This window comes from Stegostoma tigrinum, chromosome 24 (genome assembly GCF_030684315.1).
Source record: "Stegostoma tigrinum isolate sSteTig4 chromosome 24, sSteTig4.hap1, whole genome shotgun sequence".
In the NCBI taxonomy this organism is placed as follows: domain Eukaryota; kingdom Metazoa; phylum Chordata; class Chondrichthyes; order Orectolobiformes; family Stegostomatidae; genus Stegostoma; species Stegostoma tigrinum.
In genome coordinates this window covers 33,631,772-33,864,451 of record NC_081377.1, presented here as the reverse complement: position 1 = coordinate 33,864,451, position 232,680 = coordinate 33,631,772, and the positions used below count along the sequence as shown (strand labels likewise).

The window sequence follows — 232,680 nt, the reverse complement described above, 5'->3', positions numbered from 1 at the left end:
AAGTTTTAGTGGTTTGGGATGGTGAAGTGGCAAGTGCAGGGAGCCGGAAGTTTTCGTGGTTTGGGATGGTGAAGTGGGTGGGAGAGGTTGAGCTGACCTGGAGCATACGACCTTGAGAATTGCAGACATGGCATTTGGTAAGAGGCGTATGCATTGACAGAGCTAGAGTGGGTGGTAATCCTGCCAGTGTGAGATAGCAGAGAGATGGCTCTGCCCTGATTTGCCCTTATGGAGGACAGACCAATTATTCTAACTGACCTTCTTCCTACACTACTGTGCACATTCTTTCACCTGGGGCGCTGTGCAGAGTAGGTTTGGCTTGATATGATGGTGTGGCTTCCTGTGACTGACTCAGGAAAAAGCCCTCCTTTGACCCACCCTGCCCCTCCAAGATGTTTACGTTCATGTCTGTGAAACAGAGAATTAGCTCTCCTCTGGTCCAGCCTCTTGGTGACAATGATTAAGCCACAGTGTAAGGGGCTTCTTGCTGCTTTCAGCATCTGAAACAGTGTCTTTCAAATAAACCTGAAGCTCCTGGCAGTGACCAATGCTTTCGCCTCTCTGACCATGTGATCCCAAGGAAGAAACCCATGGCACAATTGAATAATTCATGAAGTGAAGTGCAGGTTATGTAGGAAAAGTTGCTCTGAGATACAAAGGACTGGACCTTGTGAATCTCACTCAACAACACACTTGAACTGAAAATTGGAAATTTCCATTCAGTGGCTTTTCAACTGTGAAATTACCAGGATTAAGTATTGTAGATTAATAAAGTTTAATTTCCTGCAAACATGAAATTACAGAACAACACTTAAACAACAATTATTTCAACTTGCTGAATATTAACTGTTCCAAGTATTGTACGATGCACTTAGTGAGGGGGATAAGTAACAATTTTTGATGATATTGTCAGAAAATGAGCACTTTGTGAAAGCCCCGTGACCTAACCTAACTCAAAGTGTAAATAGAATCAGGGAAAAGTTTGAAGCTTTCCAGAAGACTTGTTTATGTAGTCACACCAAATGATTGTTAATCCAACAAACCTTTCATCTGCGTTTTCGTTCAATTCAAATTTTTAAGCGTATAAATTGTTCCTGGATTATTTATGTATCAGGATTAAGAATGCTATCTCTGGAAGTGCTTCACTATATAGGACAGGATTTTCGGTGAGGAGCACACAGATGAAGGAGGGGCATAGAAATCTGAGTTTGCTACTCGTTGATACCATGTCACAGTGAATGGTGCTGATTAGGGCCTGGCTGGCAATGGCAGGCATTCATAAGTAACACTAAAGGTTTCCAATGCGTCTCTTGAGACATCAGTGGAGGTTGTTATGGGCTGGAACATGTATGACTAAGTCCTAATGTCAAGATGGTGCAGCATCCCACTGCTCCGGACCTCAGCTATTTGAAAGTGGTGGACACACAAGGGGCCCATCCAAGGTGTTGCGTGGCATCTCCGTCAACTTCCTGGCCCTCTCTGTGCTCCTCTGGCCTATGGGAAGATGCACCAACTGAAGCTCCTCCTCACCACTCGGTCTGACGTCAGTGAATCCTCTTCCTACATCCACTCCCTCAGCTGACACTTGGTCTGACTGGCTGGGCTCCCTTTGCCAATCTCTGATGCCCACAGCCTGATGCCCCTGTCAGGACTCCAGCCTGTCATCGCTGAGAAATACAAACCTATCAGCACCAGCGACAGCAATCTGTGGTGCAGCTATTCAAGCAGCCAAGCTTCCAAATTGAACTGAATCGAGCAGTACATCCACTGACATTCATGGCTGTGAGTACAGCAACTGCCCCTGACCTGTCAGAGACACAGTACACTCCTCAAGCCTCACAACTGAATGTTTGAACCTGTCCCCACAGGCCAATGAACGCTATCAACATATGAGTTAGGAATAGGAGCAGGCCATTTGGCTCTTTCAGCCTGCTGTGCCATTTAATAAGATCATGGATGACCTGGTTATAACCAAATTCTCACCTACCTCAATATTCTTTCAGTCCCATGCTTGCCAAGAACGCATGTAACTCTACCTTTAAAATATTCTGATTTTGCTTCCTTTGCTTTTTGAGGAAGAATTCCAAAGACCTGTGACCCGCTGTGAGAAAAACGCTCACCTCATCTCTGTCTTAAATAGGAGATATCTTATTTTTGAACAGTGGAAGACCCCCTCTCTACATGCACCTTCAGGATGAGCTTAACATGCCATTAATTGGAGGGATGCAGATTCCAGAATCTACCCCCTTCACAGCCTCTTATTGAAAATCACATTGCGCTCCGGAGGGAACGGGATCTAGTGCTGTTGTTCAGGAACCCTGCCAGCACCCTTCCTGTTCCTCCCAACATTTGAAAATGCAACCTCATTATGCACACCCTGTCCTGCAAAGTGAAATTAACCAGCACATTCCAAACAACATCAGGGACCAACCGATGATTGCAAAGATCTGGATATTGCAGTCATTGGGAAAGCAATGGCCCTCACTTCACGTGTAGCCTTAGACTTCCTTTGAGCTACTTTATTATGACATGCAGTTAATAGGGAGCAAAAACAGCACCACTCCCTGCACAGATCTGGAAATGCATGAACAAGGCAAACTATAGGTGTGCCTCCCCAACCTATCAGATTTTGAGCCACAGAGGATAAACAAGGAGGTTTACACATGAATAGTTAATTCAATGTCAAATCATGTACAGAAAGTGAAATAATGAGAGGGAAAACCAGATGGCATTAGGAGAATAGAAAAAGAAATTTTAGAAATTAAGAAAGAAACTTGCATTTGTTTAATTTTTCAAAGCCTCCAATAATGATTAAACTGTGAAGGAATGACAATCCATACATATAAAATTTAATGTTTATGCATTGAGATGTGGATTAGCAGTAAGTTGTAACTATTAGCACCATTAAAAGTGCATTTCCACTTGTACAGAAAAGCCCTAATTTTCCTGGCATGTTGTTATTTATCCCAATAGTATTATAAGTACACGCTCAGCTGTGTACCCCATTAGCTGTAATCACAACGGAACATTCAGTGGTCTTATAGAGCCTTACATAAATGCAATTTCTTTCATTTTAGTGCTGTTGAACATTTGTACACAGGCAACAACAATGGATTTGGCATTCTGTCTTTTGTTAATTTATTGCAGAATTGGAAGAAACCTATTGGACAGACAGCATCCATGGAGAGAAAGCAAGGTAGTGTTTGGAGTTTAGATGATTCTTCATCCCAGCACTAATGAAGAGACATCTAGATTCAAAAGGCTAGCTTGCTCTCTCTCCACGGATTTGTTGCTTCAGTACAGATCCCAGCATCTGCAGCAATTTGCTCCTATGTTGTGTTGAAAGCAACTTGCTTTCATTTCCAGGTGCTTCAAGGAGGCAGAAATTAAATTTATGATCTTCAATGACATAGCAAAATTCTGCATTTGTTTTAAACATTTCTCATCTGCTCTAAAATAGAAGCATTTGTAAAGTTTTTACTCTTTCAGATAATCTCCCATTGGATGGTTAATCTGAAAGCACTTCTGTGCTATAAATTAATTAAAAACTTCTTCAATAATGGCTTTTCAGACATACCAGACCTGGAATATTATAAACATTTTTTTTTACAGAGCATAGTCTGCTAGGAAGTTGATTGAGGATAATTAGCACATACAGTAAACCCAATTTTTAAAGTAGTGAGTACGTGCTTATATTAACATAAATGCCCTGATTGCTACAATAAAGTGATAGGCAATGAGTTATTAATAACTCTGTTGGAGTAACAGTATCTAATTTTGCAGGTAAATTTTTAAGCACAAGAGGCAAGGACTGACTTTATACATCAACTTTCATTATATTCATAACTCTCTGCATTGTTTTGGAACTGTAATAAATAAAATTTATAGTGCATGTAATATGCATGATTTTCTATGAATTCTGTATTCAATGCTCAGAGCGCTAATAAAATGACAGAACAATTTAAAAAGGCTTTTGGCATTTCTTTTCATCTTTTTTCACTCATGATTTCCAAAAAGATTAAAATTTCTTTTTATATATCAAATGCTATTTGTAGAAAAGATAGTCTAATGAGTGACCTGGATGCAGAGAAAGTAATTACAATCAATATGTATTTCATAAAGGACAAACCTGTAAAATTTTTGAAAAGAAGTGAGACATAGTGAATGGGGAGGATGTAGGCTTTCTGAAAACCTTTGATAAAAATTATTCAGAAAACTATTGGAGCAGAACAAGATATGTGAAGTATAGGAAAAAGTAACCAAATTGGTTCGCAACTTTATTAAAATGGAATAATTAATTAGCATTTTTTCAGGGTGTTTCCAAGATTGTAGCAGAGTTCTATCCAGGGATTGTTTCAATTCATCTACACAGTGCCGCTCAGCAACATCAGCTAAAAATGGAATGGCAAATTTGTTTCTATTCTTAACAATGACCCTAACACTATCTCACCATCGTCTCTCAAACCCTCGTGGCCAGGTGGCCATCAGCCTAAACAATTAAGCCCGACATAGAATTGGCCAAACGGTTTCTGCCAGCAAGGCCCGACGGAATGCTAAGAGGCCAAGGTTACCACAGGTCAAAGGCAAACAAGGACCAGCCCAGATCCATCTTGCATATTGTACAGAAGTGCTCAAAACTCATGATGAACCACTCGGTCAAACTAACAGGGAGTGACATTATGTTTGTGTAATCCCCAGTTTCGGCCAAACCCCTTGACACCATGGATTAGTTGTATCTTGGTACACCCAGGATGACTCACTGGGTGCTGCAACCCCTGCCCTTTGACCCCCATTGGTTGAAGTCAGAGAATATTCCAGAAGGGCTAACAAAGGCAGGGAAGAGGGGATAAGAAGAGACACCTGGTGGCCATTCCCACAGCAAACACTTGGCTGGTGAAGATTCTGTGCTAAAACCCACCTTTGTGCCCAGAAGACCCTGGATACCCTGTCGATGAACTCAGTGAATTGGATCCAGCAGTCCAATCAATTCACCAAAGTGGGTAGTACATGTGTTTTTTCTGGCAGTCAGCCTAGTTTGGGAAAAGTTAATTTGTGTAAGCTTTTTTTTAACTTGGCAGCAGTTTAGTAGAACTAATTGTGAACCACAGTCCTTTGTCTTGTTTAGTAACAGCAGATGGCTGAGTAATAAGCTGACCAAAGTTGCTGTATGGAATATTTCACAGGCAACACCCTCACTGCATTAATTTGTCATGCTGCTTCTCTGATATTTTGTATTGGATAAGCAGAAACTTCTTCCAATTAAACATTGGGATGACTGAAGCCATTGTCTTCAGCTCTGTCAAACATGCCGTTCTATATTTATTGCCTTTGTCCCCTCTCTGGACATTGCCTGATGTTGATTGAGAACTTGGTATTTGCCTCCAAGTTCAACTTTGACTTCACATCTTCTGTCACCTATACTACCGATCTTTATCTCTGTTAGTATCACTCCTTGCTATCTTTATTTGACTAGGGAAGCATGGTGGTTAAGTGGTTAGCACTGCTGCCTCACAGTGCCAAGGATCTGGGTTCATAGTCCACCCTCAGGTGACTATCTGTGTGGAGTTTGCACATTCTCCATGTGTCTGTGTATATTTCCTCCAGATGCCCTGGTTTCCTCCCAGAGTCCAAACATGTGCAGGTTCGGTGGACTAGCTATGCTAAGTTGCCCAGACGTGTGTAGTTTAGGTGTGTTTTGGGGGATGGGTCTGGGTGGGATGCTCTGAGGGTCAGTGTGGACTTGTTGGGCCAAAGGGTCTGTTTCCATGCTGTAAGGATTCTATTCCAGTGCTTGCCTACCAAACTGTGCAAATTTGAGCTCATCCAACCTGCTACTGTCCATAGATAGGCCGCGTTCACTGATCTGCTGGGCTCTGGTGCAGGAACATTTGAAATCTAAAACATTCTTGTTGTGTGAATTTTTTTTCCATGGCCTCAGCCAGGACTGCGATTGTCTATGAATTCTAACATGCCCTAAATTTGTTCTGCCCCACCATTGGTGGGTACACTTTCAGTTTTCACTTTTCAGTTAAATCACAGAATGTGGACATTTATGGCCAGATCAGAAATTATTACCTAATTTCAACTTTCCCCGAGAAGGTGATGAAGAACTGTCTCAGTGTGAACCACTAAGTGGTAAAGTCAGGAATTCCTGGATTCCTCAGCCACAATTAAGGAATGACAACTTAATTTCACATCAGGATAGTGCATGGCTGGGAAGTTGATTGGAGATGATGGTCTTCCTTTGTGCCTTCTGCCCTTCCATTTGGGGAGACACAGATTGTGGGTTTGAAAGGTGCTGTCAGAGGAGGTTTGGCAAGGTGCAGCACTATCTTGTAGATAGCCTGCACTGCTGACACCCCATATCAGCAAATGGTTAAGATGATGGGCTGAGTGCCAGTCAGGTGAACAAATAGTGCTGAGGTTCTTAAGCCTCATCCAAGCAAACACAATGCATTCCATCACTATCCTCAAATGTAACTTGGAGATAGTGGGAAGGCTTTGGGAAGTCAGGTTTGTTTCTTGTCACAGAATTTCCATCCTCTGATCTGATCTCGTACAGCCTTGTGTGACTGGTCCAGTTAAACTTTTGGTTAATATTGACCCTCTCCAAGATGAACCAGTTTAAGATGACTGGGCCTGCAACACTGCCCGGAGGAACTGCTGCTGCAATGCTCTGGGTCTGTTAAGTACAATGCTTTATTGTTAATTATAAGTCCAGCTAGCAGAGATTCCCTCCCCCTACCTCATCGCTTATTAGCTTCCTTGATGTCACCCTCAATGCAATGATGCCTTGAAGTCATGGACAATTAATCTCATCTTACTACTAGAATTCTCTTTTGTTCATATTTGGGCCAAAGCCAAAATGAAAGGCCCATTGTCTAAATCCAGGAATCTGGAAGCCCCCCACTTACTCTCTCAAAATGCTCTATAAGTGCTTCAATTTTACACAATGCACCACCTTTTGAGAAGATCTTGAAAACTAGTAAGAATGAGGATGGCACTCCCAAACAGAGACGCAAGCTATTGCCAAACATTTGTGTTGCAATATTTCCACTCACAAAACACAAATGCTCTTCTGCATCCATTTTGCCTTGGGAACCATTCCTACAAAGATGTATTTTTCTTCATTCGATCACATTCTCCAGCTGTAAACCACAATGTTTAAAAATCCAACGATTCCTTAATATACCAGTTTGTTACTGTACTCATAACATGCTGTTATCAGTCCGCAATTACCATGCATTTTTGGGTGAGAGAAACAGGAAAATAAAATACACAGCTCAAATTAAGAATAATCATTGCTGTAAGTGCAAGCAGCTTTAGGCCTGTTCAAAAGGGATAGGTTTCACCTGAGCTGGAAAGGGACCAATGTCCTGGTGAGATTTGCTACTTCTATTTTGAGAGCCCGTAAACTAATAGAGGGGGCTCCTCAGTAGCAATCAAATAGAAAGACATATGAGGATTGTTCTGAATCAGAAAACAGAAAGTCAGAGAACAAGGTAACTCAGAAGAATTAAACTGCTTTTATTTCAATGCAAGGGTCTTATAAGTGAGGTTAATGAACTCAGTGCGCATAACAGAACATGGGACTGGGACCTTGTTGCTATCAGAAACTTGTCTGAGGAAAGGATAGGACTGGCAGCTCAATATTCTGGTTCTAGATGCTATAACAAGGATAGAAAGTGAGATAACAAAGTATGGAGCTGGATGAACACAGCAGGCCCAGCAGCATCTCAGGAGCACAAAAGCTGACCTTTCGGGCCTAGACCCTTCATCAGAGAGGGGGTTGGGGTGAGGGTTCTGGAATAAATAGGGAGAGAGGGGGAGGCGGACCAAAGATGGATAGAGGAGAAGATAGATGGAGAGGAGAGTATAGGTGGGGAGGTAGGGAGGGGATACGTCAGTCCGGGAGGACAGACAGGTCAAGGGGGTGGGATGAGGTTAGTAGGTAGGAAATGGAGGTGAGGCTTGAGGTGGGAGGAGGGGATAGGTGAGAGGAAGAACAGGTTATGGAGGCGGGGACGAGCTGAGTTGGTTTCGTGATGCAGTGGGGGGAGGGGAGATTTTGAAGCTTGTGAAGTCCACATTGATACCATTGGGCTGCAGGGTTCCCAAGTGGAATATCAGTTGCTGTTCCTACAACCTTCAGGCAGCATTGTTATGGCACTGCAGGAGGCCCAGGATGGACATATCGTCTAAGGAATGGGAGGGGAAGTTAAAATGGTTCATGATTGGGAGGTGCAGTTGTTTATTGCAAACCGAGCGGAGGTGTTCTGCAAAGCGGTCCCCAAGCCTCCACTTGGTTTCCCAAATGTAGAGGAAGCCACAACAGGTACAGTGGATGCAGTATACCACATTGGCACATGTGCAAGTGAACATCTGCTGATATGGAAAGTCATCTTGGGGCCTTGAACGGGGGTGAGGGAGGAGGTGTGGGGCAAGTGTAGCACTTCTTGCGGTTGCGGGGGAAAGTGCCAAGTGTGGTGGGGTTGGAGGGGAGTGTGGAGCAGACAAGGGAGTCCCAGAGAGAGTGGTCTTTCCGGAAGGCAGACAAGAGTGGGGATGGAAAAATGTCACGGGTGGTGGGGTCAGATTGTAGATGGTGGAGGTGTCGGAGGATGATGTGTTGTATCCAAAGGTTGGTGGGGTGGTACGTGAGGACTAGGATTCTCTTTGGGCGGTTATTGTGGGGGGGTGGGGTGTGAGGGGTGTGTTACGGGAAATGTGGGAGCCAGAGTCAAGGGTGTTCTCGACCACTGTGGGGGGGGGTGGGGTGGAATTGCAGTCTTTGAAAATGCGGACATCTGGGACGTGCCGGAGTGGAATGCCTCATCCTGGGAGCAGATGCAGTGGAGGTGAAGGAATTGGGAATAGGAGATGGAATTTCTGCAGGAGGGTGGGTGGGAGGCAGTGTATTCTAGGTAGCTGTGGACGTCGGTGGGCTTGAAATGGACATCAGTTTCAAGCTGGTTGCCTGAGTTGGAGACAGAGAGGTCCAGGAAGGTGAGGGATGTGTTGCAGATGGCCCAGGTGAACTTGAGGTTAGGGTGGAAGGTGTTGGTGAAGCAGCTTTTATGCTCCTAAGATGCTGCTTGTCCTGCCGTGTTCATCCAGCCTCACACTTTGTTATCTCGGATTCTCCAGCATCTACAGTTCCCATTATCTCTAGGAAGGGAGACAAAGGAGGGGAGTGGTGTTTTCAATTGACAAAAACTTTACTGCTGTAATTATTGAGAACATTTGAGGGATCCTCCAGTGAAATATACGGATTGAAATTAGAAATAAGGAGTGATCACATTGATGGAATTGTACAATAGGGCCGCAGTAGTCAGAGGGAAATTGAGAAGTAAACATGCAGAGAGATCTGGGATATATGTAAGAATATTAGGGTTGACTGGGACTGCCATAGTGTTAAAGGTTTGGATAGTGCAGAATTTGTTAAATGTGTTTAAGAATTTTTAAAAATCATAATGTAAATGTTCCTACCATAGAAGGAGCAAACTTGACCTCTTGGGAACTAAGGCAGGGCAAGTATAGAGCATAGAGCATAGAACAATAAGCGCAGAACAGGCCCTTCAGCCCTCTATGTTGCGCCAACCTGTGAACTAATCTAAGCCCATCCCCCTACACTATCCCATCATTATCCATATGCTTATCCAAGGACTGTTTAAATGCCCCTAATGTGGCTGAGTGAACTACATTGGCAGGCAGGGTATTCCACGCCCTTACCACTCTCTGAGTAAAGAACCCACCTCTGACATCTGTCTGAAATCTATCACCCCTCAATTTGTAGCTATGCCTCCTTGTACAAGCTGAAGTCATCATCCTCGGAAAAAGACTCTCACTGTCCATCCTATCTAATCCTCTGATCATCTTGTATGTCTCTATTAAATCCCCTCTTAGCCTCCTTCTCGCCACTGAGAACAGACCCAAGTCCCTCAGCCTTTCTTCATAGGACCTGTGTCCCAGACCAGGCAACATCCTGGTAAATCTCCTCTGCATCTTTTCCAATGCTTCCACATCCTTCCTGTAATGGGGCGACCAGAACTGTGTGCAATATTCCAAATGAGGCCGCACTAGAATTTTGTAGAGTTGCAGCATGACAGCACAGCTCCGGAACTCAATCCCTCTCCCAATAAAACCTAACACACCGTAAGCCTTCTTAACAGCACTATCAACCTGGGTGGCAACTTTCAGGGATCTATGTACATGGACACCAAGATCCCTCTGCACATCCACACTACGAAGAATCTTTCCATTGACCCAGTATTCTGCCTTCCTATTATTCTTCCCAAAGTGAATCCCCTCACATTTATCCGCATTGAACTCCATTTGCCACCTTTCAGCCCAATTCTGCAGTTTATCCAAGTCTTCCAGCAACCTGCAACATTCTTCCACACTGTCCTCTGCTCCACCGACTTTAGCGTCATCTGCAAACTTACTAACCCATCCACCAATGCCTGCGTCCAAATCATTTATAAAAATGACAAACAGCAGTGGTTGAGGCACACCAATAATGACCTGACTCCAGGCTGAATATTTTCCATCAACACCACTCATTGCCTTCTTACAGAAAGCCAGTTTCTAATCCAAACTGCTAAATCTCCCTCAATCCCGTGCCTCTGCATTTTCTCCAATAGCCTACCATGTGGAACCTTATCAAAGGCTTTACTGAAGTCCACGTACATGTCAACTGCCCTACCCTCATCCATATGCTTGGTCACCTTCTCAAAAAACTCAACAAGGTTAGTGAGACATGACCTGCACTTGATGAATCCATGCTGACTATCTCCAATCAAATTGTTGCTTGCTAGAATCTGAAGTGTTAGTAGGAGAACACTTTGGGATTAGAGATCATAATTCTATTATTTTTAAAATAGTTATTAGATTAGATTACCTACAGTATGGAAACAGGCCCTTCGGCCCAACAAGTCCACACCGCCCCTTGAAGCATCCCACCCAGACCCATTCCCCTATAACCCACACACCCCTGAACACTACAGGCAATTTAGCAAGGCCAATCCACCTAACCTGCACATCTTTGGACTGTGGGAGGAAACTGGAGCACCCGGGAGAAACCCACGCAAGACATGGGGAGAATGTGCAAACTCTGCACAGTCGCCCGAGGCAGGAATTGAACCCGGGTCCCTGGTGCTGTGAGGCTGCCGTGCTGCCCCACTTATGGAAAAAAAAGCCTTCCATAACATTTAAAGTTCTTAATTGAAGTAAGGCAAATTTTAATGATCTTATAAGAACTTTCAAAAGTTGATTGGAGTAGGCTACTCACAGGTAAAGGGACAACTGACAAGTGGGAAGTTTTCAAAAGTGTCATAATGAGAGTTCAGAGGCATTATGTTCCTGTTTGAGTGAAAGGTAAGGCTGGTAAGATTAGAAAACAATGATGAATAAAGAGAGATATCCTAAACACGATTTTTAAAAAAAATCATATACAAGATAAAGACAACTGGGATAAATAAATCTCTTGAGTAGGAGTATTCCTAAGAGGGAAATCCGAAGGGCAAAGAGGCAATACGAAGCAGCACTGGCAGATAAGGTTAAAGTTAATCCAGATTCTACAAGTACATTAAGAACAAAACAGCAACAACAGAGAGTAGGGCCCCTCTAAGATCAACAAAGGCCACTTGTTTGTTGAAATTCAGGAGACGGGAGAGGAATTATGTTTACGCCTTGTGTCAGTTTTTACTGTGGAGAAAGAAACGGGGGACTAGAGAACTTAGGGAAGTAAAAATTGATGTTTTGAAAACAGTTCACATTACCTAAGAGGAAATGCTAGAGGTCTTTGAAAATATAAAGGTAGATAAATCTGCAGGACCTGATTGAGTGTATCCCAGGACATTGTGGGAAGTTAACGAAATTTCAGAACCTCGAGAAGAAAATTTTGTATCTATAACCACAGGTAAAGTGCCAGAGGACTGGAGGGTGGCTAATGTTGTGCCTTTATTTAAGGCAGGCTGTAAGAAGCCTGGGAACTTCAGACTCACAGGTCTATATCAGTGATCGGTAAGCTGTTGGAGGTGATTCTGAAAGTTGGTGAGGTGAGAAATCATTAGGGATGGTCAGTATGATAAAGGCAAATGGTGTCTCACAAACTGGATTTTTTTGACTAAGTAACCAGAAAGATTGGGGGTAGAGGGGTAGATGTTGCTTACTTGGACTTTAGTAAAACCCTTAATAAGGTTCCACATGATGACTAATTATTAAAGTGAGATCATGTTGGATTCAGGGTGAGCTTGCCAATTGGGTACAAAATTGATTTTATAGTCAGAAAATGGTGGTAGTAAAATGTTGTTTTTGCGAGACTGGAGGCGAGTGACCAGAAATGCTCCACATTTGTTTGTCATTATAGAGAAATATAAGAGGTATGGTTAGTAGGTTTGTGGATGACACCAAAATTGGTGGTGTTCTGGGCAGCAAAGGCGGCTATCTAAGAATACAAAAGAGATCTTGATCAATTAGTCAATGGATTGAGTGGCAGATGGAGTTCAATTTGAGTAAATGCAGGATATTACATTTTGGTAAAACAAACAAAGGACTCATATAATTAATGGTGAAGCCCCAGGTAGAGATGCAAAACAGAGACCTAGGGGTTTAAGGTGAAGGAATGTTATTTAGCCTCTAATTGTAACTAAGGTTAATGATTTTGAATAGGAAAGAATTTTTGGACTATGAAATCTAAAAGCAACATGAAATAGGAGCAATAAAGTATTCAGTAGTTCCCCGAAACAGAAAGCAAAAAGCAAAGAAATCCGCAATATTAACCCACCTTTCCATCTTGGATGATTCTACACATTTTTAACATGATTTTATCTTAAAATGTTGTAAATTTAGAAACAAATGAAACCACATGTTCATTAAGTTTACCAATAAAGTAGAATTTTAAGCAATTTGTGGAAGTTTTCATTTCTTTCCAGCTGTACCTCATATGTCAGTCTCAAAAATTTAGCTGATTGCACAAACCCAATCACACAAATTGAAACTTGGAATTATATTGAATTGCTGTCAAAACATCAAATGCCTAAAGCTCCCCAACAGCAACGTGGGAGTACCTACTTCAACCTACAGCACTTTCACCATTACATTATTCAGTGCAATTAGGAATGACTAATAAATGCAAACCTTGTAAATCATCATCATGCCCAAAAATAATCATGTATGTAAATACTACAGAAAAGCACAGACTTAAATGCACTGTTACAAAGCACAGATTTAAAATATTGTGTACAAATGATAGAAGGATATTGTTAGTGTACAGCTAAAAAAAGGTATGCGACCAATAACAATTCCACTGGGATAATGACAATGTTGTAGATGCTGACAAGCTCCAGATTAAATTGCTGACATTGTTGGATATTTTACTTACTAATATTTTCCCATGTGAATTAAATTCATAGCACATTTCCTTATTTTTAACTGGGAACTACAGAATTTATAGTCCCATTCCCAAGTATGGGTTGATGTTTCTTTATATGCTGCTGCAGGAGAAATGGCCACTGCAGTTCAAAAAATATTTTATCAACTCATCCAGTTTAGCAGTTTGAACAAGTTCAAATTTAGCACTAGCTTTTAATCAAAACTAACTGTTCATGTACTAGGTTCTCCTTGAATAGGAGAAACAGAATCTAATGCAACTTTTCAAAAGGCCCACAAAGTCTACAAAAATTGTTTCATTACAGCTCACAATTCCCATTTTTATTCCCATGTAATAATGCATGAACTGCATGCCACTGATCTTTTATTTCTTCAGAGACATGAATGGCTAAAAATCAAGAGGATTAAGTATAATCTATTACATATCTGTCAGGCTGCTCTATACAAAATTCTATAAACAAGTTTTGATGGAATGACACCCTTTTTAAAATCACAGGTTATACATTCAGAATATGCCATATTGGGCCACTCTTACACTGAAGCCTCTTTGTTTAGCAGGAGCAGGTTTCAATTCTAACAGTCAAGATTTCCATAAACCAGACTGGAAAGTATGCACATTCTATAAGCAACTTCAAGCAATGAAAGTTCCTATTACATGAAAATGCATTATGTTACTAAACTGTGCAGTGAAACTACAGCATTGGTCGATAACTCGTGATACAAGAGATGTGATAACGCTGTCATCCATTTCAAATTGCTCCCTCCATTTGTATTAATCGTATTAAATTAGAGTTCTAATTTTATTCCATTTAGTTGACCACAATGTGCGAATGGAGACTCAATCTAGATCTTCTAACTTATTTTGTTTTCTGTTATCACAACAAATCATAGCATGCGTGATATTGCAAGAGTTAGGAAGTCTTCATAACTGATGCGGACATTTCCGGAACGGTTGGTGTCTCTCTCTTTAAAAGCCTCAGTTGTGCTCTGCAATTGCGTGCAAATCTGGATGAAACTGTCCAGCTGAATGGAGGATTGAGCTGATTTTTGTGCATATCGAGTTGTCAGGAACTGGACAAACTGTGGGCTTAAGTTGTAACCCATCTGAGTGAGAGCTGCAAAACAAAACAAAACAAAACTCGTCAATGCTGCACCAGACAAAAAGGTAATAAAATATTCAAATACAGAATAATTTGAACATTCAACTAAAATTAAATTACGAATTATGTTGTAAATGAAAATTACAGAAACAAACTACTTCATGGAAAACAAATTAGAGATGGTCACATACAACAATAAATAAATTTGTGAATTAACAGTTAATTGTTGAATTGATTTTAAAATGTGTACCAATTTTAATAAACCTCAATTGTTCAATAAGTAGCATCTTTCAGAACATTTCTCTTGTCTAATCATTATTTACACCAATAGGAGAACTAAGACATTATCAAATCCACAAGACATCCTAAAGGGTTTTCCAATCGTTGTTGAAGTATAGAAACTGTGATTATTTGAGAAGTCCATTTCCACAGAAAAAAACCACAAAATGAATGTCCAGATAATCTGTTTTAATGATGCCACTCGAGAGGAAACGTTAGCCAGATGTTCTGGAGATGCCCCAGGTTTTTCTTTCCAAATTTTGTCATGGAATATTTTATTTACAGGTAGTTCTCCTGTAACACTTATTTTGTTAACTTGAATCAGCCGTAAAGTGATTGAGGAATACTGGAGGCTGTTTGGATGACATGAACTTTCTGCTGTACAGGTAAAGCAATTTTCTATGAAGATTTTCTATAGTGCGAGGTCACACTAGAACGCAACTATCACGTTATAGGAGAACTACCTGTATATCTGATCAGACAGACCAGGCTTCAGGTTAGCACCTCATCTGAAAAATTGATATCACAGTTATGCATTGCAGAACCAGTCTGGACGTGCGCTTGTCTTTTTGCGAGACTAGACCAAATCTAGACCAAGATAGAGTGCCATCACTTGAGATGAGCTAACCCGTTAATTATTGATCAACTATTTCTGACAATCCACAACCCACTGTTATGGCATAGTGGTAGTATCTTTCCAATCAGCCAGGAGACCTGGGTTCAAGTCCCACATGCTCCAGAAGTGTGCAATAACATCTGAGCGGGTTATTAGAAAATATGAATTCTACCATGTTTTCACAAAGTATCTCTTCAACCAAGATAGTGCAGAACTGTTGTACTCATAGCCTATCCCTCAACTAAAGAGGTAAACAAAATACACTTCTTGAAGTTTCACGTATTCTCTTCCATTCTCATTTTATGAATTCAGTACAATTCAGGCCAAAGGTCACTCTTTACAACTCACGTCTACGTCACTAGAGTTAACAGCAAACACAGACTCTTGAGACTCACCTTGTTGTAGCTCCTGACAGTTTATGGTCCCTGATCGATCCCGATCAAACTGCTGGAACATGTTGCGCCACTGCTTAAGAAATCCCCAAAGTGCGGAAAACCCATACAGATCAATTTTTCCCATTTTGTTTTTATCAAACATGTCTGGAAGAATGAAGGGTAAAACTGCTTTAAATCACTGGCCACATAAACAAGCTCAACAGCTGAATCAGAGAAAAATAAAACAACTTTCTCATGAACATGACTTTTGAAGAAGGAAATCTGTTGCCCTGACCCAGTTTAGCTAACTGTGATTCCAGGTCCAGAGCAATGTGGCTCCCAGCTGCCCTCCAAAATGGCTTAGCAAAGGGTTCAATTCAAGGGCAATTAGGAATGGCTATCAAATGCTGCCCTTGCCAGCAAAACCCATATCTCACAAAAGAAGAAAAGCAAAGGGTGAAACATTTGTGGTGGCTTTGGGGGAACAGAACTCCCAAATGGACATGCAAACCACCTGCCACTAATGCAGTGCAGTAACAGTCTTGGCCTAGAACAGGTCAGCCACCTGCCCTCAGTGTTCCTAGTTGAAAAGGGATAACCTAATTTTTATTTTTAAATAAAGATGCTTACCCTAAATGATAATTGTGATTTACTAAAATGAATAACATGTTTAATACTGCATACAAATTCTGTTAGCAAGAGCTTGGATATAGCAGAAGACAGACATATTTTGTCACAACTTTTCTCTTGCACTCATCAGAACAATATGCATGAAATACTATAGTAAAAGGAAAACAGCTATCATATTTTACGAGGGGAGAAGGCTGATAGGTTGGAAAATAGACTAATTTATATAGGTATTTCCACTGAGAATGCGTTAATTTATACTGATTCACAGTTAATTGCCAAAATTTGTTTAAATTTTAAACAAGGCAGATTGCCTTGAACAGAGTCATTGCCCTGAAAATGAACCAGACAGTGAGCAGACATGTTCTGAACATCTGCAAAGATCAGGTAGCTATGTACCAACACATGTAACTTCCAGTATATGCTAGTGTGCCGTGTTACAAGTCCAATTGACAATCCTAAATTGGCTGTCAGTGTAATTCTTTGCACACTCAGGATTATTTGAAATTGTTGTCCAATCACAGAATCAATGTTCAATACTACTTGGGAGCTTTGCAAAGGCTGTCAGGTTGAGTACAGTTAATCAGTACTTTGCTTGTTGCAGAAAGAGAATAGAATGCAATATGTGATATGATCTGCCAGTCTCCGCAACACGCCGCCTATCAACCTAGCATCACAGAAAATCATTCTACATAATTCATTTGTATGATAGACAGTATTTTTTTTAGCTTGATGGAAGCTTCCTGTTATTAGTGAATACCACTTGTGTTGCTCCTACATAGTGACAGCACGTGTGTAGGATGCATTTTCCAAATACTGACACATATCAAATAGCATATCCCCTGCTGTTCGCAACAAACAAGGTTTGACAAAATGCAACCAGCCTGAGTTTGCAAAGACACGGTAACAAACATTAGATGTAATTCTGCAGTTGGACAGCATTTGCTGAATAATCTTAGGTAGCACGAAGAATTACAGTCTCACCCAATCTACAATTGCCAGTTGCATGCGAAGTGTTATGTACTTCCATGAAGTGGAAGCTTCATAAGTTAATGCACAGGGCCCTGTCACTTCAAAAGAACATGTACAACATTTCAACTCAATAAAACAGGTGACAGCATCTTCTGGTTCATTGTTGAAGAGCCTTACCTGAGCAATCAAAGTCAATCTGCTAACTTATAATGCAAACAAAGCTTGGTAGTTAACTTTCAGTCATCATTCAATGGCACATTGTTCCTCTTGCCAAACTCTACTACTCAGTCTACTTGTCAGCCAACCGATCAGCACTGTCTTCTCATATTAGTATACATTTCCCTTTACTTTGGTATTCCTTGAAAATTGCCCCAATGAGTGAGAGGCAGAAAGCTATGAAAAAAGTATATTTTTCAGCAATAATCTCTATCTTTAAGTGATCAGCAGCACTCTGCATTATTTTGGAAACTTATCAAAAAGAAAATGTTTGATTAAAAATTAAAATCACTTTCTACTTTCAGTTCAACTTTCGAAGGGGTATAATTTTCTTGCCTTATTTAAAACTTAGTCAACACTAAACTGAAAAATCCAGTCACTAAAAATTTTGAAAATGCAAGATAGCAAATGGGAAATGATTAAGTTGTGCACAAAAATGGCTTGTATGTTTGCCACTTATAGCACTCTCAAAAATAAAGCTTAACCTTTTTAAATAGCCTCAAATTTGGACCAGATGTCACTTCCACCACTGTTTCAGAAACAGGCCTTATTATCCATAATTTAGTAAAAGAGAGAGCAGAATTAAAACCTGGTTTAATTGAACCAATAAATTATCCCAATTAGCAGTAGTAATACACTACATTTTACAAAGATAAAAAGCAATTATAAGTAGTTACCACACAGGGAAAGAGTTATGACTGACCAAACCAACGTGTACACATTCTGGTCAAATGACATATCATCATTAAATAAATGCTGAAAGTATCCTTTCATTATGATTAAGTTAGAACTTACAGTAAAATGGAACACCACCCTTAATCGTCAGAGCACTGAAATTAACAATTTCATTTTATGCCAGCAATATTTGATATTTCTGTTCAAATTGAGGTCATTGATAACCACGGAGACAGCTATCTTTAAACAAATTGGTAAAGTTATCAGAGAATTGTTACGAAGATTAAGCTGCAACAGCAACAGCTAATTTTGCGCAGTTTCAGTAAAAATACTTCATTTAGTTGATTTCTAAAACCATGCCTCCCAGTTTTAATTCCCTCTATTGAGGAAAATTGCTGGTAAAGTTTCAGACCCCAGAAAGTTTTTATTAATGGATTCTTGTTTCGCTGGTTTGGACAGAATTTTATAAACTAATGACATTAGTGTTCTCTGCCCTCAGTGGAAATATTTCCCTTTCTTGATTAAATACCATTTCTATTTTAACACACATAACTAAAGAAAATACTACACCCAGATGCAATTGTACATTGCGTATACATTCCGGTAAATTGAAATTGGTCCCAAGATATACCAATGGTGTACTTTGGTACATCAAAAACACGGACTTGTGACATGATTCTAGATGTTCAGAGCTAGAAATCTCAGGTCTGTTGAAATGGATGCTGCTAAGATGGAAAAGATCTTTTCCATTGGTAATACATAGTAACATTGACAGTTGTTCAGCTTTCCTCACTTTCCTCCACCCTGTCCCCTATCAAATGGCACTACAGTCTGCAGAATGTCACTGCACTTTTCAATAGTTTTAAACAAATATTTTAAAAATTAGATTTCAATCTTACTAAGCAACATGTAGCAGGTGTCATCATTAAATGTCGACCAGTTGCTGTTGACAAGGGCCTGCTTGAGTTCCTTCAGGGAGACATAACCACTTCGATCTGCATCCACCGACTGGAACCAAGAGAAGGCTTCAGGATCTACGCCTGCTGGAACATCACCTGTACAACAGCAAGTCAAGAGTGTTCAGCAAGAAACAAAGTAGTGTACTTTACAAATAATAGGAATGAGCAGAAGATTAGGGTGAAGCACATAAAAGGCTCTCACATTCAACTTAATTGAAAACCATATTATCACAAAGATAATCCAACACTTGCACACAACGGAAGACATCTTAAGAAAAATATCTTAAAACCTTCAAAATAATGCTGTAAAATGAAAACATTGTAAGATAATATTTTCACACAATAAACCCAATGGTAGATTTGCTCCTTTTAATTTTTCTATCCAACTTTACCAGGCCTCACATGTTTATAATAACTTGCCTTATTCTTTGTCAAAATACAGATAGTAAGATAAATTCCAGCAAAATTAACAATCCAACCAAGCAATGCAAAAATCTCAGGACAAAATTGTTTGGCTTTTAACGCACAAAATTAAGTGACATAAGTAAATTTGAACCCTTTTAATTTGGATATAGCTACTTCATTAAAAGCATATTTTTAAAGGAATATTGTTTTATGAAATGTTACCTCTGAATTCTACAAGTTACTCCAATGACATCAGAAATGTCCTATACACTCCAACAGTTTAAGTTGTTCAAGACGGGTAATTTCTGACTGTACTGGCAGCCAATCTGAAGCTGCCTGACTCCAGGGAAAGCTGCTGTTGGCTCGGCCTGCACATTCCTTAAAATGATCCCATTTCACCATATTCACAGCATTCTAGAGCGTCATAATTTCCAAACCCCCAAAAGATTGCTAACTGCCTCACCTCAAAACATACTTCTCAAGGCCAGCTGCTATTTCAGACCAAATTAACTGTAAAAAGATCTTTGAGCCAGGTTTTGTAATATAACTTCAAGTTTGCATTTACTAAGCTCCCATTAGTGCAGAAAGATGCATTTACTGTGCAACAGACATTGCCAATATGCAGACACTAAGGTAAAAAGAGACTTTACGATCAAATTACAACATTGTCACTGATTCTTAATTGGTACATTAGAACCCGAGGTGGTTTCTTCTCAAGTTCCAATGTTCATACACTTGTAGTTACAACACTGCTATTCATGGTTTTGAGTCCCTGACATTTGAGTCCAACACAGAAATTAGGACAAGTTCTGAGTCTCAGCCAGCCTGATCCATGGGATGGAACAGGGAGAAAAATAAACAGCATTTCCCTTTCCCAAAACCAGTCAGTTTAACATATTTCATAATTTGGAAAAAAAATTATATGACAGTTTTATCATTTGACCTCCAGAAAGATTACATTGGCATGCAAATGCCCATGGAGAAAACTGGAATTTCTTTGTCAGGTCATTAACATTAGTGCAGCCACCTCAGATTTTCCTCAAGAAACATCTCAGTTTACTGCATCAGATAGTTACCAGCCAAAGAAGCACCTGATCCATATTGCCTTTGCTGTGGAATTCCATATGGGTGTCCTCCATATGGACAACCTGGTGCTGGCCCTCCATAATATCCTGCTGAACATGCACTTCCATATGGGGCTCCGGGAGCTGAAGGTCCATACTGGCCTCCTTGTGCAGGGGCTCCAAAGTGCCCTCCTGGTGGTGGAGCTCCATATGGTGCACCTGGTGCTTGGTTTCCATATTGCCCACCTGCTGATGTTCCATATGGTGCGCTCGGTTGTGGCCCTCCATAAGGACTACCTGGCGGTGGACCCCCATACTGGCCAGAATGGGGGCCATATTGACCTCCAGCCTGGTGTTGACTTGAGAAGTAGCTGCCCGGTGGAGCTCCTGGTGCAGGCCCTGATGACCCAGGATAGTTCTGCAAGATAAAATGCAAATTTTATAACACCAGTCATGCAAAAACAGCAGCAAAATTTGCTAGCGTATATTCACACCTCTCAATGTAAGACCAGCATACATTATGAAAAGAAAGTAACACCCAATGCATTGGCAGAATACAAGTCAAAAGAAATCATGAAGGTGGCGGGAAATCTAAGGAAATGATTCGGAAAGGGATAAAGAAGTGAAGGAGGGATTGTGTAAAACAAAATATCCTGGTGACTGGCTGGAGGAATTATGACAACAAAGTCAAAATCTCATTTGTTTTTCTCTTAGCAGGCATTTACACCCTGTTGAGAACCATGTAATTGATGCACCATTCCCCAAGTGGTTTAAAATATTTTAATACATTGCATTCTGAACCACAGTACCTTTCAAAAGGGAATATGCTACATTTCAGGGTTACCAGGACCACGAGACGAGAGTGGGTGGTCCTTGTCTTTTTACGAATAACCCCAGCCTCTGATAACAGTCTCTTGCTTAGCATTACAAATCATGGCCATTGGTAGAATCATACAACTTTTGGCAGTGATGGCAGAAGAGCTAGAACCTTGAGGAACAACAAGTTGCTTTCACGTGAAGGAGGGTCCTATGGGAAGAGAGCTTGTTTCCTTCAAGCTCACATGAGACAGGCAATGGGAAATCAGCTCATGTATTCTTGTCCCTAGACATATTGATCACCTAAGTTGAAACTAGGCAGTTCCTATGAACAACTAAAGAGGGAAGCAAGGGAACTTCTTCTGAACAGGTCACTACAGCATGTTCCATTTTTTGATTAGTTTGGTAATACGAAAAATAACTCATATTTTGCCTTTCCAGGTTAATTTTCTAAACTTTGAACATGTTAAACTCGCCATTTAATACTGCAGTGACTGTGAGATATTTTCCACTAACAGCAATCTTCCACCATATCAAAAAGATGATGAACTGAATACCAGACAACTGAATAACAGTATGAATTTCAGTGCCGGTGTTACATAGACCATACATCCTAATCAGCAAAATGTTCCTTTGGCTATTTATAATAGGCACGGTACAGACCATATTCAACCAGCCCACACATACATGCAAAGCATAAATCAAATCATTTGCTGTTCGATCTGATTGGACAGCACTTGCAGAACAATTCTCAGTATGCCAGTAGCTGCATTAGGAACCAAGTTAAGATATTCCGTAGAGGTTATAACTTGTTTCACTTATGCTTGTGATAACAAGATGTAGAGCTGGATGAGCACAGCAAGCCAAGCAGCATCAGTGGTGCAGGAAGACTGATGTTTCGGACCTAGACCTGAATGAACATTTTCTGAAGGGTCTAAGCCCGAAACATCAGCCCTCCTGATCCTCTGATGCTGCTTGGCCTGCTGTGGTCATCCAGCTCTACATCCTGTTATCTCAGATTCTCCAGCATCTGCAGTTCCAACTATCACTTATGCTTGTGCCTGCCCCATAGTCATACAAATTACAACTGTTACAGTAGGGATAAACTTAACCATACTGGGAAAGTCATAACCTTGCAAGATGTTAGCAAATGTCCCATAAACTAAACTGTTTCCAAAAAACGTATCTGTGCTACCATGCATTGCTAGAAAGCATGCCCTGGTCCAAAGAAGCAGTACAGTCACAGCCTTTATGATCAATCGAACTGCCATCTTAAGAAACAGAAGCATGAAAAATCACGAGGGGCATGGATAGGGTGAATAGCCAAGGTCTTTTTCCTACAATGGACCAAGTCCAACTTAGTGGACACAGTTTAAGGTAGGAGGGGAAAGATTTAAAAAGGACCTGAGGGGTAACTTTTTCACACAGAGAGTGGTGCACATATAGAACAAGGTGCTGGGGAAAGTGGAGGTGGTGGGTAAAATTACAACATTTAAAGGTATCTGGTTGGTTGTATGAATAAGAAGGGTTTAGATGGATTTGGGTCAAATGCTAACAAGTGGGACCAGGTCACGAAGGGTCTGTTTTCATGCTGTATGACTCTATGCAGCTCTTTCACCCTACTCCAGCATTCAATACGATAATAGCCAAAGGTTCACACTAACAAGATGCAAACAAAACATTCACTTATGCGTAGCATTCTGATTATTCTTCTGTCAGCACATCTGTGGATTGCAACAGATTAAGCAACCTCAAACTGCCTCCCACACATAAATGCTTTGTTTTTGTTGAAAGGGATAGCCTTTCAACATTTCAAACTGTTTGAATAACACTACAAAAATAACATGTTACTCAAGAGTATACACGGCTGAAATGAAAAAAACAAATAAGTCTCTGACTTCATGTCATCATCATTGTTCCATGTGCCTGTCATCTGATCTTTTTTCTTTAATACCATCATTACTGCAAGGATAGTCTCTGTGTCTTTCCCTTCGTCTCATTCTCAGAAAATCTTCAGGTTAATTTTGCATCTTTTGATTTGATGTTGATCTAGTTGCAAGTGGCACATTACTTCAAGTCAATTTCACAATATTTCACAACCCCAAGCAGAAGTATGCAGCTAGCAGTAGCTAAATTCCCATCCAAATAAGCCTGTCTGGAGGTACAAATACCCATCATGATGGCAAGGAAAGTACCTCTTCTAGTTGTTGGAAAAGATAAACTGCCCTTTGATTGATGTAGAAGAACCAGATTGTCTTAACAATACCTTCTTCATGTTAGCTAAACTGAAAAGTTCCGCTTTGACAAAACTAGAAAGGAAAGGTTGATAGGTTCTGGCAGATTTTTTTGGGAAACAACAATCCTCAACTAACAGGATTAATACTATAAGTGTATACAAGACCATAAAACTTCCCCAAAAATGTTAGTTTCTAAATTAACAAGCTAAACAAGCTCCTAAGTATAGTTTTAATGCTATAATACTCACAGCGAGTAAGCTTTTTTAAAGCAGAAGATTTATCTAATCATTGTTCCGCATTTTACAAAATAAAACTTATTTCCGAGGACAAGAAGCCTTCAGATTCGGGAAGGAAATGAATTTGGAGAAAATCTATCCCAAGTTTGTAGATGAAGTATCAACAACAAAAAAGAATCCCAAGATTGAATTAACCCAGCCTCCTAACCTAGAGAAGGAAGTGGAAGGGGAAATTCCAGCCCCCAGGCATTTTCTGGAAGGGAGAAGACTACCTTCATCACCCACCCGGGCACCAGCACCACCTTCAAACGGGCCAGGGCCAGGGCCAGGGCCAGGGCCAGGGCCAGGGCCAGGGCCCCCTCAGTGGGACAGTTCGATCACCTCACCTCAGCTCAGCTCCGGGCCGAGGCACGCGCCTCTGCTCCCAGCCCTCAACTTTCAGCCCTAATTCCACGGAGAATGGCATCGCCTCTCCGAAACGCCCACAAGCCCGAGGCCCGAGGCCCGAGGCTCAAACTGCCCGAACCCGCAACCCGCTCCCCCACTCACCGAGCCATAAGGGTAGGTAGCCATCTCCAACTCAATAACGACCCGCCCGAGCACGCACACGCCCCGGGCCGTCTCCTTCATCCGATTGGTCCGTTGGCCGCAACGCCCCCACCAAACGCACGAAACGACGTGCCCTCTGATAGGTGGCTAAGCACGTCAGTCACAGGATGCGGAACCAGCCCCGCCCTCCATGACGTCAGGGGGCGTGGGAACATCACGTGGTTGTTCAGTGACATCACGGAAGGTAGGTCCTTCCTGTCACGTGGTCCTCCACCAGCGTTCCCGGAAGTGGGTGTTAGTGTTTGCAGCCAGATTATCTCTATGACATCGATCATCATCAATCTTTCAACCAGCGAGCTTCACCTCCCCATCGTGTCCTTAAAAAATAATCCTCAGCACCCAGTTGCCTGTCACTTTTCAATGCACCGCTGTGTTCTTATGCCAGCATTTGATGAGGAGGTGCCGGCGTGGGACTGTCAAAAATTACATGACACCAGGACATAGTCAAACAGGTTTAAAGTCAAAAGCTTTGGATGCGCCGCTTCTTCGTTCAGGTGCAGTGAGAGTGGGTAAACAGACGGAGTTTATACGCAGAGAGGTCGAAGGAGAATACAATTGGTGTGAGTGGAGTGAACAAACATAAACAGGGTAGTAAGGAAGATCTTGCAGATACAGGTGGGGTCACCTGTAGCTCGACATGAAGCCGAGATCACAGTGAGGCCATCTTCATGGGTACAGAACTTAGTTATCAGTCACTGCTCGGTGATTCTGCATTGTTGTGTACCCAGAGTTTGAATGCCCTTGACCGTTGGAAGTGTTCCCCAACTGGGAGGGAACACTCCTGGACGGCGATTGTTGCGCTTTGTTCATTCATCCATTTTTTTTAGTATCTGCATGGTCTTGCCGATATACCATGCTTTGGGGCATTCATGCCTGTAGTGTATGAGATAGACGACATTAGCCAAGTCACATACATTCATGAGGTAACAAGGTGTAGAGCTGGATGAACACAGCAGGCCAAGCAGTATCGGAGGAGCAGGAAGGCTGACGTTTCGGGCCAAGACCCTTCTCCAGAAAGGAGGGAGGGGAAGGGGGCTTTGAAATAAATAGTGGGAGGGGGAGGCAAATTGAAGATGGATAGAGGAGAAGATAGGTGGAGAGGATGGAGCCAGTAAAGGTGAGTGTAGGTGGATAGCTAGGGAGGGATATTTATCTCCCTATTTATTTCAGAAACCTCTTCCCCTCCCACATTTCTGAAGAAAGATCTAGGCCCGAAACATCAGCTTTCCTGCTCCTCTGATGCTGCTTGGCCTACTGTGTTCATCCAGCCTTGCACCTTGTTACCTCAGATTCTCCAGCATCTGCAGTTCCTACTATCTCTCACTGCTCTCGCTCGCTGTCTCTCTCACACACACACACAAATCTATGGGGTGAATCATTTCATCCAAGATGTTTATCCATTTGTCAGTTCCAGTCCATCAATGTAGCATTTTATAAATACCTGTTTTTGGAATAAAACCAGCCTGATTTCAGGTTAAAACTTGGAGACAGATTCTGCACGAGGCCTCACACTTACAACTCTGTGTCTGACCTGAGATGTCACCTTCTGAATTTCTGCCTGACTGAAGTTTGGAAAGTTAGGCAGACATTGATAAAACCTTTCATTATCTTTGGGCAGCAACTTGAAACACATTCTGAAATTTGCATCTTAATCAGTTCAAACTTGCATCTCCTTTCTAACAGAGTTCTTCATTAGCCATTTTATGTTTGTTCACTCCACTCACATCAGTTGTATGATGCTTTGATTTCTCTGTCTATAAACTCCGTGTCTGTGTGCCCTATCTCACTGCTGCTGATAAAAGAGTGGCACTCCAAAACCTTGAGATTTCGAATAAACCCATTGGACTATAACCTGGTGTCATGTGATTTTTAACTTATGCCATTACTTGTGTCTCAAGCTGGCTGCAGTGTTCCAGCAAGCTGAAAGCACCTTCCACCTAGGTTCCATACAGCCTTCAGGACTCAATATCAAATTTAAAAATTTTAGATCATGAATACCTCCTTCCGTATCTATTACCTACCCCTACACCTTGAGCCTGGTCATTGTACAGGTTGCTTCCAGCACAGCCAGCCCACTTTCAATTACTCATAGTCTCCATTATCAATTATCTAAACCTCTAATGCTCTGGCTTACTATCAACAGTGTTTTATCTGTGCCACTTGTTCTCTCCAAGCTCCATCTCCACCTATCAATTCAGTCCTTTACCACCCAAGCCCCACCATCATCAATTTAAACACTATCTTTTTCTCACCATTATCAATTCGATAAGTTCAATAAACCAGCAATGCTGTTTTCCCGTCACAGATGCTGCCCAAGCTGCTGAGTTTCTCCAACAATTCTCCAATGTTATAGGAAAGCTGATGTGGTAGCAGAATGCTGAGAGAATGGATTCCCTGTCTGAAGAGATTTGAAGACTGAGAAGGCACGAGAGTGCACTTATGGAAGTCAGTTTGTGTATGCACAATTTTGAATGAAGTTGCTTTTAGGACAGATCTGGAATTTCTTCAGTCAAAAGGGGGGTGACTCTGTGGAACCTATTGCCGCGGAGGGCTCTGGTGGCCATCATTGAATGTATTCAAGGCAGAGATATTCGGTTCTTGGTTGGTAAAGGGATCAAGTACTATGGGAAGAAGGCAGGAGAATGGGGTTAAGAAATGTATCAGTCATGACCAAACGGCAGAGAGCAACCTCAGTGGACTGAATGGCCTAATTCTCTTATACCTTGTGGTCTAAGACATGCCCAACTGCAGCGGGGGAAGACCCAAGTAGGAAATTAGGACTTAAAAACAAAGACCATTTTCCTACCTTGCCTTGATTTCTTTTCTTCTTCTTTTCTCCCCTTTTCCAGTCCTTTCACACTTACGTCTACAATTCTTCAGATGCTTTACATCAGTTTCAGAATTTCCAGTTTGCAGGCTCCAACCACCTCCTCTTTACCATGGATGTGCATTCCCTTCACACATCAGGATGGTCTCAGGGTTCTCCGCTACTTCCTGGAAAAAAGGCCTGAACCAAGGGTACCTGCATGAGTCCCAGTTATATCTGTTTCCTTCTGGGGTAAATGGAACTTTCCTTGTTTCAGTCATATGGTGCAAAGTTGGGTCGAATAATTGTAGATTGGAAGACAGGAAGTTAGAATTTGATGTTTGTAAAATGTTGGTGTCTGTAAAATGCTATGGGGAAAGCAGTACATGGTCCCTTTAAAAGATGGTGTTCTTTTTCTCTCCTTAGGCATCCTTTTTGATACTCCGTGCATTTGCAGGTGCACAGAGCACCTGAATCGAAACATGTATATTAAAAGGCTATGCAGTTAGCAGGTAGAGCAGCAGCATTTTTACCAAGACAACAGGTTTTTAAATTTAGCCAAATATTTTAAACCATGCTCTTAGATATCAAAAACTAATTAAATTTAAATCTCATGGTTTTGGCAACATAGGACCAATCCTTTTGTAAGAATTTGAAAGGTCATCAAGGGTGCAAAAGATGAGGGCATTTGGAAAATCAGGGGGAAGCCAACTGTCATCTGCCAAGAGAACAGCTCTCAGCTCTAAAAGAGAGAATCAGTGGCTCTCACACATTTCTCTAAGCCTTACAGTACGCTCCATCTAAATTAGAAGTACCTACAGTGCAAGTAATTAATGTTCCTGACACAAGAATTCATCAAAGACTCAGAACATTCTGGAAGACATAACTGGTTGTAGTTTTGAGAGACTAAATTCTGATTTTTTAAAATCTTGTTTTATGTAAGTGGAACATGTATTTATTGGAACAACATTCCTTTATAATCCTGTTTTCCAGTTAGTAGTTACAAGAGGTATTCAGTTTGTAAATAGTTTAGTCAGTTTGTTCACTGTTAAGAGTTAGATAAATAACTTGTTACTTGTTGATTATAAACAGTGTGTCAGGGGTTTATTTTTATTTAACCATTCCTTCATAGCACATTGGATCTGTTTTAACAGATTATAGGGCAAGGTGCACCTCTCCCAGTATTTTGGTTTTAGTTACCAAAGACGGTCAACCTCCACTTTAAAACAGATACGTGGGTCCCTCCCCGCGACTCTTTCTCTGGTACATCAATGACATCATTGGTGCCACAACCCTCGTCCAGAATTGGTTCACTTCCAATTTCCACCCCATTCTAGACTTCACCTGGTCTATCTCTAACTCCTCCCTTCTCTTCCTCAACATCTCTGTTTCCATTTCTGGGGATAGGCTGGCCCCCAGTATCCACCACAAACCCACTGACTCCCAGTTACATTAACAATGCATCCTCACACTCTGCTTCCTTTAAAGACTCTATTCCATTGTCCCAGTTCCTCTATCTCCATAGCATCTGTTCTGATGATGCCAACTTCGACAAGGAAGTTTCTTCTTCAACAATGATTCCCCAGCATCATGGTCGAGAGGGCCCTCAGCTGGGTCTGATCCATCTCCCATACTTCAGCCTTCACTTCCTTTCAATAACAGCAATAGGATTCTCTTTGTCCTCGCCTCCCATCCCACCAAAATCCATATCCATAGGATTATTAGCCACCATTTCTGCCACCTCCAGCAGGATGCCACCACCAGACACACATTCCCCTCCACTTCCTTGTCAGCCTTCCACACAGACTGTTCCCTCCAGGACACTATAGTGCACTCCTCTCCCAACATGTTCCCTCACCCCTTTGGCTCCTTCCCCTGCAATCACAAAAGGTGTGACATGCCCATTAACTTCCTACATCCTCACCATTCAAGGGCCCAACAGCTTCCAATGTGAACCAGCAATTTACCTGCTTTTCTCTCAATTGAGTCTGCTGTATATGCTGCTCACAATGAGGCCTCCTCTGCATTGTGGAAACACAGTGCAGACTGGGTGACTGCTTTGCAGAACACCTACAATCTGTCTGCAACATTAATCTTGAGCTTCCAGTTCTCCGCCATTTCAACACACCACCAAATTCCCTGACCATCTTTGTCTCAGGTTTGCTACAGTGCTTTAGCAAATCTGGAAGAACAGCACTCCATTTTACCTTTACAAACTCTTCAGCCTTCTGGACTCAGCATCGAGTTCAACAATTTTAGGGCTTGAGCACTGTCTTTTGCGTCCTTAAGCCAACCCTCACACACCAGGCCCTTGTCTTCATGTAGGCTACTACCACACAAAACTCATTGTTAGCTACAAGTAGTCCCCATTAGCAGCTATTCATTCTCCAGGCTAACCTTTACCCAGTCCTTTGTCTGTCTGTTTTTCTATCTCACGATCCAGCTGTTTTTCTGGCAATATCTGTTTTTGTTCCTATTTCCAGCATCCATGATTCTTTTGGTTTATCATTTATAATTTTCCATCTATTACAACCTCAACATAGATGAGCCCTTTGCCCCCTTCATTCTTCCTCTACTCCACCATTGCTGAAATTTCTATAGCCAATCCCCTGGAGATGAGATGTTTTTAAAAATAAACACTGCCTTATCAATTTTCTTCTGATCATCCAAACTTCCTTTGGTTTCTTTATAGGTGTATTTCATTTTAAAGGTGTGTGTCTTTTACTACCTATTATTTGAAGGTACATTACTGTGATTTGTAACCGCCAGGAAGATAGAGATCCTTTTTGAAATGTTTTTCCCCCCCAGTGTTGAGCAACTGCACAAAGCTGATTTCCCAAAGATGATTAGAGGGAAGTCTTCTTGTGCCTGAAGTTAATTGCATAAAGCCAACCAGATCAGAATGTCTTCATCATATATGCATTGGGATTATAGCTGAAAGTGTCACATTCAAACTCATGATGTTGAGTTTGGAGCAGTTGCACTGTGATGTACACAAGCATAATCTGGTTGCCAGTGTCAGTTGGTGACCAGCCAGCATGCAACTATATATCTTACTAAGACATAAGGTGTTAGGTATTTGCATGATGTGAATGTGAGAAGGCATATTTTGAACATGTGACCTACCAAGGTATGAATCTTAAAAGACCAATGGAATTATGTTCTTCTTTCAGGCATACATTTGGGTGTTGTACAATTTTATGATTGCCGACAGATCCTCTTTTTGTGCCTCTACATTGCAAAATAATCTATTCATCATTCTCCACATGCCAAATTCTCAATTTTGTCCAGTCATCAGTATAAGGTGTCAAGCAGAGGGGAGGTAGTTCCTTTCAATAGGTGAGGTGATCTGGGAAATTGTCAGGCACATCCCAACATTCTGTAGAACAGAATCTTCTGGGAACAAGTTGCAGTCAGCAGGACCATTACTCCCAAGTGTGACAATCTCAGACAACTGGGAACCACTTGCGCAAGACTGTCCAAAGTGTAGAAGCAGCATCGGGAAAGGCATCGAGCAACTCAAGACTTGCCATTGGGAAAAAATGGAAGCCAGGTGAAAACAGCAAAAGGAACACACTGCCTCACCATTGCCCCACCCATCCCATCCTGTGACCACCACATGCTCCAAGTGTAACACAGCCTGCGGTAGCTGTTTCAGTCTATATGGGCACCACAGACTCACCCTGAGAGAGTGAAGAGAGAGTCAACCTCGTCTGTGAGGGACCACTGATGCTGAACATGAAATCCTAATTTTTTTGGTATCAGCTCAGATTTTAATGTTATTCTTTCTTTACGGAAGTAAATAAAAAGTACACTATCCCTTTATTTAGGCCCCCAATAGAAAAAAAAACACTAACTATAATTGTTAGCTTTGATGTTACTCATCTATCTGATGGAACCAATTCTCAGTTATCAAGCACAGTATGTAAACTCAATTAGACCAATCATCCTGTACAAAAAAGTAAAGATTTGAATTGTCACAGTTTATAAATTTACAGACTCTAGCTTCTTTATGTACACCATATTTGACAATAAGAACTGACGGAAAATATGTTTTTCCTGTATATAGTGTTTGCAATTGAAGTGGAATCTATTTTGAATTCCAGGTAAAGACTTTGGTTAGAATCCTTAAGCATATGGAGTTAATTTTAGATGGAAAGGACATTCAGCACTACCAAATGAAAAGATCAAGTTGTTACTATCAACAAAATTTCAAATTACCATTGCTGCATATTTCTAGAATGTAGGTGTTGATATGTTTGCAACTAACCAGTAGATGCCACTACTGTTTCTCTTCTTGATCAAGAGGCTAGCAGTCTAATTGAAAAGATCCATTGTGCAATGACAGCATTACGTTCAGTCTAAACATAAAAGACCATGTGAGTCCATGCCAGTTCTGTAGAGCAATCCACACAGTCCAATTCCCATGATCCTTTCCCATACCCTACAAGTTTATTTCCTTTAAGTGCCCATACAGTGTCCTTTGGAAATCATTGCCACTTTCTACTTCCACTTTCGTAGGCAGCAAGTGCAAGGTTATTACTTCCTGCATAAAAATTTTCTAACCTGTTTCTCTCTCCACAAATGTTGCCAACCAAGTGTGCAAGCATTTTCAATTTTTTTGTAATAAAGTCCAGATCATTATGTTCATATGTTAGGCAGTGAATGCATATAATTTTTTAAAAAGAGAACTGGGCTTTTCACAATAAAGACTCACATCCAGCTTGCACTTGGAATGGGAAGCATGAAGGGAATACCAGTGTTACTATTGTAGCATTCCTTGATAAAGTATTGTATTGCCAGGTATTAAGGCTCTTTCTTTTCTCTAATTTGGCTCAGTCTCTGAACTATACCACTTATTTGTTTTTAATGACATTTATAAGTGCTACGTAAATGCACGTTAAGGCCAGCATCTTATTTAGGCACGGGTGGTGAGCCGCTACTTTGAACTGATGCAGTGAATGTCTTTTCTTTTGTTGCAGTGGTTTAATGTTAGAATGTTGGGTAAACAATTGCAGAGGACAGTCAAGCATAAACCACATTGCGTATAATCCTCATTAAAGGAAATTAGTGAATGAAAGGGGTTTTTGGAACAGATTTATAGTCATTATCGATGTACTATCTTTTTTTTTCTCGACTTAATTGATTAACTTCAACCCCAGTTCATATGTCTTTGAATTATTGTGTCATCCCAGTAACATAATCACTACGCCACTTGTAAGCATAAATGGATAATGAGTGGAAATCAATTGTTCAGTGGAACTTAGGAAATAGGAACAGCGGCATGCCATTCATCCCCTCAAACCTGTGCTGCCATTTAAATAGATCAATGGCTGATCTGTTATGTCAATGCCATTTTCCCAGACTATCTCTATATCCCTTGATGTTAGCAGTCTCCAGAAATCCATCGGTTTTAATCTTGAATGTAGAAAACCATTGAGTCTCCATGACACACTCTGATAGACAATTCTAAAGATTCAGCACCCTCCGAGTGAAGAAATTCCTCCTCATCCCAGTCCTAAATATCCTACCACTTATTCTGGGACTGTTTTACCTAGCCCTAGAGTTTGATTGCAAAAATGAAATTTGATTGTGGAAATTTACTTCCTTATTTCAGTGTGTGCCCAGTTGAGAGAAAATCAGATTAACCGCAAGCCAAGAATGGTCTGGCACTTGTCCAGCTTCTTTGCACAGTGATGCTTTACTCATGTTATTAATGTAAAAAGGTTCTATTTGAAACTCTACTATAATTTTCACAAATTAGTCAGTGCATTAAATTTCATGAACTAATGAAGAATGGACAATAACCTTCAATTAAAAAAATCTGAAAGAGTGACTCTACCTTAATCAGACAGTCTGCAAATAAATGTGCCTACATTTGTAAGATATTATTAATAAAGGTTAGGACTGGCGATTGTGAAGATTTAATATTGCAATTGTGACTTTCTGACATGTCAATTTAAATTGTAACACCTGATGACTGTCTGTGTGAAGTTTGCACATCCTCCCCAAGTTTGGGTTTCCTCTGGGTGCTCTGGTTTCCTCCCACAGTCCAAACATGTGCAGGCTAGGTGGATTGGCCATGCTAAATTGCCTTAGTGTTCAGGGATGTGTAGATTAGGTGGGTTATAGGGCGATGAGTCTGGGTGGGATGCTCTCAGGTTCGGTGTGGACTTATTGGACCGAACGGCCTGTTTCCACACTGTAGGGATTCTATGATCTATGATTCTATTTGGGGGGAGATAGTGGGAACTGTCAATGTTGAATCTGAGATAACACGGTGTGAAGCTGGATGAACACAGCTGGCCAAGCAACATCAGAGGAGCAGGACAGTTGACGTTTCGGGTTGAGACCTTTCTTCAGAAAATGAACTTCTGAATTAATTCTGAAGAAGGGTCTCAACCCGAAACGTCAATTTTCCTGCTCCTCTGATGCTGCTTGGCCTGCTGTGTACATCCAGCTTCACACTGTGTTACCACTTATTTGGGGCAGTTTTCCACTATGCACACCAAGAACAGAATTAAGATCACTAAAACTCATTTTAGACGTATCCTTACAATCAGCAGGCAGCAGCCTTATCTTTGTTAAACTAAATGCAAGTTTAGATTTCATGGGACAGATCGGTGTTTTAACTCAGTGTTTCATATGTTTCTTTTCACCCTCACTTACTTCGTATTTTCTGTTTTTTGCAGTTATACAAAATAAAGTGCAGCCGACCTTTATAGACCAATACCAAGGTCAAAAACATGGTAGAAGCACACCATAATATTTTGTTCTGTAATCAACAGTACCATTTACTATCTGGAACTGCCTTACTGTAATTGTTAACCACTAATAAAATCAAGGATATCAAAATCAAATGAATCAATTTGTGAAGAATGTTTTATTGGCATTGCATATTACTTTCAGTTACCAGCTTCAAACTTTAAAACCAAAATAGGGTAATTCCTTCATTAAAATTTTACATACATATACATATATATGTATATATTAAAACACAGCAGTGCTGGATTAAATACTGCCAATATTTCCACGATGACAAAACTACAGTCAAATCTGACATATCCTAGGTCCCTTCAACTTATTTTAATCCAATTTAAGTCAGTTTTCACCTCAAAAATATTTCATAGTAGAAAATAACAGCACTTTATAGATTGAACTGAATCAATAACTAATAAAACAAATTACATTTTAAAATAAAGGGCACAGAGCATCTAACACTGCATGAGCCAATAAGAAATATACCAAACTACTATAAGCTATAGGAAATGGTTCCGTTAACATTTTGCATTTTTACCAAAACACCACAGATTGAGAGTCAGGTATTCTGTACCAACAGTAATTTCTCCCTTTTACTAACCTAGCTGAAACTGCATTTCTTTCTTGCATTACATTTTCCAATCTAGTCTATCTTCCAACTGGTCAGGTTTTCTGAAGAAAAAAAAACTGGAGTACAAGGCTGACTGATTTGGTAGAGATGGAAATTGGGTCACAAATCTTACAGTTTGACTGGTTTAAGAATGGGCATAGAAATCAATTCAGCAGAGTTAGGAAAGATCACTAAGCTACATACTTAGGATTATAATGTCCCGTTATTACCAGAAAGCAGAGGAGTGGATTTATTTATAATTCTGATGTCATTGAGACTTTCTTTTAACGCACAGCTTTTAAACAAAATTTCCTGTTCTTCCACTCCCATCCCAACCAACCCAACCCAACAAAAAACAAGACAAGTAGCTGCCATGCAACTTCCTGTTAGTAGGAATGAAAAGCAGTACAAAATTGACTATAATGGGATTTCAGCAAGGCATCTGAGCAATAGACGAAACTCATTATGCAATGGGTTCAGAACATCTGACTGCTCTGAGACTTGAATCTTGATCAGCCAGCTCAGAACACAATGTAAATTGCTAGATTGCCAAGCAGCTCCGAAAACCTTGTTTTAATAAATATTGATCCACTTTCAGGACCATGACACTAAAGCTGAATACACAACTTTCGAATAACAATGTGCTTATATCTGGCATACACTCTCTGGTGTGTACCAAAGTATGCACATTCCAAACCTAAAATCTCAAGCAATTGTCTTTAAGAATCAATGGCCATATTTAAAGTGCTCCTCAAACACTTTCTATTCTGTGTTTTGCATTTTAGTAATTTTCCAGTCTCCATTCATTAAAAATAGCTGCGCTTGGCAATCAAATTTCCTTTGCAAACCAAAAAGGACCTACATCAACTTATTCACAAATACGCCGCAAATTTAATCTCTGCTGTTTGTGTAGCAGGTGCCCAACTGCACACTACAAAGTCAGAACAATTAGCAAAAGAAAGCTAAGGAATGGCATTTGTTCCAAGCTGCAGATTTTCATAGGCTAAATTGTGGCATTCACATGTGCATCTATTCAGTATTGGTGATTGAGAAATTCCTTTCTTGGAATTGTCAGTAGAACACTAAAGAATGAAGACATGTAAAAGAGGATTGGACAGCAGCTCCTTCCGTGCATTTAGTTCTCTCCCCCCTCTCCACCATCAGCATCATCTGCCGCATTATCCGAGGTCCATAACTGTAAGAAAAGCAACAATTTTCTAAGCCAATGTTTAAAAAAAATACTTTTGACAATGTAGTATGTAGAGTTGTATACTAGAATTAGTGATTAATACTGTGAATACCAAATATCATTTTTAACTGTCAGGAGACACATTTCTAAAGTAACAGAAGCAATATACACATTGCAATGTCAAACTTTCTATTGGTTCAACATTTGGGGCCTCCACAGACTTAACTATTTGTTATGGATATTTTGCTATGTTCTGACATCCAATAATGTTTACATATTTAAAATTGAATAGCTATAATGGCATATTCTATCTCAATACTTAAACGAAGAATAATTTTTAATGTTACAATTTGCTTTAATAGAGTATCATTGACAGAATAAATGATCAATGGTGATTCACAGAGAAAAATGGAGCAACAGGATTAGAGGTGGTGATTGAATGTATGACCAGTAAGATGGGTATGGAAAAATCTTTTAAACCACAAGGAAGGAGATAAGCATCAGCTTTGGGTCAAACAGAAGGGCAAGTCTGCAACAGTCCAGACCAATGTAAGCAAACTGGCATGATGTAAATGGAGTGAATCTCAACAGTGAAGAGTTTTTGATGAAGGCTATAAACCTATCTTTGGTTTTTCTAACATCTTCATTAAAGGGAATTCTCCATGCTGCACTGTTGCAAATGCCAGTGAGAAATTATCTGTACATTATATGCAAGTTCAGCAAAAAGACAAAACATTTTTCAAATGCTTGTTTATCCCTAAACTGCATTAGATTTCTGAGCAAGAAGTTGCAAGGATTTAATAGTAACATTCGTCGAGAAGCTGGCCAATGTTGCAAATTTCTGTTAAGTTAGATAAGTTTGGATAACATGCATTTTCTCTTCCCGACGGTGATTTGAAAGTATAAACATTTTAATAGTATTCTTAACCATAACACTCTTATTTACATTATCATATTGAAAAATAGAAGCTTCTATTAACTGTCTTTAAAATCAAGCCATTAGATTTCGTATGCCTTAATCTTCTCATTAAGCTCAATAACCATCTATTGAAATATTGCTAGTGTTGTATAATTTTACTGACCGTCAGGTTATCTCTGAGTAGTTGCATAATGAGTGTACTATCTTTGTAGGAATCTTCATTCAGTGAATCCAGCTCTGCAATAGCTTCATCGAATGCCTGAAGACAGCAAAGGACAAAAAATATTTTTATACCATAAATCAGTTGCAAAAATGGAGGTTAAGAAAAGAAATTGCAACTTAACGGAATAAGCAATTTTGGAGTGAAACACCATGATTGAGATGCACACAAAACATAAGTCATGTAAAGCACTGGAATTCTGTTCTGTAATTAATAACCTCAGGGTGAAAGTTACTGGATTTTAAAGAACATAGCAACATGTAGCCAGAACACAAAATAAACTGAGATCCCACAGTGCATCCTTGCTTATGTTATCCACAACTTCTGAATTAATTCTTAAGAACACAAAAAAATTTTCCAATTGATCTAAATTGTTTGTAGGACCTTGCTGGTTACAGTTAACTGTTGCTACAATGACTACAAATTTAAAAGTAATTCGCTGAATGTGAAACAAGCTCTTTCTTAAATTATTACACTCTTGTGGCTATCTTTCCCATTGATCTTAAATGCGATAATCATAGAATCTGGCCAATTTTTATAGCTACCTTTATTAATATTTGATTTCCTGTTCGTCAGATACTTATCCAGTTCAATTTTATTTAAAGACCCAAAACTCAATTAGGAAATAAATACTTACACATTTGCTTTAACTTGTAACTTTGCACTTACCGTCTACAATTCTTTGTCATATGGTCAACTTACCCCATTATTCCACATAGCTAAATAAACCATGTTAGAATCAGGCAAAACCGTGAAGTAAACAGAAACACATTGTATTAACATCTGTTTTGTTTTTATTATGAACAGTGCTGGTTAAATATATAAATTTCAAATATATAATTGGAGGAAATTGTAGGGGTAGGGCACAGCAGGACTACTGGGGAATTTAAGACATCACCAAAGGTTCTAAACCCAAAGCTTTAGGAGTTGGGAGCTAACAGGCAATGAGCAAGCAGGATAGAGGTAGTGCAATTTGGTAGGGTGGAGTTTATGGCAAGTAGAGGACAGTGTATCAGGAAAGAACACATATTTGTCAACAATGGAGACAATGATGATATTCTGAGCATTTCAGTAATGGAGTTAAAGTAAGTGCAGCGCTAGGCAATTTTTCAGGAATGGAAATAAGCAGTTAGAAGTTTGTTTGAGTTTAAAACTAAGCTTAAGAGTCAAACAAATCTGACATTTCGTACTGGTCTTTGAAAAATATCTTAACATCTCAGTTACTTCTCATGCCTTTTTAAAATGGAAGAGAAGAAAACTAAGGATGAGTGACTAAGTCTTCTACAAAATTTGTACAGTTTTCATGTAACAATTTATCCAGGCATAGTACATTCAAAGAATAAGATCACAGAATTGTTACGGTGCAAAGGACCATGCATTGGCTTATTACCTAGTGACAATCTTCTGCCCTTTCCTATATTCACACACACTACTTCTATCCAAATAATCATTCCATTGCACTCTCAATACCTATTGAATGATAACAAGGAAAAATATTTAAGAAAGGTAGTCCTTGATATTTTTGCTTACCGCCTTGGCCAGTGCGCAGGCTTGCTCTGGAGAGTTGAGAATTTCATAGTAGAATACTGAAAAGTTCAGGGCAAGACCTAATCGGATAGGTTGTGTTGGCTGCATGTCTGTCTTACTGATATCAAATGCTTCTTGATATGATGTCTGGGAATTCTCAACAGTTTCTGTGGCGAGAGAGAATATAAGGCTGAAAACAGCATTCATTTGAGCAGCATCCTCACTTATGTAATCACTTTGGGTTTTTTTTTGTTATCCAAAGTATTCTCTTGCCCACAAGTCATTTTAGTCTCTCTATCACTATCTCTTTCCCTCCCTCCCTTGTTCTCCTCTCCACAACCCCCAATTCATATCCCAACTGCTTCCATCCCATTGCAGCGTACATCCTCACAACCCACTCCTCTAAGTCTATCAAAGTTTTCTATCTATTAGACACATAATCACAAGTCAAATTGATTGGATGGTGTAACCTCATACATAACCAGCAGAGGCCAAGACATCAGAAGGTTTTGGCATCATTCTTTAATTTTCCATCATCTTCAAATGATACAAAGGCCAGATTAGTAGTTCAGCATTTAAAGAATTCATATATAAACTTTTTGACCATTCTGCACCACTATATTGGTGAGTTAACATGCAGTATCACAAATACCTTCTGTATATTGTTTGCAGAAAAATATACCAGCAACAAAAAACTTACGTTTTTTGCTTTCAGCTGCAGCTACTTCTGCAAGATATCGATAATAATCTCCTTTCATCTTAAGGTAGAAAACTTTGCTCTCTGAATTGGTCGAAGTTGGTATTAGATATTTATCCAGCAAATACTGCAAGAAACAAAATTATTTGAGTTATGTCAGACTCTAAAGTACCTAAAATCACTTACAGAAACTATAGGTGAATCACTAAAAATCAAAACAAAAAATTATATTTAGACCAATTAGAAATTTTATGAAACTTTGGAAGAATACTTTGCAATTTGTTAATGCAGAATTTGTATATATGAACATAGAACATTACAGCACAGTACAGGCCCTTCGGCCCTCGATGTTGTGCCGACCTGTCGTACCGATCTCAAGCCCATCTAACCTACACTATTCCATGTACGTCCACATGCTTATCCAAAATATGCTTTGTAGCTTATTCTAAGAATGTGAGCACGCTGATTGGACCAACATTTATTGCCCACCAAAACATTCAATTTTATTGCAAAAGTACAATATTCGAGTTACTCTGTAAATTACGATGGATTAATTTTAATATCAAGTATTGCAGTCAAAAGCACACCTGGTGATTAAAAAGTAGGCATAACAAATTTTAACCAAGCTCACACGGGAAAACAAAAGACTTAATAACTGTCAATCAAGCCCTAAAACTAAAGCGCCAGATATATGCCTGGGGAGAAAGAAATCAACATTTAATAGTATACTGAAAAGATAACCTGGAAACTGTATAAAATGTTCCGTCAACATGCTAACATTAATGAATACCAATATGGTTAAGAACAAATAAAGGGGAGAATATCTACAGGTGTTTTGATAAAACAGACTTGAGAATTGCTGGAAAATAAACATTTTGTTCAAACTTTGTGTCTTGTACTCATCAGAATAATTCACAAGGACTACCAAAGTAAAAAGAAAACATAATTTATACTAGAACAGCAGAGTGTTGATTGATTGGCAAGTGGACTGTGACTGGTGTTGCCATGAAGAAATGTACTAGATAATGATGACTGAGTTAACTGCCTAGCTTTTTAAAAATTTAAACAAGGCTCTGATTGGTTCATTTCGCAGAGAAATGCCTTGACTAAACATTACTTTCCCTTTGCTTTGGTATTTCTTGTGAACCATCCTGGTAGGTGCAAGAGGAAAAGCTCCAACAATACGTACCTGTCTTTTTCAGTAAAAATATCTAGCTCAAGGCATTTAAAAGTAACTTACAACATGGGTTGATTTAGCTCAGTTGGCTGCATAGCAGTTCATGATGCAGACTGACACCTTCAGTGCAAGTTCAATTCCCACACCAGCTGAGATTACCATGAAGCATTCTCTTTTCAACCTCTCCTCTCACTGAAAGCATAATGACTTTCAGATTAAACAGTCATTGATCGTCAGTCTCTCTAATGAGAGAGCAGCCCTATGGTCTAGTAAGAACCATGTGTCTTCCCATCATGTGATTGCAAACTCCTCCCCCCCCAACAGTTTCTCTTGCTTAGCTTTCCAGAGCGATCTGCAAGCGACAAATGCAAACCCACCACTAACATTGCACTCTTTTTTATATAATTATTTCCTACAACATGTCTCCCAAACATGCAGCATTTTTTCTTATAAAGAAAACAGATGACCTCACAAGATAAATATTTATAGTTATTTTAATGAGGTATGATGTTAAATTTCTTAATGCAAACTGTCTGCTGTCCTGGTCTTTCTGGATGATAGTCACAGTGTGTTTGGAAGGAGACTTGGTCAACAGTGTGTTGGTGATGGAGGGGAATGCCTATTTGAGGATGTGGTGCCAAATCAGCCAGCTGCTCTGTCTTGGATGGTCTCAAACTTTGAGTGTTATTGGAGCTGCACTCATCCAAGCAAGTATAGAAAAATCCATCAAAGTCCTGACTCATGCCTAGTGGATGGTGGACAGGCTTTGTGGAATTAGGACCTAAGTTAGCCAGTGCAAGACTCCCAGACTCTGATCTGCTCTTGTAATCACATTATTTATATTTATAAATATTCCAGTTTCTGGTCAACGATAACCACCCAGATTGAACACAATCATCTACAAATAATCTCACCGATACATTGTATAGTTACAGCAAGGTTTAATTACTTTTAACACCCCATCCACCTTGCAATAAAGACCAATACTTGGCAATATAGTATCATACAGCATGGAAACCGACCCTTCAGTCCAACTAGTCCATGCTGACCAAAATCCCAAAGTAAACTAGTCCCACCTACCCACTCCTTGGCCCACATCCCTACAAACCTTATAAAAACCGAAAGAACTGCAGATACTGTAAATCAGGAACAAAAACAGAAGTTGCTGGGAAAGCTCAGCAGGTCTGGTCGCATCTGTCAAGAAAAAATCAGAATTAACGTTTCGGACCCGGTGACCCTTCCTCAGGACTGAGGACTCTTCCTTACAAACTTTGCCTGTTCATGTACTTACCTAAATATCTACTAAATATTGTAACTGCATCCATCACTTCCTCTGGAAGTTCATTCCACATACAAACCACTCTGTGTAAAAAATGTTGCCCCTCATATCATTTTTAAACCTTTTCCTCTAATCTTAAAAAATCCCCTAGTACTGAAATCCCCCACCCTAGGGAAAGACACCTACCATTCACCCTATCTATGACCCTCTATCAGATCACCCTTCAACCTCCTATGCTCCAGTGAAAAATGTCCCAGCCTATCCAGTCTTTCCTTATAATTCAAACCCTCCATTCCTGGTAACATCCTGGTAAACCTTTCCTGAACCCTCTCCAGCCAACAATATCTTTCCTATAACAGACTGACCAGAATTGTACACAGTACACCAGAAGAGCCCTCACGAACATCCTATACAACCTCATCATGATATCCCAGCTCCTATGCTCAAAGGTCTGGGCAATAAAGGCAAGTATGCTAAGCACCTTTTTAGTCACTCTGACTACTTGTGACGTAAATTTCAAAGAACCCCTAGGTCCTAATCTAAATAGCCATGATGGAAGAGATGCATTATTTGAAATATCATAATGTGTTTGGTATTGGTATCAAAACAGAAAATGGGAATTTCTCTGATTGTGGATATTTTGTGAATCTCTCTGATTTTGGTGATATAGGAATCGTTGTGATATTGGTCATAAAGTCATAGAGCTGTACAGCATGCCTAAATAAATTGATACCCATTTGTAAGCATTTGGCCCATATCCCTCGAAACCCTTCCTATTCATATATCCGTCCAGATGCCTTTTATATGTTGTAATTGTATCAACCTCCAACACATTCTCTGGCAGCTCATTTCATACATGCACCACACAAAATGTTGCCCCTTAAGTCCCTTTTAAATGTTTCCCCTCTCACCTTAAACCTATGGCCTCCAGTTGTGGACTCCCCCACCCTGGGGAAGAGACCTGGGCTATTCAGCCTATCCATGCCCCATATGATTTTATAAACCTCTATAAGGTCACCCATCAGCTCACGATGCTCCTGGGAAAATAGCTCCAGCCTATTCAGCCTCTCCCTGTAGCTCAAACCCTCCAACCCTGGCAACATCTTTGTGAATCTTTTCTGAACCCTTTCAACTTTCATAACATCTTTCCAATAGCAGGGAGACCAGAATTGAGAAGAAAGTCTTCCAAAAGTGTCGTAAACCCAAAATGTCGACTTTCCTGCTCGTCTGATGTTGCCTGACCTGCTGTCTTCCTCCAGCTCCACACTGTATTAACCAATGTACTGTACAGCTGCAACATGATCTCCCAATCCTATACACAATGCACTGACCAAATTAGGCAAGCATACCAAATGCATTCTTCACTATCCTATCTACCTGTGACTCCACTTTCAAGAAACTATGAACCTGCACTCCAAGGTCTCATTGTTCAGCAACAGCACAGGACCTTACCATTAAGTGTATAAGTCCTGCCCTGATGTGCCTTCCCGAAGTGCAGCACCTCACATTTATCTAAATTAAACTCCATTTGCCATTCCTATGTCCATAGAAATCTGAGGAAACTTTCTTCGCTGTCCACCACACCACCAATTTTGGTGTCATCTGCTAACCATACCTCCTACATTCACATCCAAATCATCTATACAAATAACACAAAGCAATGGATTCATTTGTCAATTTATTTGCTCTACAAAGTTCTACTGACATTGTGAGTCATGTACATTCATCCAGATCATTCTCTGTTGCAGCATTCTACAGTCTCTCTCCATTTACTAAATATTTTGTTTTCCTATTCTTCCTCTAAGTGACAATCTCACATTTTCCCACAATATACTCAGTCTGACAACGTCCTTTGCCCACATCCTTTGCAGATTTTGTGTGTTCACCTGAAATTCCTTTCCTACCTATCTCGGTATTGTCAGCAAATTTAACCACAATCAGCCCCGTCATTAATACAGATCATAAATAGTTGATGCCAAAGCACTAATCAATGTGACACTTACTAACAGCTCACTTACAATTTCCCAGCCCGAAAATGATCTACATCCTATTAATTGACTAATCATCTGTGCGCCAACATACCACCCACAAAACTGAACGCCTATCTTTTATGTAGCACATCACTGAATTACTTTTGGAAATTCAAACTCATTGTATCTACTGCTACCCCTTTACCCACCCCTGCCTGTGACATCCTCAAAGAACTCGAATAAATTTGTCAAACAATTTCCCTTTCCAAAAACAATTCTGGTTCTGCTTGATCATGCAATTGTTTTTAAATATCTCACTCTTTCTAATAGATTCCAGCAGATTTCCAAGGTGTTAGGCTAACTGGACCTTGCTTTCTGCCTCCTTCCTTTCAGGAATACTGATACTTCTCAGCCTTTTGGAAAGAACAGACCTTTCCAGAATCTTGGGAACTTTGGAAGAGCACAACTAACGCGTCCAATTATCTTTGCAAGATAATAAAATGTGAGGCTGGACGAACACAGCAGGCCCAGCAGCATCTCAGGAGCACAAAAGCTGACGTTTCAGGCCTAGACCCTTCATCAGAGGGGGGGGATTGGGTGAGGATTCTGGAATAAATAGGGAGAGAGGGGGAGGCGGACCGAAGATGGAGCGAAAAGAAGATAGGTGGAGAGAGAGTATAGGTGGGGAGGTAGGGAGGGGATAGGTCAGTCCAGGGAAGATGGACAGGTCAAGGTGGTGGGATGAGTTTAGCAGGTAGGAAATGGAGGTGCGGCTTGGGGTGGGAGGAAGGGATGGGTGAGAGGAAGAACAGGTTAGGGAGGCAGAGACAGGTTGGACTGGTTTTGGGATGCAGTGGGTGGAGGGGAAGAGCTGGGCTGGTTGTGTGGTGCAGTAGGGGAGGGGACGAACTGGGCTGGTTTTGGGATGCATGGAACAGTTTTTCTGCCGCCTTCACCTCCACGCCTACTTCTTCAACCGGGAACTTAACCCTCCCTCCAGTGACCCCTTCGCCGCTACCAACACAAGTCCTCCTCCTGGACACCACCCCCAGGCCTCCTACCTTCCCTCGACCTCTTCAGCTCTAACTGCCGTCGAGACATTAACCGCCTCAACATCTCCACCCCTCTCACCCACTCCAACCTCTCCCCTGCAGAACGGGCAGCCCTCCGCTCCAACCCCAACCTCACCATCAAACCCGCAGACAAGGGCAGCGCAGTGGTAGTATGGCGCACTGACCTCTACATCGCCGAGGCCAAACGCCAACTCTCCAACACCACCTCCTACCGCCCCCTCGATCATGACCCCACACCCAAGCACCAAACCATCATCCCCAACACCATTCATGACCTCATCACCTCAGGGGACCTCCCACCCACAGCCTCCAACCTCATTGTTCCCCAACCCCGCACCGCCCGTTTCTATCTCATTCCCAAAATCCACAAACCTGCCTGCCCTGGTCAACCCATTGTCTCAGCCTGTACCTGCCCCACCGAACTGGACTCCATTTTCTCCCCTTTGGTCCAGGAACTCCCCACCTACGTCCGTGACACCACCCACGCCCTCCACCTCCTCCAGGACTTCCAATTCCCTGGCCCCCAACACCTCATCTTCACCATGGACGTCCAGTCCCTATACACCTGTATTCCGCATGCAGGTGGCCTCAAGGCCCTCCGCTTCTTCCTGTCCCGCAGGCCCGACCAGTCCCCCTCCACCGACACCCTCATCCGCCTAGCCGAACTCGTCCTCACCCTCAACAACTTCTCTTTCGATTCCTCCCACTTCCTACGGACTAAGGGGGTGGCCATGGGCACTCGCATGGGCCCCAGCTATGCCTGCCTCTTTGTAGGTTACGTGGAACAGTCCCTGTTCCGCACCTACACAGGCCCCAAACCCCACCTCTTCCTACGTTACATTGATGACTGTATCGGCGCCGCCTCTTGCTCCCCAGAGGAGCTCAAACACTTCATCCGCTTCACCAACACCTTCCACCCCAACCTTCAGTTCACCTGGGCCATCTCCAGCACATCCCTCACCTTCCTGGACCTCTCAGTCTCCATCTCAGGCAAACAGCTTGTAACTGATGTCCATTTCAAGCCCACCGACTCCCACAGCTACCTAGAATACACCTCCTCCCACCCACCCTCCTGCAAAAATTCCATCCCCTATTCCCAATTCCTCCGCCTCCGCCACATCTGCTCCCACGATGAGGCATTTCACTCCCGCACATCCCAGATGTCCAAGTTCTTCAAGGACCGCAACTTTCTCCCCACAGTGGTCGAGAACACCCTTGACCGCGTCTCCCGCATTTCCCGCAACACATCCCTCACACCCCGCCCCCACCACAACCGCCCAAAGAGGATCCCCCTCGTTCTCACACACCACCCTGCCAACCTCTGGATACAACGCATCATCCTCTGACACTTCCGCCATCTACAATCCGACCCCACCACCCAAGACATTTTTCCATCCCCACCCTTGTCTGCTTTCCGGAGAGACCACTCTCTCCGTGACTCCCTTGTTCGCTCCACACTGCCCTCCAGCCCCACCACACCCGGCACCATCCCCTGCAACCGCAGGAAATGCTACACTTGCCCCCACACCTCCTCCCTCACCCCTATCCCAGGCCCCAAGATGACTTTCCATATGAAGCAGAGGTTCACCTGCACATCTGCCAATGTGGTATACTGCATCCACTGTACCCGGTGTGGCTTCCTCTACATTGGGTAAACCAAGCGGAGGCTTGGGCACCGCTTTGCAGAACACCTCCACTCGGTTCGCAATAAACAACTGCACCTCCCAGTCACAAACCATTTCCACTCCCCCTCCCATTCTTTAGATGACATGTCCATCATGGGCCTCCTGCAGTGCCACAATGATGCCACCCGAAGGTTGCAGGAACAGCAACTAATATTCCGCTTGGGAACCCTGCAGCCCAATGGTATCAATGTGGCCTTCGCCAGCTTCAAAATCTCCCCTTTCCCCACCGCATCTCAAAACCAGCCCAGTTCGTCCCCTCCCCCCACTGCACCACACAACCAATACAGATCTTCCCCTCCACCCACTGCATCCCAAAACCAGTCCAACCTGTCTCTGCCTCCCTAACTTGTTCTTCCTCTCACTCATCCCTTCCTCCCACCCCAAGCCGCACCTCCATTTCCTACCTACTAACCTCATCCCACCTCCTTGACCTGTCCGTCTTCCCTGGACTGACCTATCCCCTCCCTACCTCCCCACCTATACTCTCTCCACCTATCTTCTTTTCTCTCCATCTTCGGTCCGCCTCCCCCTCTGTCCCTATTTATTCCAGAACCCTCACCCAAACCCCCTCTCTGATGAAGGGTCTAGGCCCAAAACGTCAGCTTTTGTGCTCCTGAGATGCTGCTGGGCCTGCTGTGTTCATCCAGCCTCACATTTTATTATCTTGGATTCTCCAGCATCTGCAGTTCCCATTATCACTTATCTTTGCAACCACTTTGTAAAGATGCTAGAATACAGCTTGTTGGGTCAGTATTAGTTCCATTAGTTTTCCCTAGTACTTTTTCCCCCTCTCGCAATCAGAACTTTAAGTTCCTTCCTCTCTTTTAACCTCTGCTTTTTCACTATTCTTGGGATTATTTTTCCACCTCCAATTGTGAAGAGGACGCAAAATACTTGTTCAAGGTCTTTGTCATTTCTATATTTTCCCATGAGTAATTTCTCAATCTAATCCTCTAACAGACAAATGCTCACAGTCAATATGCTCTTCCTTTTTACACACTTGTAAAAGCTTTTACAATCCTGTTATATTTTGCTAGTTTTCTCTCTCACACACATCAAGTTCTCCTTTTATAGTCATCCTTTGCAGGTGTCTAACATTTTCTCAATCCTCTGGCCTACTACTAGTCTTTGCTGAAATGTTACGACAGTTTTTAAAATTTCAAAATATCCTTAATTTTCTTCGTTAGCTACAGAAGGTGCATCCTTCTTCTGGCATCTTTGGTTCTCAATGGAAAATATCTTTCTTGAGTGTATTGAAATATCTTCCTAAGTGACTGCCACTGCTCCTCTAACAGCTTCTCTTTTAATCTATTTTACAATTCCATTTTAGCCGAAATTGTCTTTACACCCTTATAATGTAGAGTGTGAAATTCTATCATGAAATGATCACTCTTATGAAGCGGATGTTTGACTATGGAGTCATTAATTAACCCTGTAATTACAGACTTCCAGGTCAGGAACAGTTCATTCCCTCTGTGGTTGCAGAACACAGTATTCTAAGAAACTAGTCTAAAGACATTATGAACTCATCCTGCAGGCTATATTTATCAATTTGATTTGTCCAATTAAGATCAAAGAGTCCCACGGCTATTGCAGTACCTTTTATGAGCACTCACTTATTGCTTTATACAGTGTAGCTATAGGACTGTGTAGCATATAAACTACTCCAATCATGACTTCCTCCCTTTGCTAATTTTTATATCCATTTTAAAGGGTAGGGGCAATACTTAAGGTGAAAGGAGAGAGATTTAAAAAAGACACGAGGGGCAAATTTATTTTACACAGAGGATGGTTCCTGAGGAAGTGGTGGATGTGGTAACAAGTACAATGTTTAAAAGACGTTTGGATAAATACATGAATAGGAAATGTTTGGAGGGATATGGGGACTATTGGTATCTGACAATGGTTGTGTATGGCAGCAGCCTACATGATGACAAGTCCTGCTGTGTGGGGTTTGGGTAAGGACACGTGAGAAGATGCTCAAGCCTTAAAATCTTTGACAGAGTCCAAAAGGCTGCTAAGTTCCCATGGAAAATAAGACGATATTCTTCAAGCTTGTGCTGAGCTTCACTGGGGGTCCAGCAAGCCTGAGACAGAGATGTTGGCCAGGGAACACAGTGGTGTGTTGAAGTGGCAGACAACTGGAAGCTCAGGGTCATTTTTGCAAATTGAATGTGAGTTATCCAGCATTGTGAATCTGTTCTTTTCATGGTTGGTTCTCTCACTGGCACAATTTTCTCTCCATTCGACTGGTTGACATGTGTAAATTCAAGGAATCACACCCAAGTTCCTAATACAAGCCAAAGTAAATCCATTATTTGGCCAAAGTTCAATTTTAACCTGAAGTGTGACATGCCAGTCACTTATTTCTGTTCGGTGACAGTGAAATCTTGGTCTTCTGCTGCAGAGCAGAATTGTTTCTCTTCATAAGCCCGGTACACCACCCAAGTTTAGCTTTGAAGCCTACAATGACCAATTTTCTTGCCTGTTTTAGCATGAAGGTTTAGATGGATGTTCCATTTCCATACTTTACAACCTTGTCTTCTGACCATGGCCACATGCTAGAATTTCCTCTCGAATCACAGAATCCCTACAGAGTGGAAACAGGCCCTTTGGCCCAATAAGTCCACACCAAACTTCAGTGCATCCCACCCAGACCCATCCCCCGAACCCACCTAAGCCACACATCCCTGAACACTGTGGGCAATTTAGCATGGCCAATCCACCTGACCTGCACATCTTTGGACTGTGGGAGGAAACCGGAACACCAAGAGGAAACTCACACAGACAGGGGGAGAATGTGCAAACTCCACTCAGACAGAGACCCGAGGCTGGAATCGAACCTGGGTCCCTGGTGCTGTGAGGCAGCATGCTAACCACTGAGCCACCATGCTGCCCCTAAATTTTTCTCTATTTGCACATTTATTCTACCTAAGCAGGGATGATAGCTACATCCAACTTTTTGCTTTCTCCTCAAGTATTTTGAATTGTCCAAGTCTCTCAGTGCAGAGGTAGGGATGCTACAAGCGCAGCACAAGAATCGCTACACAATTATTTGTCGGATCAGCAATCTTATTGGCTAAGCTTAAAAATGGCTGTACAGCTATTGTTCTTGCTTGATACCATGTTGCCACCTTAGAGAGCAGATTCAGCAGGAAAGCGGTGCCCAGTGAGGTGGTAATCTTGAAACTAGGTATTAACGCGCATAGATATAAATGACCAGTAAATAATTTAAACTTGCTCATGATACTGACCTTGTCTATCCTTAATGTTGTCACAATTGTTTTAATATTGCCCCATTTTGGAAACTAGGTCAAGGTGCCAGACAATGGGTTTGGTGGTTGTCAAATTTGCATGGAATTCAATGGTGTTCAATTAGAACAGTACTGGGTTCCATTCACAGAATTATACTTATTGCAATTGAAAACAGTTGTTTTAGAATTCCATCTCGTAATGCTTAAGAGTTTTAAAATATCTTTGCTTTTGATCAAGTGTTTCAGTAAGGCTAGGAAGTAAGGCTGAGTAACTGAACAAGCAAAAGAAGTGGATTATGCATCATTATAATTTTTTAAAGCCAAATGCTATTATTTATTCAAGCGACCCTGCTCCTGAAGCAACTTCGATGGTCGGGTCACGTATCGCGGATGGACAACACCAGAGTACCCAAGACAGTGTTCTTCGGGGAACTCTGCAACGGCAAAAGAAACTGCGGTGCACTGCGCAAGCGCTACAAGGATCAACTAAAGCAACAGCTGTCTCAGGCCGGCATCGCCTCAACGGAATGGCAAAAGCTGGTCTCTGACAGGGACGCATGGCGGAAGAAAACTACGACGGCGACGGAGCAGTTCGAGTGTTCGAGGAGAGCAGCTGCAGAGGACAGATGGAAACGCAGGAAGGAGCCCTCATCTCAAGCCCCACTGTCCGGAGCATTCCCCTGCCCACACTGCCCCAGGATCTGCAGGTCCAGGATAGGACTCTACAGCCACCAACGGTTGTGCCAACGAAATTGCTGATGAATCTCTTCCCAACTGATCTTCGCAAGCGAAGAATCTGCCTGATAGTTCCTGTCTTTCTCTTCCTCTTACTGAAACTGTTTGAGTTGTCTAAGATATTGCCTAATAAAGGCTAAACAACTTACATAATACTTCAGCCAAATAGACTACCTACTATTAGAAGTAGTTAAGAGGCTAAACTAGCCTGAAACCTACAATTATTCAAATCATGGGAATCAAAAATCCTGATCTTTTCTCTACTCGCTAACATTATGATCAGTTGCATTGCTCACACTGTGGCCCTGATTACTAGTAGCTAAGTCAGCAAGAGTTTCAAGATCAAACCTGGGACTGCATGGCTTATCTACTGACTGCCTTAAATCGGCCGAGTCATTGCTTCTATCTGTTAGGTCAGTGCTGCATTGCAAAGTGAAATTGTAGTCTTGACAAAGAGTTGAGGGGAAAAAAAAAGAAGAAAAATTAGCAGCGTCAGTGTGCATCACTGGTTCTAGTGGTGTCTATGAAAATGTTGATCAGCAATTTTAATTTTCAAAACTGCAATAATGCCAATGATTTTTTTATAACAGATATTAAAACTAATAGACATTAAAAACTCAGTAATGTTCAAAGAGTAGTGCTCTCCAGGGATGGAAGCTGCCATTTATCTTTCAATCAACACCAGAACACTTTAACTGGTTATTTATCTCACTGCTGTTTGTTTAGCCTTGCTACATGCACATTGGCTTCTACATTTATTCACATGGACTTGCAGATATTTACAGCGCAGGAGGTGGCTATTCTGCCTGTCATGTTCCCACTAGTCAATAAAAGATCTGACAATACTAATCCCACTTTTCAGCTTTTGGCCCATAGTCCTGGAGGCTACAGCAATGCAAGGAAACATCTAAATACTGATTAGATGATACATGATAATAATGGTTATACTTCAAAAGCAATTAATTGGCTCTAAAGCACATTATGGAAGGATATACATGGTATTATAAAAAACATCCAAGGATTTTTCTTCATTCTTTCTTACTTATTGAACAAATCTATCACCCAGTAAGGTAATGAGCCATGTAGGAAGGTTTCAAGCTTGATTCCTCCCCTCTGCTCAATTAGTTTATTTAAACAGTACAAGTAATACCGATGTGCCATTTTTACAGAGAGGGAGTAGAAGCTTAAAGCACAGAAAGAAAGTATCATCCAAGGTTCCCATTCCCAAGTCAACAACATGGGGAGACAGTGGTGTAGTAGTAATGTCACTGGGCTTGTAAGCTTTAACTCTGTTCGACTGTTCTGGGGATCTGGTAGATGGTGAAATTCGAAGTTTAAGAAAATCTGGAATTAAAGGTTGGCCTAATGATGGCCATGTATTCATTGCATAAATACTCATCTGGTTCACCTAATCTCCTTACGGGAAGGAGATCTGGTGTCCTTACATGGTCTGGTCTACATTTGACTCCAGAACCAAAGCAATGTGAGTGGCTCTTAACTGCTCCAAGAATTAGCCAGCAAACCACTCAGTTACAGGGCAATTGGAGATAAGCAGATCATATAATCAAATAAAAAAAACCTTTGGAAAAAAGTAGCAAGGTAATGACATGCTAAAATTTTGAAATGAAAACTTGATAGCCAGAAGCACATTGGCATCCAGGCATCTGTACAGAAAGGAAAAGCTTTGATCAACTTTTTGGCCTTTTACCCTTGCTCACTTTGTAGCCATGAAATATTAACTTAACCCCACCTTTCTTCACAGCAGCCTGGTCTGCTAAGCGTTTCAGCATTTTCTGTTTCAGATTCCTGCAGTAAAGTGAACTTGAGGGACAAAAACAATTGTTCCACTGGTTAAGGATCTTTTCTATTAATTTATGAAGTGTTCATTCTCACAAATAACCATTTGGGTGAGGTGCCAAAGGGCTAGATATACCGTGAACCTATATCCCAACAACTGTTTCCTGGAAAAAAAGGACAAAAATAAAGCATAAAGATGAGGATAGCAAAGCCCTAAAAAGGAAACATTTTTTAACAAGTAAGAGATCACAACAGAATACTGAAAACAAATTAATTCAATAGTTCACATGGTATTGGTCTGTTTTACAATTTTTGATCTCCATTACACTTTTGGTTCGCAATTACTTGAAACTGGCCACTCTTTTCCACAAATGAACTTCTGACCTCAAATGTAAAGTCACCATTGTCCCAGGGTACCAGAGGCTATTCTCTCATTACAGAATGATGATTCATGATGAGTTTAACCCGAGGGTCATCATAGCCCGGATGACAGGCAAGGTTGAGAAGGTAGGACCTTCACGGTAACCTCAACTAATGTGGAAATTGAATTTCTGCTGGTGGCACTGCAAATCAGGCATCTAAACAATTGAACAAATACTTGCAAGCATCAACACTGATTCAGGCCACATTGTTCCATTTACTCCATAAAAAAATGTGCCCTTTATAAAAATATATTAAAAATTGCTCAATTGTGAATATATTTGCACCAACTGCTTTGGACGATCTTTTAAGATTTTGTCTCGATTCCCCATGTGCAATATATCATGTGTAGGTGAAGGGGATTTGGACAGACAGGATAAAATATCCGTAGGATATTTCTTCAGATAATTACTTCTTCACTGCTGATTTTTCAGTATTCTTATAAAAGCAAAAACAGCAGAGAAATGTGGGTCACAGAATTACCTACTGGAAACTGCATTTGTGACAAGGACATACCACAAGGCACCTTATTAAAGCATCTGAAAACTGAAAAAGTAATAACTTAAACATAAGCTTGGTTGACATCTTTGGAAGATGACATGGGATTGCTAACTCAAGTTAGAAATGCATCTTAAATACACAACCTCTCTTTTCCTACTGTTAGACGAGAGATGGGTTCTTTTATCCACCCTAATAAACCTAACAGCAATTCCAACAAGTTTAACAAATATATTGCAATATCTTTAATTGCATCTTCAATCATATATGATCATCAGCTAATCTTTTGAAAGGGCACACTAATGATTCACAATGACCTTTGGGAACGGAAACCTGCCTTTCTAACTTAGTCTTACGTAATAAAGATGCGCAGTTTGGGTTCCAACAAGTTCACTAAGCTCCAGACCTCATTCCAGCCCTTATCTAAACACGAAGTGTGCTGGGAGGGCAGAATGGCTGTGCTTGACATCAAGGGAATATTTGACATGAGGCCAATGAGCTCTGGCAAGGTTAAAGGGAACTGGGGACAAAGGAAAATGGTTGGAGTTGTTAGATAGCAATCATTTAAGTCAGTGGACATCGCTACAAGAGTTCCTGACGATTCTAGGCCCAACCACCTCATACTGCTTTACAATTACCTCCTGCCATAAAAGGTCAGAAGCAGGGTTTTCACTGATGATGGCAAATTGTTCAGTACTACTCACAACTCTTTGGATAATTAAATGGTTCAGGTTGATGTGCAGCACAAGATCTGGGCAATTTAAGCTTGCAATTTAAGTTAAATGCGAAGGACCTTGACTGGCACTTAAGTTGAATAAAATAATCATCAAGAGAGAATCACTGACAATCCTTGATATTCAATGGTGATATCGGCGCTGAAACTTCCACTACCTACACCTTGGAAGTAACTATGTACAGTACCAAAAACTGAACTAGAGCAGCCACAGAAATACTGTTGCAACTGTAGCAGGGCAAAGGCTAGAAATTGAGGCATGTAACTTACCTTCTGACTTTTCAAAAATTGTCCACCATCAACAAGGCAGACACCAGGAGTATAATGAAACACCTTCCATTGCACTGATGGGTGCAACTCCAACAACACACAAGCAGCTTAACGCCATTTAGGACAAAGTAGCTTGCTTGATTTCAGTCCCATATGCCCAACACAAACAAGCTCGCTGCTGTAGTGGTATAATGCAAAATTGCCATTCTTGTGACACAGGTTCGACTTCCGGGTGGTGGGCAGCGCACTGACTAATTTCAATGCTTAGCAAGGAAAAACGATCCCCAGCTTCCAGCAAGTCACGATTCCCGGTCCGGCACAGCAGAATCCCGCAGTGGCCTCCTGGTATGTCAAGCAAACTCCAAGTGTTGACACGGCACCCTCCTCTGATAGGAGCTTCCCAGGGTGGTGTGGTGACCTTCTGGCCTCCTGCAGCGGCCACCCTGCATGGCATGTCACCAGCAGGGTGTGGAACCAGGGCCCCATGTGGAGTGGAAGCTAAATGCCAGGATGATCTGCAGTACTGATCACTTTTCTGTAATGTTGGACATTCTATTTCTGTGTTCCTTAAAATCTTGTAACAAAAGAAGCTGTACTAGGTACTTCTGTATCTAAGTCAGTGTTGCAATTGGTGGCATATAAGCTTTCCACTATATTCATTGAGTATATATGACAATAAACGCCATTCTATTCTATTCTATTCTGGATGCACTGCTACAGGAACACAAAACACCTTTGACATCACCTTCCAAACCACTTGCACCTTAAAGGACAATTAATGCATGGAAACAACACCACCTGAAAATCCGCTCCAAGACACACATCATCCTGATCTTCACTATAATTACCATTCCTTCACTGTCACCTAAGCAAAATCCTCCAACTCCTTTCCTAACAGCACTGTAGGTGAATCTACACAAGGACTAGAGCAGTTCAAGAAGGCATTCACAAGAGCAATTAGAGATGGGTAACAAATGCTGGTTTAGTCAGGGATACCGACATTTCTGGAAGAAATAAAAAAACAAATAGGCGTAGAAAAATTGAAAGTATAGATTCAAACAGCAAATGTGAATGCTGTGCAGTCAATTACTAATATCTACTTTACTTGGGAATGTCCAGCAGCTGGGAAATGTTACTTTGTTTACAACAAAGACAGAATTCCCCCTTGTCCTCACATATCACCCCACTAACTTCCAGATTCATAGAATCCCTATAGAGTGGAAGCAAGCCCTTTGGCCCAACAAGTCCACACCAGTCCTTGTAACATCCCACCCAGACCCATCCCCCTATAACCCACACACCCCTGAACACTACGGGCAATTTCTCATGGCCAATCCACCTAGCCTGCACATCTTTGGACTGTGGGAGGAAACCAGAGCACCTGGAGGAAACCCATGCAGACACGGGGAGAATGTGTAACCTCTGCACAGAGAGACACCCGAGGCTGGAATCGAAACCGGGTCCCATTGTGAGGCTGTAGTGCTAACCACTGAACTACTGTGCCACGCCTAAATTTCCTCTATTGTCCTCACGTATCATCCCGTAACCTCCGGATTCAATGTATCATTCTCTGCCACTTCCACCGCCTGCAATCTGACCCCACAACCATAGATATATCCCACCCCTATCTGCCTTCCATAGGGCCCGCTCTCTCTGCAACTCCCTTGTCTACTCCACACGCCCACTACCTCCACCACCCCCAGCACCTTTCCCTGCAACCACAGGAAGTGCTACACCTGCCCCCACCTCACCCCTCACTTCCATCCAAGGAATCCAAAAAACCTTTCACATCAGGAAGAGGTTCACCTGCACATCTGCCAATGTGGTCTATTGCATCTGCTGCTCCCAATGTGATCTACTCTACATTGGTGAGACCAAGTGGAGGCTCAGAGACTGCCTTGTAAAGCACTATTGCTCTGTTCACGACAAATGACGACACCTTCCAGGTGCGAACCATTTCCACTCTCACTCCCTGGGCGACATGTCCATCCTGTGCCTCCTCCAGTGTCACAATGACGCTACCCAGAAACTGGAGGAGCAGCATCTCATATTCCACCTTGGGAGCCTATAGCCCAATGGTCTCATTGTGAAACTTTACCAGTTTCAAAATCTCCCCACCGCTGGCCTCATTCCATGACCAACTCTCCCTCTCATCCTCGCCTCCTTGACCTGACACAAACTGTCCATTTTCTCTCCCACTTATCCTCTCCTCCTACCTCACTGACTAATCCCCACTACTGCTGACCTGCACTCACCTATCACCATCCCACCTAAATTCTCCAGCCCCACCCCTCCTCTCTCTCTATTTATTTCAGAGCTCCGTCCCCTCCCCCCCATTTCTGAAGAAGGGTCCCGACCCAAAACATCAACTTTCCTGCTCCTCCAATGGTCTGCTGTGCTCCATTGATGCTCCACAGTGTGTTATCTATAAGTTGATTGTGTGTGTTTGGGTATGGAAAAACCTGCATGTGATCATTTTGTAGTTAATTCTGAAAAATATTAGCCAGGTGTTATCGGTATGGCAGAACTGGATCTCAATTTTCCTGATCTGCACTCAGCTCATTTTAAATTACAGCTTTCTACATAGTTGATTTTAAAAAATGGAAGACAGAATGCACAGCTATGATCCAAACAATTCAGTTACTCTCACAGCGTGTTACAGACTGAACTTTTAACAATATGGAAATTACCAGATTTGAAATAGTTTTCATCTTAATGCTCGCAGCTTTCTTCTCTGGGTTCTGGCAAAATTCATTGTTAAAATATATTACATGACAGGGAAAAAGTGAACCATTAAACGAAACTCTACTCCATTAAATTTGAATATTAGGAGATCAATTCACTTTTAATTGAGCGCCGGATTTTTTTTAATTGTTTGTTTTCTGTTTTATTTGTATTAATTGAATGTTTTAAAATGTTGAACTGTGTACTGCTGCTAATAGTCTTGAGAATATTCACTTTGCTTAAAGATAGAACAGCAGTGATTGTTAAATGGAATATTCTCATTACTTCTTTGCCTTATTTCAAGATCAGCGACAATCAGCAGTAAAAGCTAAAAATCACAGGCATTTGATAATTAAATGCAAAAATAATGCAAGTGTTTTAAAAGTACTGCCCGATGCTGAAGATGCTATTTTAAAATATTTTATATGTTATATGAAAGGAAAACTTAACCTTGGTTAGGAGGTAATACTCTCAAAGTCAAAGTCATAGGATCAAGCACTCCATTCAGTACTTCAGCATATGATCTACACTGACACTGCAGTGCAGTAGAGAGAATGCTGCACTTTCAGAGGAGCCATCTTTCAAATGAAGCGTTCATGTGCAGTCTGTCTTCTCAGGTGAAACTAAACGATCTTTATGAAACAATGAACAGGAGCACAGCTTACCATTAATACCACACAATGTAAAAACAAAAACAGATGAACAGGTCCTTTGTACCTTTGTGCAACCTTGCTGTGTACAAATTGGCCGCAGTGTCTACTTACATGTGACTAAAAACCAAAAAGCAATTCAGTGCTTCTGACTGATTTTGGGATGGCATGAGAATGTGAATGACTAGGACTTCTTTCTGCCCAAAAACGAAATTTGACTTCTTTTAAATTTCTCGCAGGAGGAAAGTTCATTTATTTGGTAATAACTAGTCCAAAAGCTGACAATAAAGAGTGAAGACATTTGACAACAATATTTGCCATTGTAGTCATTCCAAACAGTCGGTTATATGTAGCAGCACAACTGTAATTTATAGGTATATGGTCTATAATGCAGGTGGTTTCCTGCAGAATACACAGACCCCACACCAGCCCCAACAACTGTAGCCGCCAACAGGCACATTATTCCGTAACTTACCAGCTCAATAGTAATAAAAATGAAGACTCAAGCATCTCTTAACAAAAATGATTAAGGCCTTATTAAGTATTCTGAAATGTTCAAAACTAACACAATGGAGTACAAGATCAAAGAAGCATTGTTAACTATTTAACATTGATCTATAATTCCTGAAAGCTAGAAAGAAGCAAACAATTCAAATATGGAGTCTTATACTGTGGCAGGGACATGCAAATATTAGTTCTTCCAATTTAACAATTTTGAGATAAAGATTAAAAACCAATTGATTTTAGATCTCTCCTGAAGATACGAGTAAATACAAAGAAGCACTGAAGAAAACAGAGTGGGTTATTTACCTAACCCTTGACCAAGAATAAAATACACTTCAAAGAGAAAGAATTCAACAAGGGAACTAAACAACTTTTTGAAGTTTATATTATTTGTAGATATCTTCCATGTCAAATTCATCCATATGAGAATGCCAGTTTCATCCTTTCTTCTTTAAGCATTATATTCAGACTTAAATCAATAAATCAACATCCAGTGATAAGCAATAAGTCTACAATCTGCTAGAAAATTGACAAGTACCAGATTTAATGCTTAGTTTCCATACAGCCAACCAAATCCTTCCTAGACAGCAGCAGGTAGCCACAATTGACCTCAATTGTTCAGGCTGAGAAAGAAGGGGCGGCCAAAACGTTCACTTCTATTCATCATCAACCATTTCCTCTCAGAAAATTTGACAGAATATGTGTTGGGTGAGAAGATCTCAGATGACTACAATGCCGCACAATCATCAAACTTGTCAACAGACACTGTCTAGGATCACACAAGGTACACCTGAGAGAAGTAATGGAGATTTATAAAACTGCAACCCGGCAGAAATGTGAAGTTTCACATTCAAGGGTCATCTCTCCAGGCTAGCAAAATAATCAGACCTGCTGAGTATCCAAGTACAGTATTTGGGCAGATTCCAAGTGAGTAAATTTCTTCTTGATCATCATACCCAATATTTCAAAGCTACACTGAACGATTAAATGATGTAACAAGTTTTTACGTGAAGGACGTAAATGTTGAGTTGGTTTTAAATGAAAGTACAATCAATAATTTGATGCTAGGGATTACCAACTTCCTAAGGCCTGAGGTCACTTTTCTTTATTCATTCATGGGATGAAGGTGTCACAGGCTAGGCTAGCATTCATTGCCCATCTCTACTTGCACTTGTAAATGTGCTGGTAGGTTGCCTTATGCAACTTCTGCAGTTCATTTGATTTAACTAAACCCACAACTCTCTTTAGGAGGTGATCCAGGAATTTGACCCAGCAACACCAAAGGAAGAGTGATATATTTCCAAGTCAGGATAGTGAGAGACTTGGAGGAAACTGCACATTTTGGTACTCCCATTCCATTGTCCTTCTAGATATTGGGCTTGGAAGATGCTGTCTAAGAAACATTTTGCAAATTTCTGCAGTGCATCTTGTAGGTGGTACACATTGTCACTGGGTGCTTTGTCCGAGATGGTCTTGAGCTTCTTGAGCAACGTTCCCTTGAAATTGCAAAGCCTGCTCAGAGGTTCCATACACACCAATTAGTGTGCCTACAAATTCATTTCCAGTGCCATAAACCAGAACTTTGGAGGCCTGCACAGTGGCAGCAAAAATTACAGGGAACATAGTCCTTGAGTGTTATTGCGGCTGCACTTATCCTGGCAAGTGAGGGATAGATTTAGAAAATCATGAGGGGCATGGATAGAGTGATGAGCCAAAGTGTTTTTCCCAGGGTAGGGGAGTCCAAAACTAGAGGGTATAGGTTTAAGGTGAGAGGGAAAAGATTTAAAGGGACCTAAGGGGCAACCTTTTCACACAGAGAGTGGCGCGTGTATAGAATGAGCTACCACAGAATGGTGGAGGCTGGTACAACGGCAACATTTAAAAGGCATATTGACGGGTAAGTGATTAGGAAGTTTCAGATATGGGCCAAATGCTAGCAAATGGAGACAGATTAATTTAGGATATCTCGTCAACACGGATGAGTTAAACTGAAGCGTCTGTTTCTGTGCTGTAAAACTCTACCACTCTACATCTCTACTCCATCGCATTCCTGACTCATGCCTTGTGGATGATTGACAGGCTTTGGAGAGTCAGGTGGTGAGTTATTTACTGCAACATGGAATGCTCTTCCCCAGAAGGCAGTGGAGGCCAAGTCTCTGGATAGTTTCAAGAAAGAGATAGATGGAGCTCTTAAAGATAGTGGAATCAAGGGTTATGGGGATAAGGCAGGAACAGGATGATCATAATGAATGGTGGCGCTGGCTCGAAGGGCCAAATGGCATACTCCTACACCTACTGTGTATTGTCTAACATGCTGAGTCTCTGACTTGTTCTTGTAGCCACAGTACTTATAAGGCTAGTCCAGTTCAACTTCTGGTTAATGGCAACATCAGGATGTTGATAGTGCAGATTCTGTCATGGTAACCGTTGAATTTCAAGGGGCAAAGATTACATTTGCTCTGCTGGAGACAGTCAATATGTGGCTCAAATGTTACTTGCTACTTGTTAGCTAAAACCTGTAACCTCTCCAGGTTTTTCTACATTTGGGTGGAGTGCTCTGGCATCTACAATGGAGAGAAAGTCACTGAAGAAGCAGCTGAAGATGTTTGAGCCTAGAAGACTATGCTAGGGAACTCAAACAGCTCTTGTGGTGCGGTGGTAATATACATAGCTGAGTTAGAAGACCCAGGTTCAAGTTCCATCTGCTCCAAATTTGTGTAATAACATTTCTGGACAGGTTGATTTGAACATATTTACCCTGAGAAACTCAACCTTCCTTTCTGTCAGGTATGATTCCAGTCAGTGGACAGCTGCTCCAAAATTCCCATAAACTCCAGTTTTCCTAGTGGTCCTTGATGCCACACATTGTCAAATAGAGTCGTACAGGATGGAAACAGACCCTTTGGTCAAGGCCAGTCCCTGCAATCAATATCCCCAAACTTAATTAGTCCCACCTGCCTGCACTTGGCCCATATACCTCCAAAGACTTGTTATTCAGGCACCCATCCAGATGTCTTTTAAACACTGTAACTGTACCTGTATCCATATCCACCACTCTCTCTGGCAGTTCATTCCACACACTAACACTGTGCAAAAAAAAGTTGCCTCTCTTATTCTTTTCAAATCTTTCTCCTCTCATCTTGAAAATATACCCCCTTGTTTTCAATTCCCAACCCTGGGGAAAAGATCCTTGTTATACACCATATCTATGGCCCTCATGACTTTATACACCTCAATAAAGGCTTCCCTCAATCTCCTATGCTCCTGTGGCAAAAGATCCCAGCCTTGCCACTCTATTTTTATATCTAAAACCATCCATTCCCAGCAACATCGTGGAAACATTTTTTTGAACCCTCTCCGGTTTGATTTCCTTCCTATTATAGAGAACTAGAACTGTATGCAGAACTCCAGAGGAGGCCTCAACAACATCCTGCGGCATGGTCACTTAACGGTTAGCACTGCAGCCTCACAGCACCAGGGACCCAGGTTCGATCCCAGCCTCGGGCAACCGTCTGTGCGGAGATTGCACATTCTCCCCGTGTCCGCGTGGGTTTCCTCTGGGTGCTCCGGTTTCCTCCCACAGTCCAAAGATGTGCAGGCTAGTGGATCGGCCATGTTAAATTGTCCGTAGTGTTCGGGGTGTGTGGGATGCTTCAAGGGATGGTGTAGACTTGTTGGGCCAAAGGGCCTGTTTCCACACTGTAGGGAATCTAATCTTATCTCAACATGACTTGCCTACTCCTGTACTCAACAGTCTGAGCAATGAAGGCAAGTGTGCTAAACACCTTCTTAACCACCGTGTCTACCTGTGACACAAATTTCAAAGAATTTATGTGGCCCTGACGTCAACCATTGTCACTCATACCTCACCTCTGGAATTCACCTCTATCAAGTTTTAACTAAGGTTGTAATAAGGTCAGGAGCCAATTATGGAATCCAAACCTAGCATCAGTGAGCAAGCTATTACAAAGAAAGTGCTACTTGATAGTGCTGTTGGTGACAACTTCCATAATCTGACTGATGATCAAGAGTAAACTGATGGGGTAGTAACTGGTCAGTTTCAATTTGTCACACTTTGTGCATGCAGGAAATATTTGGGCAATTTGTCACACTGTCTGGTAGATGTCAGCTTTGTGAAAATACCAGGACAACTTGGTTGAAAGCAAAGCAAGTTCTGAAGCACAAGTTTTCCGTAATATGGCTAGAATGTTGTCAGGGCCCAAAGTCTTTCCAGTATCCAGTGACTCCAGCCATTTCTTGATATAACATGGAGTAAAATAGCTTTTCTCAAAACTGGCATGAATGAAGCTGGGGGCCTCTGGAGAAAGACAAAATGGATCTTCCATTCAGCCCTTCTGGCTGCAGATTGTTGCAAATTTTTCAGTTGTTTTTTATTCAGTGATGTGTTGGGCTCCACTATTATTGAGGATGGGGATATTTTGCAGAGCTTGTCTACCAGTGAGTGGTTTATTTATCTACCACCATACACAGTTCAATATGGCAAGACTGCAGAGCTTAGAACAAACAGTTGGTTGTTGACTCGCTTAGTTCTATTACTAGCTGCTCATGCTGTTTGGCATTCAAGTAGTACTGTTCTATGGTTGACACCTAAATTTTTTTAGGTACGTCTGTGCTACACTATGCTACAATGGACATTTAAGTTCCCCACCCAGAGTACATTATTTGCCCTTACCATCCTCAGTAATTCCTCCATTTGCCATGAGACCTCATGAGGTTCAGAGTCAATGTTTGGAACACCTCGGGCAAATTCCCTCTTGACTGTACACCATTTTGTTGCCTCCTCTGCCAATGGGATAAGACATTCCAGGGATGGTAAAGATGTTGTTTGGGACATTGTACGATACAATTCCGTAAGTTTGACTAAACTGCGACACGGTGGCTTAGTGGTTAGCAAAGCTGTCACACAACATCTTGGATGACTGTCAGTGTCAAGTTTACACATTCTCCGTGTGCCTGCATGAGTTTGTTCCGGTATCCTCATCCAGTCCAAAGATGTGCAAGTTAGGTGGACTGCCCATGCTAAATTGCCTATAGTATCCAGGGTTGTGTAGATTAGGTGATTTAGCCACAGGAAATGCAGGGTTACAGGGATAGAGTAGGGGAGCGGGTCTGGGTGGGATGCTCTTTGGAGGGTTGGTGTGGACTTGTTGGACCGAATGACATGTTTCTATACTGTACCAATTCTATGGAATTCTGGAATTTGCCCTCAAATGCTACTTCAAGGTAAACAGGGATGCCTTTGCTGTGGTAATTTCCAGTAGCTTTAAACAATGCCTGTTGGTCCATCTGGTATCCTTTTTCTTTTAAAAAGGCATTTTAGTAGTTGATATAATTGAATGGCTTGCCGAGCAATTTCGGGGGTAGTTGAAAGGCAACCATTTTACTACAGATCTGGAGTCACAAGTAAGCCAGTTAATTTCCTTCCCGAAAAAGGACATTGTCATTAAAATTTGTCTTGTTCAATCTAAACGATTGCCAAAATCAACATAAACATCTGAATTTAAAAAAAGTTTTAATTTATTCATTTCAAACTCCATCATCTGCCATTTAAACCCACACTGCCAGAATTTTATCTGGGTCTCTAGATTACAAACATAGCAACAATAAAACTAGGTCTTGGCCTCCTCGAGCACCTTACTCGTTGCTAAAGCAATTTATCTGCAGCATACATTTTAGTGTATACAGAAGGAACGACCGCCATTTCACTCGAGCAATTCTTTTCTGCACATTTTTTCACGCAATATTGTTCCATATAGTTTATCCACTCGGTCCACTTTACCAACAGCAGACTCTTCTTCTTTAAAATCCCTAATCTCTGGAGTTTACCTCTCATCACTTCTGTCCTGTTGCATCTTTACACATCTTCAATATTCCTAGATTAACAAAGACTTCCAACAGCGTCATTGGCCAGATTCCCTACTGCCCTGCCCTTCCAAATTGGATCTAAGCCAAAACATAACGTCAGCACAAGTTTTTGTCCCTGCTGCAATTAACTGGTGTTAATTATTGAAATTTACTTTAAAATGTTTTGAACAGATAGCCCTTTAATGTCCAAAATCTTGCATATGGCATCTTTCCCAAGAAATATTGAAATACAAAAGTCTTGCATGCTACAAATATAGTAAATGAGAAATTCAAGTATTTGATCTTTAGACCAGATAGCTTAATAGAAGTTTCTCATGTTTAATGCAGAGTAAACCTTAACATGGTGCAAACGCACATACATAAGGCAGTCAGTTGCTTGAAGTCTCAGAATACAGAATCAAATAAAACTTAACTCATGGCTGAAATTTTCTCATAAATTATCTTGGCTATTTAAACAATACATTAATGAGCCAAAGAGGTACATGCCAGCTTAGTAGGAAAATCAATGTACAATTATTTTGTGTATACAGCTACCTCAAATAAATGTGTCACTGGAAATCCCTTATCTTGGGCCATTTGGAGGGTGCTTCAGCTATTACTATTCAGTTCCCCACAGAAATGATTTATTTTTAAAATTCATTAGCCTACTTCAATGCTGCAGGTAGCTAGTGACCCCTGAACAGGTCACCTATACGCGTCGACAGTCGTTGGACTGGTGGTAGGAAAGAAGAAGTGTTTACAGGAAAAATTTCACATAACTTATTATTCCAGTAGCATCAGACACAGTTAACAGCATCATTTGCAAGCTAAGGCGGGCAGGGGATCCCACCCCTCTAATATGAGGAGATGGCAAAAACTGCTAATTTAATGCAATCTCCTCTAAAGATCAGTCCTCATAAAATTCCCACGCTTATGAATCTGCTATCACACGCGATAAAGATTGCAGCTTCATGGGGTGGGGGGAAGAGGGGAGAAGAGACGACAGCCCAGTTTACATGCAAAATAAGGGCCATTCATCTGTGAATATTAGTGTTTCATTCTGAATGAATGAAAAAAATGGCCACACCTGGATAATTACAGTAACAGGCCAATTAATCTTAAATTTTATGGCCTCCCGGTGGGAGCACAAGGATTGCAGAGCGAATCGTTGCTTGCTCGGATGTACGTCGGCATTTATCAACTGCCTACCCCACCCGATAGCCGCAGCTCAATGCAGAGGAAAGGTTGCCCTCTCCTCCATTTTCTACCGGTTACTCTTGTCTGATAGAGATGGTGATAGAGGAGGAGGAGACGCTTTGGAGCAAGAGGGTGCTCATTAACCAGCTTTACAATGTCCTCGGGCGGGGGGGGGGGGGAAATAAATATGTCAGTGGCTGAAGGAGGAGTAAGACTCCGAAGGCTTGTGTTTTCAAATAAACCTGTTGGATTTCTGACAGTGACTGGGAAACTCACCGTATTTCGCACCTGTGCATTTTTTTGTGTGTGTTTCCAATTTCCAGATAATTAAATTGAATGATCGCGAACGTGAGGGGGGAAAAAAAATCCCCGAGCACCATCCCTCCCTCTTTTTTTTTTAAACGTTTTGTTTTCCTCACCAGGACATCATTGCAGATCTCCCTGAGCTCAGCCTCCACCTTCTCCCGGTACTCCTTCACCATATGCAGCTTCTTCTCGCTGCCGCCGCCCTCGCCGGTTTTCTGCTCGATGCTGGAGATGACCCTCCAGGCCGAGCGGCGGGCTCCCACCACGTTCTTGTAGGCGACCGACAGCAGGTTCCGCTCCTCGTTTGACAGCTCTTCGCCCCACTCGGTGACCGCCTTCATCGCGGCCGCCATGTCCTCGTAGCGTTCCGCTTGCTCCGAAAGCTTAGCTTTCTGCACCAGCTCGTTCTTATCCATGGCCACAACTGCTTTATGTATGTACCGTCGTGTGATAGACTCCCACCCCCCCTCCCCCCTCAGGTGTGTAATTTTCTCCCGGGGCGGACGGTTGGAGCTGCTCCCTCTCTCTCTCTCCCCCTCACACTCAGCTCCTCACAAACCAAATGGCGGTTGAAAGCTCTCTCCCACCGAGACCAGCTCTGCACATGCGCGGCCTACACCCCACTCCACCGGCCATGACGTCAGTCAGCTTCTCTCCCCCCCCCCGCCCCCCTCAAAGATGCTGCAGGAAAGACCGGAGACAGACCAACCAACGTTCCCTCTCTCCCCCCCCCCCCCCCCAACGCCGTAACACTGGCTGATTGAGCAGCCCAACCCCCGTAAGAGCCACGACCGACCGCACCCGTGAAACCGACCGATTGACCGACCCCACCCGTCCCCCACTGCAGCCGCAGTCACACCCACCGCATTCAGTCGGAGCGAGTGCCGCCGCCGCACCCCCCCCCCCCCCCGACACACTGACTGACCGAAGCCTGAGTCAGACTAATGAGCCTGCCGGTGGATGGGGGGGGTTAATAATTCGCACCCCCCCCCCCGTCAGACTAAGCGACTAACCCCACCCAACCACCACTCCCTTACCCAGAGTGAGGCGCAGTAACTTTACCCACATTCTTTCTCTCTCTCTTCCCACCCCACCCAAATCAGCTAAACCGATCTTTCAATCTTTCCCCACGCAGAGGGGAGGCTGAGTGACCCACCCCACTAGACCTCCCTCCTCACCTAAGACTGACTCCCCCTTGATTCAGAGTGAGTGACTCAGGACGCAATCAACCCGAGTCTCACCTGAATAAGAGTGACATGTTTGTGTCAGTGTCAAAAGAAAGAGAACAGTGAGTGCATTGTAAAATACTGCAAAATCTCTCCTTTCGCCGAGCTGGTACATCTACAAGTATAGAGGGAACTGAGACAAAATTTTACGTTTGGTCCAATGCTTACAGGTAACATTAGAGAAGATTTTCAAGAATTGATCGGGGGGGGGGGGGGAAGAAAGAGAACTAGATAAGATCATAAACCCAATGATTATTTGGCAAACCAGTGTAAGGTGATGGTGGTTGACAATAAAATTAAGCTCAATTTCATGTGCCACAACCAGCCTGCCGGTGAAACTTGGAATTGCATAAAATCAACCAAGTAAAGTGACAGACTGTACATCATAAATCACCACTTAAGTATTCAGGTGTGCCTCTCTAGCTCCACTGACATTTAGTGAATCACCAAATTCTTATTTATACAAGCCGGAATACAATTACTAGCTTGAGTGCACAGAAAACCTACACACTTATGAATAAAGGAATGATAATGCTGATGGAAGTGAACATAGTCAAATAATTTAATCTTGCAAGTATTTAAAACAATGCTTTCTCTTAAACCCAAATAAAAACTGAAAGAATTGCAGATGCTGTAAATCAGGAACAAAAAAAGACACTACTGGAAAAGCTCAGCAGGTCTGACAGCATTTGAAGAAAAAAAAGTTAATATTTCAGGTCCAGCGACCCTCAGGACTTAGTTCTGGTGTCATAGGCAAACTTACTCACCATTCCTCCTATATTCATCTATATTATTTTGTATAAAATGAAAAAAAGCAGTGGACCCACCACCCAGACTTATGGCACCGCTGGTCAAAAGTCTTTAGTCTGAACAAGTACCTTCTATCACCACCCTGTCTCCTACCTTCAAAATCAATTTTGTACCTAACTGGCTACTTCTCCCTGGATTCCATGTGATCTAACCTTGTAAACCAAATCTACCACTTGGAACCTCATTGAATGCTTTGCCAAAGTCCATATAGACAACATCCACTGTTCTGCCTTCAATCTTGTCACTTTTTGAAAAGAAAATCTAGTGAGCACAGTTTCCCCCACACACAAAGCAGTGTTGACTATCCCTGATCAGTCCTTGCCTTTCCAAATGCATGTAAATCCTGTCCCTCTGAATCCCCTCCAACAACTTGCCCACTACTAATGTCATACTTACCAGCCTATTGTTTCCAGGCTTTTCTTTACCACTTTTCTTACATTATGGCACCATGTTAGCCACCCACCAGTTTTCCAGCATCTCAACCGTGGTTATCAGTAATACAAATCTGAGCAACAGGCCCAATCACTTTCCTAGCTTCCCACAAAATTCAGCTCCTCTATACTCCAAAGTGCTCCCCCAATGACACCTCAGTCATTTGGCCTGCCCCCCCCCCGCCCCGATCAAGTTTTGCTCCTTCAAGAAGCACATTCACATGTTGAGTAAGAAAATTTTCTTTACACACAAATTCCTCTACATCCAAGCCCTTAACACAATGGCAGTCCTAGTCTGGTGTGTGGAAAGTTAAATCCCCTACCATCATACTTACACACGAGGTCTCCTTACAAGTTTGCTCCTCAATTTCCCACAATTGGGTGGGGGGGGGGGTGCCTATGCATGATTCCAGTAGTGATCGTCCCTTTATTTTGCAGTTACACCCAAAACTTCACTGGAAGTACTCCCAGGAATATCCTAAGTACTGCTGTAATGTTATCCTTAACCAAAAGCACCACTCCCCCTTCCTATTCTTCCTGTGGCATCTTTACCCTGGAAGATTAAGCTGCCAGTCCTGCTCTTCCACAAGCTACGTTTTTGTAAAGGCTATAATATCCCAGTTCCATGTCCGTGACCACGCCGAGTTCATCTGCCTTACCTGCCAGGCCTCTTGCATTAAAATAAACACAGTCTTACCTCGTTCTGCTTTGTTCTTGCCTGCCTTGACTATTTAAGTAGTTCCACTCAGTTGTACTATCTTCAGACTTATCTTTCTCACTCTTTGGGTCTGTTCTTCCCACCCCCATGCTTGCTAGTTTAAAGCTTCTTAAGTAGCACTAGCAAATCTCCTGGCCAGGATATCAGTCCCTTTCCAATTCAGGTACAACCCATCTTTCTTAGACATGCAGAATAGGAGTACTTTAAAATAGTATCAAAGACGACAAATGGAGTTATTCAGACATGTTATGTATGTAGAAGGATTAACAGAAAAGCAAGAGGCTGATAGTAAAGGAAACAGCTGGGTTTTAAAGCATGGTTTAAACAGAACCTCAACAATGAGATCAACCATTGTTACATATGGAAAACCATGGATGTCGACTTCACTCGAAATGGCACTTAGACAATGCCAATATAGGCGAGAGAGATCTGGAAGGAGGAAACTTATTTGAAATGTATCCCAGAGCTGTGCCCCAAGCCCACATCCTACCCATTCCCTCCTTTTCGACAGGGTGAGGCTTCACATGGCCAATGATAATGCCTAGCTCCAACACTCCACTTCTCTTAATGTCTCCATACCCGTGCTATATTTACATTTTATTCACTTGCAATCATGAATCAGCTGCAATTTCTTCCAGTTAACAGTCATACCCCTGCCTGGGGACATTTCATAGCACAGTATCAGATGAGGCCAGACTACTTGCAATTCAATCGTTCTATTTGGCTACATCACATCCAATCCCAAATTTCCATACTCTCAAATTGCCTATTTTCACCTTTGGATCATCTTTCACTATCTTTGCCACCACCCGTCTGCTGAGAAAATCCTAGTCTATTCTTCATTATCTCCTAAATGGCAATTGCATTGATCTCTGGACAGCCTAAGTTCTCCATAAAATTTCACTCATCTCACTTACTCCGTGTCATATCAATAATGGAAGTACCAGATTTTGGAAAGATTGATGCACCTGACCATATTTTGGCAGAAGTAATAAAGATAATGTGCTCCGATCCAGCTTGTTATTACCAAACAGATCAGATCCCAAATTGAAATCGAACAGTTTTTTTAAAAAGTGTAATGGGATTGTCTTTAACTGAAGCACAACAAAGTGTTGCAGATTTGGTTTTAACAAATCAGAAGTTACTGCCTCAAAAGAGATGATAAAATAGAGTAGTTCAAGCTATTAACAGAACAAGTTGAACAGTTTCAAAACACAGTAAAGATACAATCCCATCTGTCCCAACAGCAGCATTTATAGTACTCAGAGTTCCCTTCTCTATCATATCTGTAGATCTGATTGATGTGTTTCTTTCAATTCCCAGTCTTGAGAGATTGATAACCTTTTCCTTGAATATTCACACACGAATTTAGACTCAACTACAAATAATGCTTTCATGATTCTACCCTAACACTTGGTCAGGAGCTTCCAAACTAAAACCCTGACACCAAAGTAAAGTATTTCCTAATTGTTCTAAATAAACTCCTTTCTCTAGGAAAAAAACTGGTTCTTACATCAGACTTCAACCAGGAATTGTATGATCCGAAGCCAACTGCTTTATTCCATGCATGTTCCCCTTAGGTAACATCTTAAAAATTCCTGATTCTTCTACACCAAAAAATCAAGAAACTGCTCTTTTATTGTTTACTCCGTGTAAAATTCTCAATGCAAACGAATTAATGTTTTCACCCCAGGTACTCAAAAAAATTGCTCCACAAAAACTGACAAGCTAATCGTCTGATTCTCTAATACACAGCCTAAAACCCACATACTTGTTGAAATTCTAAACTCTAAAAATATCAACATCGAGTAAAAACAGATCACAAACCTTGCATCACAGTATGGTCTAGAACTTGGTGCATCCCTAACCAATCTGTTTGATTACAACTACAACCACAATACAGGCATCTCTACTAGCTGATGTAGGCAAGTGTCTAGGTTTGTCCTGTCCACAAATAAAACTAGTCATTCACCCAGCTCATTCACTCTACTCTCCATTATCAGCAAAGCGATAGAAAGGGTTATCACAGTGGTATCATTGCTCAATTTGGGTTGTGCCAGGCCACGCATCTGTTGACATCATTAGAACCCAAGTTCAAATAGGGAGGAAAGATTTGTATGCTATGCACTTGACCAAGTGTGGGATCAAGGAGCCAAAGCAAAATAGGAACCGGGGAAAAAAACCACTCTTCTGGTTGGAATCATACATGTCAAAAAGGAAGATGGAACAAAAACAGAACTTGCTGGAAAAGCTCAGCAGATCTGACAGCATTTGTGAAGGAAAATCAGAGTTAACGCTTCAAGCCCAGTGACCCTTCTACAGAACTGCTTTTGGTTTTTAAAAGAAAGATGGGTGTGGTCAACGGAAGTCAGTAATCCCAGCTCCAGGATATCATAACATGCTGCCCACTGGGTAATGTTCTAGGACCAACTATCTTCAGGAGCTTCATTAATGCTCTTCCCTCTACAAAGATGATCAGAAGTGGGGATGTTTGATGGGCAGATCCTCAGATACTGAGTTGTATCCATACCAAATGCAGAAAGACCAGACAATACTCAGGCTGGGACAGACAAGTAACACTCATGCTAGTGCCAGGCAATGATAATCTCCAGAAAGAATCTAACTATGCCCTCAACATTCAATAGCATCACTACTGCACCCAAAAGTCAACATCCTGTGCTTTATCATTGACCAAAAGCAAAGTTGAATGTTCATAAATACTGCAACAACAGGTTACAGGGTAGGAATCTTGCACCTGATGCTCCAAATGTTGTTCCCCAAATACAGTTCACACAAATCAGGAGTGAGATGGAATGCTCCACACACCTACATGAGAGCACAGCTCCAACAACATGCTAGCTGATTCTCAATGTCAAATCAGCCTGCTTAATTGGTGCCACATCCATAAACTTTCACTCTCCATTACTGATACTCAGTAGCAGTGAGTACCATCTTCTCAAACGCATTGTAGAAATTCTAAGGTCCTGCAGACAGCATCTTCCCAACCCACAACAACTACCAACAAGGACAAAGGCATGAGAACACTTGCAAGTTAACACTCCAAGCCATTCCCCTTTCTGACTTGGAACTATATTGCTATTCCTTCAGTTTTGCCAGTAGACTACTCAGCCCATCAAGCTGCTCTACTATTCAATCAGATTATGGCTATGAAATAATCCAACTCCACATTCTTGATTAAATATATACAAGCCTGAGACAGTCTTAATGACCCAGTCTCAACAGCTCTCTGCATTTGAAAGAAATTCCAGATTCACAGAATAAATTTCCATCTCTCAAATGTGCATCTCTCTCCCTTCTCCCCCATGCCCCATCCTAAAAATATACTCTCTGGGGCTAGTTTCTTCTACTGCATTTGGGCAGGACAAACAAGGCACAGGAACACATGTTGAATGTTACGAGTCAAGGAAGCACCAGATGGGTCTTTTTCTGCATGTCCATCAGCTCCTTAAAGGTGGTGTGACAAGCAAAGTGGTTAAACACATGAGATATGTGCCTTTTAACAAAGGTAAAGATTTTAACAGTATGGGGGTATTGCTGGAACTGTATAAAATGTTGGTTGGGCCATAGGAGTGAAGTGTGCGCAGCTCTGAAACCCACACTATTGGAGGGACAGTACAAAGGGAGATTTACCAGGATGTTGCCTGGCCTGGAGACTTTGATTAATGAAATGTGATTGGATAGATGGGGCTGTTTTCCTTGGAGCAGAGGAGACTGACAGAGGGCACGATCAAGATCATAAAGTTCAGAGTGTCATAAATAGGACAGACAGCAAGGAATTTATCCCCTTGATGGAGGGATCAATAACCGGGGGCATAGATTTAAGGCAAGAGGTTTAGGTGAAAAAGCATTTCCTCACAACCAAGTGTGATGGGAACCTGGAACTCAATGCCTGAAAGCATGCTAGGCAAGTTCATAATTAAATTGTATTTAGACATGGACTTGCAATGCCAAAGCATACAACCAACTGCTGGAAAAACAGGATTAAAATAGATGGATGCTAGTTTTTGATCAACACAGACTCAACAGGCTGAAGAGCCCTCTTCTGTGCCATATACCTGTGATTATGAGGGGAAACAACCTTTCTGCATCTAACTTAAGTCCCTAAGAATCTTATATGCTTCAATAGGGTTTCCTCATTCTTCAGGGCCTGCACTTGTTGGAATACAATCTACACATCCTCCCTCCGGAGCAGACAAAGGCGCTGCCTATCAGCCCAGTTAACCTTATCTGCGCTACGTCCAATGCCACAACATCTTTCCTTAGATAAAGGAGCCCAAAACAGCTTTCATTATTCCAGATGTAGTCTGCCTGGCGCCTTATGCAGTTTTAGCAAAAACTGCTATTTTTCTTCCCTATTATATGCTTAACTTAGATGCTTGGAATTCATAGATGAGGACTTCAATTTTGTCCCCCATTTAGAAAGTGTTCAGTTTCTCTATTCTTCCTTGCAAAGAGCATAGTTTCATTTCTCCAAATTATATTCCATTGGACAAGTTTTTGCCCATTGGCTTAACTTATCCTCTCCACAGTCTTTGTGCCATCCTTGCCTCCCCACCTATTTGTCATCCACAAGTTTGGATCTAGCACACGCACTTTTCCCATCTAAGTCAGTAATATACACATTTTAAATACAGGCTCAAGAACTGATCTGTGACATACCTAATTACAGGCTGCCATCCTAAAAATTCCCCTTTATCTCAACTGTCTAATTTTGCCAACCCTGTTAATATACTACCTCTGATACCATGGCCTCTTAAGCAGTCTAAGGTGTGACACCTTTACAGAAGTCTGAAATTCCAAATATATTACTTTCCCCCCAAGCTATTTGTTACTGTACCTCAATCTAATAAATTTGCAGGCACAATTTTGCCTTTGTGAAATCATGCCAGCAGAATTTGATAATATGGATCTCTAAATCAATTATTAAAACCTTTTAATATAAATTAAGATTTCCCCAATAATAGAAATAGCTTGCCTACAGTTACCCATTTTATTTAAACAGGGAACAAGAGAAACAGTGACATTGGAAAACTGCCAATCATCTGGGACCCTCCATACTCCAAGGATTTCTGGAATATTCATACTAAGCCACCCATCATTGCTGCAGCTACTTCCTTTATTATCCTAGGATGCATTCTATCAGGGCCGGGCATTGTCTTGGTCTTTTAATTTCTCTATTTCATTTTGTCTAGTGAAAATTATTGTATTTAATTCCTCTCCTCTTTTTGCCCTTTGAATATTTAGTACTTCTGGAATGTGAAGTGGAATGCACATTTCCTAGTTCCATTATTTCCCTAACCTCCTCATTCTCTACAGGGCCTATATTCATCTTGGCTTCTTTCCATTTTTATACATTTAAAGACTTTCTTGCTGTCCATCTTTATATTACTTGTTACTACAGCCTCAAAGGTTATTTTCCACCCCCCCCCCCCCCCCCCCCCCCAACCCCATTTCATTTAGTCATTTTTGTTGGCTGTTAAAACATTTCCAGCTCTCTGGCTTATCACTGATCTTTGTCACATTGAACAAAAATCCATACAAGCTATCCTAACTTCCTGGTCCATAATAGTTGGCTTATTCTTTCCCAGAATTCTCCTTTCTCACTGGAGGAGACTGCTGTGATCTATTTTCACTGAAGTCTGCATCATTCCTCATCCACTTTTGCTCAATTCCTTTCCCAGGCCACTCCAGGCAGATCAGCCTTCATTCCTTCATACATACTCTTATTTAAGCTTAGTCAATCCAAGTTCCTCCCTCTTGAACTGAACATTTAGTGACCATAATATGGTAGAACCTGTTTCCAAGGGGATCTTTGAGTCAAAGATCATTTATTAAACCTGGCTCATTACACATCATGAGATCCAAAACAGCCTGATCAGATCAACCATGTTGTTTGAGAAAACTGTCCCAAATACAACCTTATGAATTCTACCTCATGGCTTCCTCTGCCAAGCTGACTACCCTTATCTACAAGAAAATTAAAGTCACCCATAATTACATACTGGCTTTGTTACATGCCCTCATTGTCTTAGTGTACAGCTACGGTTTAGGAGACCGAGAGAGTACAACCAGTGTCAACTGTATATCTTACCTCCTCCTGTATAGATTCTACACTGTTTGATTAAAGATATTTTCTAGCATTTGTACTTATTCCATCCTGTACTAATGATGCTACCTCACAATCCTTTCCTTCCTGCCTATCCTTTCTAAGAGTCACATACTCCTGGATTTGATCTTATAGCCATTACAGAGAAGGTTACAAGACCATACTCAATCTGTATTTTTGTAGCTAACTCATTGGTTTTGTTCCAAACATTACATTGTAAAGAGCCATTAATTTTGCCTTAACTGTTTTTGAAAATTTTTTACTGTATTTGTTTGTAAGCATTGGCCCACTCTGGATTATCATTACCCAAATAGCAACCCTGAAATATTAAGTCCTCTTGCTTCATAAGCTTATATTCCCCCTTCTCCCAATCTTCTCCAGGCATACCCCTTTGGGGGTTTTGGTTTTTAAATTAAGTCCAAGTTGATCTTTCAGCAAGTCCTCCTTTCTGGTGCTACAAGTGTTATTACCGTCAACATAGATTAATGGATTCCTATCCTTCCAAGTTCTTCTTCACTGCTCTTCCTCCCCGCCACCCGCACCACCCCCACCACCCCTACAATGTCTTTAATCTTGGCATTGGGCAACCAGACTTTATGACTCCCATTTCAGCTGCACAGAATAGTATTCATCTCTGTAACCAGTGTGCGCCCTACTGCAACTACATTCCTACTACTGCCCCCTACTAGACCGGATCACTGTAGCAAAATGCCATGGTCAGTTTGCTCATCCTCCCTGCAGTCCAAACAAATTTGTTGGGAAAGTAAAACCCTAAGAACCACAGATGCTCAAAATCTTAAAAATAAAAACACAAATTGCTGTGAAAGTTCAGCAAGTCTGGCAGCACCTGTGGAGAGAAATCTGTTAACCCAAAACATTCTGAAGGAGTGTCACTGGACCTAAAACATTAACTGATTTCAGGCAAATTTGTTAGCAAGTTTGCTTTGAGATTCTAGTCAGTCAGATCAGGAAGTTAATAGCTAGTGTTTTTTAATTAACTTTCCAAAAGCAAAGTCCTATTTTAGAGTTTATTATACAAAATTAGATTTTATGGTTGGATATTAGATTGAAGATTGGTTAAGACAAAAGACGAAGATTAGTCTAATTATTCACATTGGCAGGAATCAGTGCTTAGGCTTCAGCTAGTTTTAATCTGTCAATAACTTGGTTGAGGGACTTGCATATAACTACCCCAGTTTGCTGATGACATTTTATTCTCACGCAAGTAGGGCACAAAGACTATAAAGATTAGATAGGTTATGAGTAGGCTCGACACATTAATTGGAACATTACTTTGGCAAATGTGAAATTTTCCACTTCAGTATATATAAAAGACAATATTTCACATGTTGAGACTAAAGAAACATTGGTATCTAGAGGGGTCTAGGTGTCCTTATACCTGAAACATAGAAAATTTTTTAAAAGTATAAATAATTTTAAAAGCATGTGTTAACCTATATTGCAAAGAGATTGGAGTGTAAGAGTAAGGATGCCTTACTAGTTATAATCAAGCCTTGAGATCACAACTGAAGTAGTGTCATTTTGGACTTTTACCCAAGTGAGGATATACCTATAATTGCCTCAGGAGTATTTACTACAGTTCACTATATTGATTCCTTGACCCAGGGTGGACTGGAGTGGGGTGGTTGTGGTGGAAATTGCTCTCAAGAGGGAAGATCAAGTTGAATAGCTCCACACACACACACGCACAGCCAAAAAGAGTTGAAGCTGATTAAGTTAAACAGACTGGTATCAGCCTAAGAGGTGAAAATGTTGAGGTAAGTTGTGAATATCTGTCTCAAACCTTTCAATGAAACCAAAAATTTAAATATGTATTGGACAGCCACAAATGCTCAATTATTTTATATGTTCAGAGATAGTTTTTTGGGTACTGAAGGTCATTAAAGTTTTGGGAACAGTGCAGGAAGATAATCTTCAATTCCTGCAATCCTACTGAATGGTAGAGCAAACTCCATTGAATACCTCCACCTTTAAATCTTCCACACGCTTACAAATTGCTAAGAATACCATATCCCTTTAACTGTGTCTCTAGACATACACAAAATCATTGTCCCACCACCGGCTGATGTTGCCTAAACCCAAGTTCTATTCTATTCGTATATCCCTCCAGCGTTAAGACTAAGGCAGGTTTTTAAGTAATTAAAGACCTACCTACTCAGCCATTTTTCATGCATGTATGGGAATCGTTTAAGTGCACTGCTTTTGACGTTAAAATATTTACCATATGACTGCATCAACTCCATTACCACAGATACAATGACACTACTGAAGTCAACATACTAGATAGATGTAGAGAACGCAAGCTCCAATTTCACATGACAAATCACAAGTGTATAAGTCATCTTTGTATGATTAATTCATACAAAGATCTGTTTTGAATTTTATTCCAATTAAAATCCTCACCAGGAATAATATAAAAACCTTCAATGAGGATAAAGAAATATTATATACTACTTTTAGCCAAGGTAAAAGTTCACTTTTTTCCTCCATTGAACAGCCAATGCCTACAACAGGCAAAATCAAAATCTAAAAATATACAAAGATTATACAGGACAAAGAAGAGAGGTCAGGAAGCAATACAAAACTACAATTAGGTTTATGAAGTTACATTACAGAAGCTAGTCACCAAATCCTGAACAATTGTGTTATGGATATAGGGGAATTTAAGGTTAATAACTGAAGAGTGAGTTTCCATCCTAATTTCATAATGAGGGGTTTACTTGGCAAAAAAGTGTTTTCATCGGCATAACACTGGCCAAAACTACAGACAAAAACCCAATCCCTTTGAAAGCACTCAAATTTTCTATTTTAGCTAATATTTTCACAATTTAGGAAATGTACATGGGAGAAGTTGAAGTGATTTTTTTGGTAATCAAAAGGTGGTTTAACAGCTCAACTGAAAAATCACCAAATTTCATCCTTCCTCAATTTCAAATTTATAGTCGTCATCTGGCTATAGATGCCAAACATTCAGCTTTGCTCCCTGGTTCTATTTTTGCTGAGTAATGAAACATTTTGGAACTAACCTCATGAAAACAGCAAATGTAAGTGATTTAACACTGCAACCCCAATAAATCAATGCTAAAACATATTGCATAGCAATTTAGCAGTCTGATGTCTGTCAAGAAGGAGCCTCAAGCAGTTAATCACTGGTTATAGAAACATTTCACTTAAATTCTGGAATTGTATGGAATGTACAAAAGGACAAGTGTTATACAAGTTCTTTATTACTTAAAAGTAATCAGTTAAAATCCCTTACCATATAGCTTGACTTGCAATAATTTTATACTGCAGAATTCCTTAATACAAGTGTACTCCTTGTGAAACGATAGAGACCAAAAGACTTAAAATATTGTTTACAAAATGCAACATTCTGTATGGAGGGGAACAAAACATCAACATCTGATAGACCAATAAAACTCCCAAATGCAAAACCTCCTATTGGAAACAACATTTATAATGCAAATCATTTATTGGCACATTGCAACTGTGCCAGATATGAAATTTGACTTTAAAGACTGAGGCTTTAAATACTCCAAAGCTTGTGCCAGGAAACTAGTGAAATTCAATTAAGAGTGCAAAGTATAATACAAGTACAATGTTCTGAAAAGTAGGTTCAATTTTAAATTACCACCCAAAAGTTTGGCTACATGGATAGATTACATGCGTCAGTGCAGCATTAGTTGCTTATATTAGGAACAGGACATTCCTAATTTCATCCGCTGAAGCTTTAGGGCACTTTGAGAATATAAAGCCTGTTGTTTGTCGAGTTAATGTTTTGTAACACCTATTTAATAAAAAGAAAAGCTAGAGGAGGTAGAGGTTAAAACAGGTGAAACATGTCTGTAAACAATTGGCAATGAGAATTTTTTTCCCCCAAAACTAAAACAATTGAAAATGAAGGGAAATACAATCCTGAGGGGGCAGGGCAGGGGCACGAGAAAAACCTGTCATGGAGCTCCAGCCAAAAAACACTTGGCACAAAGTCACTAGAACCCATGTCCACAAATTAGTGAAATTCCAGCTAGTGTTCAACTCTAAATTTCAAGAATAGCATACTGTGCGTCAACCTACAATATAAAGACAAGTTGTCAATCCCATTTCAGTTGGGTTCTACAGTTCCGATTTTAGATAGATAGGAGGAAATAGACACATACATGTGACTGATATACACATAATCAAGTATCCTCCTGAATCAGCGTAAAAATTTAAATCTATTTCCAATCAAAAGTTGGAACTTTTCTCCCCCATTCCCTTCTTGGGGAACTAACTTGTACATTTGGATCCAGAATTTGAAACTGTTTAGCACAAATTGTAGGGCAAATCAGAATGGCACTGTGCATTTTACTATTGTTACAGGCACATTGGAATGAAGCAAAACATGAATTGGTTCAATGTTAAATGGACTGCTATTTTCAATGATAATGGGAACTGCAGATGCTGGAGAATCCAAGATAATGAAATGTGAGGCTGGATGAACACAGCAGGCCTGGCAGCATCTCAGGAGCACAAAAGCTGACGTTTGGGCCTAGACCCTTCAGAGAGAAGATCTGATGAAGGGTCTAGGCCCAAACGTCAGCTTTTGTGCTCCTGAGATGCTGCCGGGCCTGCTGTGTTCATCCAGCCTCACATTTCATTATCTGTGCTATTTTCAAGCCAGTTTAAGGTTTATACCAAATCTGTTAATGTTTGAATTCATATGCCTCAGTCAAATCAGTCTTTAAAGTAGAAGCTAAAAGAAAATGAATTTTTATTTCTTCCTATGTAATCTGATTCAATAATAAGGGACTACATTATCTATCCACAGCTGATCTACAATTCTTTAAATGCATACCTTAAGATACAAATAACTTACTTTCTTGCACACCATTTGAACAGAAATATTTTCACTTGCTCACTGTATTTATATAGGTGATCCCACTTCCATTCAAACAAAAACATTTACAAGAAACCTTGTGTCAGACTACACCAAGAGGTTTACAGTACAAGTTCACTTTAATCTAGAAAAGTTACTGAAGATTAAAATCAAGTGCCACATTGTTGTAAGCAATACATCACATTGGCAGGAATACTAGACTCAGTTCAGCACTAAGAAGAATAATGAATTGAGCCATTCTGTTTACAAGAAAATGTGCTTCTGATATTTATTAAAGAAATTACAATGAGCTCCAATAAATCACAAAATACTGCATGTGTATGACTATGCAAGATTGCTACAGAAAAACAGGGCTAACGGATTAGGAGCAGAACTAGGTGAATATACAAGCTATTGCAGTCGTAGTTATTGTGATTTTAAATAGGAAAAAGTCAATTTAAAGATCAGCCTCACTATTTCTGAGAAACCCCTTCAAACTAAAGTTTCAGACAAAAACCACAACTAGTTAAGACATGTCACATATCAACATGCCAGCTTTGCAATAAGATGTTAATGCTACAATTTCAAGCTGCAAAGCAAGTTAGAAAACAAAGCTCCAACACATTCATTTAATAGCATTTATGCAGCGAGACAGTGGTTCTTCAACTGTCTGCTCCACATTAATGTATTTTGAACTCATAGGGATGCTACAGTATACTTGCAATAGAAAAGTTATGGAGCTCAGCTGAAAACTTATTTTCCAGACAATCAAGCACTTGAGAGAAGTGGTTACAGGTTTAAATATTCTGCAATCCTTGGAAACATCCACTTGAGAGTCTATCTTTAGACATCTTCATGTTTTGATCAAGTTAGATTGCAACAGGGGAACAAATTTTAATATTGCAACAACCCTTCTACAAAGAAGGTGCTGAATACCAGCCAAAATGGATACAAATCCTACTGTAGATGACTAGCCTGTGCTTAGCAAGGTATTTTATTAGTGACAAGTACACTAACCTAACCAAACTTGTAAAAGCAACAGTATTCACTGAGAGGTTCCCGCAAAACCGATTAATTGTAGACAGATAAGATTACAGTTTTGCATTTGTCTCCAGCAGTACAAGGATCACAATGATGCCAGTGCTTAATAGCAGTGAATGGAAGAGAAGCAAATTAGTACTGGTCTATCAGTAGATTGGTACCACTTTCTCACCCAACTCACTTGAAGAATTGGCAGCTTTGCAATTTCTGAACAAAAAAAATCTTCATTCCAATGCTCCCTTGCCCCCAAAACATGAAAGGAATAAACATCAACAGTTCAGTAGTAAATAGAAAGGGAAAAGGTTGAAGAATCAAATATCCTTCATCTTTTCTAGGCCTTGTAGTTGATTCAGTGCATCATGTCAGCAGAATTCCAAGTCTGAAAGTAATCACAAAAATTAGGTTAGAAACATGCAATAAAACTAGAAATCATATCTTGCACCAGCAAATAGCTATAAAATAAGTTCGCCAACTGTTCATTTGATTATTCATTTTATAAAATTTATTGTTGTTAATCCGATTATACGGACAAAAATTCACTCAGTATTGCCACGCACTAGTCAAACAAGCTCAACTGGTCAGATAACATTGACTTGTTTGTCAGTTAACAATTTAAAAAAATGAACAGAATTCTACAAAAAAAAAATAGGGTAAAGCCCACAGAAACAACTCATATGGATCTGGATTTTTGAAAAAACAGGTTCTCTTAAATTCAATTTACCCAAGTATCTTAAAACAACCCACACCATCTATTTATAAAATGATAATCTGTTTTAGAGTCATACAGCATGGTAACAGACTTGTGAAACTAGCCCACACTAATGTTCACAAACTAGCCACTTCTGCCTGCATTTCACCCACATCCTCCAAACCCCTCTTATTCATGCACTAATCTAAAATGTCTTTTAAACACCAATGTACCACCAATGAATGGTAGTTCATTCCACAGACTAACCACTAAAAAACATTGCCACGCATTTTTAAATCTCTCTCATCTTAAAAATATACCTCCTAGTTTTGAACTGCTGCATCTTAGAGAAAAGACCCATCTATGCCCATTTTGTAGAGCTCTACAAGGTCACCCTTCAACCTCAGTGCAGTGAAAAACACTCCAGCCTATTTTCATAACCCAAAAACTCCAATATCCTGGTAAACCTTTTCTCAACATGTTTTCAGTTTAATAGCAACCTTCCTATAACAGGGCAACCAGAACTTCAGAGTACTCCTGAAGAGGCATCACCAACATCCTGTACTACATCAATGTGACATCCCAGATAACAAAGTGTGGGGCTGGTTGAATACAGCAGGCCAAGCAGCATCAGAGGAGCACAAAAGCTGACATTTCAGGCCTAGACCCTTCATCAGAAAAGGGGGATGGGGACAGGATTCTGAAATAAATAGGGAGAGAGGGGGAGGCAGACTGAAGATAGATGGAGGAGAAGATAGGTGGAGAGGACAGTATGGGTGGGGGAGGGAGGGAGAGGGGGGATAGGTCAGTCTGGAGGGGATGGACAGGTCAAGGGGGTGGGATGAGGTTAGTAGGTAGGAGATGGAAGTGCGGCTTGCGGTGGGAGAAGGGATAGGTGAGAGGAAAAACAGGTTAGGCAGGTGGGCACAAGCTGGCCTGGTTTTGGGATGCAGTGGTGGTGGTGGGGTAGGATTTTGAAGCTGGTGAAATCCACATTGCAGCCCAATGGTATCAGTGTTCCCAAGCAGAATGTGAGTTGCAGTTCAGGCTACGCTGGGTGGCATCATTATGGCAATGCGGGAGGCCCAGGATGGACATGTTGTCCAAGGAATGGGAGGGGGAGTTGAAATGGTTCGTGACTGGGAGGTGCAGTTATTTAGTGCAAACTGAGCATGGGGACCGCTGTGCAGAACACCTAAGCTTCCACTTGGTTTCCCCAATGTAGAGGGAGCCACAACGGGCACAGCAGATGCAGTATACCACACTGGCGGATGTGCAGGTGAACATCTGCTGGATGTGGAAAGTCATCTTGGGGCCTGGGATGGGGGTGAGGGAGGTGGTGTGGGGGCAGGTGTAGCACTTCATGCGGTTGCAGGCGAAAGTGGTGGGGTTGGAGTGGAGTGTGGAGCAACAAGGGAGTCACAGAGTGGTGTCTCCAGAAAGCAGACAAGGGTGGGGTGGGAAAAGTGTCTTGGGTGGTGGGGTCGGATTGTAGATGGCGAAAGTGTCGGAGGATGATGCGTTGTATCTGGAGGCTGGTGGGGTGGTATGTGAAGACAAGGGGATTCTCTTTGGGCAGTTATTGCGAGGGCAGGGTATGAGGTGCAGGAAACACAGTTGAGGGTGTTCTCGACCACTGCGGCGCGGGGAAGGGGGGGGGCAGCAGAAAGAATTGGGAAGGGGGTGTATTCTAGGTAGCTGTGGGAGTCAGTGGGCTTGAAATGGACATTGGTTTGTAGGTGGTTGCCTAAAGATCCTGAATGTGACATCCCAACTCCTTTGCTCAAAAGGAACAAGCAAAGGCAAGCGTGCTAAATGCCTTAACCAGTCTGTGATGCAAGTTTCAATTAATCAGATACTTGCACCCTGGATCCTACCATTAATTGTTTAAGTCCTGCCCTTGTTTGTTTTTTTAAAATGCAATACCTCACATTTATACAAATTAAACTCCATCTGCCACTCCCTAGCCCATTAACCCAATTAATCAAGATCTGTTAGCTTAGATGTTTTTCCATTGTCCATTATACTACCAATTTGTGTCATCCATGAATTTACTAATCATGCCTCATTCTCATCCAAACTATTTATGCAAATGACAAGTGAACACTACCGACCCGTGGAACACTGGTCACAGGCCTCCAGTCCGAAAAACAACTTTCTACCACAACCCTGTCTCCTAGCATAAAGCCAATTTTGTATCCAACTGGCAAACTCATCATGAATCCCTTATGGTTTAACTTTACTAATTAGTCTACTATGTGAAGTCTTGTCAGTGTTGTGGAATGTGTCAGGTGGAGTTATGGAAATTGGTCAATGAGAATTTTCAGAGCAGGTTGCTGATGTGCATTGGTCTGAAGCCTCCCCAGAAGATGGAAGCTCATAATAAATTATATTTCAATGTTACAATGACAGCAAGAGGACAGGAAGCATTGTTACATTCTTGGCAGAAATTTGTTGATGCTTCAAGAGAAAACTTCAATAAATTTGGTATACAACATGAAGCTTTTTTGGCATTGTGGAGAAAAAATGGGTTTGGTGAAAAACTACATACTGGTGCCAGGTTAAAATAGACTTTCATGTCGATAATTAAATAAGTCAGAATTATTTGGCCTAGGGAGGGCTCCCGTTGCCCTGTGTGCAGGGTACGCATGGTTTGGTTTCCTTTGATGAACTTCCCTGAAAAGGCTCTTTGGTGCAGTTTAAGTGTCCCAATCACTGAACCAAGGGACCTAGATTCAAGTGCCATCTGCTTTAGGGGTGTGTATTAACATCTCTGAACAGGTTGATTAGGAAATATCTTAAGTACAAGACAGAAGCAAGTCTATCAAAGGCACAGATTTTCCAAAAAAATATTGTCAGAATGTTGAACATCGCAGCAATTCCCATCAAGATACAGGCATTTTTCCATTAACAGTTCAATGCTTGGCCTCCAACTCATCCTGATCTTGTTGGAATTAATGTGCAGACTTTTTTTAAAAGAGATGACACTTCATTCTGTAACAAAGTTCTCTTCTTCTACATAACCTTCCATGTACCAGTGTCAATGCAAAACAAAAAACAAACTGCAGACAAGCCACATAAATGAGGCCATTTTGAAGTTGACATTTCAAAACCTTCACATATTTTCTCCATTACTGTTTTTAGTGTGCAAGTGCAACCAACTGCACTCAAACCTACATCCCAGCTCAAATAAGACTACAATTATAACATGCAATGCATTTTCCACAAAGTGGCAAAGCCAAATTCCAATCATTTCATTTATCCTCACCATCAAAACTCAAAATTGCAACTTAGTCATTTTTCAATTCCACCTCTTAATTTCTATTACTGTTCTCCACTGAAGTAGCAGCCTAGAATAATCTACATTGAAGCTATTAGGACTGTAATACCCAACTACAAAAGAATAACTAATAAAGAAAAAGAAACATGCAAACAGGATTACTACAGTCAAGTTTGGTTCAAAACTGCATGATTAATTATGCCAAATTACAACCAAGTCAATCTCAACAGCAGAATATACTGGCAAATATCAATGGAAGATACAGGGTGTTTCAACAGTCTAAATTTTAAAGTAAACACTAATTTGAGCAGCTCTTGACAAAAAGGTTGCACTGCCACATTTGAGCTTGTGTTAGCTAATTTTGCAGAAGTTGATCCTGGTCTTGCACTTAGGAATATGAATATGGGACATAGTTTAATATGTGTCTTCTGGCTGTAATGCACACTCAGAAGTACTCATTTTTCTGGGCTATTTAAATTTGGTTAGCTACTACTCAACAGCTGCTGGCCAAACTAGTCAGGTAAGAACAGCTAGTTTTTGGTGGCTAGATGTTATGTGGGATTTTTGTTTTCTAAAACTTAGCATTTTAATCACTTACTTGCTACAATACTTATTAAAAAGTATTTGTATTCAGTACTTTTAAAGCCTGCTACAGAAGTCCAAGTTTTCTGTTTCTAACATCAACGTGCTATAAAATTTGACTACTGTAGAATCCTTGGGATGTTGTTTATGCATAAAAAATTGATAATGAAGGTAAATGATACATTGATAGAAATATGGCTGCAAGGAACTAAGTCAGTACATGAAGTAGAAAACAGGCATTTGCTTTTGAGAAAAATGTCAAAGATATGCCGCCTCACTTTCATTTACATGATTCAGAGTTACCAGCCGGGTGGAGTTGGTAAAATGTGACTTTAATAAAGCAAAAGGTAGATTGAAAAGTTACAATACATTTTAGCTATTAGATTTTGGCCATTTATATTTAGCTAATTTCTAACTTAAAATGAAAACAAACATCAAATTAAGCAGCCAAAATCTCAAGTACTTGCAATAAAAATCAATAGAGAATTCTCTGCACAAGTTATTAAAAAATTATGGGAAAATAAAGAATCAAAAATACCAGCTCAACTGTTCCCAGAATTTAAAGGCTGCATACAGATTGTTTACCCCCTTTCTGGTTAATTAGCAATAAACTTAGTTTCTCACCCAAATCCAAAAGTCTTGTTTTCTTTATGCCTGTACATCAACTAATTCAGGAGGCAATGGAGATTTAGGGTGTTTGCTCTCAAAATGTTGTTTGAAAGTTTTAGGATCTGGCATCTGTGTCTGAAAGGGAGAAAATATTGTAGAGGTAAGTATGTGATAAATAGGTGAATAACCATTACTAAAATTCACAGTACTCAGTAGCTTCAAATCAAAGGAAGTCAATGTAGTAAGAATTACACAATGGCTCTCAGCATTACTCAAATACAAATCAAAATGTTGGTTAGTCCGGATTGAATCTCTAACCATAGTTAGCTGAGCTGAGTCAGGATTGAAGTATGGTTGAAACCAGAGTAGGTGTTGAAATTAAACTAAGGACGCAGCACTGGAAGTCGAGGCTTTGAAGTGTAGCTTCTCATTTTATCCCAAACCTTTCCAAGTCATGTACTCAGATAAAAGGAACAATTTCACAGTTGTGGTCAGTCAAGTCTCACCCAGTCTTTCTCCTCACAAGTAAAAGATGAGCAGTATATATCTATATGCAAGAAACCAATGTCTGGCCGGTTACATAACTTCAAGCAGCACAAATTTGAATCAGCCCTTCATTGAATTCACACTATCAGCTTCCAGAAACAGAACTTTTGGTTGTTTTCCTTCTGAAGAAGTCATGGCATAAACAGTTTGCAAAGTCTGGCTGAATCTGAGTTAAGCAATCACTTAATAAACAGAGGTATAAGCCAGAGATATCCCTGGACTGTATGGGTCAAATTTTAAATCAGCTGTTCCACTGAAGACCTACTGTTTAAATTAATTTAAAAAGTCAGCAAATTGACATGAAAAAATTAGCTTGCTGTAAACTGTAATTAAAACTATCTGCACAATTAATCTGGAATTTTTGCAAGTGTTTAAAACCAGGATTTACAACATCTCATAGCAGTTAATCTAAACACATACATCCTAACCCCACGTTACAATAGTATTGCTCTGAAGACTATTCCTTTACCTTGCAGACAGGACATGTGTGCACAAGTGCTGCTTTTGCTGCTGCTTTTTGATCAGATCCTCCCTTTTTCTTTTCAGCTTGTCTCTTGGCATTCTTTTGCTGAGCTTGTATCTTCTGCTGCCCACGAGCCATGATAAGAGTCAGGAAAGCTAGTTTAAAAAAGCAAAGTTTTAGTTACTGTCCTTGATAGTGATAGTCATAAGTAACAAAACCAAGCTGTCACACTAAAGCAAACAATCCCAATTTAGACACGTTCTTAAAAAGCTCATGATATTAACAAAACCATCTGTAAGAATCCTATGAAAATTTACAACAGTGTAGTCCCAGCTATTCAGAGCCAACAGGGAAAGAAATAGGGTGCAAATCAATGCAAGGAAACAGTGCACAGTACAGCTATTCTGCAAGTTAGTTTAAACTTGAAAATAAATGTAGTATGTACTGGATAACTATAATCAGGATGAATACAAATAACTAGTAAGTTAAATATGGCATTGCCAGAAAGTGTGCGCACAGACACTGACTTTTACTCAATTAGAGAATTCCTACAGCATGGAAAGCATGCCATTCAGCTCACTGAGTCCCACACTAACACAGAAGCACCCTATCCAGAACCACTTTACAACATCTCTTAACTCTGCATTTCCCATGGCAAATCCACTAAACCTGCACATTGAGCAATTTAGCATGGGCAATCCATCTAACATGCACATTTGAACTGTGGGAGGAAACCAGAGCACCTGGAGGATACCACAGACAAGGGACTATATACAAACTCTAGACAGTCACCCAAAGCTTGCTATTATGTCAGTGTGCATGTAAAAACAAAAAACTGTCTTCAGATATCACGAGGGAACATGTAAATCAGAAACACGCAGGTCCAAAAGATAGATTACGGAATGCCTGAGATAACTTCAGGTTGTGGGGGTGGTGGTGATTAAGTAATTATTGGTATTTCTCAGTCACCTGAGATACAAATATGAATGGGAACATTTTCTGTCACCCAATTATGCAATAGAAGTGAGACACTGATGGATGATGTGTTGGGAAAACACTTCAGAAATTCAGAATTAGGAAAATTAGGCTATTCAAGCCTGCTCTGCCATTCAACATAATCAAGGCTGATCATCCAACTCAGAAACCTGTTCCTGCTTTCTCCTCATACCCTTTGATCCTAGGAACTATAACTCTTTCTTGAATGAATTCAATGTTCCAGCTTCAACCACTTCATGGCACAGACTTGACACTGAAAGTGAAGAAACTTCTCATTTTAGTCCTAAGTGATTGTCTCAACCTTAAACTGATTTCTGGTCTGGATTCTTTAGTCATGTTATTTAAGGTCAATGAGGATCTACAAGCAGGGAGCTGTTTGGACATACTGGATTGAAAATTTTTCAAAGAAATATAGTTTATGCTAGCTGTGCTCACCAGTAATTACTGAAGTCAAAAGTTTAATGCAACACTGTTAGCCACCTGCTATTTTGATTGAGTAGAGTAACCTTGAAAAGCAGAAAAATAAAGCCAAAAGTTGCTAAATTTGTCTTTAAAAAATTCCACATCATCTCTGTAGGGCTGTATTATCTTGCACGTTGAGACTGCATTAGCGATGAAAGGGAATAAACTAGAGTAGTCAACTTAGATAAGTTCATTAGAAGACTTACAATTTACTGAATTAAACCAGATGAACCAGAAATAAAAATTATTTTGGATACCAGTAATAAGGCAAAACAAGCTTTACATTTTGGTGATCATATGAAATATTTAAATTTGGGTACATCCCAAAGTAGTAGGGCTTGATGAGCATATTGCTGAGGGGAATAACAGATCAACCTTGTTAAAAGCTGCGAATCAGTCAAAAACAAGGGATAATTTGACTTCAATCATACAGGATGTCATTGGTAACTTTAAGATGTTTTGGTGCACTGCAAGTAAAAGAGAATTTCAAATTGGAAAGATCAACTGTTACTGCAGAAATATTTGGACTAGGATTGAGAGATAGTATCAATTTGTTAAAATTGGGGTAATGTTAAATTGCAAGAACAATTAAACTTGAGGAAAACAGAATCAGGAATATTCAGACTCCAGTCAGTCAATGTCACTATTCAATGGAATAGCCTTAAGTGATTAGCCTAGGTCTATATTCCTTTCCATTCCAAGGTATTCCTAAATATAGTGGGGATGTTAATGAAGTTAGTAGTGACCCTGGTGTGATGATAAACAAACTATTTTAAAAGCTAAAATTAAAAATAGATAAGGTGAAATAAAAACATTAACCTTGGTTTGGTGCACCTAAGACCACAGCTGGTCTATGTCCACACATTTGTACACTTTTTGCATATAATTGAAAAAAAGGGACAGTTAGGAAGTGACCAGGCTCAAGTTGTATAGACAAAGGATACAAGTGTGTCATGTCAGCAATTTGATAAATCATTCATTACAATGAATAACCATGATTGATTACTTGCAGTAAATAGGAGAACTTTAAACAAAAAAAAAAATCACAAAGCCCTAGGAAGGTCAGAGAAAATAAGTGTACCAAAGCCACTGGAAAGTGAATTTCCCCAACAATCCAGTGGCTTCAAAAATCAAGCTACTGATTTTCTCAGTCACACCCTCAGGTCCACCTTTGTCTTCCACAAAACTATTACTCTCCATCATGGTTGTTCCCCTGATCAGATGTGCATCAAATTCATAACAGATTTAAATGGAAGTGAAAGACAACTGGACTGGCCATTTATTGTGAGAACTCATTTGACACACCTCATGGACATAGGAAGTACGGTTATTGCAGGTGTAGTGGACAAGGTGTACCTCAGTACAATGAAATCTTGATCAGATAGGCAGAGTAGTGGCAGATGGAGTTTAGATAAATGTGAAGTGCTGCATTTTGGAAAGATGAATCAAGGCAGAACTTACACTTAATAGTAAGATCCAGGGAAGTGCTGCTGAACAGACGAGTGCAGGTTCACTGTTCCTTGAAAGTGGAGCTGCAGGGAGGTAGGACAGTGAAGTAAGCATTTGGTATGTTTGCCTTTATGGACAATGCATTGAGTGTAGGAATTGAGAGGTCATGTTATAGCTGTACAGAACATTGGGTAGGCCACTATTGGTATGGTGCATGCAGTTCTATTCACCTACTACAGGAAGGATGCTATTAAACTTGAAAAGGTTCAGAGAAGAACTAAGGATGTTTCCAGGGTTAGATGGTTTGAGCTGTAGTGAGAGGCTGAATAGGCTAGGGCTATTTTCCCTGGAGCATTGTTGGCTGAGGGGGTGACCTTATGGAGGTTCATAAAATCATGAGGGGCATGGATAGGGTAAATAGACATTGCCTTTTCACCAGGGTGGGGTTAGTCCAAAACTAAAAGATATTGGTTTTGAGGCGAGAGGAGAAAGATTTAAAAGGAACCTGAGGGAGAACATTTTCATGCAGAGAGTGGTAAGCGTATGGAATGAGCTGCTAGAGAAGTGCAGGAGGCTGTTGTAATTGTAACATTTAAAAGGCATCTGGATAAGTATATGAATAGGAAAGGTTTAGAGAAATATGGCAAATGGGATGAGATTTATTTAGGATATCAGATGGAATTTAAACCCGCAAAGAGAGAAGTAATGCACTTTAGTAGTAAAATGACAAGGGACTATTCAAATGAGGACATTAAGCAGCACAGAAAAAGACCTGGGGTACTTAACCTGTCCTGCTGCCTTCAGAAATATGGACGACAGGACAGTTAAAAAGACGTACGTAACACTTGCTTTTATCAGTCATGGTATAGATAATAAGAGCTGGGAACTAATGTTGGAACTGGGCACAGCTTCAGTTATGCACAAGTAGAGTACTGTGTGGAATTCTGGTCACATTAAAAGAGGGTGCAGAGGATATTCACCAGGACATTGCCTGGAAAGGGAGTTAAGCAATGAAGAGAAGCCGGATAAGCATGATGTGTTTTCTTTAGAACAGAGAAGGCTGAGAGGAGGAGATCTGGTCAAGGTGCATTCCCAGGATGGATAGAAAGCAGCTGCTCCCTGAGTTGAAGAATTGATAACAAGGGAAGTAGAAAGGCAAGAGTTTGAGGGGATTGGAGGAAAATTCTTTCCCACTCAAGGCAGTGGGAATCTGAAATGCAGGTAGTCGAGTTGGGAATCTCCAAAAAGTACTTGAAGAGCACTTAATATCATAAGATTTGAGGCTAGGTGCTGTAAACTGAGTATTGTAGATTTAGAATAGTTTTGACCCATTGTTCCATGCATGCTCAAAGGGCTGCCACTGTATGATTTTACTCGTCATGAAAATACTAACCACCATAGTCATTCACTCCCTCAAAAAAAAAACCAAACCCTGACCCCTCCATTCTTGCACTACTGTTGCATCATGAATCTCCTTTCCCTCCAGTTGAAGACTGCACCTTTTAATCCCACCTTACCAGTTTTGTTGACTGTATCATCCACCAATAACCAGCACCTAGCAAAATGGGACTACACTCACCAGGTCCCATTAATCTGTATGCAGAGAATCACCTTTGAGGGGTCTCTACCCTACTTACCTCAAGGATCTACTTTTGGTCACCTCCACACTACCCCTCACCCACATCATCCACAAGTTATTTACATTTAAAAAGGACATCTAACGCTGCTTCAATAATCATCTCTGCTTGTCTAACAGGACGATGCTAAAAGTTTCCAAATATTGAGATTTCACACATTCACAATGCTGGAATATCACTTCCCTTCACCAGTTCAATTCCTCTCCTTGGCAACAATGCAAAACTGAGCTCAATTCACTGAGATGAGCTTCCAACTACATATCCACACCATAAAAGTTAACTTCTGTTGGATGGATGGCCAGTTTGTGATCCAGAGCAATGTCAACAGCCATGGGTTCAATTCTGGCAGTGGCTCTGTATTCATGAAGCACTCCTCCTCAACCATTGAGGCACGGCATCCCTCATACTGACTGGTGCTGGTTTTTCTGGGCCCAGCTCTGTGGTCTGGGAGGCATCTATTTTTATTCATACCATCAAGACTGCCCATTTCCATTTAGGCTGCCATAGTTTAAGTCTTGCCTGGAGTCATTTGCTGTTCAAATCCAAGTCAATAGCCAAGACTATTCCATGATACACCCGCTCGGCCTTCCATACTCTACCCACTAAACGTAACATCCCAAACACTGTCACCCATCCTAACACTCATTCCTGTCTTGTTGACATGTTAAAAGACACCTCCAGTTAAAATTCTCATTTCCAAATCCTTTCACAACCCTGCCCAATATCCTTAAGACACACCACCAGACAATTGTCCTCCAATTCAAGTCTCTTAAACATCCCAGATTTTAATTGCAAGTACCAGCTGCACTTCAAGCTGCCTCATTCCCAAGTTCCAGAACATCATTCAACCTTTGTCTCCTTTCGCTGAAGGTGAAACTTAAGATCAGCTATTTAACAAAGCTTCTATTTCCTTGCAGACTTGGTTAAACTCAAACCAGTCCAACAAAGTACTTTGGAAATGTTATATCATATTACAGGCATTATGCAATTTAATCAAATTTAGTGACTAAATAATAAGATTAGAAATATGTACAGTTTAAGCAAAGAAAACAATTGCCATGTGCTCATTTAGAGAAAAACAGCAGACAAGATTGACCTGTTTGCAACATTGAACATGCTTGACTTTAAACATGAATGTTTTGATATTTTTATGACCACTCATTAGAAGGAGAAATATCACTTGCAAATGTAGAGGAGATTTCTATTTTGTAATTTCTGGCTGGCTGTAGTACATGGCAAGTGTACACAAGCTTCCTAGCGCAATTCTTTATCTTTCAACATCCTACATAAAATTGTAGGGGCAGAAAGGTCAGATAAATGAAGAGGAATAGCATATAAAGCACAAATGTAGGCGAGGAAATTCTGACAAGGCATTAAAATGCAGCTCAGTGGGAGTACATTCACTTTAAAGTCCAACGGCTCATATCTCACTCCAAAGATGAGAACATAACCAAAAATGTCACTACTGATGGAATTCTGTGCAGCTTCTTTTAGACAACACCATAGGTGGACATTTATGAACCCACAGCAGCACATGAAGCATCAAACCCTTGAAGTCCATGAGCCAACCATTTATCGACATCTAGGTTAGTGACCTATTCATTCATTCATTTCACTGCTGTCAATGTAAGCTTTCTGACCTGAATACTTGTTACATTACAAGTATTTTTCAAAGCTCCTTTAGGACTCAAGGTCATGACATGCAGTCACTCTCAATCATGTCCTTCAACACTGATCAGGCAATTTAATTTGCATCAGGAATACAAACCCTTAATACTAATAAGTTTACAGCAGTAAAGAGTTTGGCCGAGATACCTGGAAGACAATATTCAATTCAAACTACTATACCTCAAAAGGTTACGTTCTCTCATAGGTGGTGCAAAGCGGTTACAAGCCAGTAATAAAAGGGATTAAATTACAAGCACAAACTGCATAAACCAGGCTTACATTCCCTTGAACATAGGGAAGAGGTGATTCCCCCTTAAATATTTACAGCAATTAAATAAGTTGGTAAGGAATAGCTTTTGGTGGGAGAACACAGAACGCAGTCAATGGCTGGACCACTTGGTGAAGCCAGTAAGCCCCTAACCGGAGAAGTGGTATTAGAAGTACAGACCTTTCAGCCTCGAAGTGATGAAGGCCGACCAAAAATTTCAAAACTGAGATGAATTAGACGGAGGTAAAGGTTACAGATACAACATACAAAAAGGAAGCTGAACTGCAGATTGACCGTGACCTCAGTGGTACAACAAACTTGACAGGCTGAATAGTCTTCAATCGTGTGTACAGCCAGTTCAAACTACTAAAAACTTCACCTCGCACTAGGTGCGGAGACTGAGCGGAGGCAGATAGCACATAGCGCTACAGGAAATGCGACTCAGGCCGCTATAAAGAGGCGGCGAATACCGTAAGAAACCGGCTGACACTTAGGCTGAACAGTGCGGGTTGCTTGTTTGCTTCCCTCCATCCCACCCCGTCCACCAAATTTCAAGCTGATTACCTATCAACCAGCCACCGAACAAAAGATAAACTCTTCTGCAACGCCACACACCACGGTTATCGACACCGAAGGTCCCACCACGAGAGGAATAACCTCTACTCCCTACAGGTGGAGGGCCTCAATTTGAAGCGAGGGCCCTCCCGGTGCCTGCTGCCGCCGTTGGCGGGGAAGTTCCCCGGGTAAAAGGGGGTGGGGGGGGGGGGGGTCGTGCGGCCTACAGGCAGCGCCTCGGCGGTCAGAAGCTGCGCAACAGCGGAGAATGGAACGGGGGGCGGCAGCCGAGCGGGGAAGGGGAAGACGGCGGGCGGCAAAGCCCTTCCACAACCAAAGCACCGGTGGAAGAATTCGGAATCAGCTCTAGGTACTCACCTGGCGCGCCTAGACCACAGTTAGACCGAGGGAGTAGAATAACGAGCACAATCAAGGATGGCGGCGACCTCCTCCTCCTCAGCGGCGGCGGCGGCTATGTTACGTCCGCGGACGTGACGCATACAAAAGGGGCGTGGTCCAGCGCGCGAGGTGTGTCACGTGACCCCTGACCTCTTATAGTAACAAATACGTTGCAACTTGGTTTTGCAGTGTCGTGTTTCAGTGCGTTCCAGTGTTATTGCAGCCTCTTTAATAATGCGTCCACTTCCTCAGACGTTTCGAGTTTATCAAGAAAATGCTAGTCTCACGAAGCTACTTTCGTTTTTAAATTCTACCGAGTTTCTCTTTGAAACTCAGATACTTGCCACACCATGAGATTCAGTCAAATCTGTGAAAAAAGAACTGCGGATTCTGGAAATCTGCCACAAAAACGCAAGTTGCTGGAGAAACCCAGCGGGTCTGGCAGCGTCTGAGCAGGAGGAAAGCTACTTTCTGAAGAAGAGTCCAGACCTGAAATGTCAGCTTTCCTGCTCTTCTGCTGCTTGGCCTACTGTGTTCATCCAGCGGACCTTGTTATCCCTACTCTTGAGGATATGGTTTTTTTTTGGATCAGAACTTAGTATATCCCCATGCTTTGCAGAACACCTACGCTCAGTTCGCACCAAACAACTGCACCTCCCAGTCGCGAACCATTTCAACTCCCCCTCCCATTCCACAGATGACATGTCCATCCTGGGCCTCCTGCAGTGCCACAACAATGCCACCTGAAGGTTGCACGAACAGTAACTCATACTCTGCTTGGGAACCCTGCAGCCTAATGGTATCAATGTGGACTTCACAAGCTTCAAAATCTCTCTTCCCCCCAGCTCATTCCAAAACCTGCCCAGCTCGTCCTCGCCTCCCTCACCTGTCCTTCCTCCCACCTATCCCCACTTCCCACCTCAAGCCCCATCCCCAACCTACTAACCTCATCCCGTCCCCTTGACCTGTCCGTCCTTCCTGGACTGACCTATCCCCTCCCGAGCTCCCCACCTACACTCACTTTAACTGGCTACATCCCCACCTCTTTGACCGGTCTGTCTCCTCTCCACCTATCTTCTCCTCTATCCATCTTCTATCTGCCTCCCCCTCTCTCCCCATTTATTTCAGATCTCCGTTCCCCTCCCCCATTTCTGAAGAAGGGTCTAGGCCCAAAATATCAGCCTTCCTGCTCCTCTGATGCTGCTTGGCTTGTTTTGTTCATCCAGCTCTACACCTTGCTATCTCAGATTCTCCAGTATCTGCAGTTCCTACTATCTCTATCCTCAAGAGTACCCAGCTTTTTGCCTGTTCTTACAGCTTTAAATTAGCTAATGAAATTAAACTTCTAATGACAACTGGTTTCCAAATTGTTTACAGCAAAATACTTGACAGTGGTGGTTGGAGAGATGTTTATATCTTTTTCCTTGTTGAAATGGCCATTATTTAATGTTTCACACATATGCCAACTCAAACTCAGGTGCAGTCTAGGTGGTGCTTTGACCTGGCATTTTTGTTTTAATATTAGGTTAATTGCATATTATCCACCATGATGAAAGTCATTAATGAAGCAGCTGAGAGTACCCCTTCACTCCTGATCCTCAACATGTGCAAGAACATCATGGCCCTCTTTGTCATTAAGGCTGAGACCATTTGTCCAGCTTCCTCTGTTGCCTACCATCTTTATTTTGCCCAATGAAAAATTGCCCAGTCTCTCCCATGCCTCACCTCATGTCGGCTTCCTCTTTCCAATCTGTTGTCATGCCTTCTCTGAGCTCATCCAGAGATTCATTTTGCTTCTCCAAAGTCATCATCTTTCAAATTGTCTCCTTTCTTGAGACTGGACCTCAATTTTCTAAATATTCTTTCATGGGATGTGGCCATCACAGCCAAAGCAAGAATTTGTTGCCCTTTCCTAACTTCCCTCGAATTGTGAGGATTCGTAGGCCATTTCAGAGGTAGTTGAGATCAACCACATTATTGTGGACATGGAGTCACATGTAGGCCAGGCCAGCTAAGCATGCCAGATTTCCATTTCTAAATTACATTAGTGCACCTGATAGAATTTTATGCAATCAATTATAGTTTTGTGGTCACCACTATTTCAAATGGTTCCAATTCCAGATTTTATTATTTAAATTCAGATGCCAGACTTTATTAAAACTGAAAGAACTGTGGATGCCGTAAATCAGGAACAAAGGCAAAGTTGCTGGAAAAGCTCAGCAGGTCTGGCAGCATCTGTGAAGGAAAGAAACAGAGTTAATGTTTTGGGTCCGATGACACTTCTTCAGATTTTATTACTTGAATTTGAATCACACCAGCTGCTGTGATCTTACTACACTACCAAATCTCCTATAACCAGGATATCACAAGAAATTGTTTCTCTTCCTGCTTTCATACTGTTATACCCAAGGGTGCGCTACGAATTCATCATTATCTCTCTTCATCCTCTTTGCTGCACTGTCCATCTGCAAACATGGGGTCAGCTGTATCTTTGCACCAGCTCACAGTGTCTGCTAACTCAACTGTTTCACTACTTGTTCAGTATCCACACCAGAATATACCACAATTTCCAACTAAAAATAAGAAGGCTGAAATTATTGTCTCTCCATCAAAGTCCCTGCAACTAATTCTATGTCTTTCCCAGAGTTCACTGTTTTAAGCTGAGATAGTCTTATTGCAATTTCAGTATTCTATACAAGCCCATACTCATGTTTCAAATGCAGAAACGGATATTACTGCTACCATAGTTCACAAATAAACAAATGGAAGTGATTTTACATAACATAGAAGGTAGCAGATCAAAATGAATATTTTTGTAAAACATTTCAAATTCATACATTATTTAGTTGTAACTTTTTTCAATTTTTAGGCCCTTATTTTGTGAATAAAATATGCTGTTGATGACGTTCACATTTTAAATTCAGAACTTTTTTACCACATACCGTGTCTTTGCTCGTGCATGAATTGCCCCCATCTCTCCCACCCCAAACTCATATCCTCTTCTTCTTTCTGATTTCTTGCCATTGTCGTCTATGAGCTCATTCTTATCACAGAAATTCATTTGTTGCTTTATGTATTTGCATGTGTATCACTGTATGTATGGATTTCTGTGTATGTTTTGTGTGCGACTTCTGGCTGTTCTCTGTGTAAGACCCATTCTGGCTGTTCATAAGGAAATCAATAATTTTTTTATTAATTTTAATATAATAAACATTACAAATTCTGGACAATCAATCTTTGGACTTGAACATTGACACCAAATATATTTTGGTTTGCGCTTTTCTTGTATAGCAGCAAGTTTGGAATTTCAGTAAATGTTAATGGTTCATAGGCCAGTTGAATTTTATTAATACTCCATTGGACTCAGTACATAAATGATTTCAGTCTTCAGCAATTTTAAAATATTAAATTTTCAAATGTTTCAGTTGCAAAATACTCCAATCCTATAATTGTCTCATGTTCTGGCTTGCTTTTCTCCTCATTTTGTCATTGATCCAGAATATTTTATTTGCATGGGCTACATTTTGTTATGAAGAACAATTAAGGAGGCTGGGATTAGTTTCTTCAGAAGAGATTCAATGTTACAGTGAGTTGGTTGATGATTTCAGTAATTTTAATGGATCAATGAGACAGTAAACAGAATTTATTCTGAGTTCTGAGGAAGGGTCACTGGACCTGAAATATTAACTCTGATTTTTCTTCACAGATGCTGCCAGACCTACTGAGCTTTTCCAGCATCTTCTGTTTTTGTTCATGATTTAAGGCATCTGCAATTCTTTCAATTTTTATTTAGAATTATTCCACATTAGCTAGTTTTGAGAATGTAACATTTCCAGTTAAATTGTTGATTTTAATGAACACAATTTTTGTTGACATCAGAAGGCAGAAATAAATGGTCAAGCAGGAATTTTAGTTTAGGCTGTGTGAATATTTATTTAAATAAGAATGAACTTTATATGTACATGTACTTAAGACTGGTCAAACAGAACTGTGCAAACATGAATTCAGAGACTCAATTCTATTTATGTACCACAGTATACAAAAGGTTTTCAGAGTATATTGCATTCATATCTGGATCATATCTGCTTTTTTAAAATTGTGAGATAGGAATCACAGCACCGAATGAGTCTTGCAAGCTACCTCATTTTTAATTTTAAAAGTTTTTCAGTACAACCAATCTATCAATGAAGACACAATAAGAGCCACTCAGTGACATTTTGAGATGACTCCCCAATAGAGCTAACTTGCATCAAATGCAAAGAGCTTAACAAAATCCAATTGTTTTTTTAAAATCAACCCACTGAGACATGTTATGATACACCTTGCAGGCAGGCAGGACTTGAACTCAGGACATGTAATGTAGAGATAGAGACACAACTAGTACAAGTCTGTAGGAGATACAAGTCTCTCAGCAACAATAGACTTTTTTGTAAAACCACCACCAAATTACCCACGTCATCAATTTAAATGAACAACGCACATGTACTGCCCACTAGGGGCAGTACAACACAACAAATTGTTGATCTTGTATCCGAGATAATGTGAACTGCAGATGCTGGAGATTCCAAGATTACAAAGTGTGAAGCTGGATGAACACAGCAGGCCAAGCAGCATCTCAGGAGCACAAAAGCTGACGTTTCGGGCCTAGACCCTTCATCAGAGAGGGGGATGGGGAGAGGGAACTGGAATAAGTAGGGAGAGAGGGGGAGGCGGACCGAAGATGGAGAGAAAAGAAGATAGGTGGAGAGTATAGGTGGGGAGGTAGGGAAGGGATAGGTCAGTCCAGGGAAGATGGACAGGTCAAGGAGGTGGGATGAGGTTAGTAGGTAGGAGACGGAGGTGTGGCTTGGGGTGGGAGGAAGGGATGGGTGAGAGGAAGAACCGGTTAGGGAGGCAGAGACAGGCTGGACTGGTTTTGGGATGCAGTGGGTGGAGGGGAAGTGCTGGGCTGGTTTAATTGTTGATCTTCCTAGTTAAACTGTTGATAGATATTGCTACAAATGTCTAGAACAGGCAAGAGCTGATCTTGAGCCTTCTGGCTCAAAGGTAGAGACACTACCACTGCACCATTAGAGATCTTTTAGTTGCCAACCACCGTAAATCTGTGCCCACTGTTTCTTAGCACTTGCCCCAACAGGAAAAGTTTCTAGATACTTTCTAATCAAACTGCACTTAAATATTATTACACACATCTGGAGCAAATGGGTCTTAAACGCAGGCCTCTTGGCTCCAAGCAATGGATATCACCTTGCATCACAACAGCCCTAACAAGTGACCTTTGATATTTGATATTTTATAAACAACCTGTTCACCTGTATTATTATGTACCTCTGGGGCAGGTCGGACTTGAATCAGGGCTTCCTAGCCCAGAGGTAGGGACATCAGTACTGCACTGCAAGGGCACAACTAGACAGGCTTGTTATCTGTATCAACTTTAGCTGGAACATTATAATTGAATCATTAAAAGATGCTCTGTCTGTTGGTTTGCTGAAATTTCAGTCCTCCACTGCTTTCAGCATTGCAGAATTTTGCAGAGTAATACAAACCAGCATTTTGGAGTGCATCAACACTTTTCACTACCATACAGACACCTAACTCATGGATTGGCTAAGTGTGCATCTCAAGGCTCCTCACTTGCTCTATTGCTATATGTCACCATGCTACAACAATCTCACATGTGCACCATGTATCAACAGCATTCATGGCTATCACATTGCATGTGCATCAACCAAATGGCCATCTCTCAACAGCTAAGGGAATAGTCCTTGGTCAAATCCAGAGACTCACCCTTCAGTCAGGGGGCCCCAAGTAGCTTAAGGTCACTCTCCAAGATAAATCCATGAGTTTGGAAACTTTCAGTTGGCTGCTTGGTGTGTTGGGGTCAGGAACCTTAAAGAGGATAAGGTGCTGAATGTCAGGCACCCCACAACCTGTCCTGGCTGTTCTTTTGCCCTCTTGATTCCCAAGGAGATGAAAGATTATCAGGGGTATGCAGGAATGTAGTGTTGAGGTTAAAGATCAGATCAGCCATGATTTATTGCAATGAAGAGCAGACTCAAAGGGGTGAGTCACCTACTCTCACTCTGTTTGTTTGTTCATACAGTGGGCCTTTTTCTCCTGGAATGAGACAAAGTGAGGGAATTGAGTGAGATGAAAGACACCGGCAAAGCCGTTAGTCCAGGTGCAAGTAGGACAAAGGTGAGTTGTTGGGTGAGTGAATAGATAGCGCAGAGGTCATGCAGTATTTGCAGCGCAGGGGGAATTGATTGCGTGAGAGCAAGTGTAGGATCAGGTTGTGTGTGATAGAGCGGTAGACTATGAGTCTTGGTGGGAGGTGGGGGCAATACTCAGATAGTAGAGAGTGTGGGTAAGCAGAGGCAAAATGGTGGCACTACTGCTAAAAGCACAGAGGGTCACTAATCTTCTTCCTGCCTTCCCTGGTGTTCTTCAGGACTGTTCCTCTGGCAGAATTAGCATGCTGCCAAAGTGGCTCAATGTGGGAAATTGTCTCTCACTAACTTGATTGGGTTTTTTGAACAAGCGACAAAGAAAATTGATGAAGGCAGAGCGGTTGATGTTGTCTATATGGACTTCAGTAAGGCGTTCGACAAGATTCCACATGGTAGACTGGTTAGCAAGCTTAAGTTACATGGAATACAGGGAGAGCTAGCCATTTGGACACAAAATTTGCTAGAAGGTAGGAGACAGAGGGTGGTGGTGAAGCATTAGTTTTCAGACTGGAGGGCTGTGACTAGCAGCGTGCTGCAAGGATCAGTGCTGGGTCCACTGCTATTTGTCACTGATATAAATTATTTGGATGTAAATATAGGAGGCATGGTTAGTAAGTTTGCAGATGACACCAAAATTGGTGATATAGTGGGCAGCAAAAAAGGTTACCTCAGAGTACAATGGGATCTTGATCAGGTGAGCAAATGGACCAGGGAATGGCAGATGGAGTTTAGTTTAGATAAATGTGAGGTTTTAGCATTTTGGAAAGGCAAATCAAGGCAAGGCTTATACACTTAATGGTAAGGTCCTGGGAGTGTTGCCAAAATATGATACCTTGGGGTGCAGGTTCATAGTTCCTTGTGAGTGGAGTTGAAGGTAGTCAGAGTGATGAAAAAGGCATTTGATATGTTTGTGTTTACTGGTCAGTGCAAAGTGGGAGGTCATGATATGGCGATGCATGACATTGGTTAGGCCACTTTCGGAATACTGCGTTCAATTCTGGTCTCATGCCTGAGGAAAGATGTGTGAAATTTGAAAGGGTTTAGAAAAGATTTACATGGACTGGATTGGAGGCTTCGAGCTATTGGGAGAAGCTGAATAGGCTGGGGTTACTTTCACTGGAGCATTGGAATCTGAGGGGTGACCTTACAGAAGTTTATAAAAACGTCTGAGGCATGGATAGGGTGAATAACAAAGGTCTTTTCCCTAAGATAGGGGAGTCAAAAATTAAAGGGTGTAGATTTAAGGTGAGAGGGGAAAGATTTAAAAGGAGCTAAGGGGCAACTTTTTCACGCAGAGGGTGGCACATGTAGAGAATGAGCTGCCAGAGGAGGTGATGGAGGCTGGTACGACTACAACATTTAAAAGGCATCTGGATGGGTATACGAAAAGGAAGGGTTTGGAGGGATGCTGGCCAAATGCTAGCAAATGATACTAGGTTAATTTAGGATTTCTGATCAAAATGGACAAGTTGGACCGAAGGGTCTGTTTCCATGCTCGACATCTCTATGACTCTATTTAAATTTAGCATATCAATTTTAAATTTCCATGCTGCCTTTCTTACTATTGCTGCAGGAAAATTATCTCTATGTTAGAATGCAACTGTAAAACATTGAGTCCTACCTTTCAGGAAAGGTCAGATTTGGAAAAAATGCATAAAATAATTACTTTTCTCACTTTTTTTTATCTTAAGATAATTTTTGTTTGTTGTTGGTTATCCTGTTGAACCATATATATTGATATTTTTTGTGAAAGGTATGAGGGACAAGCAGTAACATGTCAGCAGTGCAGAAGTGCAATTCTTCAATTATTCACAATGAGACACAGTCTAAATATGGAAGTCACCAATTATAAATTAGATTTAAATTATATAACACAAAGGAAAACATAGATTGGAAAAGAACGATCAAATAACGATGGGAAGACAAAAAGGCACTGAAAAACTAAAACAAATGTTTTGTGTTTTAAAGCTTCAACTGTAATTACATTCTGAAGGAACAGTTTCATACTTGTTTAAAGCATTTTTCAGGGCCAGAGAAGCTGCTTACTTGTAGTTATGACTGATCAGGGCACTAAAAATTCACTAGACCTAACATTTCCTAAGTGGTGTGTAAGCACAGTAACTTCACACCCAATGATTTCAATGCGGAGTCCGTCAACGAGGTACCATTACAGCAAAGTCTTTGGAGACTGCAGCTCCTAGATTGTCATACTTACTTTGCATGCAGTCTGGAAGTTTGCGTTTAATACAATGATATAATGATGAGTGTTGTTCATCTATTGTGGTCAGTACAAAATCCGAGCCAATATATTTGACAACCCATGTGTAAAAATAAACAGGGAACTGAGGCCATGTGTAGCCTTCAAATGGAACGAGGGTAGAAGGTAGAAAACCCAATAGTGCAGGGTGTGTAGATGTAGTTGAGGCACATTTTGACAGGCTTCTCATATATGCACATATATAATGAAAATAATCAATGTAAACAAGTCACAATCACGCCCAGCAGCCAGGGGCCAGGGGCAGGGCTGCAGTGCCTCCAAATGGGGGGGCTGGGGTGCAACTACAGCACAGCCAGCTGGCATTAGCAGTTTCCCTTCTGACGTTGAGCCACGGAAATGCATAATTGGCAGAAAATGCGTAGGATTTCTGATATATTAATAGCTGTGCAAAATAGGTCAGGTTTAATCCAAAGTGAGAGAGAGAGAGCACCTCACTCTGTGGGTGAGACTTGGCACTTAAATAAGCGGCTGTCAACACTCCCAACTGTGAGGATTTTTTGCACACACACACGAAACAAAAAAAAATCCCCAAGCACCAATATTTCCAAGCACTTTCTTTGTGGCTGTCTCTGTGATCCTGAGCACTGGGAGCAATGACACTGAGACAGTTCCCAGGGGCTGCAGGGTGCCCTGCCTCCAGTTCCGGTGGGGGTGGGGGAGGAGGAGGAGGAGGGGGGGGGGGGGTTGCAGGGTGAGAGGTGGGAGGTCAGGGGTGAGAGCTCCTCACAGTCTGTCATGGCGAAGGATGGAGCCGGGACTTTGGCTTCAGTGTAACTCGGAGCTCTGAGCTCTAACCGACCGGGATCGCCGAGCTGCAGCCCGGACGCCGGTGAGTTTGTGATTCCCTCCCCCGAGCTGCGGGATCCCGGCGGCCGGGGTATTTCGGCCTGTCCCGGGGATCCGCCGGAGATGGGAGGTTATTATTGATGAGACCCACATTGTTTGCAGTGTTTTGGTCGCTAGTTCTCAAGACAACAGTACTCCTTATTTAAGCCAAAGGGAAAGGGAGGAGGATGTTTCCTCGGCGCGGAGTTTACCCACAGTTTAAATTTAAACCGACCTTTTGTTTTAATGTTCGCATTCCCCCCCCCCCCCCATTCTCGGTTTCCACTCCCCCTCTCTATCTATACACAATTGTTTGTGAACTGAACTGTAATAAAAACAGTACGGATCAACAGCACCCGGTAGCCTGGAGATTTTAAGTGTGCATTGTTTACATTTTTAAAATCCTGTTTTGTTTTATTTAAAGATCTGTCCCTTGAGGATTGTGGGGTTTTTTTTGAGAAACAGTGTTCGCCCTCAAGGACGAGTCAGTGCAAAGTTAAATGTCTTGGATTCCCTGCTTTCCTGTGAGGCTTGGGGATTATTTTTTTCTGGAATTTATTCTACGGTCACTAATTTTCCGCGATGTGCGATAGCTAAGATAAAACTGCACAGGTCACATTAATTTAGGCACATCAAGTTCTGTTGTATGTTCTGCTTTATTTTTAATTGCATTTGTCCCTGACTCAAGAGGTAACAGGTTTATAGGGGGCTAAGAAATGAGACTTGACTCTGATGCGAAATGTTTAAATGGTTGATAAAATGATCTCTTCAGCCCAAACAAAAGCTATTGAAATAGTTGTCTGAAAAACGAAATCCTTGTTCAATATTTAAGTTCTTAGTTTGGGTTAGATTTTTATTGTCACTAAATTGTATATTACATAAACAATGTGCTGCATCAGGCCACTTTCTAAAATTTATCACAAATATTAATTAAACTTGGCTCCGAAGTACAATCAAAATGTCTTTAAACAATTTGAAATGATGCAGTTTAATACAATGCATTTACACAGGATTCATGAATGTTACTTTGTCATTGGGATAGTAATTCAGTGACCTGCCCTAATGATCCTGAGTTAGGAGCTCAGGTTCCATTTGGCAGCTAGGAAATATGTCTAATTAATTAAAATCTGAAATGATTTAAGGCTGTACCAGTTGCAGTGGCCATAAGACTACTGGTTTTCCACGTAAAACCCATCCAGTTCACTGCTGACTTTTAAGAAAGAAAACTCTCATCTTCACCTGATTTGACCTATATTTGACTACAGACCCACAATCAATAAAGTTGACTCTTAAAAGGCCTCTGAAGTGGAATAGCTACCCACTCAGTAGTAGTCAAAACAGTGGCTCCACCATTACCTGTTCAAAGGCAGTTTGGGATGGACAACAAATGCAGTTATTAACGATGCAAAATTCCCATGAATGCATTATAAAAAAAAAATGAAGTTTACTACTTCCATTAAAAGAGTGAACAATGGAAATTTGTTATATATTAGATGCTGATTCAATTTTACAGTGTCATTTAAGAGCTTTAATAAACTTTATGAAAAAACTAGATTATTTAGTATTTATTCTATTCAGATTTGTACAGATTGTAAAACTCTTGCAATCTTAAACAGGGTGAGATTTGAGCAGAGATTTGATAAAAATTTGTTGGAGTTCCTGTGAGATGACCAAACTGTTCTAAAAATTAGAGCCTCCTTGAGTTACCAAAATGAAGGTACAATTGCAAAAGTGAAGCATACAAAAACCCTTCTTCAGACTGGTTATATTTTACTAGGAATTCAATTTTAGCGAGAAGTCCAAAAATAATTGGAAAAGCTGATGATGGAACATGCATTGGTTGACTCCGAGGTGACAGTGTGGTTTCTAGTTGGACGGAGGAGGCTTGTGTTGAGATGGTAGAACTTTGTGCTGCATACCAAAATGACAGACAACAAACTTGGAATGGTGGCTGTATGCATTACCTTCCATGATAAGCATCTTTATGATCATGAACCAACTGACAAAGAGGAAAAAAACTGGTTTGAAAGCCACTGGTGTTCTGCACCTTCTTGTATACATAAATGGAAGATTGATGTTGGAACTTTTCCGGTGTCATATTACAGAGTCACACAGAAGACTGAGTCAAATCCTTTCCTCAGGAAAATTATTTGTGTCATGGAGAGGGAGATGTTGAGTGAAGAATGAAGATAAAATGATTATTGATTAACAATTTAAAAGTTGTGGCTTAAGTTATTGCGACTTCAGTTTAAAACATTTTAACTTTTGATTTTGAATGCAGTGCTATGGTTGGAACAGAATCCTGGAAACAACAACCTGTGCTGGTGTCATTTTCCAGAGTAATGTTTATAGTTATATCAGGAAAAAAAATTGAAAAGAACTGATCTAAGTTCTGTGAAAACACAACAAAAATCAAATGAAGTATATATTTTGGGACAGCTCATTACTCTCAGTTGTTAAGAAAGCTGGAAAAGCTCTGAAATGAATTCCCTAAACTTTTCCTCTTCTCTGCCCTTCTCTCTTCCTTTATCTCTTCGACCAAGCTTTCGTTACCTGTCGTAGCAGCTCCCTGTACTGCTCAGTATTTAATTTTTCTCCGTCATCACTCTCATGAAGTTCCTTGGAATATTTTATATACAAACATATGAATGTACGGATTAGGAGCAGGAGTAGGTCACTTGGCTGCTGAAGCCTGTTCTGCCATTCAATAAGATTGTGGCTGATCTGTTTAATCCATATTCCCACCCACACTTGATTCTTTTACCCTCTTACTTTTCAAGAATCTACCTATCTCAACCTTAAAAATATTCAAAGATTTTGCCTACATCACCTATTGAGGAAGACAGTTCCAAAGACTCTTGACCCTCTTTGAGGGAAAATGTTCTTTTTGTTTCATTGGGTGACTCCTTGTTCTTCAACAACATAATTTAAAAGAAAACATCATTTCCACATCAACTCTGCAAAGACACCTCAGAATCTTATATGTATTAATCAAATCACCTTTACTCTTCAAAGCTCTAGTTAATACAAGCCAAGCTTGACCAGTCTTCCTTAATATCATAACACATCCATCACAACTATCGTCTTGTCGTCCGTCTTGAACTGTTTCCAACACACTTGCACCTTTCCTTAATTAGGGATGTCAGTAACGTATGCAGCATTCCAAATGTGATCTCACCAATGCCCTGTATGACTAAAGGATAGCATCCCCACTTTTAATCAATTTCCTTCACAATAAATAGTCATTTTCTAAAGGATTTTTAATTACTTACTGTACCTTTATACTTTTACAATTTATGCTGTAGGATACCCTCATCCCTATCTTTCTAAGGGCTGTTCAATCTCTCACCATGGAGATAATATGCTTATTTATTCTTCCTGTCAAAATGGACAATATCACATTTTCCACTTTATTATTTCCATTTGCCAGATCTTTCCCCACATACACTTAACCTACTGTATCCCTTGTGGTCTCCATAACCTCTTCATAACTTACATTGCTGCTTAATTTTATGTCATTGGCAAATTTGGCAAAGATACCTTCAGTCCCTTCACCCAGGTCATTTATAAATAAATTCTGAAAAGTTAATACCCCAGCACTGAACCCTGTGGCATCCTACTCATTTTGTCTTTCCGTCCAGAAAGTGACCAGTTTATTCCTACTGTTTCTTGTTGGCTATTTAATCTTCTGTCCATGTCAGTATGCTACTCCATACACCATGAAGCTTTAGTCTTCCCCCCAATAACCTTTGACGTTTACCAAATGTCTTCTGGAGTAAGGCACCTTATAAATTGTTGTTGTTGAGGAGAAATAGTGTATTTGATAGGCCAAAGGTGGTTCAACTTGGGACTAAAAAGATAAGAAGTTCTTTGTGTATGTGATTTTGAGTGTGGAAAAACAAGGTGATTGTATGATCTAATGCTGTGCACCCTCAATTATATGTTTAACATTTATTTGCAGCCCAAGGTTGAGAAGTGAAAGTGCTACAAATTAAGCCACAGTTGACTTAGGGCCAGAATTTCTACCAGCAGGAAATTCTTGGTCCATGCCTTCTTTTCAGAGATAGTATAGAACAGATATTATGGAAAAGGGGAGGGAGATCCAGAGTGATATTATTATATCAGGAAGAAAAAGCTTGGAAGGAACTGATCTAAATTCTACTGGAAACACAACAAAAATCAAATGAAGTACATGTTTTGGGATAAATTATTACTATCACTTGGTTAAAAAAAGCTGGAAAAGCTCTGGAATTAATTCCCAAATTTTTCCTCTTCTCTACCTTTCCTCCTTCTTTTACCTCTTTGACTATGCTTTCATAACCTGTCCTAACCCCTCTCTGTTTTGCTTAGTGTTTAATTTTGCTTGGTCATCATTCCAATCAAGTTGCTGGGCATGTTTTACGTACAAACCTATGAACGTATGGATTAGGAGCTGGAGTAGGCCACTTGACTGCTTGAATTTTTTCTACCATTCAATAAGATCGTGGCTGAACTGTTCACTCCTATTGCCAACCCACTCTTGATACCATTTACCCTCTTACTTTTGAAGAATCTACCTATCTCTACCTTAAAAATATTCAAAGACTTTGCTGACACCACCAACTGAGGAGGAGAGTTCCAAAGTTCCTATCAAGAGAGACCCTGCTGTTGTGAATAATATTGGCAATGAAGCATCAGGAGTTCTGTACATTTGCAGGCGTTGGAGAGAAGTCTGTGATTTTATTTTATTTCGGCTATTGCTCATTTCATACAATTTCACCTTGGTATCACAGAATTCCAAGTTCAAAATAAAGATTGCCTCTCCTGTGCAGTATTGAGAGACTGCTATATTGCCAGAGGTATGTCTGTTAGATGATTAAACCATGATTTTGTCTGTGCTTGCAGGGAGTGTTAAAACATTCAGTTTGAAGAAGAGCATGGAAATTATTCTCAGTGTTCTGGTCAATATTATCCCTCAAATAATGTTACAAAAAAAATTACTGGGTCATTATTACATTGCAGTTTTTGGGAGTTTGCCATGCACAATTTGGTTGACCTGGTTTGTACATTTCGGCAGCACATTATTAATTCTATTAACCACTGTGAGGTATTAGGTTTTCATGAAAAGTGCTGTATAAGTGCAAGTGTTTTTTAATTGCAGTTGAGAGAACATAGGTTTCTGGTCCAGTAATATTTGGAATGATGGACTACTAAATAGCTGCATTTAGCTTCACCTTTGGAAAGGTAAAAGAGGCATTTCAATTGTTAGCAGCCTTTATCAAATCTGAATGGGGGAGGGGCAAGGAAGAAACAGAAAAGAAGCAATTACAAACAGTCAGTTCGGAGGTTATAGGCAAACAATGCAGCAATTCAGTATCGGTTTCACTTTCTGGTGGCCAGTGAAGTGGTACTGAATGTGGTTGTTGACAGAAAGTTGGCCTTGTTTTCCATTCTAAAATGCTTATCCTTTATAACAGCACTAAGGTATATGTGGGGAGTTGTATTCAGAGTTATGGTTGCTGCTGAATATTACTGCAATTAGTAATGATGTTTGTTGGCTCCTCTGGTTTCTTCCTGACCTGAAATCTGCAAGGAAGAGCAGAGAGTTCTCCTAGTGGTCTAGCCTTCAAGCAGTATTGCTCAGACGGATTTTCTGATCATTATTTTATTGCTGTTGTGAAACCTTGTGGTGTCCAAACTGGCTGCTCCATTACCCCACAATAATCATGTTGCAAAAGTGCTTAATTGGTTCTAAGACAATTGGAATCGTCTGAAGTCACGGGGAGATGATGACAGAGTGGTAGTGTCACTGGACTAGTAATATAGAGGGCCGCACTCATGTATGGTGGGCATGGATTCAAATCCCACCTCGACAGTTGTTGGAATTTAGATTTAGTTGAAAGAGTCTTGTGGCACACTAACAGTGTCGTTTGTCAGAGTCTGAAGAGAGCTCCCTATGATTGTTATAAGTGGATGTGCCTGGATCTGTTGTTGTGGCTTGTGATATTATGTCTTGCATGAACTATAAGTATTATTGGCTTTTGATCTCCCAAGCACACTTTCATTATCCAGTTGCTTTCATTATCAAGTGAAAGTATGATAAATCATGATTCAGAAGCATTTAGAGAACCCGCAGCATTCTGTTTTAATTGAAGCTTTACATGTTGTATTTGTGACAATAGTTTGACAGCCATACCCTCTCTTTGGATACACTTTCCTTTATCAGTGAACTGTGTATTTTCACCTCTGTGACTGGTGAGGGCAGGATATCATTAATTAAGCCTGACCTGCCTAGTTGCTTTTCTTTAGCCTTTCTCTTCCTACAGAGCTCACAGGTACATTGTGAGTCACAGTATTCATGATTCACAAAGGATCAGCGACCTGTTCCAGGAAAACTAGACATGGAGAAGATGTAAACATTGCTTTGTCTGCTTCATGCGCCATCAAGTGTAGGAAAAACATTTCTGGTGCCCACATCCAAGGAAATATCTACTGCCATTGGAGACAGTTCAGAGAAGGTTCATTAAGTTGATCGCAGGTGTGCGGGGATTTTCTTATGAAAAGAATTTGTATGGGTTGAATTTACACTCACTAAAGTTTAGAAGAATGAGAGGAAACCTTATTGAAACATATATAAGATTCTTAGGGGGCTTGTCAGGGTAAATGCAAAAATGTTGTTTCCCTTTGTGGGAGAGTCTAAGACCAGGTGATGTAATTTCAATAAGGAATCCCTCATTTAAAATAGTGATTAAGGGGTTTTATTTATCTCTGAAAGTAGTTAGTCTGTGGGCTTCTTTACTCCAGAGGCCGATTGAGTATCGGTCATTAAGTAATAGAATCAAGGTTTATGGGGAGAACTGGAAAATTGAGGATTATCAGAACAGCCATGGTATCATTGAACAGAGGAGTGGACTCACTGAGCCAATTAGCCTACTTCTACTCCTACACCTTATGGGTTTCGGACATGTATTTCTGAATAACAGGGAACAACAGTTAAATTACAGAATTGAGGGGAGTGTCATTATTACTGACATGAAACTTCATTAAATCCATGTCTGGAAATGTGTCAAAGGTCCAGAATAACTTTGCCCCTTTTTCTGATCGGTTACATCCAACAATAGAGATTACTGGTGGTTTAAAAATAATAGATATTCTATTTACAGTAGCAATGCAGAGGATTATTTTTTCAGCAGAATGTGAATTTTTGGAACGCTTTTCCACAGTAGGCGATAGACACAGAGTCATTGAATACTTTTGAGGCAGAAATAGAATCTTGACTGATGAGAGAGTCATTGGTTGTCGGGAGAAGGTGAGAATGTGGAGTTGAGACAATAATAGAATCAGCCATGACCTTATTGAAGAGAGGAACAGGCCAAAAGGCTTCATGGCCTTACACCTGCTCCTAATTCAAATGGTCATGCTATCTTTGTATGCTTTGGTAAAAGACAACCGAGTATTTCCTAAATTCCTAGCAACTTCATGTGCATCATTAAAAATTAAAATTCAGAATTCAGGCTTTATATGGCTTGCTTGTCATGGTCTTTTTCCGTATTTTTAAAAAAATTTTTGCATTTGTAAGTGTTGATGTTTTTCTCAGAGCTGAAGCAGCTTAGGTGGTTCTGGGTGAAATATTGTATCTCTGCTTTAGCCTCTCTTAGGAGATTATAAGAATGCAGGGTGTCAGCGGAGGTGGTGGAGGCAAAAAGTGAATGAATAGAAAGAGGTAAGGAAATATTTGGATGTGATGCTCCGGCCACCTTAGTCGTTGGGTAGGCCTGATGGACTGATTGACCATTTACTCCTCTCAGTTCTGAAGCCATTGGAGCCCCACGATCGAAGATCCATATTTTTAAACAATTCAAATTTCATATCGTATCGTAGGCACCATTTTTGGATTTATACTTAGATTTTCCAATGTAGGTTGTACCATACATTTGCATCTTTCAAACTTGTGGTCTATGTTTCTGTTTCCATCTGCCCCTACAGCTAAATTTAATGGTTCAGATTGGTATCTTCCGGTTTGGTTTACAAACCAAGAAAGTGGAACTGTGATTGTGAACTTGAATAATACAAAGCAAATTAGGAAAGTAGCATATAAGGCCAGTTTGTGCAAAGGTAAAAGATTTCATATGGTAAAACTAGTTTGTCATTACGTTGTGCATAACTTGCACTTTGAGTATCACTGTAATGATTTTCAAAGTGCCCAAGTGCCTTTTTAGAAAATACATGTAATACAGAATACGTTATATGGAAAACAGAATTTAGTCAATAGTGCAATTAAACTTGTGTAACAGCCATATTTCAGGATGGCCTTATTATATGGTAGCTGATTGCAAATGGAAACCTGATCTTTTAATGAATTATTACGAAGGTTATGTGTGACCTTTGTATAAATGTAACTTTAATGTATTTTGCTATGTGTGAATCACAAACTATTAAGCATGTAGCCTACTTACTGTGTTCCATTTTGTTACTGTATTCTCTAAAGTGCAGATGCAATTTGATTTTTTGAAAATATATTAAAAATATTAGCTTTCAAATTTATGTCAGATTGAAATAGTGTTTAATCTCTTTAACATGAGTTTGGGTGAATCTTAAACATGTTATTATAGATATGTGGGACAACAATTAAATAAGACAAGGAACTAACCACCATAAAAGCCTACTTTAACCAATGGAGCATGAGAGAAAAATAATTGGTTACCTGTACTGATGTCCACTCAATTTTCTTGAGATAACTTACTTTGGGTGGCAAAATTAACCATAGGATAAGGCAAACTATCAGAAGGGGTTTGCACCAATGGACAAGAAGATCCAGTTAATTTCACAGCTTCCTGCCTGATTTATTCATCTGTGGCAAAAAGATTTTCCCATAAAGAAAAGCAACTCCTTCTTAACGTCTTATATTCGATTATAGAACAGAACAAGATGACCATGGGAAGCAGTATCATGTCGAATCGAATCAAATATCGAATATCCTTCATTGTCACTTGTACTCCTACACCTTTGTATTGTAATACAATAAAAAGTTCTTACAATGGCTGCTTTTTACTGGCACCATCCTAGGTACAAATCTTAGAGAGTAAAAAAAATGTTTTTATGCAAAGACGGCCAAAGGAAAGCATAAGCCTTACTTACGGTTTAGCATACCCCTCACAAAAAATTGCATCTATATAATAGCTTCCACATAATGAAACATTCTAAGCCACTTCACAGGAGTATTATCAGATACATTTTGACCCTGAGCCACTTCTGGAGATATTAGGAAAGGGAACCAAAAGGTTGGCTAAAGAATTAGATCTCATGAGCACTTTAAAGGAGTGGGGGAGAGAAGGAGAGGGCAAGGGTGAGGGTGAGGGAGACGGAGAGGCTGGGAGGATTAAGGAAGTAATTTTCAGAACTGAATGCGGGGCCACCAATGGAATAACAAAGAAAATTGAAGATGCTCAGGGCCAGAACTGGAAAAATACAGTTTTGTCAGAGCCCAGTAAGGCTGGGGAGGACAGTGCAGTGATCGAAAGGAGCAAAGCTGGATAGGAATTTGAACAGAACAATGGGGAATTTAAAAATTGAGTAAGCACAGGATGATGGGCTTCAGGCAAGGCCAGATATGGACAGCAGAGGTTTGGCTGTTTCAAGACTTTGGAAACTGGAAAATATAAGGCTGGCCAGAAAAGCTTTGGAATATTTGATTCTAGCAGTAATGGAAGCAAGACTGATTGTTTCGGCAGGAGATGGATTGAGGTAGGTCGAGAGACGAGCCATATTATGGAGTAAAAGTACAATGGTAGTGATGAAGAGAACATTGTGTCAGATCAGATCAGAGTTTAATATGCTGCCAAGGTTGTGAGCAGCCTTGTTCAGGATCATGCAGCAAACTAACCTAGTTACGCATATAAACCGTTCCTTTATAATCAGATGATTTTAGGAACTAAATTCTAGTAATGTTACATGTAAGTTGCTAGGCACATAAGGAACCCAGTTTAATCCTGTTAGTAAGTTTATCACTATAAGGCTGTGTATGTCACTGTCTTGAATGCAGTCCAAACCCTAATTCCTAATATTATCTCCTACAGGAATTTTCTGTGTGTTTACATTGCAATGGAAATAAAACTTTTAAAAAAAATGTTTCTGTCTCCCATAACACTTCAAACTGATTGATTGAAATTATGAATTGGAGATAGGATCTGGATACTGATAAAGCATGGAGCATTGAGCTGACAGTATTTGAGGTTTTCTGACTTTTAAGTAATTGCACCAGTGTTCATAACGGAACTTTTAAAAAATGCAAAAACAAAGTACTCAGTCGTCATTAAACTTACACCTCCAGCAACTATCAAAAGCGCCAGTAAATTCGTAATGTCACAAGGAAATAGGAAATCCACCAGTTACTTGTTACAACATTGTGCTGAATAATTTTGGATACAACAGTTTGCTGTTGAAGCCTTTAATCAAAGGCTTTGTTGGGACGCTGTTAATAGATTATACAAAAATGATTTAGCAAAATATCAGGACAGTTTCATTCTTTTCCGTGGTGTCTTGATGAGCATTCCTGGAGATGTATATTTGTGAGAATTGCCAAGGTTGCTGCAATGAAAATATTGCACAAAGTACTGCAGTTGTCTGACCATGATCTGCAAACATCACCTGAAGCATACGACACACGTTTTGAAATAAACACTTCCAGTAACCAGTCCGCCATCAGCATATTTTGTGACTAGGATGCTGTAAATGCAGTTCGTTCATGAAGGGCAAGTGGCTGTATTCTCATTTGGTTAGAGGATAACAGCAGTGCAAAATTAACATACTTTAATTCATTTCAGGGTTAATTGTGACAGTTCATCCTGCAGAATAGTTAAAAATAAGGATGCTTAAAAACATATTCAATAGCAAAAAGCTATGAACTTCTGCATCTGTAAAACAAAGATTAAGCCACCAATACAGAGTGGTGCTGGAGGAGCACAACAGGTCAGGCAGGAACAGGAAAATCGATCCAAAACATTGACTTGCCTGTTCCTCCGATGCTGCCTGATCTGCTGCGTTCTTCCAGCTCCACACTGTATTGACTTTTACTACACCTACAGTTCTTGCTATCTCTCAATAAGCTAGCAGCCTCACTGCCCATGATGCTGATTGTATCAGAGCACGGCATGAGTAGCCATCTGATACTCTGGCCAAGCAGCCAGTGTACATATGTGAGTTCACAAGCTGTTAATTCATGGAGGATCTCCTCACCACTGTGCACTTTGCAGCGAATGTCACTGGATAGGGACCTTGAGTGGGAGCCCCACAATCATAGAATGGTACAGTAGAATGCCATTTTTTCACTGTAACTCTTCAGCCAACATTTTTATTTGAATTTTTGATTGTAGACATTTGTCTCGTCTTTTTTTCTTTTCTATTCATTCATGGGATGTGGGTGTCGATGGTTTGGTTGGCATTTATTGCCCATCCCCTGATTACCCAGGGGCCAGTTCAGAGTTGATCACATTGCTTTGGGTCTGCAGTCATGTTTTGGCCAGGCCAGGAAAAGAAGGCAGATTTTCCTCCCTGAAGGACATTAGTGAACCTGATGGGTTTTCTGACAATTGACAATGGTTACATAGTTGCCAGTTTTAATACTTGAGTTCAAAGCTCACCATTTGCCATAGTGGGATTCAAACCCATGTTCCCAGAGCATTAGCCTTGGGCCCTGGAATACTAGTCCAGCGACCTTTAACACCACACCACTGCCTCCCCAATTTGAACACGTCCATGTTGCCAAACAGATAACACTCCCAAATTTTCCAACTGAAGAAAACCGACTGTTTAGTAATAAATCTTCAATTTACTGAATCCAGAGGGTGACCTTTTTATTTGATTTGATTTCATAATGCAAACCCATGCTAAATCAATAAAGTTCATTAATAAAGGGAAATGCTAATGCAGTGGCAAGTGTTACTGAATAGTGACAGGATAGAACCCACCATTTTCTGTTCTCATTCATTTCTAAGGAAGAGCCGTAATAAATTCAATGTTAATTCTGCATCTTTCTCTACACACTGTGCAAGACCTGCTGTGATTTTCTAGTGCTTTCTATTTTTATTTCAGATTCATAGTATTTGCAATATTTTGCTTTTATTATAGTAGCCTGAAGAGTCTGACTGGGGAGAAAGACCAGGAAACTGGAAAGAGTAAGGCCTGCTGACTGCTGCCTGCTATGTTAGCTGCTGGCAGCTCCCCTACATTACACCATTGACCACCTCCCCCCGTCACTTAGCTCTGGCCTAATTTATTGCGATTCTGGGCTTCTTGTAGGTGTCATTTTGGCTGCAGACTCTACCTCACCAGTAGGTCTGCTGAGCAAAGAGCTACCGGTCTCTGTCTGGTCAGTGGCTCTCAAAGGACAGGACCTCCTGTTCTAAAGTCCTGATCCTTTGGAAGACCTGCTGGGGATCCCTCAACAGCTTGAGTGGCACCTAAATACTGTTACACTTCCTAGAGGAGAGGAGCATTAGTATTGCTGCCTTTTTCAGCTTGCGGCCAAGATCCCAACTGACTCTATTAAAATTCCCCTTTTTGATAAGACCATCAAGGGAAATGGAGCAATGTCTAATAAATGGAGTGGAGGTACAGAACAACTATGATCTAATTGTGAATGGTGAAATAGGGTTGAAGAGGTGAATGACCTACTCCTTATGTTCCCAAGACTCTGTTATTCTCTGTCCTCATGTTCCAGTGAGAGAAAATAAACAAAGGAATGCTACTAAAGACAGTCAGTCCCTGTATAAACAACACAAGCAAAAGTCCATCTGATGACTGTACTGCACAATTAAAATCAGGAACACAACATATTGTATTGTGGACATGGATCTTCAACTCATCAATATTTCTGAATATAAATTATTTGAACATTCCAGGTGGTTACCCTAGATTAAACTACAGGCCCTTGGTGCAATTTAATGACCTATCTTGTAAACCTTGCCATCCCTAGCATCTGTTGTTTTATACATGCATAAGTATCCATTTTAAGAGGATTTTTAAATAGCTTATGGCACGTTTTAGTACATTAGGCTCATTTACGTGACTGAGAATTAATAACTGTGGTCACCAGTATCAAATAATCACAAAAGAGAGTATTTGCAGAATTATAAAACAAACTATTCATAAAATGAGATTTTGGGGTTCTTTTCCTCAGTGAGTTAATTATGCAGAAAATATTATTCTCACATCTTTAATCATTACACAGCCTTATTCTCTTATGTAATAAATACATTGCATTTAAAGAACAACAGTAAAAGCTTTCAAGAGCTACAAACGAATGCAGCTTTATAAAAGTTATTTGTTTCCTAGAAAGCTAAATCCTGTAGAGGCCTCTCTATGCGATACAACACATCAACAACGTTCAACTCATATTTAGGGTGAGTTTTTGTTTTGCTTTATTGTACATTGGACATTAAAAGTCTATATAAAGGGCTAGTAGATTGTTGCAGTCAAACTAACAATCTTACAGTTGCTTTCCTGTGTCTTTTCTTCCCTTGAAAACATTTTTTTTTTCCTTTTTGTTACATTTTGTTGGTTTCAAAAGAGCAATATTGTTGGACCACACAAATTCAAATTTCTCTGAGAAGCTTTTTCTATTATAGTTCAGTGGTGATTAAATTGGTCAGACTGAGGTCAGGTTACTGTCTTTAGGAGTCATGTCTCAATGTTACAGCTTACTTTATACTATCAAACAGAAAATTAATCTTCAATATAATCTGGTTCATTACATCACCCTTGCACTAAGAAAAGCAAACCAAACATTTGGGATTTACTTCTAGAAGGATAGGGTTGAAAAGTAGAGAAGTCGTGCTAAATATATGATGTACCTTGATTAAACAACAGTGATGTACTGTGAACCATTCTGATATTATCAAAAAGAATGAATGAGAAAAAAAATACAACCGCAAATATTTATTTAATGCACATCCTAACACTGAAAATGTTTAAAGGTAGTTTGTGCAAATTGATTTTTCTAAGACTAGATCGTCCATGCACAACCAGGTGAAGAGACATAAGAATTTCACTTTCAGCAGACTCAGTCTGCTTCTGACAAGATGAGAGTTCTTGGTACAAATGTCTGTTGTATAGCGTACTGATAATTTACTAAACCATATGTATCGGGTAGATTCCAGTTTAATCTTCAATCTTTGCTGTTATTTGATTTTAGCTGGGAAGGGGTGGGGCAGGTAATGCCTATTGCAATTGAGCTTCGTTCGTCTGAATACTGAGAAATTTCGTTAACTATAGTTACCACGCAGAATCATAGATCTCTGATGACATGTGTGAACGTTTTTTGGATCAGACGGCTGTTTCTGTATTGTTTATTTTACGTGTAATTGAAGAACGGAGTTGTGTTTGAATATTTACAAAAAGGCCCCATATATGTAGCAAATTCTGATACATAAGTGTAATCTTACCATAATTAATCATTTTATTTCCTAATCAACACTATTGCATTCCATGTGTGATGAATGCATATTGCTAGCGGAGAATTACTGAACACCATGTGACTTCCTAATGTTAGTACTGACATTGTCAACAAAGCTTTGTGATCCACCTGGGAGTTTGGTACTCACAAACTTGTTTGCATTCAGTTCTTTCTTTGTTAGGGAACCCTAGATTTGGCTTCCAGTGTTGGGCTGTGTCTTCTCTAGGTTCTGGAGCTCTGAAAGTAAGCAGTGAATCTTGTTGTGGTTCTCTGTAACTCTAAACCATTTTTGATCTTTTAAATGACTATTTTACTGGAAGCGTAATTTTTGTTTTCATTAAGAAACTGCCAGATGGTCTCCCTCAGTGGCTCAGTGAGTTTATTCAATGAATAGCTAAACCACATAAACCAGGGAAGTCCAAGGTCAGGAGGTACAGTAATGGGGGAACTACAGTTGCTTATAAAGTTTTCTCTGCGGAGAATTTCCTACAAACATTGCTGTCTTGTGGATTGCTTATCCTAAAATTTACAAAGACATACAAGAGCAAGTATTATCTGACAGGAAACCTGGCATCCTCTTGTCATGAAATTTTTGTTTCTATTTCTATTTAAATAAACGTTTATCAATTCAGCACCTCTTTGTGCTTGTCTAATTTGTACCTTATAGTGGAATTAACACCATAATAAAACTAACACAATAACATTGATGAAGATGTCAAAAGTGCAGTCATTTGACACTTCTTGAAACTTCAAGGAGCTGGTCCATTGTCGTGTTATTTATGCATTTCATCAATGTTTGGCAGCTGTGGTTCAAAGGTTTGGATTGCATCTGAACAGTAGGATTCTAAAGAGAGAGTACATTCTTAATGTGTCTGCAGCATCTCATCTTGGAAGATTTACCAGCATGATGCAAAACAATGAAGTACATCCACAGAGACAATGGCCCACCTGAAATATGGAGAGTAGGTCAGAGATTTCTCAACAGTGACACTACCTCATGATGGATCCCCATTGCTAGATTCCCCTTACTGCCCTCTGGTACAGTATCAGATGGTTCATTTAAGGCTTTTATTTGCTCCCTTCCTCGGTCATTGCTTCTTCAGTCAGTCCACTTAAATGCATCGGGAGTAATGACCTTCAGCCCTTCTGGCAGTCTTCCACAGATTCAAATGAAAACCACAGGCTGAAAATTGTGAAATGCTTGAACAGCTGGAACCAAACGATCTACACCAAAATTACAACTTGGTAGCTTAATGATTACCTCTCTGCACCTCTGTATACTTGAAATCAATTATTGTCTTAGTAAGTGTAAGGAAATTGACATCACAGGTGAATAAAATGAATGTGGCATGACATAAAACCTGAGACTGAAACAAAATTTGGCAAGTTAACACGAATGCAATATTGCCACACTGCAGATTATCGTAGCAGTTCAGTATTCGTGCAGACAAATGAACTGCAAGAAGTTTACTTCAAAGTGGTTTAACTGTAGAGTGGAATGCCAGTTGTTTTCTGCCATCATGTTACTACTGACGATTTCAAACCATGTTTAACAAAAGGTTTATTCCTTGGATTGTAGTTTCTGCACAGAGACCCTCCATTAAATTTCAGCTGCTAGACATCATGAAATTTACACAATTTATATTAATCCACTATTTAAAATAGTCAGGTTTGTCAGAAATCTCCATTGGTATAGAGAGAATGTAGTGGGTTTGTGGCTAGGAACTAAGTACTTCTGGTTTCAGAATTTAAAAAAGATTTATTTTGTTTTCCTGCGTTGTGGATTTCCCTGTGCTGTACAAGAAGGGCCTAGAGGACAGGAGCAGATTATAATCTGAGGAGGCCCTGATGTGGAGAGCTGTAGTAACTGGAGCCCCTCCACTTCAGGTTAGTCACCCAGTTTCCTTTGCATTATTTATTTTTAATTGAGCCTTTAGCTTTCTTGAAGAACAGACAGGACAGATGGCTCTTTACCAAGATATACAATTTAAATTGCAACTTAAGCATCAGATTTTGCACAGGTTTTAGTAATGCTGCTGTTGAGCTAGTATGAAACTTGCACCATTTGCTTGAATGGAAGCTGATTAACTTTATTTGTGCACTTCATTCATTGATTCAAACTTAAGTGTACTTGAGATGGATATTTAATATAATGTAATGAGTGGCATGGTGGCTCACTGGTTAGCATTGCTGCCTCTCAGCACCAGGGACCCAGGTACACTTTCAGCCAAGGGGTGTGTGAAGTTTGCATGTTCTCCCTGTGTCTGCATGGGTTTCTGCCGGTTGCTCCAGTTCCTCCTGAGTCCAGAGATGTGTAGATTGAGTGGATTGGCCATACTAAATTACCCTGTAGTGTGTAGAGATGTGCGGGCTAAGTGGAATAGCTAAGGTAAATGTGGGGTCACGGGGATAGGGTGGGGTGGTGTGATTCTGGGTGGGAAGCTCTTCAGAGGGTCACGACAGACTCGATGGGCTGAATTACCTAAATATGTGCAGTAAGGATTCCATAACTTTCCTGTAAGGTCAGTTGGAAAGTTAAAGTTTTGCTACAGAGTTTTGTTTAGTCTTTTATTTGAGATGGGTGTTGCCCATCCCCAATTTCCCTTGAACTGAGTAGTTGCTAAATCTTTTCAGAGATCAAATAAAGTGGCACACATTGTTGTGCGTTTGGAGTCACATGTCGGTTTCCTTCCCGAATGGACATTAGTGTACCACGGAGGATTTTACAAGAAACGCTGTTAGTTCCCATAGCAGTCGCCATTACTGAGACTACCCTTTCATTTCAGATTTAATTAAGTGAATTTAAATTCCTCCAAGATGTGATTTGAACTCCTGGCTAGATTACTAGTCTAGTGAAATTTTCACAATACTAGCATCTTCTCCCACTTCTACAACTACAGATTCTTCTTTTAATGGCTCTGCCAGATGTAGAAGTAATTTCTAGGTCCCAGGTTTAATCCCTGTTTTATGCTAAATTAGCTGTTTTAACTGTGTCAGTAGCATTGGATGCCATAAGTGGTTCTTTGCTCAAAGGTTAGGAAAGTTAATTGATGTGTTCTCCTGATTAATATTCAGTAATCCACCCATGCTAGACAATTAAATTGTGTGCATGTCAGCTGAGGATAGGAGCAGGTTTGACTGTGATGTCTTGCGAAGAGCTAGCCAACATTCAATATCAAGACTCCAATATGGGGAATATCCACAAGGCTGAGGTGACTGGACACTTGGGATGATAAAGTCAAGCAAGAGTCCAGATTTTAAGAATGGAAGGAAGAGAAAGAAAATTGGCTAATTTAAATAGCAAAGCAAAATACTGTGGATGTTGGAAACCTGAAATAAGATGGGAAAATGCTGAAAATGCTCACTAGATCTGGCAGCATCTGTGTAGAGAGAAATGGAGTCAACATTTCGCTTCAATAACTGTTAATCAGAACCAGTTATAAATGTTTGATCTAGAGCAGTGTAAATAATACAACTGTTGGTCATTCCCTGGCTCAGCATTTCTAACTAATCTCTAATTCTTTACAGATAACATCATGTCTTACTATAATGATGAGCCCCGATACACTATTGAACAAATTGATCTTCTTCAGCGCCTCCGTCGATCAGGAATGACTAAACACGAAATAATTCATGCACTTGAAACAATGGAACGGCTTGACCAGGAACAAAATGAAAAATTTGTTAGGCGGCCTAACTACAGCAGTAACTATGGCAACAACGTTGCGGCATCCTCTTCCACGGCTTCTGCTGCTACACAGACTCAAAGTATAGCGCAATCACCGTCACCTAGTAACAGCTACGACACATCGCCTCCACCCTACAATGCAAGCCATGCAGGGCGAGAAAGCACTGCAAATGAGAGACTTGTTGCCAGTGGAACACTCTCTCCACGGTACCAGAACAGTGGGAGTCAGAGATCATACAGTTTTGACACAGGAGATGATGATGCAGATTTGGAGGAGAAAGTGGAAGAGTACATGAGGTAATGTGGAAAGTCCATATAGTTATGTAAGTATTCAGTATAGTTACAGGATGTTGTTCTTTCTGGCTGTTAAAATAACTCAGATTAAATTGCATTCATCCATCGTAGCTTGAGTTTTGTCATTTTATTTAGCGAGCATATCTAGAGGGGAGGCAGTTCATTCAGATGTTATTTTTTTGGGGACAGGAAAGAAATAAAGTCACATCTGAACAACATCTCTTGTTGGCCAAAATTGTATTGATGGTGCCAGTATATTAAATGGAATTCATGAACAAAATCAGAATAATCCTTAGATGCAGGGAACCAGATCTGGTTACACAGTCTGAACAGGTTCAAGGTGCAAGGGGGAATGTTTAAGAAATGTGAAGGCACGCTTTTCACACAAAGGGTGATGAGTACCTGGAACGTGCTGCCTGTGGAGGTATTTGGAAACAGACACAATCGCAGCATTCAAGAAGCACATGGACGAATACATGTATAGGAAGGGAATATGGATCCCGTTAAGTGAAGATAGTTTTAATATGGAAGGGCAAAATGTGTTGGTGCAAACTAGGGAGGCCAAAGGGCCTGTTCCTGTGCTGTATTGTTTTTTGTGTGGGGAGGTGGCATGTGAAATGAAAAGAAATAAGCAAACTAAAAAAAGTTGATGGTAATATTCTTTCTGTTGCAGAAGGGACAGCAATGCAGTAAAAGAGGAAATCAAAGTATTTTTAGCCAATCGGAGGATTTCTCAAGCTGTAGTGGGGCAAGTCACAGGTAAGATATAAAGGGTGGAAAATGCCTGTGAGCTCAGTTTTTCTTTGCTGCATTGTATTATCTGTGCTTCACACTGTCCCTGCGATTGGGCATAAAGCTAAATTACAAGAAAATAGTTGCTTGTATTGGGTTTAAGATAAGTTGTTGTTAATTTCTATCAGAACCACCTTTACGTGGATTTTCTTGTTCATTGGCAAGTTTCTAAACCAGGGTAACAACATTAGCACAGCTTCATGTAACCGTGCCCTTACGTCCTCAAGCAGTGAAAGGGTCTATATGGTGTTGTGCAAGGTGGTCTATATCAATTTTTCCCAATGGATGCAAAGCAACCGATGAAGGTGCCTCCAGGAACTAGAAAATTGAGCTCAAATACTGTCAGTGGCATTTTTATACATTTTTATTTCTTATCAGATCTCCTGTAGTTTGTATTTTGGCAGGTATTTGTACATTCCTGGCTTTAGGTCGAAGAAAGAAATGTAAAATAAACCTTTTGCTCTTAAAAAAAGAGATGTTTTAGAAGTGAGTGCTGAGGAGGTTTGATAGGTAACAAAATAGATGGAAGATATATTTATATTTATCAATGGATCTCACTTTATGTTCTTGATAAACTGGAGCATATAGTCTATCTTCACTTCTTTCCTCTATCTTTTTGTTTGTTCCTTTCGGGTAGATGATGCTATGCTGAGACGAGACAAGGGCTGCTCTGGATATAAAGTTACTGTTTCCCATGATGAATGCAAGGAAAATGCAGCCTGCAATCCTTGCTGCCCTATTTCCATTCACACCCTGTCTCTTTTGCTCCCTCCCGTCACTCTGATTGCTTCCTTTCTTACTTTGCTTTAACATTATCCACATTCCTTCGAACCAGCTCCAAACATGTCATCACTTCTGTCTCTGATCTATTTATAGTGCTGTTTAGAAAATAAATTATTGGTTTTCCAGCTCATTGCATTGTATCTTTAAATGATAGTGACTTAAATTCTGGGATTTAAGACATTATGTGAAAAGAAGCAACCCAAATAGTATGGCAACCAGGTTTGAGCAGTAGGTTTATAACATTGAGGGAAATTAGACAGTTATGTTTATGCATTAATTACATTGGTTCAAACGCTGAAAATGTTTCAAATTTCCAAAGGCTAAAACTTTCTGTATTTTCTATCCATCTACCTCCCCTTTCTGTTCCTTCCTGGTAGCCATGTCATGCTATTGATTCATCCCCATTCCTCTCGCTCCATTTCCTTGCGCACTAAACAGTATCATTTGTTCTACCCTTGCACCCAGGCCTGAATCCATTCCTATTGAAATGCTGTGCTATTCCAGCCTCACTTGTGCTCTTGGTATCTATTTATGATCACTGTGTTTAATGAATCGGATTTACAACAATTGAGAGGGATAATAGGATGGAAGTGGTTTTTTCTAATTACAGATGCCTGTCATTGAACTCTTGGATGAAGTGGTTGACGCTTGAGATTTTAGCCATATGTCAAAAAGGTGAAGAACTTGCAGAAATGTAAATGGCCCTACCTGGGCATTCAGTCTTAAAGTAAAATTAATCTTTCAGCAGAGCTAGTCTTTATGAAGTAGGTTGTTGAAGCATTGTATGTTTTCCCTTAGGATTTGATGAATGGAGACTATTGCACCTTTTTTGGGAAACTGAATAAATACAGAGCTATGGGGGTGGGGGGGGTGGGGGCGGGGGGTTTGGGATGGTGGAGAAGGGGGGGTGGGGAAGTATTCATGGAATATCATGAATATTTTGTATTGCTGTGGCAAAAAAATTTGGCACAGATCCAGTAAGTTTTATGGCATGTTTCTGATGTGTAAGCTTTGGTAGCTTTATCGGGGTATGAGTTGCGAAAGGTTTTGGGACTTTGGAGGAATGTCTTATATATGTTTTAGAAGGAAAAATATTGAAATATTAACCTGGGTGGTATCATTTCTTTATCACAAAATTTTGAATAATTTCTGTGCTTTGTTTATTACAGGTATAAGCCAAAGCTACATCTCCCAGTGGTTGTTGCAGCAGGGTCTTGACATGAGTGAGCCTAAGAAGAGGGCATTTTATAGATGGTACCTTCTTGAAAAAAATAGTCCAGGTGAGCGACGTTAAGATTTGGATTCAGTAGACAGCAAAAAGGAGTCAAAGAAATTATTTGTCATTTTATATAAATGATTTGGATGAGAATACAGAAGGCATGGTTAGTAAGTTTGTGGGTGACGCCAAAATTGGTGGCATAGTCGATGGTGAACAAGGTTTTCTAAGATTACAAAGGGATCCTGATCAAATGAGACACTGGGCTGAAAAATGGCAGATGGAATTCAATCTAGATAAATGCAAGGTATTACATTTTGATATAACAAACAAAGGAAGGGCTTTTGGAATTAATGGTAGGGCCTTGGGTGGTGTTGTAGAACAAAGGGACCGAGGGATGCAGGTTCCTGATTCTTTAAAGTTGGCTTCACATACAGACAGAGTGGTAAAAAAGGTGTTTAGCACACTTGCCTTTATTGCTCAGTCCTTTGAGTATAGCAGATGGGACGTTATGTTGAAGTTGTGCAGGACATTGGTGAGGCCTCTTCTGGAATACTGTGTCCAGTTCTGCTCACCCAGTTATAGGAAGGATATTATTAAGATGGAGAGAGTTCAGAAGAGATTTACCAGAATGCTGCTGGGTAAGGACGGTTTGAGTTTTTAAGAAAGGCTGGATAGGCTGGGACTTTTTCACTGGAGCGTAGGAAGTCGAAAGGTGACCTGATAGTAGTGTATAACATGATGAGGGCTATAGGTAGAGTTAGCGGTAGTTGACTTTTCCCTAATATGGGGAATTTCAAGACGAGGGGACACATTTTTCATGTGAAAGGGAGAGATTGCCTAGTGGTATTATTGCTGGACTGTTAATCCAGAGACCTGGATAACATTCTGGGGATTCGGGTTCGAATCCTGCCACCGCAGATGGTGGAATTTGAATTCAATAAATATCTGGAGTTAAGAATCTAATGCTGACTGTGAATCCATTGTCGATTGTCGGGAAATACCCATGTGGTTCACCTAATGTCCTTTAGAGAAGGAAAGTGCCATTCTTACCTGGTCTGGCCTACATGTGACCCCAGACCCACAGCAATGTGGTTGACTCTTTACTGCCCTCTGGCCAATTAGGGAAGGGCAAGAAATGTTACCTAGCCAGCAACGCTCTCATCATATGAATGAATAAAGGGTTTAAAAAAGAATAAGAGGCAAATTTTTTACACCAAGGGTGGTTAGTGTGTGGAATGAACTTCCTGACGAAGTGGTGGATGTGGGTACAATGACAACGTTTAAAAGGCATTTGGTTGGATATGAATAGGAAACGTTTGGAGGGATATGGGCCAGGAGCAGGCAGGTGGGACTAGTCTAGTTTGAAATTATGTTCGACATGGACTGGTAGGACCGAAGGCTCTGTTTCCGTGCTGTATGACTCCAAAAAAAAGTGAACCATTTGTTATCAATGCAGGAGATAGGGCAGTGCCTTTAAAAATGGCTCACTGTGATCCAGCAATGGCATGCATTGTCACATCACCCCATTAGTGAAATGCAGCTCTTGATGTACATTCTGCGTTGTTCTCTCATCGGCTATGGAAATGTCTTCAAATGCCTTGGAACACAAAACAGTAAATCTCTAGTTGTTTTATCTTGAAACCAATTGGATTCAGAGCAGCCAAGAGTTGTCTATCTAGTCAAAAAGGTTAATTGGGAAAGTATAGGCCATATTGTACCACCATACAATATTGAATTGTATGTATGTGTATGTGCTGGTAAGTCCCTGATTATTGATATCTTTCTTGGTAATTTATCTGCAACATTCTACAAGGACTGGGTTTAAGTGAAACACCCCAATATTGTGCATGTAGTGCTCCATCTAGTAGTGACATTGGTCAGAAATGCCAATCTAAGTAAAACATTCAGATTTTCCCAATTTTCTTCTTCAGCTTCCAATAAAAATCAAGTACTGATAGCAAATAATTTTTAGCCTCTGGGAACAAATGTGTTTGTCATTGTTTGGAAATGTAATTAAAGCCAACATTCAACTGTCCTAAATATAGAATGTTTCAACCAGGCTAACTCCTGCATAGAATGTGTCTGTTAGGCTCCTCAGTAATTCCACAGTTATTTCTGAGGTCATGAATATTTATTATTTAAATACTAAAAAAAATCAAACAGAATGCAGTAGGAAAGTGATAAATGTAACACAGTTGGTCTTAATGTTTCTAGAGTAAGGACTTCGAGAGGCATTTGATAAGGTACAACACAAGATTTTTAGCAAAAACTAAAAGTTCTCCAAATTAAGGATAACCTCATGGCAAAGGTTAGTGATTGATTGGGAAATAATTGGCAGATGTGACAAGTGGTATTCCATAAATATCTGCACTTGGTTTCACTTTTCAACCATACATTATTGACTAATGAGGGGATGGATTTCTGTATTGAGTTCTGCAGGTTACATTGCATTAGAAAGCACAAAATGTTGCGTAGATGGAATGACCAGACTTGACAAAATTATGGCAGATGAAAGTCCAATATTAGCTAGTTTGAGATCATCCATTCAAGATTCAAGACAGACAAAATCTGATTTTTTTTTTATCAGCAAGAGAGAAGGAGCTGTGGAGGAACAAATAAATTTCACTGACTATATACAGATCACTGAAAGCTACCAAGCAGGCACAACAAGCAACTTAATAGACCAACACCTTAGGAGTACCATTTTTGGATTAGATGTAATGCAGCACCAATCCACCAGAATGACACCAGAACCTAAAAGATTCTCTTGTAAAGGCAGGATTTGTAAACCTGGTTTGTATTTGTTAGAGTTTAGATAGTTAATGTGTGATCTTATTGTGGTCTTTAAAATGATGAATTCCACAGCGCAGATACAGATACAGCGGACTGTTTTATTTTTCTGGTAAGGCAATCCAGGACAAGGGCCGGAATCTGAAATTCAGAGTTGAACCATTTAGGAGTAAAGTTAGAAGTCACACAAAGGTTTGTGGGAATCCAGAACTGCTTTCTGGAAAAGGATGCTGGGTCATTTGAAAGTTTCAAGACTGATAATGGATATGGAGCAAAGGCAAGGAAATTGAGATATCTACTTATCAGGCATGATCCAACAGAATGACAGCACAAGCCAGAGAAGTGAAATGGCCTGCTCCTGTTGCACTGTTCTGGTGTTACCTTGCTCTTTTCAATTTTGCCGTTTAATATTATTTGAAACAAAGCGACATTTTAACGAGTTTTCTCAGCCTCCCTCCTTTCAAGCACCTACATTAGGCAAACTGTACCACTGTACACCTCCTGCTGTACAGTGCTGGACTCCAAATGGAAGATGCTTATTATGCTGGGAGTTCATCCTGAATACCTAAGGAGAACCGATTACCATGAGGCTTATTCTGGTAGCTGAATCCCGCCTCCCTCTACCACCACTGACCAGGAGAATACTTGCATTAATTTAGGTTTATTGTCATGCGAGCTCATGGGAGAATAGTGAAAAGTTTACAGAGTTGCCACTTACAGTGCCATCTTAGGTACACAGGTACGTAGGCACACATTCTTAGGACTAATTTAGAAACATAAAGAAATAAAAAGTCCAGCATTATAGACCTTCACTTCATCTTAGGTACGAAAGGTATTTTGGGTACAAAATCTTAGGAATAAATTAGAAGAATAAGAAATACAAAGTTCAGAATACAGTCCGTCCAAGCAGAGAAGACAGAGCAGACGTGTCTGCACTTGAGTTTCACCTCGAGGCCAGGGATCCGCACTGGGTTTCACCTCGAGGCCAGGGATCCGCACTGGGTTTCACCTCGAGGCCAGGGATCCACGCTGGGTTTCACCTCGAGGCCAGGGATCCGCACTGGGTTTCACCTCGAGGCCAGGGATCCGTGCTGGGTTTCACCCTGGATGTCGCCAATGTTACCGGAGGATGGGAGGTAAAATGAAAGGAAAAAAAAACACTGAAAGAGGAAAAAAAATATGAAAAGAAACGAAACGGATGGAGTGGACGAACTCCAGCTCAGGAGTCCTGTTCTGCCAAGATATATGATTGTAATTCTAATTTATTTTAAAATATGTAAGTTGTGTGCTAAAGGATTAGTTGTATGACTTGCCTATCCATGATGTACGTGGCCAAAGAATTAGGGTTAGCTATACCTTTGTTTCTTTAAACACAGTTTCTCTATAAAGTTTTTGAGAAGACTTGTAGCTTGCGTTGTGGATGGGGTTGTTGATCTGTTCGCTGAGCTGGTAGGTTGGTTTGTAGACTTTTCATTGCCATGCTAGGTAACATCATCAGTGCACCTCTGTGTGAGAAAGAGCGAGAGAGAGAGAGAGAGAGAGACAGATGGAAAACAGACACACCCACATCAAGAGTGCAGCTTCACATAAAAACATAAATCAATTGCATTACCTCAATTATGTAAATAAAACAACATCCTGCCTCACAATGTGTAATAAGAATATTGTTAATATTTAAAAGAAGAAAAAGTAGGTGCTCTCCACTTGAATCACTAATTTTATTTACATGTAATCACATTTTATTTTTCATTCAGTCTTCAGCTGTACAATTTTCCCCATTATCTAATCAAAAACATAAGGACAATATTTTAAATAATAAGAATTTGAGTTGAATGCAAAGCTCAATGAAAAATCAAATTTTTTTTAGTGAAATCAATGTGAACATTATCCTCCATCTACACAGGGTTTTATTTTTATTTATTTAGGTGCTACTTTAAGTATGAGACCAGTTTCAACCACAACAACAGAAGACCCTGAGTGGCGGTCAAATGTCAGCCCAGTGACAGGAAACTTCCGTCTCAGAAGAGGAAGTAGATTTACCTGGCGAAAAGAGTGCCTGTCTGTCATGGAAAGGTTGGTAGAAGAAGGGGTACTCTGATTTCAAACATCAGTCTTCTAGGGCGGCACGGTGGCTCGGTGGTTACAACTGCTGCCTCACAGCGCCAGGGTCCTGGGTTTGATTCCACCCTCAGGCGACTGTCTGCGTGGTGTTTGCACATTCTCCCCGTGCCTGCGTGGGTTTCCTGCTGCAGTCCGAAGATATATAGGTTAGGTGGATTGACCATGCTAAATAGTGTTCCGGGATGTATAGATTAGGTGGGTTATGAGGGATGGGTCTGGGTGGGATGCTCTGAGGGATGGCGTAGACTTGTTGGGCTGAATGGCCTGTTTGCACACTGTAGGGATTCTATGATTCTATAATATGATCTGTGGTCTCAAATTGGGCTGAGCTGGATGTGAAGGTAAATAAACATTTGACTCCCAAACAGCAAGCCCAGAATAAATATTGCAAATATAGTGCTCGAGTGAGTAAAGACTTTACCGTAGACCTAGGATTTTGTTCCTAGGGCAGGTCAGGTGAGCAGAGGTGGAAGTATTTTAAAAATGGCCAGCTGAGCTGGGCTGGGCAGAAAACCTGTCTCAGAGCTCTGTGTCCAAAAGATAAAATAAAAGAATAAAGCATAAAAATTCGCTCTTGTCTTCACCTTCTCACTCTGCCACATTGCCATGCAGCCTATGCTCCTGTGTCCATTCCCTATTACCCCTCATACTCTATGCACCAACTTTGTGCCTATTGCCACCCACCAGCCTTTCACCCTTAACGTACCACAGCCAACTCATGCGGTGTCTAAGGTATTCATACACACAGGAGAAAAGATACAGTGCTTTTACTCAAAGTTCCAAATTGTATTAAGCAAAGCATGCTAATTCATCAAAATATGTTTTCACAGGTCTGAACTACTTTGACACTTCTCATTACGTCATGAAGTTTTTTGCTGCATTTCATAGGTCCTTTTAAAATTTGGCCACTCTGAAAGGTCTATGAACAAAGTCAGATTTTAATGGAAGCAGTTGATTATTTACATAGCCAGCTGCTTCTGCAAATCATACATGCATGAATCATGGCTAACCCCCAATCTGGCCCCATGAAAATGGGAAATGCTCTGTTTATGACAGGACATAGAATTTCTGATGTATTCTGCCACTTTTGCAGTGGTAGAGAGACTTTCCATTAAGGCAGAAACCTGTATCTTAGTTATGACAGCCTACAGTGACTCTATTTGACTGTCCATATGAGAATTCAAAGAACAAGGTATTAAAAGGAACAAAAATAAAGTTGCTAGAAAAGCTCAGCAGGTCTGGCAACATATGTGAAGGGAAAAAACAGAGCTAATGTTTCGGTTTGGTGACCTTTCCTCAGAACCAGACCCGTAACGTTAACTCTATTTTCTCCTTCCCAGATGCTGCCAGACCTGCTGAGCTTTTCCAACAACTTTGTTTTTGTTCCTGATTTACAGCTTCCGTTCTTTCGGTTTTTACGAGGTATTAAAAGGAATGGTACTACCTGTGAACTCATGCAACAATGTGCGTTACTTATCACCAAGAGAGGAGATCTAAGAGGGAAATGTGAAGGAAGGTTATAAACTACTAGATCTGGCTAGAATATTTGACCTGAAAATGACTATGCTGCGTGTGTCTGTCTGACATACTTGCTTTCATAAAAACCGAAAGAACTGCGGATATCGTAAATCAGGAACAAAGCAAAGTTGCTGGTAAAGCTCAGCAGGTCTGGCAGCATCTGTGAAGGAAAAAAAACATAGTTAACGTTTCAGGTCTGGTGACCCTTCCTCAGAACTTGCTTTCATAACACTTGGATGGTAGCAGTGCTTTTGACTTGTCATTTCTATGAATTATCAAACCTTTATTTCACTGAAGACTGAAAGACGAATACTGGTCTGAACTCCACAGGAATCATTCATTCATCAGAATTTTTATTTACCAAGTCAACGTCGGTTAACTTCTCTGGTGCCTGTGCTGAACGTTGAGGCTTAGCCCGTAACCTCACACCCAACTGATAATTAACCTTTACAGTGAAATCCAAATTTACATAAGAGTAACTTAAAACATTTTTACACTCATCTGCTTATTGCAGTGTTTAAGTAATAACAGACAGTACATGACAACTTGAATAAGCTCATAATTGTCCATGTTTGATTTCACACCTTACAGTTATTTTGGTGAAAATCAGTATCCAGATGAGGCGAAGCGTGAGGAAATTGCGAATGCCTGCAATACAGTCATACAAAAACCAGGTGAGTAGTGCCTAGAATCAGGTATGGATTGTTATAAAATAATACAAACAGAAGAAATCAACCACAAAATGTCGAAATACCTGGTTTCTGGCAACAAAATGTTTCAAACACTGTCGAAACACAGAACAGTGTTTTGTGTCTGTGAAAATTTGATCACTTGTACTGAAGACTTTGCAGGTTTCTCATATAACACAGTAAGTCTTCACTGGAAGTTGTCATACTCAACACTCCTGTGCTTTTTAACATTGTTCATAAAGTAGTGAGGATAGATCTGTTTAGTGTTGGCAGTTTCACTTTAGCATCATTTACCACAAATGTTCTAGTTCATCATGCCTCATTCCAGCCTTACCTCTGCCTGGGCCTTGCCCTTTAGCTACACCTTGTCCCAGGCCTTGCCTCCCACTCTGATCTTACCTTAGGCACTGGGGCTCTTCCCTGGCGGCTGGCTTCATCCCCGCTCTGCTGTTGGCTCCACTCCTGAACTCCCACTGATGCTGTGACTCCATCTAGTGGCAGAATCTGTTGAGTGATTGGGATTATGGAATTTCAGCTGGTACCTACACTGACCAGCACTTGCCACTAGGTGGGAACTGATCAATCTAAATATACTGTATATTGAGTATATTTTTTGCTGTCCTTGTTAGTGTGTTTATCTAGCAAGTAATTTAGCTGAGAATGTACTGTATTGCACATGTAAAGTACAGTATTTCAACAAGTAATCTTTTTCCCCATTGGGCAAGAAATGTCCAATGGAACTTAACTCTGGATTTAACATTGATTTCCACTGGAACCTATGATTCACTTAAAGTTGTTGCATTTAACGTGACGAATTTCAGGAATGCAACTACAACTTTAAGCAAGCAGTTACTGCACACAACTTACAAAGTCTACATATTTTAAAATGGGTGTAAGCAAAGTGCTAGTTGAAAGAGATATGAAATTAACACATTGAGAAAAATATTGTTAGTACTACATAATTTCTAAGTGGTCAGAATGTTAAACTAAGAAATCTTAACACAAACAGCAATGAGCTCCCAACACAAAAGCTGCAATTAAGTATCCTTTTGAAATTTTATAAAAATTGTCTTACTCTTTAAAAAAAATGCACTCTTAAGTGCACAATGACTATGACTACAATGATTATGGAAATAAAAGTGATCAGTCTTTTAGAATCTATTTATGTGGGAATTAAGAATAGGGAAAACCTGAACAAAACTTTCAATCAAGCTGCCGTCTTGAATCTCCATTACAGTAGATTTTAAGTGGCTGTTAACTTAGAACAGAAGGAAAACCTATCAAACTTGTTCAATCAAGCTACCATGCTGTATTCCCAATTGAATATATTAGAAGTTGTTGTCTCAAATTGATCAGTGTTCCCTCTGTTTTATTTTAAAAGAGGTAATGTTTTGCATGAATTCTTGTTCAGCTCAAACAATTGAGAACCTTCTAGCTTCTTGATATGTTAAGAGAGAAGTTGTTATTAATTGGAAAGTTTTCCAAATACTAAAAATAGGGATGCAAGATAATCATACTACATGTGGTGAAGAGTAATTGGTTTGCCTACATATTTTTCACTCATACAGGTAAAAAGTTATCAGAGTTTGAACGAGTTACCCCTCTGAAAGTGTATAACTGGTTTGCCAATCGTCGGAAGGAGATGAAGAGAAGAGCAAATATAGGTAAGGCTATTAAAACTTCCGCTGGAATGATTTTATGTTTACTTACGGATCATACAATACTTGTTTGACAATTACTTTGGTGTGAACATAGGAACATAGGAGTAGGAGTAGACCAGTGAAGAATGCTTCACCAGTCAGTACAATCATGGTTAATCATTCACTCCAATGCTGCATTTTCTCCATATCCTTCTAAGTCATTGGTGTTTAGAAATCTGTCAAATGTCTACTACTGATCTCCCTCTGTTGTAGAAAATTCCAAAGATTTACAACCATAAAACTTAAGAAATAGGAACAGGAATAGACAATTTGGCCCCTCAAACCTGCTCCACTGTTCAATAAGATCATGGCTGATCCAACATTTTTCAGGTCCACTTTCTTGCCCTTTCCCTGTAGCCCTGATTTCCCTGACAGATCAAGAATCTGTCTGTCTCAACCTTAAATATGCGCATAGACTCTGCCCCCTCTCCCACCTGTCTGTGGCAAGGAGTACCAAAGACCGTAGAGTTCCAGTGACCACATAGCAAAAGGTGTTTGTATCTGGTGATAGTCTTAAATTTTTTCAAAATAAGTAAATATTTAATGTGAAACTAATTAGGTTAAAAGGAATATTGTAAGTAGAACTGAGGCCTCCACTTGCACATTTGGTAAAGACATGTTGAATGGAAGGCTCCAAGTTCCATCTTCAGTCTACTGTGAGCTACATGCTTTCAGTAATGGGTTCAGCAAGGCACAATGATCGGTAATAATGACTTTGGGCTGGGGAAGAGAATACCAACCAGACATTTTACTCATGATTGACCCATGCTGGAAGTCAGACTTCAGTGTACAGAATTAGGCTTGATTTTAAAGTGTACGTAATGTGGAGTTTTTTTTAAGGTTAGTTAGTTTCTGATTAATCTTCTTTTCAAAGAAGCAGCAATCCTGGAGAGTCATGGGATTGATGTTCAGAGTCCTGGTGGACATTCCAATAGTGATGACATCGAGGTCAACGATTACTGTGAGCAAGTGAGTCACGACTATTAGAGGTTAGAACTACAAAAGTTCCTTCTTTGAATCTCTTTTCTCTAACAGGTGCGTTGAATAAATGTATATGTTATGGTCTCAGAATTTAATTGGGCTCCTCTCGTGCAGTGGTATTGTCACTACACATGGGCCAGGGGACCAGCTTCAAGTCTTACCATCTCTAGATGTGTATCATAACATGTCTGAACAGGTTGATTGAAACTATCTGGACTCAGAGTTTAAGTGGGCTCTTGTGGTGCTGGGGTAGTGTCCTTACCTCTGAGCCAGGATGCCCAGGTTCAAGACCCGTCTGCTCCAGAGGTCTGTAATAACATCTCTGAACAGTTTGATTACAAAATACCTGAACTCAGACTATAAAATGTGAGGCTGGATGAACACAGCAGGCCAAGCAGCATCTCAGGAGCCCAAAAGCTGACGTTTCGGGCCTATACCCTTCATCAGAGAGGCTCTCTGATGAAGGGTCTCGGCCCGAAACGTCAGCTTTTGTGCTCCTGAGATGCTGCTGGGCCTGCTGTGTTCATCCAGCCTCACATTTTATTATCTTGGAATCTCCAGCATCTGCAGTTCCCATTATCTCTGAACTCAGACTAGAAGCTGTTAATAAATTCTCTGTCATCTAACAACTATTTGGCAAATGACAGAATAAAGGTTTCACTCAAGATAATTTAAAATGAGTTCTAAATCATTCATTTGTTGGTGGATGCATGTATTTTGCAGGTACATATTCTTGAACATTAATTAATGGAACATTTGAATAATACATGAGTTTAGTGAAACTACTTATTTTTAGAAAGTGTTTAGAAGAATAGTTTTAAGTTTTGAATGGCACTGACTTTGAGTCTTTTGGAGAGGTGAAAAACTCAGAAACATTAGTTCTTGCATTCTTGAAATCTTCACTAACGTGATGGTGTGTGGAGCTAACTGTTTAGATTTGCCAATTGTCACATGAAAGATTCTGTGTCAGTGCTGTGAACAGTGTCATACCATTCGTCTCGTATGGATCCTCTGTTTAGCCAGGAGAGAATATTGGTAATATCCATTTCTCTGGGCTAGAAGTCCCACATCACAACTTGTTGGCCATGGAAATTTCATTCATAATGTGGCCAAACAGATAGATAATCAGCCTGTAAATCTTTCCAATGCCCCGGTAGAGGACAGTAAGGGTGAGAGGGTTTTCTATTCAGCCATCCTGCAGAAGGCAGTGGCAAACAACTGCAGTACTTCGCATAATAACTTGGATCAATCCAATGGATGCTCATGACCCTTGGCTGAACAAAAATGGGAGAGAAGACTAGCAGAATCGCTATTTTAATGACGTAGAAAGGCATTTTAAAATTAAATCAATATTATTTGTTTAATCTTGTCATCTTCCCGCAGCAGAATGTGTTTTGATATAACTGGATTTTGCTTAAGACAATACATTATTGAAATTCACAAGCATATAAAATCCGGGTTAAAACCTAGCCTGGTTAATTTTCTGTTACCAGGCAGTGTTTCAAGAAACAACAGATCTCTAATTGAAGTGTTTAAAACCCATGTTTGAACCCACCAGCTTCTGGTTAATATGTCCACAAATCTGTTGATTAACAATAGACTGTGAATTGCATCTATTTCACGCCTTCTGAGCAATTCCCTCCACTGTATTTAAAATTTCTCTTTTTAGCTGCATCAAATTCTGAATGCACAGTGTTTTGACTTAATTTAGCAGACACCGTAACACAGTTGCTGCAAAATTTGGCCTGGCCCGAAAACAGGCATGAGGATCGCAATGAGTGGAAAACCTGAACCATTGCTTTTAATGTGAACAAGTGCTCACTATGCTGTGTAGAACTCCATTCCTGAGCAGTGGATGCAAGTTGAAACTTGTCAAAACAAATTAAAAGGAGATGCAGAGATACCTCTCCACCCCTCTCACCCACTCCAACCTCTCCCCCGCAGAACGGGCAGCCCTCCGCTCCCTCCGCTCCAAACCCAACCTCACCATCAAGCCTGCAGACAAGGGTGGCACAGTGGTAGTATGGCGCCCTGACCTCTACGTCGCTGAGGCTAAATGCCAACTCTCCGACACCACCTCCTACCACCCCCTTGATCATGCCCCCACCCCCGAGCACCAAACCATCATCTCCAACACCATTCATGACCTCATCACCTCAGGGGACCTCCCACCCACAGCCTCCACCTTATTATTCCCCAACCCTGCACGGCCCGTTTCTATCTCCTTCCCAAAATCCACAAACCTGCCTGCCCTGGTCGACCCATTGTCTCAGCCTGTTCCTGCCCCAACGAACTCATCTCCACCTATCTGGACTCCATTTTCTCCTCTTTGGTCCAGGAACTCCCTACCTACGTCCATGACACCATCCACGCCCTCCACCTCCCCCAGAACTTCCAATTCCCTGGCCCCCACACCTCATTTTCACCATGGACGTCCAGTCCCTATACACCTGTATTCCACATGCAGATGGCCTCAAGACCCTCTGCTTCTTCCTGTCCCGCAGACCCGACCAGTCCCCCTCCACCGACACCCTCATTCGCCTAGCCAAACTCGTCCTCACCCTCAACAACTTCTCTTTCGATTCCTCCCACTTCCTACGGACTAAGGGGGTGGCCATGGGCACTCGCATGGGCCCCAGCTATGCCTGCCTCTTTGTAGGTTACGTGGAACAGTCCCTCTTCCGCACTTACACAGGCCCCAAACCCACCCTCTTCCTCCGTTACATTGATGACCTTATCAGCGGCGCCTCTTGCTCCCCAGAGGAGCTCAAACAGTTCATCCCCTTCACCAACACCTTCCACCCCAACCTCAAGTTCACCTGGGCCATCTCCAACACATCCCTCACCTTCCTGGACCTCTCAGTCTCCATCTGAGGCAACCAGCTTGTAACTGATGTCCATTTCAAGCCCACCGACTCCCACAGCTACCTAGAATACACCTCCTCCCACCCACCCTCCTGCAAAAATTCCATCCCCTATTTCCAATTCCTCCGCCTCCGCCACTTCTGCTCCCAGGATGAGGCATTCCCCTCCCGCACATTCCAGATGTCCAAGTTCTTCAAGGACCGCAACCTTCCCCCCACAGTGGTCGAGAACGCACTTGACCGCGTCTCCTGCATTTCCCGCAACACATCCGTCACACCCCGCCCCCGCCACAACCGCCCAAAGAGGATCCCCCTCATTCTCACACACCACCCCACCAACCTCCGGATACAACGCATCATCCTCCGACACTTCCGCCATCTAAAATCCGACCCCACATTTTACCATCTCCACCCTTGTCTGCTTTCCGGAGAGACCACTCTCTCCGTGACTCCCTTGTTCGCTCCACACTGCCCTCCAACCCCACCTCACCCGGCACCTTCCCCTGCAACTGCAGGAAGTGCTACACTTGCCCCCACACCTCCTCCCTCACCCCCATCCCAGACCCCAAGATGACTTTCCATATTAAGCAGAGGTTCACCTGTACAGCTGCCAATGTGGTATACTGTATCCATTGTACCCGGTGTGGCTTCCTCTATATTGGGGAAACCAAGCGGAGGCTTGGGGACCGCTTTGCAGAACATCTCCGTTTGGTTCGCAATAAACAAATGCACCTCCCAGTCGCAAACCATTTCCACTCCCCCTCCCATTCTTTAGATGACATGTCCATCATGGGCCTCCTGCAGTGCCACAATGATGCCACCCGAAGGTTGCAGGAACAGCAACTCATATTCCGCTTGGGAACCCTGCAGCCCAATGGTATCAATGTGGACTTCTCCCGCTTCAAAATCTCCCCTTCCCCCACCGCATCCCAAAACCAGCCCAGTTCGTCCCCTCCCCCCACTGCATCCCAAAACCAGCCCAGCCTGTCTCTGTCTCCCTAACCTGTTCTTCCTCTCACCCATCCCTTCCTCCCACCCCAAGCCGCACCTCCATTTCCTACCTACTAACCTCATCCTTGACCTGTCCGTCTTCCCTGGACTGACCTATCCCTCCCTACCTCCCCACCTATACTCTCCGCTCCGCCTATCTTCTTTTCTCTCCATCTTCGGTCCGCCTCCCCCTCTCTCCCTATTTATTCCAGTTCCCTCTCCCCATCCCCCTCTCTGCTGAAGGGTCTAGGCCCAAACGTCAGCTTTTGTGCTCCTGAGATGCTGCTTGGCCTGCTGTGTTCATCCAGCTCCACACTTTTTATTATCTTAAAAGGAGATGCACTTGGCCTACAGTGGATGTTGCAAGTGCCCTGGGGCTGAATATCAAAGCAGCAAAAACATTGAAAAATGGCACAGTAGGGCAGAGAGGGTACTCCGGGATTCACCAAAGCCGCATTGGAGGCTTTGGTGTAGAAGGTCAATAGAAGCAGAATGTAGCATATCTTCAAGTTAGCCTAACGGTCCTCCTGATAGCAAAGGCAATGGGTCATGCCAGCAGTGTAACCTGAGAACTTGTAGTGGCCTAAGAAGCTTAGTGACTCAATGGAAATCGGTGAATGGATCTTCAAATGTCACCCACTAATAGTGAACCATCAAGGTACTCTTCTGGCACTGTAATAGTGTTCCAATACTGGGCCAAAATGTCTGGGTTCATGTCCTACCTGCATGGAGATATATCATAACATGTCCAAGCAGGTTGACTTTAAAAGAAATTACACATGAACCACTGGTTTCACACCTTGCTCAATTCACAATCTCCTTTCATTCATCAATAATATCTGCCTACCAAGACTCAAACCGCATTTGTAGCCTGAACTTACCATCACACTCAGAATTGCTACAGCCTTGCGCCCAGATCGCTTAACTTTCAGACACCGTCAGTAGGTTACCCAGCGTAGAATAACATTCACACACATCGCACCATTCTCTGTTGCACTTCTCCCTCTGTGGGAAATAGTAGCACACAACTGCAGGCAGCTGATCAGCAGGATCAGGCATGGCACCATGTTCTCACCCTACTGGAGCAGATGTTGTTCAACGTTATGCAGCAGCTTTGACCATTAACAAGGCTGAATGGATTGAAGGTAATGGTACATTCATACCCAAAACTATTTCCCACATCCTACTGATCCTCCACTGATCCCATGATCTGTTCTGGTTCTCAAGCTGCAAATGGCCAAAGTGACACCTTTTGATATCCTACTAGGCTCTCTCATAACTCACCCCTTTACTTCTACCCTATCAGAGCCAAGAAATGAACCCTGGCCAGGTAGTGATTCAGTGGGTAGAATTTAAAGAAAAAGCCTGATGAAGAAGCACTGTTGCACAATCTCAGACTCACAGCCATGAACTTAGATATTGCGACTGTGTGCTTAATTTTGGGTGCAGTTTAAACAGAAGAGTTTGAATATTGTGAGACAGTGGACATGAGTGATCAGCAATCAAGACACTTTCAAAAGTTAGCAGAGGTGTGTCTAAATGGGGTCACTCATAAGTTCTCTTTCATGAGCTCAGATCAGTACTTTGATCTGGTGACTGACAACAAAGTGCTGAGGCTATGCAAAATGAAATTCTTGGTGCATCAGCTGATCTGCCAGACAACTTAGAGCTACAGTCAATGAGCATGGTGGGCTCCAGCACCAGATTTACGTGGAGCTAGGAATCTATCCTATCCAGGATAGAGATGGTAGCTAGCTCCAATACCGGACTAGTGTACTCAGTTACAATCAATGTGCCCAATACAATGGTGCCTGCTGGATCAGCTTCCATTGCAGTGCATACAGAAGGCTCCCAACTGCATGGATACTGCACTGATACCTTAGACTGAGTCATACAGGCCGCCGATACCCCCAGTGCTCAAAGGGGTCCCTAGGGTTCTCCATAATCTATCCTCTGACACACTGATTAATTTGTTGAGGTGTTGTCCAGGAAGAATGGCAGTGGCTCTGTGTGGCATCGTCTTGCTGTCCTCACCACACCTCAAACAAGGGGAGAGCTTGCAAAAGGGAAAGTCCTTCGTGGTAATCTCAGCTGGTGCAGCAATTGAACCCACACTGTTCGCATCACACAGCATTACAGACCAGCTGTCCAGCCGACTAAGCTAACTGATCCCACAGTTTGTGTGCCACTAGCAGTTCTGCAAAGTGATGTGTGTATAGTCAAGTCCACCGTGCAGCATTAGGAGAATGCTTGCTGCACCTCTCTTTGCATACAAAGCACCAGTGATGTCCATTGTACAATAGAGGCTCTAAGATGTTGGAGATGTCATCTGATCCAGCTTAGAAAGAGCTTGACACAAGTAGTTTCAAGATTACGGCCACCTCTGTAGCGACTGCTAATGCCATCCTCACCTTGCTTGGAGGTTTGGATTAGGTGGCAGATTTAATTGAAAACCTTACTGAAGTTGAGGCAACAAGCATGCTGTTTGTTGCTGAGGTTGAGACAGGAGAGGAGAAATTAGGCTTATCCAGATGTGTAAAATTACCTCAGAATCTTACCACTTACTCTCAGATACTCATTGCCAGTTGATGTTTGCCTTTCCATGCCTTGGTGAATATAGTTCTCTGTGAATGATAGATAATATTTGCAAAAATGATACCCCAAAGCCTCATCATTTGATTTTTTTTTAAAGAAGTGTGTTAGTTGTTTGATCGCTGTATTTAAAATAGAGCAGCCTTTACCTTCCACAACCATTTGCTATTAACATAGAAAAACATCCTAAGATACTTCATAGAAGCATTCATGCCTGTCCTGAAAGGATACCTAGAATGAGATTTAGAAAAAAATGCTGGCTGGAAATAGTAGCTGACACATTTTCTGTTCCTTTTTGAGAGAAGCAAATACAATATTCCAATCATAAACTTTATATAAATACACAGGGGATTTTTTTTGTAAACATAGATTCTTAGCATGGGAAAGTCTAGCACCAAATACAGTAGGTGCAATGTTGCTATATTGGGAATGGGAAGTTAAAGAATTTTGAGCGAATGTTCGCAAATAAAACTATCATCAATGAGATGAAAACTAATGTGAAAGTATTGAAATGTATGTATTTGGACAAGACTCCATTTTCTATGTGTTTTTTTAGATAAGATTTGTCATAAGTGAGTGACTGGCCAAACACTATTGTTGGTGATATGTATATGCCTGTATCACTGTGGGGCAAACCCTAGAAAAGTCACCGTACAGAAAGAGGTCATTCAGCCCATCGCATCTACGCCAGTTTTATAATCTAGCTGTCTGTTCTAATATCACCTATCAGTGCCTGGGTCATAGCCTTTCAGGTTACAGAGCTTCCGGTACAAATCTATGTTCCTTTCAAGTTGAGGGCTTCCACCTCAGCCACCAAACGGGGCAGTGAATTCCAAACAGCCATCACCCTCTGAAAACATTTCTTCTCAGGTTTCCGCTTATGCTTCTACCAAACACTTTAAAACTGTGCCACCGAGTAATTGACTTCTCTACTACAAAAAACAGGTTTGTACCTGTCCAAGTCCCTCGTTGTTTTGCACACTTTGATTAAATCATCCTTCAGCTTTCTCTCTTCTAAGGAAACCCAACACTAACCTATCCAAGATAATGAAATGTGAGGCTGGATGAACACAGCAGGCCAAGCAGCATCTCAGGAGGACAAAAGCTGACGTTTCGGGCCCAGACCCTTCATCAGAGAGGGGGATGGGATGAGGGTTCAGGAATAAATAGGGAGAGAGCGGGAGGCGGACCGAAGATGGAGAGAAAAGAAGATAGGTGGAGAGGAGAGTATAGGTGGGGAGGTAGGGAGGGGATAGGTCAATCCAAGGAAGACGGACAGGTCAAGGATGAGGTTAGTAGGTAGGAGTTGGAGGTGCGGCTTGGGGTGGGAGGAAGGGATGGGTGAGAGGAAGAACAGGTTGGGGAGGCAGAGACAGGTTGGACTGGTTTTGGGATGCAGTGGGTGGGGGGGAAGAGCTGGGCTGGTTTTGGGATGCAGTGGGGGGAGGGGACGAACTGGGCTGGTTTTGGGATGCGGTGGGGGAAGGGGAGATTTTGAAGCTGGTGAAGTCCACATTGATACCATTGGGCTGCAGGGTTCCCAAGCGGAATATGAGTTGCTGTTCCTGCAACCTTCGGGTGGCATCATTGTGGCACTGCAGGAGGCCCATGATGGACATGTCATCTAAAGAATGGGAGGGGGAGTGGAAATGGTTTGCGACTGGGAGGTGCAGTTGTTTATTGCGAACCGAGCGGAGGTGTTCTGCAAAGCGGTCCCCAAGCCTCCGCTTGGTTTCCCCAATGTAGAGGAAGCCACACCGGGTACAATGGATGCAGTATACCACATTGGCAGATGTGCAGGTGAACCTCTGCTTCATGTGGAAAGTCATCTTGGGGCCTGGGACAGGGGTGAGGGAGGAGGTGTGGGGGCAAGTGTAGCATTTTCTGCGGTTGCAGGGGAAGGTGCCGGGTGTGGTGGGGTTGGAGGGCAGTGTGGAGCGAACAAGGGAGTCACAGAGAGAGTGGTCTCTCCAGAAAGCAGACAGGGGTGGGGATGGAAAAATGTCTTGGGTGGTGGGGTCGGATTGTAGATGGCGGAAGTGTCGGGGGATGATGCGTTGTATCCGGAGGTTGGTGGAGTGGTGTGTGAGGATGAGGGGGATCCTCTTTGGGCGGTTGTGGCGGGGGCGGGGTGTGACAGATGTGTTGCGGGAAATCGGGAGACGCGGTCAAGGGTGTTCTCGACCACTGTGGGGGGAAAGTTGCGGTCCTTGAAGAACTTGGACATCTGGGATGTGCAGGAGTGGAATGCCTCATCGTGGGAGCAGATGCGGCGGAGGCGGAGGAATTGGGAATAGGGGATGGAATTTTTGCAGGAGGGTGGGTGGGAGGAGGTGTATTCTAGGTAGCTGTGGGAGTCGGTGGGCTTGAAATGGACATCAGTTACAAGCTGTTTGCCTGAGATGGAGACTGAGAGGTCCAGAAATGTGAGGGATGTGCTGGAGATGGCCCAGGTGAACTGAAGGTTGGGGTGGAAGGTGTTGGTGAAGTGGATGAAGTGTTCAAGCTCCTCTGGGGAGCAAGAGGCGGCGCCGATACAGTCATCAATGTACCGGAGGAAGAGGTGGGGTTTGCGGCCTGTGTAGGTGCGGAAGAGAGACTGTTCCACGTAACCTACAAAGAGGCAGGCATAGCTGGGGCCCATGCGAGTGCCCATGGCCACCCCCTTAGTCTGTAGGAAGTGGGAGGAATCGAAAGAGAAGTTGTTGAGGGTGAGGATGAGTTCGGCTAGGCGGATGAGGGTGTCAGTGGAGGGGGACTGGCCGGGCCTGCGGGACAGGAAGAAGCGGAGGGCCTTGAGGCCATCTGCTTGCGGAATACAGGACTTCACCAGCTTCAAAATCTCCCCTTCCCCCACCGCATCCCAAAACCAGCCCAGTTCGTCCCCTCCCCCCACTGCACCACACAACCAGCCCAGCTCTTCCCCTCCACCCACTGCATCCCAAAACCAGTCCAACCTGTCTCTGCCTCCCTAACCTGTTCTTCCTCTCACCCATCCCTTCCTCCCACCCCAAGCCGCACCTCCATCTCCTACCTACTAACCTCATCCCACCTCCTTGACCTGTCTGTCTTCCCTGGATTGACCTATCCCCTCCCTACCTCCCCATCTATACTCTCCTCTCCACCTATCTTCTTTTCTCTCCATCTTCGGTCCGCCTCCCCCTCTCTCCCTATTTATTCCAGAACTCTCCCCCCATCCCCCTCTCTGATGAAGGGTCTAGGCCCGACACGTCAGCTTTTGTGCTCCTGAGATGCTGCTGGGCCTGCTGTGTTCATCCAGCCTCACATTTCATTATCTTGGATTCTCCAGCATCTTCAGTTCCCATTATCACTAACCTATCCAATCTTGCCTCATAGCTGCAACTTTCAAGTCCTGGCAACGTTCTTATAAATCTCCTCTGTATGCTTTCTTACAGTGATCATTGTTCTTCTTGTAATGCTGTGACCAGAGCTGCACAAAAAAATTCCAACCGAAAATGCCTAACTAATGTCTTGTATAGATCCAGATGACATCGCAGTTGTGTTTCTCCCAAGGAAGGAAAGAATCCTGTATGCCTTCTTTACCACCTTCTCCACCCGTCCAGCTGCCATCAGGGACAGTAGACCCGCACACTAAAGTCTTATCTCTTCCTCTATCCCACGTAATATCCTTCCGTTTATTGTGCATTTACTTGCTTTTCCTGCCCTCTTCAAAAGCATTGCTCTCCTTTGGATTGAATTCCATTTGTTACTTTTCTGTTCACTCAAGCAATCCAGTGATATTTTCCAAAGGTTGGCAGACATTCTCTTCACCCTCAATGACGCAGCCAGTTTCTGTGGCGTCTGCAAATTTTCCCATCATGGGCCCCATATTCAGGTCTAAATTATTACTCTATACCACAAAATATCAAGGTACCCAAGGCCAATTCCAGTAGAACGTTATTCAAAATGTTTTTCATTCACTTAACTGTCAACCATTAATCTCTCCAAGTAACAGTTAGTCCTAGCTTTCTAACTGATTCCAGTAGTTTGCTCACCATTGAGTTCAGACTGACCAGTGTCTTGTTATATTCCTCATACCCTTTTGCTAACATTGTACCATTATCCAGACCTCCAGTCCTCTGGTACTTTATTCATATCTAATGAAGATTGGGAAATGAACCTCAGAGCATCCACTGTTGCCTCCTCGACTTCTTTTAACAGCCTTGGGTACAATTCATCCAGCTCTGGTGATTTATCTATCTTCAAAAAGGTCACTCCCTCCAGTACTTCTTTTCTCATTGTGCTTGTTTTATCTAATCCTCCTGTTTAATATGAATGTCTGCCATATCCCTCTTCCTTATGAAGGCACAGACAAATCACCCATTGAGAACCCTGCCACATCTTCTGCACCCTTACACGTGTACCCATGTCCATCTCTGACAGATTTGTCCTTTCCTTAGTAATCCTCTTGTTTTTTTGACGTACTGATAAAATATCTTTGGATTTTTCTGAGTTTTACCAGCCAATGTTTTTCCATTCATCTCTTTGCTTTCCTAATTTCTTTTTTCACTTCACCCCTGTACTTTCTATACACCTCTAACCTTTCAATGTAACTCATTTTTGGAATTATCATAAACTGTATCTTTTTGTTTTATCTTACCCTGTGTACTGCTGGATAACCAGAGGACTCTAGATCTTGGCATTAAAGCCTATTTTCTTTGTGGGGACAATAGGTTTTATTTATATAGTACCTTTTAGCATACTAATGCATTTTATTATATTTCATTGGAGCATTACCAAATAAAGTTTAACGGAGAAGGGCGAGAACGGTACCATGGTGACAATCTGTAAGACATCAGTTGCAACATGTTAAGAGGTGTTTTAGTACGTTGGCAGGTGCAGACACCTAATTGAAAGGATATGGATGTGGAGTTGTGGGAAAGATGAGTACAGATTTAGGAGATAATAGCATGTTTAAGGACGTTGAAGAGATAGGGAAAACAGGGCTTTAAGCCGGGTCCGACCCATCTCCTGCACGTCTGCCCTCACCTCCTCTCTTCCCTCCTGCAGTAGTGATAGGTTTCCCCTTGTCCTTACTTACCATCCCACCAGCATCCACATCCAGAAGAATGTCAGCTGCTATTTGCTCCACCTCCACATACATATTCCCCTCCAGCCCCGTGTCCATCTTCTGCAGGGTCTGTTCCCTCCGGGACACCCTAGTCCATTCCTCCTTCACTCCCAACAACCCCCCACAGCCCCACGGCACCATCCCCCTGCACCTATCTATTTATATCTTCCCTCCTCGGTATCCAAGGGCCCAAACATACCTTCCAGTGAAGCAGCACTTTACCCACATTTCCCACAATCTAGTCTACTGCTATTGCTGCTCACAATGTAGTCTCCTCTACATTGGGGAAACGAAATGTAGACTGGGTGACTGCTTCGCAGAACATCTACATTCTGTCCACAGAAAAAGACCCTGAGCTCCCAGTTCCCTGGTAGTTCAACACACCACCCTCTTCCCTGGCCAACATCTCTGTCTCTGGTTGCTGCAGTGTTCCAGCGAAGCTGAAGGCAAGCTGGAAGAATAACACCTCATTTTCCGCATGAAAACCCTGCAGCCCTCTGGACTCAATATTGAGTTCAATAGCTTTAGGGTCTAAACTCTCCCATGTCCTAGCCCCGTACTCCACACACTAGGCCTGTTATCATATATTCTGCCAATACACGTTAGGTATTGTAGACACTGACAGTCTCCATTAACAGCTGTTCCCCTCTCAACCAGATTGTTATCCACTTCTTTGTCTGTCCAACTGTCCTTCTGCCTCTTTGGGCTCTAACCCCACCTATCATTTACGCCTCATCCCCTCCTCCCACCCTATCTTCTGCATATAAACTGATATTTTGCCAGCTACCATCAGTTCTGAGGAAGGGTCTCTGGACCTGAAACGTTAATTCTGGCTTCTCTTCATAGATGCTGCCAGACCTGCTGAGCTTTTCTAGTAACTTCAGTTTTTGTGGGGAAACTTGAAGATGGGTGGTAGTTTACAAAGCTGGTGAGGTCATGCGTTGTTTTGTTGAGAAAAGATCTGATTACAGGAAATGAGAAGGACCCGGGGGCCAGCAGCTGAAGACAGAGAGCTGTTAGCAACATCAGCTGGCAGGTGAATGAGGATGGGAAGTGCGGTAGTCAGCAGTCACCAAGATTGAAGTAACATGAAGTGGATCTCATGGACTCAGTGAATGAATGCTGGAGATAGGAGAGAATGATACGTGTTTATGTCTGAAGCAGTGGGAAATCTGAGATGATCTTTGGAAGGTGGTGCTAGTGGAAGGGAGGGAAGGAAAAAGGAGCTGAATGATCTCAATCTTCATGACAGCCATTGAGCTCGTCACACATGTAGGAGTTGCGGGGATGAAAACAGATGAAAGGAGATGGTTTTCAGTAGAGAAAAGAACCCAGACATTATCCTTGTGTACCAGGATATCCTAGATACCAAGCAATTTTGACAGATAGGTACAGCACCTGACAGTGCTGAATGTGGTTCAACCAGATCTGTCACTGAATGGCTAAACCAGTTGTCTTCTCTATATGTTGTCTTTATTGAGTTAAGCAGGGAGTGATTACACGCTAGGAGACATAGCCTGAAATTCTAGTAGAGGCAGATTCATCGTGGCTCTCAAAAGGAAATTACTTAGACAACTGAAAAGAGGACATTTACAGTGCCATTGGAAAAGGATGGAGAATTGGGGGTAACCAAATTGCCCAAATAGAGAAATGGCATGGGCTCAATAGCCTCCTCAGCTTTAACCATGTTGTGCTTCTCTAGACCTGTGTTCCTTGGACTTAGAGGAACAGAGGTGAGAGCTGAACCAGGGATAAAGGGAATGAAGTGCAGGTGATGCTGTGATCGAGCTAATCGAAAGCTCAGACATTTCTCGGTGAATGGAAACCCAGTTGAGTTTGGAAAGTGTAGGTTTACTTGAAATAAGAGTTTTATTTTGAACAGAGCCAACACTGGAGGAAGAAGTCATTCGAACACGTATTAATACTGAACTGTAAGATTATTTGATTTTTGTTAAATCCAGTGCTACTTATATGGCAGTTTGTGTTTCTCCCCTCCGCCTCTCCATAGGATGAAAATACTTGCCATAGTGATCATCAGCAAGACCCTATCTCATTGGCTGTCGAAATGGCAGCTGTCAATCATTCGGTCCTAGCTTTGGCCAGCCAGGGTGGAAGTGAGATCAAGACAGAAGCAATCGACGATGATTGAACGTAAGGCTGAAGGCAATCAGGATTATATAATGTTATAGACTATAGCCACCTTCTTCCCTATTATATGTACTGTTCTGCAACAGACTATTTAGATGTATATTTATCATTTGTTTGTTCGCTGTGCGTTTAAATTGAAAGAGAAGTTCTCATATCATTTTTATAGCTGCCTATGTGATCATCTCATCTTAACATATCAGTGAATAGAAGTTGTCAGGTGTGACTTGTGCTAAGGTTTGCTGACAGCTGACTGTGAACTTAACAACCATGTTTTTAATGTATTACTGCACATTACCCAGTACAGTTGAAATTATTAGCTGAAGGAAAAGTAAAAGCATTTTCTATTTTCTACGTAGCTAGTTTTTTATTAGGGAGGTACGAACAAAAAGAAAAGTCAAATCAGACCAAACTGACCCAAAGTTGGAAGTTGTATGGGCCCGGAACTCTAGCTCTGTAGTGTCTTCCTGGTTCCATCTTCTGGAAATGAGGGAACTCGTGGTTCCATACACACCCGTACCATATTTTACATTGGGCAGTTCAGAATGGGATTTGTTCGTTTGCTCCTACTTTTTAGCATGTATATAAATCAAGGGTAGGGTCACTATTCTACCGTTGGTTCTGTTTGGTCATTCCCTGATTAAACAATTGCCCTCTGAATTTTATTTTTTAAATTTCTTTTTATGATTTACTTGTAGAAGTTTTGGTTGTACATCAGCCTCCTAATGTTCTTTGGACGAGCTGCCAACCCTATTTTCACATCTGTTTATGTATGTGCAATTAAACAGTGAAATTTACAACAACTAAAGCATGCTTATTAGAATTTATGTCTCAGGTTAAGGAAGAACAAAATTTTTGGATCTGACAAATATCCTCGATAAGTGACAGTCCCTGGTTGTACTCTATCAATTTCCAGTTCCCCAGAAGCAACATTTTGTTTAATTGAAAAAAAACTTCAGTAATGTAATGCTGTCATCAAATGTTCCCTGTATCTGTAACTGAGGTTAGTTTTTATCAATTTTACACTGCAAAAAATAGTGTTACAAAATCTAATTCCACATTAAATTTGATATCGGAACAATTGACTTGATCTTTCCTCACAGTAAACTATCTAGCGCAAGAATTAAACAAAGTGCTCACAAGTAGGATCCCCTGCTAGGAACGGTGTTAGATAGATTTCAATATATCTGGTGTTTTTGCATGATAAGATGTAGGAGCAGAGTAATATGATGTACCAGCTATTTGTAAAACAGCACTTTTGCTTCAAAAATTACACTTCTGGTTATTTGGAAATTGGTGGGTAATAACACAGTGGCTGCGTTTATCAGGGAAGGTTAAAAAGCTACAGCAGGACAGTTGAATTTGCTGTTGAAGCTTGCCTTTACTTGTATTGACTGAGAAGCGTCATTTTATTATTAGAGACATTCAGCTGTACTGTCCTACTAGTTTAATGAGATTATGTGAAGTGTACATGGATTAGATATGTGAATGAACAATGGCAATATTCAAGATTGTCAGATTCAAAACTTTGTGTTCATTTGTAATCTGGGTGCCTGCAGAACAGGCAACTCAAGTGACTATGTAAGTGGCTTTTCAACGTTGTAAAACTTTCTCAGCCATGAGTTACCTTTTGCTGCATTGTCTCCACGACGCCCAAAGATGGAGAAAATTTGTGTTATTGATTTTCCTGCAAATGTTTCTTTCCCCAAAGTTTAAAGACTCTGATTTATGTCGCTGAAAGGGATCAGAATTGTTCCCCTTGAAGCTACTGTTGTTGACAAAAGCTTCAAAAAATGAATAAGTCTGAGCAGTACTTTTTTTAAAACATGTCATAGCTATGGATTAATTCTAGACTGTAATTAATAATACAGATTCACGATCATTCCTGCTTCGTGTGAACTAGTTCGGTAAAAAACTTGAGTTTGGCAATGTGACAGAAAACCTAGAACCAAGCTGGTCTAGTCCCAGTCTATAATGATGCTGGTTTCCAAGCTAACAATGCTTTAATACTGTCCCTGGACACTGCTGCTAGGAATGACAAAAAAGTTGCCTATATTAATTTGCTTGGTTGCCATGCCAGTGACACAGGAAAAAGTGTAATTCAGTAATAAAACTTGCTAAGTATTATTTTGATTATTACCATAGTCAGTATTCTATACAGTCTGGTCTTTGGTTTATGCAGTCTTGATCTAAGGTTTCAACTATTTCCATCTATCTAGGTATATAGTGTTAGAAGCATTATAAGCTTCTGACTTTCAATGAAAGATGAACTGGGACAAAAGCATCAAAACCAGGAATTGCTGGAAAAACTCAGCAAGTCTGGCAGTATCTTTGAAGAGAAATCAGTGTTAATGTTTTGGGTCTGGAACGGTCACCACACCCGAAACATAAACTCTGATTTCCCTTCACAGATGCTGCCAAACCTGCTGAGTTTTTATCAGCAATTCCTGGTTTTGTTTCTGTTTTCCAGCATCCACAGTTCTTTTGGTTTTTATTGGGACAAAAGTATTTTCTTTTCTCTAAGATGTTCTAGTTGTGTCACTGTTCAGGATGTTGCCTTTTATCATTATACAATGGATGCTTGTGTTGAAACATTCACAAACCTTAACATTATATTTTGCCACCGTTACTGTAGAGCACAAATGTCCTCATGTGGAATTCTCTTGTATGATGTTTTAAAAGGCATCCTAACTCATTTGTCAATTTCAAATGGCTTCAGATCTTCACCAAAGTAGAGGGGCCAAGAAAGGCATACAAATACTAATATTTGTAGCATGTAACTTTGACATGACAGTTTATCTATGGAAGGAAACTTCTCAAAACATTATTGTCTGAAAGATACTATACACTGTCAAGCAGCCTGCAATAGAAATAACAAGGAAGTAAAAAGATACTCTGCAAAATAGAATTTCAACCCTGTGCTTTTAAACTTTGAAAAATATGAGGGGTCTATGCTTGAAAGATGTAAAGTTATTTAGGCTGAAGGTAAAGGAATATGGAACTTTGAGCGATTGTAACAAGTGAGAGCTACCAGAAGGTGCTTTAGTGTACATTCATATGTAGCAATTTTGCATGTTGACAAGGCTACACACCAATTGCTCATTTTTAACCATGTATTCTTCTGGGAAATGATCTGTTTCAGTGCACAAATCCAGGCATATTCTTCCAGCTGTTTCAGATGTTAAATAACATTTAACAGGCAAATGTGTTTTGCTTTCTGCTTATTCGTTTTTTAAAGATGTGTTTTTCCAGCAAGAGAATCAGGAGGGAGCCAGCAGGGAAGCATTGAGGCATTGTAAGGAGTATCTTAACTTTAAAGTAAACTGTAGGCATGTTAGCTAGTTCCCATTTCACAAGACAAGCTCTTAGAGACTGAGGTTTGTCAGTGGAATGGAGCCTCCTAGGTGTAAGCCCCAGGAAGAAGATCACCAGAACAATGTGGCAGGTGTCAGTCAGTATGAAGTTGCTCACTACCCAACCAAGGTATCACATTGTTCCATGTATGGGGGCTACATTGAATTCACTGCTGGGATTTGGTAGTAGACAGAGAGAGGTAGGATTTCTTTTAGGCATGCCTAAAGTACAAAATTACATTGACCGTACAAAAAATGCTGGTTAGTAAGCATTGTAATGTTCCAAGGTACTCATCAATGAAAAATGGATCTGACTCCAAGAACATGCAACTAATATGAAAATACTGCCAAAGAATTTTACATATTAATTGTGGTTTCTAAGGAACGTTCACAACATCTCAGCATTATGAGTTTTATTCAACCCTTAGTGAGTAAATAGTTAGCTCTGCAGAGATTCAGGCTATCCATTTGAAACATAACTCATGACATAGCTATACAACTGTCATCAAAAAAGGAACCTACAGTAAGTCATGCATGTGAGTTCAGAATTCAGCAAGTAGATATTTGATATGTTGAAAGATGTTTTGTATTTGGACTATATGCACGTGGCTGTATGATGTGCTTAAGTGGGGAGCTAATACAGTGGTGATGGCACGTTGCTGCTGTACAGGGTTGTTTACCATTGGCACGCCTTCTGCGTGTGTGTAATTTGTATTTTCTATCATCTCTGTTGTCCTTTAATTTATCCCAGAAGTTGTTCATTTTTCAGTAATATTGGCTTATGGAGCAATATTCAAATGTTTAAAATTTTGTTTATTTATCAAAGTACGTAAAAGTCTTTTGGATTTGAACATCCTTGTTATCTCTAAATGGACTATAATACGTCTACATTTCCAGAAGAGACACATGGTGAAAGTATTAATTCCTTTGTTTTTAAAAAAAAAGTGGTAATATTCCCATTTAATGCAATGGCTGTGGGAAAGAGGAATTGCATTATGATTTACTTGGAGTAGCATATTGAATGCAAGAGCTGCTAAGAACTGTTCAGCTAATTCTAATTTCTGATCATGGTACAAACTTGTCTAATTATTATAGATGGACCAACAGAATTCTGTAATATAAATGGAAATCAGAAAGTGATGGAAGTACTAATAAAAGTAACAGAATTAACATTTTAAGTTGAAAATAACTCCTCTTCAGAACAGTCTTTTCTCCCTCTCCTGCTCCCCAAATAATCTATAACAAATTAAAGAATGTGAGTTTTGGGGGTCCCAAGCCTCATGATGAATGGGCAAAAAAAAATCACGGGCAAAGGTCCTGTTATTTTTCCAATGAGCACTGGATGCACAGAGTATTGGAATGCTCCATCATAGTTTCGACAATTGTTTTCAAAGAACTTGCTTTGGAACTTAAAAAAAGAAAATATCAAGGGGATTGACAAAACAAACATGCAGTTTTTCTATAAAGGTTACTGTTAGAGGTAAGGATGTCTGGCTGAATAGTAGAAAAGAATAGACTTGATGGGTGATTTAGAGTGATCCTTAATTTTCAAAAATACACCACTTAAAATAATGTGTGATCTGGGGACAATGACAGTAGATTTACACTGCCCTCTGAAATCAAGAATGGTCACAAGATCTAGCAAGTGTATTCAGATTTGCTGATAATCTTCAAAACACAAAATCAATATTCTTTTTCTTGCATACTGGTCAGGATCAAGTGATTGTGATAATGCTAACTGCATCAATAATTTCCAGGTGCAATAGCAATGGTGCCTTTTGAATAGTGCAATGTTCAAGTTAGTGTCTTCAGGGTAGGGGGCATTGAGAAAACAAACAAGTCACAAAGCGTAGGATTGAGGCAGTTTAATAAAGAATAACTGAGATCTAGAATACAGTCAGTTTACTGAGCATATCAGGAATGCATAAATGTCAACAGCCAAACCATCATCAGAACTAAAAACTACAGGATGACTAAGGAAAGAATTTACATTTTATATAGTTTTCTTCATGTCCTAAGTCACCCAAACATGTTTTGTAGTCTATTAGTTACTTCTGAAATAGAATCACTATTATCTTCTAGACTAATACAACATGAAATTTACACGAAAGTAAGATAAATGAATGGTTGAACTGCTTTTGATAATGTTGATCAAGGAAGGACTGTTGATCAGGATACCCTGTGCCCTCTTTTAAAAAGCTTCTTACGATCTTCTATTTGAGCTGGCAGGCAGGGCCTCGATGTATAACAGCACCCTTGACAAAGCACTGAAGTAACAGCTGAGGTTATGTATCCAAGCCTTTGAATGGACCTTGAACCTCTAACTTTGTAACTCAGAGGTAAGAGAGTTACTGCTGAGCCAAGCAAGTAATCAATCTTCATTGTACTGGTAGAGATAAATATGCCATAGCACACCATTTTGCATTGCAATGACTATCTAGTGCTGATGCTGTCAGATCTTTCTGGGTGGCAATTACATATGGTAACTGTTTTTGAGGATTCTTTCTAAAGTGTGAAGGAGTATATTGAAACAAGCACCCTCTGGTGTTTTGTTTCCATTTTGCAGGTAGAATTATATAAAATTTATATTGACCGCCGCACTATACTGTGCTCTTTTTCATCTGAATTTTCATATTATGGAAATGTGACAGGATTTTTCACACAGAAGCCCATTCCTGTTGACAAGTATTCTGTTGTTGTTTAAGACCAATCAATTGTGCACAATTCCTTATATTTTATGTCTGTAGTACAAATGGAGACAATATTGGACCATTGAATCTTTCCTGACTCTTTGTTGGAGCAAACTAAACTTAATTCTGGTACTGTGCTCTCTGAGCCCTGTATCTACTTTGTCCAGTCATTTACCCATTTCTACCACATTACCATTTCTCCTAACCCCTATCTCCAAATTGTCAGACAGGTTCTCAAATGTACAGCACCGGATTAACAGAAATTTTGCTCCAGCTAATTACTGTTCTATCTGCAGGAAATTTGAGGTTGTCTAAACTTTGCTGCCCTTGACCTAACACGTACTAAGTTCCATTCATTTATCCACCCACTGTACTCACTGACCTATGTTGTTTCCCAGTTGACAAACCTTTGGTTTTAATTTTTTCATCCTTGTTTTCATATCCCTCCATGGCCTTTCTTCTACCTATTTCAGTATTTGCTTCAGTTCCATAGTCCTCTCAGATAACTGCACTCCTCCAATTCTAGCCTCTTGAGCATCTCTGTTTTGATACCTTTATCATTGATAAGTGCGCTTACAGCTAGCAAAGCCTCAATCTCTATAATTGCCATCCCCACTTTCCTGCTTTTTTCTCATTGAAGATGCTTCTTACCACCTATGTCTTTTTGTTCATCTCTCTTAATATCTCCTTATGTGACTTGAGTTAACTTCCTCATGATACTGTTCCTGCAAGGCACCTTAGGATATTTTACTACGTTCAGCGCAATGTGTAAAGAAAAGTAACTGTTGTTTTCTAAGATTCCTCCAAACCCTGTGGTAATTTCTGCTTCTGGCAATCCCTGATTTTTCTGATGAAGGGTCCAGGCCTGAAACATCAGCCTTCCTGCTCCTAAGATGCTGCTTGGCCTGCTGTGTTCATCCAGCTCCACACTTTGTTATCTCAGATCCTCCAGCATCTGCAGTTCCTATTGTCCCTGATGCATAGCACTTGCCATGTTCAAAATAACATTTTTCAATTTAAAAAATCCAACTTCTCACTCTTAGCAAATATTTTAATCAACGAGTTGGAGGAAACCACAGTTTTGAGATCTCAGCGTCAGTAGTATTGAATTATGGGGAGCACTTTAATTATCCGTTATCTGACTATGTTACAATCCCTGTTTTTCTATTTCACCAAGTAGTAACTTCGAGGGACCATCACCTGGTTTTCAGAGAGTTTGTCCAGCAGTATTTCCCACTCTGATGACTCTTCTTTTGTCGTGGATGAATTTCTAGTGTTCCTTTGATGGCTGCAGAATGTGCCTCTTTGACAAGCAGCTATCTCTTTCTGGCATCTGGCTTTGTTAGGTGCCAAAGGACCTGCATTCTTCTCTCTGCTGGTCACGCCAATCCCTGTTCTTTTCCTCCTCTTTTATGCTCTAAAATCTTAAACTTACTAGGAGCATGTCTGTCCTTTCCCAGGTGTGGGAACTGTCTCTTGAATAAGTTGAATTTATTGTCAGGCAGAATTTCATCACCCATTTCATTTTAATCTAAGTTTAAAGACACAGTAAAATAAAATCATATCAGCTTCATCATTGTAATAACCGACAGGAAGGTACATGGTGAGGAGGGAGAATTAATTCCTAATTTACTCTGCACATCACCCATGTAACTAGCAATCATAATGTTAGGACCATACCTTCCATAATATAAAAAGTTAACTACCCAAAAGCATGCTGTACTCTTGACTATCAGCCGTACGCTGTTTCCAAATTGTTCTCAGCATTGTGTCAGTATCAATAAGGTGGCACGGTGGCTCAGTGATTACCCCTGCTACCTGGCAGTGCCAGGGACCTGGGTTCAATTTCACCCTCCACACTGTGCGGAGTTTGCACATTCTCCCAGTGTCTGCTTGGGTTTCCTCCCACAGCCCAAAGATGTGCAGGCTAGGTGTTTTGGCCCTGGAAAATTGCCCGTGGTGTCCAGGGATGTGCTGGGTTGATTAGCTATGGGAGATGGAGGGTTACAGGGATAGGGTAGGGGCACGGGGTTGGGTGGGATGCTGTTTGGACAGTTGGTGTGGACTCAATGGGCTGAATGGTCTGCTTCCACACAGTAGGGATTCTTTGATTCTAATGGAGTGCCAGTTCCATTTTGGGGTTTTTACTGCCCTGTTAATCCCAGGTGTGGCCAGGAGCAGTCAGGAAACGAATGACCCCCAAATTAAAGAAAAAGTCTTTCCTTATTCGCTCCACAAAAATAGATCAACTACAGTCATAGAGGTATACAGCATGGAAACAGACCCTTCGGTCCAACTCATCCATGCCGACCAGATATCCTAAATAAATCTAATCCCATTTGCCAGCATTTGGCCCAAATCCCTCTAAACTCTTCCTATGCATATATCCATCCAGCTGCCTTTTAAATGTTGTAATTGTACCAGCCTCCACCACTTCCTCTAGCAGCTCATTTCATTTTAAAAGAATATTCGTTAAATCCGTCTCGGTCTTTCTGCTCTGGTAGAAATAGTTTCAGAAATTTAGATTGTCCATCATTATTAGGGTTTCACACTCCTAGTATCATCCTGGTGAATTTACATTTTATGATCTGAATTAGTTTAATATTTTTCTGTGATGGAGTTCCCAAAACTGCATATAGTAATCTAACAGTGACCTAACCATTGGTCTGCTTGAATTCTCGACTGTAGAACTAGTAGTGTAGACTTTGCATTGGAATCAATGTAGGAAGTGGCAGTTAAATTTGTAGAATGTTACACCTGATAATGACCATATTTGAATGTGCAATTTGAATTTACTAATTTCACTTAACAGATATAGAGGCTTTTTACTTGACGGTAAAAAAAAACTCAATTTTACAGCTTTTTACAGTCAAGCTGGACTGTAAAGCTCCATTGCACAGCTGTAATATCCTGCACATTATAACTAACAAGCAGTGTTTGCTGTTGGGTGTTCACTAGTGAACTATAAATGATTTTTGAAAAATTAAATGAAGACTTAAAGATTCTGTTATTAAAGCTGAAACAAATTGGTTTATGTGGAGTTGATTGATTTCAAATTAATTGGGGTGGCCCAGTTAGTTTAAATGGCCCCAGGCCGGAGAGGAATTATCAGGAATAAGAGAGGGTTTATCCTTCTAATTATTGTCCAGTTAACCATATTCAAAATCATGTATTTATGATTTCACCAGCTAGAAAAAAACTTTATGAAAAATAGCCACAGTCTATTACAATGAAAAACAAATAGGATATTGCAAACTAAACAGCAAACTTAAGCATAATTTCAGTTAAGTAGAATAATTAATAGTCTAACATTGTTTGGAAAATAGCTCTTAAACACATTGCCAAACATATTCTGATGTTGCCATTTTTAAAAAGATACCAGTGTGAGCAACAATAGAAACACTATGCTGCCTTTCAAATGTCATAAGTAACTAATTCAAACTTTGACTTTATGCACTTTATTTATATTTACTTGGTAACTAACTCAGACGTTTGCTCTGCATGATGTTAAAGGATGGTGTTAATTGTGTAAAATGATTTTTAAAATTAGTGTGCTGTATCATTTTTCTTAAGAAAAACACACTTTGAAGTTGCCTTCCCCCTCAAAGATACACCTTCCAACTATCCAAAATAGTAGCACAAATTAAATCTTGGTTATTTCTATAGCCTCCTTGTTCCATGTCCTATTACTAAAGAGTTTGCAAGCTGCTGGAGGACAATTGATTTTATTCTTCACCCACCCCCAACCCCAAATTTCTTCTCGATCTTTTGGCAATTAATTGCTGCAACACATCACCTTACATTCGACATTTGCCTTAAAATAAGACCAATGCCATAAATAATCATTCAAAAGTAGTAAATTTAAATTTTTAACACAGTTACAAGCTTCAGCCGTTACGTGTGCGATTGGCCAATGACACAGTCTATATCCGCCTCTGGTGGGTACAGGAATATTTTACTGTTTATGGCTCCAAGAATGAAGTTGATTTAAAAGAATGTATATATTTTTGAACATGTGTTTCCAGAGTAACCTTCACCTTGGCTAGTGTGATTTAGTTTTTAAAATCTGTCATCACAGCAGGATTACCTATCCTAGTGGGAGGAACGGTTCCTAATTGTTGTTTGGAAGGACTTGGTAATATATTAGAAAAGATCTGTATTCTCTAACAGTAGTGCAATTGTGATGTCATTCTTTCCAATCAGGATTATGGTTCTGCCACAAAACAGAAGAAAGGAAGCCCTTCCTCATAGAGTCAGAAAAGCACATTGGCTACAAATGCTGTTTAACTCTTAATTCAGTATGACTGTTGCATACAGGGCTACCATCTTCAAAAATAAATTCTAAATTAAGTTGTTCACTGAATTTTGACAGGTAAGCATATAGGTTTGACCAGCATATTTCGCTGTGGACAGAGGGTTAAACCTTTACAAACGAAAGCCTATATTTCTCTTAAAAGTACTTCAATTGTGCCAAATTGTTCATGTTTCCTTTGGATCACATATGGCTCAACAACTTAATTTCTGTCCCTTATAATGTTTTGGTCCAATAGCGTGTGCAATAATAATTGTTAGATTGCAGGTCAGCACAAAAACAGTATTCTGCAGTTAGAAGAAATCTGAAATGAACGACAAAGCACTGGAGATAGTCAGCAGTATCTGTGTGGATAAAAATGTAATTAACCTTCAAAATCCAGGTGAGACCAATCAACAAATTTGATAAGGCCTGCGCTCCCAAATTTCACATCCTTGCTGGATTAAAATACCAACCATGGAGGCAATGTTGATATGAGTGAAACGCAAAGCTTCTACATGAAGCATGAAAGGAGCATTCCTTCCCGGAAGGAAATTACGTATAAAACTTGTCGTCTAGACTTGGATCTGGATCCCAGTACTGCTGTCAGTGCAAGTTGAGATTCTAGATTGAGTCTCAGTTACATTGTTTAAATACAACATGCAAATTGGAGGTAGGGCCCAACTTTTCCTTCCTGTGGGTGTTCTGCTCAAAGAGCAAGGTTAATAATTATCTGTATAAATATGGGATCCAAGAAGTTTTTTTTTCATTATTATCTATCGGCATTAGCTAGGGGCAGCCAAAACAATTTAGATCCCGTTTCTGGAGGTGTCTTTGCTAATGGTTGTCAGGTAGCAGGGGATCAGTTATTCAATTGGTTGTAAAGGTCTTATTTTGACTCCTGCTCAGTGTACAGCATTCTTACCTGGAGATGTGTGTTCCTAATGAGACAGAGATCAGATTCAACTGTGTTGACCTCCAAAATGGTATGGCCTGCATGCCTCGTTCGCAGCTGAGGTTGGTACATGCATGGCCGCTAGATTCAGAATGTGAGCTTCACCTGTACAATATCCTATTGAAGGAATCTTTACTTCAGGAGTAGAGGGAGGCATTTCTTTTCTATATATAAGTTAGCTTGCAACCTCAAGATCAAACTAATAAAAGTCACAAATGCTCTGGTTAATGGGAGGCCAGTAAGACTAAAGGAGCAGAGGTAGGCCATTTGGCCCATCAAATCTGCTCTGTCTTTCACTGAGATCATAGCTGGTGTGATCATCCTCAATTGCACTTTGCTGTCTTCTTCCCGTGACCCTTAATTCCCTTATTAATTAAAAATCTATCTCGGCTTTGAATACACTCAATGACCCAGCTGCTGAGTTCTGCAATAAAATATTCCACAGATTCACCACTTGCTGAGAGTGCAAATTCTGTCTTATCTCTGTTCTGACAGGGCGATCACTTACTTTGAGATTATGGCCTGTAGTCCTATACCCTCGCACATGGTAAAACAGCATCTCAGCATCTGCCCTGTTAAACCCCTTAAGAATCTGATATGTTTCAATAAGGTCACTTCTCATTCTTCAAAACTCTAATGAGTACAGGACCAGTCTACTCAACTTGTCCTCATAGGAGAATCCCTTCATACCTGGGATCAACCTGGTAAACTTTCTCTGAACTGCCTCCAACGCCTGTCCATATTTCCTTTGATAAGGGGACCAAAACTGTTCAGCAGATTCTGGGTGTAGTCTAACCAGTGCCTTGTATAGTTTTAGAAAAACTTACACATTTTTAAACTTCATTCCCTTGAAATAAAGGCCAACGTTCCATTTGCCTTCCCCATTGCAGGCTGAACTTGTATGCTAGCTTTTTGTGATTAATGCATGAAGATTTCTAATTCCCTCTATTTTGCATTTTCTGTAGTCTTTCGTCATTTAAGTAACATTCAGCTATTCTTCTTTCCGCTTAAGTGTGTATCCTCAAATTTGCATACATTTTTTTCCCCTCTGTCAGACTTTTGTCCACACACTCAACTGATCTATATCTCTCTGCAAACTCTGTGTCATCTTCACCACTTGCCTTTCTACTATTTTTGTGTCATTCACAGACTTGGTGATAGTACATTCACTTTCCTGATACAAGTCATTAATATGCATTGTAAATAATTGTTTCCCAAGCACTGGTCCCTGTGGCACTCCACTAGTTACAGGTTGCCATCATGAAATACCCCCCTATAGCCCATATCTCTGTTTTCTATTAGTTAACCAGTCCCCTATCCATACTAATATACTACCCCCAGCACCGCAGTCTCAAATGTTCTAAGTAGTCTAATATGTGATTCCTTATTAGATGCTTCTTGGAAATCTAAATTCATAACATTTACTTATTCTCTTTTATCTATTCTGCTTGTTACCTGCTAAAAGAATTCTAATAAATTTGTCAGGCGTGGTTTCTCTTTCAAGTAGCCATGCTCACTCTGCTTGATCATCTCAAATATTTCTAAATGCTTGAGATTCTAATATTTTCCCAGTACCAGATGTAAAGCTACCCACTGTCTCCTTCCCTTTCTGAATAAGGGTGTTAGATTAGCAGTTTTCAAATCCTCTGGGCCTCTTCAAGAAATGAAACATGTTTGGAAGATTGCACTGGCTGTGTAGCTCCTTCCTTTAATACCCTAGGGTGCATTCAGTCAGGCCCAAGAGATTTAACGGCCTTTAGCCTCATTTGTTTATCTGGTACATTATTTTCAAGTGGTAATTATTGTATTTATTTCCATTCTTCCATTTACCCCTTGATTATTTAGTATTCTAAAATGCTATTAGTGTCTTCTGTGAAGACTGATGAAAAGAATTTATTTAACTCCTCTGCCATTTCCTGTTGTTATTTCCCCAGCCTCACTCTGTAAGAGCTCTGTGGTGACTTTGGCTTCTCTCTTTTTATATATTTAAAGAAGCTCTGCTGTCTATCTTGACATTACTCCCTAGTACACTCTCAAAGTTTATTTGCTGCCTTTTTTTGGGTATTTTTTGTTTGAAAAGTGTCCCAACCCTCTGGTTTATTATTAATCTTTTCTACATTGTATTGTTTTTCTTTCAATTTGATGGAATCCTTACCTTCCCTGTTTAACCATGATTGGTTTATTCCTTCCTAGAATCATTCTTCCTCACTGGGATGTATCTTTTTTATGAGTCATGAACGTATTTTTTAAATGTCTGCCATTGTTGCTCAACAGTCTTATCTGCTTTCTCTCTCAGTGCACTCTGCCCTCATTCCTTTGTAATTACCCTTAAGTTTAGTTGTTTTTTATTCAAATTTCACGCTCTTGAACTGAATGTTAAATTCAACCACATTATGGTCACTGTTTCCTAGAGGTTCTTTTACTCTGTGATTTTGTATTAAACCTGCCTCGTTGCATACCACTAGATCTAAAATAGCCTGACTCCTATTTGGGTCCACAACATATTTTCTTAGACTATCTTAATGCACATTGTGAATTCTATCTCTGCCTGTTTAATTTTCCCAATTGACACACAGATTAAAGTCACCCATGATTAGTGCGATTTTCACATGCTGTCATTATCTCTTATTTATTCTGTCCTACAGAACAGCTGCTGTTAGGTGACCAATAGACTAGTATCTTCTTATTCCCCCTGTTCTTTCTTACCTTCGCCCATATGGATTCTGTACCTTCTGATCCAAGATCATTTATTGCGATCATACCAATTCCATCTTGCACTAACAATGCCACATCACCTCCCACACTTTCCTGGCTTTTCTTAAAAGAACTTGTGTCTCACTAAATACTTAGTTTCCAGGTTTGATCTCCTTGTTAGCATGTCTCTATAATGGCTATAATATTCATTAACTTTATTTATGCCATTAATTCATTTACTTTGGTCATATGTGCATTTAAGAGTCATTAATTATACCCTTAACGCATTTCTCACCCCTTTGACCCTATTTGCTGCTTTTTCTCTGTATATTCTTATCCCATTTTGAGTATTGTCATCCAAATAGCTCCCCTGTAATGCTGCAATATTCTTTTGCTTTGAAAGCCTACATTTCTGCTCTCTCAAACCCCTGCTCTGATCTTAGTTTAAAGCCTCTCGACAGTAAACCCACATTATCAAGAGAAGATAAGATCTTATCAAAATGATGTCTATTACTATTACTCTATCAATTCTGTCAGGCTGAAGCTGAGCTATATGTTCAGAAGCTGCTACCAGATAGATGCTGCTAGCATATACTCCAGTTAAATTATCTTGGGCTCCTCTTTTTTCCAGTTTTTTTTAAATGAATGGCACATTTTGTTAATACTGAAGATTACCCAGAAGATGGTGATATGGGATTTACAGTTATGTAAAAGCAGAACTTCTCACTGTTGAAATCAAGCAGCAAATAAATATTCTCAAGGTGTGCTTGCCTAGAAAAAAGATTAAAGGTCTTTTTATTTGCACGTGATGTGGGTGTTACTGACTGTGCCACTAATTGTTCTTTATCCGTAAATGCCCTCAAGGAAGCAATGGTGAGATTACATCAGCAAACTCTCCCTCTGTCTCCAGTTTTCCTATGACACTGAGGTTTGGTTTCTGCTTTATCTCGACATAATTTTCTCAACATTTATTTGACTCTTTGCATTTTCTGTGCAATGTATTTGGGGAGAAAGGCAGATGTGCATTTGCTGATCTAGCCATCAGATGGCCATGCAGTACTTATCTACAACCCTCTATTTTCAAAGTGTTTGTCTGCATGGGACTGAAGTGGATTAGCAGAATTCACCTTTCTGGAAAGTGAAGTCAAACCCATTCTCCATTTTAAAAAGTGCAAGGGACCTAGTAATGTGAAAATGGATAGTTTTAAACCAGGTTCTCAGTGGACGTGGGCCTCTAATTCTAACACAGTGCACACTTTCTTCAACAGTCATGAAGATAGTGACAATTAGACTGGCATAGGGTTAGGTCCATTATTGCAATAAGACGATGGGGGTGGGGGGAGCGCAGCAACATTATTCTGCACCTTGTCTATAACCTGGCCTCCCAATATCTAATTCATTGTGGCATTGGAAGAAGTCTTGTACCAGTTCACCTACTCAATTCTGTCTCACTCATTAGCTATCAAGCACTTTGAGACATGTCTAAAGATACAATGTAAGTGCAAGTCATTCTTTTCTCTGTGTAGGAAACACAAAAAAAACTTAGAGTTTGCATTTCTCAGAAGCTAAATTCTAAAATCTTGAGTTGGGGATGTAATTTTTTAAAAACGTGATGTTATTGTCGTTAAACTTGATACTTGTGCTGTAAATTTCTTGATTTTTGGGATCACTGATTTATAGTTGACATTTCTTCCATGCTTCACTTATTGATGTTCATAATTTAAATAATCTTCCAGAATTCTTTTTTTCAAATTCTGTCTGCAACCTATAAAATATAATTTCTTGGATAATTAATCTAAAATTAATATGGTCACAGATTTGCTTTTTCTTTAACAAAACATTCAATTTTCTGGTTTAGAAATTGTGGCCGTTATGTTTTCCCTAATTTCATAGAACGTATGGTAGTAATAAACAATACATTTGCTACAAATTCTATGCACCTCAAACTAAAACTTGCACAAATAATGCAGATAATTTTTCTGGAACACTGCCTATGTTAAACCATCAAAAGCTTTTGTCAGGTTAGCAGATGCTGTCTTTTCAAATAATTTTAAAAATATCATGATACTGTGGTATGTTTAATTGTATGACTTCCTGTGGTTTCATTTGTTTTAGGCAAGGTATGTACAAATAATCACCATTTGTATGCCCCATCTAACTGAGGTGGATGACAGTGTAAGAGATTACAGTAGCACCTACGTGGAAATTTGGTGAATTGTTAGATCAACCTGGAGAATTGACATTCAAAAAAAAGCAATCTGACCCGGAGTGGTGAACCTTGAACTTTTAAAAAAAAAATTGCACTATTGGTTAAAGCAAAGGTACAGTATTATACTATTTGTTCTGCCAGATTTAAAGGGTACCCACCATACTGTGGGCAGTGTATTGCACTTAAATTTGTATCCTATTTAATTGTCTGGTTATTTAAAAGACAAACATGGGCTTTTCCCAGCTAGTAATTTCTGTGAAAGACTGTTGAGTTATGTGTATAACAAAGACAGGTTTTAAGTCTATAGTTTTGCAAGATATATATGTATGTACATAAAATATTAATGCTACCCTCATTACCTTTCCAATCCCTATTTTGAGATCTAAAGGGTAACAGAGTCTAGCCAGTGTAAATGTCATACTTGTAAGGTCTTCAAAGATCATCCAGTTGCATCCAATTATTGTAAATATTTTTTAAAAGCACTTTTTTAAATAAATTACTTTTTGTACTCTAGTATGTTTTAGTATATAAAAGTAGCAGATCAGTTGCATACTTAAGAAAATTATATAAGGTGCACAATTACACTGCCCACAGCACAACAGTATCAGCAGTGCCCCTTTAGACCTCTTCATTGACTGGATTAGACCAGCTTACAGCTGCAGCTTTCAGAATAAAAAGAAATGTAGTTTTGAATATGGTGTGTGATGGGAGCATCCAGTTTTATTTTCTGTACAAATTACAAACACTTATGTAATTTAGCTGTGAGTTTTTTTAGTAACTATTGAAATACTGTACACTGTAAAATCGTTACTGTTATTAAAATTACTTACTTTTTAATGCACTGTATTTAAGTAACTTCTCACATGTACTTTTACTTAGTTCCAAGGAAATACAGGACATCTATCTGTTTAACCAAACTCAGATTGTACAAAAAAATCTAATTATAGATTGAACAGTGTCTGTTGAAACTATTGTAGCAACATATGCTTGAAAACAGTTTTCAGTTAAGCTTGTACTAAAATTCAGCAAGGCAACTATGAATGTGTATTCACTAATTTGTTGACAAATCTACTGCCATTATAGTTCATGTTTGGGTTATTTTCCACTTAAGGGCACTGGTTAAGTGTCTATCTGCAGAGGTTAGACTGTATCTACATATGTACAAAAATATGCAAGAGAAAATTGATCTACTGAACTATCAATTATTGATGTGTCTATAATGTTGTGGAATTTATAATAGCCATCATCAATTTATCAATATCTTTTTAAATTATACTTTCCCTCTACAAGGCCTTTCACCTCCTTTAATTGAAAAAGTGTAGGTGAACCAGCCCTGGTTTCAGTAACTGATGCCTATATGCCACTCTGTGTTCAAGCCAACAGGTGCACTTTGTAAGGACAAGGACCTTTTGGGGTGGGGTGGGGCGGGGGGGCGGCATTTGGGGTGGGGAGACGAATGGGTGAAGAATGATGGCCTATATCAGTTTTTTTCTGCAAAACCTAACTGCATGACAGTGAATCCAGTGATTGAGACAAGAACTGATGGAGTTCATCAGAAACTTGGTTAGTGGATTTGAGCATCAAACCAAACACTGGAGTATAAACAGAAAAAGCTGGACATACATGCCAGGTCTAGGACTTGTGCTCAAAACCACAGAATTGTAAACCAAGCATCTTACACACTACAGGGATGGGAGAAATTAAACTATTTATCATGCAATGCATGATAAAAATATTAGTGGGGGAAAAAAATGCCCTTCCATAAACTCTGTCGCAGAAAACGACTGGAAATAAAAGGTAAAGAGAATTGTAAGAATTTGGTTTATTTGTGTTCTGTGCTTGTGTATACTGTCCTTTGTTCCGTGTCCATACATATGCTTCCATATGTATATAATTTGTAGTTAATGGTCTGGATTAGTGCCTTTTGACAGTAGACTGTTATAGAACCCAATTTATAGTTTTTGTATATTTTCATTAATTGAATTTTTTGGTTAGTTCAAATTTTATTTACCCCAATAAAGCAATAAACATACTCAAATGGGCTTGTTGGTTTTCATTTTGTTTTTGAATAGACCTAAAATAATTTCCACTATCTTTGTAAAGTTGTTCTTTATAAAACTCCCTCAAATCAAAAATTTTAAATATGGTTAAATTACATTTTGGGTTAGATCACTGAGCATATTCTTACTTTGACTGGCCACATGATTTGCAGACTGCAGAATTCAGAATAATTATAGTTTTCCTTTAAAACAAACAGGAAGCAGAAATATTTGAATCTGATGGGGTATCATAGTTTACACAGCCATGTTACTGGGATCTGTAAAATCTTAATTAAGAAACATTGAGTTTGTATGCATTTTAACTTATTCCCAAAGTGCCCTAGTAAGCCACTGAATTCAAGGTCAATTAAGGATAGGCAATAAACGATGTCTTGTCAGTGGTATTTACATCTCAATTCATAACAAATAAACCACACACAAAGGATTGCCCATTTTCATACATTTAGTTTAGTTTCTGCTTCATTTTCAAACTTCCATCTTTCAGGCAAGTAAGTGGTGTCCCTCTGATGTACGCTTTCTATGCTTCCCTGTATATTCACTGGACTGCCTTTCTGTTGTGTGAAAGTTATCTTTTAAGTGCCTAATTAATATGAAAATTAGCCTAGAAATTTTATTAACCTTTACACAGCAGAACTAATTTTAAATACAGGTATATTAATCTGTAAGAAAATAAAAGTGGCTAACTTTGGTTTTAGAAAAAATTTTTACTTTACATATTGGAGGTATTTACAAGTGTTCACATCAGTAAAAATCTTTACAGATAACACTGACTATAATAAAAAAGATTGGAGTCCCCCAGAAGCCATGCTTTGCAGGCACTGGAATCACACATATTCTCCACAGTCCGAGATGATCACTTTCTGCTTTGGTTTTCCATCTTTAGAACCTTGAGCCTGCAATAAGAAAAAGTTCATGTATCGTTGAAGGGAAAAATTAACCTCAACTAAACCGAGTAAAATGTAATTATTGAAGATAAGGCAGAGACTGAAACATTAAAAGATATTTATTACTGTGGTCAGGTTGAGTTTATTCTGAGTTGTACAGTGCTGATAGCACCAGATCTTATCATTCCCATGCAAATTATTAGATCATCTGTACCCAGAAGTTAACTATCTATTTGTACAAAAATATGCAAGAGAAAATTCAGCTTCTGAATTAAGCTATTGCTGATTGTGGCACATTAAAAAGGTATGGAGTACTTAATGTAAGTCTCTGTGCATTGATGTTGAAAAAAGTTAGTATTGAACCTCTTAAAAAAGCTTAAGATGTCTCAAACAAAGAATGCCAACCATAATCACTGTAAAAGTAACTATCCAAAACAAAATAGAATTTTGTTAAAGCTACAATTGGTTTGTTCATTTTTTTTACAAATTGACTATTTTGGCTTTCAACATTCCCAAATTGTATTAGATACACTGCAATTGTTAAATTTCTATAACCTCACATTCCAGAATAGCTCCAACACAAGGAAAGACATTGGAGTATGGGTAATGTCAATGCAGTAGCATTCAGAAGTCCAAGCTAAATTAACTCTCAGCATAGGTTCACATTTGATCATGGTAGCTGGTAGAATTTAAATTCAATAAATAATACATCTAGAATTGAAAGCTAATATTGGGTGTACAATTAAGCTTGCACTATCAAAACCCATTTGGTTCACTGATGTATATTAGGGAAGGAAAGCTGTTGTTCTAGTCCAATCTAGCTTACATGTGACTCTAGCAACATGGGTGACTTTTAACTTATTCCCAAAGTGCCCTAGTAAGCCACTGAATTCAAGGTCAATTAAGGATAGGCAATAAACGATGTCTTGTCAGTGGTATTTACATCTCAATTCATAACAAATAAACCACACACAAAGGATTGCCCATTTTCATACATTTAGTTTAGTTTCTGCTTCATTTTCAAACTTCCATCTTTCAGCTGGGTCCTAGGTCACATCCTTTAACATGCTTTTGATAAACCACAACAGTTCACTATCCTTCCCACCTTCTGATGCCTGCTGTATTTTTTTTAATATAATTTCTGCACAAAATTCCTGTTCCACGTTGTTAAGAGCAGACATTGGCTACCTGACTCTAGTACCGTAGCTGACCCATTTTTTCTTGTAAGTGCCACCCTTTTCCTCCCCAACTTCTTTTACTCTTTTCTGCACTTTCTGTTGCACTACATAATGACTTATTGGGTATTTTCTAAAATCCTTTTCTACGTTCAATTAGAAATTAAAATCACCACCAGAAAAGATTTACAAGAATGTTGCCAGGGTTGAAGGGTTTGAGCTCTCGGGAGAGTCTGAAATGGATTGGGGCTTTTTCCCCCTGGAGCAGAGGCTGAAGGGTCACCTTAGAGAGGTTTATAAAATCATGACAGACATGGAAAGGGTGAATAGTCTTTTTTCCAGGATAGGGAAATCCAAAACTAGAGAGCATTGGTTTAAAGTGAGGGGAGAAAGATTGAAAAGGGACCTGAGGGGTAACTTTTTCACACAGATGCATGTATGAAATGAGCTGTCAAATGAAGCAGTGGAAGTGGGTACAGTCACATTAATGGTGAGGTGTGTGTTTTTTAAGAAAGGCCATAGGACTTCTCGTCGCAAATGAAAGGCTCTCATTTTTGGGCACTGATTTGATAAGCAACACGTGGTTTTCAGCCCAAGTTCCAATACACAAAAGCATTAAAGAATTGCTGATAAATATGTTCCACCTGCATATGCTGCCTAAATCACCAAGTAAATCTGCATTTGGAGGAGACCACCATTAACATTCCTTAGTGTAGGATGGGAGGGTAAACATTTCAAGTTTTAGTAAAGATCTGTAGCTCAGGTTGGAGGTGAGGTTGTTGACTTACTCGCTGAGCTGGCTTGTTTTTGTTCAGACATTTCATCACCATGCTAGGTAACGTCATCAGTGGAGCCTCTGATGAAGCGATGTCATTCTATTCCGCTTAGAATTTATACTGTCTGGTCCGTTATGGTGAGTTTCAAAACCAAAATAACAGTACTCACCATAACGGACCAGAGAGTATAAATTCCAAGCGGAGTAGAATAACCGCTTCATCAGAGGTTCCACTGACGATGTTACCAAGCATGGTGACAAAAGGTCTGAACAAAAACAAGCCAGCTCAGCGAGCAAGTCAACAACCTCACAGATAGGGTAAACAATCATTTAATGAGAAACAGAGAAACTAAATAACTTCTTACACTCCCAAATTTATACTCACTTCAATCTGTTTGACTACATCCATTCCCTCCACCACTTCCCCAAATACCACATGCTTTCCATCCAACCAGTCTGTTTTGTCAAGGGTAATGAAGAACTGAGAGCCGTTTGTGTTTGTTCCAGAATTTGCCATTGATAGTAAACCTAAGCAAACATAAAATCAAATGATACTGTGCAATGTTAATGAGCCTGAAATGCAATGCATGATTTCCCATGTCAAAATATGCTCTTTTTAAGATTAGCTCCTTGGTTTGTAAAGGTAAAGCAGAAAGATATCAGCAGCTGGAATTATTACACTTCAAATTCTAAGAACATATCAGAGAATTGAAGAAAACATTCACTTTGCAAACTGAAGTGAAACTTAAACTGCATGGTAAATACTTTGAAAATAAGCCAAAAGCATTGAATGTTTACTTCCTCCAATAGTTCAGGTGGTGAAATCAGCCAAATTGCCTAAAAAGTTCATAAGTTCCATCTCCGGATTGTGTTGGAGGTAGCTGATCTCAGCTGGGCAGCGTTGACAGCATTCCCCAAGCTTGGAAAGTGGTAAAACATGGTTCCTGCTCCCGATCAAACATGATAACCCCCACAATCAAATGGCCTGCCAACGTTGACCATCTAGAATCACCTCGACCAGGCACATAGTCACAGCCTCAAAGGACTTCCAGCATCTGTGAAATACTGCTTCAGTTAAGTGGAAGGGAAATAAACAGAAGAAAATAGCAACTGGGGAGCTACTACAATAGAATTCTTGGTTCTTTTACCTACTTACTCCGGCTGTTTATGCACATACAAGGATTTATTTTATAGTACAACAATTGAAAATATGCAGGAAATTTACCTTTTATCTATAAATGTATAAAACATTTCCTTTATTGGTATTATGAAATTGCAAAAGGGCTGGCCTCTCATTTTGCTAGTAAACCAACTGAAGGCATGACAAAGGACTTGAGGAGAAGGACCAACTTTTCCCCGACTTCTTGTCGGTGCAGTCTATTCTTACAAATTTATATGTTCTTTAAAGTTTTTCACGCAAAACTTGAAGGACCTAATTTGTGCTCAGCTTGCACCAAAACCTCCAGTTGCTGCATGGGGACAGTGAACCCAGTCAAGATCAGCACCACATATTTCAAGCTGAATGATGGGAAGCCGCATTTATACACCAAGTTTACATTTTAATGTATTTCAAAAATTTGGAAATACTCACCTGGTGCTGAGTGTTTTAGGATAAAGTTTTCATCATCAAACTTCCTGCCATAGATAGATTTCCCTCCAGTTCCATTATGGTTGGTGAAGTCACCACCCTGACACATGAACTGTGGGATGATTCGATGGAAACTACTGCCTTTGAAGCCAAATCCTTTCTCATGTGTACACAGACAACGGAAATTCTCTGAAAGAAATGTTTTGTTCAATATCCGCGAAAAGAACAATTTGCGGAATCTTAGCAAACTCTATCAGCTATTGAAGAAATAATAGGCAAAACACCAGATTTGCTGGAAATCTGAAATGAAATCATAAACATTCAGCAATTCTGGAAGCATTTGTGGAGAGAGAAACACAGTTTTGAGTTGATTATAACTGCTTCAATTATTAAGGAAATCATTGACTCACATGACAGACACAGCATTTTAACTCATTGCCAGCTCTTCATCGCTCTTAAATAAAAACAGAAAAAGTTGGCAATATATAGGCAGGGTAACCTAATACTTCAACTAGTAAATCTCAAGGCTTGGATCCAGAGGGATAGGCATAGCAGCTGGGAAGTTTAAATCAAGTCTGAATGAAAAACTAGCTGTACAAAACCTACCGGGATTGTCATTAAACGCCCTTCTGGTTCACAATATCCTTTAGGGAAGGAAATCTGCTGACTTTGCCTGACCTATAGCTGACTCCAGATCAATTGTAACGTGGCTACTCTTTGAAATGGTTTAACAAGCTACACAGCTGTATTGAAGAAGGTAGCTCACTGTGTATTCAAGAGCAATTACGAATGGGCCATAAATGCTGGCCTTGCCACATATCCACTGCATGAGATTTTTTTAAAAAGTAGTTCAATTGGTTTTTAAAATACTGTCTTTCTGATCAAGTCACAGGGAAAGGGAAGAATGATTGGAATTGGGTTAGGTTTCTGTCCAAGCCTTCCAGCTCTACAGGCCAGTTTACCACAATAAACCACATTTTCAGTTGAAATCTACATTTACTACATCTCAAGCCATGCATACCAACACATCTTCATGTTTTGATTTAGGATTGTTTTTCCAGTGACGTTGTAAATCTCCAGACTCAGAAAAATTCAGAAGGGACAAGGCAGCAATTAAGAAAATAAGCACACACATGATGAGTTACCACAAATAAGTGATGAAACACAGTATGACTGGCCAAACTTATGCAACAGATGGTACACTCAGATGGAAGATGCAGACAGACACATTATAAAGAAGACAGTGTAAAAAAGGGGAAAAATACTAGTCATTAATACAAGTTATTTGTTTTTGGTCTCGATGCTAGGAAGGTCACAGCTGTGTGTACAAAGTTAATCTCTACCTGCAGTCATTGGAACAATGTCAGCTCGTAATAGAAAGCGTAATCTGCCAACGGGCTTGTTGCCAATTTTAATATCCATGTAGACTTGAGGATTGGTTCTTGTTTTTTTGGCTGGTGGTTCACCCTAAAGAAAAAAAATCACTTTTAACTGAGTCAGAGAAATACAGCATGTAAACAGACCTGCTGGCTCAATGTGGCCAAGCCAGCCTGGTATCCCAGACTTAACTGATCTCATTTGCCTGTCTGGTCCATATTGCTCTAACCGTTTCCCATTCATGTACCTGTCCAAATGGCTTTTAAAATGTTGCAACTGTACCTGCTTCTATCACTTCTCTGGCAGCTCATTCCATTTTTACACCACCTTCTGTGTGAAAAAAATCACCCCCAGGTCATTTTTAAATCTTTCCCCTCTCACCTTAAACCTAAGCCCTCTAGTTTTGGGACTCCCTACCCTGGGGAAAAGACCTTGGCTATTGACCTCATCAATGTCCCTCAATGTTATAGACTTCTTTAAGGTCACTCCTCAGCCTCCGACGGTCAAGAGAAAAATATTCCAGCATAACCACTGTCTCCTCATAACTCAAATCCTTCAGTCCCAGTAATATCTTTTGTAAGTCTTTTCTGCATCCTTTCTAGTTTAGCATCCTTGTGAGTAAAAGAAAACTTTTTTAAAATCCAAAAGAAATGTGTTTACATGACACACACAGTATCTTGCCAAGCCTCCTTCAATAGCATTTTCCAAACCCATGACCTCTACCAACTTAAAGCACAAGGAGTACAGACTCATTGGGAAGACTGCCAGCTGCAAATTCTCCCTCCGCACCACACACCATCCCGACTTGGAACTTTATCACAGTCCTTCACTGCCAATCCAACAAAATCCTGCACTCTCTTCCTAATAGCAATGTGATTGTATCTGTACTTGATGGACTGCAGTGGCTCAAACACTTCTAAAGGGCCATAAGAGATGGGTAACAAAGACAGCAGAATGCCTGTATCCATGAAAAAGTTATAAAAAGTTTATTTTTCCTCTGATTCCAACTTATCAAAATAGGTTTTCTTTATAAATCTTTAATAAATAAAAATTTCCACAATATTCCTACCAATTAATCAGTTTAATACCCTCAACAGCTTTTACAAATGTTCTTCTTGTCAAAGTGAACCACTAGCTTGGAGAAAGTGAGCATTTTTAAACTTCAGGCACAATGTATCAGCACCCGTTCATGGTCAAGCATCAGACAAAGCTTCCCCCATTTTGTCCCACAACAGCGTTTCCAGCTTTAATCTTCAAAACAATCCTCTACTGGGGTGGAGGATTTTAATTTTAATTTCCTACACATCTCTATCCATGATAATCAAACATGGGCAGTTCTATATTGTGGGTGTATAACCATCCAGAACTGATCAGCACCTGAGTGGGTGTTCCAGAGATGGTGGACTGGGACATTCAAAGATGAAAATAAGCATTACAGTGTAAGAGACTTCTGCTCAATTTCTCAACAACATGCTATATTTACACGTATATTGATATGGCACCTCAAGGAGGAGTTAAACAGAAGCATGCGACGAAAAAATCTTACCTCCTGCGTTTGTGTGTTTCCATCATTTCCTCCCTGCTCTCCATTTTCATTCTCTTCTAGAGTCTTACCAGCAAACTTCTTTAACCAGTCATCATCTGACCACACTAGACAGAGAGAGAGAGACTGTTTATGTTTCACTCAAAGGAACACTGGAGATACCTATTACATAATATAATTGCTAGGTCAGTCACAACAATCTATTTTTGAATGCACTGAAATCTCCTTTTGTCAATATGAACAGGGAATTTCACTTTACATGTTTATTCACATCTACCCACAACAGCAGCTGCACCTGTTGACAGTACTGTATCAAGCTGTTCATCAAAATTTTTGCCATCTCTCAAAAATAACAGACGCACAGGACCTCTACTTTTACAAACAAACAGACCTCCTTCAACTTTCCTTTCTTTGGAAAGAACTCTGAGCTGTCGATTCGGAAATCTATCCCCATCACGTCCGTAACTGCATGCTTGAATCTTCCACCAGTTCTTAGGACTACCCACAATATCAAAGTGACCGCAACAATGTTTTTTGTGACTGCAGTGCATTATCCATTCCAGATCTCTGTGCAGCCTGTGACACAGTCAGTCCCAGCATTCTACTCAAAATGTATCTCTTTCATTCTCCAATTGAGTGGGACTTGCTTGGTTCCATTCTTATGTATCCAGTCATAGCCAAAGCATCTCTAGAAATGGGTTCCCTCCATTAACCACACAATGCCCTGTAAGTTCTCAGTTCCAGTACAAACTTAAAACGGTCAGCTTCCACAATAATCCCATATAATGACAGCCACCATCTCCATTTTAGACCGCTTGCTTGACATCCACTTTGCACGACCCATTTAATCCATTTAAACAGAATGTCAGAACCTGGTGCCATGATGTTGTGGCCATAACAGAGACATGGGTTTCTCATGGGCAGGAATGGTTGCTGGATGTTCCAGGGTTTAGAACATTTAAAAAGAATAGGGAGGGGGGAAAAAAGAGGAGGGGGTGTAGCACTACTAATCAGAGAGGGCATCACAGCTACAGAAGCTTCCTTTGTCGAGGAAGATCTTCCTACTGAGTCAGTATGGGTGGAAATTAGGAATAGCAAGGGAGCAGTCACCTCGTTAGGGGTTTACTACAGGCCCCCCAATAGCAGCAGGGAGATTGAAGAAAGCATAGGTCGACAGATTTTGGAAAAGTGTGGTCGCAGTAGGGTTGTTGTAATGGGTGACTTTAACTTTCCCAATATTGATTGGAACCTGCTTCGAGCAGAAGATTTGAATGGAACTGTATTTGTAAGGTGTGTTCAGGAGGGTTTCCTAACGCAGTACGTTGACAGGCCGACGAGGGGAGAGGCCATTCTAGACTTGGTGCTCGGAAACAAGCCGGAGCAGGTATCAGATCTTGTGGTGGGAGAGCATTTTGGTGATAGTGACCATAACTGCCTCACATTCTACATAGCTATGGAGAAGGAGAGGATTAGGCAAAATGGGAGGATATTTAATTGGGGAAGAGGAAACTATGACGCGATTAGACATGAGTTAGGAAGCATGGACTGGGTGCAATTGTTCCATGGTAAGGGAACTATAGACATGTGGAGACTGTTTAAGGAACAGTTGTTGCAAGTGATGAGTAAATATGTCCCTCTGAGACAGGCAAGAAGGGGTAAGATAAAGGAACCTTGGATGACGAGCGCGGTGGAGCTTCTTGTGAAAAGGAAGAAGGTAGTTTACATAAGGTGGAGGAAGCTAGGGTCAAGTTCAGCTAGAGAGGATTACACGCAGGCAAGGAAGGAGCTCAAAAAAGGTCTGAGGAGAGCCAGGAGGGGGCACGAGAAAGGCTTGGCAGAAGGAATCAGGGAGAACACAAAGGCATTTTACACTTATGTGAGGAATAAGAGAATGGTCAAAGAAACAGTAGGGCCGATCAGGGATAGCATAGGGAACTTGTGTGTGGAGCCTGAGGAGGTAGGGGAAGCCCTAAATGAGTTTTTTGCTTCTGTCTTTACGAAAGAAACGAACTGTGTAGTGAATGAAACCTTTGAAGAGCAGGTGTGCATGCTGGAATGGATAGAGACAGAGGAAGCTGATGTGCTGAAAATTTTGTCAAACATTAAGATCGACAAGTCGACAGGCCTGGACCAGATTTGTCCTCGGCTGCTTTGGGAAGCGAGAAATGAAATTGCTTCGCCACTTGTGAAGATCTTTGCATCCTCGCTCTCTACTGGAGTCGTACCTGAAGACTGGAGAGAGGCAAATGTAATTCCTCTCTTCAAGAAAGAAAATAGGGAAATCCCCTGCAATTACAGACCAGTAAGTCTCACGTCTGTCGTCTGCAAGGTGTTAGAAAGGATTCTGAGGGATAGGATTTATGACCATCTGGAGGAGCATGGCTTGATCAAATACAGTCAACACGGCTTTGTGAGGGGTAGGTCATGCCTCACAAACCTTATCGAGTTTTTTGAGGATGTGACTAGAAAAGTTGATGAGGGTCGAGCTGTGGATGTGGTGTATATGGACTTCAGTAAGGCATGTGATAAGGTTCCCCATGGTAGGCTCATTCAGAAGGTCAGGAGGAATGGGATACAGGGGAACTTAGCTGCTTGGATACAGAATTGGCTGGCCAACAGAAGACAGCGAGTGGTAGTAGAAGGAAAATATTCTGCCTGGAAGTCAGTGGTGAGTGGGGTTCCACAGGGCTCTGTCCTTGGGCCCCTACTGTTTATAATTTTTATTAATAACTTGGATGAGGGGATTGAAGGATGGGTCAGCAAGTTTGCAGACGACACAAAGGTCGGAGGTGTCATTGACAGTATAGAGGGCTGTTGTAGGCTGCAGCGGGACATTGACAGGATGCAGAGATGGCCTGAGAGGTGGCAGATGGAGTTCAACCTAGATAAATGCGAGGTGATGCATTTTGGAAGGTCGAATTTGAAAGCTGAGTACAGGATTAAGGATAGGATTCTTGGCAGTGTGGAGGAACAGAGGGATCTTGGTGTGCAGATACATAGATCCCTTAAAATGGCCACCCAAGTGGACAGGGTTGTTAAGAAAGCATATGGTGTTTTGGCTTTCATTAACAGGGGGATTGAGTTTAAGAGTCGTGAGATCTTGTTGCAGCTCTATAAAGCTTTGGTTAGACCGCACTTGGAATACTGCGTCCAGTTCTGGTCGCCCTATTATAGGAAAGATGTGGATGTTTTGGAGAGGGTTCAGAGGAGGTTTACCAGGATGCTGCCTGGACTGGAGGGCTTATCTTATGAAGAGAGGTTAACTGAGCTTGGTCTCTTTTCATTGGAGAAAAAGAGGAGGAGAGGGGACCTAATTGAGATATACAAGATAATGAGAGGCATAGATAGAGTTGATAGCCAGAGACTATTTCCCAGGGCAGAAATGGCTAGCACGAGGGGTCATAGTTTTAAGCTGGTTGGTGGAAAGTATAGAGGGGATGTCAGAGGCGGGTTCTTTACACAGAGAGTTGTGAGAGCATGGAATGCGTTGCCAGCAGCAGTTGTGGAAGCAAGGTCATTGGGGTCATTTAAGAGACTGCTGGACATGCATATGGTCACAGAAATTTGAGGGTGCACACATGAGGATCAATGGTCGGCACAACATTGTGGGCTGAAGGGCCTGTTCTGTGCTGTACTGTTCTATGTTCTATGTTCTAACCATCTGACCCAATTTTAATATTATTATAGTGAATAGTTAAAGATCAAGCAAGTTAAAATGAGGCATGTTATTTTAAGTCTGTGCCATTAGCTCCCTAACCGGGCTTCTGATTCCATTCCCTTCCCCAGATGCCATCTCCTGCTGAAGCTGACTGTGACCTTAATGCCCAGTTCACAGGTCTGTTCTTTCAACCCCACACCCTTAATGTCACGCAGGCTGCCTCCCTCCATCTCCATAACACTGCCTGTCTTCAGCTCCACCACAGACTATTTGTCACACAATTCCTCATCTCTCCTTCTTTTGTGAATAAAAACAGGAAGTGCTGCAGAAAACCAGCAGGTTCTTGCAGCATCTATGGAGAGAGAAACAAAATTTATGTATCAAATGTGATATGACTCTTCTTCAGAACTTCACTTTGAAAACCATATCAGATTATATCATAACCAAAGTCATATCAGTTTTGAGGCATTTACTCTGTTTCTCTCTCCACAGGTGCTGCCAGACCTGCTGAGTTTCTCTGGCACTTTTCTTTTTAAATTTCAGCTTTCCAACATCTGTAATACTTCGCTTTTACTTTTACTTATACTTTTTTACTTATACTTCTTTCACTTTCTGTCAACTTTAACAGTGATTTGCTAAATGGCCTTCCAACACCATCTTCAATAACTTACAGGTTAACCAAATTTCTGTTCCTTTATCCAATACACCATAAAGTCCATTTCTTTGCCAACTGCTTTCCTCTCTGACTTCACTCCCAACTGCCTCAGGTTTAAAACTGCCATCATTAATTTTAAACTCGTGAGCTTTTTTTGAAAAACAAATCCTTTTTTGCCCTCTCCTTTCAGCCCTCTGTTGGCATACATAACTTCAGTCGTCTGGATCCTGTACAAGAATCATCGAATACTTACAGTGTGGGAGCAGACCATTTGGCCCATTAAGTACATGCTAACCCTCCAAATAGCATCCCACCCAGACTTACCCCTCCACCCTATCCCTGTAACCCTGTATTTCTGATGACTGATCCACCTAACCCGCATATCCCTGGATATATGGGCAACTTTTCATGGCCAATCCACCTCAGCTGCACATCTTTGGATTGTGGGCGGAAACCCTTGCAGACACAGGAGGAATGTGCAAATCCCAAACAGTGCCTTACACTACCCTTGCCTCCTTTAACAATTTGTTTAAAGACTTGTAGCCTTGAAGAGATTTTTGGTCAATCCCCCTAAATTTCTCCTTGCCAGACAGGCATCCAATACATTTTTATTAATAACCCTCTTGAAGCACTTTGTTTTCCTACATTAAAGGTGCTATGTAAATGCAAGCTGTTTTTGCTTGTATTCCAAGCACATTGGTTCCATAGCACACTGGCTGGGGTTGGCTAACTTGTCACCAACAGCATGGGTTCAATTCCCACATCAGCTGAGGTTACCATGAAGATCCCACTTTCTAGACCTCTCCCCTCATCTAAGACATAGTGATTGTCAGGTTAAACGCCCATCGATTGTCTCTCTCTCTCTCTCTCTCTCTCTCTCTCTAATAACAGAGCAGCCCCATGGTCCTCTGGGGCTGTAGTAACTTTACATTTTACCTCAGCACAGTGGCAAAAGCAGACTTGTGAAGGTTCCCCCCTGTAACTAGTCAATGATTTTTTTCAGAAATGAATTCTGCTACAGCCAAAAAAGAGTCTTTGTTCTTTCATGAGATGTGGGGATCGTTCACCAAGGCCAACATTTGTTGCCCCTGCCTAAATGTCCTTAAATTGCATGGCCCACAAAGCCATTTCAGAGGGCAATTAAAAGTCAACCTGTTGTCATGGGTCTGGGGTCAAGTGCAGGCCAGACTGAGTAAGGACAGCAGATTTGCTTCCCTGAAGGACTTTAGTGAACTGGATGAGTTTTCACAACAATCAAAGGAAGCTGTCATGGATTCTAGCTTTATACTCCAAATTTATTTACTAAATTTAAAACCGTACCAGGTGCTGTAGTGGGACTCATGTCCATATCCTGAGTAGAAGTAATTGCAATTTAGCAATGGATTTGTCTCTGCACAGTTAGTTCTTCGTAACACAAACACTGGTTAAAGGAATAATCACTCAATATATCAACAAAGTGTGAAAAGTTAATTGCCTTTATTCTGTGGTACCCTGTAGCAGAATGGGAGCCTGTAAATCAGCAACAGCTCTATTCCCAAAAAAAAATTCAACATCTATTAAAGTTTTCAACTTTAATTCAGATCCACTTTTAGTCACAATCAGTTTAAGCGAAAAGAATAAAATGTCTGATTGTTTTTCTCTGTTAAATCAAATCAGCTTTGTCTCTATGATCCTGATTAAACTTGCCCTTCTGTCTTGAAGGAATTCATTCCTCATGTCATCCCTTAAACAATTATCCAGTACATGGCTCATGTGGCCATTATTTGCACTTGACCTCCCACACTGTTGACTTACTATTCAGCTGTTTTGGCATCAGTTCTTCATAATCCTTTCCTCATCTGTTCTCCACATTAAGGCTAAAGCTGGGAGTTTCCTGATCTAATTGAGCCACATACTACTTAAGCTGGCCTGAGCCAATGCACCAAAACCCAAACCTGTTGTTTGTAGAAGCTGTTTTCATTCCTTACCTGCTCTTGAGGATCCCTCTTTAATCCGCATGGGCTTTGCCAGATTTACTCGGATTGTCCTGCCAAAAAGTTCAGATTCATTCTAAGAAATGGAAAGAACAGAATGACGGTTAAAACACTATTCTTTGTAGTGCACTCACATTTTGTACCATGGTTCAATCCAGGCCATTTGGTACTTACAAAACTGTAAACGTGTTTTCAAGAAAGCAATGTTGTTTACTTATTACAAAGATCTGCCAGGTTTTATTATAAAAAAAAGTTCAGAGCTGCCAGGTTGCCCACTTGTTCCAGATCACTTGCCACTTACCATATTATCAATGGCAGCTGCAGCATCCTGGAACAAGAAAAAAGGAATAAATTGTCAATAAGCAGCACAATACATTTTACTCCATTATTATCCAGGCATCCCTAAAGAAAAGAAACTGAGAATCACACTGGGATATCAGAGGTATATCACAGAATCCCGAGAGTGTGGAACAGACCCTTTGGCCCAACAAGTCCACACCAACCCTCAGTGCATCCCATCCAGACCCACCCCCTATAAACCACCCAATCTACATAGCCCTGAACACTACGGGCAATTTAGCATGGCCAATCCACCTATTCTGCACATCTTTGGGCTGTGGGAGGAAACCCACGCAGAGACGGGGAGAATGTGCAAACTCCACACAGGGTGGAATTGAACCCAGGTCCTAGCACTGTGAGGCAGCAGTGCTAACCACTGAGCCTCTGTGTCACCCCAAAGGAACATTAACTATATTGGCCTAAGCATTACATGAGCTACGCTTTTAAACTAAAAGTGCTGTGAACTGTAACAGCGTTTGAACATTTGCTGTTAGTTTGGATATTAATTTTTCCTTGCAGTTTTGTTTGGCAGTAAGCAGAGCCAAAGTCCTAGTGAAGGCAACATTTAATATTTCAGCTGGAATGTAATAATTTAAACCTGAAGGCATTGTGTATATGGGAGACTGCCACTAAAATAAAATTCAAGGCAAACTAATCTCCATGGTGCTGTTTAAAGCTTTTATGCAAAACAAAAAGCTTTGTTACTCTCTGCAAGAAGGGAAAAGTGTGTTTGTGTGTGAGGTTCGTGCCTCATTCAAAATCCATACTTTCCGAGTATTGTCCCTTATCAACAATTACCAGCAGAAGCCCTGATTAATGACTCTGCTCCTCAGAACACGGAACTAAAAATGTATTGTGAGCCTATTATCTTCAAGATTCCATTAAATTTCCAATACACAAGTATTCAATAGAATAATTGTTAAAAAGAATAAGGACAACCAAATTGTATCAGAAATAATGGGAACTGCAGATGCTGGAGAATCCAAGATAACAAAGTGTGAAGCTGGATGAACACAGCAGGCCAAGCAGCATCTCAGGAGCACAACCAAATGCAGTGCTGGCCTTTCCATACAGTTTACATGAGCAGTGAATAAAGACTAAGACAGGTTAACGAAAAGCATCACTTCATCAAAGAGTAATAAAATATTTTGGCAGCTGACAGTCAAATTTTTCAAAGACGGAATACATCTTAATATTTTCATGGGATCACCTCTAATTAAAACATTATTCAATCAGGATCAGGGACAGAAATTACAGGTCCTGAGTAGTCACTGACTCCCATTCTAAACTCAACAGGCCTCTAGAACCCAGTTAATGGGCCCTGATGTACCTGTCTGGCTCCAGCCCTTTATGAACTCTTTTGTAATGCCCAAGTTGTATCGAACATAGAACATAGAACAATACAGCACAGAACAGGCCCTTCGGCCCTCGATGTTGTGCCGACCTGTGAACTAATCTAAGCCCCTCCCCCTACACTATCCCATCGTTATCCATATGCTTATCCAAGGACTGTTTAAATGCCCCTAATGTGGCTGAGTTAGCTACATTGGCAGGCAGGGCATTCCACGCCCTTACCACTCTGAGTAAAGAACCTGCCTCTGACATCTGTGTTAAATCTATCACCCCTCAATTTGTAGCTATGCCCCCTTGTACAAGCTGATGTCATCATCCTCGAAAAAAGACTCTCACTGTCCACCTTCTCTAATCCTCTGTTCATCTCGTATGTCTCTATTAAATCCTCTCTTAGCCTCCTTCTCTCCAATGAGAACAGACCCAAGTCTCTCAGCCTTTCATCATTCTTGCTGTGAAAGAAAGTTTGGTTTTCTCTTCAGCTTTTGAAAAAGAAAAGAAATCATCTTACCTCAGCATTTTCAAATTCAATGAATGCAAAACCTCTGTGTTTTTCTGTTTGAATAGAAAGTTGTCAATAAAGAATTTAGATTTTTGGCTATTTCATAATCAACGTTTTGGAGTTACGTACATAGAAACATTAAGCTTCAATTGTTGTTACAGAGAAGTAGCTTTCACTGTATCTGGAACATCACACTGTATGGTTTGGTACCAACTCTTAAGTGTTAAATCTCAACCTTTCGTTTTTAAAGGAAGATATTTACAGACAATTTTCAGCATAAAAATTTTGAGAGAGATTTTTATGTCATAAAAACTCAATATTTTTTCTCAGTTTACAAGTATTCTGAATCTGGTTCAATACGTTGGAGGAATTTTAAGTGAAATATTTACCAGTTTCATAATCCAGTGGAATTTGAATGTCCATGATATCACCAAATGGAATGAAAGCTGCATGAAGCACTTTCTCATCTACTTCTTCAGCAAGACCACCTACAGGTGATAAACACAAAATATACATTAAATATAACAAGATTTTCTGTGAGAACACCACAACATTGACCACAAAATACCTTGTCACTGAGCCAAAAAATTTGGAACTCCCTCCCTAACGGATACTGTGGGTGTAGCTACACCTTATGGATAGCAGCAACTCAAGGTGTCAGCTCACCACAGCCTTCTGAAAGGCAATTAGGGATGGGTAACAAATGGCAGCTACACCAGATGTCATAACAGAATTAAAAACAATTCAAACAATGGAAAACCTACTTAATTCAATCACAAGTCTGACTGGCTGCATTCATTTGATGACAAGCATCTTGCAGTTTTGTAGGTGTTTTTCTTTAGCTAGAAATACCTTAACCACAGAACATAACAGGACCCACATCCTCTCTATCAAACTCATCTCACCCTCTCTATCAAACTCATCTCCCTTCCATCCTCACAGTCTTTGCATTTCACTTGGATTGATTTGCATTGAATGATTCTTTATTCTCCGCAACTTCAGTCACCTTAACCATCCTTCTCTGACTGCCTGTGACTTCTCTCAATCACACTGTCCACAAAAATTCCTTTTTATAGAAGTCAAGTTTATCCACCAGTATTTTACTATTAGTTTTAGAGTATAAAATACTTGACTTTAAGTAGGGCAAGACTAATAAAGTGAAACTATACACAGAGTATATAAAATATGTTATCCAGTATTAAGGCCTCCTTCCCTAATTGCAGCATATAGCACCCAAAAGATGGAGATACCTGGCTTTTTCCTGTGTTTCTTGGAAACACACAATTATGTATGTTCAAAAATTTTGCCCCAACACAAGGAACAGTATCAAATCTCCACTGGTGCTGAAATGAGTGATTGCCTGATACATCATCACATAAACAATAACACAAAAATGTCTTATGATGATATTTTTAAATGAATTTGAATGCTCAACATTCAGTCAACAAGAATTTAAAATGCTATATTTTTTAAAACAATGTGGTCAAAGGATAATTTCTCATGTTTTTAAAACTTTCAGTCACATTGTAAATTACAAAGAACTGAGATAACAAGGTGTAGAGCTGCATGAACACAACAGGCCAAGCAGCATCAGAGGAGCAGGAAAGCTGGTGTTTCAGGCCTTTTAAGCTTCAACATAGTATGTTGCCCATAGTATTCATCTCCTCCAAAAGAAATCTTGAAAAATAAACTGAACAACATACAATGCAAATGAAAAAAGGATTAAATTGATCCTTCCAAACAAAAACTGTGTTTAGAACAAAGCACATCTACTTGTCTATCAAAGAGCTCAGCAACTGATTAAGAAACCTTTTAAGAAATAAGCTACATATGGACTGCCCTTGATTTTTAAATATAAAGAACTTTGATTTATAAAATGATACTATAATAAATGTTAATTCTAATTTGCAGCAACTTTAAGAGATCAGATTTGAACAGACTTAGTGCAATCCACTGGCCATCTTTTTGGCCTCTATTGAATGGAGACTTCATTACTTCTTGTCCAGATGTAGTTGTAGAACGTCATACAACCAGAAGTTTTTGCCCGTCCCATTGCCAGAGTCATTTACGGCTGCTATCTAAGTTTCTGCTAGCTCTCCTTTGAGCAAAACAGTCAATCCCACTCCCCTGCAGCCTGGCGAGTTTATTTCCTTCAAGTTGATCCAATTTCCTTTCAAAACCATTTGCTAATTAATGGTAAAGCACCTATCTAACCTGCAATTGTGAATGATTATTAAGGAAAATCAGTCTCCAAATGTTCCTTCCATCATGGAGATACCTTAATTTCCCATTATGCTTCTTTTCACATGACACATCTGAGATTAAATATTCAACTTGAGGCACAAACCCGCATTCCACCATTCTACAGCAAAATATGTTTACACACTTCTAGGCTGAGCTATGGGACATCTAACTATTAAAGATCCAAATTTTTTTTTAAAAGCACAACACACTGTAGATTTATTTCCAAGTGTGTTTTTATAGATATGTATTACAATAAGAATGAAAAAGTCTACCCACAGATCAAACAAGGTCCAACTGTTGCCACAATGACTGAATCAGGAGTTCCTTCATGTGACTAGACAGTCTATTAAGTCAGTACATGACATTGCAGGTTCAACAGTAATCTGATCTTAAAATAAAGACCATCATCTAAAGGCAGCGCTTCCCAAAAGGGATCAGGCCAGAAGGGGGTTGCAAGTTCCAAGGCTATAATTGCTGCTGTGTAATCCCAAACGACTGTGCTCCAGATCTAACAAGCAACAATGCCCACAGGTATCTAACTTCTCCCAACAACTCTCAAAGGTCTCTTTGAAGAATGGTGACAGTTTACAAGCCTCGAAATTGAGTCACAGTGGAAGAGTTTTGAAATCACTGGCCCAAGGACTAGTCATCATAGCACCATGTCTCAGGTTACAAATAGTTATAAATGGATAACCATTATAACAACGACAGCAAATTATGTGTAATTACGGCAGAATGATGCTTCGTCTTTCATCAATATGTTAAAAGGACACAGTAATCAAAACAGCCCGTATTCTGTACAATTCTACATGATTGTTGAATGAATCATTCTCAGACTGAAAAATGATAAACTATAAAACGATAAACTGAAAAAAAAACATTTTTGGAGTATGGTAAGATTTTAAAAAAGCAAACGATAAGCAACCTACAGGCGATCTTGCTCGCAGAGATGAGTTTTTTTTTGTTAAATTGTGCAGGGTTTGGAATTTCCCCCGTTGCTGCACTAGAGACCCACCGCACTGAGTAAATTCGGACAAGTACCCCATGGAGAATGTTATTTGACTGTGGAAAGAATCTGAAGAGCGGCCGTGGCCCTTCCTCACTCACCCACATACAGCACCCGCTTGGTCGACGCCATCTTCCCTTGAACTTTCCCCTCTCAACTCCAACCTTTCACCCAGACACTTGCTCAATGTTTGGTTTATTTAATAAGTTCTTTTTCAAACAAAAAAATTCCGAACTTGAAAAGAAAATTGAAAAAAAAACCCAACAAAATATAAGCTAATTTCTAAATTAACTAGACAGGAAAATGAGAGCAATTTTGGAGTAATAGTTAAAGTGGGATAGAGTAGGTGCTGATAGGAGACGTATCTTTGCAGAGCCTGATGTTTAAACTGTCTCTAAGGGATCATATAGATAATCAAAACATGCCTGGGGCAGGTGCTTTTTTGGAAATAACATCTTTATATTCTGTAGTATTCCACAGTGCTCTCTGTACGATATATAGGAAAATTTGTGTTCAGACTTCACTCTATAAAGTCTCACAAAGAGCCTTAAAATGTTAGTTTATAAATGGGACTTGATCATTTTTCCACTAAATAAGCAGATAGGGGTTACATGTCATCAAGGAAGAGTAGACTGCACAACCCTGCTCTGCCATTCAATAACGTCAGAGCTGATTTGACTTGAACCTCAACCATATATTCCTACATATCCATCTGTCCACCTCTGTCTTAAAACATTTTAAAGATTCTACATCCACTGCTTTTTGAGAAAGGGAATTCCTGAGACTTATTCTGAGGAATTTATTTTCCTCATCTGTTTTGAATGGGCACCCCCTTATTTTAAAATTATGAGCCCTCGTTCTAGATTCTCCCACAAGGTTGTACTCTGGACACCAGAGTTAATCCATCCAAGATTTAAAAAAATTCTTCAGCACTTTATTCTGTGAAATCTTTAATGAACTTTCCTTCTTAATTGTAACAATTGTGCACTTTCAAACCTTACACTGAGATTAGTTACAACGGGTGACCACTGCAGTTTGCAGTTCCTCTTGATACCATTATGTGTGCCTTTTCAGGGTTGGTTAGCTCAGCTAGCTGGATGGCTAGCTTGCAATACAAACTGAGGCCAACAGTTTGTGTTCAATTCCTACAGTATCTAATGTGACAAGGTCCACTCTTCTCCGTCCTTCCCCTCAAATTAAACCACCACAGACATCTTTCTCTAATGAAAGAATGGGACTATGGTTACTTTACCTTATGTTGCCCAGCTGTAAGTATCTTTTTCCCTTGACATTATGAGCTGGTTTTACTGTAAAATATTAAATACCTTCTGTCAGTTCCTACTCAGTCACCTTCTTTCTTAACTGGTATTCCAAAAAACAGTTATTTAACTGTCACCGGGTCATAATTCTAGAATTCCCTTCTTAAGGACATTATGGGTCAACTAACAGCAGATGGACTGCAGCAATTCACCACCACCTTCTCCAGAGCAACGGGGCCAGGTAATAAATGTTGCCCGCTAATGATGCCCATGTCCCACATATGAAAAAAAACCTTCCACACTGAGAATCAGCTTCAGGCCTCTTTTCTGCAGTGTTCCATGACTGGAATGTTTCTCTTCTATATGAGCCAAACTTAATACAGGACTTAAGTGACAGTCTTGAATTTCTAATTTTATTTGGCAATAAAATACTGCACTATATTTTTCCTTCACTAAGTTGGCCATTACCTCATTTATTTTCAATTTCCTCAACCTTTAGCTATTTTCACACCTTCCAAAGGGATATCGTAAACGACACCAGTTGTATGCCTTTTGCCTACTTCCCTTAATTGCCACAATCAGTTTGTTACCATCTGCAAATGTAACCAAGTCAGCTATGATCTACTTGAAAAGCAAAACTGGCTGAAGGTGTTGAATGGCCTATTTTTCCCCATATTCCCAGTGTACGTTAGCTTCCACATCCAAGTTACTCAAAGAACTACCAACAGTGATTTGGAAGGCTGAACCAACTAGACAATGAGGGTCTCAGGTTCAATCACTAATCTTTGTTGGATTGATTTTATTAGTAACCACAACCAGCATCACAACCTCTCAGAGAAGGGAGAGGTACCCAGTGACATCATCTGTAAAAAAGCACATACGTGAAAACAGGCTTGGACAGGACTAGGCATTGACATAATGTTGAATAATTTATATACTGAACGCTCAATAGAGAACTTGGACGAAACATCCGGTGGCATCTACTGGCTTTGAGACAACATTCCAGCAAGAATATCTCCAAGGGGGAAAATACTAGTAAGAAAAATCAAGTTTATTCTTCTGGATCTCAAACCTGAAAGGTAGGCATTTGTTTAAATGGATTTGTGATGTCTTTATGATTTGATTGAAGTGTTCTCCTACCATTTCCCCAATGCTGGAAATTCTACTATTTACAGATCTGGCTGTATACAATTGTTCTCTAAATGAAGAAAAGAATCAGTTTCATAAACTTGAACCATTCCTTTTCAGATTTGTGCAGTAGGTCACAGTTTCAACCCATTAGGACTCAATGGTTCATATTTTCATAATTTCCCCTACAGTCAATTTTCATTTGTACATATGGCTTACAATCCTGTTAACTTTGCTATTTATGACACATAATTTAAAAAAAACCATTAGTTACAGTAACTAATTTGCATGGGACAAATGCCAGAGATCATGTGAAATGCACTTGTTATGCTCATGGATGATGAAACCAGGTTACATCTTTGTACTGGAATAGTGAGATGCAGTGTAACATCCAGAGAGAAGATAGATTTAACAATTGTTCCTCTTTTAAAATCAGTAAGCATTTAGTCAAACTTAAAACAATACATTTTCAAGACAAGCTTTTTTAAATAATTAATTTTAATAATTTTATCACCTTAGAATTTCTTGAGCAATTTGCTCTGACAACTTTGTCTTCTCTGTTTGTCACTAAAGGAAATTTGCTCCACAATGCAAAAAATTGCCAAAAGTTTGACTTTTTTTAAAACTAGTTGCAAACTAGAAAGTATAATTGTTGATTTGAATGTTATAGAAAATTGGTCTTTATGCTAGAACTAGCATATGTATATTTTCAGTGTTTTTTCCTTAACAATTATTCATACCGTAAAAGTTAAAATTCTAAAGTCAAAGGAATTGGGCTGATTTGGATGACTGGTGCCAAATCTGCCTTAAAATGATATTCTGGTTAATATCTGTGCAGTCAATAATTCAAGTTGCTGGCTTTCGCTGCTGTATTGGTGTTTGATCTGTGTCAAAGAGTTTCCAGATTTTCCCTATGACATCAGCCAGATGGGGCTTTGGAAACAAAAAAAATGTAGCAAATACATGTGTTATACCATGTTTGATCACAATCTTTTATTTCAAGAGAAGCAGAAATGATCATTTAAAAAAAACTGACATATTTTCATTACATTTGCTTGTCTTATACTTTCTCCTCCAAACTGAAATTAATCTTCTCTTCTGACTCCAGCAGTCTATGTTTTCTAAACAATCATCAGGAGATGCACATTGTTTGTAACATTTTTTCCCCATTCAGAAGATTCATTATATTTACATAGTATTTTGTTTAACCACTGTGACAAAGCAGACACTTGCCCATTATCAGTGGACAAGTCCCATCACTTAGTTCTGAACTTAAGCACCCCAATATCAGTTCACAGCCATGAAATATTTTTAACATTTTTTTAATAGAAAACTTCTTTTCAGCTTGGAGGAAACAGACCAAATTGCAAATGAGGGTGGAGAAATAGTTGACTTGTGTGACAGTGATAGATCTACTGATGACAATGACAGGGCCCTGGAGTTCTTATCTGGAATCCACTGCTGCTTCAATGGGAAATTACAAACATGTCAAGGTATTATTAGCATCTCATGACAGCCACAGTACTTTATCATTATATAAAATAATTCTTCTTCATCTCTGAAGTTCCATTCCCCCATTTAAATAGTCTACTATACAGCCAAAACCTAATAAATAAAACATACGCATCAATATCAAAATCCCTCCAGTGCAAATGACGACAACTGACACATTGTAGTGAAAGTTTTTTTATTGGTTTCTCCTTTCCCCAATCAGAAACACACTTTTCCAGATTTAGGCAAACTTGAGTTTTAAAAATTAAAACACACCTTAATGATAAAACTCAACTGCAAAGTAAAATCTAGCTCCATTCTCATACCTTTAACCTTTTATTTCTTGTTCTTTAAAGAGAAGGAAAAAAATAAATAAATCTATCCTGGCCACAGACGCCCATTTTCAAAACAAAACAAGTTTTAAATCAAAGTAGTGCCCTGCTTGATAATTTTATAGTTTGATTTATCAAAATATATTTCTTTTAAATTCTTAAGGTACATTTAAAACGTTTCAGGATCTGGTTATTTGAAATTTTGCAATGTTTTTGTTTTTTTTTCCTCAAAGCTAAGCACAATCCACGCATCCAGTCTGAATATATCTGAATCAAAACTTGTGGAATCCTTGGTTCTTGGCAATCTGCAAAAAAAAGTAAAATTTTAATATCTGCCTCCTCTCCAACTGGAACGTTCCAACAAATGAATCTGATACCGCCCTAACCACATGTATCACTGTTGCTATACAAAATACCCATGTCAGTTAGAAATAATTGTAAAAGAATCAGCTGCAAGTTGAAGGACTTTTACTTCAGTGTTTGGAGCGAAGAAGTCAAATAGTTGAAATGTTTGAAGCCACAACAGGTTGCAGTATAAGTTAATACATTTTTATTTGATACCGACTAATTATCACAAACTGCAATAGGTAACCAGCATTTTTGATGTACCAGAACCACCGAATTGCTGTGTGTCATACAACACACATATTACTGAAACTTGTAACTGCAGGTCAAACCATGTTAATCATTTTAAATTGATAATACTGACTGAATCCAAAGTAAAATACCAATTAGTAAACCAGTTGTTTGCAACTTTATTTTGCTGCCAGGACAGACACAGTGGGCTACATGGCTTCCTTCTATAAAATTCTATACATATCATGTTTTTTCTCTCACTGTAATAGCACGGCATTATAGTGGAATCTTTTTGAAAGACTATGTTTTCTATCTTTTGGACTGTTACAAGCACAAATTGTATATTTATAAAATTATCAATTAAAAATAAGTACAATAACTTTTTGTCTCATGTAAAAGCTAATGATCAAATTATTTTGGATTTGTGAAATGACTGAAAAGGAAAAATATGAAATTGCCTGACAGAGAAGACCAGTTAGTCCACTCAGCTGGTTCCACAAACCTACCGACCAGAAGTCAAGCAGTTTTTTTTTAACAAGTAAAAATTAACATGATAGGTTTTGACAAAAAAAAGTTCTTCAGGTTCATTATCAGCATTTAATGACATTTAAATTAGGTATCCATCTATTGGCCTTGCTCTATACTTTTTCAAGGTCTCAATCATCCACCATGAAGAGACCAACAATGAACACGCTATTTTAGAAGGGGTCTAACAGAGGTACAATTTGAATATATACAACTTTCCTAGCAAAATTCACTAACATTTTACAAAGCAAAATACTGGAAATCTGAAAAAAAAATAGAAAATGCTCGTAGCACTTCCAAAATATCCATTGTTTCCCCCAGAATTATTTCCAATAGTTTCTAGTGTTTAATAGTACTTCCATAATTTAATAATAATACTTCTGTTGTTCATTGATCCACAGCACTGGTCATGAACTGGTTCATGTATTACCACTTTTGCCACTCTGTAGTTTTTAGATTGGAATCCTGCATGTTATGCACAGAAACCCAGAAGCAGGAGCAGGCTATTAAGCCCCTTAATGCTTCTCCGTCATTCCAGACCATGGACGATCATCAACCTCAACACCATCCTCATATGCCTTGTCAACTGATCTAGAAACTTATTAATCTCTATCTTAAGCATTCTTAGCATCGAGCTTTCATTACCCTTTGGGGTTGAAAATTCCGAAGATCAGAAAAGCCTCTTCGTCTCATTTCTAAATGGCTTGCTTCTTATTCTGCGATGGAGACCCCTGGTATAAAATTCAGAGCCAGCCAGAGGAAACATTCTTTGTGCATTCACCCTGTAAGTTTCTATGAAAACACCTCTCATTCTTCAAAATTCTAGAGAACATTCCTCATGGAACAGTCTTGCCATCCCAGGAATTAGTCTGGTGAACATCCACTGCTTCTCCTCTCTTGCAAATAAATCCTTCCTTCAAGAAGGGTACCAAACTTGCATATCATATTCCAGATGCAGTCTAAAACTGAAAGAAGACAGCTTTGCTCCTGGACTGAAATCCTCTTGCAATAAAGACCAACATACCATTTGCCTTCTAAACTTACCAGAGTGAAGCATCTCACATTTATTTATGTTATATTCCATCTGCCATTTCTTGATCACTCACTCTGCAAATGCAAAACTACTTGCAGCCTCTTTGAAACCTCCTCAAACTCACATTTGTAAATAGTTTGTGTCATCTATGGAAACTTGGAAATTAATATATCATTGAATTAGTGTAACTGAGCAGTCTCTTGGACTGAAGACTGATGTAAAGTAGAAATTTAATATCTTTGTCATGCCCTGAAAATTCACCTGAAGTGAGCAGCAGAAATTGTTCAACAGCACTAAGCAAACCTTAATTGCACTAACATCTAAAGAAGCTTAAAATGTTTTTACTATTGCTACTGCAAACATCTGTCTTCACCAAAAGCCACTTTTGATAGCAGGTTCTAGTGTCTTAACAGCTCAATACTGACCCCTTTTCTTCTGAGAACTACGTTTATTTAACTGTACGAGTATCTGTGGTCAAGCCTGACTTGTCCTTGCAAAGGACCATTTAGCCACTTCAGCTTGTTTTACCGTGACCTCCTTTTCCTTGGGAATACCCAGACTTTGTTTTCATTAGGATGGTTTTAAAGCCATTCTTTTTTTCTCTCTTGGGGGTCATAACCCTGCTTTTGTAGGACATTCCTTGTCCATCTTTTCAAAATACAGCTCTTGAAATATTGGACTAGCATTAAATCCTTGGTGACTTTGTTTCATCTGATGAGTTGAATTTAATAATATCCCCCAGAGGTCTGTTACTGTATCAAGTAACCGACTACATTAAGGACACTATTGTTAGCAGAGTCACTTAGATATGTCTACAAATCTTTCAGCTGTAATCCCCGTAACGTTGGATTGCTCACCATCAACCACTCAGTGCTTCAGCTTACCCTCCCCCATACAGCGTTAATTCTAAGACGACACCCTCCAATGAATCCGGTAATAGTGTCATATTTAAAGAAATTTTATTTTACATTTTGATCTAGGAGTTGTTACAAATACTTCAGCAAAAGAAAAATATAACTTAGATTCTGACCCTGCTGGAAACAGTTTGCCTAAATTAGGAACAAAGAACAAATACTTTCATCTCATTACAACATTTGTTACAGTTCTGGTCCCCTTGAATAGGCACCTGTGATATATATTGTCTGATGGCATTGGACAAACTCCCACTTTTTTGATCCTGTTCAAAATACAGAAACTTTGCTCAGTTCTCTATAAACTATGGGCCCCTTGTCCTGGAAGGCTATAAAAAATGTCATTGTCATACAGCCTGGAAAAAGACCCTGCTGTCCAACTAGTCCACGTCAACCATGTTCCCAACTAAAATAGTCCCATTTGCCTGCATTTGGCCCACTTCCCTCCAAACCTTTCCTATTCATGAACTTATCCAAATGTCTTTTAGATGTTGTAACTGTACCTGTATCTACCACATCCTCTGGCAGTTCATTCCACGCATGAACCACCCACTGTTTAAAAAAAAAGTTGCCCATGTCCTTTTTAAAACTTTCTCCTCCTTACCTTAAAAATATGCCCCCTAGTTTTGAACTCCCTCACCCTAGGGAAAAGATGCTTGCAATTCACCTTTTCTCTGCTACTCATGATTTTATAAGCCTCAATAAGGTCACCCCCAACCTCCTACCCTCCAGTGAAAAAAGTCCCAACCTATCCATAGATTTCAAACCCTTCATTCTTGGCAACAACCTGGTAAATCTTTTCTGGACCCTCTCCAATTTAATAATATCCTTCCTATAACAGGATGACCAGAACTGCACACAGCACTCCAGAAAAGACCCCATTAACATCCTGTACAACCTCTACACAACGTCCCAACTCCTATACTCAAAGATCTGAGTAATGAAGGCAAGTGTGCTAAACACCTTTTTAACCACCCTGTCTAGCAGTGACATAAATTTCAAAGAATATGTAACTGAACACCCAGGTCTCTCTGTTCTACATGCTCCAGGACCTTAACATAAATGGTCTAATTCTTGCCTTTGTTTGTTTTATCAAAATGCAATATTCGCATTTATCCACATTAAACTTCATCTGCCATTCCTCAGTCCATTGAACCAATTGATCAAGATCTCTTTGAAATCTTAGATAACCTTCTTCACTGTCCACTATACCACCAATTTTGGTGTCATCCACAAACTTATTAATCATGCCTCCTATATTCTCATCCAGTCCAAAAAACAACTCTCCACCACGACCCTGTGTCTCCTACTGTCAAGCCAATTTTGTATTCAATCAGCAAGCTCACCCTGAATCCCATGTATCTATGGGATCCACCTCACCAATTCAACTATAGTTACCAAAAATTGACCTATACTGGAGGTCAATTAACGAGTCTAATTCTTACCATTGTACATCTCATTCCCAAATTAGGATGTAGCTACAACCACAGCTGCCTTTTGGGCAGCCTCTTTCTTGGCTTGATGGGCTTGTAGCACGGCCACAGCTTCTTCAACCTGCAGAAAACAGATTGCATACATACACAAATCACTATACAAAGTGTGCATGCAGCATTCCATTAAATAACATTTCTCAATATCTTTGATAAAGTTGTTAGATATCTTTCTTTGAAATTTCACTTGCATGAAGAAGTTCATGTCTTCAAAAGTCAAAACTAGTTGAATATTGCTAGGTACTCAGCTTATACTGGGCTTTCACATCCAATTTCCAATACGTGTCCTGGAGAACCCAAACAAATATAAATTTTGTTTATTCTTTTGAAGAATCACCCTCCAATTCTGCTATCAGCAATGGAATAGCCCACAGCCAATAATAAAGATCTGAAGATGGGCATCCACAGGAACATGCAAATTGAGAGTCTGCTTGAAAATCCAGAAAGATGGGAGTACTTTATACTGAAAAACATTTTCATCCATCCACACAGCCCTAGCAATGTCCTGTATTTTTGAAATTATAGCAGCCATTTGGATGTTAGAACTAGTTTTTACCAACTGTCACATAATAATTAATCTGAATCCGTATACCTTTGACCGGAGTGATTCTGGGGACTCCAACATGTGTAGCAGCTCGGAGTTATCTATCTCCAGGAGCATTCCAGTGATCTTTCCAGCCAACGAAGGATGCATACTCTGGATCAAGGGGAACAGACGTTCACCTGAAAATTGAACAGAACAGGATTTAGGCTGTCTCTGAACTGAAATCAACAGTAGATAATTGAGGAGTCAATGCATGCTTACTAATCACTTTGCATTTATATTAAACGATCCAGCATTTTTGATTTTCAATGATGCCTTGATATCTGACAACTCAAAGCTATGCCTCTTACTTGGTTCATTTTTATTGCAGTCATGTGGCAGATGGGCTTCAGAATTCACTTACCCAGCATCTGCTTCTGTTCCTGAGGAGGGGCTGCAGCAAGCATGGAGGCAGTCAGAGGTTCCTGTCCTTGTACAAGCACTGCAGATTGAGAAGGCTTAAAAACCATTGTGATTGGTTAGTTAAATGGTCTCTCTCTTGTCCCCACCAGCAGGAGCATTCAATTACCAAAGGTTAGATATGGCATTAGCCAATTTCCATTTTGCAACTCTTGTACCAATCATCACGAGAGTATGCTAGACTAATTTATTTTTAAATTGATTTATGGAATGTGGGCCTACATTTACTACCCTTCCCAAATTGCTGCTGAGAAGGTGGCGACGTGGACAAACTCTCCTCCAGTTTTCCTAAGACACAAGAGTTACATCTGTTGGTGATTTTCCTTGATAGGTAGCAGTTAGATAACATCCGTTTCCTGAAGATTGGCACATTTTGTCAGCATTAAGGTTCATATGTATTCTTTCACATCTACAAATTATGGAATTCATTAAATTAAGTATGCTTGTGCTTCTATTTGAACTTATGATTAGAATGAAAGATAATCTTTTAAATTATTCATTTATAAGATGTGGGCATTGTTATCTGGGTAAGCATTTATTGCCTGTCCCTAGATGCCTTCCTGAAGTGTTCCAGTCCATCTACTATGCCTCTACTCACAATTCCACAAGGAAGGCAGTTCTAAGATTTCAACAGGTGACACTGAAGAAATGGCATTATATTTCCAAGTCAGAATGGAGTGGCTTGGAAGGTAATTTTGCATATATCTGCTGCACTTATCCTTTTAGATGTTAGTGGTTGTGGGTTTGGAAATTATGTCTACCAAGCCTTAGTGAATTTCTGTAGTGTATCTTGTAGATGGCACACACTTCTGCTACTGAGCATTGGTGGTGGAGAAGTAAACATTTCTGGATATGTTGCCAATCAAGCAGGCTTCTTTGTTGTGGGGGATGGCAACTGTGGGGGATGGCAAGGTCTGAAATACAGGCTTCAGTACTATTGCTGGATGGCTGTAATCTTTACAGTATCCAGTGCCTCAACTGTTACCTGATATCACATGAAGCAAACTGAATTGGGTGAAGACTGGCATCTGTGTTGCAGGGGACCTCTGAAGGAAGCCGAGATAGATCATTCACTTAGCACATCTTGCTGAAGGTTTATGCTAATTATTGAGCCTTATCTTTTGCAGTAATGTGCTTGACTTCCCCATCACTGAACATAAGTTTGTTTGTGCAGCACTCTTCTTCAGAGAATTGTTTAATTGTACACCACCCTTCACAGGTAGATTTAGCAGGACTGCAGAACTTAAATCTGATCCACTGGTTGTGAAATCATTTTTTTCTATCAACTGCTATTTATATTGTTTGGCCTGCACGTAGTCCTGTTTTGTAGCTTCACCAAGTTAGCAATTTATTTTAAGATACAGCTGGTGCTACTCCTGATATGCCATCCTGCATTCTTTGCTCAATTATTTCTAGAAATCCTGGTTTTCAGTTTGTTAACTAGCTACATTGCGTCAGTGACCAAATGCAAACAGATTAGACTAGACTAGATTAGGCTATACTAGAGCTAACAAGATGTAGAGCTGGATGAACACTGTAGGCCAAGCAGCGTCAGAGGAGCAGGAAGGCTGACATTTCGGGCCTAGACCCTTCTTCAGAAAATGAAAGGTCATTTTCTGAAGAAGGGCCTAGGCCCAAAACGTCAGCCTTTCTGCTCGGCCTGCTGCATTCATCCAGGTCTACACCTGATTATCTCAGATTCTCCATCATCTGCAGTTCCTACTACCTCTAGATTATACTAGTGCAGTTGGTCATGTACTCAATTCAGGTAATACTCTATCAATACCTGAATAGAAATTTCATGTACATATAGTACCTGTTGCACAGCCATTTGAGGTTGCACTACTGATTGCTGTGGGTTGCGGACACTGGGAGCATACTTATAAGGTGGAACACTCCTTGGTGTCGGGCCAACAATTCCAGGACGATGAGCCAGATTTTGAGTCGTTGATAATCCTGAAACAACAAAGACATAAGTGAAATTTCTACAGAAAGATCAGTGTTTATCATTATAATGAGACAAATCATCCCTTAAGGCAAGGAATGCAGTTTTTGTGATAGGTAATTAATACACTAGTAAAATGAGTAAAACCACACAATTATTATTCAGCCTGTGAAAAGCCTTCACTTATTGCTTTGGAGGAACCTTGTAAAAAAATAAGGCATAAATACCCTTACTAATTTAATCTGAGTGAGTAGATGAATTACCATACCACCTACTACTTTCAAGGCTGAGATTAAGTGACACAGAGACCAGAGCTCAAATTTAAGATGTTAATATCTTCTGTAGCTCAATTCCATAAAAAGGGACCCATCAGTTTTCTCCCATTTTGTTTTCTGTGTGCCAAATTCAGCTAGATATTGTACCTCATTCAGTGGTCATTTGTTAACAACAACTAGAGTGTTTTCAGCTGCAAAGTTGACATCATTTTCACCCCAGTCAGCATATCAAGTGTTCATAGCTTCACTACAAAATCTTGAACACTTTAATCTTGGCTTACACTGCCAAAGGAGCATGCCACTGTCAGAGGTGCCTGGTTTTAGGTGAGATTTTAATCTGTAGTCTTGTGATGGATATAAAAGATCCAATTAATTCGTTTGAAGAGCATGCTAGAATTCTGTACGAATTAATTTAAACATGTATCCCTCAACCAACATCACTAGATAATACTAACTGGCCAATTATTCTCTGTTCTGTTTGTGGGACTTCACTGTGTGTAAGTGGGCTGCCACATTTGCCTATATTACAGCAGTAATTTAGCTTCAAATGTACTTTATTGATGACACAGCATTTGATAGACCACAAAGGTGTGAAAAGTGCGAGTGACTAGGAGGGACATCAGTACCAAGCCTAATACTGACAAATCAGGGCTGGATTTTCATCTGCATTCAAGGCTGAAAGAAGGGTCTCGACCCGGAACGTCAGCTTTCCTGCTCCTCAGATGTTGCTTGGCCTGCTGTATTCATCCAGCTTCACACTGTGTTATCTGAAATTTGTACAACCAGCCAACATCATTTCAACATCAAGCCTGTTTCCTGGAGGGGGGATTGGTGTTGCAAGACTTAACTGCCCCAATGTAACAGGTAGTCACATGTTAGGTAAATATCCACTTAGGCCAATTAACAGAGGCCCACTGGAATTTTCCCATCAGTATGCCACATCCCTGAGATATTAGGGACTAGGTCTGTCACTTGGAGCCAGCACACCAGGAAGCTTTCAAACTCTTTCTGTGACGGGCACTCCTATAAAATGCTGGCACAGGTGCTGTGGCACCATGATTATATAACTTGAAATTTTTTAAAGATTGCAAAGAGAGAACTTCAAGTTAAGGGCCCCCCTCTCTCACTTAATTGCAGGATTTTAACATTATTTTTTATAGGGTCATCACTGCTAGGTCAACATTTATTGCCCAATCACAATTGCCCCTGAGAAGACGATGAGCAGTCTTCTTGAACTGTTGTGGTCTACAGGGTATAGGTACAGTGACAATGTAAGAATTACAACATAGTTCCAGGTCAAGACAGTATGTGGATTGGAGAAGAACTCGCTGGTCATGATGTTCCCATGCATCTGCTACCTGTACCCTTCTAAGCAGTAGAAGACACAGGTTTGAGGAAGAAACTTGCTCCAGTATATCTTGTACATGGCACACACTGCATAACACCCCTCCCCCCTCACACTGACATAAGGATTCTGACCCAAGATCCAAAATTATGCCCTTAATGTCAAATATCTGCACTTTTGATAGAATTCACTGGATTGCCAGCAAGGTGCAAGACTGAAATCAGCATTCATTCCGCATCTGAGAACACCATTTTTTGTTGCTGTTGGGATGGTTGAGTTCCTCCAAAGAGAATATCAGAGGAAGTAACACCAGGACCTCCTGAAGTTGGTTAAAAAATTCATATGCAAGAAACCAGCCCTACCAGAATCACAACTTGTTAAACAAGAACATCAGTCAATATAAGGAGAGGAACTTTACAATTCTTTAATTAGAAATGAATAGTAAGAACAGACACTACATTAGCTTTAAAATTTACTCCCAAATTTCCAAAACCATGATTCCAGTTTATTAAAAATGAATGCAAGTAAAATTTCATGTTATTTAAAATAAATTCTCTTCTGAATGTAACAGATAAGAGAGGCTGTTCACCTACTTTCCATGCATTCATACATTTTCAAGAAAGCATTCCTCAAATGGCACTACAATCGTTTTTGTAATTCTTTATATCTTTTTCAGGTTTTTTGAAGATGTAATAATATTACGAAATGCTTCATAACAACAAACTCTCACCCATTCTCTGTGCACCAGGAATACCTCGAGGACCCTGAGTATTTCCTGTCGGTGTTAAGTGACGCAGAGAAGGCCTAGGACCTCCCTGACGAAGGGCATTTGGCATGGCTTGGAACCCTGTGGAAGTTAAAAAAAAAGATTCTGAAACTAATAAAATAACATAATTTTTAAAAATATGTATGTGTGTGTATATATATGATTCTGAAACCAAGCACAGCATTTCTCAAATGAAGTTAATGTTTCAAGTAGATGACCTATATATCTCATTCCATGGATTCAATGAGACCTGCTGAGAAATTCCAGCAATTTCCTGTTTTTATTTCCAATTTTCAGTATGCACAGTTTTTGTTGCTGCATAATTGCAACTTGGAAATGAATTCAGATCTGTACTGTAAAATCTGCAGGCAACTTAGGCAACAGACAAGAGGTGCAGGAGTAGGCCATTTGGCCCTTCGAGCCAGCACCACCATTCATCATGATCATGGCTGATCATCCACAATCAGTATCCTGTTCCTGCCTTATCCCGAAAACCCTTGATTCCACTATCTTTAAGAGCTCTATCCATATCTTTCTTGAAAGTATCCAGAGACTTGGCCTCCACTGCCTTCTGGGGCAGAGCATTCCATATATCCACCACTCTCTGGGTGAAGAAACTTAAATGTTGAATGTTTAAGAATGACTCCTTAAAAGATTGCCTTTTTACACTAAATTACCCTAATATTCCCATTAAGAAAGTGCAGTTGTACAGCTGCACACTGCAATAAACAGGTTGTGTAGAACCAGTGCTACTTTAAAATGCGAATGAGAGTAGCCATATAATGGTCATAAATGAAATGAAATCAACATGCTATACATAGAAAAGGAAAATTACAGGGGACATTGCTTAAAACCTGAGAAATTGTACCAGTTCATATTTATGTTTGTGAGCTGTCAAAAACCATCATACTTATGCACAAGTCACAATTTGAATACTGCAAATCAAAAACCTACATAAGCATACAATATTACAGACTGTTCTTATGGAACAGTAATTTTCCACTAGATTGTTAAAATGAAGTATGACCTACACGAGTTAAGAATCCTCACTTCTGAAAAGTATTTTCAGTTACATATAGTAACAGTTTTAATATTCCAAGCTACACAGCACCACAATTTGTAGTCTTCCACAGACCAAACCGCAATTCAACAACTACTTTATTTAGTTGTTAATGTGAACATTTTACTGAACATCACTAATTGTGTTTTTTAAAAAAAAATCTACAAGTGCAAACTAGATACATAATTGCAACAAAAATATGAGTCAAGAACACATGAATGCATCGGTATTTGCATATTCCTTACTGATAAATGGGATCAATATTTGAACTACTTGTGAATAAACTGAATTTACTTCTCTTTACACCTATTCCAGATTTAATCATACCCAGAAGAAATTTAAGTGTAAATGCTACAAATGCTGTTGTGCCCAAAACCACTAGGCAAGCTGGCATGTTTTAACACAGGTTACTGCTAATTTAGCCAATTCTAGGCTACCAGTTCACATTATTCCCCAATAACATTGCATGCTGGACAGCTGCTGGGAGTCAGCCAGAAAAAACCTACCTCCCTCTGCTCCCTACACTAAACTACCTAAGTAGAAATCTCACTACAGAATGAAGACAAAGACCAACTCAGTTCAATAGAAGGATTTTTTTTGGGCTTCCTTGAGCCATTACATTAGTATTATATCAAATACCATCTTTACCACTAAAGAAATCCCAACTTTTATGTTAGAAACACCGAAAAAGGGTAGTAGTGACAAAGTGCTTTTTTTTCAAAAGAAAGGAAGTGTACAAGAAAATAAAAGGAAATTCTTTTGTTTGGAAGCTTTTCCTATATTTCCTTGAATTTGACAGATTTGTAATACCCAATATGTTCTTTCATACACAACATGCCTCATTAATTTTAAGCAAGTAATCATGATAAAGAATGCATACCTTGGGGCCTGGTTTGTTGCTGTTGCCAACGTGGACTGGGTCTCATCTGAGCCATTTGATTTGGTGCATAATATGTAGCTCTACTTTGGGCCTGGAATGAAACCAGAACTTGTTTTACCCTTTCAGCAATACACTTCTTCTGTGGCTTAAAACCCCCAGGTCGTTTTCTTCATAACCAGTTCTAATAGGAATTAAATTCTAAAGTTGTGTAAATTGTACATTCATTTTATTTTGCTTTAATTAGTGTAATTTTCAACAGTTGCTAAAGCCCTTTATTTGTGCATTGTTCTATTTGGTTTTGTTAACTTGGTTACAAAACTTTTCTCCTACTAATTATGCGTCAATTTACTCACTGCATGTTTAGTTCCAGTGTTAATTTGACTGAGGCAATACCTAAAGCAGAACACAGAAATTACACCAGCAGGCAAACTATTCCTCCACAAATGGTACAAAACAAGTTCAAATTATAATTTAGTTATACTATATATCTCAATGATTCCTGGGGAAAATAAAGCTTAACACATACAGATTACATCATGGATCACTAGAAATCAAGCCCCCTACTGTTCCAATCATCTCACAAGTTAAAGATTTTATACGAAAGTTTGCAAGTTCCCCAATTCGTGTGTCCGCTTAGATTCAGGTGACAGATTTATGAACCAAATTATTTAAATAATGAAATAATAATAATTAAAACTCTAACCCCATCCCCCCCTGCTTTTTATAAACTCACCCTACACTTACATACAAACAAAAAAATTGCTGTGTGGGGAAGGAAAAACTGGAAAGGAAATTCAGTCGTCCCTGTACAAGGGTTTGCAGAGATGATTTTTTAAAAAATTAGCTGTTCATTGATTTCTTTTGTCCAAGTTTTTTTTCCACTTCCTTGCAAGAAGCACAGATTCTAAAATCTTCTAGATCCTAGTTAAAAGCCACAGTTTACAGCAACCGGTGAAGGTAAGTAAAATAGCCATCTACAAGCTGAGTAACTTTCTTCCTGCACAAAGAATGAAAGAGAGAGAGAGAGAGAGAGAGAGACTCTCCTCTTTTGGAAGTTTGAAGGTTTCTGGCCATATTGTTCACACTGGCAAACATTCAGCTACCTAAGAGCTAATCACAGTCAAAAAAGTCAAAAGAGCTACGGATGCTAGAATTTTGAAACAAAAACAAATTGCTGGAAAATATCAGCAGGTCTGATAGAATCTGTGGAATAATATCAAAATTAATGTTTCGGATCCAGTGGCCCTTCAGGGGTCCTTGTGTCAGGGGCCCTTATAGACTCTTCAGACCTGCTCATTACATAGTCATTGGCAAGAAAGCAGATTAGTCATCGACAACTGAACACACCGCTCAAGACCAATCAGCTACTTGTAACTGGCCAAATCTCAGTCTGTACACACTCCCTGGTGCTAATTCAACAGCAACTAATTTTCCCCCAATGGCTGAACAAGCAGCAGTGTAAAACTCACCTTCTAAATAACTTGTTTTAGAAAGTGCAGCAATTCCTACCACAATCCTTGGTTCTTTTCCAGTCCATTTCCAGTCCACATTCAAACATCCAGGAAATAAAATATACACAGTCTTTATAGTTACTACAACCAGAGGCAATGTAGCGGCTCTGACACATTCATAATGATTGTAATAATTAAGAATGCAACATGATGAAAGAAAAAAATGCTTTAGAGTTGTTTCATCATTTTGCAAGGACTTCATTTAGCTTGGTTTGATACAAGTATATCTAGCACCAGCTTTCTTGTAGTTGTATCTCTTCATATTTTGCTATGTAAATGATTGACTTTCTCTACTTAAAAAGACAAAAGTTAATAATCTGTTCATTTCCTCAGAGAGATCTCCATCTCTCTCCTATGAGATGTTCACAGAATCATAGAATTCCCAGAGCGTGGAAGCAGGCTATTTGTTCCAATGAGTACACACTGAACATCTGAAGAGCACTCCACCCCCTACCCTATAACTCTGCATTTACCATGGCCAATCCATCTAACCTGCACATCTTTGGACTGAGGAAGGAAACCAGAGCACCCCGCAGAAACCCAAACAGACACAGGGAGACTGCAAACTCTACACAGTTGCCTGAGGCTGGAATTGAACCCGGGTCCCCAATGCTGTGAGGCAGCAGTGCCAACCCCTGAGCCACCAAGACTTCTAATTTCTCTTTACGAGGCTTAGGTGTCAAACTCTGGCTGGTAGTGCTCCTTTAAAGAATAGTGAAACTATTTATGCTTACAAAAGAGTTATAGGCACACAAATAACTATTATACTTAGATCAAAGAACATTAAATGCAAAGTGTTTCTGGATTATTTGATAGGGTATTAAAGAAATCTAAATTCTTTCTACATGAAATCAAAAAAATGTTCAAAAGCATGCTAAATGTTCTGAATTTACAGCTACTCTTAATTAAAACAAAAGACTTATAGGGTGGAATCTTTCCAGATACTGAATGATGTAGGCATCAGTGAAATAAAAAAATATCAGGAGCTCCTCGAGATTGGTGGCATGAGGATTCCTGACGTCAAGAGCAAAATATCCTATTATCCAAACAGGTGTTGACAGGTGAGACAAGACTCTCATTGGTGAACGTCAAGAGGCCTATCTGCATGATCATTCTCATATTACGGCATCTCATCTCATTGATATTCAATGTCCCATTCTCCCACCAACCAGCCAGAAATAGACAGCAACAATTCCTGACATGAGACTCAGAATAGTAACCCTGCAATGCCAGCTCACTGTTTGGTCACCCAGCGCTCCATCGGTCACCAACATCTCAGAGCACACACCATTAGTGGCAACCAGGCACTCCCTGTCCAGCAAGATCTCCAGTTCCCCACTGGAAAAGCAAAGTGTCAATTTCTCTCTGTGAAACATGTCTGGGGCAAATGACAGGAAGTGTACGGGACAGCTGTGAACTGCCAGTGAGAGACCAGGTACACAGCTGGGCTTTAGAGATGCAGCAGTGCAGGAATCCTGAGAGGTCCCAACAATGGTCAGTACTTCAGCCTGTAGCAAATGGGAAAATATGATATGGTGAAAATATGGGGGAACAATAGGGGTGTAATGTATATGTAATGAGATGAGTTTTGAAAGATATCGTGATAAAAACTCACACAGAGAAACCATCCATGAATCTCGCCAAAAATGGCACTTTGCCAATTTCTAGTAAGATTCAGTCCATATAAACCATGGTGAACAGCCTGCATTGTGGGTTTCCTGGTGGCATAGTGATTAATTACAGGCACGATGTTACAAGGCTTGCAAAGTCTTTAGGTCTTCTGCACTCACGCAGCCATATTTCAAATATGAGTCATTGTCTCCAAGAGGACCAAGAAAATCCTAATATTAATACATAAAAGTAACTTGATATCTGTTGCTAAGTTGTAGAGACAGGCCTCAATTTAGAAGAGATCTATCTGGATTCACTCAGCATTGCTTTGGCACAACAGCTCCTCCAGAGTCTGCAATGACAATCAGAACTGGTTACAGGAATCAGGTGCTCCATTACACGAACTATAAATGGCCAAAGCTATATAAATATACATCTGCTGTATCCTCAAACCGTCACTATTTCTACAGCAGTACTACAGTTAGATGTGCCTTAGCTGCAATCACTATGGTGTCAGATAATAGCTTCCTCTTGTACCACATGTTAAGTATTTAACTGACAGCTAATTAATTTTGTTCTCTAATTAGGCAGCAATGCATTGAAATAAAGGGTAAGAAAGTATTGATCATGACTACAGTGTTCTACGGATCATCTAATAGTGGAAGAGAATTAAAGGAAAACATTTTAAAGAAATCTATGGAGTACAAAGAATAGAAAAATAATTCTAGATTTCAAACCACCCTCAAATAGGCTGGGAAAGGAAAAACACAGAAAAGTGAATTGAGGTTTCACAGTGGAAGAATTCCTGTGATGTTTGCACACAGTCATTATCCTCTGGCAAAATAGATGTGAGTAGTTCTCTAGTCACAGTAGAAGATATGCTTCAGCTGTGACACTCCATTCTCCTGTGAAGTCTGCCAAAATCTGGCCAAGGGGGCACTAGAGGACTTGGCCCAACAAATTTTAAAGTCTTAAGAAAAAGGAGAAAAAATATGCAATAACACACAAGATAAATACATGAAGATAAACCAAGAACATGTAAAAATTATAAGTATCAGTATTTAGTTCAAGCCTAGCTCCATTTAAATTGTGTGGGCTGTTTCTCATCCAAAATGACAAGGCTATCTCACGAGGCAGCTCGTCACAGCAGGGCCATAATATAAGCAAGTCGCACAAGGCTGATGAAAGCCCAAGTTCCGGCTGTTAGAAAATTAACAGAAAAACAATTACAAGAAAGGTTGCTTATCTTTAAAACATGCATGCCTATCCAGAGGGTTCTCTTTACCAGGTTTCACTGGCCATGGTGGGGATTCAGCGTCAATATGAACATGGATAGGTAAATTATGCAACTTTCTCCCCCTTGTCCCTTTTGTGCATACTTCTGAGGCTCCCAGCTGCTTTGAGTGGGAGCTTCAGATACCTAGACCTGACTAGAATATACAGCAAGACCCAAAATCAACAAGAATCTGGCAGAACTAATTTCCCAGACTATACTGTTCTATCAGTTTCTGTTCTAAGTGCAAAGTGGACAAAAATTCCAATGTGACCTCACCTGAGGTACAGCTGGCATAAAGTAACCGCCTGCAGCTGGCTGAAATTGGTTAATGATTGTATTGGCCGGCATGGCCCGCATCCCTGCAATTCGTTGCATATACTGATTAGTTAAATGTGCCTTGCGTTCCTCTTTCCTCTGGGCAAGGGCTACGTATAATGGTTTGGAACCAACAATACGTCCATTCATTTCCGTTACAGCTTTTGTGGCTTCTTCAGGAGAGGAAAAGCAGACAAAGCCAAAACCTTTGCTTCGACCATCCTCCAACATTACCTTTAAAAATAGTAAAAATAAGTTGCAGCAAAATTTAAAGCTTGTATTAAGAAGGAAACTGTGGCAGAAAATAGGTTTGTACTTGCCATTCCCAGCATAATCTTGAATCTTGACTACATAGTGTGGGTAAGAGCTAATTAAGGGCATCTATGACTAAAGTTATCTTAATTATACAACTATGAAAAGGAACAGAGTAAGACCAAATGTACCCTGTAGCTTATTCTCACAACTGACAAACTCCCTATAACTGAGTTAGTTGGGTTAAATAAGTGTATCCACCATCCATCACCCCACTATATTATTACAGAAACTGGTGGCGAAATTAATGCAGCCCCAGAAATTGGTTGGAAGGTGGGGAGCCATAAAATAGGATGGGTGGGCTGGAAATGGAGATCTTGTTACTTTTCTCACTTTTCCCAATAAGGAGGTCACTTAATGGCCTTAATGTTGCCATTAATTGTATATCAGTCAGGTGGGTGCCACACAAAATCTGTTAGGCAAGCCTGCAGCCTGATATGGGGGTCCACCCTTCTCAAGAATCTTGTGTTGATCAGACGGATCAGCTGGTGGGGCCACGGAGAAATATCCAACCTACCTTTTACAATGAGCTCCCCCCACTCCATTTACTGGGGCCTCCAACTAGCCCATCCCATTTAACTTTACTCAGAGGCTCCAGAAACAAGGGTCATCCTCAAGCCCCCTGCGGCCACCTTTCCCAGTGAAGTCACATATCCTGTAAAACCGACAGCTTCTGATCAGCTGACAACTCTCAATGGGATACCTGCCCTGCATCAGAAATTACAACAGGACGTGTCTCTGTTGGAGCCAGGAACCCTTACAGCAGTTGCGAGTTGTATTACTGGGAATTGTTTTTGGCAGAGCAAGATTGTTATCAGCTCTCTTGTCAATGGATGGGCCCACCACTGCAACCGTGAAATTTTACCCCAGGTCTGAACTGGATAGCCTTCAAAAACGATGATGGAGATTACAATGCTTGATTAAGCGATACACATTGATTTATGTGCAGCCAGCACACCAACAAACTCAAAGAAACCGGATAACAAAAATCTAGCAACCTCAATGAAAGAGTTCCCTTTTCCTGCTGTCAGTTTAAACAAATGTCATGTAAAGAGATCTCCTGACATCCAGCAGTGACATCAAACAGGGTGAGCAGTCTCAGTCTCAATTTTTTTTTGCCATGGAGACAATGGGATTGGTGGTTTGAAATAACATTTGTAACTGGGAATAAAGGCAATGTCTTCGGTTCCCCCAATGTTTACTTAAAGGTAACTTCTACTTGTCCTGTACTGGATATCAGTAAGTTGTCTGACAAATTAGAGTGAGTGAAGAGGGAAGGAGGGAAATGAAGGTGAGTCATTAGTATACATACGAAAAGTGACACTGTTTTTGTTTGGTGTTATAATGTTTTATATGATGTTATGTTTTGTTACATTACGCAAAATGGCACAGAGCATGGCAATTCTAAGAGTGCTGTCCCTAGCGGATTGTCTTCTTACATTTACTATATCCCTTTAAACCTCGATTTTAAGTCTGTCAGAATTACTAACAATGTTCTTTTCTATAACACTATCTTCTGCATTCTGTTCTATAACAGTGATGTACTTATGTAAGGTATGATTTACCTGGATAGCATGCAAAACAGTACTTTTCACAGTATCTCAGTACATTTGACAACAATAAAATAAAATAGAATCAAAATCAAATAAAAGGGCAGTATGTAGATGTGTAATAGGACAAGGTCAAGTTGATTCTTGGTTTCAACAGAGGTAATGGTACATGAGTAGGTCAGAAGTCAGTTCAAATGAATCACTGGCTATGATTAGTGAGAGAAGAATAGAACCGAGTGAGTACAGTCCCATCCAGTTGCACAATACTGCAGGACATTTGGGGAAGGTTAATGTGATCAACCCATAAAGGTGGCAGCAAGTTTGAGAATGACAAAGGCATTCATTAACATGGAATGTCATTTTTATCTTCAGGCTAGCTTCTGTACTGTGGTAGAGCAGAAGCCTTATTGAAGGAATTCAAACAAGAAAATAAGAAGAACAGCTTTGGGAGCAACAGCAAGTTCAAGGACTCTGAAGCGCAAAGGAGCAGCAGTTTTCAAGGTCAGAGGGATAAAAGAATTGTTTTTCTTTAAAACCACAGATTGATGGTGGCAGATTTGAAGGGCAGTTGGACAGTATCTGAAGAGAGGAAATAGAACTGGAGAACCACTAATGATAAAAGCCAGTAACAGAATTTGGGTGGTCAGTTGTTTAACAGGAATAGGGTCAAGGACAGAGGAGGTGGGTGCATGGGCAAGATTAACATGGGAGATAGGAGAAAAACTAAGGAAATATGTGAATTCAAGGGGAGCGTTGGTTGGGGAAAATGTCAAACTCAAGTTTGATGTGGTTGGTCAAGTAGAGATGGAACACAGAGGGGGCAAAACAGGTGGTCTCACTGAGCAAGAAGGAATGTTATGAGCTCTTTGGATGTGCTGACAATGCACTTGAATACAATTCATTTAGGGACACTATGTTTCAAAACATTTAAAAAAGTGAACTATTATTCAAGAGTGAAACTTAAAGTTAGAAAAAACAATACTGGGCCTTTTTACTTATCTTCCCTTGCTTTTTCTTCTGTTTTGCTAATTAGCATTAATTAGTAAATATACCTTCGCACTGGTGATTGATCCAAACGGTGCAAACTCTTTCCTCAGTTTTTCGTCATCAATGGTGTCATCCAAGTTTTTAATGTATAGATTTACACCCTAAAAATATTTTAGTAAAGTTGTTAGCTCCACAGTTATAGCCCAAACTAACATTCTCAAATCTATCAGCTGAAAAATAGAATAAAAATGGTTAACAAATGCACTGCCACTTTATTCCTACTTAATGTAATAAAACTATCAATGCTCTAATACACACAAACCAGACATAAGCTAGAAAGCCACAAACCTAACATTAAAAATGTTCAAAGTTAAAAGGTGCAAGTGACTTTTATAAGTTTAAAGTTTATATTTTTAGGTCATTATGTTTTACTTACCCATTTGATTGATTCACTGTTCAAATATATAACAAATTAAAAGCTAAAAATGCTATTTCTATATTTGGCATTCAAGGCAAAATATCTTTTTACGTGAGCTGTGAATTACAACAAAATAGTTACATTTTCTAAAACTAGCACATTTTTCAACAAGACTTTTGTTGTTTTCTGGCATGAACTTACTGGGAATGCTCCAATACCGACACCTGCCAGAATCTGAAGAAGAAAAATCATGCAAGAAATCCCATTGTGCTTTCAGGCCAGCTCTGACTGTGTTCAGGAACATGCAGAGTTAGAATTCCTAGCAGGCCAGTTTCAAAAGGGATACCAAATGCATGAAGAGGAAGTCATTTAAGTACTTGATCCAAAAATTGATGGAAGTTTTAAGACACATTGATGCTTAATGTTCTGAAATAGACTGAGAAGGTACTGAAAAAATGTCTGTACTCATGGAACCATGGCAGAGATGGGGTCACGGTCTCCAGGAAAAGAAGGGGGAAGAAATCCTAAAAATCTGTATATCTGTTGCAAAGTTGTAGAGACAAGCCTCGATTTAAAGAGACCCATCTGGATTTACTCAGCTTTACTTTTGCACAACAGCTCCTCCAAGATCTGCATGGACAATCAGAACTGGTTACAGGAACTAGGCGCTACTTTACAAACAGAACTATATATGGACAAAGGCACAGAATGGTATCTTTGTTGCATGCATAACTTTTTTGTTTTCCAATGGCAGTACTACAGTTAGGCAAATGTTTCTTTGCTGTAGTAGATTACCATACAGCAGGTAAACTGGCTCTTCTTGCACCATTTATTAAACATGTAACGTTTAGCTGATTAATATTTCCTGTTGGCAGCCATTTTTTCCTCTCATTATATAAAACATATTAACGTCCAGTGTTTCTCCACCGATACTAGGGACAGGGGAGGAGGGCAAGGTGAATGGAAGATAAGGGGAGGAGCTATATATTAAACTTTATTCTGATAAATGTTAGCATTAAGCTTTTAATTTTTCCAACAGCACTGGCTAAGACATTAACGTCAAACTAATGAATGTGAAGTAAAACCAAACCCTCAAGTTTCATCAAAAAACATTTTCTCTTTGGACTGGATCAAAGTATTCAAACAATAATGTATAAAACAAATACTTTAACAGAAGATTGAAATAAAGATTTGAGCACCTATGAGCCCATTTTATTAAATGAACACTGCTCCTTTTGAAGTAACATTTTGATAATTTGCTGTCACCCAACAGAACTCTTAATTTATAAACAGCAGTACTTTAATATCCCCTTTAAAGAGTAACTACTCCAAATTTTATGAAAAGGAAAAAGCTAAAAGGAAAAGTAGCCCCTGTATATGAGTCCTGCAGAAAATTAATCAAGAGATTCCCAGTCTGATTGTAACTTTATTCCCAAACAAAGTCATTAACAACGAGAGGGAGTAATTTCCAAATGTGGTTATGTAAAATCAGGTCATACCAAACGATCTTCATTCTGATGAAAAATCTTTGAATTGTTTCCCTCTCCACAGAAGTGGTAGACCAGTATGTCCAGTGTTTTGGTTTTATTTCAACTTCATTACACACCTGGTATCTACTGATTCGCTCCTGTTTTAACTGTTCAAACTTCCTTTTTAGCTCAGCCTGTCGTTCCACTTTTTTCTGGGCACGTCCAACAAATAGCATTTTCCCATTCAGGTCCTTCCCATTCATTTCTTCCACAGCCTACATGTATAGACAAGAGAAGAGCATCAGCTCATCTATGACACAAGAACAACAAGATTTATCAAATGACATTTACTACAGTATTCATAAGCCAAGATGATGTAATACTATACAACGCTACAATAAAGCCAACCCCACTAAAACAGAATAGAATACTGTGCATGTTTCATTTGCATTAACACATTTACATTCTGGGGAATTAAATGTTCATTGCAAGGAATTTTATTAGCTGTTTTAAAATCTTAACAGGACACATTCAAAAAATAATCCAGAGAGCATAAATAAAGATTTAATACTTTTGCCCCTGTGTACCAACAGCTACTAAATGCAGCCTGTGGTTAAGTAGTTGGATTCACACATCAGAAGGTCACTGCCTCAAACTCACTCCAGAGATGTGAGCACATAAATCAAGGCTGGCACATCAGTAGAGTGCTGAAGAATTACTGCAGTCAGAGGAGAAGAGGTAATAAACCAAAGGCCCATTTGCCCTTTCTCTTGGAATAAAAAGGATCCCACAGCACTATTTGACCAAGATTCAAGAAAATCACCCAGTGCTCTACATTTAACCACAACTAAAATCTTAGTATATGATCTGTTCATAGATTTAATTGCTGTTTGTGGAACTCTGCAACGTGCAAAATTACTGCGAAGTACCTACAACACAACAACGATGACGCAAATTCAGTGTGTTCTCAACTAAGGCTGCTGTGAAATTATTGCAATTCAAGAATACTTGAAGGACTGTATAAAATAGATAACACAGCAAATTTCACCTAGTTCAAAACTGAAGAACCATAGGATATAATTTGCTCTTGAAGGGGGATATAATTCAAAATTATATGTCAAAATAATATTTCAATAAATGAGCACTCAACGTATCAATCTATGAGGAAATGATGGAAATAATTTGTACTACTTAATGCAAATTTATTTCAACTTTTTGGTCTCCTTTTCTGAGGAAGGATGCTCTTGCTCTCAAGGGAGTGCTGCAAAGGTTTACCAGTCTGATTCCGGGGATGGCGGATCTGACGTATGAGGAGAGATTGACTAGGCTGGGATTGTTTCGCTAGAGTTCAGATGAATGAAGGGGGATTTCATACAGACTTATAAAATCTAACAGGACTGGACAGGGCAGATGTGGGGAGGATGTTCCCAGTGTTGGTTGTGTCCAGAACCAGGGTCACAGATTGAAGATTCGGGGTAGATGATTTAAGATGGAGATGAGGAGATATTTCTTCACCCAAAGAGTGGTAAGCCTGTGGAATTCATTACTACAGAAAGTAGTTGATGCCAAAACATTGAATGTATTCAAGAGGCGACGAGATATAGCACGTGGGGCAAATGGGATCAAAGATAATTGGGAGAAAGCAGGATTAGGCTATTGAGTTGGACAATCAGCCATGATCGTGAAGAATGGTGAAGCAGGCCTGAAAGGCCAAACGGCATCCTCCTACTCCTGTCTTCTATTTTTCTTTTTGTGGGATCTGGGTATCGCTGATTCAACTGACATTTATATCCCGAGTTGCCCTTGTGAAGGTGGTAGTCAGCTGCCATCTTGAACTACTGCAGCCCATGAGGTCTAGATAGATTCACAATGCCCTGAGGCAGCAATTTCCCAGATTTCCGGGCAACAGCAAATGAACAGCAATGTGTTTCCAAGTCAGGATGGTGAGTCATTTGGGAGGGGAATTTACAGGTGGTGATCTTCCCAGGTATCTTCTGCCCTTGTCCTGCTAGACTGCAATGGTTCTGGATTTGAAAAGTGCTACCTAAGGATCTTTGGTGAATATCTGAAGTAAATCTTACAGATGGTACACACTGCTGCTACGGAACATCCACAGTGGAAGGAGAGAATGCTTATGGGTGTGGAGTGCAAACAGGTTGCTTTTTCCTGGATGGTGTCAAGCTTCTTGAGTATTGTTAGATCTGTACTCACCCGGGCAAGTGGGGAGTGTTCCATCAGGCTCCTGATAATGTGCCTTGAAGATGGTGGACAAGCTTTGGCGTGTCAGGAGATGAGTTAGCCGCTGCAGTATTCCTAACCTCTAAACTGGTATTATAGTTGCTTTTATTTACTTGGTTCATCTAGTTCAGTTTCTTGACATTGGTAACTTGCTGGATGGAACAGTGGGAGATTTGGTGACAGTGGCGACATTGAATATCAAGAGGTGGTGGTTAGATTATCTCTTACCGGAGACACCGATTGCCAGGAATTTGTGTGGTACAAATGTTACTTGCCACATGCCCAGCCCAGACTGTTTCAGTATCTGAGGAATCGCAAATTGGTAACAATATGCAATCACTGTCAGACATGCCCACCCTGACCTTGTGATGGTCAGAAGGTCACTGATGAAGCAGCTCAAGAGGGTTGGGTAATTACACAGAAGTTTTTTCAGACAATACATCTGAAATTTGGTGTGAGAGTAATTTGAGAATTGACATGGGAAATATACCATGCTAAGGAGGAGCAGGTTACTGGTTCTCAAAGTTCTCCATCACTGGTGGTTTTCCTTGTGCCTGGTTCATTGTAAACTAATTGATAAAGGTATATTGTTATGACTAGTTCAATCTTTATTAGCATTGTTTTATGTGACGACCAGCTTGATAGAAGGCAAATCTAAATAGTTCCTGTTTTGTTTAAACTGTCTAGCAACTGTTATGTTCCTGCCAAAACATTTTTAAAGTATTTAATTAGCTGTAAATTGCTTGGGACATCCTGGGATTGCAAACAATGATATATAAAAGTTCACATAATATTGGTGTTCAATTGTCAGATATGTTACAGACAGTGTACAATCTTGTCCTCACATGCACACAGGAACTTCCAGAAGCATCATCTGAAAAACAAGTAGTACCTGAACAACAACCAGCAGTAGAAATCTTGGCTAATTTACGCTTCTGAAGCAGAGGGGCACTAAAGCCAAATGTTGCACCCTACTGCTGCCTTAGCTGAAATCAGTTGACTTAATACAATACCAAAATTTGACCTCATGATCCATGAAGTTCAGCTATGTAACAAATATCTATAAAACTTCTATCTTTGTGAAAAGTTCACTTCTTTAATAAAGTAAATGCAGTGTGCATCAAAAATAATTAAATTTTATGATATGAAGAAGCTGAAATTTACAACATTAGATTTTTTTTCCTTTAACTAGACACTTTCATGGGAGTCAAACTGTGGGGGATATGTATCCCTATTATTAACCCAGAACACTTGATTCTAACTCATGGGAATGATTAAATTATTAGCATTTGCTTTTAAAGATGTTTTCCAAAACATGGAATGAAATAGTCATTGTAAAACGTAAGAATTCTGAGCATACGTTATAAAAATGCATACTATTTTACTTTTAGTTGATTGGCCATAGACTGTGGCCTGGTCACAGACCATGCACAACTTCCTCTGCCTTCCCTACCAGAAATGTACAAGTGGGACAACAAGTTATAACATATTTGGCAATAAGAAACTCGACAGCAAACAGTTATAGTTATTAGAAAGACAAGTATTGAACTCAGTACAGGGAAAGATTTTCTATGAAATTGTTAAAACCAAACAAACCAAAAGGGTTACATCTTGACTTTACTTCTCTAACAAAGAAGCACTGACTAGCCCAGGTATTTTGGATAATTTTGTTATGACTTGATGTCTAATTAAGTCTGACATCATCTAAACTAGATCACATTATAGAATCCTGTTTGCATTGCACTGTGTGCCTTTTGCTTTCAACATCGGATAAAGCAGCATTGTTCACATTTCTCTCCATTAATTAAAGTTTGCATTGAATTTCAAAATCCATTTCTCAATTCAAAATTCACATCATGGAAAATTTTTTTTTCAAAAATGAGAATTTGGGGTTCTCAATGCACCACAAATTTTACAAGTTGTCCAGCGAATGCTGCAACTTCTTCCAGCTGACTATATTAAAATTTCCAAATTAAAATTTCAGGATTTTGGGCTCATTCAGTTTGTCTGAGTTGTTCAAAAAATCAATTCATTTTAGTGACTGATTAAATCATGAACTATTTCCATAATGGACTAAAATGTTACTAGCTCCTGTAACAACCATACAGACCTTAGAAGCATCCTCATGTTTTTCATAGCTAACAAAGCCAAAGCCTTTGCACTTTCCGTTTGGGTCTGTCATTACTTTGACACTGAGGGTTTTGCCTAAGAGGACAAAGAGAAACAGAAAAAGAATAGATTAATATTAGGAGATATGAACGTAAGCAACAAACATAATTAACATTCTTTCAAAAAGGTAACAAGCGCCCTTTTCTAAAGTAGTGAGAAGATTCATATTGCCTCACCCTTCTCTTTTCTCTGTACTTTGGTGATTAATATCGGTCACACTTTCTGAGTCAGTTTTTCCTGTCATGAAGCACATAAGCTCTGTAGTCCCAGCAAAGGGAATTAAAAGAACTTGTGCTCTTAAAAAGTAGAACCTAAGTATACTATCTGATAAACAGTGGTACACGCATAACCTTAGAACACCTTAATTTAGATTGATCCCATTTATGTCAATGAGAGAGACAACTGTTGCAAATAGATGTAGAAATTTATTCAGTTTTTATTTTTAAAATTTTCATTTTTTTCTTTGCAATCTTTAGTTGGCACTATCCATATCTCATTCAGGGTGTTAGATTAACAAATTCTTAAAAATGTGTGTATTTGTTGCAGAGCCAATAATTGCAATAGTGATAATTGTGGAAGCAAAATCAAATTTGCTTATTTAATTCTGAAAGTAAACTGAAGAATTTTAACATGATTGCAGCAATGACAACGTGAATCATAAGATAAAGAAAGAAACAATAATGCAGAAGCTAAATATTTAAATGCAAGTTTCATTTCACAATTTTGTAACTGTTACAAAATAGGAAGTTAAATTGTGTATTCACAACTCTCCCCATTTACAAAAAATACCATCATGTAGAACTTACAAGTATTATGAACTCTGAGGAGAATAGCAATAAGCTTCAAAATAGTAGAAAAAGGCTGGTGGAATGAGCAAATGTGCCACTTGAAATGTAATTCAAAGAAGAGTGAAGTGATACATTTTACTAGTAATAACAAAGAAAGGCAATAGAAAGGGTACAATTTTAAAGGGTCCTTCGCTTCATAAATAGAGGCAGAGTACAAAATCAAAGCAGTTATAGTGAAGCTTCATAAAACACTATTTCAGCTTCAACCAGTATATTGTGTCCAATTCTAAACATCACGTTTTGAAAAGGATGTGAAGGCATTGAAGAGTTTGCAAAAACTAATTATCAGAACAGTACCAGGGTGACAATCGTCAATTAAGTAGATCAACTGGCAAAGCTGTTCTCTTTACACATGATTAAGGTATGTGACAGAGGCATTCAAGATTGCAAGGAACTTGACGGAGTAGAGATGAAACTATTCCTGTTGACAGATGAGTTGAGAACAATGATTCAAATTGATTGGTAAAAGGAGATGCATCGCTGGAAGAGCCTTTAAACATAGCAAGGACAGGATCCAGAACATGGTGTCTGGAAGCAGACTCAATTACAGTCTTCAGAAGGGAATTGGATAATAATCCGAACGTGGCTAAAGCGGTACAGCCTAGTTGAAGTTCTCTTGCAGGGAGCTTGTACGGATAAAACAGAACACTTAGGTTTCCATGGATAATTCACAAAAGTAAACAATAGCCCACCAAAAAAAAGTCATTCCATGACTTTTTTTGAAGAATGAGTATCAGTACTATCACCTCTTAATGACCTCATACCGAAACTGCTTTTAATTGTAGTGAAATCAAGCCCAAGGAGCACTGTTAATAGAAGGCTTATGGAAAGGTTCAAACATCTATTCTCTATAAAAAGGTACTGGTGCTCAAGTAGCATCACCCAACAGTAAAGCACTGATCAGGAAATTTCAACAAACAGACAAAGTGACCATTTAGAAGATTTAATTATATTAGAAAACTTTCAGAGCATCAAATTGACATGATTTGATGCCCAAGCAATATGCTTGGGACTTGAAAACTCGAAAGACAAATTATATAACATTTTGAGAGATAAGCAAAAATGCTACCCATGACACCGTCTTGAACAGGAGGGTGTTGGTGTTAATATCACCTCACTAGTGCAATGGAAAAACATATTATAGGACTACCAATTCATATTATCTCCATCTCAAGCCACACTTGTAGCAGAGTTATACTCACCAAATTTATCAAACATTTCTTTGAGTCGTTCATCATCCATATCATCACCAAAGTTCTTTATGTAAACATTGGTAAACTCTTTTGCCTTTGCACCAAGTTCAGCCTCTCTCTCTTTACGAGACTTAAAACGACCGACAAATCTAAAAAGAAGCAACGTCGAAGTGAGGAAAAGCTGTAACACCCAGTGAATAGTTGGGAACTGGAAAGTCACCGCTTGACTGTGTGGTCGAGGCAGGTTCAATCACAGCATTCAAGAGGCAACTGAATTATTTATTTGAATAGGAAGAATGTACAGGGCCACAGGGAGAAGATCGGGGAGTAGCATGAGATAAAATGCTCCTTTGGAGAGCCAGTGAAAACATGACAAATTACTGCCTCCTATGCTGACATCATTCTGCAAAAAGTTAAAGAATATTTTGCATAATTCAAAAATCAAGCAGAAGCTTCCATGGTGCATAAAATGTTATTGTGGTCATTGAGATCAGATATTTGTTCTTGAAAATACATAAATAAATTAGTAACATTTTCATGACAGAGTCACTCAGTATAACCACATTCCCTTTCTTCTTCTCTGTGAAGAAACATACCTTCACTCTTCCTCATAATAGAGATAACCATGAACTTTCACACAAATTAAGTGTGGTAGCAACATCCTAATCCTGAAGTTGTACAGTCAAAAGATGAAAAATAAGCAGAATATAAAATAGGTACCCTGAATGGGCCGAAACCCTTTTCACCAGATTTGAATACTTGAATAATGAATAATTTGAATAAAGTGCTCCTTGCCATTAGAGAGTTCAATGTAACGGTGTGAATAGATTGTATGCAGTCTGTAGCTGTCTCAAATTAATGGGGTCCAGTGTTGAAGATATTAGCAAAATGAGGATAATTTCTATCAGAAGCTCCCAAAACAAATCCAGTTTGGTGAAAGCAGAAGTCATTTCTCTGACCTGAAGCGAGTCATACTTGTGTCACATATATAGTGTGTGTGCTTGGCGTTATTAGGGCTTATTTTCCAAAAGGTAAGTTAATCAACTAAACCCTTTTTTGTGGCCCTAAAATGTCTTAAAAGGATAAAATTAATAAAATGCATTTGAAATTAATTCAAAAAGCTTACTTTTATTATTGGAGCTGTATGAAGCTAGCTTTTGTGTGTATTCTCTCACCTTTTTGCAGGAGGTCAGGTAATTTTACACACTAAATGATGGAGTTACTCAGCAGTAACCACAAATATTGGAGAATGCATTGTGCCAGAGGTCAAGTTCAATTAAGCTACAGGTGTAGAATAGCAGCATGTTACATGTTTTATTTTGTTAAATTATTATTGATCTTTGTACAATACACTGATTTCGAAGTGGCTTTCAAAGTTGATTGCTTTCACTACTTTTCCATTTATTTTAATTGTTTTGTTAACTTTAATTTTATAGATGAAAAATGAGAAAAGGTATTTCTTTCTATCCTAAAATCCAGGTTATAAGTTCTGAACTGAATTTCCAGCCTATCTCCTCAATGAAAAATTTGAGTCCAAAACAAAGGAATTACACTGCACAGCATTTACTATAACACTAAATCCTTCCAATTTTATTGAACGTTTCAGCTTTGTTGGACTTATTTCATTCTAGCTTGGACATCCAGTTTTAGAATAACAGATTTTCGATGGCAAACTGAAAAACACGCTCATTGAGGAGATTCAAATTTACAGTGTGCAGACTTTTACTACTTTAAGGAAACATTTAGTTATAAAATACTAGTACACTTGGGGAAAAATAAAAGATACTTTATAAAATAGTCTGATCTGAGCCAGCATTACAATGAATTCATTACTGTACGAGCAAGTACTTGGAAGCAAAAGATTAATTTGTGTTTAGTTAGTCCACAGTGATGTTTTACCATAACATATTTAATGCTTTGTATTCCATGGACCAATTATCTTGTTCATGCAACAAGGAACCAACAGCTAACTTGTCAACAGTTGAATTTCTCTCTTTGATGCTAAATAAAAATCTCACAAAGAAGCATTTACATCTACTTCCAGGCTTTGAATAACCGAAAAATGGGCAGAAAGATTGATGAGAAATCCAAAGAAATGTATGTTAAACTGTTTCAAAAACAAAAGGAACAAATGCATATAAAGAAAAAAAGTACTGTTGAAAGCAGAGAAAAGTGGTTGGGAAGAAGAATGATTAGGCAGAAAAGGAAAGACAAGCACAAAAAGACTTTTAATTATATGTTTAGGTTACTTTTAATTGAATTGGTTCAAATTTTATTAAAATGGAGCCATTAAATCAGTGGGAAATGTCAACAACTATATCCTATAAATTTAGCTACATGATTAAATGTGAAATCTGGTACATCCCAAGAATGGGCGGGGCTGCTAAAACACTGAGGTTAATGAATTCCCCGTGGGAAGTGAATAAATAAGAACTGTATGTGAGCAGGATCAATGTTACTGTCTGGTTATTTCAAATCAAGGTTACTCTGGATGTGTGCAGTAATTTGAAGACACAAAATCAAGCTAGTGGCTTTAAAAAAGTAGCTGTCAGTTTTACCCGTCAGTCCACTAATAGCTGCTTGAAAGGGATTGGGTTTTAAAACAAATTGCACAGTAAAAAAGTACAGTTTTTAGAAAATTCCCATTGGTAAAGATCTATTAAAATAAATCTTATTGTATGCAAATATCAAATATACAGATAGCACTTTTTATCCAAATTTACCATCTCTCAGAATATTAATTACTTAATAAAAGGTATTAGCAACACTGTTCAAGGTCTGGCAGCACACATATTGAAACCACGATTTGAACAGCGACAGCTTTGAGGTACTCACACTTTTCGGTCATTCAGCAACATGCCATTCATTTTTTCAATAGCTCTATCTGCAGCATCCTGAGTCTCAAAATGAACAAATGCATACCCTTTGGAGCCATTCTCGTCACATACCACCTGAGGAAGAGAAATGTTTGTGTTTCTGGGCAGCCTAAACTTATGCTTTAGTTTCATGCGCTTTTAATGAAAACTAAATGATTCCACAAAAGAAAGAGTGAAAAAAACAAGTACAAAACGCATCAGGGCCTGGCCAAAAGCCAGACATTTGATAGGTCACCTCCTGTACCATGCATTTGATAAGTAAAAGCAAGAAATAGCACTTTTAAAACAAACCAACAAACAAATGCGCCGAAAACTAGAAGGGGTAAGCTGATAACATTCTGAACTCAAAGGATATCTGCAAGATTGGTGAACATTGGGGCAAATAAACTGAACGATTGAGAAATAAATATAGGAAGGAGGGGTTACTGGAATGAATCAATACAATATCAAATCAACTACAGAAAAATAAGTAGTGAAAAAAAAAAGACAAGAAAGAAAAAGCGATAAAAAATTTGGCATTTCAAATTAAACAATTCACGAAGAATGAGATTACATGCTTACAATTATTGACTCACAGCAGGTCTATACCATAGAAATAAAAGTTCTTTGTCTAAGTAAAAGGTTGATTAGCAATCACACCATTAAAAGAATACTTAACGCTGATAAATGATTAGACTTAACATTTTGTGGCCAGTTTAATCAGCATTGTAAATTGTATACGAATGCAGCAACTTCATGAAAATTACCAGGTTATGGCTGAGATAATGTTTTCAATGGAATGACACAAAACCGCACTCAATTTTTGGCAATTCATACTTTTCATAATTCACATTTTGGCTATTCCCCTCACTACATGTTGCTGGTCAATTTGCACATTAAGAATCACATGCATTGTTCAAACACAATAATAGCTGCAACAAAATCTGGCTGATGGAAATAATTAACTTTTCTTTGGTTTTCAATTGAACTGTTCACTTCACTAAGTTACTACAGCAAACTACCTCCCAAATGTTCCTATAGGTCATGTACCTCGAGCAGAATTCTCCAAAAAGACTGCCATAGACTCTGACAATACTTGATCTCACGTATGGGTGCAGAAAAATAATAGTGAGAACTCTGAAATTGGATTTTACCCCATCATGACTGAAAACTCACCTTACAAGACAAGATGTTCCCAAATGCAGAGAAGGTGTCGTACAATGCCTTGTTGTCAATGGATTTGTCCAGATTCTTGATGAACACGTTACCTACACCCGATTTCCTCAGTGATGGGTCACGCTGAGACCACATGATTCGAATTGGTTTCCCCTTGATGACATCAAAGTTCATGGTGTCCAAGGCACGTTCAGCTACAATATTAAGAAAACTTTAAAAGCTGTCCAAATAAATTTGAAGTTAATAGGGTCTGTAATCAAGATGTGGAAATCAGTTCAACAGCATAATAAATGCTGTCCTGCTACTCTACACCAAACATCTGTGTCTAGATGGCTGGATGACCCAACACAATTAAACATGCGCAAATTGATCAGGGTTGAATAGCTACAAAGTCTGTTTTAACTGTGAAAAGACAAATAATCACTCCTTCACAGAAATCTTGAACAAGACAAGGAAAACCACTGCTCAAAGATCGAACATTGTAAATTCTACTCTTGTTTACTGCCTGTGTTTAAGTGGAATTACATAGATCTGACACAATAGATGTCATGATTATTAACTGATGGTTAGTATTTCGCTTCAATTCTGAAATCTCTTATAGTCAATGGGCAGATTTATAGATGCACTAAAAAACATTGTAATGCAAGGTTTCATCAGTGAGTTTCCAAAATTGAGTTCCTAGTCTCAGTCACAACAAAAACAGAAGTTGCTAGAAAAGCTCAGTAGGTCTGGCAGCATCTATGAAGAAAAAAAATTCAGCGTTAACACTTCAGGTCCAGTGCCACTCAGATCTCGACCTGAAACATTAATTTGACTTTTTTCTTCACTGATGCTGCCAGACCTGCTGAGCTTCTCCAGCAACTTGTTTTTGTTCCTGCTTTACAGAATCAGCAGTCTTTCAGGTCTTATTTCCTAATTGAACAGATATTCCATCCCTGTATAGAGAACAATGGGTAATTATGATAAGAGTTACACAAGCCCAATTCAGAAAGGGTCCATATCATCCAGAACTGATGCATCTTATGCCTTTTCAAATAAGGTAATCATTTGGAATAAAAATACTAAGATGGATACAAAAGTTGTTGAAATGCAGTATGTACATTTTGGATTCTCTCGGCTCTAAGCAGAAATACAACAACTAATGCAGTAAAGTTTTACAGGTTTTTAACAATTACAACAAAGTACAATGTTTTGAAGCATATTATTGTATCAAGGCAAGCATTCAAACCAATTAAAGTAACATACATCTTATTAACCATGTCAAGTTGTATTTATCTGTTTTCATTGGATCATTACATAAAATGTTCATGTGCCAGAAAGAAAAGTTAAGGGGATTTATATATAATTGACCTTTCGAAGCTCCACGTTAGGTCTTTAAAAAAAAGATTAAAACACAAAATGCTGTGTTACTCACCGTTATATAATTATATAGAAGTACTGTAGTTTTTACTGGAATTATGAGTAAGTTTATAGGTATTTTACATATAAAAGTGAAACATTTCCAAGTTATTTACATTTTCTCCTTTCCATTTCTCTGCTCAAGTCATGTCTCAACTTTTACCAGTAACAGTCAGAAAATTAATGTTGAGAAATACACATGCATGACTTTCCCTTCCCTCACCTTTTTAAATATCTATTGCTGAAGAAGCATTCAAAAATCACAGCACCTACTCATGTAAGTGTGCCTAGAATTATGGTGAAGGACATAAACATGAACAAATTTTTATCACTTTTGGAACTCTGCATTTTAGTCAATAATGTGTGTTTAAAAAGTTCCACATACTCTTAAGATAACATTTTACACTACTCTACTGCTTAATTAAAAAAGTTAAATTTTACAAGAGCAAAAAATAAACACATAGCGCCCCTGCTTCTTTGCAGTTCTTCTATTTAATTGCCATCCAATCAGAGTTCTATTGCACAGTTAGCAGAATTTGTTTTCTCAAAAATTCTTAAATCAATTACCTTGATGTTAATATTATACACATTTTGATTGCAAGACCTATTTGCAACAGATCTGCCCAGTTCCCCGGTACACTATTCCCTCGAGTCCCTGAAAGTCAGCAAAGGGAACCAGCTCACATTTTGCAGAGCCTTTTGTTAGTAAATATTCTGTTAGCTGGTGAAAAACTTCACTGACTGGGTTAAGCTGAAATCAAATCTGAATAGACAGGCACTATTTCAGTTACCGACTACCAGGGATACTGGAATATTGTTGGCCTTTAGAGAATTTATTTTCCTCATCCCAAATTTGTTAAGCATTGTTTTCTTCCCCAAAACATTTAATGAAAAGAACAATACATAAGCTTCACTGAGGACAGAAAATGATTTATCTAATACATTCTTACCCCACCTTATAAACATTTTCATGCTCGGTGGAAAACAAGATTAATAAAATAGCATCAGGAAGTTTAAATAAACAGAAATGGTGGCTCTCATGTAGTCACACACAGGCCAGACTAATTCACCATAATTTATATATCATCAGTTATAATTGGATCCTAGTAGTGTTTGAGCATTTTGATTATCATGGTTTTCAGAGATTTGCCTGTAGTTTTTACCAGCAAGAATTATTCTCACTGAACTTCAGAAACTTTTCCAGTAACATTTGTTTGGTGCATATTTATTAAGCAAATAACAGAGTAATATCTCAAAGCTGCTGTGCCAACAGCAAATATTCACCATTTGCAAGAGGATAGATCACATTGTGTCCTTGATTAAATGACCTTAAACTGTTCTGTCTTCTAATGAGTTTCTGAATGAACTAAATTTGTATCAGGATTAAACAGCCATCTGACTAGATTAATTAGCCCTTAATTCTATCCTTTAAATACTCTAACTTTCATACAAGTTAACAAAAAAAACTCAAGTTAAAAACTGAATGGCATTTTTGACCTGGACATTATCAATTGATCTTTTTAAATCTCAGCTTTGATAGCAATCTCAACTGCTTAAAAACAAATCAAATAAATATTGGCAGGTAAACAGATGCTAAAATGTATTTATCCCTTGTGTAAGAGGTCATGACATTTTGTGCTATATATGCGGTATCAGTATGGAAACTAAGAATGTGCATTTTCCCCTTCAGCTCTGGTTTCAGCTTCCAAACTTCTCTCGGGGCAAAATCTTCACATCTGCAAGAACTATCAGTCCTCTGCTTTCCAGCACTTAAATAAAACTACTGCACTGTAACTTTCCACACTTACATAAATTCTAAAGTGATGTGTAATATTTACTAAGTATTTTGTTTTACATGAACTCTCAAAACCAATGAAAGCCACATTGCCATGTTAAATGATAATACACAGCTATTTCATAAAAACACCATCAATAGGCGATGCAACCTCTTTTGTACTTCGTTGCTTGCTATTTTTAGCAAGTGGTCCTTTAAAGGCATGTGCAGGCAGAAGAGCTGAATCAACATTACACTTACCACATGGTCTGAGCCAATCTCCTTTTCTGGGTTTAGCTAAAATAAAATCTGAATAGACAGACACTATTTAAGTTACTGATTACCAGGGATACTAGCGTATTTACGGCCTTTAGAGAATTTATTTGACTCAGGAACATATAACTGAAATTAATGCAAAGAATAAAGTGGCTGAAAAGATTCAGGCACTTTCAAAGTTCATCATGCTACTCTCAAAAAAAAACTGTATGTCTGTCATTTACAATTAAAGTAACATTAAAAAAAATTTTATTCCTCTACTCTAAATATTCAAAACTTTTGTTTGAAAAGCAGACAAGCAGAAATTACACATAATCGGTTGAAAAACTAACAAATTTTTCTTCCAACTATTAATGAAACTTTTAAACATTGTACTTATACTCAGTGAGTTACAATGACAACATACAGAAATTGGACGTTTTCGGTGGTAATTGCCATATGCTGTTTAAAACTACATTCAAAATTTGGAATACAGTACCAATCTTCCAAACTGCCAAACAAACTGCTGCAAGTTTAATAAGTGTCAGGCTAAATTGTTACCTTCTTTAAAAGATTCATTTTCACACATTCAAATCTGGAAAAGTTACTTCATCTGTCTGACATTCTATTGTTTCTTGTAACATTCTGCACTTCCAGCACCATATCTTTCCTCTCCCTGATTGTTTTTGCTAGTTTTGTGTACACACGCCTGTGAACACTGAGTAGGATTCAACTACACTCCCAAGCATCTTAATGTAAATCTACATCATAGCTGGTTGGCTACCTTCATTTTACCAAGAATATATCATCTTGCCAGTGATGGAATGTGATCAATTAGTATAAAGCAAACCAACAAATCTTAACTTTGATTTAGGATACAAATTGATAAGCAACAGAGGAAGATTGTTTTTCACCTATTAATGATATTTAGTACTCAGATAGTCAGCAACTATGGTGATCTGTAGAAAGTAGTGGTTTCTGGCAATAATTATAACCTGTTTAAAAGGTGATTTGACAAAACTTTGGTTAAATTAATGCCCTCCACAGTGCTGAAGGAATTTAGATTTGCTGTTTGTGTCTCTTTAATGGCTACATATAGAAAAGCTGTTATGTTGAGTGAATACACTTCAGTTCCATGGGGGCAGAAAACCCAATCTAGTGTGAAAAGAATCTGAAGCTGTAAATAGCTTACATATCTATCAGACCACATCTTAACCCTTTGTAACTTTCATCTACCCAATGGCTGCTTCATATGATGATACGTGTAAGATTCGGTGTCACTAGAATTTTATAGAGTAATTTGTAAATTCTGATTTCTTTCCATACCACAGGCATTCCATCTGACTTTTAACCTACAGAATGCTGATTTAGAATAACACGTAAAACTACTTCTGGCGTACAAATTTGACTGACTGGAAAAAAGTATTATGACTCTACTATAAGGTTTCTTACAGATGGAAGCGATAATAGATTGATTTGAACAGTCTGAATCAAAGCATCTTTTAAAAAGCATATCAAGGCATTAAAATGATTTTTTTCCCCCATAGAGCATATTAGCATATGCTAACAAGCCTTGTGACAATTAATTTCTAATAAGTGGCTTCCAGGATGTACTCAACTCTGCTACAATTATCTTATGAAGGAAGCAGCATTTTCAAAACATTGCTTAACATTATTTGAAAGAAAGGGGATGAAAACAGACTTCATAATGGAAAACTTTTCCGAAGTCAAGTGACAAGAAAAGTCACTAGCATAGGGCAGAAAAGAAATAGTGACACTAGAAAGTTGTATTCTGAGCACATTAGAATACTGCTTCATATTTCATTATGGATAACGTGTAAATGCTCAAGTTGCTCCTTACCATATGTGTAGGTTGCTGATAGTTGAACATTTATTTCTGATTTAGATTAAGGAGGATTCCGATTGGCTGAGAACTGTGGTTATGCCCACGATAGTTGCACAGTTTCGCTCAGCATCAGAACCTTTCATTGTTTTGTGTTAGAGCTGGTGCTGTGATGTCAGGAGGATCACAGAACAACAACTGAAAAAGATTTTTTAAAAATTTTAACAGACATTAAAACAAAGTGAAACTAATAATCTAAGTGCAACAATTAAATCAAAAGGTATAATTATCCATATTTCAGCACACTAGTTATTGTTTTAAGCACTATAACTTGTGCTAAGATATATTACTTGTGTGCTGAAACTTATTCGGCTGAACAAGAAATTAGACAATGTCTGCTACTATCCTATTGTAAAATGAATTTAAGTTACTAGAAGACACCAAATAGCTTTTCCTCATCGTAAAATTTCCAAGGTGATAGATGCCAATTTTTTCCAAAATTCAATCACAGCAGGGACAAAGTAACATACGAAATGGCTAACACTGCACTTTCTAAAGCCAAGATGAATACCATCTGCTGATAATCCCCAGCATTGTTGCAAATACACAAAACTTGACCCAACAATCAGAGGAAGGGAAAGGGTAGATGTTCTCTGTGCAGAAACTATGTAATGCCAGATGAGATTGAATGAACTAGTCCAACATAGCAGACAAAAAACAATTTTAAGTACAAAAGTGAGTAAAAGGCTAGAAAACTATCTTATTACAATTAAAGTACATACAATCAGACACTCTCTCATCACTTAGTGGATAAATGGATAACCTGATATAGTGGTGAACCAGACATTCGAGAAAATCCAGGGTTCAAAGGCTGTAATTTGCTAAGTTTTCTGATCTCAAACCCAAGTCACAATCTACTTCAGCTCATTATGCTTGAAGATAAAGGAGAACTGCTCAGCAACAATGCAAAGCATTCAGTCACTGACAAGGATCATATTGCTGCATATTAGCACTTCAGACACATCTTCACTATACTTCAACGACATTTTAATATTGAAGGCATCCTTCAAAGTGACTACCCGTTAAGTCCCTTGGCTGAACTGCTACTTTGCAACATCCAGTGACACCAAAAGCATGGGTTCAATTCCTGTATCGACTGAGGTTACCATGAAGGAACTGCGTTCTCAATCCTGCCCCTCACCCAACACATGGTGGCCCTCAGATTAAACTCACCAGCAGTTATTTTTGTATTCTAAGAAGAAAGCGACCCATAGTCCTCTGGGAATATGGGTGCCTTTCACTTCAATCTTGAATTTTAATATGTACAAAACTCTAATCCAATTTTAGAGTACTATACCAATGACAGTAGAAAACTGCTAGGTCCTCCTTCCATCCTGTACAATATAATGGTTCCTTCAGAGGTCTTAACCAAAAGGACATTATATAAATGCAAAGTTTAGACTGCATTTGCTCGCTAACTCTGAGTCACAGCCATGAACTCTCCACAAGGGGTTCATCTGAAGAAATCTGGTATTGGACACTAATTGCTTTTTATTTCCCCTCAACCCAGAAACACTGAAGCTAATTATAGGTGCATTTTCCAAAATCTCTGCTAAAAATAGCTAATGAACAGTTTTTGTAGGTTGTTTGGCCTAGTAATAAATCAAGTCCTTCATCAGCTCATTGAGCCATGATAGGTGCTCTACAACTTTTCTTCCTCAAGGACATCAGGCCCATAACTGTTTTTTGTGCCTGAAATGCTTTTCACCTCCTGGATATTTACCTTGTCATGGCCCTGCCTGTAATTTCTTTAGAACATCTTAAAAAGAACTGTGCCAGCTGCCAATTCATTGCCAACCGTGACATTGACAAATGTTACAAGTCATTATCGATTTTCATACCTGTGACATTGTGTTTACAAACGGAGATCCCCAAGGTCATGAGATTTCAATCCCTTCAGAATTCGTAACCTTTTTTAATTTTACTAGCCCATCATTTCAGCTACCTGCAATGAAATCGACGAGGTTTTAAACTAACTGGCGGTGTATTTTAAAGATCGGGGCAGGGAGATCTCCCAGATGAGAAAAGTTTGGCGCTATTCAAACCATCGGACAGACGAGAAACATTTCCTTTCGCTTGCCAGCAGCCAGTGGTATTTATATCTCTGGGCAGTGATGAGTTTGGACGTTGGCCTCCAGCAGCCACACAGCCCCCAGTGACGAGGGGCTGGATGGAGAAGCCTGGGGAGAAGGGCGGATGTGGTTCGGTCGAAGATTTTTTTTAAAAAAAACAAAAATAAAGCGTCTGGCTCACCGTCTGCGGGCTGCTGGAAGTTGACATAGGCGTATCCGAGCGACCTCCTGGTGATCATGTCTCTACAAACCCTGATGGAGAGCACAGGCCCGGCCGGACTAAATTTCTCATACAGCATCGCCTCGGTCACATCTGGGTGCAGGTCGCCGACATAAAGCGAGGCCATCGGGTAACTGGCACCGGTCTGATTCATCCTCAGACAGTCCGACACAAATTAAACGATCAACTTTCCCCCCCCCCCCCCCCCTAACGAAACGGGAGACAGCGAGCGCGAGGAATTGAAAGAAAAAGGGGAGTGGGCGAGGAACCGTCGGGCAAAGAACTTTCCAGAAATGCTCGAACCGGTTAAATCTGATTCTCTTCCTTATCTCCTGAAGCCTGTGGCCTATTGAGTTAACAGATCCCCGGCTCTTATAATTCTTTTCTTTTGTTTTGTTTTTAAAAACCGCTTCAGATACTTCAGCTTCCAGAAACTTCGGAAGGTTTGTCCGCACCCGATTCCAGGCGATAAATCCCAGAGCGTGGCTGAGACCTGGTTGGCTTTATTTTTCCTTTTTTTTAAAATTATTAAAAGTAACTGGATTTTCGCCCTCTTCACAACTTAGTTCCACCGATTTTTATTTTTGTTTTTTTCTGTTTATAAGATTTTTTTGATTTTTTTAAAGATTTTTTTTCACGTATGAGTGTGCGCTACCTCAGGAGCTTTTCCACACTCACACATGTGGCTAGGAGACGGAGAGAGAGTAATGGAGGAGGAGGCTTTTTATATCAACCAGCAAACGGTCCCGTCATTTCCTGCGCCATCAGAATGAAAGGCAAAATGAACAAGAGAGGAGGAAAGAAAAAAACCCAACAACTCAGCTTAGTCAGCTACAGCCGCTGCCCTCTGCAGGCTCAACAGCTCAGAGTTTCTGTCCCTTCAAGTTCAGCAGGTTTGCAAAAGACTTCCAACGCAAAGCATGTGCCATAGTCTATCCGAGATAATGGGAACTGCAGATGCTGAAGAATCCTAGATAATAAAGTGTGAAGCTGGATGAACACAGCAGGCCAAGCAGCATCTCAGGAGCACAAAAGCTGACGTTTCGGGCCTAGACCCTTCATCAGAGAGGGGGATGGGGTGAGGGTTCTGGAATAAATAGGGAGAGAGGGGGAGGCGGACCGAAGATGGAGAGAAAAGAAGATAGGTGGAGAGAGTATAGGTGGGTAGGTGGGGAGGGGATAGGTCAGCCCAGGGAAGACGGACAGGTCAAGGAGGTGGGATGAGGTAGATGGGGGTGCGGCTTGGGCTGGGAGGAAGGGATGGGTGAGAGGAAGAACAGGTTAGGGAGGCAGAGACAGGCTGGACTGGTTTTGGGATGCAGTGGGTGGAGGGGAAGAGCTGGGCTGGTTGTGTGGTGCAGTGGGGAGAGGGGACGAACTGGGCTGGTTTTGGGATGCGGTGGGGGAAGGGGAGATTTTGAAGCTGGTGAAGTCAACGTTGATACCATTAGGCTGCAGGGTTCCCAGGCGCAATATGAGTTGCTGTTCCTACAACCTTCGGGTGGCATCATTGTGGCACTGCGGAGATTTTGAAGCTGGTGAAGTCAACGTTGATACCATTAGGCTGCAGGGTTCCCAGGCGCAATATGAGTTGCTGTTCCTACAACCTTCGGGTGGCATCATTGTGTAGCATTTTCTGCGGTTGCAGGGGAAGGTGCCGGATGTGGTGGGGTTGGAGGGCAGTGTGGAGCGAACAAGGGAGTCACAGAGAGAGTGGTCTCTCCGGAAAGCAGACAGGGGTGGGGATGGAAAAATGTCTTGGGTGGTGGGGTCGGATTGTAGATGGCGGAAGTGTCGGAGGATGATGCGTTGTATCCAGAGGTTGGTGGGGTGGTGTGTGAGAACGAGGGGGATCCTCTTTGGGCAGTTGTGGCGGGGGCAGGGTGTGAGGGATGTGTTGCGGGAAATGCGGGAGACGCGGTCAAGGGCATTCTCGATCACTGTGGGGGGAAAGTTGCGGTCCTTGAAGAACTTGGACATCTGGGATGTGCTGGAGTGGAATGTCTTATCGTGGGAGCAGATGCGGCGGAGGCGGAAGAATTGGGAATAGGGGATGGAATTTTTGCAGGAGGGTGGGTGGGAGGAGGTGTATTCTAGGTAGCTGTGGAAGTCGGTGGGCTTGAAATGGACATCAGTTACAAGCTGGTTGCCTGAGATGGAGACTGAGAGGTCCAGGAAGGTGAGGGATGTGCTGGAGATGGCCCAGGTGAACTGAAGGTTGGGGTGGAAGGTGTTGGTGAAGTGGATGAACTGTTCGAGCTTCTCTGGGGAGCAAGAGGTGGCGCCGATACAGTCATCAATGTACCGGAGGAAGAGGTGGGGTTTGGGGCCTGTGTAGGTGCGGAAGAGGGACTGTTCCACGTAACCTACAAAGAGGCAGGCATAGCTGGGGCCCATGCGGGTGCCCATGGCCACCCGCTTAGTCTGTAGGAAGTGGGACTTCACCAGTTTCAAAATCTCCCCTTCCCTCACCGCATCCCTAAACCAGCCCAGTTCGTCCCCTCCCCCCACTGCGCCACACAACCAGCCCAGCTCTTCCCCTCCACCCACTGCATCCCAAAACCAGTCCAACCTGTCTCTGCCTCCCTAACCTGTTCTTCCTCTCACCCATCCCTTCCTCCCACCCCAAGCCGCACCCCCATCTACCTACTAACCTCATCCCACCTCCTTGACCTGTCTGTCTTCCCTGGACTGACCTATCCCCTCCCCACCTCTGCACCTATACTCTCCTCTCCACCTATCTTCTTTTCTCTCCATCTTCGGTCCGCCTCCCCCTCTCTCCCTATTTATTCCAGAACCCTCATCCCATCCCCCTCTCTGATGAAGGGCCTAGGCCCGAAACGTCAGCTTTTGTGCTCCTGAGATGCTGCTTGGCCTGCTGTGTTCATCCAGCCTCACATTTTATTGCCATAGTCTATCCCTTCAGGTTACTCTCTGAAGAGTCTGGCCCACAAGGGTATTCACGGACTACAAGATTGGGTCCCACCTCCGTCGTGCCCTGGCCCCCTCCGAAGCTGTGATTATGTCTGGGTCAAGAGGCAGAAGCTCCTGCATGGTCAAAGCAACTGGGGAAATCTTCAATAGATAACAAGGTGTAGAGCTGGATGAACACAGCAGGCCGAGCAGGAAGGCTGACATATCCGGCCTAGACCCCTCTGATGCTGCTTGGCCTGCTGTGCTCATCCAGCTCTACACCTTGTTATCTCCGATTCTCCAGCATCTGCAGTTCCTACTGTCTTGGGGGAAATCTTCATTTTGGTTGTAAGTTGGGGAGGGGTTATGATATTTCATTGCTCTGTTTCACAGCTGTCAGGCACAGCAATATTTTTTATGGAATCTTGCAAAACCTTACTAGGCAGAGGAACATTATAAAACAATTGTGTGACAACAAACCCATTAAGGAGTGTTGTAAAAATGGAAAGTGGGGAGAGGTGTCAGGAGGGATTTCCAAAGTTTGCGCCCCAGATACAGCGACCACTGGTGTAGTAATTAAAAT

General features: G+C 40.2%; 6 protein-coding genes and 2 non-coding genes across 11 annotated transcripts; 1 reads left to right on the top strand and 7 right to left on the bottom strand.

Moving 5' to 3' along the window:
* Nucleotides 1-11,216: 11,216 nt before the first annotated feature.
* pef1 (penta-EF-hand domain containing 1) lies at nt 11,217-24,604 on the bottom strand. Its single transcript, XM_048558274.2, has 5 exons — nt 24,518-24,604; nt 20,692-21,097; nt 19,151-19,306; nt 15,783-15,926; nt 11,217-14,507 (listed from the first exon to the last, which is right to left on the bottom strand). The coding sequence occupies exons 1-5, from the start codon at nt 24,596-24,598 to the stop codon at nt 14,278-14,280; spliced, it is 1,017 nt and encodes a 338-aa protein (XP_048414231.2). The 5' UTR covers nt 24,599-24,604; the 3' UTR covers nt 11,217-14,277.
* A 9,643-nt stretch (nt 24,605-34,247) lies between these two features.
* On the bottom strand, nt 34,248-66,063 carry LOC125465515 (14-3-3 protein beta/alpha-1-like). The gene is made up of 5 exons (XM_059654344.1): nt 65,555-66,063; nt 39,308-39,431; nt 38,611-38,774; nt 37,024-37,119; nt 34,248-35,947 (listed from the first exon to the last, which is right to left on the bottom strand). The coding sequence occupies exons 1-5, from the start codon at nt 65,855-65,857 to the stop codon at nt 35,888-35,890; spliced, it is 747 nt and encodes a 248-aa protein (XP_059510327.1). The 5' UTR covers nt 65,858-66,063; the 3' UTR covers nt 34,248-35,887.
* Nucleotides 66,064-79,750: 13,687 nt separating this feature from the next.
* On the bottom strand, nt 79,751-94,378 carry zgc:91910 (Zinc finger protein 706-like). Its single transcript, XM_048558031.2, has 4 exons — nt 94,252-94,378; nt 86,845-86,993; nt 85,845-85,964; nt 79,751-81,049 (listed from the first exon to the last, which is right to left on the bottom strand). The coding sequence occupies exons 2-3, from the start codon at nt 86,974-86,976 to the stop codon at nt 85,869-85,871; spliced, it is 228 nt and encodes a 75-aa protein (XP_048413988.1). The 5' UTR covers nt 86,977-86,993; nt 94,252-94,378; the 3' UTR covers nt 79,751-81,049; nt 85,845-85,868.
* Nucleotides 94,379-103,495: 9,117 nt separating this feature from the next.
* Nucleotides 103,496-150,582, top strand: LOC125465035 (homeobox-containing protein 1-like). Of its 2 annotated transcripts, XM_048558086.1 has the most exons (10): nt 103,515-103,609; nt 119,840-119,923; nt 121,565-122,021; nt 122,692-122,777; nt 124,763-124,873; nt 129,528-129,675; nt 131,833-131,915; nt 133,499-133,594; nt 134,505-134,599; nt 148,158-150,582. In XM_048558086.1, the coding sequence occupies exons 3-10, from the start codon at nt 121,573-121,575 to the stop codon at nt 148,296-148,298; spliced, it is 1,209 nt and encodes a 402-aa protein (XP_048414043.1). In that variant the 5' UTR covers nt 103,515-103,609; nt 119,840-119,923; nt 121,565-121,572; the 3' UTR covers nt 148,299-150,582. The 2 variants fall into 2 exon arrangements, with proteins under 2 accessions (XP_048414042.1, XP_048414043.1); XM_048558085.1 differs by lacking the exon at nt 119,840-119,923 and having other exon boundaries at nt 103,496-103,609.
* Nucleotides 150,583-167,230: 16,648 nt separating this feature from the next.
* Nucleotides 167,231-185,760, bottom strand: ppie (peptidylprolyl isomerase E (cyclophilin E)). The gene is made up of 10 exons (XM_048558268.2): nt 185,717-185,760; nt 182,755-182,853; nt 182,375-182,418; nt 180,476-180,502; nt 180,169-180,250; nt 173,892-173,995; nt 172,312-172,435; nt 170,972-171,157; nt 169,766-169,908; nt 167,231-167,439 (listed from the first exon to the last, which is right to left on the bottom strand). Exons 1-10 carry the CDS (start codon nt 185,745-185,747, stop codon nt 167,371-167,373), a joined length of 909 nt encoding a protein of 302 aa, XP_048414225.1. The 5' UTR covers nt 185,748-185,760; the 3' UTR covers nt 167,231-167,370.
* A 3,912-nt stretch (nt 185,761-189,672) lies between these two features.
* On the bottom strand, nt 189,673-229,897 carry LOC125464934 (polyadenylate-binding protein 4-like). Of its 3 annotated transcripts, XM_048557863.2 has the most exons (17): nt 229,146-229,231; nt 228,734-228,837; nt 226,851-227,030; nt 221,563-221,756; nt 220,367-220,482; nt 217,541-217,680; nt 215,432-215,526; nt 211,221-211,358; nt 209,262-209,357; nt 206,309-206,581; nt 201,635-201,725; nt 199,659-199,775; nt 197,180-197,319; nt 195,308-195,401; nt 194,953-195,083; nt 194,316-194,424; nt 189,673-190,130 (listed from the first exon to the last, which is right to left on the bottom strand). In XM_048557863.2, exons 4-16 carry the CDS (start codon nt 221,734-221,736, stop codon nt 194,338-194,340), a joined length of 1,692 nt encoding a protein of 563 aa, XP_048413820.1. In that variant the 5' UTR covers nt 221,737-221,756; nt 226,851-227,030; nt 228,734-228,837; nt 229,146-229,231; the 3' UTR covers nt 189,673-190,130; nt 194,316-194,337. The 3 variants fall into 3 exon arrangements, with proteins under 3 accessions (XP_048413820.1, XP_048413819.1, XP_048413818.1); XM_048557862.2 differs by lacking the exon at nt 228,734-228,837 and having other exon boundaries at nt 229,146-229,261; XM_048557861.2 differs by lacking the exons at nt 226,851-227,030; nt 228,734-228,837 and having other exon boundaries at nt 229,146-229,897.
* LOC125465208 (small nucleolar RNA SNORA55) lies at nt 205,016-205,147 on the bottom strand. Its single transcript, XR_007250201.1, has one exon. It is a non-coding gene; the product is annotated as a small nucleolar RNA SNORA55 (small nucleolar RNA).
* On the bottom strand, nt 210,153-210,283 carry LOC125465209 (small nucleolar RNA SNORA55). Its single transcript, XR_007250202.1, has one exon. It is a non-coding gene; the product is annotated as a small nucleolar RNA SNORA55 (small nucleolar RNA).
* Nucleotides 229,898-232,680: the final 2,783 nt, after the last annotated feature.

Excerpts from the sequence above, each read along its gene's own strand:
- LOC125465035 (XM_048558085.1), top strand. The coding sequence starts at position 121,573 with ATGTCTTACTATAATGATGAGCCCCGATACACTATTGAACAAATTGAT. Across the intron at positions 122,778-124,762 it reads TGTAGTGGGGCAAGTCACAG|GTATAAGCCAAAGCTACATC; the intron begins GTAAGATATAAA and ends TGTTTATTACAG. Across the intron at positions 134,600-148,157 it reads TCAACGATTACTGTGAGCAA|GATGAAAATACTTGCCATAG; the intron begins GTGAGTCACGAC and ends GCCTCTCCATAG.
- LOC125465515 (XM_059654344.1), bottom strand. The coding sequence starts at position 65,857 with ATGGATAAGAACGAGCTGGTGCAGAAAGCTAAGCTTTCGGAGCAAGCG. Across the intron at positions 39,432-65,554 it reads AGATCTGCAATGATGTCCTG|TATTTGCTGGATAAATATCT; the intron begins GTGAGGAAAACA and ends TGTTTCTTGCAG. Across the intron at positions 35,948-37,023 it reads TACTCAGAGATAACCTGACG|TTATGGACCTCGGATAATGC; the intron begins GTCAGTAAAATT and ends CTTTTCTTACAG.
- ppie (XM_048558268.2), bottom strand. The coding sequence starts at position 185,747 with ATGGCGTCGACCAAGCGGGTGCTGTATGTGG. Across the intron at positions 180,251-180,475 it reads CAGCTGCCATTGATAATATG|AATGAATCTGAACTTTTTGG; the intron begins GTAAGTGGCAAG and ends TCCATTTCTTAG. Across the intron at positions 167,440-169,765 it reads ATGTAGTCAAACAGATTGAA|GCTCAAGGTTCTAAAGATGG; the intron begins GTGAGTATAAAT and ends TTCTTATTGCAG.
- zgc:91910 (XM_048558031.2), bottom strand. The coding sequence starts at position 86,976 with ATGGCTCGTGGGCAGCAGAAGATACAAGCTCAGCAAAAGAATGCCAAG. Across the intron at positions 85,965-86,844 it reads ACACATGTCCTGTCTGCAAG|ACACAGATGCCAGATCCTAA; the intron begins GTAAAGGAATAG and ends TCTCCCTTTCAG.
- pef1 (XM_048558274.2), bottom strand. The coding sequence starts at position 24,598 with ATGAAGGAGACGGCCCGGGGCGTGTGCGTGCTCGGGCGGGTCGTTATT. Across the intron at positions 21,098-24,517 it reads CTACCTACCCTTATGGCTCG|AACTATCCTGGGTCATCAGG; the intron begins GTGAGTGGGGGA and ends TTTATCTTGCAG. Across the intron at positions 14,508-15,782 it reads CTGTCAGGAGCTACAACAAG|CTCTCACTCAGATGGGTTAC; the intron begins GTGAGTCTCAAG and ends TTTGTTTTGCAG.
- LOC125464934 (XM_048557861.2), bottom strand. The coding sequence starts at position 229,338 with ATGAATCAGACCGGTGCCAGTTACCCGATGGCCTCGCTTTATGTCGGC. Across the intron at positions 217,681-220,366 it reads TTGCTGAATGACCGAAAAGT|ATTTGTCGGTCGTTTTAAGT; the intron begins GTGAGTACCTCA and ends GCTTCTTTTTAG. Across the intron at positions 195,402-197,179 it reads CTCAAATGGCTGTGCAACAG|CCTTCTCAATCTGCAGTGCT; the intron begins GTACTATATGTA and ends ATGGTTTTTAAG.